We start from the raw sequence: 270,603 nt of genomic DNA, 5'->3' as shown, positions 1-270,603 counted from the left end.
CTTTATACTTTGACTCTCACATCCATACATGACTACTGGAAAAACCATAGCTCTAACTAGATGGACCTTTGCCAGTAATGTCTCTGCTTTTTAATATGCTGTCTAGATTTGTCATAGCTTTCCTTCCAAGGAGCTGCTGCTGCTGCTGCTAAGTCGCTTCAGTCGTGTCCGACTCTGTGCAACCCCATAGACAGCAGCCCACCAGGCTCCCCCGTCCCTGGGATTCTCCAGGCAAGCGCACTGGAGTAGGTTGCCATTTCCTTCTCCAATGCATGAAAGTGAAGTCGCTCAGTTGTGTCTGAATCTTAGCAACCCCGCGGACGCAGCCCACCAGGCTCCTCCGTCCATGGGATTTTCCAGGCAAGAGTACTGGAGTGGGGTGCCATTGCCTTCTCTGCTTACAAGGAGCCAGCACCTTTTAATTTCATGGCTACACTCCCCATCTGCAGTGATTTTGGCAGAGAGAAAAGAGAGATGGCAGAGCCATGCAATGGCTTCTGCTCTAGAGTAGTATATAACACTCTCACTTATGCCGCACTGACCAAAGCAAGTCATGTGGGTCAGTTGGCCATAAATAGAGCAGGAAGTATAATCTTTCTACAGGGTCAGGCCAGTTGGGAGGGGTGGGGAATATATGGACCAAAAATACAATCTACCATGGCTTTCTGGAGGTGGTGATGCTTGAACTGATTGCAAAAGTAGATTAGAAATTGGGCAGGTAAGCAGACAAAGCAGGGGAGGGTATTCCTGTAGAGAGAACCTCATTGGCCACAGTCATGGAGACATGAAACTGCCTGGTCCAACAAGTTTGCCCCCTAAGTCTGCGTAGTGTGGTGCGGAATCCTTCTTCCACTGTCCCTTCACATGTATGGATCTCTTTTTAGGGGCTCGCCTCCAGCCCTGTTTCAAAGGGCTGTCACTAGGGGAAGGGTGCTGATTGGTTGTCATATGTCATCCCAGAGGAAATGGACCCAGGTTACCCTAAAAGACTCTGTTTTAAGCACTGGGAAAGTACTTTGGAAAGTCTTTTATAAGTACTGTAAAAGAAAACAACAGCAACAACAAATCAGCAAATTGCCATGAGATCCCTGATGCCTTGAAAGCTGAATAGTGATGAATCTGGGCGGCTGTGGCAATGTCAAGCCTTGTAAGAGTTCAGCCTTCGTTCATGGAGGAGTTTCAGGGTATGTCTCTAGATGGTTCTGAGAGTCACCCGAGTCTCTGCCACCCTTGCTGTGTCTCTTGGTAAGCCTGGTCAATAAAAGCCTCATTCCCACCTACTTCTTTCATTTTCTATCCTGATTTAGGTGTTAAAAGAGGAACAATGGTAAACCAAGATGTCTAGGTGGCAAATACATGTTATTGACGTGTAGAACAGTTAGTTAAACCTTTTGCAGTGGTTCTGCTCTTTCTTCCTGGTGCCTTAAATACCCGAAGGGCAGTGCTCATGGCCTGATGCTTCCCACCCCCCTGTATCCCCTAGAGCAGTATTTTCCTGAGGACCGGAGTCACCAAGGGAGATTCGTATCTGGGTTGGTTAGTTGGAAGGCAACTCTTCTAAACAGTCAGGAATATTTCAGTTGCAAGTGACTGAAAATTCAGCCTAGCTGGCTTAATCTAAAAAGGATTTTTTTTTTTTTTAGTTCATTTAACTGGAAAGTCCATAGGGCAGAGTCACCCTCAGCTGTGGCTTCATGTATGGGCTTAAAGCAGACATCTGGTTTCACTCTATCTCCCTGTGTGTGCTAAATCACTTCAGTCGTGTCTGACTCTCTACAACCATATGAACTATAGCCCACCAGGCTCCTCTGTCCATGGGATTCTCCAAGCAAGAATAGTAGAGTGGGATGCCATGCCCTCCAGGGGATCTTCCCCAGCCAGGAATATGTCTCCTGCATTGGCAGGAGTTTTACTACTGGTGCCACCTGGGAAGCCCTTCTCCATGTCTAGGTTCTGCTTTCTCCTTGGCTGGCTCTTTTCTCATATAGGCTCCTTCAGTCTAGTTGTAAGATGGCTCCAGACTTTCCAGCCTTGCACCTGCCTGGATACAAGTCCAGTGGGAAAGAACATCTGTACCTTTCCCAGCAATCGTGGCACAGGTATTTCCTGAACAAATTGTGGTTTGGGGACTGTGATGCTTCATTGATAAAAGGCCAAAGGTGTGTATATCATGGGTGAGTTTCCCCACTCAAAGCACAAGACTGAGAGATGGAGAGGAGATGGCTTACAGGAGGCATGAAAAGATGGTGACAAGAATAACAGGTGAGTGACAAAACCAGCAGATACTCAGGTCACTAATAGTCATCTGTGTCTGTTAGCTTTTGATACAATAATGCTGTATAACAAACCATCCCTAAACTCAGGGGCTTACGCTCTTTAGCATTAAGTTTTTTTCTCACTCATGCGTTTGTGAGGTGTTTGGGATGCAGGAGACCTGTGTTCAATCCCTTGGTCGGGAAGATGCCCTGGAGAAGGAAATGACAATCCACTTCAGTATTCTTGCCTGGGAAATCCCACGGACAGAGCCTGACAAGCTACAGCCCATGGGGTTGCAAGAGTCGGACGCGACTGAGCGACTAACACACACACACACGGGTCATTTCTGCTTCAGGCTGCAGGTTGACCAAGTTTGGCCCCAGGATGTGTCCTGGGTTCAGGTCTGGTCTATTTTCTCTCATCTTCCTGGGAACAAGGGCTTCCCTGGTGGCTTAGGTGGTAAAGTATTTGCCTGCAGTGCAGGAGATCTGGCTTTGATCCCTGGGTCGGAAAGATCCCCTGGAGAAGGGAATGGCAACCTACTCCAGTATTCTTGCCTGGAGAATTCCATGGACAGAGGAACCTGGCAGGCTATAGTCCATGGGGTCACAAGAGTTGGACATGACTTAATGACTAAACCACCACCTGGAAACAGGAGTCACTCAGGGTGTGTTCTCATGGTGAATGCCAGGAGCTCATGGGAGGGGCAGAAGCACCCCACCCCATGCCTTTTAAGAACCTTGACTCTGAACTGGTGTGCTATTAACTCTACCCGTGTTTGTTTCACCAGAACAAATGGGAAGGCCAAGTCCAACATCAGTGGAGCAGAGAAATATAATCCATTTTATCACAGTGTTGGAAAAAATGAGCTCAGCAATAGGATTAGAATGAGCTGCTCCAAATTTCCCAAACTGCATCCATCTACCATTATTCAAAATTGTCCCGTGTTCACATGGACATGCATGAAAAGTCCCTGCTGAGAAATTCCCACATCAGATTCTTTTGTCTCCCTAACTTCCCTTTCCCAAGGCCTTCGCCTTCAGTCCGACTCTAGATTTTCCTGCAACAACTACCTGTGATTCGCTTCACCTGTTTTCGAGGGTGTGGGGGCTGATCCAGGGGCTATGATGGGTGAGTGTCCTCCAGAACAGGTGAGTGCCCATCTGCCTGGAACATAGTGGAAAGAATTCTTGTTGTGAGTGGGAGATTGGATGAGAAGAGGTTGCTTCTTCAGCCATTTCCTACACTAAGATAGTCTGCTTCTGGGTATTCTGTGTGTGGGCTGCACCCCACAGGCCTGCAAGCTTGTGGTTGCTCAACCTCAAGACGGAAGAAAGAGCCCAGAGACAGTGACCGAGACATCAGTGGTTTATTAGACAGGGGGATCGTTCACGAAAGCTCCTGGAGCGACACTGCAGCATGTGTGGAGGACAGTGGGCAGGGCACAGCAGCAGCCTTCCCTACTTGGAGAGAAGGAGGCTACCATTTACAGGGGGATTGACATCAGGTGGGCTTGTGAATTACTGTGGACTAATTAAGTCCTATAATTAAGAGGATGGCATCCTCATGTGAGAGAAGCAGGGGCTGGTTGAGCAGGAGATGTTCAGAGAGCAAGAGAATAGCCATCTTGATTGGCATAACCATACACTGTATCAATTTTTGGCTCACGTAGTTATATTTTAGGATATGGGGTTTGATTTGTGAATCTTTGATCTCTTTGCTTCCAGTGTCCTCAGTCCGGGATCCATCAGGGCCTGGGACCACAGTAAGCTCAAATACCCAGATGATCATCGTTCTGCCTCCCATAGGGAAACCCATGAAGAAGAGAAACTGGAAGAAGGCAAGTTTCTCAGAAGCCGTATTTCTTGATAAAACTTGTCTTTGCTTCTGGATAGCTTCAGACAGAAGAGCCATCCAGAAACATTAGTCCCCTCCTTTCTTCCTTCCTTTCCTCTTTAAATGGATCTCCAAGAAAGCAAGCAAGCACAACTTTACATTCTGTATTCCAGTGATGCAAAGCCCTCACATTGGGAAGTTCTGCGTTGTGTCTAACTTGATTCTCCATGATTGAAGCCCATTATTTCTCCCTTCTCATCTTTCACATCTTTGCATATGGTGGAACCCATCTCTAATGCTGGTGTTATAGAGACCTGTTCATGATGTTCAAGTTCCAGAAGAAGGAGTTGGTATTGTTTTATTTCACATCAACAGACAATTAGTGAATGAGCGTGATCGTCCCTGTACAAGCGCTGCAGTGTTAAGAGCATCCCCTTTGGAGTCAGGTTGTCTGTGTTCCAGTCGTGGCTCTGCCACTTACTAGCTGTGTGACTTGGACACGTTATTTAGCATCATTTGTCCAGTTTCCCTGTCTGTAAAATGTGTTTGTAATAGTGTCTCTCACAGGGTTCTCCTGAGGGATAAGAGAATTAATACATATAGAGTGCTTAGAATAGTGTCCGGCGTATATGTGCTCAATAAATGTTGGCTATTATTATCCTCATTTTGAGATGTAAGATTTAGTTTCTGGAGGGAACTGGCACTAATGACCCTGGTGGGTAGCTGTTCTCTTAGTTAAGATGGGGAGGGAACATGGGTGGTTGTAGGAACACAGTGAGAGGAAGTTGCAAGGAGGTAAAGTTCTATTTAAGATCTTCCTGGGACTGCCCTGGCAGTCCAGTGGTTAAAGACTCCACCTTCCAATGCAGGGGGTTGCAGGTTTGATCCCTGGTCGGGGAGATAAGATCCCACATGCTTCAGGGCCAAAAAAAAAAAAAAAAAAAAGATTTTCCTAACAATTAGAAATGGCCAATAAATTAAGTAATGAGCTCCCCTGTCATCAGAGGCATTCAGGAAAATCCTGACTAGCCATCCAGGTAGATGGTATGTGAAATTCTCCTAGAATTGAAAGAACAGACTTTTCAAATGGGTAGTACGTTGGGCTGGATGGATCTTAACTACCAAGGTGTATTGTTTGGGCTACGAAGTTGTGTTGTTTTGTTTTTTTTTTTTTAATTTCATTGAGTCCACAATGGATTGGGAGATTTTTTGTTTAAAAATTTAGATTTTCAGCTTGTTTGCTTGCTTGATTTTTGCAGAGTTGGAAGATCCGGCAACATTTAGTCGACAGTCTTGGATATCAGTAATGGAGCGGAGCTGTGTAGGAGCTGTGTACCTAAGATATGTAGGTATGCCTTACGCCCTCTTCTAGGGCCTCCTCTCTCATTTACGGGATGCACCTGATTCCTGTGTGTTTTTGAATTTACAACACGTGTTGGAGGAGGTCTGCCTAGTGCGTGGGTGGGCTAGCTCGGAGGAGATCACCTTTAAGCTGACCTGATCCCAGGTGAACTCCCTCCGAATTCTGAGAGCCTTTGTTCTGGATGCAAATCTGACCCCCTGGCACAGCACCATCCATTAAGCGTGCCCTGCACACCTACTCCTTGCTCAGCCCTATGATTCATACTAGCATGCTAAACTGGCCTTCAATGGGTCCTATTTTAAATATGGAAAGGAGAACACTTGTTTTCTTTGTTCAATGTTCACTGAATACTTCTTACACCAGAAGTGTGTGGGTTTTTCCCCACCAAGCAGTTCTTCAACTCTTCAGACATCAGCTGGGTGCCCTACAATTCAAACTCAATTCTGACAATAACCGCCTGTAGCTAACATAGGCCCCACAGGTTAAGGGCTCAGTCCTGCAAGACCGCTCCCCGCTTCGGTGCCAGTCACCAAGTCCAGGTTGTCACCTGTGCTTCTCACCTTCTGGCTATAAATCAGAGGCTCCCATGACCCTTCCTTGTGTTTGATCATTTGTTAGAACATCTCACAGAGTTCAGGAAAACAGCTTACTTACGAGTGTGTGTATTAGTCTCTCAGTCGTATCCGACTCTTTGCGACCCCGTGAACTGTAGCCTGCCGGGCTCCTCTGTCTGTGGGATTCTCCAGGCAAGAATAGTGGAGTGGGTTGCCATTTCCTTCTCCAGGGGCTCTTCCCTGGTCTCCTGCATTACAGGCAGATTCTTTACTGTGTGAGCTACCAGGGAAGCCCTTACTTACTAGATAATTGGTTTATTATAAAAGGATATAACTTGGAACAGCCAGATAAAGAGATGCAAAGGGCAAAATGTGTGTGTGTGTGTTCGGGGGGCGATGTGGAGCTTCCAGGCCTTTCCGTATGATCATGCCATCCAAGATGGCTGTTCTCTTGCCCTCTGTACATCCCTTGCCAACCAGTGCCTGCTTCGCCTATACCCTATTTACATGACTGACCTTCCTACATATTTGCCCCACCCCCACCCCAGCTAGTGATTGCTCTAACCTGACATCATAGTTGAGCCCACCTGACATCACTTTGCCCTATAACTGGTTACCTCCCCCTCCCTCTGGGGAGTGAAGGCTGCTCACCTGGCCTGCCCAGCGATGTTTTCCACGCACGGTGGGGTGTTGTTCCGGGACATCACTTCAGACAGGTAGGATCCCCCATTGACATCTCTGTTGCTGACTCTGGACTCTTTGGTCTTTAAGCTGGGCAAGTCCAGGCCTTGTAGACCTGTGGGGTGCAGTCCAACAACTGGCGGAGCAGCCAGGAGACCGAGGAAACCCCCGAGAGCGCCGAGATGTTGGAAAACAAGGACGGGGAATGGAAAGTTGCAGGGGCTGAAAGGTCCCGGGGTAGCCATCCCCTCGTATGTGGGGCCCTGTGGTGGCTGTCCTTGAGGGATGGGGGCCACCAAGAGAGTGAAGTCCCTGGTGTGGTACCACAGTGAGTCTTGTTACCAGGTTGGCTTTTATCTTGGGTGTGTGCGAGTGCCTTGTCCACGAATGCAAGTCCTGTTCTCTTTTTCTGGTTTTGACCTTTATCAAAGGGTCCTAGTTGTTTGAATGCTGATTCATGTTTTTCTGAAGGTGAGGCAAGTGAATGTGCCAACCTGATGTCATTGCCCCTATAACTGGTAACCTACGTACCCTCCTTCCCGGCCAGGAGTGAAAACTGCCTCCTGGCACAGAGGGGCGTTGCTCCAGGACTTTGCTTCAGCCGTGTAAGATCCCTCATCCATTAAATCATTGATGTCTCTGTCACTGACTCCAGGCTTTTTGTTTGGACTTGAGGTTGGGCAAGTACAGGCCCTGAAGGCCTATGGGGTATAGCCGGACCGTTCCCCTGGCTCACCACCCTCCCAGCACTTCTACATATTCTGCCACCTGGAGGCACCCAGGACCCCAAACTATCGCTTATGTATGGAGCCTTCATTACTTAGGCATGGTTGATCAAATCATTGGCCATTCATGATTAACTCAACCTCAAGCCCTTCTCCTTTCCTTGGAGGTCAGGTCAGGGGCTGAAAGTTCCAGCCCTCTAAAACGTTGGTCCCCCTGGCAACCAGCTGCCATCCTAAGGGGTTTTCCAATAGTCACCTCATTAACAAACTCAGGTGTGGTTTATAGGGATTAGTGATGAATAACAAAAGATGGTCCTTTCCCCTTTAATTCTCTTTTGCTGCTACTGCTAAGTCATTTCAGTCGTGTCCGACTCTGTGCGACCCCACAGACGGCAGCCCACCAGGCTCCTCCGTCCCTGGGATGCTCCAGGCAAGAACACTGGAGTGGGTTGCCATTTCCTTCTCCAATGCATGAAAGGGAAAAGGGAAAGTGATACGACTCTTAGCGACCCCATGGACTGCAACCTACTAGACTGCTCCGTCCATGGGATTTTCCAGGCAAGAGTACTGGAGTGGGGTGCCAGTGCCTTCTCTTTTAGGGAATTCCAAATGTTTTAGGAGCTATGTGTTAGAAGACCAAATATTTATTTCTTACTATAAATCACAATAATCACAAGTACATATTTGACATTTTGTAGTAAAAGATACATAAATTGATTATTTTAACTATGTTTAATATTTTAACAATTTATCAGCATTAAGAACATTCATGGCATCTGGTCCCATTACTTCATGGCAAATAGATGGGGAAACAGTGGAAACAGTGTCAGACTTTATTTTTTGTGGCTCCAAAATCACTGCAGATGGTGACTGCAGCCATGAAATTAAAAAGACGCTTACTCCTTGAAAGGAAAGTTATGACCAACCTAGATAGTATATTGAAAAGCAGAGACGTTACTTTGCCAACAAAGGTCCGTCTAGTCAAGGCTATGGTTTTTCCAGTGGTCATGTATGGATGTGAAAGTTGGACTGTGAAGAAAGCTGAGCGCCAAAGAATTGATGCTTTTGAACTGTGGTGTTGGAGAAGACTCTTGAGAGTCCCTTGGACTGCAAGGAGATCCAACCAGTCCATTCTAAAGGAGCTCAGTCCCAGGTGTTCTTTGGAAGGACTGATGCTAAAGCTGAACTCCAGTACTTTGGCCACCTCATGGGAAGAGTTGACTCATTGGAAAAGACTCTGATGCTGGGAGGGATTGGGGGCAGGAGGAGAAGGGGATGACAGAGGATGAGATGGCTGGATGGCATCACCGACTCGATGGACATGAGTTTGGGTGAACTCCGGGAGATGGTGATGGACAGGGAGGCCTGGTGTGCTGCGATTCATGGGGTCGCAGAGTCGGACACGACTGAGCGACTGAACTGAACTGAATGTTGTACAACCATCACCACTGTCCATTTCCAGAACTTTTTCAAAACAAACTCTGTACCCATTAAAAAATAATTCCCGATTTCCTCCTCCCTCATATACCCTAGTCACTCCATTCTGCTTCTAAGAATTTGCTATTCTAGAGACAGATGTCTTATGAGGAATCATACAAAATTTATTTCTTGTGTGTCTGATTTATTTAATTTAGCATGATGTTTTCAAGGTTCATCCATGTTAAATCGTGTATCAGAATTTCCTTCCTTTCTGTGGCCTAGAGAATATTCCACTGTACGCATATGCATTTTGTTGATCCACTCATCTGTTCATGGACACTTAGGTTACTTTCACCTCTTGGTTATTGTAAATAATGCTGCTGTGAGCATTGGGGTACAATATCTGTTGGAGTTTCTGCTTTCAGTTCTTTTGGGTCTTTCTGGTCCCATTATATTTTAATTCAAATTGAACAATAAACTTTCAGCTCTTCTTCTCACTGCTCCATAATGTAATAAAGAACTTGGTACATCCATTTTACAGATGTAGAAACTGAGCAGGAAATGAAGGTTGGAAACTGGAAACTAGATCCTTGGTGTGGAGTCATTGCCACTAGACAGCATTCTGGAGGACAAGGGTCGTGTCTGAGTTATCACAGATTCGCATCCTCAGGACAAGTGGCCAGGATGCAGTCCACACGGTTTGAAAAGAATGAATGAATATTTTTTGTGCTGACATTTTTTTTCCTGATAATTTATTTATTGTTGGCTGTGCTAGGTCTTCGTTCCTCATGGGCTTTTCTCTAGTGGCCGCGAGGAGGGGCTACTCTCAAGATGCGGTGTGCAGGCTTCTCCCTGAAGTGGCTTCTCGTTGCAGAGCACAGACTCTAGGGTGCAGGGGTTTCGGTAGTTGTGACACGTGGGCTCAGTAACTGCCGCTCTCGGGTTCTTGAGCACAGGCATAATAGTTGCGGTGCATGGGTTTAGTTGCTCTGAGGCATGTGGGATCTTCCTGGTCCAGGGATGCAACCCGTGTCTCCTGCATTGGCAGGTGGATTCTTGACCACCAAGCCACCAGGGAAGCCTCTGTGCTGGCACTTTGACAGAAGCTCTCAAAAAAGCTCCCAATGTCTGTAATACTTCTTCCTCTCTTAAGTCTCCCTCTCCATCTCTTAGACACCCCTATCCCACTCCCAACAAGGGACTTGAACAAACCAGCTGGTGCTGATCCATGCCCTAAGTCCTAACAACTGCAGCCTCGGGCCTGAGAGGTTGCTTTCCCAAGTGTTCTGTCCAGTCCAGGTGTGAGCTTCATTGGAGTTTCACCCCAGTTCACTGTAATGCCTGAGCAACTGGTTCCAGCCTGGCATGTGAGACCCTCTGGCATGGGGCAGGGGGAGGGCGGATCTGAATGTCTTCTAGTCATACTTTGTCAGAGAATCTCTCTAGCCTCCTGCATGGTGGCAGGTCCTCTTATCTCACCAAGCTGTCCTGGGGTTTGGGAAACCTCAACCCAAATTCCCTTTTGTTTAAAAATTGAGACAAATGCAATTTTAACGGGGTGGTGAAAACGCTTCTCCCAAAGGTAAGCTGTACTGTCGACTTGGCATTTGCTTAAGAAAAGAGTGGCTCTGAAAGGATTCCCTGCTCTGTTCTCCTTGGAAGAGCCTGGTGTGGGGTGGGGTGGGCTGGGGTAGGGTTGGGGGGCTGTCAGAGGCGGTCAAGGGGTGTGGCTTAAATCCTCTGGGGTCCTTTGTCCACTTGCTTTCTGCCCACAGGACGACAGAAGCTGTCACTAATGACTCAAAGATGGGCTGCAGAAGGCGAGTACCTGTCTCTCACTCATAGAGAGAGGGTGTGTGAGGAAGAAGGCAAGTGATGGTGAGAAGCACTCACAAGCAGTGAGTGTCCTCAAAGCAGTCAGGCAGATGGTTCAGTTTCACCGGGGAAATTTCTTTGACTGGTGTAGGAAGGAGGCGCTGAGACAAAAGCTTTGGTGGGGGGGGGGGGGGGTGGTGCGAGTAGCAGGGGAGGGTGGAGAGGAGCTCCTGTAGGATTTGGCAAAAGACGGAGAACTAACTCCGTCTATCTATAGCTGGAGGGAAGGCAAACAACCCCCGGTCTCCGCTGAAAGTGGGCGGGGCCGAGGGGAGGCAGGGAGCAGGGAGCCAGTGGCTTCCCCACGGGCAGCAGAGGGTTAACCGCTCCGGGCACCCAAGGACGTCAGAGTGGGTTCTTGTCTGCGGCTGGGACTGAGAGCTTTTATCCCTTGTTATTTTTCCTCCTGTCTTGGCTTTTTATTGTGTTAGGATTTCAGGATTTGGCTTTATATATATATTTTTAATGCTGAAAATATTTGGAAGGGGAGAAAAAAGAATTCATCCCAGTGAAATGGATAGGAAGACAGCAGGCTGGAGGCTGGGGTCATTGGGAGTCCCTGGTTTTAGATCAGAAGCAGGGCAACCACAATTATGTGGCCCCCTCCCATCTCTACGTTCCCTTGAAGCCCCCCAGACCTCAGCCTGGACAAAGGGACTTCCTGCTTTGGAGCCGATTCCTCCACCAGTCAGCTGTGAGACCAGCTGTTACTGACAGGGACCACTGCCCCACGGGAGGTCCTCCTGGACACGTTGTCCTCAGCCTGAGCCTGTGTGGGCTGGGAGGTGAGGAGACGCCACAGACTCTGCAGTAGACTTTCCCTCTGCTGACCCCGTGGGGAAGGGCATGGAGAAGGACACAATCTCTCTGAAAGTGAGGGGAGAAGAGAGAGGCGATCAGGTTCGAGAAACAAGGAAGGGAGTGGTGAGCATTACTTAAGACAGCTAAGAGCTTCTTAGGTGTCCGTGTTCGTCGCTCAGTCATGTCAGAATCTTTGTGACCCCGTGGACTGTAGCCCGCCAGGCTCCTCTGTCCATGGAATTCTCCAGGCAAGAATACTGGAGTGGGTTGCCATTTCCTTCTCCAGGGGATCTTCCCGACCCAGGGATCAAACCTGGGTCTCCTACACCGCAGGCAGATTCTTTTCCATCTGAGCCACCAGGGAAGCCCTTAGAGGTCTATAAGATACTTCTAAAAGGAAATATTAAAACTCAGGGAGGTCATATTCAGCGGATACCCATAGGAGTCAGAATTTTTCATAGCCTGCAGGCTTCACGACAGAGTTGTTGGTCTGAGGCACAAGGTAGTGAGCACAGAGCTCTGGAGAGAGGAGGGTAAGGTGGCCTGAGCATGGCACCATGAAGCCAGATACTGGGACAGAGATGTGGAGACACACCATTGAGTCCGGGATCCCAGGAATGAAAAGGATGCTTGAACATATCTGGGGGCCGTGCTTCCCAGCGCAAGAATGGTGTTGGCCCACATCCCTGAGCTGGAAGCATCGAGTGGGCTTGCATACTCTGGGCCCTAGGGAGATGCCCGGGGAGTGGGAATAGCTGCTTCTCAGTGGAACTTGGTCACTTGGTAGCCCTGGGAAGCTGCAGGAATTGCAGGTGAAGTGGGACCTCAACGGTCAAGACTGGATAACATTTGTCTCTCACCCTTTCTTATGTTCACTTGACAGAGAAAACAAGCTGTGGGAAATGGTCACCCAGTGCTAAAGATCAGAACGGGGTTTTCAGAAATGAGACTTAACATTATAAAAGTGGACTTTCTACCAAGGACAAGAGTCCCTCTACACAGGGTCACAACAATGGTGGTTGGCGGGAAAAATCTCCCACCCAATCCAAGCCACTTAAACTGAATTTTTGCGAGAAAGAGGGAGGGGAAAGTATCCATCTGCAGTAAAAACTGGATATTGTGGAAAATGAGCGCAGAATCAGTGGAAAAATAGAAGCAAAGATGTTCTCGGTTAAGTAACAATGTTTGTGTGGTCTCCGATTTGGGCTGGAGATTTTGACTTTCTTCTCTCCTCTCTTCAACATCCTGCCCTGAGACCTGGAAGCCTATCTTAATGGATGCATCAGTGGGTTCTCAGGCCCTCTGGCTTCTCTTGGGTTCAGCCAATAAAAATCAACCAGCGGGAGACCTAACCACCCTGATGGCTCAGACGTAAAGCATCTGCCTGAAGTGCAGGAGACCTGGGTTTGATCCCTGGGTCAGGAAGATCCCCTGGAGAAGGAAATGGCAACCCACTCCAGTACTCTTACCTGGGAAATTCCATGGATGGAGGAGCCTGGTAGGCAACAGTCCATGGAGTCACAAAGAGTTGGACACGACTGAGCAACTTCACTTACTTATTTAGGGGGAGACTGGGAGATGGGAGGAAAGTGAAGTTGGGCTGTTTATTTTCCGGCTCCCTCCCAGCAGGGTCTCTGCATGTTGGCTGTATCCCTCCTCTAAAGACCTCAGCTCCTGTCAGGTGGCAACCTGCAACAGCAACTCTCTCCAGATTCAAGTACCTGCCCTTCCCCTTGGGCCTCCAGAGCTTGGAATGGTAACAGATCCCCACTGTTGCCAGCTCCATTCATTGCTGCTTTCCCCTTACCGTACCCACAGGATTTAACCAACCCCTTTATTAAACTTCCATTTACCCCATCTGATATTGCCAGCCACTTCCTGCTGGGACCCCACCTAATACAATAATCTGATAACACCAGTGGAAACTGTAACGTGAGGTTAGTAGTGTAAGCTCAGTGTCATCACCAACACTTGGTTGGATGAGGCTTATGTGAATTCTGTGTCAGTAGGCATTCTGTTCAGCCACATAACTTAGTCTCCATGGCAATGGGCTAAGGCGAAGACTCGGTTCGCTTAATTATTTAAGTGAATATTTATTGAGTATCTACTGTATGGCATGCCCTATGGTGGGGGCTGGGGAGTTAGGAGAAAATAAACATCCAGCTCTCATGGTGTTTTCAATCTAGTGGGAAAGAAGGAGATTAATCACATAGCCACAGATATAAATATATATAGGTAGAAACTGTGATAAATCCTTAGAGCAAGATAACTATACCTTTCTCTGAGAGCAGCTAATAGGAGGGTGATACTGGGTGGAGCTTCAAAGAAAATTTCTTGGAGGAAATGACACTAAGCCTAGCCAAGCAAAGGGCAAGGGAGGGGGTGAGGAGCATGGTAAGCAGAGGGAAGGGCATGCTCAAAGATCTGAGGCTGGATGGGTCTGACAGGTGTTCAGTGAACGTGGGAGGGGCCTCTGGAGCAAGTTGAGATTTAGCTTTACATGCAGTGGTGAGAGATTACAGAGTTTTGAGCGGGATAATGGCATGATTTGATGTCATAAAAGCTGGTGATGGTACCATGGGGAACACGGGTGGGGACGCAAGGAGAAACAAGTGATGCTGCTATGGGAGCTCCTGACTGCTGGTCTGGCTAACGGTGTAGTGATGCTTTCCTTGCCCAGGAAGGCCTGGGTTGGAGGCAGTGAACTGGGTTCATGGGCACAACCATCGGGCGCCCTGTTCTGTCGTGAACATTGCGGTGAATTAGATTCTTGACCTGATACTCTCAGAAAGACAAGAAAGCAATGAGGGGAGCTGTGACCTGGGATCTAATCTTGACCAGCAAGGAAGAACTTGCTGGTAAAATGGAAGTGTCTGGAGGAAAATGGGAAGTTCTGCGGAGAAAAGGACATGTGATCATCTGAGGTGTGCTTGTGTGTGTGAGAGAGAGACAGGGTAACAGAGATAGGAGAGATGGCAGAAAAACAAATCTGTCAGACTCCACGTAGAAGACAAGCATTACTAGCTTATAGCTAGAGTCAGAGAAAGTGGATTAACAGGCACAGGAAATCCTACTGTGTTTACTTGATTTGGGCTGTCATAGCAAAGTGCCACAGACTGGGTAGCTTAAGCAACAGAAGTGTATCATCTCACAGTTCTTGAGGCCAGAAGTCTGAACTCAAAGAGTGTCAGCAAAGTTGGTTCCCTCTGTGATTGTGAGGCTGGAGCTTTCCTCGGCCTCTCTCCTTGGCACATAGACAGCCATCATCTGCCTGTCTGTCTTCATGTTGTCTTTTCTCGATTCTTGTCTGTCTGCATGTCCACATTTCCCCTTTTTATAAGGACATTAGTCCTACTCGATTAGGGTCCACCCCCGTGACCTCACTTTCCCTTGATTACGTCTGTAAAGACTCGACATCCAAATAAGGTCACATTCTCAAGTACTAGGGGTTAGGACTCCAACATAACTGTTTATGGAAACACAATGGACCCATCACAACTACCAATGAAATTCAAGCAGAACTTACTAGTTCATCTATTGAACACGCACCAGATGCTTACTCAGTGCCCAGTACACTGCTAAGAGGGGTCTTGGCCCCAAAGGTACACTTGGTCTGTGTTACAATACAAATATGTAAAAATATGTACCACAGGGCTTCCCTGGTGGCTCAGATGGTGAAAAATCTGCCTGCAATGCAGGAGACCTGGATTCGATCGCTAGGTCAGGAAGATCCCCTGGAGAAGGAAATGGCAACCCATTACAGTATTCTTGCCTGGGAAATCCCATGGACAGAGGAGCCTGGTGGGCTACAGTCCATGGGGTTGCAAAGAACTGGCATGACTGCGTGACTTTCACTTTCACAGGTTAATAAGTGCTATGACAAATATATTGATATTTACCTCTAGAACACACTTGTTGTATGATACAATTTAATGTAACATTACAGGGAAGCAGAGAATAATACAGAGCATGAAAGAAAGAAAGTGAAGTAGCTCAGTCGTGTCCGACTCTTTGCGACCCCATGGACTGTAGCCTACCAGGGTCCTCCATCCATGGGATTTTTCCAGGCAAGAATACTGGAGTGGATTGCCATTTCCTTCTCCAAATACAGAGCATTGTGGTAGCACAAAGAGCAGGGTGGGGACTTCCTGGTGGTCCAGTGGATAAGAATCTGCCTGCCAAAGCAGGGGATGTGGGTTCAACCCCCGGTCTGGGAAGATCCTACATGCTGAGGGCAACTGGGCCTGTGGGCCACAGCTGCTGATGCCCACATGCTTAGAGCCTGTGCTCTGCAACAAGAGAAGGCACCACAGTGAGAAGCCCACCACCACCAGGAATAGTTCTGCTCACTGCAAGTAGAGAAAGCCTGCATGCAGCAAGAGCCAGTGCAGCCAAAAAATTAATGAAAAAGAAAAAAGAGCAGGATGGTCAGTGCTACTCAAGGTCAGGGAAGGCTTCTTGGAGGAGGTGACATGACCTGAGTCTCCAAGGATAACAAAGGAGTGGCCCAGGGGGAGAAGTGGAAGGGAGTTCCATGTGGAGGGAAATCCATAGAGTGAGTGAGGGCAGCAGGTTTGTGTGAGTAAGAGTATGGCTTTAGCATCAGTGGAGGAAGATGAGATTAGAGATGCCAGATCATGAAGGGCCTTGGGTCCAAGATAAGGAATGTGAACTTACATGTATACTTGACAAAGGTTTCAGGGTGTGCGTGGGACATCATCTGGGAGACTGAAGGACAGAGTGATATGATTAGATTTGGCTTTTGTGGGAAGGATGGATTGAAGGGGTTGTGAGGGGAGCCAGGGAGACTAGTGAGCAGGCAGAGGCAGGAATGAGAAAGAGAACAGAGGGCTGGACCAAAGTAGTAGGGATGCAGAGGGGAGAAACCATTATGCAGAGTCCTGGGGGGAGAGTTGACGTCTGTTAGTGACAACTTAGTCATGAGAGATAAGGGAGTGGGGCTTTAGACTGATCCATAGATATCTGGTGTGAGTGTCCGAGCAGACAAAGGGGCATTTACAAGACAGGGACTTCAGGAGGCAGAGTGGATGTTGGGGGAACCTTAGATCTCCTTTGGACGTGTTGAGATGCTTGTGGGGGCAGTCAGGTGGAAATATAGAGTAAAAGTTACTGTAAATACAGCCTGGAAGTGAGGGAAGAGGTCCAGGCTTGAGATACATATCTGGGAGTTCTCAGTAGTTGAAGTCATAGACTTAGATGAAGTTACCTAAAGTGTGAGTCCCTCATTCGTGTCCAATTCTTTGTGGCTCCCCTGTCCATGGGATTCTCCAGGCAAGAATACTGAAGTGGGTTGCCATTCCCTTCTCCAGGAGATCTTCCTGACCCAGGGATCAAACCTGGGTCCTCCCGCATTGCATGCAGATTCTTTACCATCTGAGCCACCAGGGAAGCCCAAAGTTACCTAAGATGAACCTTTTTTTTTGGCTCGTATCTCTTGGCATGTGGGATCTTAGTTCCAGGGATGGAACTTGCACCCCCCACCCCTCCCCCTGCTGCAGTGAAAGCATGGAGTCATAAGCACTGGACCACCAGGAAAGTCCCTAGAGTGAAACTTTAGAGTGAAAAAAAAATGTAGGGCTCAGGGACTAAACCTTGAGGAGAAGGTCATTCCACATGTAAGATGTTCAGTTCAGTCACTCAGTCATGTCCGGTTCTTTGTGACCCCATGAACCACAGCACGCTGGGCCTCCCTGTCCATCACCAGCTCCCAGAGTTTACCCAAACCCATGTCTATTGAGTTGGTGATGCCATCCAACCATCTCATCCTCTGTCATCCCCTTCTCCTCCTGCCCACAATCTTGCCCAGCATCAGGGTCTTTTCAAATGAGTCAGCTCTTTGCATCAGGTGGCCAAGTATTGGAGTTTCAGCTTCAACATCAGTCCTACCAATGAACACCCAGGACTGATCTCCTTTAGGATGGACTGGTTGGATCTCCTTGCAGTCCAAGGGACTCGCAAGAGTCTTCTCCAACACCACAGTTCAAAAGCATCAATTCTTCAGTGCTCAGATTTCTTTCTAGTTCAACTGTCACATCCATACATGACTACTGGAAAAACCATAGCCTTGACTAGATGGACCTTTGTTGACAAAGTAATGTCTCTGCTTTTTAATACGTTGGTCATAACTTTGGTCATAACTTTCCTTCCAAGGAGTAAGCGTCTTAATTTCATGGCTGCAATCACCATCTGCAGTGATTTTGGAGCCCAGAAAAATAAAGTTAGCCAGTTTCCCCATCTATTTGCCAGATACCATGATCTTCATTTTCTGAATGTTGAGCTTTAAGCCAACTTTTTCACTCTCTCCTCTTTCACTTTTATCAAGAGGCTCTTTAGTTCTTCTTCACTTTCTGCCATAAGGGTGGTGTCATCTGCATATCTGAGGTTATTGATATTTCTCCCAGCAATGAGAGAAGAAGTGAGATGAGAAGCCTCCAAATGAGATGGAGAAAGGTCAGCTGGGTGATCCTGGAGAAAGTCTGGTGAACATCAGGAGGAGGGAGTTAACAGTATCAGATGCCCCTTGGAGACTGAGAATGAAAAAGGAGTAAAGGGAATCTTTGGACTAGCTCTTTGGTGGTCACTGGCTCCTTCAGTGGGTCAATTTTAGTGGAGTGAATGCAGCAAAGGTTAAATTGCATAGACGGAGGAATGAACTGAAAGTGGAGGAAGTGTGGGTGATTCTCTTAGAAAGCTTGGTAGTGGAGGGAAGAAGAAAAAGAGACTGTAGCTAGAGGGGCACAGACGATTTGGAGTTGGGTTTTTTTTCTCCATGAGAAAGATTTGAAGGTGCTTCGATAGTGAGTGAGAAGAACAGCAGGAGGAAGAGGTCAAATGTGCAGCGAGGAAAGAGAAGACTTCCAGAGATGAATAGGGTGGGATCTAGAGCAAAGATGGTTGGGTTTTCCACGTAGGAACGATGCAGTGGAGGTAGTAGTGGGTCCAGAAACCTTAGATGGATCAGCAGGAATTAGAGAAATTCCTGAATGATGATGTCTATTTTTTCCCCCTAAAATGTGAGAGATGATTCATCTCTGGGGAGTGTGATGGAAGGTGGCTAGATAGTACAAATGATGAGGGGAAGAAAAACTTGAAAAGGCTGTATTAGTCAGAGTTCAGTTGCAGTTAACAATCCTTTGTAGCTATTTTAAGAGGAAAAGGACTTAATGCAGTCAATTGGCTGCTTACAAAAATCACTGGAAACTCTAAACTGAGATTCTAGGAACGAACCCAGGGCTTCTGATCACTCATCTCCCAGGGGACCTACCCCTTCTATCACAGTCAAGAAGTTGGGGAGGGACTTCCCTGGTGGTGTAGTGGTTAAGACTCCTGCTTTCACTGCAGGGAGCATGGGTTTGATCCCTGGTCAGGGAACTAAGATCCTTCATGCTGCACAGCATAGCCAAAAAAAAAGAGAGAGAAATTAGGGAGTCTGAAAGCCCACGCTGTTGAGCCTTGGAACACTTAGCTGTCGTGCAGAGATCATGAAGTTGGGACAGTAACATTGGGTACAGGGCCAAGGGTCCAAGTTCAAGTCTCATCAGGTGTTTCTCATTGGCAGAACCTAAGTCAAAATCTAAACTCTAGCCATAAAGGAGTTTGGGAAATTTTTGGTTTTTCATTCTCTGCCGTACAGGGATACATACCTTCATCCCCACACTAAAATTCTAATCAACAACAGTAGCATGCTCCTACCTGATTTAACTATCCCTTCATACAAACTGCCATCCATCCATCCATCCATCTTTAATTTCAGCTAAAATCAGATGTAAGCCTAATATACAATTAAAAGATTTGATAAAGCTGATTAATAGCAGTAGAATTTCATCCTTGAATAATATAAATAATTGCCAGGGAGTTGGTGATGGACAGGGAAGCCTGGCGTACTGCAGTGCATGGGGTTGCAAAGAGTTGGACACGACTGAGGGACTGAACTGGACTGAAAGATTCTCCACTTCAGTCTTGGGTATAAAAACCACCTAGTGTTGAGCCTCTTCTATCTTTTAAGATAAGGCACTGAAGTTCACAGTGTTCTTTCACATATATGATTTCATTTAATTATTATATTTTGCGAACTGGACATTCATAGGGGTTACTGTTTTTTCATTTTACAGCTGACATAAGCATCTTCATTGGTATAGTATTGCAAAGGACTTTATCATCCAAATGTATTTTGCTGCTGTTGCTCAGTCGCCAAGTCCTGTTCAACTTTTTTGTGACCCCGTGGACTGTAGCCCATGAGGCTCCTCTGTCCATGGGATTTCCCAGGCAATAAAACTGGAGTAGGTTGCCATTTCCTTCTTCAGAGGATCTTCCCAACCTAGGGATTGAACCTGTGTCTTCTCCTTGGCAGGTGGATTCTTTACCAAACATGTGTACAGTCCATCAAAGAGAACAGATTGTGCAATACATTCAATAATAGTACATGATGAACCATTCAGGTTATAGGTCAATCCCGTCTCATTGGACAGTGTGCTAATCTGTCTATATGATACTGGAAGCGATTTCCTTAGTCTTATTCATAATTTTCTCTTTTTTCAGCTTTATTGAGCTATCATTGACAAATAGGAATGATATATATGTAAGACATATAATTCAATGTTTTTTTGACTGAGCCCTGTGGAATACAGGGTGTTAACTCCCTAACCAGGGATGGAACTCTGCTCCCTGAGTGGAAGCATGGCATCTTCACCACTGGACTGCCAGGGAAGTCCCTGTAACTTGATGTTTTGATATAAGCTGAGCACAGAAGAATGGATGCTTTTGAACTATGGTGTTGGAGAAGACTCTTGAGAGTCCCTTGGACTGCAAGGAGATCCAACCAGTCTATCCTAAAGGAGATCAGTCCTGGGTGTTCATTGGAAGGACTGATGTTGAAGCTGAAATTCCAATACTTTGGCCACCTGATGCGAAGAACTGACTCATCTGAAAAGACCCTGATGCTGGGAAAGACTTAAGGCGGGAGGAGAAGGGGATGACAGAGGATGAGATGGTTGGATGGCATCACTGACTCAATGGACATGGGTTTGGGTGGACTCTGGGAGTTGGTGATGGACAGGGAGGCCTGGCGTGCTGCGGTTCATGGGGTTGCAAAGAGTCGGACACGACTGAGCGACTGAACTGAACTGATGCCTTGTGAAATGGTCACCACTATCGAGCTCATTATCACAGCCATCGCTTCACAGAGTTGCCGTTTCCTCCCTTCCTTCCCCTCCTTTCCATATCTCAAGTAAATAATGTATTGTTAACAGTAGCTACCATGTTGCACGTTGTACATTAGATCTCTAGAACTTACTCATCGTGCACAGCTGAAGCTTTGCACACCTTGAGTAACACCTCGCTCTTTCCACCCCAAACCTACGTGAGCAACTGCCCTTCTACTTTCTGATATATGAGTTGGGCTACTTCAAATTTCACGTATAAGTGAGATTATCCAGTATTTGTCCTTCTGTGTCTGGCTTATTTCACTGTAATGCCCTCCAGGCTTATCCATATCACCAAATGCCAGGATTCCCTCCTTTTTTATGGCCGCATGATGATATTTATTGCATTTAGTCATTCAGTCATCATCAGGTTTAGGGTGTATCTTAGCTACTGTGAGTAACATGCACTCACTTTCCATCATCCATCCAGCCACAGTAGGCATCAGAAGCTGCTGTGTGGATACGGTGCAGTGAGCTGACCAGGTGTAGAACAGCAACAGCAGTTGAAATCACAGTCTGATCTTGTATAATCTGCCACCATTCTCCAATTCCAAGATCTATCTGGTCAAAGCCAAACAGGTAGGATAAATAAGGATATGATGGGGATCACCTCTAGTTTGCTGGCAGGCTGTCTCTGAAAGGATTAAAAAAAAGTCCTGATTTTAGTGTTTGCCAATTTTATGGTTTAAATAGTCTCATCATGGCCAATTTAAAGCTACCAAAGATGAAGTTTCAAAGTAAGGTTGACAATCTCGTAACAATTCCTATGAATAAATAATAACAGTTCTCATGGGGCTGTATGAGCTGATTCCTGCACACCGCTGGGTCATCAGTCCTGCGTTCTTCGGGTCTTCTTAGTGATACTAACCTCTGTGATTCTCCTAGAAACATGGCATTGGTTTTTGTTTTCTGTTTTGTTAAGGAGAGGCTCATTGGGCATTATCACTTGGTCCTTCCTTTCATAATGACCCTTAATCCTTAGGTCAGGCAGAACCCATACGAGATTTTGCCTGTCACTGAGTATATATATTCCAACTATACATCCAGGACCTGGAGAAACAACCACAGGATGGAGCCACTGTGTAAAGATTTGGACCCCCAAAATCATTTATCTCCTGGCCTTCATTAATGTCCACTCAATGAATGACCTGGGATTAGTATTAACTCAGGGCCAGCAATAACCCCTGAAAAATCTTTTCCTCTTTTCCCAGTGTTACACTCACTCTACTGAATAACCACAGTTCCCTTGGGGAAACGCTGGGGGGAAGAAGTACGAAATGAATTGGTAATGTCATACGGCACAGAATACACAGTTTCTCTATTCACCTGACTTGAGCGCGGGGATTTAGTGAAAACCTGTGACCCTCTGATGTCCTGAGACTTTGTCTCAGATCTCTAGAGCTCTGGCTTGCTTTTTAATTCTGCAGATCCAGCAGGATGTTAATGCAGTGCTCCATGTGGTCTAGCCCCTGGTATGCGTGATATTCACTGAGGCCTGGTATTCACTGAGCCACCACTGAAGAATCCTATGAGTCACCCTATTCTCACTGTCACTCTGGCCCTGCTCCCTTCTTTGTCCAGCTTGCTGTGGTCACTTAGTGTCACTACAGAGCCTGTACTGGATCTCATTATCCCCATTAATACCCAGGAACATATTTCAATGCCAGTGTCTCCCATCATCATCCCCAACATGTAGAGAACTGCAGCTCGCACACTTTTAGAGGAAGCTAGTGTTCTCCTCAAGGAATTTCTTCATGCCTTGGGGAAGGGGAGTCCTCTGGTCTCTCTCAGGGGATGTACAAGCAGTCCCTGACTTCTGATGGTTAACAGTTTTTTCCTCTTTACGATGGTGCAAAAGGCAGTATGTGTTCAGTAGAAATTGCATCTCTGATTCTGAGTTTGGCTTTTTTTTGTATTTCTGGGCAAGCAACATGTATATGGTACTCTCTTGTGATGCTGGGCATGGGTGGCGAGCCACAGCCCCCAGTCAGCCACATGGTCACGAGGGTAAACCACTGGAGCACTTAGAACCATTCTTTCGCATTCAGTAAATTACATGAGATATTAAACACTTTATTATAGACTTTATATTAGATGATTTTGCCCAGTTGTAGGCTAACATAAGTGTTCTGCATGTGGCAACCCACTCCAGTGTTCTTGCCTGGAGAATCCCAGGGACAGGGGAGCCTGGTGGGCTGCCGTCTATGGGGTCGCACAGAGTTGGACACGACTGAAGCGACTTAGCAGCAGCAGCAGCAGCAGGGTCAGCTATGACACATGGTAGGTCAGATGTCTTAAAAGCATTTTCAGTGTATGGTATTGTCAACTTACCATGAGTTTACACAACCACCTTGTAAGTCGAGGAAGATCTGTAGTTAAAGCTTGGATAGAGCAGTCAGAAGTGAGAAAGCCACTTCATCAGACCTAGTTCCCCAATTCTTTGGATTTCTCCTACATTACACCCAGGAGCTTTTTGGCATGTCAGTTCCATTTGACTATCACAGAGTCCAGGCTTCAGTTTGCCAACTGAAGTAACAATAAAACTTTGATCAGATCCTTGAGCTGGTGCATCAGCTTCAGAATCTCTGGTAAGCCACACATCCATACTGACAAATTCAGCCAGATTTAAAACTACATTCTCTCCTTTATACTGTAGCATGGTTTGAACCTATTCCTATTCAGGTTTGAGCCTGAATATTCTCCAGGTCTTCACTGATATATAAATTTGCGCATTTTAGCATCAAAGTGTCTATTGGACACACTTTTATAATCGGCTCCCTGGTCACATGGAGATTGCATTTGGCCATGGATCTGGGGACATGTGAAGCTCTGGGATGGGGGACAGTCACGAAATCATCAAATAAGGTAAGACCAGTTTCCTCCAGGCAGGGTTGGAGGGGTTGTTTCTGCTGGTGAGATAAGCCTGGCACAGTTTTGTGGTCTAGGGTCTTCAGATTTAACTGGCCTCTCCTAAGTACCACCATTCTAATATTTTGGGACTCTGGTCTTTCCTAATGTGTGTGTTAGTTGCTTAGTTGTGTCTGACTCTTTGCAAGTCCATGTACTATAGCCCACCAGGCTCCTCTGTCCATGGAATTCTCCAGGCCAGAATACTGGAGTGGGTAGCCATGCCCTTCTCCAGGGGATCTTCCCAACTCAGGGATTGAACCCAGGTCTCCCACACTGAGGTCAGGCTCTTTACCATTTGAGCTACTCAGGAAGCCTCTAATCATTGCCCTAAAATTTCCCCTTAGAAACGTGGTGAGCTGTGAATCCTGTCTATTTTGTAAATCAGCAGCTTACAGGATAAGAACCTATATTTGGCTTTTGGCTACTCACTAGCTGTGACAGATAAGATATGATTTTAGGGCATTCATAAGATATTCTCTTAGGACAGTTATAGGGAGCCCTTGATTCTCTGACTGTTGAGCCATGAATTTAATGCCCTGGGCTTATTATGCTGTTTATTCTCTCTCGGATGGGGGGAAGCAATCAGCCCACCTCGTAGTCCTTCTAGTCCTCCTGACTATCAAACTGTGCTTGGCCTTTGCCCTTTGTTCTGTCAAAGCCACATCTTTAAAAATTCATTTTCTGATCCTCCATGATACATAAGAACAGAGCTGCTCTGTGAAGAGAGAGTAAGGACAGAACTCCAGCAGGACATTTGGTGATAAAGGAAATAAGAGTTAGGAGGTACCAGGATTCATGGAGGACTTCAGAATAGAGATATTTGCAGGCTAAGAAAGCAGCGTGATGGAATGGGAGAGATGGAAGATGCAAAGAATATGGCAAGTGATGGGAGGAGCACGTTCTCAGCGGTGGACGGACTTTGAATTGGAAGAAGAGCTCAAGTGAAGGAGTGACCCTGGTGGACAGTCTGGGGATGGAAGACCTCATGAAACAGAAGCGCAAGTTCAGATGGAGTGGATGGGAGATGAAGGCCATGAAAGGCCGGGACATCATGTAAGAGAGGGGCATGCAGAGCGTGAGACTCAGGGCAGAGCAGTTGTGAAGGGTTACGAGTGAGGTCCACGCCCAGCCTTGCTGACTCAAGTGCAGCGTGAATGAAGCATCAACTCGAGCTGAGGTGGTGCAAGCTGAGAAGTCCTCAGCCTGGTTGTGGAAATCGGTGAAGGTGAGAACAGAGTGGGGATGAACCCCATGACTGAGCCAGGCGTGCACATCCTGGGGGAAGGTTGGGGTGGGAGGAGATCCTGTAGATAACACAGAGGAAGTGAGGTGCTGGTGACGCTATGAGCAGATGACCCCGGTTTGTGAAGAGGACATGCTGGGAGAGGGGTCTGGAAGTAGCTCTAGGAAACCAAGAAACACCCCAGTCCGTCTAATCTGCGCAAAAGGGGGCCTAGTGTGCTCTGCGAGCACGTGACCTCAGCGAGGGATTAAATGAAGATCGCTTAGGATAATAACACCAGGCACATAGTCAGCCTTTGGCTAATATTGGCTCTAAATCATTACTATGTCAGGGACAAGTAGAAGAAATAGAAGATGGACTGATGGGGCCCGTAGAGAGACGGGTTAGATCTGATAGTAAAAGGGGACAGGAGGGAACAGCGCTGAGAGCGCTACCTTCCATCACCAGGTCCTAAAGAACCCCCTCCACTCTTCCTCCTCCTCATTCTTTCTCTCTCTCCCCGCCCCCCCCCCCATAACAGCTTCATCAAGATACCAGCGATGTACTATACAATTCACTAATTTAAATTTCACACTTTAATTTTTCCTATATTCACATATAAGTTGTACAACCATCACTAGAGTCAATTATAGAACATTTTAATCACCTCAACACCCATATCCTTTAGCACCCCCCAAGCCCCCATCACTTCTGGCCCTGGGAAACCCCTCATCTACTTTCTGTCTCTATGATCTGCCTGTTTGGGACATTTCATGTACATTGATCAGAGTGCACAGTAAGCAAATTAGCTTCTCGAATACCTTTGTATTATAAATGTGTAGAAATGAAGCAGTAACAGTGGACTTTCAGGTACTAGCAACAGGGTCGCGTGTGTGTTTTAGGGAGGGGATAGGATTTGGAGTCTTAGATCCTCCTTCCTTTGTGCACAAATCTAGCCTGTTTGTTTTTCCTCTTATGCTTGGAAGGAAAAATGTCAAAAGTCAACCACCTACAGAATCCAGGAGGAGGCCCATGAATCACTTCAGTGGATGGGACCCTGCTGAGCATTGTACAAAGGAAGGGCTGGGGAGGGGTGGCTCTCTGCCTTTGGAGCACCCCTCTTGAGGGGTAGACCAGTTGGTGCTGATCTGGAGGTGGCAGGTGGGGTGGAGAGAGGGGATACTATCGTGGAGCCCCCAGGGGGCTTCACAGGGAGGTCATCCAGAAGCCCCAGCCTGTCCTTTCATCCACGTGGCCCCTCCATGGGGACATAGTAACCCGTGCAGGGATGGGCGGGACCCACCAGTGCTTGTCAAGTGTGGCCACAAACCATAGCTCTTTATATGAAGTTTGGTGGTTCACCACCTGCCAGCCCCTAAATAACATTAAATCACCTGCTAAGAAGGTTCCTCCCATTATAATTCTCTTCTAAGCCTTTTGAAATCAAAGAGAAGGAATCAACTTGGTGCCCATGTTTCTAACACCCTCACTGACCCTTATGAATTTCCCTTTTAAGAGAGTGGGTCTTAGAATCAGGGTCCACTGGCAGCAACTGTATGTCCCTTGAATTTAATCACATTGTTTTGTTTACCGTGAATGGATTTTCCGTGGTCTTCCATGTCTGGTAGTGACATAAAGTTTCCATCTTACGTAATCATTTTAGAGCTTAATAAGTGAGTTTAAAGAAAAATATTACTGATATTTATATAATATAATAACATTATTATTATATTAACAGTGAGTGCTAGGTAGATACGGCACAAATGGTGATGGAGGTACATGAAATGACTACAACGGAAAAGTGGAACTAGAAGAATTTTATGATCTGTTGCAGCCCAGAGGGTCTGTGACTCAGGGGTTCAGATGAGCGATGTCACTGAGGTCAGCCTGGCTTCCCCCACTGTGGCTCTCATGCCACTGCACTGTCATGGGTGCGTTACCTGTCCACCGCTCTCCCCAGACTTGGGACCAGAGATGGATTGTTTCCGCATGCCCACCGTGCCCAGCACAATGCCTGGCACACCGAAGGCCTCAGTGCTTATTCACTGAATGAATGAAGGAGTGCATGAACAGTTGCCTTTAATACTCTACGTGCATCTGTTCATCCATCCATCCCGAAGGCACTCCATACTGATCAAGCAGCTACTATGTGCAGAACACCCCACCCTTAACCTCCTTGTAGTGACTTTATTTTCTAGTCAATAATCAATCTACATATGGTGCCCGAGGTGGTCAAGATACTGTCACTGGTGGGGAGAATGTAGTCTTATCTTGACTTACAGCAATATTAGAGGCAGCCAGACCTGAGATTAAATCCTGCCTCCGACACTTAATATTTGGGGCACTTAGGGCCATTTACCTCTTGGAGTAAGAGTTCTCCTTCTGTAAAGTGGTTTTAATAATCCTGAAGTGGTCCTGAGTCAGCCCGGGGGTTATGTTGTTGAATGAATGAGAGTGGGTGAACGAGTGAATGGAGGAGGAACCATGGCCCCCAGCTCTGGGGCACAGCCTGGCTCCTCTCCCATAGCCCAGGCCCCCTCTGCTGGTGAAACTACAGGATGGTGTGAAGCCTGAGCTCCGAGCTGCGCTTCACTGAGCGAGAACGGCGCAAACTGGGTGAAAACCAGAGCCAGCGGAATCCCCTCCAGCCATGGACGCTTAGGCCTGTGGCTGGGCCGGCAGCCGGGGAGGGGGCGGGGCTTGGCAGGTGACCCAAGGGAGAGACAAACCGCTCCCCAGACGGCTGGCTGAGCGGCCGCCCCAGCCCCTCCCTGCCCTCCGGGGATGTGGGCAAAGTGATGTTGGCATGGTGACCAGTCCGCCTGTCTCCCCCTCCTCAGCATCCTGCTGTGACAAAGAGGCCCGGAGGAGTAGAATGGGGCCCTGTGGGCTCCCCCAGCTCAAGAACCGTAGGGAGAGTGGGGGTCTAGGAACTGGATGGGGGGGGTGGGCGGGGTGGGGGCTGCAGGCTCCACTCCTGCGGCAGGAAACAATGGAGCGGTTGCCCTGGCAACCAGGGGAGGCCTCCCTGGGCCTCCAGGCTGAGTCTGGGAGGAGGTGTCCTAAGAAAGGGAGGTTGGGAGCAGGGCACTGTGGGGGCTGTTCTCAGAGCAGCCTGTCCCCCGCACCCCCACCCCAGGAAGGGCTGCAGGGGCTTATTTCCGGAGAAGATGAGTCGAGTCTCTGTGGACCCATTCTGCAGAGCCTCAGCGCGGAGACAAGAGAGAACGGTTTCTGCCAGGCCACGTGGGAGACCCTTGGCTGAGCAAGCTGTGGGCATCCCGAGGATCTTGCCCAAACACCCAGCTCTTCCCACTCTGAGGCCTCCTGACAGCTAGGTTTAGGGCAGGGGTGGTGAAGTCAGGACCAGATGTCGATGGCCTGAAGGGCCCTCCCGGCTTGCGGCTGTCCTGCCAACTCTGGGGATGTGGGCGATGCTGTGGGTGCAGGTGGGGCGTGCGGAGGTGGGCCCCGTTCTCCGAGCCTGAGGACAGACCCTTGCCCCGAAAGGCCCAGCAACGGCGGCAGCTTCTGGAGCGAGACATCCTGACTTCAGATCGGGGGCTCCGGCACTTCCCTGGTTGCGTGACCCAGAGGGAGTGAGCCCATCTGGGTCTCAGTTGCTCTCGCTGTAAACCACCGCCTGTGAGCGCGTGATACACGCATGGGGCGGGCACGGCTTGCTCCTTGGGGACCAGCTTCCTTCCCTCCTCTGCCCGGCCACACACTTCTTCCTCCGGGCACCTGTGGCTCGGAACCCTGGAGGTGTCACCAGCTCTCTGCACACTGCTGAGATACACCTCGACACAAAGGCACCCCCGTTCTCCCTGGGAGGCTCCCCTACTCTTGTTACCTTCCTGAGGGTCCCAGGCAGAACGCCCTCCTGTTGTGGTGACCAGACATATTTCTGAGAAAGGGCTGGTTACAAGGTGTCCTTTGCATGTCTGAATTTTCTCATTTTCCCCTTTGAACGTGTGTTACTTTTGCCATAAAGAAAAGAAAAAGTTAGATGGGGGAGCACCTTTATAAAAGGTCTGAGAGCTCAGAGGCTTTGGGGGTGGCTGTGGCCATCGTACCCGCCTGGGTAAGAAGCAGGTCGCTGGGGGACAATCTGTCTCAGCTGGTGGCCACCTGCACCCCAGGCTCTGTCCCCGCCCGCCGTCAGCACCTAACATGACCGCGAGCCTGCGTGGGTGTTGGGGGGTGACGGGGGGGGGGGGGCGGTGAAGGTGGGAGTCACGATTCCAGCCAGACGCCTGGGCTTTCAGGACAAATGGCTCCCTCTCGTGGCCGTCAGCCCTCATGGCAGGCGTTTCCCACCCCTGCACCCTTGGCGGCGGTTCAGAGCATCCTGACAGGTGCCTGAAGGGAGGGGCGCCAAGGATACGGGAGCTGGTCTGTCGTGGCCCTCGAGCACCCAAAGTAAAGGACATTCCTGGCCCTGACCCCTAAGGCACCCCGAGTCTAACTGGAGCAGCGAGGCTCCTTCCCACTTCTTCCCAAGCACGAACCTCGCGGAGGCTGATGCCCAGCCATCCTGAGAAGGCTCACCACGCTCACATGGCACTGTCCGCCTGACAGCTGCTGAGGGGACAAGCTGGCCACAGGGGCCCTCGTCCACAGAGACGATCTCGGAGTGAAGGAGAGCGGACCGGGAGCTCACATGGTCTTTCTGGAGAATCTGTTACATCAAGGACCGGGGCTGGGCTCAGGGTGAGGTGTGTGGGCAGAAACTAAGGAAGGAAGGAAAGCAGCCCTGTTGCTCTCTGCTGCCTTCACACTGGTTAGCCTGTGCATTCCAAACAGAAGCTCTAATGGGGTCTTTGGCTCGACCTCGGCGGGGGTCCATGGGCCTCCTGAAATTATTCATGAGATGGGCGTTTGTCTGGAGAGGAGGTCTAGAGCTTTCATCAGATTCTCAAAGGAGTTAAAAGAACCAGAACCAGAGCTAAAGTAAGTGGGATGAAAACCTCTTCACCGTAGCTTAGGGGCCCCTGCCCAACAGTCACTTTGGGAGGGGCTGGCGTGCTCAGATGATTGTTTTCTCTTCAGCTGTGGCTCCTTGGACCTGTCCTCAGGAATAGCTTTAAAACTACGGGCACAGCGCGGGCCTCGTCTCTCTCCGACCACAGCTCGTTTCTGTCCCCAGAGTGACCCAGCTTGATCACCCACCTTAGTCACCAGCTTTGGATCCAAATGACTGTCAGCTGTTTCCAAAAATTCCATCCACCTTAACAAGGCAAAGATTTGTCACCCTGAGGAGTATTCCGGTGAACATGACAGGCTTACTGTGGGAGTTCTGGAAACTTCCTTCAGAATTCAGAGTGGGGAAAGAGTGTAGAAAACTGCAGTCTTTTGAGGTGACTGCCTTGAATATTCTGCGAGTAAAGAGTCAACCATGTGACTCTAATGGTGAATTCTAAGCACAACAGATGAACCAGCGATACCTGGAAAACAAGATAAAAGGTCAAAAAAGAGGCAGAAAGGGAAGGGAGAGGTCATGGTGGTCAGAAATGTACTGTCATTCACTCAGCATTCAGGAGGAGTTTGGGGGGGACTTTCCTGGTGGCCTAGTGGATAAGAATCCACCTACCAGGGCCAGGGACACAGGTTTGATCCCGATCCAGGAAGATTTGGCATTGCCTCAGGGCAGCTAAGCCTGCTCAGCGTAAATACTGGGCCTGCAGGGCCTTAAGCCTGAGCTCTGTGCCAAGAGACGCCGCCTCGGCGGGACGCCTGCGCGCCACTAGAGAGTAGGCCCCACTTGCCACAACTAGAGAAAGCTCACACGCGGCAGTGAAGACCCAGCACAGCCACACACAAAAATTGGTGTTTATGGGCATCCACTCCGGACTCTAGCTGCATAAGACAGGGGCATCCAGTGTAACGGAGGAGAGAGACACCCAAAAACCGATAGCTTATAGTGAACGGTGTTCGGTGCCGCGTTTGTGGTCTCCAAAGGAGAAGATTTAACTCTGGGACCAAAGACACAGTCTCAGTCACTCAGAGCTTCGCGTAGCAAAGATTCTTATTTCAAGTGACAGGACAGAGGAAGCTTCTGACATAGACATCAGAAGGGGGTCAAAAGAGTACCCACCCTCACTAAGCAGGGCCTTATTTACCTCTCAAGTGGCTGCTGAGAATAGATAAAAAGAATACCTCAAGGTTGTTAGAGTTGCACCAGATTCTTTCCCAAGGCATACATCCCGAGATAACTTTGGCACAAGATTAGTCAGGGAGAATGGGTTTGGGCAACCATCTCTGAGTGAGAGATACTGTTGCTGTGTAATTAGGGGTACAAGTCAAGTATTTGCATGAGTAAGACATTGTGTTGTGTGATTATTAGCTCCTAAAGAAAGACCAGTTCTTGGGCAAGATACATTGTTGCACAAGGCTCAAGGAAAGCATGAGAGACCTAATTCACCGCCTCCTTAAAAGGGCTCTAAGCTTTAACCGTTTCAGAACCAACCATAGAACCATGTGGGGTGTGTTATAACAGAGGGGCTACTGGGTGACACCCTAAAAGCTCACCCAAAGTAGCACTGAGTTCACCCCAAAGTGACACTTCCTCTGGGGCTGTGGGTTGGACAGAGTGCAAAGCACATGTTCTGTTTACCCGGCTTCCTGGCAGCAAAACTTGGAAGAAGACCCTGGCAGATTGTGTTAATGCTCCCAATTTTTCAGTCCTTATATCCGTGCCCATTGCCCTGTGATTCTGAGGGTGAGTTGTAATTCCCCCACCCTGCACAGTGGATTTTGGCAGATGTGGCACAAGCAGGGTATTCAAACGTGCTCCCATGACTGGGCCTGTTCCCTGGTGTGTCTGCCATTGCCATGAGAATATTCGGGGCTAGCTGATCCTAGGAAGAGGATGGAGAGACGTGTGTCCCAGTGGAGCTGTCCAGTCAAGCCCAGCCTAAAGGACTATCCCCAAACCAATCTCTAGATACAGAAGTGACCCCAGTAAAGTCAGAAGACCTCTGAGCCCCATTTGAGCCCAGCCTTGATTAGCCTACTCATAGTCAACCTAAAGACAGGTAAGGTATAATAATAGGTGTTATTTCAGGCCACTGAGTTTGGGATAGCTTGTTATGCAGTGATAGCTGACTGATACAAAGGCCCTTTTATTAGAGATTTCTGTATATTTCCTCTTGGCTAGATATCTTAAAGGAAATTCATTTGGAATTCAGTAAATAATCCTGAATATCTGCCACCTATCATGTTCAAAGTGGTACAGCAAGTAAAATATTCTTAAGAATATAACAATGGTATATATATAATAAATACTGGACATGGAACAACAGACTGGTTCCAAATCTGGAAAGGAGTACATCAAGGCTGTATATTGTCACCCTGCTTATTTAACTTATATGCAGAGTGCATCATGTGAAATGCCAGGCTGGATGAAGCACAATCTGGAATCAAGATTGCTGGGAGAAATATCAATAGCCTCAGATATGCAGATGACACCACCCTTATGGCAGAAAGTGAAGCAGAACTCAGCAAGACCCTGATGCTGGGAGGGATTGGGGGCAGGAGGAGAAGGGGTTGACAGAGGATGAGATGGCTGGATGGCATCACCAGCTCGATGCACATGAGTTTGGGTAAACTCTGGGAGTTGGTGATAGACAGGGAGGCCTGGCATGCTGCGATTCATGGGGTCGCAGAGTGTCGGACACGACTGAGTGACTGAACTGAAGAAGAACTGAAGACCCTCTTGATGAAAGTAAAAAATGAGAGTGAAAAAGTTGGCTTAAAGCTCAACATTCAGAAACTAAGATCATGGCATCTGGTCTCATCACTTCATGGCAAATAGATGGGGTAAACAGTGAGAAACTTTATTTTTTTGGCTCCAAAATCACTGCAGATGGTGACTGCAGCCATGATATTAAAAGATGCTTGCTCCTTGGAAGAAAAGCTATAACCAACCTAGACAGCATATTAGAAAGCAGAGACATTACTTTGCCAACAAAGGTCCATATAGTGAAAGCTATGGTTTTTCCAGTAGTCACATATAGATGTGAGAGTTGGACTAGAAAGAAAGCTGAGTGCTGAAGAATTGATGTTTTTGAACTGTGGAATTGGAGAAGACTCTTGAGAGTCCCTTGGACTGCAAGGAGATCCAACCAGTCAATCCTAAAGGAAATCAGTCCTAAATATTCATTGGAAGGACTGATGCTGAAGTTGAAGCTCCAATCCTTTGGCCACCTGATGTGAAGAACTGACTCCTTAGAAAAGACTCTACAGCTGGGGAAGATTGAAGGCAGGAGGAGAAGGGGACGACAGAGGATAAGATGGTTGGATGGCGTCACTGACTCAATGGACATGAGTTTGAGTAAGCTTCAGGAGTTGGTGATGGACAGGGAAGCCTGGTGTGCTGCATACCATGGGGTTGCAAAGAGTTGGACATGACTGAGCGACTGAACTGAACTGAATAAATACAGAAAAGGTAGAACATGATCAAAGTACCACAAAAGAGATCAGATAAGACGTTAACAGAATTAGAGCAGTTACTTCTGAATAATTGGGAGGAGGTGATCAGGAAAAATATGAATCTCGAAGAAAGTCTAGGATTTTGACAGGCAGTGGAGAAAAGGATGGATCTTCCCCATTGAGGACTTTGAAAGCCAGGCTGTAAGGTTGGGGCCACATTCCTCAGATAGGTCACTGGTACTTCACTGGCCCAAGGGCTCCTTCTAGAGGCAGTATCCTCCCAGGCAGGAAAGTCTCCTTCCAGAAAGACAAGAAGTGCAGAGTATGTCACAGACCTCGGAGAACGGGTTCCTTCAGTCATTCATTCACCTGCAAACCTTTGCTGAACACTGTACCAAGCACCGGGGACTCAAACATGATTGAACCAGCCCTGACCTTGGGACCTGGGGCCGAGGGGGGAGGGGAGACATACAGCGAGCAGCTTACGGCTGCAGGGCGACGGCTGCGGCACCAGATGGCTGTGCTTGGCGAGAGGCTTCCCAGAGAAGGGGACACAGAAGCAGAGGCTGTCTGTCTTCATGGACAGAGAGGCATTTTCTTAAAGCCTGCTTATTGATTGATGATTGATCTGTGGCTGCTCCGACTCATCACCGTGTGTGGGCTCTCTCGAGTTGCGGCCCAGGGCTCCTCACTGCAGTGGCTTCTCTTGTCACGGACCGTGGGCTTCTCGAGAGCGCGTGGGCGCGGTAGTCGTGGTGCATGGGCTTAGTTGCCCCGTGGTATGTGGAATCTTCCCTGACTAGGGATCGAACCCACGCCCCCTGCATTGGCAGGTGGATTCTTAACCACTGGATCACCGGGTAAGTCTGAGAGAGATGTTCTAGCACGTTCCAGATGAGGGCCTGGGGTGAGCAGTTACCCGTGTTCCTGAGGGTGCTGTCCGTGGCCATTGTTCCTTCTCGCTTTGTTTACGTCATCCCAGCATCGCCCAGCCTCAGCCAAGGCTTCAGCCACCCCTTGGACGTGGTTGCCACCCATCATGTTCAAACTGCTACAGCAAGTAACATATTCTTAAGAATATAAAAGAGTGTATATATTTATATACACCCTTGGATTTAGAAATTGATAATGACAGATGGTGATAGATTTCTAAATCCGTCACTCGCCAACACAGAACTCCTCACCTTTAATCCCAAACCTCAATTTTCCTTTGACTTTCTTTTTTCTGGGAATGACTACATCTCCTGCCCAGTCACTCCAGTCATTTGGGAAGTGATCCGAGGAAACACCAGTGGGGAGTGAGAAGTCGAATGGGGTGGGAGAAAGCCGGTAAAGGGCATCTGTCTCTTCAGGCCAGTTGCCCCTGGGGACTGCTGAAACTCGGGTCTCTGCAGCATGCGTAGAATAGCTCTCAGAGGGATCTTACTCAAGAGGTGTCTGTCCACCAACACCCCATCTATTGGGGCGTTAATTCCCCAGCACTGCCTGCCCGTGCAAGGGCCAGACGGCCACCACAGCTCACAGTCCCCGGGCGGCAGCTGTGGGCATGTTGATGCGGTGCTGAGGGGACGGGCAGGTACCAACAGCCCCAGCACGGTGCTCACCGTTTGGTATGTAGATGCGACAGAGCATCCTGGCATCCTTGGAAGAGGTGACAGCCGGTTCAAAGGCCCTGAGGCCTGAAGGAGGCTAAACCATCCAGGCTCCTTGAGGCCTCAGGGCCTATGAGAAGTAATGATTATTTCCTAAGAAGAAGAAGGGGAGGAGGAAGTGGATGAATGCAGTTGAAAGGTGCCAACTTCCAGTCTTAAGATTAAAAAGTACCGAGGATGTAATGTACAACTTAATGGCTACAGTTAACACTGCTCCATGGTGTATTTAAAACTTGTTAAGAGAGTAGATTTTAAGAGGTCATCACAGGAAAAAAAAAAGAACAAAAATGTTTTTTCCTTTTTGTATCTATCAGGCTGGCCAAAAAGTTCGTTTGAGGTTTTTCCATCAGATGTTAGGATAAACCCAAATGAACTTTTTGGCCGTCCCAATATAAGAGATGATGGATGTTCATGAAACTTACTGTGGTCATCATTTCACAAACTATGTAAGTCAAGCCGTTAAGAGGAATGCTTTAGACTCTTACAGGGCTGCATGTCAACTATATCTCCATGAAACTGGAAAGGAACAAGAGAAGGAGGTGAGGAAGGGTCTGGATCCAGGGACCCACTCTCGGAGCCTTCTGAATGGAGGTTCTCTGGGGTTGACGCAGACTCGTCTGGCGCCTGGTTGTTCATACCCCTGGGGCAGGTCGGAGCTCACTGTCCGGGGCAGTGGTTCCCGTGTGGGACACTCTGCTGACGGAGACGTCTCGTATCTGTGCTGTCCAATACACCAGCCCCATGTGGCTGCTGAGCACTTGAAACGTGACTGCTGCAACCGAGGGAACTGAATCTTTAGTTTTATCCCATTTTGATGAGTTTAAATGTTAATGTCAGTAGGCAGACTGGCTCGCGGCTGCCGCTGTGGACAGCGGGGTCTGTGGGCGCCTCCATCTCCCTGTTGTTCCACCGTCCTCCGCAGGCAGGACTTGGAGCTGCGCTGATGGTGAGTGTCCCCGGGTCTGGAACGCCACGTGGTCCCCGCTTCGTCTGGTCCTCAGATGCTCAGCCTTGTGTCCAGCTGGCACCTGCAGGATTGGGAGAGCAGTGGGCAGAAGTTGGCCTGGCCCCTTATCCCTGGGTCCCCTGGTTTTCACTAGCCTCACCCCAAGGCCCGTGGCTGTGGAGAGAAGGCCTGGTGAGAACGACTCTGGACCTGTTTTCAGAACTCTGGGAGAGGCCTTTGTGGAGAAGCTCTGGGTTCCCATCTGCCAATTGTATGAAGTTAGCATGCCCCCACCGCCCCCACCTTTTCCTTTCAGTAACTGTGAGTTTGTTTTCTACGTCCGTGAGTCTGTCCCTATTTCGTAAATAAGTTCATTCATACCATTTCTGGGGTACGTGTGTCTTTTGAACTATGGTTTTCTTAGGGGCTCAAGATCCTAATAGTTTTACCTGGTGGAGGGGGGCTCTGGCTCAGGTCCCCGCTCCTGGCCTTAGACAGAGTCCAGCCCCATTAACCCTGTCCCTGAGGCCTAAGCCCTGTCCTGGCAGGGGGCCCAAGACCACAGCTCCTCAGGCCTGTAGGGGTTCTCAGCACCACTCCCGTCACTGGCACCTGGTGTAATAATGTCTTGATTTTGAGTACATTCATATTTTGAAGTATCATATCCTGCCTTCGTGTGTGTTGGAGGTGCGGGATTCCAGTGTGTGTGTTCCATGGGCCAACGTGACTGGGCATTTGGTCATTGTTCAGTCTCTAAGTCTGGAGAAGGCAATGGCACCCCACTCCAGTACTCTTGCCTGGAAAATCCCATGGACGGAGGAGCCTGGAAGGCTGCAGTCCATGGGGTCGCTGAGGGTCAGACACAACTGAGAGACTTCACTTTCACTTTCCTGCATTGGAGAAGGAAATGGCAACCCACTCCAGTGTTCTTGCCTGGAGAATCCCAGGGACAGAGGAGCCTGGTGGGCTGCCGTCTATGGGGTCACACAGAGTTGGACACGACTGAAGTGACTTAGCAGCAGCAGCAGTCTCTAAGTCATGTCCTACTCTTTGTGACCCCATGGTCAGCATCTCGCTAGGCTTCCTTGTCCTTCACCATTTCCCGGAGTTTGCTCAGATTCATGTCCATCGAGTTGGTGATGCCATCCAACCATCTCAACCTCTGTCGCCGCCTTTTCCTCCTGCCCTCAATCTTTCCCAGCATCGGCGTCTTTTCTAATGAGTTGGCTCTTTGCATTAGGTGGCCAAAGTGTTGGAGTTTCGGCATCAGTCCTTCCAATGAATATTCAGGGTCGATTTCCTTGAGGACCAACTAGTTTGTTCTCCTAGCAGTCCAAGGGACTCGCAAGAGTCTTCTCCAGCACCACAGTTTGAAAGCATCAATTCCTCAGTGCTCGGCCTTGACTGGATGTTTGGAGAGGCCAATTCTACGCTATATATGACCTTTCCTCAAAAAAAAATCTGGAAATTTTCCCTGTGGAGATGAACTCCTGCATGAGAAGCATTGCTACTGCAAGACATGAATTATATCCTTCATACAGTATGATTTTTTAAATCTTTATTTCAGCCATGCTGAGCAGCATGGTGGGACCTCAGTTCTCCAACCAGGGATTGAACCCACAACCCCTGCACTGGAAGCTTAGAATCTTAACCACTCGACCGCCAGGGATGTCCCTTCATATAGTATGAAATAGAAATGGGCGTCAGGTGTCCAGACACACTTGGGATCAGAACAGACTCCTGTTTTTTTCCTAGAGTTCATCTCCTCCGTTGTTAGGCCATTGTCTCCAACCCCAAATCTCTGCAGAGGCCTGTCACAGGGAACTCAGCCTCTCTGAACATGCTCGGCTGCTTCTATGACCTGAGTACAAGCCTAGACCCATACTGAAAGGAAGGCCCAGCCAGACTCTTGGCATGTGCTTAGCGTAGTGGGATTGCTGGTCAATATGATAGTTTATTCCTCGTTTTTTAAAGAATCTCCATTAATAGCGTCTGTATTAATTTACATTCCCTCCAACAGTGCAAGAGGGTTTTCTCCACATCCTCTCCAGCATTTATTGTTTGTAGATTTTTTGATGATGGCCATTCTGACTGGTGTGAGAAAAGACCTCATTGTAGTTTTGACTTGAATCTCTCAAAATGAGCCAAGTTGAGCCTTTTTTCTTTCATGTGTTTACTGGCCACCCAAGTACTTCATTCTTAACTGTTCCCTGGTTGCTTCCAGGTGTGCTGACCTTGTCTGTCCCACGTGTCTTCTCTTTCATGTCACAGGTCTGTGTCTCCAGCACTGGATGGAGTGCCCAGTATATAGTAAATACTTGTAAATGCTGAATGAATGACAGTGCAATTGACGCGATCCTCTCCTTACTGCTGTTGGAGATCTGAGGGCTTTCCACTCACATCGAACGGTTTTTTAGGAAAACAATCTAAGGGAAATATCTTGCTTCTCTGCGATGGTACTTGCAGCACACACACACATGCCTCAGGCTCTCTACTGTTGATCTGGCTAATAGGCTGATAGAGGAAACCCAGTCTGTTTCACTGTCCAAGGGCCCTGGTTAAGGAGAAAGGGGCGTCTGGTGGGGCCAGCTTTGCCCCCTTTCCTGGATCCAGGGACTCTACCCTGAAGTCCATGCCTGCTTGTCTCTGGAGCAGTGGATGAGCCAGCAACAGGGGAGATGGGCTTCTAACTTCAGCTTTTGTGGTTCTCCTAATGGTCGGATCTCATCCCATATTTCCCGTTTCTGCTGAGATGCAAACAGGCAAGTCCAGCCACACTAGCAGACATTCGATTCAGCGCCTGTTGATGTCCAGCACTGTGCGTGAGACATCAGACATGGCTTCTGCCCTCAAGGAGGGACGATCTAGTTGGAGAGACAGGACTGAGAGAATTAGCGGACACAAAGTCTACTCCTGAATGTCGAAGACCCAGAAATAGTGCTCTCTGATGGATTCACTATCTGAGCCCCCTGGGGTGGTGTAGCCTCTTCCAGGTGCAGGAACCTCGGTTTGGACGCTCCAAGCAGAGACCTCCTGCCTGCCTTTCCATACTTTTTTTTTCCTTCAACTCGTATTTCATTCCCCAAACACGTACTGAACACTTACCACATTCCAGGCACCGTGCTGGTCACTACAGGTGACCCTAAATGGTGGGAGAATAGAGTGTGGGAGGGGACGGGTGAGAGATGAGGCTGGAACTTTGGGCTTTGTCCCTCGAGAAATGAAGACCCCCCCCCCACCTCCGCCACCCCCGTGCCTCCAGCTTGCACTCGAAGCTACACTTGTCTCCCCCCTCCCCGTGCACTGAGCTTCCGCCTGCCTCACCCGGGGTCACACCACGGCCACCATCTGGATGCCAGCTCCTCCTGCTTCTCCCCTTTTCACCACTTAATTCCACTGTTTTCAGAGGCGGTGTCCATGTGTCTGGGGATGCCACGTACCTATAGCAAGGACAGCAATTACCCCTTTGGTGTCACTCATCACTTGTATGGAAATGAGCTGACCATGTGTCTTTAAAAAAAAAATTGAAGTAGAGTTGATTTACAATGTTGTATTTGTTTCTGGTGCACAGCAAAGTAATTCAGGTTTATACATATTCACGTGAGATATATATATATATATATAAGCTATATATGTATTTTATATATATCTGAATATATATACACACACTATTTCAGATTCTTTACCATTATGCATTACTACAAGATATTGAATATAGTTCCCTGTTCTATATAGTAGGACTTTTTAATCTATTTTATATATAGTAGTTCATATCTACTAATCCCAACTCCTAATTTATCTACTAATCCCAACTCCTGATTTATCCCTTCTCCCTCTTTACCCTTTGGTAACCATAACTTTGCATCCTATGTCTGTGAATCTGTTTGTTTTGAAAATAAGTTCATTTGTACCCTTTTATTAGATTCCACATATTAGCTATACATGTTATTTGTCTTTCTCTAACTTTACTTAGTATGATAATCTCTACGTCCATTCATGTGGCTGAAAATGGCATTATTTTGGTCTTTTGGGGGGGTGCTGAGTAATATTCCACTCTATACATGTACCACATCTTCTTTATTCATTCATCTGTTGATGGGCAGTTAGATTGCTTCCGTGTCTTGGCTATTGTAAATAATGCTGTCATGAACACTGGGGCACACATATCTTTCCAATATGGTTTTCTCTGGATACATGCCCAGGAGTGGAATTGCTGGATCATAGGATAACTCGATTTTTAGTTTTTTAAGGAACCTCCATATTATCTTCCATAGTGGCTGCACCCATTTACATTCCCACCAACACTGTAGGAGGGTTCCCTTTTCTCAACACCCTCTTATTTATTATTGGTAAACTTTGTAATGATGACCGTTCTGACCAGTGTGAAGTGATACCTCATTGTAGTTTTAACTTGCATTTCTCTAATAATTAGTGATTTTGAGCATCTTTTCATCTGCCTATTGGCCATCTGTGTATCTTCTTCAGGGAGCTGGCTGTTTATGTCTTCTGTCCATTTTTTTGATTGAGGTTTTTCTATGAGCAGATTGTATGTTTTGGAAATTAAGCCCTTGTTGGTCGCATCATTTGCAGATACTCTCTCCTGGTCCCTAGGTTTTCAATTATGGTTTCCTTTGGTATGCAAAACTTGTAGGTTTGATTAGGTCCCATTTGTATATTTATCCTTCTATTTCTATTGCCTTGGGAGACTGACCTAAGGAAACATTACAATTTATGTCAGAGGATGTTTTGTCTAGGTTCTCAGAGTTTAATGGTATCATGTCTTATATTTAAGTTTTTTGAGGTTTTTTGTGTATGGTGTGAGGGTGTGTTCTAACTTCACAGATTTACATGTGGTGTCCAGCTTTCCCAACACTACTTGCTGAAGAGACTCTTTTCTCTGTTGTGTATTCTTGCCTACCTTGTTGAAGATTAATTGACTGCAGGTGTGGGGGTTATTTCTGGGCTCTTTTCTGTTCCATTGATCCATGTCTGTTTCCATGCCAATACCATGCTGTTTTGATTGCTGTAGCTTTGTAGTATTGTCTGAAGCCTGAGAGGGTTATGCCTCCAGCTTTGTTCTTTCCCCTTAGGATTGCTTTGGAAATTTTGGTCTGCTGACTACATAGTTTGTCTCCAGTCAGATGCTTAGCTCTGTGTCTAATAAATTGTCTATATTCCTGACTCTTGTAACACATGGGCCTGACACAAAACAGTTGCTTGATTTTAAAGAAGTTAATAATAACGAATGAATAATGGTGGACAAACCCAGCAATACCCGTAGAGAAGCAACAGCATGAAGGACAGGAGCCTGGAAATCAAAAGGCAGAAGGAAGAGTAAATCAGACACAGCTCCAGAGGCCACGTGAAGCTGTTCTCACTTAACCTGGACAGGTTACTGTCTGGCCTCTCAGTCCTTCCCGGCCACCCCCTGCTCCTGATCCACGTAAAGTACTTTGAACAGGGACAGGAACACACACAATGACAGACACTAGCTCTTCTTATTAGCAGAGGCCTCAATCCTGCCACTAAATCTTTTTCCAATTCTAGAAGTAAATTAAGAGTTGTATTCTGTTTCTGGACCCTGACTCAAAAGCTTGACTGTTTAAGAAAGCAGTCAAGCATTTTCACCCCTAGGCTGAAGAGTGAGGAATTTGCCCTATGAGAGCATTTAATACAAATACCTAAGGAAAATTTTATTCCTTCACCTTGGTAGATTCCCTTTCATTCTCTCCTACAATTCACTGACTTTCTCTTCAGCTGTGTCTAGTCTGTTTAACCCATTCAGATTTTTATTTCAATAGTATTTTTCACTTAAAGGATTGTTCTGCAGGTCTGTTTGACAGAGGAGTCTGGCAGGCCACAGTCCATTGGGCCGCAGAGTCAGACAGACACCATCTGCTCATCCTTTATGTCATGTGGAAGCCAGTCTTTTAACTAGTTGAACGTGTTCAGCATTCTTTTCAATGCTCTATTATTTCTTGTACATCAGGAATAAATTGTTGTTGGGCATGTAAACTGTTTTGACTCCTTAACACTGGAATCCCCCAGTTCTGTTTTATATTCTAATCTGTGCTCTTATCTGTATTCTCTCATGTCCTTTGTGACCTCAGTCACATGGTTTCAAATATTATTCCCATGGCTGTGATCTCTAAATTTATATCTCTAGCATGGATATCCTCTATTAACCCTAATTTATCCAACTAGCTACACAGTATCTTTACATGATCTGTACAAAACTGAATTCCTTATCTTCTCCCCAAATTCCTAACTTTGATCTTCCCATCTGAGGTAACAATAGCTTCCTCCTTCTAATTACTCAGGTCAAAAAAATCCTAGAATAATCCCGATTCCTGTTAAAACAGGTCAGATTGTGTTATTCCTCTGCTTAAAACCAGTGACTCTGCAATGACATATAAAGCTCTACAACAGAAATAAATCAACCCCACGAAAATCTATACATCTGGCTCACCTCTCTGGCTTCATCTCCTATTATTTTCCCTCTTGCTTACATCTCTTTAGCCACACTAGTCTCCTCTGTTTTAAAACTTAAAAAGCATACTTCTGCCTCAAGTCATCTACCTTTGCTGTTCTGTAATGTCATGTACACAGAATTGTACAGTACACAGCCTTTGGAATCTGACTTCTTTACCATGTGGGAGAAAATGAAAAGCTACAGAAACGATGGATCAGCAGTTGCTCAGGGTTTAGGATGGTGTGTGGCCACAAAGAGGCAGAGTGAGAGTCTTTTGGAGGTGATCAAAGTTTTGTATCCTGATTGTTATGGTGGCTGCATGACTCTACCCATCTGTCAAAACTCACAAAGGGACTTCCCTGGCAGTCCAGTGGTTAAGACTCTGTGCTTCCAGCGCAAGGAGGTGTGGGTTCAATTGCTGGTCAAGGAACTAAGATCCCAGATGCTGCATGGTGCCAGGAAAAAAAAACAACAAAAAAAGAAAACCTCACAGAACTGTACACCACAGAATGAATTTCACTGTATGTAAATTTAAAAAAAATAGTTGCAAGTTTCAGGAAAAACTAAATACCACATTGCTGAGAGTTGGGGAAGCAGGGAACATATTCAGACACAGGCAAAGATACTCTGAGTGAAAAGAGCTTCACTTTATCCAGCAACAAAGTAAGCCTCTTCTCAAAATACATCTGATAAAACTGCTTGAAATCAGCTGGACTTGAGCTGCACAAAAGACAGAGTGGACAGGCATGTCTGATTGCTCACCTGCTTCTAAGAAATTACAGTCTGTGCTAGAACCAAATGCTCTGGGTTTAGTGACCCAGTATTTGAGATGATTGGTGTCTGATAATGTTCCAGGAAACCCTGTGTTCGGCAGAGTCCTGTCCCAAAAGGAATGCTCAATTTCACACTGGTATGACTCTCACCAAGGCTCTCCATAAAGCTCAACTGGAAGAACTTCAGGACCGCATGCAGGGGACGTGACTTTGTGGTTTAGATCCTTCTTTTCCCTGGAAGGTCAAATACCAACTCTGAACATCTGCTGATTGTGCATCTTTCGTGATCAAATGTATCATGTAAGATCAACTGTAAAACCTAGTGATGGACTATTTCTCTGCTCACTTTATGTTGTGGAAAAAGAGAAAAAGACCATGATCCGACCCAGGATTACAGCGAGGCTTCAGAGCTGCCCGCATGAGCCTGATTCCAAAGAAAAACCACGCCACAGACCTATTTTGTTCATAAACGACTTTTATTTTTGTCCTCAGTATGTGCCCTTGAAGATTCCCAAATGCCTGGAGTTTCTGACTCTCCTGGGACCAGAGGTATAAGCATTGTAAGGAAACACTCAACCTTGGCTCCTCACTCTCCTGAGGGGCTCCGTCTGAAGGCCTCAGGGAGAGGGAGCTGACACTCACGCCTCATTCCAAGATGGGTAACACGGCGAACAAAGAATTAGTAAAACACAGACTCAGTCTGCTGAGGGCTTCAAATATACATATTCTATATATATAAACCTGTTATATAGGATGTCAACGTATTGGTTTCCTTGTGATCTGCAATTTAAAGTACAAAGGATAGCGATGTTGTACACTGCTGATTTCCCCTTCTCAGCCCCCCTCCCTCCCCAACATAAATAACAGCACAAAGGTCAGGTGATCCTAAGGGTTTCTGTTGTTGTAAATATTTTGTTTTTAAAATCATTTCCCCTTCCTCCCTCCCCCCGCAAACTACCTCTGAGAGTCTGTAACGTAGCAGCACGGAACGGCCAAGGCCGGGGGGCAGCGTGGAGCTAGTGGGAGAGCGCGGACAGTGCTTCCTGCTGACGGGCGCTGGATGGGCTTTTGCGTTTCCACAGACAACAGAGGCTGCACAACGAGAAGCAGGGAAGGTGCCGTGTGGCTTCGTCCTCCACCGAAGCGGAGAAGGCTGGCTGGACCACTGAGAAGAGCCCTAAAGGCATCGAGGTTTTGGAGACAGAGCACGGCTCCAGAAATGTCTTGGCTCAGTATTTACACAATATCTTTAAGCTGCATTTTCCTTTTAAGAAATTTACGTTTCTGAGGCTGGCCGGGGGAAAGAAGGAACTTAAAAACAAAACCAAAACAATTCCCACATATGTAAAAGTCCTGTAATATGTCTTATTCAGTTATTTTCACACACATCATTAAAAGCAGATACTGACAATGATTGGCTTCTTGTTCATTTTTTGAAGAGCATGAGAAGAGAGACAGGAGAGGCGGGAGGGATGAGCTAAGGAGAGCGCCGGCCCTTCTTCAGCATCAAGTGACACTGGATGGTCTGGATTCGGTTCTTGGCGGGGACAAACTCGGGCTGCAGCTTCAGGGTAGACTCGTACCACACCAGTGCTTTCTCAAACTCTTCCTGTGAGGGACAGAGGGACAGAGTGAGAGGGGTATGGCCACCAGACTCAACAGATGTGGTGACGTCTTTTTTCCTGAAGAGCGCGTCTGTGGTGGTGACGGTCCTGCAGTATTCTCTCAGTGCATCTAAATCTCTGAGGAAAACTGAGGTGCAGGGGACAACTGCCTCCATCCCGGAGGCCACAGACTGAGAGAACTATGGCGCAGCCCAGGAGCCAGAGGCAAAGGGGGACCCGCTCTACAGAGACCTGGCCCAACGCCAGGAGCAGCAGCAAGACCCACTGTCACCGAGCCCTGCTGCACGCCACGGGCAGAGCTAGGTGCTGCGTGGAATCCCTTCCTGTAATCCTCACAGAAACCTCTAGAACTAGGTCTAGCAAAAGCTTATTTTGCATCTGTTTGAATTTTCTACTGTAACTGGAAAGAAGGAAGTCAGGTCAGGTATCTCAATTAGACTTGTAAATTTTGAAGCCATTTCTCATTCTCCCTAACACTTGAAAAAATGAACGTGGTTTGGAAATGATCACTGCCACACAGAAGGCGTTCGCCTTTTACTTAGACTAACACTCCCAAAGAAGAGCCCGAGTCTACCGCTTAAATGACTCCTTCCAGCCAAATGAGAGGCAGAATTCCTCATTCATAGCAGCAAATTTTGCATTTACTGGGGACGAAAATAGATTCTTCAATTTTAAGAAGCAGAGAGGGAAATCTGCACATTCAGCAAGACCTACCTGGCCAAATTAAATTTCCTGCCTTTGAAGTCAAGGATGACACACAAAACTTGGAGCCTGAAGCTGCTCGTTACATTAACCTTTATCAAGAGCACCTTGGAAAGAGCCTCATGTGGGACCCTAAACTTGGATGAAAGTGGATGGCATGACTCTCATGTTAGATTCAGCTATGACAGCTTCTGGGGGACCCCTGGGACTTTGAGTTCCGAAACTGGTCCTTCTTCTGATCCCAACAGGGTTCTGGATGATGGCTTTGCCATTTTGGCTATAAATGGTATCCCAGGGAACTAGTGGCATTCCGCCATTCATTAAACCTTTGGTGAGCACCTACTTACTATGTACCAAACCCTGTGAAGTGCAAGGAACAGGGAGATGAAGAGGAGTCTCTTTTCTAAGGAGCTCCGGGTCTGGTGGGAGAGACCAATACTCAAAACAAAAGTTATAAAACTAAGGTGAAAAGACAAGAAGAGAAATCCGCACAGGGCACCATGGGAGCAATCCTGGGGACCTGGCCTGACCTGGCAGTGAGCGAGCCTGAGTGTGCGTGTCCACCTGGAGTGCTAGGGAAGGCTTTTCTGGAACAAGTGTAGTCTGCAGAAAAGTGTAGGTCAATGGGCCTGTTAGTGTTAAATTCATGGTGAGGAACTACACAGTTGCAAATACTTGGGTGAGTTTACTGTGTTTTTTAAAAAACTTACAAACCCCCCTGCTAAGTCACTTCAGTCGTGTCCGACTCTGTGCGACCCCAGAGACGGCAGCCCACCAGGCTTCCCCGTCCCTGGGATTCTCCAGGCAAAAACACTGGAGTGGGTTGCCATTTCCTTCTCCAATGCATGAAAGTGAAAAGTGAAAGTGAAGTTGCTAAGTCGTGTCCGACTCTTAGCGACCCCATGGACTGCAGCCTACTAGGCTCCTCCATCCATGGGATTTTCCAGGCAAGAGTACTGGAGTGGGGTGCCATTGCCTTCTCCGACAAACCCCCCTGCATGAATTATACCTGTGGTGGAGAGCTGCGACTTTAGACACAAAGCTTACAGAAACCGGAGGACACTGAGACTCAGAGGGTTTGGAACTAGAGATGTGGCCCTGACAGAATGCAGCAGGGGTGGTCCACACCGCTCCCAGGCCAACCTCACCATCGCCACGTATACGTTGCCCAGCGTGAAGTGGTTGACGGCGAAGTGCGGCGCGATCTCCACCGCCATGGTGGCCACAATGACAGCGTCGTTCCAGAGCTTGGCGTTGTGCAGGATGTTGGCCAGGCTGATGAGGGGCACGTCCTGGGAGAGGAGGGAGAAGGCGAGAAGGGAAGAATGTTGGTTTCTGGGCTTTCACTTGTGGCTGTGGTGACCATAAGCAAAGTGGTCAGTGTTCCCTGGTGAATGACAGAGTCGTGCAGCTCGATGTGGGGGCTTCTGTCTGCTGTGGGTCTGTGAGGGGAAGGAGCGTGTGCCAGCCCAGCCGTGCAGCACTTCTCTCACTGAGAGAGTCTTGCCTCAAAAAACAAACGAAACTGTCAGCTGGGTGAACAACCTGCTGAGTGAGGCAGCTGCTTTCCATCGTGGTGCCAGCTCCAGGTCACACTGCAGCTTGTGAGGAGTAGCTGGTGGCCAGACTCTGTCCACAGTCCACACTGAGGCTCGCTGTCACAGAGCCGAGCTGTTCTCTGCAAGGACCACGGTGCCCTCTGAGGCAGGGCTGACGCGCTGTGGCCACAGGCCACGACCAGCCTGCTGCCCGACTCTGTAACTTTTTATTGGACTTCATCATTCCCATTCCCCGAGGTACTTCTGTGGCTGTTTTCATGCTATCATGGCAGAACTGAGTGGCTGCAAGAGACAGGCTGGCCTCAGAGCCTAAATTTGTACTATCTGGCCCTTCACAGAAAAGTTCCCTGACCCCTGATCCAGTGTCGGCTCTTCCTGTTGCAGAGCCTAGTGATAATCTAGAAGTATAGAGCACAGGATGATGGGCTGAAAAAGTTGCAGTATTATTATCACAAATATTAACTCCCTTTAGATGTGTGCTCAGTCGCTTCAGTAGTGTCCAACTCTTTGTAACCCTATGGACTGTAGCCTGCCAGGCTCCTCTGTCCATGGGATTCTCCAGGAGAGAACACTGGAGTGGGCTGCCATGCCCTCCTCCAGGGGATCTTCCAGGCCCAGGGATAGAACCCAAGTCTCCTGTGTTTCCTGCATCGGCAGGCGGGTTCTTTACCACTGGTGCCACCTGGGAAGCCCCCTTTAGATGTGTAACCTGAGAAACTGGTATCTATATTCCATTATTCTGTATCACTGGGTTCTTCTATAGGAGATACAGAAGAACAGAAAAAAAGACCCATGCTTGTCCTTGCCGGACACCCACAGAGACATGTCACTATATGAGGTCACAGAGGTTTAAGAACTTGCCTAAGGTTACAAAGGTCCTGAGAGGTCACAAAGGTAATCACAAAGGCGGTGAGAGGCGGAGCTGCCCTTAGAGCTGCATTTACAACTCAGCCGTGCCTGTTCCTGATACAGTGTTTTTCCGGGATCCTGAAGCCCTTCCCCGACGCCCGCTCTTGCTGAGGTGGGGAGGCCACGACAGTGGGTGTAACTCAGGCTTGTGGCAGCATGAGTGGGTCGCTAAACTTTTCCGCCCTTAGCCTTCTGCTGCTTTCTGAGCATGAGGAAGGTTGATGAAACTTCAGAATAAACCAGTGGGCACAGGAAACGACTGAGGGATGGAAATCCACACCCTCGGAGCCCCACTCACCTTCATCTGGTGCGGAGCATAATGGAGGGCCTGCCGTAGGCAGTCAATCGCCTTCTTTCCTTGGCCTTTCACTCTCCAGTAGAGGGCTGCCATGCTGGAAAGGACCCAGGACGTCTGGTTCTACAAAGGAAAGGTCAGTTAAAGCTGACGTCTCTTAAATAACATGCTAATTTACCACCAAGATTAGCAATCGCAACACAAGTTAACGACCATTTAGCTGTTTACCTGGTGCTGGTGGGCTGCCTCGCACCTTATGTTCACCCTCTCATTGACCCTGGTAACCATCCCACAAGCCTGATTCTACCAGTATAGCCTTTTTAATAAACATTTAGCCTCTCCAGATCATAGTTTTCAAATCTTAAATTTCTACATAGTTTGGTTTATTAATCTGTTTCCAATGGGTTCTGGATTTTCAGCTGTAGTTAGGAAAGTCTTGTTTACTCCAAGGTTATCAAGAATTTTTACCATGTGTTTTCCCCAGAACTGTTGTAGTTTCACTTTTCACACTTGAATATTTGATCCACTTAGAATTTAACCTGGTGTAAAGTAAAAGATAAGGCTCCAATCTATTTTTTTTCCAGATGGCTAAAGCTGTCTTAATATTATTTAATGACTAATTCATCTCTCCCTCACTGTGATGCTACCTTTATTATACACAAAACCTTAGTTAGTAATTCAGGTCTGTGTGCTCAGCTGTGTCTAACTCTTTGCAAACTGTAGCCTGTGAGGCTTCTCTGTCCATGGAGTTTTTCAGGCATGAGTACTGGAGTGGGTTGCCATTTCTTCCTCCGGAGGATCTTCCTGACCCAGGGATCAAATCTGTTGTCTCGCGTCTCTTGCGTTGGCACGTGGAATCTTTACCACTGTGCCACCTGGGAAGCCCGTAATTTAGGCCTAATATTGGGTTAATCTACATCTAATTTTTAATTTCCCTATTTCATTTACCCCTTTTGATGGATGTTTCTAATTCCCAGCCATTCTGGTTGAGGCAACTGGAAAACTTACTCTGCTTCCTATCTTATTTTGTTCTTTCAATCTATTTTTTTTTTGGTAATCTATCATTTTTCATTGGCAGGGCACATAGGGTGATATAAATACTGTTTCCTGCCTTGTTTTTGTTGGTTCTACATGTAAATATATTCCTTGATCACTGACATTACTTTTGTGTGGCTTCCCTAGTCATCTTTTGGTTGGCTAAAGTTGATCTTTTAATAGTTTTCTTAAGAAGGGTTAATAGGAATAGGTTTCCCCGACATTGTTGTCATGGGGTGAATTCTGTCTGCCCAGAGTCATATGTTGAAGTCTCAATCCCTAGTATCTCAGAATGTAACTGTATTTAGAAATAAAGTCTTTAGAGAGCAGACTAAGTTAAAAATGAGGTCATTATTGTAGGGCCCTAATCTAATGTAACGGGCTTTCCAGGTGGCTCAGCAGTAAAGAATTCGCCTGCAATGCAGGCGATGCGTGTTCGATCCCTGGGTCGGGAAGATCCCCTGAAGGAGGAAGTGGCAACCCACTCCAGTATTCTTGCCAGGGGAACTTGGTGAACTATAGTCCATGGGGTGGCAAAAGAGTTGGACACGACTTAGTGACTAAACAAAATCTAATGTAAGTGGATTTATAGAAGAGGAGGAGATACATCAGAGTCCTCTGTGCAGACGATGACCACTTGAAGAGCTGCCTAGATCGTAGCCAGCTGCAAGCCAAGGAGCGAGGCCTCAGAAGAAAACAACCCTGCCGGTACCTGGATCCCCAACTTTTAGCCTCCAGCACTGAGAGGATACATTTCTGTTGTTTAAGTCACCCTGCCGGCAGTAGTAGAAGAAGAAATGAAGGAGAAGGCAATGGCACCCCACTCTAGTACTCTTGCCTGGAAAATCCCATGGACAGAGAAGCCTGGTAGGCTGCAGTCCATGGGGTCACTAAGAGTCGGGACACAACTGAGCGACTTCACTTTCACTTTTCACTTTCATGCATTGGAGAAGGAAATGGCAACCCACTCCAGTGTTCTTGCCTGGAGAATCCCAGGATGGAGGAGCCTGGTGGGCTGCTGTCTATGGGGTTGCACAGAGTCGGACCCGACTGAAGCAACTTAGCAGCAGCAGCAGCAGCCGGCAGTATGGTTATGGCAGCCCTAACAAACTAATCCAATTGTATACGTTCAGAACTTTGTAGCCTTTATGCCTGAAACACAGCTGGCTGGATATAACTGTGGCCAATTCTTTCCTTGAATAATCTGCTGGCATTGCTCCACTGCTTCTTGGTGTGAGTGGGGTTGCACACAACTCTGAAGCTAGCCTGATGTATCCCTCCTCCTTAATGACTTGATCCTTCTGACTGGCTTATCAAAAGGATTCTTTTGTTCTGTTTTTGTTTTTAAAGAAAATAAAATTACCTTTCTTTACTGCCAATATCTGACACATTCCAAAGAACATACCTGGAGTAGGAGATGGCAACCCACTCCAGTATTCTTGCCTGAAAAATTCTGTGGACAGAGGAGTCCGGCGGGCTACAGTCCACGGGGTCACAGAGTTTGACGTGATTGAGTGACTAACACACTTACTGCCAATATATGACACACTCCAAGGAACACATATATATAGGTTATATATGCGTGTTATAAATATATATACACATAGATAATATGTAATTACATAAAATATACACTTATGCTGTAAAGCATAAAATAATAAATATCCCAGAAACTACTACCCTCCTAAGATTCCCCCATGAGGCTGAACGTAGTTTTTAGTTCATGCAGTCGCCTCGCCCACTAGGTGAACGTACTGTAATGTGTTATCTGTTTTCTGTAAACAGAGGTGTGGGGTGGCAAGTTCCCTTGCGTCTACTGTGTGTTCTTTCACGGTGCGTCCTCCTGGCTCTGCTCCAGAGGCACACGTTATCCCAAGTGTTGTGTTTACAACCCCACCGCTCTTTTTAAACACTGTTCTGTCACACACATACACATATTTACCCCAACAATGCAACGCTTAGCTTACTTCTTCCTGTGCATTGTAAACATGGTATAATGCTGTAAGCAGTCTTCTGGGACTTGCGGGTTTTTACTCAACACTCTTAAGTACTCCATGTTGCTGAATGTAGTTCTTAGTTCACTCAATTTCCTTTATACACAATTAAATGTCCATTAAGTGAATATACCATAATGTGTTTATCCATTTTCTGTAAATGGGGGGAGGGGTTTGAGTTACTTCCTCTTGTCAATAAATGTGCCGAGTTTCTCTAGTCTATATACATGGGAGCGGAAATGCTACATCCCAGGATGTGCAAACGTCCAAGAGAAAGCTAAACTGCTTCCTAAAGGTGTTATGACAAGTTACAGTCCTATCAGCAATGTTTAAAAGTGCCTCCTGCTTTCCAGCCTTTCTTAGTATTATCAGTGGGGGTGAAACGGTATCTTACTGTAGCCTTAATTTGCATTTCCTATTAGTGAGATTGAGAACTGTTTCTTCTTTATTGGTCATAAACACATTGGTCTTATTGTTTTCTGTCAAATGTCTGTTAAATATCTTTTCTATACCTTTTTTCTATCTTGTTTATCTTTCTCATCACTTTATTTCCATGCTCTGCATATTAATCCTTATAAGCTAAGTGTGTTACATGAATTTTCCTTACTCTGGCTTCTTTTTAATTTAAAAAAATGTCTTTAATTAAAACATTTTAAACTTTAATGTAGTTGAACTTATTAACATTCTCTTCTCTGGCTTGTGCTTTTATTATCTTCTTCAAGAAACCTTTTTGTACTTCAAGGCCAGAAAGATCATCTCTCATATTTTAATTTTTAAAGTTTTGTTTTTGATGTCTGAGTCCTCAATTCATGTGGAATTCATTTTTTGTGTAGGATGTGAGGGGCCGACTGAAATTAAGTAACTGCCCTAGAAAGCTTCCTGAATAGCCCTCACCTCCCCAATGATCTTGCATAGCTCTATGTAAGCTGGAGACTGTATACAGGCTTTTATTCACCTTTGTTATTTTTGTTTATTCCTTGAGTAAATGGCATAATGTTTTATTTTACAATTTTTCATAAAAGTAAGGTGATTCTCACAACCTTATTCTTTTCATGAATGTCATACCTATTTTTTACCCTTCCATATAAATGTAAAGATCTGGTATTCAAGAGCCATAAAAAAAAACAAAACAAAAAAACCAAAACCCTGTTATTTTGATCATAACAGAACTGACTCTGTAAGTCAAACTGTGGAAAACGGATGTGTTTATGGTGTGTGTCTTATCCGTGAACATTACATGCCCTTCTGCTTATTTAGGGCTTTTAAAATGTCTTTCAGTAAAGTTTTATCACTTTCTGTACATAGGCCTTATGACTTTCTGGTTAGATTTAGTACTGGGAATTTTATATAAATTTTTTGGAGGAGAACATTATATTTTTGTAACAAAGTAAATACATGTTAAAATTATGTTTTCTAATATTTATTGCTGCTGTATAGAAATATAACATATTTTTATTTATTGACTTTACAGGCAACTACCTTGATAACACATTGTTACTTGTAAAAATTTGTGTGGAGATTCTTTTAGGTTTGCTATGCAGATAATAAAAGCCTCTTGATGAAAGTGAAAGAGGACAGTGAAAAAGTTGGCTTGAAGCTCAACATTCAGAAAATGAAGATCATGGCATCCGGTCCCATCACTTCATGGGAAATAGATGGGAAACAGTGTCAGACTTTATTTTTTTGGGCTCCAAAATCACTGCAGATGGTGACTGCAGCCATGAAATTAAAAGATGCTTACTCCTTGGAAGGAAAGTTATGACCAACCGATAGCATGTTCAAAAGCAGAGGCATTACTTTGCCAACAAAGGTCTGTCTAGTCAAGGCTATGGTTTTTCCTGTGGTCATGTATGGATGTGAGAGTTGGACTGTGAAGAAAGCTGAGCGCCAAAGAATTGATGCTTTTGAACTGTGGTGTTGGAGAAGACTCTTGAGAGTCCCTTGGACTGCAAGGAGATCCAACCAGTCCATTCTAAAGGAGCTCAGTCCCGGGTGTTCTTTGGAAGGACTGATGCTAAAGCTGAAACTCCAGCACTTTGGCCACCTCATGTGAAGAGTTGACTCATTGGAAAAGACTCTGATGCTGGGAGGGATTGGGGGCAGGAGGAGAAGGGGACGACAGAGGTTGAGATGGCTGGATGGCATCACCGACGCGATGGACGTGAGTCTGAGTGAACTCCGGGAGATGGTGATGGACAGGGAGGCCTGGCGTGCTGCGATTCATGGGGTCGCAGAGTCGGACACGACTGAGTGACTGAACTGAACTGACTGACGCAGATAATCACATTATTTCTGAACAACATGTTTTTTTCTTCCTAATACTTATGCTAGGACTTTCAGTACAATGCTGAGAAGAAGGGGTAATGGTGGGCATTACCAGTTCAGTTCAGTCCTGACTTCAAAGAATTATTTAAAATACTTCTCCCATTAAGAATTATCTTTGATAAAAAATGTTTTGTGGATTTTTCTCATCAGATTAAAGAAATTCTTCTCTATTCTTAATTTGCATTACCTTTAGTTCATGAATGTACTGAATTTTATCAAATGCAATCTACTGAAATGATTTCATAATTTTTCTCCTTTAATTTGGGTGAGGTCTAGCTTTTCCTGAAGCTAGACCACAGACTAATACTTATGAATATAAATTCAAATGGATTGACTGGCTTATCAGCAGCAGAAAAAGGTGTGTGTGTGTTGGTTTGTCAGTTTGTTTCATTAAATCAATCATTTTCTGCTTTTATATATTTTGAGGTTATCTTACTGGGTATATTACTGGGTATGCATAAGGTTATCAGTCAGTTCAGTTGCTAAGTAGTGTCTGACTCTTTGTGACCTCATGGACTGCAGCATGCCAGGCTTCCCTGTCCATCACTAACTCCCAGAGTTTGCTCAGACTCAGGTCCATGGAGTCGGTGATGCCATCCAACCATCTCATCCTCTGTTGTCCCTTTCTCCTCCTGCCTTAGATCTTTCCCAGCATCCGGGTCTTTTCTAATGAGTCAGTTCTTTGCATCAAGTGGCCAAAGTACTGGAGCTTCAGCATCAGTCCTTCCAATGAATATTCAGGACTGATTTCCTTTAGGGTTGACTGGTTGGATATCCTTGAAGTCCAAGGGACTCTCAAGAGTCTTCTCCAACACCACAGTTCAAAAGCATCAATTCTTTGGTGCTCAGTTTTCTTTATGGTCCACCTCTCACATCCATACATGACTACTGGAAAAACCATAGCCTTTACTATATGGACCTTTGTTGGCAAAGTAATGTTTCTGCTTTTTAATATGCTGTCTAGGTTTATCGTAACCTTTCTTCCAAAGAGCAAGCGTTTTTTAATTTCATGGCTGCAGTCACCACCTGCAGTGATTCTGGAGCTCAAGAAAATAAAGTCTGTCATGATTTCCATTGTTTTCTCATCTATTTGCTATGAAATGATGGGACTGGATGCCATGATCGTAGAGTTTTGAATGCTAAGTTTTAAGCCAACTTTTTCACTCTCCTCTTTCACTTTCATCAAGAGACTCTTTAGTTCCTCTTCGCTTTCTGCCATAAGGGTGGTTTCATCTGCATATCTGAGGTTATCCATATTTCTCCCAGCAATCCTGATTCCAGCTTGTGCTTCATGTAGCCTCACATTTTGCATGATGTACTCTGTATATAAGTTAAATAAACAGGATGACAATATACATACAGCCTTGTTGTACTCCTTTCCCAACTTGGAACCAGTCTGTTGTTCCACGTCTGGTTCTAACTGTTGCTTCTTGACCTGCATACAGATTTCTCAGGAGGCAGGTAAGGTAGTCTGCTATTCCCATCTCTTGAAGAATTTTCCAGTTTGTTGTGATCCACACAAAGGTTTTAGCATAGTCAATGAAATAGAAGTAGGCATTTTTTTGGAACTCTCTTGCTTTTTTGATGATCCAGCAGATGTTGGCAATTTGATCTCTGGTTCCTCTGCCTCTTCTAAATCCAGCTTGAACATCTGGAGTTCTCGGTTTATGTACTGTTGAAGCCTAGCTTGGAGAATTTTGAGCATTACTTTGCTAGCGTGTGAGATGACTGCAGTTGTACGGTAGTTTGAACATTCTTTGGCATTGCCCTTCTTTGGGACTGGAATGAAAACTGACCTTTTCCAGTCCTGTGGCCACTGTTGAGTTTTCCAAATTTGCTGGTATATTGAATGCCACACTTTCACAGCATCATCTTTTAGGATTTGAAATAGCTCAGCTGGAATTTCTTCGCCTCCACTAGCTCTGTTTGTAATGATGCTTCCTAAGGCCCACTTGGCTTTGCACTCCATGATGTCTGGGTCCAGGTGAGTGATCACACCACTGTGGTTATCTGGGTCACTACGATCTTTTTTGCGTAGTTCTTCTGTGTATTATTGTCACCTCTTCTTAATATCTTCTACTTCTGTTTGGTTCATACTGTTTCTGTCCTTTATTGTGCCCATCTTTGCATGAAATGTTCCTTTGGTACCTCTTATTTTCTCGAAGAGATCTCTAGTCTTTCCCATTCTATTGTTTTCCTCTATTTCTTTGCATTGATCACTCAGGAAGGCTTTCTTATCTCTCCTTGCTATTCTTTGGAACTCTGCATTCAGATGGATATATCTTTCCTTTTCTTCTTTGCCTTTCGCTTCTCTTCTTTCCTCAGCTATTTGTAAGGCCTCTTGAGACAACCATCTTGCCTTTTTGTACTTCTTTTTCTGGTATATATTTCTGGTGAATTAAAGCTTTTATCATTACATGGTCATTCTCTCTGACCCTAATAATTTTTCTGTTCTGAAATATATCTTTTCAGGTATTTAATGTAACTGTCTTTACTACCTTTTGATAGTATATTCATTTTTGATTAGTATTTTCCCATTATTTTCAACATTTCTATTATGTTTTAGGTATGATTTAAAAAAAATACGTAGCTCCTTTAAAAAATTTCCAATTTGACATTAGTGTGATTTACATTGTAGATTATTTTAAAGACTGTTAGTATATTTCTTGGTTTCTTTGATCCAGATTCTTGAATGCTTTTTTTCCTTTTTTTTTTTTTGTCCTTCTCTTCTTACTCCATTATTCTATCCTCACAGGTTTTGGATTTGCACATTTTTTAAAAGGTTACCCTTAAATTTCTACTCAATTTTTAACTTAAAGTCCAAGCAACATACTAACTCACTCCTCTTGAACACGAAAAGGGCCTTTAAATACCTTAACTCTGTTCATCCCACTCTCAAATGTACATTTGTCCAGAATTTGTTTCATCATTAAAAAAGAAATCTCAAACTGTTTTCTACAGTGTTTGTTTCCATTTGTATACCTGTGTAATTTTATTTGCTTAGTAAATCTTCCTTTGCTTCAGATAGCTTTTCTTTAGTTATCATACAGAAAAGTTCCTTTAGGGTAGGGCTCTTGGTTAACTTTTTCCAGTTCTTTAAGTGCCTTTACTCTTCTGTCACTGTAGGGGCCACAATTCTAGGGGGCCCAGTATCCTTCCAAAACTGTCATCTGGATTAGACAGTTGCTATGAAATTAAAAGACGCTTACTCCTTGGAAGGAAAGTTATGACCAACATAGACAGCATATTCAAAAGCAGAGGCATTACTTTGCCAACAAAGGTCTGTCTAGTCAAGGCTATGGTTTTTTCAGTGGTCACGCATGGATGTGAGTGTTGGACTTGAAGAAAGCTGAGCACTGAAGAATTGATGCTTTTGAACCGTGGTGTTGGAGAAGACTCTTGAGAGTCCCTTGGACTGCAAGGAGATCCAACCAGTCCATCCTAAAGGAGATCAGTCCTGGGTGTTCTTTGGAAGGACTGATGCTAAAGCTGAAACTCCAGTACTTTGGCCACCTCATGCGAAGAGTTGACTCATTGGAAAAGACTCTGATGCTGGGAGGAATTGGGGGCAGGAGGAGAAGGGGACAACAGAGGATGAGATGGCTGGATGGTATCACCGACTCAATGGACAAGATGGACACATGGTGTCCACTCAATGGACACCAAACAACAGTCTGGGTGAACTCTGGGAATTGGTGATGGACAGGGAGGCCTGACGTGCTGCGATTCATGGGGTTGCAAAGAGTCAGACACGACTGAGTGACTGAACTGATAAGAAACATTTAGTCACATTCCTCTATAGGTAATCTGTCCTTTCTGTCTCCGTGAGGGCAGAGATCTTTGCCTGCCCTCTTAATTTTTCTTCACTGATTTATGCCAAGCCCTTGAAAAGTATTTTGCACAAAGCAGGCCTTTGCTACATATTTGTTGAATGAATGGCTGCTGTTATATCTCTTAAGCTATTTTCTTTCCGATGCATATCCAGAATTGTACAATCTGCTTTGTGAAGTTCTGGCTGAACACTGCAAACCACATTTCTCCTTTGCTAGCGGGCTTCTTGTTAAGTTCTGCAAACGTGTGCTAGGCAATTGGAAGGAGAGAAGGAGTGGGACTTTTTCTCTCAGTTGGCATGCTGTTTCAGTTGGTCATTCTGGCAGCACTTTGGGGGCAGCACTTCCAGACCCAGTGGAAAGCCTGTGCTCCCTCCTCCAAAGCACGAACTCTAGTTCACCCAGAGTTCTTGCCTGTGAACTCTAGATTTCAGAAACCCCAAGGGTTTGCCTTCCCATTCCCTACAGTGCGTATCTCGGATTTACCTAAGTGCTTCTTTTTCTCAGCCCTCCACCACAATGTACAGACATGTCTTGGAGATATTGCTTGGTTACAGACCTCCACAATAAAGTGAATATTGCAAAAGCGAGTCACACAAACCTTTTGGTTTCCCAGTACATACAGAAGTTATGTTCACATTTAATACTATAGTCTGTTATGCATGCAGTAGCCCTGTGTCTAGAAAACTATGTGCTGTTTTGTCAGTCGTTCAGTCGTTCGTGACCCCGTGGACTGGAGCCCACCAGGCTCCTCTGTCCATGGAATTCTCCATGCAATACTGGAGTGGGTTGCCATGCCCTTCTCCAGGGTATCTTCCTGACCCAGGGATGGAACCCAGGTCTTGTGAACTGCAGACAGATTCTTAACCATTTGAGCTACCCAGGAAGCCCTAAAAAAAAACAAAACCCAACAAACTATGTACATACCTTCATTAAAAATACTTCCTTGCTAAAAAATGCTAACAATCAGCTGAACCTCCAGTGAGTGGTAACAGTAACATCAAAAATCCCTGGTCACGGATCACCATAACAGAAGTAGTAATGAAGAAGTTCAAAGTATTGTGAGAATTACCAAAATGTGACACAGAGAAAGTGAAAATCACACCAATAGATTTGCTCAAGACAGGGTTGCCACAAACTTTCAATTTGCAAAAAATGCAGCATCTGCCAAGCACAATAAAGCGAAGTGCAATAAAACAAGGTCTGCCTATAATCAGTTCTCTAAATTAAATTTGGTTTTTGAAATACGTAATGCTGTTTCTGTTTTCCTGACGTGATCCTGACTGAAACAGATGCTCTTAAGATAGCTTTTGTCTTTGCCATAATGCATCTTGGCATGGATTTCTTTTTATTTACCCAGCTTGGGACACCTGGTGCTTCCTGAATCTGTTGATTTGCTTATTTCCTTATCTCTATAATACTCCAGGTAATTTTTTACATAAAGCTTGCAATTCACTGATTATTTGTGGCTAAATCTATCTAACTCGTCCACTGGGTATATGACTTAATTACTTACACAAATATATTTTTAGTTTAAGATGTATGTAATTTTTAAAAATTTGCCTACTCATTTTTTGATATGCCATTTCTTTGCTCACCTTTGTGATTATACCTTTTAGGTGTTTTATAATGAAAATTTTCAAATGCATATACAAATAAAGGAAACAGTATAATGAACTCCATGTGCTCACCGCCTAGATTCAACATTTATCAACAACTCATGGCCATACTCACGTACACAAGGTAATGGCTGTCCCGTGGAATGAATCTGGGAGCACTGCCGTCTCTTCCGTTTTTTGGAATACTTTGAGAGGGGTAAGTATTAACTTTTCTTTGTACGTTTGATAGAACTGCCCTGTGAAGCCATCTAGTCCTGGACTTTTATTTTTTGTAGTTTCTTGATTACTTATTCAATTTTAATACTAGTAGTTGGTCTGTTCAGATTATCTATTTCTTCCTGATTGAGTCGTGGAAGAGTGTATGTTTCTAGAAATTTATCCATTTCTTCTTCTAGGTTATCCAATTTCTTGGCATATAACTGTTCATAGTATTATCTATTTTTCTTTATTTTCATAGTATTCTCTTATGACTATTTCTGTGATATGTTTTAATTTCTCCTCTTTCATTTTTTATATTATTTGGATCCTTCTCTTTTATCCTTGATGAGCCTGGATAAAGTCTTATCACTTTTATCTTTTCAAAAAAAAAAAAACACAGCTCTTGGTTTCTCTGATCTTTTCTATTGTTTTGTTTGGTCTCTACGGACTTCCCTGGTGGCTCAGATGGTAAAGCATCTGCCTACAACGCGGGGGACCCAGGTTCGATTCCTGGGTTGGGAAGATCCTCTGGAGAAGGAAATGGCAACCCACTCCAGTACTCTTGCCTGGAAAATCCCATGGACGGAGGAACCTGGTGGGCCACAGTCCATGGAGTCGCAAAGAGTTGGACATGACTGAGTGACTTCACTTCACTTAACTTCTTCTCCTACCTTTACTATTTCCTAACTTCTTCAGTTCACATCAGTCGCTCAGTCGTGTCTGACTCTTTGTGACCCCATGAATCGCAACACACCAGACCTCCCTGTCCATCACCAACTCCCAGAGTTTACCCAAACTCATGTCCATCGAGTCGGTGATGCCATCCAGCCATCTCATCCTCTGTCGTCCCCTTCTCCTCCTGCCCCCAATCCCTCCCAGCATCAGAGTCTTTTCCAATGAGTCAACTCTTCACATGAGGTGGCCAGAGTACTGGAGTTTCAGCTTTAGCATCATTCCTTCCAAAGAAATCCCAGGGCTGATCTCCTTCAGAATGGACTGGTTGGATCTCCTTGCAGTCCAAGGACTCTCAAGAGTCTTCTCCAACACCACAGTTCAAAAGCATCAATTCTTCAGCGCTCAGCCTTCTTCACAGTCCAACAGTCACATCCATCCATGACCACAGGAAAAACCATAGCCTTGAACTAGATGGACCTTTGTTGGCAAAGTAATGTCTCTGCTTTTGAATATGCTATCTAGGTTGGTCATAATTTTCCTTCCAAGGAGTAAGCATCTTTTAATTTCATGGCTGCAATCACCATCTGCAGCAATTTTGGAGCCCCCAAAAATAATGTCTGACACTGTTTCCACAGTTTCCCTATCTATTTCCCATGAAGTGATGGGACAAGATGCCATGATCTTCGTTTTCTGAATGTTGAGCTTTAAGCCAACTTTTTCACTCTCCTCTTCCACTATCATCAAGAGGCTCTTTAGTTCCTCTTCACTTTCTGCCATAAGGGTGGTGTCATCTGCATATCGGAGGTTATTGATATTTCTCCCGGCAATCTTGATTCCATCTTGTGCTTCTTCCAGCTCAGCGTTTCTCATGATGTACTCTGCATATAAGTTAAATAAGCAGGGTGACAATATACAGCCTTGACGTACTCCTTTTTCTATTTGGAACCAGTCTATTGTTCCATGTCCAGTTCTAACTGCTGCTTCCTGACCTGCATACAGGTTTCTCAAAAGGCAGGTCAGGTGGTCTGGTATTCCCATCTCTTTTAGAATTTTCCACAGTTTATTGTGATCCACACAGTCAAAGGCTTTGGCATAGTCAATAAAGCAGAAATAGATGTTTTTCTGGAACTCTCCTGCTTTTTTGATGATCCAGCAGATGTTGGCAATTTGCTCTCTGGTTCCTCTGCCTTTTCTAAAACCAGCTTGAACATCTGGAAGTTCACGGTTCACATATTGCTGAACCCTGGCTTGGGGAATTTTGAGGATTACTTTACTAGCATGTGAGATGAGTGCAACTGTTCGGTAGTTTGAGCATTCTTTGGCATTGCCTTTCTTTGGGATTGGAATGAAAACTGACCTTTTCCAGTCCTGTGGCCACTGCTGAGTTTTCCAAATTTGCTGGCTTATTGAATGCAGCACTTTCATAGCATCATCGTTCAGGATTTGAAACAGCTCAACTGGCTCTGTTTATCTTTTTCTTTCCCAGGCAAGAATGCTGGAGTAGGTTGCCATATCCTTCTCCAGGGGATCTTCCTGACCCAGGGGTGGAACCTGTGTCTCCGGCATTGCAGGAAGATTCTTTATCACTGAGCCACCAGGGAAGCCCTGTTTCTTTTTCTGATTCCTTTAGATGGTAGGTTATGTTGTTTCAGATCTTCTTCGTTTCTTGAGGTATGCCTGCATTGCTACAAAATTCCCTCTTGTGACTGTTATTGTTGTGTCCCACAGACTTTGGAAAGTTGTTTATTTTCATTTGTCTCAAGGTATTTTCTGATCTCCTCTTTGATTTCTTCATTGACCTGTTGGTTTTTAAGTATCATGTTGTTAAGTCTCCATGTTTCTGTTTTTCCCATTTTTCTTTTGTAACTGATCTCTAGTTTTCATACTGCTGTGGTCAGATAAGACGCTTGATATAATTTCTATGCTCCTAAATTTACTGGGCCTAGTGTTGTGTCCTAGCATGTGGTCCATTCAGGAGAGCAGTCCATGTGCACCTGGAAACAATGTGGATTCTGCTGTGTGGGGATGGAACGTGTGTGTGTGTGTGTGTGTGTGTGTGTGTGTTGCTCAGTTGTGTCCAACTCTTGCAACCCCATAGGCTGGAGACCATCTGGCCCCTCTGTCCATGGAATTCTCCAGGCAAGAATACTGGAGTGGGTAGCCATTTCCTTCTCCAGAGGATTTTCTCGATCCAGGGATTGAACCTGGGTCTCCTGCAATTCAGGCACATTCTTTTCCATCTAAGCCACCAGGGAAGCCTGGAATGTCCTATAGATACCTATTAAAGCCAAGTGGTCTAATGTCATTTAAGGCCACTGTTTCCTTATGGATTTTCTGTCTGGATGATTAATTTGTCCACTGATATAAGTGGGGTATTAAAGTTCCCATTATTATTGTATTACTGTCAATCTTTCAGTTCAGTTGCTCAGTCGTGTCTGACTCTTTGCGACCCCATGAATCGCAGCATGCCAGGCCTCCCTGTCCATCTCCAACTCCTGGAGTTCACTCAGACTCACATCCATCGAGTCAGTGATGCCATCCAGCCATCTCATCCTGTTGTCCCCTTCTCCTCCTGCCCCCAATCCCTCCCAGCATCAGAGTCTTTTCCAATGAGTCAACTCTTCGCATGAGGTGGCCAAAGTACTGGAGTTTCAGCTTTAGCATCATTCCTTCCAAAGAAATCCCAGGGCTGATCTTCAGAATGGACTGGTTGGATCTCCTTGTAGTCCAAGGGACTCTCAAGAGTCTTCTCCAACACCACAGTTGAAAAGCATCGATTCTTCAGTGCTCAGCCTTCTTCACAGTCCAACTCTCACATCCATACATGACCACAGGAAAAACCATGTCAATCTTTAGGTCTTCTAATATTTGCTTTATATATTTAAGTGCTCCTGTATTGAGTGCATTTATGTTTGTGAATGTTATATCCTCTTCTTGTATTGATCTCTTTATCATTACATAATGCCCTTCTTTGTCTTTTATTATAGACTTTGTTTTAAAGAGGAACAGTATCTAAAGACCACAATCTGGGTACTGAGGGTGCTTACTAATACTGGGCTAATCACAGATTCTAGTCTTTCAGCAAAATAAAGCCAGCATATGTGTAAATATATCAAATAAATATATCAGGAATTCTTACTTATACTTTCAGTTTAAGACTAAAGATGTTTACGTCATTGTTCTCACATCTCTATGTTCTTTCACCCATATTCAAAATTCCAGTTTCCAAATCACCAACAAAATTACTCATTTACTTTGCAGTACATACAGCTATAATCCCAAAAGAATAACATTAATATTATTAGCAACAGTACTACTGAAAACAGTATAAGGTTTTCCTTTGTTCTTAGGGTAAATTTCATTAGGGATGCACACCCAAATAATTGTGTTTTAAAGTCACTTGGAATAGTTTCTCTTGATGTGGTTCTACTACCAATGGAATGCATAGTTATGCTCAATTTTACTCTTAATTAGGAATTACCTTATTTAAAAATTTTTGTAATTATGCAAAATATTTGGTTTCAAAGTAAGAAAACGTGGATTCAAGGAAAGCTGGCTTTGTTTCCTGTCTTTTCTATCCTATTTCTATCTTTCTTCCATGGGACAGCATTTAAAATTTTTTTTTCAAAGTTAGTCTTTTCATTTTAAAATGTTTGTTTTTACAAATATTCTCCCTCCCTACAACTTGCTATTTTAAAAAGATATAAGTAGTAATCTGAGGTATAATTTTTTTCTATTGTTCTTTTTTTCACTTGCTGTATTCTGGAGATTATTTAATATAAGTTTATAGAGATTGTCCTCATTCATTTTGACAGCTGCAGAAGCCTCCACTGTGTGGATTTCACACACAATGAACAACCATAGTGGACTGTTTATTCAGTCAACCCCCTACTACTGGGCATTTGGATTGTTGTTTGCTCACTAATACAAGTCAGGCTACAGTCAACAGTCTTACTCATAGGTATTTTTGTCAGATAATTTTTTTGCCATTGTATTTTTAGGAAATATTCCTAAAAGTAGGATTGCTGGATGAATGGGTAATGAATGTATAATCTTGCTGGATAGATAATTTGCTAGGTATCTATTTCCTCTCAGGTTATTCGATTTTGCATTTCTCCCAACAGTGTACGACAGTGCCAGTTTCCCCAAGGTCGCACCAAGGGCATCCTAACAAACTTCCGAATTTTTGCCAAACATAGAGGCCAGAAATATCTCAGTCTAATTTTGTTCTTCTTCTAGCTTTTTGGGATAGAAGCATAGATCACTAATTTCAGCCTGTTTTTTTTAAAGTTAATGTATCCTTTAGTTTGTACTGCTACAGACTTGCCTCAAGCATTGCTGTAGCTGCATCCCACAAGTTTTGATATACAAAATCTTTATTGTCATTCATTTAAAAACATTTTCTAATTTTGCTTTCTTCACCAAATTGTGAGTTATTCAGAAAGTGAAAGTGTTAGTTGCTCAGTCGTGACCAATTCTTTGTGACCCCGTGGACTGCAGCCCAACAGGCTCCTCTGTCCATGGAATTCTTTAAGCAAGAATACTGGATTGGGTAGCCATTCCCTTCTCCAGGGGGATCTTCTTGACCCAGGGACTGAACCTGAGCTTCCTGCACTTCCAGCAGATGCTTCACCATCTTGAGCCACCAGGGAGAGGTACACTATTCATCTCACCAAAATCACTGGGAATTTTCCATCCTTATTTTTTTTTCTGATCTTTTTCTCTAGGTTAATTCCATTATGGTTGGAAAATAAACTCTAAATTATTTCAATGGTTTAATATTTAACTGAGGCTTAATGTATGATTCAGCTTGTGATCAGTATGGTAAATGTCCCACATACATTTTAAAAATAGGAATTTTGTCACAGTTGAATGTGGCATGATAGAAATATCAGTTATGTCAAGTATGTATAGTCGCAAGATGTTCTATATCATATTTTTTGTCTGCTTAGTTCTGTCACCTATTAAGAGGTATGTTAAAGTACTCTGATCATGGATTCATTGCTCCCTTTACATCTGTCGATGTTTAATGTCTGTCGGTACCATGTGAAACGATGACACTGGTTCTGTCTAGATACACAGTTTTCCATATTCTGGTGGACTCACCACTTTATCATTAGGAATTGTCTTTATCTATAGAGTAATGCTTCCTGCCTTAAATTCTACATTGTCTGTTATTAGCATAGTTACAACAGCTTTCTTTTGATGAGTATTTATTTGATGTTATCTTTTTTCCATCTGTTTAATTTCAGCTGTTTTGTATCGTATTACAAGTGTGTTATCTGCAAACAGCATATAATTGGGCTCAACATTTTAACCTAGTCTGATGTGAGCACTCTAATTGAGGTATGTAATCCTTTTGTATTATTTACTGTGATCACTGATAAACTGGGTTTATTGCTATCATATTACTATTTGCATTCTATTTCACCACCTGTTTTATATTCCTTTGTCTTCCTTGCCTCCTTTATGAATTAATCAAATGTTTTTTATTATTCCATTTTCCCTTAATTATACATTAACTGTTCTTTTAGTGATTAGCTAAAAGTACAACATGCATCTCTGATTTATTACAGACTAAAAATATAAATTATTACTTCAATTTTATTACTTTCCTGTAATGCTAAACCCTAATATTTTGTCCATGTGTATTCATGGGAAATGAATCTTGTGTTTTCAGCTGTGTACCCCTGTAAGCTTAATAAAGGCAGAATGTCACCCATGTTACTAGGCAACACTGCTTATGGTAAAGATGACCTGACTCTGAACTGCCAGTGGACTGTGATGACCTGGTAGAAAGACCCAGCTCTGAGTTTTCCCCTGTGTGACATTTCCTGTCCCTAGTTAGAACTCTTGGACTCTAGGCCACAGGACTGTTATAAGAGGCATTGGTTCTTACCTGGAACTTGAGACTTCCAGGCTAGGATGGTTCCCACACTCACCCATGTGGTCCTGATCCCTTATCCCTGAGCTGTCAACTCGGGGGCTGGAGTAGAGAACAGTCCCCAGGACTGCTGTCAGAGAGCTATGGGAACTCGTGGAGAAATACATGAAAAGCTGCCCTGCTGGCTTGCTATGTGTTCTGTATTCTCCAGAGTGAAAGCAAGACAACTGCTCTACTGGGTTGTGCAAACTATGAAACATCTGTTGAGCTGGGCTTCAAACAAGAGGCAGGGTGCACTGCAGAGCGGTAGCATCAATGAAACAGACTTTCATATCCTTGGTTCAATGGCCAAAGCACCATGAAACAAATGGAACGGGGAGGCAGATGCTGGGAAGACTGAAGCCTCAGTGGGGGCTGACTTTCTCAGAGACTGATGGCAAAGGCTTGACACTGTGTGACGGGATAAATCTTCCCCTTGTAGGAATGGATGAAAGCTGCAGACAAACTTATGGTAAGAGAAAACGCCCCACTTTCCATGAAATGGGAGCTGACCAGAAACCTGGCTGAAAATGGGCTGACTGGCAAGAATCATATTCCCGTGGTGTAGCTGATGCATTTGAGCCAAAGGCGGCATTGATGCCTGACAAGGGGTGGGCAGGAGACAAGCACAGGTACTCAGGACTCCGTGTTTGTGACTAGGTCTGGATCAGACAAGGGGTGGAGCAGCTTGGCTCTGACCCAAGTTGGGCTGGCCGGGGATCCAACCAGCACAAAGTAGCGCTCACAAGCCACCACCTAAAGAACTGGGGACAAAAATGGGAGAACTACCTCTGCACTAGCCCGCAAGGTCAAACAGGACGGTGTGGCAACCTGGCACACAAACAGACTGCAGCAGCAATGGCGGCAGCGTGCTGCGCGTCTGGCACCGTAGGCGAGACCTCGACGGAGGCCACTGCGTGCGAGTAACCTCGGCTGCAAGCTGGGTAGCTTTTTGAGGGGTCTGCAAGTGAACCCTAAAATGGAGTCTGACCAGTGTCATCTGCTGACACTTACTGATAATTATGGTAATGCAAACTAAAAACTCTCTAAAGAGACAACTATAGATGGGCTTTTCAAGAAACAATAAAGGACAATGACTAAGTATTTTAAAAGTTGAAGCAGAGAGGATATGGCGATCCTTGTTCTTTTGTGAAAGGTAAATGGGAAAAGCGTGCTTTTGCTTTGTTATCACTGCCATTTTCTAAGTGTGATCCTCAGATCAGCAACATCACCCAGAGTCACCTGGGAACTTATGAGAAATGTAAATTATCAACCCAACCCTAGACTTACTAAATCAGTAAGTGAAGTCATAGAAGCCTAGCAATATGTCTTAACAAGTCCTCCAGGTGACTGCAGTGTACCCTAAAGTCTGAGATCTACTGTGCTAAAAAGCTAATAAGGTCATGGTTGGTCTGTGAGCCTATAATGAAACCTCATGTTGGATTTACCTTCTAGCTCTATTTCTCTGAAGACCTAATAAAGGACAAAAGTTAGCTGTCACCAGGCAAGACAGCTGACAGTAAAAATGACCTTGGTAAACCATAACTGGACTGGTGAGACTGGAAAAAACTGGAGGCAGAAATGGCAACCCACTCCAGTATTCTTGCCTGGGAAATCCCACGGCCAAAGGAGCCTGGTGGGTTACAGTCCACGGGTCACAAAGAGTCGGACAAAACTGTGACTGCACGTGCATATGCGTGCACGTTCCCAGCAGCCTTATCGGCTTCTTACAAGGTTCTAATCTTTGGATGAAGGTCAAACGCCCCATGACCTTCAGTCAGCTTCTGCATACTGGGAAAGGCATCATTTAAAGGGCTGTGTCTATCCCAGATAAAAGGACCATTAACCAGATGCTCTTAACTAGCTCATGCACAGTGAAACTAAAGCGACTTTTCTCTTGGATCCATGTTTCTCACCTAAGAAGAGTCTCTGCTCTGAACTGGTCTAGAGTAAGGACTGCTGACCCCAAACGTAGACCCACACTAGGATGAGAGGACAACAGCAATGGTAGGCAGCTGACCCAACACCTGGACCTGTACGATCAATCCCACTAAAAGAACTGTTTACCAAATGTGTGTCTCTCTATCAACACTGAAAGTTATTGTTTTACTTCTAACCATACTGTTGCCCTCAATGTTTAGGATGGTAAGAAAATTCTCAAGTCGTCACTGAGAATTATGAATTATCTTAACCACTTGTGACATGTTTCACTGCAAGTCTACTGCTAAAATTTTATAATTATAAAATTTTAAAATTGTAATTCAGTATAGTTGGTTAAATGTATAGCCTATAGATACTTTTCCATTAGAAAAAAGAAAAAGACTGGGAACAACTCTAAGCACCTGGTGGGAAGCCACAGCTGGGAGCCTCTGGGCACCATGGCTCTTGTGGCTAACATGTCCCTTTCTACTGCCCTGTGCATGTGGGGCTGTTACAAAAGATACTGGTTCTCATATGGAGCCTAGAGCATGTAAGTCAGGGCAGTCCTCACTTTTAACCATTTGACTGTTCCCCTGCACCTGAATAGCCACTTGGCAGGAAAGAAGGGCGGGCAGAGAATGCCCTGGCCTAAGTGCGTGCTGTCCTGGAGGTGCGAGCCTGCTGCTGTGGAGCCCTGGCCCCTCATCCTTGAGTGAAGCCCACGCCAAGTGAGGCCAATTACGTGAGGATGAAATGTCTAACTGGATCTAGGACCATCTACAGCGGTCAGTGTAATTCCTCTCTGCCTTTCGTACTGCTGTAGCTATGAACTGCAACCTCAGAAGACAGGACTGTTATTATTTTGTATCAACATACTTATTTACATATACCTTAGTATGTACTCTTGCTGTTTTCTTTGCTTTTTTCTGAGTTTCTACCTGGAATAGTTTTCCTTCTGCCTGAAAAAAATCCCTTCAGGATTTTTAATGCAAGTCTGTTGATTACATGTATCTTTCAGTTTCTGGTGGTCTAAAACCTTTATCTAAACTTCATTTAAAAAAATCAAGGTATAATATAAATAGAAATGCTCAGACCTTAGGCATAACATTCAGTTTTGACTATTACTTAAAGACACAGAAAACATTCAGTAGTCCAGAAAGTCCTTTCAAGCTGCTTCCCAATCAACCCCTTCCCCTGACAAAGCAATTCACTCTTCTGATTTCTACGACCAGAGGTTAATTTTGCCTGTTCTAGGATTTTGTATAGTTGGGATCATACACTATACATTTTTTTGTGTCCAGTGACTTAATAGCACAATATTTCTGAGATTCATCAATATGGATGTAGGATCTTTCTTGTAGAATAGTATCCACTGTATAAATATAACCCTGATTATCTATTCTCCTATTGATGGGTATCTGTTTCCAGGTTTTTGGCTGTTATAAATAAATCTGCTGTGAACATTTTTTAACAAGTATTTTGTGGACATAGTTTTCATGGGGTTTCTCTGGTGGCTCAGACAGTAAAGAATACGCCTGCAGTGCAGAAGATCCGGGTTCAATCTCTGGGTCAGGAAGATCCCCTGGAGAATGGAATGGCTACTCCCTCCAGTATTCCTGCCTGGAGAATCAGAGGAGCATGGACTTGTAAACAGTCAGACATGAACTGAGTGACTAACACTTTCACTTTTGATTAAGTACCAAGCAGTAAAATACTGGATCATATATGCTTAGCTTTTTAATAAGCTATCTGACTGTCTTCCAAATAACTACTATTTTATATTCTCCCTAGCAATGTATCAGAGTTCTGGTTGCTCCATATCATCTCAAATTATCAATTTTTTCCCTCATTTTAGCCCTTCTAACTGTTTCTTGCTTCAAACTTCTTTTTTTTTTTTAAATAAGAGTATAGCTGTATCTGCTGTCCTTTTTTATTGTTTGTATGATGTATTTTTCATCTTTGTATTTTCAACCTGTGTCCTAATATTTGAAGAGTTTCTCTTATAAGCAGCATATGCTGCTGCTAAGTTGCTTCAGTCGTGTCTGACTCTGTGCGACCCCACAGATGGCCTCCCACCAGGCTCCCCCATCCCTGGGATTCTCCGGGCAAGAACACTGGAGCGGGTTGCCGTTTCCTTCTCCAATGCATGAAAGTTAAAGTGAAGTCGTTCAGTCGTGTTCAAATCTTAGAGACCCCGTGGACTGCAGCCTACCAGGCTCCTCCATCCATGGGATTTTCCAGGCAAGAGTACTGGAGTGGGGTGCCATTGCCTTCTCCAAAGCAGCATATAGTTGGATTTAAAAAAATCCATTCCATACAAAATGCTTTAATTATAAATCTTTTCTGAAGCGAACTAATGATATACTTATCTACTATTTTACTATCTGTGGTCTATTTTTATGTACTTTTTACCGTTCTTAATTTTCTTTGGATTAATCAAATGTTTTACATTATTTCATTCTCCTTCCACTGAATTACACTTTAAAACCATTTTTAGTAGTTAGCCTGGAACTTAAAACACACATTCTTATTACAGTCCAATGCAAACTTTCTTTTGACTTGGCCGATACCAATTAAAACTTAGAACTTTTAAACTCCATTTATTTCTCTGCCATCGTTTATGTTACCACGAATTTTAGTTATATATAAAGGTGAAGCTCCTCAGGGCAGTGCATTATCATTTTGTACAATTAGTCTTCATTTATATTTTTTTTCCAGTGTCCTTCTTTCCCTCTGGCATGTCCATATTTCTGTCTGGGATCATTTTTCTGAACTCCCTTTAATTTTTATTTCAGTGCAAGCCTACTGGTGCCAAGGTCTCTGAATTTCTATTGAACACCTATCTATTTCATTTTAATTTCTACAGAATATTTTTGCTGGAAAAGAATTCTAGGTTTGCAGTTTTCTTTTTTAGTACCTTAAAGATGTCATTGCATTGGCTTCTAGTTTTTATCATTTCCACTGAGAAGCTGTCGGTTTCATTGCTGCTCCTTTTGAAAGGCACTGTGGTGGATTAAAGATCCACCATTAAAGATGGGCCGTAGTCTTTCCGCTACCAGCAGGTGAAGGGTATCTCCCTTGCCCTGGGACTTGCTTTGACGGATGGCACTCGTAAAGGCGCTGCTGTTCCAGCTCTCTGCATGGATTCTGAAAGGCCTGGATGCTTTTGCTCTCAGTCTCTTGGAGCCCTAAGACACCAGGTAAAAAGGTCCAGCTTCTCTGCTGGAGAGTCTGCTTGGAGAGAGACAATATATAGCTGTGTCTCATCTATTCCAATCACTCCAGATTCTTTGGTGGCCAGCCCCAGTTGAGACTCCGTATGTCTGTAGTTGCATGGATGATTCCAAGTCAGATCAGAAGGAAGTCCAGCTCAGGTTGTAGGGTCTTAAGCAAATAATAGTTTTGTTTTAAGCCACTCAATTCTGGTCTAATTTATTAAGCAAAAAAGATAGCTGAAAACAATATCTGGTATCAAGAACAGACTGCTGCCGTAACAGAAACTTAGAGCATGCTGACAGTACTCTGGGAAATGGGTTCAGGATATTGCTGAAGGAACAGCAACAAGATCATTAATGAAGGCTGGAGGAGCACTGAGGAAACTGCTCCTGCAGGCTGGAGGAGAGGCATCATTTACTGGCAAAACCAACAGGGAGGCTCTATGTGGAATATAGGAAAATACCTAATGATGTTGCGGATCTGGCTAGCGAGGCTTTGAGGAAGAACGCAGAAAGTGACAAATGGTTTTTTAAACATCACCCATAGTAAAGCATTAAAAGAGGAGAACTAAAAAGGAACTGCACAGTTTCTAAGCAGAATTTAGAGAAAATGCTTCCAAACTGAGACTTGCAGGGTTAGAAAATGAAACTTTCTCATCTCAATTACTAGCTTCTCCAGTCAGCACAAGGTTTTGACAAAAAAGAAATCAAATCCAGATGCTACCAGTAAAACTATGGCCTCAGGATCAAGATCACATCAAAAACACAGCAGTAGGACCCTGTGTTACTAACACCTCAGGAAGATCTGCGTGTTGAGTTAAGTCCTGCGGACTGTCAGACAAAAGGCATCTAAGAATTTTAAAGGTATTGTCCTGGACTCATGTTTGAAGCAGCTGCTGCTAAGTCACTTCAGTCATGTCCGACTCTGTGTGACCCCATGGACGGCAGCCTACCAGGCTCCCCCGTCCCTGGGAATCTCCAGGCAAGAACACTGGAGTGGGTTGCCATTTCCTTCTCCAATGCATGAAAGTGAAAAGTGAAAGTGAAGTCGCTCAGTCATGTCTGACTCTCAGCGACCCTATGGACTGCAGCCTACCAGGCTCCTCCATCCATGGGATTTTCCAGGCAAGAGTACTGGAGTGGGGTGCCACTGCCTTCTCCGGTTTGAAGCAGAGAGGGGCCTTATTGAAGAGACCTGTGGGCGTGGCTTTTGCCTCTTGGAATGGCTTGTAATCTGAAGTCCACAAAGTTTTACAAAGTTGTGCCAAGGATACCCAGGCAGCAGGCTGAGGAAGCTCTTCAGCTGCAAATACAGGACACTTCTAAGGAAAAGGAAAGGCAGCCTCGAGAGAAGAGCTGAGAATCAGAATAGGAAACCACCCCCAGGGAACCAAAACAGCCCCTAATCCAGGATTATTTCCTACCCTGGAACTGGGGGAACTGGTGACAGGTGGCCATGTGAATTTCAGAACTGCATGGACCAGTGACGGCTGTGTGCACGTCCCCTCCTTTAAGCTGACGTGATTACCCTTCCCTACCATACTGCCACGGTCATACTGGAAGCTGAGTAGACTCTTTTAATCACTGTTATATCACCTCTTCAATATCATATAATAAGTGGATAGATTCTTAACCATAAAGTAAGAAAACAAAGTTTTGCAAATATTCTGTTTCATGACTTCAGAAAAAAGATATTTCAAGATATGGTTCCCACCCACCATCCAAACTACCAAATATTCTTTATTCACCAGAAGATGAACCTTTGACTTATTTCTCACACCTGGATCCCAGAGTTCTTAGTAGCATCACCTGAATCTATCCATGGTAGACTAAAACCAAGAAAACTGACCACATAAATTTAAGCACAGAAAGTAAACAAAGCAGCAAAAAAGAATTGTAACCACGTAATGGAAAAAGTCACAGAAAAATGATTAAAATATTCTGTGTGGGGTTACTTCATGTCATCCTTTTAGTTACCAAGTGGTAAATAACTAACCGAAGAGGTTAGGGCCACTTAATGGCAAATGATCTGGAAAAGTTAGAAAGCGGGTAACGGTTTACAGCTTTCCTACAGAGTGACTTACCTTTTCCAAAACTTTAGCAATTCGGGTGCCAATTTGTTCAAGTGACTGTTGTGGATATTGGTCTTTGCCAAGATTCTGCAGCACCTGGTTCAGGGAGGGAGATGACAAGTTAGAGGAATGACGGTGAGGTGAGGTCTGACGACGCTGCGGACACCCAGCTGGGCACTGTGCCGTGGGTGCCGACTGTATCTGGGGGCGCCTGCTGTGGTCCTGTTGGTAAGGCATTGTGTGGAAGACACACTGAAGGCCATTACCATCCCCTCTCCCTCTCTCGATAAACAAAGGTTATAGGCAAGTAGAACACATTCGTTACAGCATTACAAGGAGTAGAGTACAGAAAGAAAACAAAAAGCGCTTGTAACTGTATCACCCAGACACAACCACTGTCAGGATCTCTTATGCATCGTTCAGATATTTTTCTATGTACACGTATCATTACTCTCACAGACTGTATACTATGGGATCACACTGTAAACTATCACCTCCATTTTCACACAACAGAGTCAAAAACTTTCATGTCAATAAATATACTTCTCATGCATCTTTCTTAATGGCTCTTATTGTACACCAGCTTATATCTACACCAACACTTATTGAACACATCCTCTACTGCTGGATATTTGTGGCATGCTTTCTGATTATTCTTCTATGTACACTCTTTGCTAGATATACACTGGGTCTGCCCTCCTTCCCTCCCTCCTTAAGAATGTCAACAGGAGCATTAACTGTCCCAAATATTTCTCACAAAGAGCCTCTGTCCAGTGACAAGCAGAATGCTACCCATCTGGAGGAATGAATCAGAATTATAATTTTCTGGTCATAAAAAACCATATGTTCGGTCACAGGGCCTGAAAGAAATCAGGCTTTTCCTAAAGCCATCTAGACAACAGCCATCTGAAAAAGGCAAAAAAACCTGGCCTGGCCACTTGCGCGTTCGCTATCAGCTGCATCATAACTGTACAGCAAAAACTGCAGACTGGCTGAACACAGCCGAGCACTCACCTCTGTTAACTGGCTCTCGCCCGTGTAGTGTAGGCTGGCTCGGTTGGAGACCCCCTGCAAGTGGTCCAGGGTGTGCATGCTTGTGGGCAGATTGCCATTGCAAACAGGTTCCATCGCTGGCTGCTGTATTGGAGTGGCAAAGTCTATGTGTTCCGTGATGCTGAAAAACGCAGAGGACCGCCTTAGCCATAGAAAAGTTAAGTGGGTGGGGACAAAGTATTAATCATTAGCTGACCATAACTGCGATATATAAATAGAACTATCTGGAACCACAGAATCTCAAAATGGAAGCAATTTCCGGAGCTACTTAGTCCGGCCTCTCACTTTATAGGTACAAGGACTCCAGTGCCCTACTGACTGTTTGCTGACTGTATGAGTAGAGGCTGTGCCCTCGGTCAGAGCAGCAGCGTTGGGATCTGAGTCCTGAACTCAGTCTTTTCTCAAGCTGCCTTCTTTCTACGCATCAAGGTGTCTGATTTCCTCACTGCTGCTGGCCACTTTTTCTCACTGGGGAGGTTTGAAACCAGGTAGGTTTTCTTCTAGGGTTTCTTTTCCAGGGTACAGACAGTGATAAAAAACCAGAAGTGGTTCCTGTCTTTCATTTTCCCTCTATGCACAGAGGCATACTTGTCCCCACAGGAAAAGCTCCCCTAAAGTTTAGACCGTAAATGTTACACAGATCCAGCTACTCATTGTATCCACATACAAGATGTAAGCACGTCCCTTCATGGCTCCAAAGTGGTCACTTTCCTGCTATATGCTGGCCAAATGTTTTACACTATCATATATACTGATGTGGCAATTTGACACTGGCAAATTTTGCTTCTAGCTACTTAAAAAAGTTGACCATATATTAATATGTAAACATTCATTCATTATTGATTCAGACTCTATCACATGTCAGGTATCAGAGTTACAATAATTAACCAAACATCCCCAGTTCCCACTGTTATGATGCTCACTGTCTTGTGATAGTCAGTCATTACAGATGTGATGAGTTATAAAAGATAAAAACACAGCAGTGTCAGTTTCCTAGAGGGGGTGTACATTGCCTCTGTGCTGATGGAGGAGGGAGGGAGGTCATGAAGGATTTCCTGAGGAGGAAAGATGTTAAGACCAGAAGTAGGAATATGAATTAAGCAGGTAGGGAGAAGATGCTGAGAACACCACCAGAGGCAAAGGCAGCACCACGTGTGAAGGCCTCGCAGGAGGGAGAGCAGAGCTGAAGATGGAAAGACATGTGGGGAGCAGATCACGAAGGGCTCTGTGGGCCACTGTAAACAGCAATATTTACAAGTTGTTAGAGCATTTTAAGAATTATTTGACTTCTATCTGAGGAACAATTCTGAGTACTATGGAGAGAATGGATTGAGGAGATGCAAGAATGAATAAAGCAGCAACAGGGATGAAGAAAAGCAAGTAGTTTTGAAAAATACTCCAAGGGTAAAAGTGACAAGAACTGGTAACAGACTGGATTGGAAGGGTAAGGGTAACTCCTAGGTTTCTGGCCTAAGCACTTCTGGGAGCTATTTACTAAGAACAAGAAATAGAAAACAAACAGGACAAAGATTTTTTGGGGGAAAGGAGAATGGACAAGAAAATGGTGAGTTTAGTTTTCCTGAGCTTGAGGTACTGGAGAGAGAGCTAGGTAGACAGGCCAACTGGAGAGACTTAAGGGATTTGAAGGTCTGGTCTGGAGATTCAGATTTGGGAGTTGTCAACATTATCAGTGACAGAAGTTTTGGACTTTGACTAGGAATGATTTTAAAATAAGGTTTAGTGGTAAATCTTGGGGAACTGCAATGCTTAAAAAGTAAAATAAAAAGAGGCCAACAAAAGAACGAGCATCCAGGGAGGAAAAAGCAGTTCCAGAGAGGCAACCCTGGCTGCTTGTGTCCTGGTAGGTGCTCACAGATGTGGACTTGCTCTGACTCCTTTTCAAGCACATGATGCCAGCGAGGTTTTGTGCTTTAATGGCGAGAGCCAGTCTTGAATTTAAACTACGTCCTCTGTGACTGGATCGACAGAACGCAGGGCAGAAGGCACAGAGAGGAGGGCACCCAGATGGTGTTGGGGCCACGAGCTGAGTCCATTCCAGGCATCCTCTGAACCACCAACCCCAGCAAGGATGACTCCATGGCAGCTGCTGACAAAGAAGGGCATCCCTAAAGCCAGCTGACAAGGAAGGGCATCCCTAAAGTCAGCTGGGGCCCAGTGGGATCACTGGTACACAGATGCCATGAAAGCGGGAGAGCTTTAAGATACTCACTCAATGTTTTTTGAAGAAACTGCAAGCCAGGTACTCACGATGGCTGTCAGCTCTACCCAGCGGAGCTTGAGGCACTCGTCCGGGCTGGGCCACCCCAGACTCTGGTAGTCACGCTTTTTTCCTGGAAGGAAAGTACATTCATTATCTGTCAACACAATGGCAAAGACCCAAAGACACATACAGTGTCTTACGCCCTGGTGGTTACTTCACTCAGACTGGTGTATCGCAGGTGCCAGTCATGCTTCTAGTCTAGAATTTCTACCACTTACAGAACGAACAAAAGTCTTTGTCATTCGCAGCAATGGGAGTATCTGTCATCATTGAGGAAAGCCTTGTTTTCAAAGATAAGATGATGAAGTAAAAATGAACGAGTCCTTCACTGGATTTAAGACTGAGATGAGGGTTAAAATACTTTTCAGTATTAACATTTTACCAAACTTCATTTCACCTTTCTACATTTTGATTCTATAAAGACAACTCTAAGTCAGGAGAAGCCTGCGTGTCTAAAGCAGGTTTCCTAACCTGGCCCTGCTGACACTGAGCGTCGTCCTGGGCCCTGGAGGATGTCTCACAGCATCCCCAGCCTCTACACACCAGAGGCGGGCGGGGCCTTCCCTGAGGCATGACAGCCAACAGCGCCTCCAGATACCCTCACGTGTTCCCTGGGAGGCCAACGTCACTCCTGGCAGAGAACCCCTGTTGGGAAGAAAAGCAGTACGGTGCAGAATGATGATGGCAACGAAAGGTTATTTATTTCCAGTGCACTTACTGTGCTGTGTGTTCAGGTCCTGTGCTAAATGCTTTTCATCTATAACCTCAGGAGGCAGGTTTTAATCCTTGTTTCTCGAATGAGAGAATGGAGGCTCAAGAGAAATCAAGTGACCTGCCCAGGGTCACCCGGCCTCTAGGTGGCAGCACTGAGGCCAGGCGTGCTGTTTATTTAAAGCTTTCCTGGGCCCTTAAGGCTCTGTTTACTGATACCCTTCAAAGGTACCACCTTTTGGGTGTAGGCTCTTTACTTAGATAAACCCCCAAGAAAAGAGCAGACCTAAGTCTTATCTGGGAAGGATTCTTCTGAAAAATTCCAGTGGAATGGATAGGAAGGAGAACTTTGGTAATGTATAGCTCTTTTTATACTGTAGGAATTTACCAACAATAGAAAACTTTTAAGACGGAGGCAGGGGCTTTAGATTTAGATTTTAATAAAAGAAAAAAAAAGTTTGGAAGAGTTTCAAATGAACCCTGTTTAAATAAATACCAAGAGAATTAAACCATAAATTTCACAATACAACTTATTTTTCCTTTCTGTTTAAGAAATTCGCTTGGAAAATATTTTGTTGTTGTCCAGTTGCTCAGTCATGTTTGACTCTCTGCAGCCCCACAGACTGCAGCATGCCAGGTTTCCCTGTCCTTCACCATCTCCCGGAGCTTGCCCAAACTCATGTCCACTGAGTCAGTGATGCCATATTTATTGAGCAGCTATTGTATGGGAGTGGGAACTGTATTAAGACACTAGGGATACAGAGAGGAACAATAAAAGGGCCTGCCCTTGAGCTCACAGTCTAGCGAGGAAGGTAAACATAAATTATTAGAACACAACAGGGTAAGTGCCACAGTGAGGGCAGAGAGCAGCTGTACAGAGAAGAAAGAAACTGATGCTGCCTGAACGTACAAAGGAAGAGACGGCACTGGAGTTTGAGGTTTAAGGATGAGTGACATCTTAGCACCGCGGAGGTGGCAGAAGTGCATCCTAGGTGGAGGGAAGAGCATGCGTAAAAGCAAGGAGGTAAAACAAGAGCATGACTGTTCAGGGAATGGTGCTGAAGGGGAGACAGAGGCTGGGCTGCAAATGGTCTTGTGCACCACCCTAGAAAGTGTGGTCTTCATGCTGCAGGCATTGGGGAGCCTTTAAGCCCATCTCTCGCCACACTGTTCTCAAGGATGTCATAAGACACTCTGTTAAGTGCTTTGCTTAAATCCAGTTACGTTATGTATATGGCACTTCCCTGGTGTTCTAGTCTAGCAGGCCTCACCAAAGTGGGAAATGAAGTCAGTTATCCATTATCAGTTTTATTAATTCTTAGAAAATCTATGACGACCCTTAATGATCTCTGAGACTCTTCCCCCATGGGCTCACAAAGGACTGGTTTAACAATTTGCTTTACCACCATGTCAGGATTTATCACAAATCTCATCACTTGGCAGTGGACAAAATCTGTACTTGGTTGAAAACTGGGATACTGAACCTCTGCAGTCTTCTCTTACCTCTTCCACACTAGAACTTTGGACATGAGTGAAAGTAAATAGTTTTATGATCTTCTTTGCAAGTATATTCAGTGCCCTACCCAGCCCCACCTATTTGAATCCACTTAAAACTGCCTAAGTGCTCTCCTATCCTCTCAACCATACTGAGCTTTAATTTTCACTTTTACAAGAAATTTTTAGTTTGTTTTTGTAAAAGTAATATAGGCTTATTTTAAGAAATTAAAAAAACGGAATGATCATTTATGACGTTTTAGTGTAAAATTGAGGTATCTTCAATATATGCTACTTTATAAAGTGCTTTTGTTCACTTACTAAATTACAGACATCTTGGTTGCACAGCACAGGGCAAGAACACGCTGTAGTTTATTTAGGCAACTGTCATCATTGAGGTATTTTTCAGATTTTTATTATGATTAGCAGCGTGATGATCAGTATCTTTATACATCTATCTGTTGCACTTATAAGATTCAGTTCAGTTCAGTTCAGTCTCTCAGTCGTGTCCAACTCTTTGCGACCCCATGAATCGCAGCACGCCAGGCCTCCCTGTCCATCACCAACTCCAGGAGTTCACTCAGACTCACGTCCATCGAGTCAGTGATGCCATCCAGCCATCTCATCCTCTGTCATCCCCCTCTCCTCCTGCCCCTATCCCTCCCAGCATCAGAGTCTTTTCCAATGAGTCAACTCTTCACGTGAGGTGGCCAAAGTACTGGAGTTTCAACTTTAGCATCAGTCCTTCCAATGAACACCCAGGGCTGATCTCCTTCAGAATGGACTGGTTGGAGCCTTGCAGTCCAAGGGACTCTCAAGAGTCTTCTCCAACACCACAGTTCAAAAGCATCAATTCTTCGGGGCCCAGCCTTCTTCATAGTCCAACTCTCACATCTATACATGACCACTGGAAAAACCACAGCCTTGACTAGACGGACCTTTGTTGGCAAAGTAATATCTCTGCTTTTCAATATGCTTATAAGATTATTTAGGGTAAATTACTAGAAGTAGAGCTGTTGGTATATTTAAAAATCTTCTGACATATCTAGTCAAACTCTCCCAAAATTCATTTTATTAAATCTCTCTGTGTATTACACAAAGACAGTCTGACAAGCAGAAATGGCATGTTACATTTTATGTCTGCATTTCCTTGACTGCTCGAGAGGCTAAACATTTTACCACGCTAAGCGGCCATGTGTGTGTATGTGTGTGAGTGTGTTTTGTGTATTTGGTGAACTGCCTATGTACTGTGCACATATTTTACTGAAATGCTGTTATTTTTTTCTATCAATTTGGAGGCGCTCTTTAAATGACACTGATATCCTTTGCTTATCATGTATTCTGTAAAAATATATAAATATTCTGCAAAAAATACTGTTTCAATTCTTTGTCTATTTTGTAGTGTTTTCTGATGCCAGAATTACTTTTTTCTTTTTCTCTGTGCTTTAGAAAGTCCTTTTTCACCTTAGAAGTATATAACCACCCATTTAAATTTTCCTCTTTAATGTATTTATTACGTTTACTATTTGAACCATTGGAAGTTTTACCGCTATAATGACATGTCTTATAGCTTGAGTATCTTTTTACTTTGCTACTGCACAGGCTTATTAGAGCAAGTGCCACTTTCTTCCCATAATCTGCTACACGTGCTATCTTCCTTCAACAGTAAAACTGCTTTATATTTCAATTCCAGTCATGCCAAAACGTCCTTTTTGGTGTCCTTAGTATTTTTGTCAAGTCACAGATCATTCTGAGATTTAGCTAAGATTACCTCATTCCTTATATTTTATTATGTGTTCTCTGCTTTCAGCTTTGGTAAATACAATTTAAATTAGACACATTTTCATGAAGTTATCTTGAATTGTCAAATCTAACACAGTGAAAATATCCTTTTAAAAAAGGAGAAAAAAAATTATAAAGAGGAGAATTTTCTTTTTTTTTTTTTAAAGAAATTCTATCACCACTGTTTCACTGCTGGAAAAGAAAGTCAACTGGACTCATGGCAATGGCCCTGAACCTGGAGTCCAAAGACAGACTTTGGGATAACTATGAACCCTAAAAGTACATGCCAAATTTTGATGTATATATTTTTTTTCCTCTGGGGAGTAGTTCCAAAGCATTATCTAATACTTAAAGAGCTATCTAACACATAAAAAATTACTGGATAGTATTTATCGAGCCCTATGTGTTCAGTCTTTCCTATGGGAAAGACCTAGAGATCTCTTCAAGAAAATTAGAGATACCAAGGGAACATTTCATGCAATGATGGGCTCGATAAAAGACAGAAATGGTATGGACCTAACAGAAGCAGAAGATATTAAAAAGAGGTGGCAAGAATACACAGAACTGTACAAAAAAGATCTTCACGACCAAGATAATCACGATGGTGTGATCATTCACCTAGAGCCAGACATCCTGGAAAGTGAAGTCAAGTGGGCCTTAGAAAGCATCACTACGAACAAAGTCAGTGGAGGTGATGGAATTCCAGTTGAGCTATTTCAAATCTTGGATGATGCTGCTGTGAAAGTGCTGCACTCAATATGCCAGCAAATTTGGAAAACTCAGCAGTGGCCACAGGACTGGAAAAGGTCAGTTTTCATTCCAATCCCAAAGAAAGGCAATGCCAAAGAATGCTCAAACTACTGCACAATTGCACTCATCTCACACGCTAATAAAGTAATCCTCAAAATTCTCCAAGCCAGGCTTCAGCAATACGTGAACTGTGAACTTCCTGATGCTCAAGCTGGTTTTAGAAAAGGCAGAGGAACCAGAGAGCAAATTGCCAACATCTGCTGGATCATCAAAAAAGCAAGAGAGTTCCAGAAAAACATCTATTTCTGCTTTATTGACTATGCCAAAGCCTTTGACTGTGTGGATCACAATAAACTGTGGAAAATTCTGAAAGAGATGGGAATACCAGACCACCTGACCTGCCTCTTGAGAAACCTATATGCAGATCAGGAAGCAACAGTTAGAACTGGACATGGAACAACAGACTGGTTCCAAATAGAAAAAGGAGTATGTCAAGGCTGTATACTGTCACCCTGCTTATTTAACTTCTATGCAGAGTACATCATGAGAAACGCTGGGTTTGGAAGAAGCACAAGCTGGAATCAAGATTGGCGGGAGAAGCATCAAGAACCTCAGATATGCAGATGACACCACCCTTATGGCAGAAAGTGAAGAGGAACTAAAAAGCCTCTTGATGAAAGTAAAAGAGAGTGAAAAAGTTGGCTTAAAGCTCAACATTCAGAAAACGAAGATCATGGCATCCGGTCCCATCACTTCATGGGAAATAGATGGGAAACAGTGGAAACAAGTGTCAGACTTTATTTTTTGGGGCTCCAAAATCACTGCAGATGGTGACTGCAGCCATGAAATTAAAAGACGCTTACTCCTTGGAAGGAAAGTTACGACCAACCTAGATAGCATATTCAAAAGCAGAGACATTACTTTGCCAACAAAGGTTTGTCTAGTCAAGGCTGTGGTTTTTCCAGTAGTCATGTATGGATGTGAGAGTTGGACTGTGAAGAAAGCTGAGCACTGAAGAATTGATGCTTTTGAACTGTGTGTTGGAGAAGACTCTTGAGAGTCCCTTGGACTGCAAGGAGATCCAACCAGTCCATTCTAAAGGAGATCAGTCCTGGGATTTCTTTGGAAGGACTGATGCTGAAGCTGAAACTCCAGTACTTTGGCCACCTCATGCGAAGAGTTGACTCACTGGAAAAGACTGTGATGCTGGGAGGGATTGGGGGTAGGAGAAGAGGATGACAGAGGATGAGATGGCTGGATGGCATCACCAACTCGATGGACATGAGTTTGGGTGAACTCCAGGAGTTGGTGATGGACAGGGAGGCCTGGCGTGCTGCAATTCATGGGGTCACAAAGAGTCGGACACGACTGAGCGATTGAACTGAACTGATGTGTTCAGTTCATTTAAAGCACTTTATATGTATAACCTTATAGAATACACACAACCACTCTATAAGACAGATGCAATTATCCCCATTTTATAGATAAGAAAAATGAGGCAAAGGAACTAAATAGCAAAACTGGTGTCTGAACCCAAGGAGTCTGTCTCAAACCCAGTTTTTTTAATATATTAAACTAAGCTGTCAAGTTAAGAATTAATAGAGTATCTAAGTTCAAGATGGTAAGAACATAAGCCAAATAAATGTTTAAAACAAACTTTTTATACCAATGACTGGCTTCCTGTTCACTTGGCTCAATTACCTTCTCATGTGATCTACTTGCAGTCACGAACACACCCTTTGTGAGAACTGAAACAGTGAAATCGGAAAGAAGAAACTGGCATACTGAGCATTCCAATCTACCTTGTGGCCCAGGAGATGCCACCTTTGGGCCGGTGATCTCCAGGTTTGCTTGGTTACGATGTACATTTTCTGTCTGACTTGATTCTACCTTTTTTCCAGAAGTTTTCTTATGATCTCCTTTGGGTTTCTTTACACGTTTGACCTGGAATGTGATCTGGGAAATGAAAACATGTTAGGGACAAATGAGATCAATTTTCACGTCTGCCTGTGGCTGTGAGTATTGGTAGCTTTAAGAATAACCAGTCCTAACACAACATTGTAAAGCAATTATCCTCCAATTAAAAAACAAAAACAACAACCAGTCCTGTGCAAGAGTTAAGTTCTTTCCTTCAGTTTAATTCTTAAAGGTCTAGATGAAAAATGTTTAGTGAAATAAACAAAATAACCTAGCCTTAAAGGATACAGAGGAAACTAAAACTTAAGATGTTTGAACTGGGCTGTTCCAAGCCTGTAGGCTTTGAGCGTGGTTTCACACCCATTTCCTCTAAAAGTCAACAATACCTAAGGCACATGAAATGCTTCCAGCAGTACAATTCTCACGTGAAGGCTGACTAGGGCACAGAGTCGAGTGCCACACACCCAACAGATTACACTTGGCAAATTAGGAGCACTGCCCCCTACCCACTCTCAAGGACCTGGGCTACAAATTGGTAAGGACTGAGTTGGCAAACTCATACCCATTCTGTCGCTTCATCATCTTCACTTCTGCAGTCTCCATAGCAAGAACTTCTGGCTACTCCATCCTGGGGGCCTTTCTTCAGTACTCGTATGCCCTGCAAGTCCAGACGCCGTCCCTTCATCTCCAGTGCTCCTCCAAAGCCTTCCAGGGGCCATGCCTGTTGAAATTCATCCACCAAGGCCAATATCTCTTCTGACATTTTTGTTTCATCTGAATTCTCCATCTCATCAGAACCATTGCTTTCCTCAACCACTGTACCTGAAATTCAAGTGCAAGCATGTTATTTAAAGTTACTTAGTCATTCAAGTACTTGAATGACTCCAACCTTGCTTTCTGAGAAAAGTTTCGGCTCTGTTTAGAGGCACTTCTGTAGTCCATCTTCATAAAAATACCATTCAAATCTTCAGAATTCATAATATATCATTTTTCTCATCCAGATTTTACAAAAAACTGGATTGAGAACAGTGGCAGAAGCTAGATGGTAGGCAGTTATAGATAGATTGTCACTACTGAGCATGAAGATGGCTATTTTATGTGTATTTTGGGGGAGGAGGGAAAGACCAACTTGCTCTAGATATAAGGCATAGATGGTAAAGATGAAGTTTATTATGATATATTATTTAATATATAGGATTCTTCAAGCTTTATTCAAATGGCATATGAAATATAGTTGTTAAGACCATACAGACTAATTACCTTAACTGAACAATGATTTGTTTAGTGGAAAATTATCCTAATTCCACATGAAGGCTTTCATTTTCACTAATGGCTAATATAAGATATAACAGTTTGCTAGTATAATTTCCCCCTAAAATGGCTATCAGGATATTTATTATATTGCTAATGTTTCTTATGTAAAGACTCCCACGGATGTTTTTCAGTGCAATGGCCTAGTGAAAATTCTCTCTCCTGAGCAGTCAGTATGTTTCCATTATTATACACTGTAGGTTACACAACCTTACAAGCTCCCCTCTATGCCTAACTAGAAAGAAAGCTTAGGGCAAAATTAGTCTGAGTTTCTTTACAGAATGCTTTCCTTTAAAAAGAAAAATTCTTTACTACTTAACTTTTGCAATTTTGAATAAATGGCTGAATCTTACACTGTGTTCTGTGACAGTTCTTTCTACTCCTTCTAAAAAGTATACAGGGTACAGAAACAAATAAAATGGAATGCTTCCTTCTATGATATGTGTCCAATGGACAACCTGAGAGCTTGGGATTGATGGCTCACAAATTGATAGTCTATGTTATGCCAGTACCCCAATAATCTTCAATTGGTAATCTGGCTTTTCAGTAATTTAGAACATGGCCTTCATAAGGCCAAGGTCAGGAATCTCGTAACGGTTATCAATAGACCTATAACCACAGTGAGTAACCCATCTCAGAACTGCAGTTTCAGCCTCTGAGAAGGCTGAGAAAGCAGGCTGATTCCCATTACTAAAAACAACTTAAAGCTCTGAGCCCTTCTCACAGAAGGTCTGCGGTGTCACTCTCAGCTCTCCAATGGCATCCCTGTCTCCCATTCCACTTTCTGGAATAGAAAGTGGGAAGGTGGGCAGGGCTGTTGCCAAGCTGAGGAGACCACTAGAAATCTCTGTCATTTCTTTCTTTGAAAAGCTATACGGCTCTTCCATTTGTTAACAAGTGACTACAAAATCTATTGCTGTCCTTTCAAGTAACTTTAAGGTTTCCGAGCCAATATGATAGTTTCTGTTGCTTAATATTATCATTAACATTCTGAAACAAGCATAAAGTCAAACGAGTTGGCAAAGTCTTTTCCTTTAGGATATTTAGATAAGAATGGTTACTTGCCAAAATTCTGCAGTCAGTAGTATAAATGTGGGGTTGACCAAGAGTTCTAAATTTAGTTTCTACCTTGTTTGCTCCTATATTCCAAATGTCCACAACTGTTCCTGGTAGAGCAGGCGCAAATAGCTACAGAAACAATTAAGGGGAACTCAGGAATCATTTGTTCTGTGGGTTCCTTGGGGATCAGCTGTTCCTGCTTTTGCCTTGTCCTGCTGGAAATTTGTTGTGTGGTCAAGTACTGCCCACCTAGATGACAGGCAAGCAATGGAAAGGCAGGCATCACGTGTTTAGCATAGCGTCTGATACGCTACATGAGTCACAAACTTCTCAGTACCTAAGCCAGGAAAGCAGCAGCAAAGGACTGCTATAGGGATTCCAACAGGAACTTAATTAGAATTGCCCGGGAGCTGACTTGTAGCAACAGCGTTGTCTCCAAGTCTTCCTCATGTTATTTTAGCTTCCTCTCCTTCCTTCTCTGGCTACCATGGGATTCCCTGCACCTGGTCCTGGGACAGAAAAGAACTTCTGATAGATTTGGCCATGACCAAGAATACAGGTTTAAAGAAAAGTGGCTTTTGGTCAAAGGAAGACAGCACATAACTAATTCCCCAGTGCACAGTTGGAGCTGCAAATGGACGCTGTATATGGAAGCCTTATTTCCATTCAAAAACTACTACTATTTAGAAAGCATTCATGTTGTTTAGTTGCAAAAAGTTCTGTAAGCCCAGGTCTCAAAGATTAATACTTCCCTATGCCCTTAACATATGGTAATATATATCATTAAAAAGTTCCTAGGGAAAAGGCCGTTCACTGATGGAAATCAGTATTCAACTGAGAACTGGTCGCAGGCTGCTGCTGCTGGCAGCCACTCGGACTTTCAAAGCTGCTGGGGCTGGGGAGACAGCAGTTCCTAAAGAACAGCACTAGATAAAGGTGAGAAATGGGGAGATCATTAAGGTGCTACGCCTTAGGAAAAACAGGCCGATCTATTTAGGCCCTACTGCATGCCTGTCTCTCTGCTATATATTTGGGAGCAAAAAGAATCTGATCCTAAGGAATTAAATATAATCAATTTGGAGACATAAAACTATAAACAACAAGAGAGCAATTTAAGTATTTTTTCCTAAAGGAAAAACATAATTGAATATAGTCACGAAATGCTTTTTTCAGGAAAGTAGACTACCTGAGGCAGGATTTAAACAGAACAGAAGTCCAAGGAGGGCACTCCCAGAGTGCTGACACTAAAAAAGCAGGTATGTATATACCCACTTACACACACACAGAAACGGCTGTAAGGAAGTATTTCCAAATTAACTAGAACAAAAAGTTCATATAGAGTACATCAGCAAAGAAGATACTCAGGGCAGCGGGTGACACTGAGTGCCTGGGAAAGTCTGGACGAAGATTCATTGTAAAGGGAGCCTCTAGTTTGTTAAGCAAAGAATAACAAGGTGACAGCCACAACAATTACAAAGGTCAGATTAGTAAATCAGTTGGTGTCTTAGGAACTAGGGGGTGGAGGACAGAAGGAAGACAGAGGACAGACAGGTGTTTCAACAATCTCTGTAAGTGGCACATAAGAGAAACCGACTTAGGCTGGGGATAAAGGGGAAATCTTTAAAAGGGAAGGGAAAGAGCTATGGGGAAATTTCAGTGAAGAAAAATTAACAGAATTTGGTAATTATGTGGCTATAATGGGAAATAGAATAAATCCAGAAATGACTTCCGGAGAAGGCAATGGCACCCCACTCCAGTGTTCTTGCCTGGAGAATCCCAGGGACGGGGGAGCCTGCTGGGCTGCCGTCTATGGGGTCACACAGAGTCGGACACGACTGAAGCGAGTTTGCAGCAGAGATGATGTCAAGATTTTAAAGTCTGATGTGAAACAGGGAGCATTTTACTACACTATGTGAAGTTTTAGAATCTGTGAATGTGTGAATGTAATGCTATTTGCAAAATCAATGCCATAGGGACAGGACAACAGGATAGTGTTGGGATTTGAGGCGCTTATTTATTACTTCATTTAAACATTTGTTGTTACATGCTTAACAATGTGCTGAGGACTCAGAATATAACAACCCATGGAGCTACGGTCTGGGCCAGAAGGATGGACACATCTCCAGACACTGTCCAATAAGCAGCTACAAATACAGAATTCAGGCAGAAAGAAGTCTGGACGACTGAGGGATCTCGGCAGGTTGAGCAAACTCCGGGAGACAGTGAAGCACAGGGAAGCCTGGTGTGCTGCAATCCATGGGGTCACAAGGAGTCAGACACGATTTAGCGACTGAACAACAAGAAGAAAAAAGTAACTGTTAGGCTTGCTGCTTGTGGGCCAGATGCTGTGATGTAAACCAGAAACAGAGAGACGGAGACCCTTGTTTTTTCTTTGTCTTCAACACGTACCATTTTCAAACTGGAAAAAGGAGAATACATGTTGTGAAGTGAAGAGATTGTGAGCACCCACAGTGAGGCTCACCCACAGAAAAGTTCACGCTTTTCTCACTTGGATGAATTATATCTCAGGGTACTGGGAAAACTCACAGCTGAGTCTGAGCCCTGTGAGGTAATCTGGCCAGGATCACAGGGACAGGAGGAGTGCTGAGAAACAGAGAGAAGCACATGTAGTTCTGATTCTAAGAAGGAGGAAAAAAAAAAAGCCCACTATAATTTTGCAACGTTGCAGACACAACTGGAAGTCTGGAAACTCACGGTCTGGGCACCACCGTGGAAGGGACTCTCAAAGTGGAGCACATTCACAGAGAAGGGCCTTGGTGAAACTCCCTAAAACCATGTTAGGCGGGGGAGGACTGAAAACATCAAGGTGATCCTGTAGCAGGAAGAGCAGCTGATATACCGCATACACACATGATCAGACTTTGAAAACATTTTGCTACGAAGATTTAAAAAGATTCCAGAGTGAGTACCTCAAGGATAGTGAAGGGACTAAAAACTATCTTGCCTGGAAAATCCCATGGACGGAGGAGCCTGGAAGGCTGCAGTCCATGGGGTCACTAAGAGTTGGACACGACCGAGTGACTTCACTTTCACTTTTCACTTTCATGCATTGGAGGAGGAAATGGCAACCCACTCCAGTGTTCTTGCCTGGAGAATCCCAGGGATGGGGGAGCCTGCTGGGCTGTCGTCTATGGGGTCGCACAGAGTCAGACACGACTGAAATGACTTAGCAGCAGCAGCAGCAGAAGGAAATGAGGACATTTAGCTAAAGGGAGCAGAAACGTGGGGTGGGGGCTGGTAGACAGGAACAATAACCATCTTCAAACATCTCAGAAAGCACGACATTAGAGAGAGACAGACTGTTAGTCTCAGAGGGCAGACCTAGGGATGAGAAGCCGTATTTTAGCTCTGTATTAGGAAAGACCTATGAATGATCAGAAATGGAATGGATCACCCAGGGAGAGACCGAGCTGCCCATGCCTGGAGCAGAAGCAGAAGAAAGAGAATGCCAGGAACACTACTGAGAGGGAGAGGAGCATCAGAAGGTGATTAAAAGAAGGTGACTGTGTTTGATAAGCAGTGTTAATAATCTTGGAAGAAAGGTTCCAGGAAGAGTTTTAGGGAGCAGAAGCTGAAAAGACAAATGCAAAATGAAACAGATCGAAAATAAACAGAGGTAAAGATCACATATTCAAAAAGATGACCAGCAAGACAAAGTCCTTCCTTCAAAGTTTGGATCAAAACATGTCCAGAAAGTCTTATGTGATTAATATCCATAGGTTTTACTGTAAGACTGTGGCTTCTAAAGGCAAGCAGGCACATTCTACCTTTCAGAATATGTTCCTCTGTCTCACAAAATAGAAAGTACACTCTGGAATTAGACAAAGTTGGTTTCAAACTAGGACTCCACCACCATAGGACCTTGGGCAATTCTGTGTTGAGTTTGTGTCTTCTCTGCACAACATGGATGGATTGGAGGGCATTAGGCTTAGTGAGATACGTCAGACAGAAAAGGCAAATACTGTATGGTATCACTTGTATGTGGAATTCAAAATGTATAACTAGTGAATATAACAACAAAAAAGACTCACAGATATAGAGAACAAACTAGACGTTACCTGTGGGGAGAGGGAAGGAAGGAGGGGCAATATAGGAGCAGGGGATTAAAAGGTACAAACTATTAGTTGTTATGCTGTTTAGTCACTAAATTGTGTTGATTTTTTTGTGACCCCATGGACCGTAGTCTGCCAGGCTCCTCTGTCCATGGGATTCTCCAGGCAAGAATACTGGAGTTGGTTGCTGTTTAGTTCTCCAGGGGATCTTCCCAACTCAGGGATTGAACCCACGTCTCCTGTACTGGACTACTGAGCCACAGGTATAAAATAAGCTACAAAGATACACTGTGCAATATGGAGAATGTAACTGGTATTTTATAACAACTACAAATGGAGGAAAACCTTTAAAAATTGTGAATCACTATATAATACATCTGTAACATGATATTGTACAGTAACTATACTTCAATTTAAAAAAAGGCAGTGATCTCTTCTGTGAAGTCAGAAGATAAAGCTGTGGACTTCAGATTTAATGCATAAAACAACAGCATAAAATTTCAAACTAGTAATCAGAAAGCACAAAGGCTTAAGACTATGATAGGGAGGGAAATGATTCACTTCTGAGAAGAAAACAACAGTGAGTATTCATTTGCACAAGTGGTCCCCTTCCTTCTTTTAGCTGGGTTAGGAGAGTAAAAAGAAGAGAATTCAGAGAAGACAATCTAGAAAAGCAAGCAGGGAATTGTTTCTGTTAATAACTCTTGCGCAAATACGTCAGGGCCCCCTTTCCTGATGTTGACACTGAGCAGATACTGTACGTACTTGTGAGGACTTTGGCTCACAACCAGCCTCTAAGTCAGGAAGCAGCAGAAACACAGGAATACCTATGTTTCCAGAAATGAACATTTCCTGAGTTCAATGTGTGTATGAGTACCTGGTACAAATGTTTCCCCTGAAGTTATTTCCTTTAAATACTCATGAGCACTCTGAAGCTTGCTTTTCCCCCTCCTCCCTCTTCTGGTTTATTTTTAAATTAATGAGATAAGGAAGGCTCAGCAAGATTAAGTAACTTGCCCAAGATTTAACAGCTAGTAGGTGGCAGACATGGTAACAAAATCTCTGACTACAAAACCTACAGATAAGGTTACCGGGGGAGGGGTTCAGGACTAGATACTGAGGTATTAAAGCAATGGTTTTGCAAAGGTTAATCAGTGACACAATTTTCATCAATCCTTAGCAAAATGAGAAACAAAAAAGAACATACACAGGGCTTCCCTGCGTCCAGTGGTTAGGACTTTACACGCCCACTGCAGGGGCACAGGTTCGAGCCCTGGTCGGAAAACTAAGATCCCACATACCGTTTGGTATGGTTAGATAAAAAAAAGAATCAATAAAAAAATAATAACGATAAAAGAAAATATATCTAAAGTTATAGTACATATACACATACACTTATGTCCAGATACACATTTGTTGGTGTAAAGCTGCCAACTGTCCATTTTTGAGGAAGATTATCTTTATTCTAACATGGTCTTTGTACTTCTTTGACAGTAAAATGTTTTTATATACATATATAAAATAATGGTAACAGCAAATGCTAGTTTTCCTCAAAAATGACCTTACAAATTAAAAAATAAAGTTCTAATCTATCAACCCCCTCTGTCTGAGAACCACAGGCAAATGACGCAGGTATGAAGGCAGAAGGGCCAAGGATGAGTTTTAGTTATACACCACCTACTAAAGATGTGAGGCAAGGTACCTAACTTCTCTGAGTCTCAGTTTTCTCAACCAGAAGATGAGCTAATAATATCTATTTCACAAAGTTAATACATAACATATAACACTTTGTAAATTATAAAGTATCACAAAAAGGTAGTAACTATCATAATAATTTATGGTTACTGGAGAGGGCTTAACTATTTGTATTTATTTCCCTCCAAAAACAGAGTTTTAAAAAAACTTTTAACGTCTATGCTTGACTTTTACTATACCACACTATTTAAATTAAAATATAGAATCTTTCTCCTAACCACACTATAGGAAGCTTGCTGGTATAAACGTGGTAACTTATACCATGACTGTGGTCCCTGTGGACTTGTCAGTATCTAGAGAAAAGAAGAATGTACTCCCTGAATTCAGACATGGTTTTTTAAAAAAACAAAAAACGTTAGTATCTAAGAGTAAAACTAGTTAAGACTCATCACCATACTATAATTACACCCTAAAAACCTAAAAACACCCTATAACACCCTAAAAACACCCTATAAAAACACACCCTAAGAGACAGTGTGCAGAGCGCTAAAGGGACCTGGCAACAGGGCAACCGTGCAGTGTCCCAAGTATGGGGGATGGAATGGACTATGGGGGAAACATGGAACTAAAGAAACTTCAATACTAGGTTACCTGCCTCAAGCAATGACGTATTCAGAAGGTGAAGGGTCACACAGTAAGCTTCTGGCTGGGTTTTTTCTGAACTGTCCTAGGGAAAGATTCTAATTTGGTAGTCATGAGTATCACAGTCATTAAGGAGGCATACTGGAATAGTGTCAGTTTCTGTAAGCTGAAAAAAACACCCCTTGATCACTACTCAGTTTTATTTTTGTTGATTCTGAGTTTATCAAACAATCTCAGTTCATGTGGTTGTGTGAGTACCTGATGCCAGAGAGACATGAGGCTCCTGGGCACCAGAGAGGTGTAGCCCCACTGTGAATGAACACAGTGGCCATCTGGTTTAAGTCAGTCTCTTCTGAGTAGGTAAATGGGAAATTAAGTTCCTTAAAGCCCACGATTCCTGGTAGAAGAGATGAAACTAATTTTCTAAACCTACAGAAGTGAAGGTCGCAACATCCCCCTTTGAGGTCTAGCTTGCTTCTTTCTCTTAGACACCGTTTTTTCATATATAATGTACCACTTAGAAGGAAACATAAGATTTTGTAATTGCTAGCTATGTTCATCCAATCTATGCAGGAAGGCAAAGGCCACACTTCACTTCTCTAACAAACATTTACTGTACACAGGAATATACAGTTACATAGGACACAATATATAAGAAGCCCGTTGTTTGATGGAACATAAGTCATACAAGCATTTAACACTACATAAAATGTGTCTTGACAAAAAGTAGGAACAAGACAGCAAACGAAGCAACTGAACTCTTGGCGACCTTTGTGAAAGCTGCACAGAGAAGACAACATTCGAGCTGAACTTGGAGATGCACAGGGGCTGTCTATAAACAGCAGTGTGTAGAGGGGCCCTTCCCAGCCTCTGCAAAGGAACGGGGGCTCAAAGCAGCATGGCCTGTGAGGGAGATAGGGAAAGGTTTGCATTCCCCACGGTATAGAGCACCAGTAGACAGTACAGTTGGAGACAGAATCAAGGGCCAAACTGCCTCATATTCCACATTAAGACATTTGGATTCTTCCTATAGGTAACAGGTGGGCTTCTCTGGTGGCTCCGATGGTAAAGAATCTGCCTGCAATGTGGGAGACCTGGCTTCGAACCCTGGCTTGGGAAGATACTCTGGAGAAGGGAACGGCTATCCACTCCAATGTCCTTGCATTCCATGGACAGAGGAGCCTGGCAGGCTACAGGCCATGGGGTTGCAAAGAGTCAGACACGACTGAGCGACTGCACAGAATTATAGATAACAGAGAACCACAGAACATTTTAAGCATAGGCAACTTACCAGATCAGGTCTGATTTTAGAAACCACTCCTTGGACACAAGAAATTGGTAACAGGTTATTTCTGCTTTTTAAATTGTATACCAATTATATGTATTCTCTCTCCCTCACATACACACATACCCACCCACCTCTCTCACTCTCTCCATACATGACTGAAGTAAAGGACTAGATATAGTGGGGGCCGATCATGAAGCTACTGTTAACAGCCCAGACACAAATGAAGAGAGTCATAACGCAGACAGTGACAGAAGGAACAGATAGAGAGACGGGAAGTTTACCAGGTCTTAGGGATTGACTGGATGTAGTGGTGACCGGGTAAGCTGTGCCATTCACAGGAAGCAGGAATACAGCAATCAGAAGCAGTTCAGGAAATAGGACAAAATGAGGACAAGTTCAATTTTAGATCTGTTACATGTGAAGTGCCTGTGGTACATCCAGATAGAACACTAAAAAGACAGAAGTAAGATCTGGGGTCACAGAGAGTGTCTTGGCTGAAAGTACGGATTTAGAGACACTGGTGTACTCCAATGCATCTCAAAGGCCAAGAGATAACAAAGAGGGGACTAAGAAAAGAAGACCAAGGTTAAGATCCTGGGTAAAAAAAAAAATACAGGACAAAGTAAAGAATAAGTGAATGAAATTGAAAAAAGATATTCTGAGGACAGGAAGAGAACCAAGATCAAGTGATATCCCAGAAGCACAGAGGAAAAGGAAGGAGCTCCCACTGGGGAGCTGTGCAGAGTTCCAAAGGCAGTGAAGAGGTTAGGGTAGGATGAATGAAGTCACTGATTTTGGTAATTATAAACAGACTGATACATCTTAAGAACTTTTCAGCACAGCACAGCTCAAAATGTGATCATAAAATGGAATTTTAAAAGAGGGCCTGCTAAGTATGCCCATTATTTCAAATCTTTAAATTTTACTGGGTTAGTGTAAATACAATGTGCTTTCTTTTTTCGATGATTTACTCAATAGACTAATGACATTAAGAAGACCGGTACATAAATCAAATTGGGTCAGTAAACGAAGATGCTGAGGTGGAGAGAAAAGAAGTATGAAGAGCAATTTCACATTATAGCTTGTCTTCTGCCTCCCAATCTGGGGTCACCCTCATGATTCTACAGTGTAGTAAGTGACTGTTAAAGAAACAAATGTTTGAGAGGAAAGAAAAGCCTAAGTTAAGCTCCAAGCTTGAGAGTTGATTCTACCCCAGGAACAGAGCTCAGGTCAAAGCAACTTACTTTCAAGCCTAAGGACATCTGAGTCCCTCCCTGAATCCTCAACAGACAGCACAGGGTCCTCCTCTGTCCCTGCCTCAGAGGGCTCTTCTTCAGCAGCATCCAGTGACTGTGACTTGTCAAAATACTTCTGTTTGTCATGGCTGTTGTCCAGGGTTTTCGCATGACAATTACCTCAATGACAAGAGACACAGACAGAGCACATTAGAAACCTCTCTTGTGTAGTCCCACAGCTCAAGGTCCCCAAGTATCAGGAAGAGCAAAAAGGTGACCGTTGCGTTTTTCTTCAGCAGGAGAAAAGTGCCCTTTTTAAAGCCAGGTCATAGCTGTGATTCACGATTTTGCACTTAAGTTCAAGTTTCACCTGTTAGGCTACTGTAAGTATTTGGGGGAAAAGCTCTAAGGACAAAGTCCCAAGATCTCCTTCCATTCTTAATGAATGATTGTGAAACACTTCTCTGAAAGTCAGAAACATCATAAAAAAAAAAAAAGTGGTTTTCCTTCTATGTGCCTTTCGAAGGTGAGAAATGACAGATGAGTATCTGAACAAGTCTGGAGATAGATGAATTATAGCAGAAGAGTATACCATTCTTGCATTATAGCTTAAAGTGAAAGACTAAAAGGTAAAGGATTAGAAATTAAAAACCAAGGACCTGGAGGGGGATAGTGGTGGCAGAGAAGCCATATCTGTGACTGTCAGATCACACAGGTGCCTATTTTTCTTTTGGAAAACAAATTTTGATCATGTGTCAAAGTGTCAGTCGCTTAGTCGTGTGTCTGACTCTTTGCAACCCCATGGACTGTAGCCCGCCAGGCTCCTCTGTCCATGGGGATTCTCCAGGCAAGAATACTGGAGTGGGTTGCCATTTCCTTCTCCAGGGGATCATCCAACCCAGGGAGTGAACCTGGTCTTCTGCCTTGCAGGTGGATTCTTTACTGTATGAACCACAAGGGAAGCATGTGTGTGTGTTGGCTCAGTTGTGACTGACTTTTTGCAGTCCCACGGACTGCAGCCTGCTAGGCTCTTCTGCCCATGGCGGGGAATTTCAGGCAAGACTACTAGAGTGGGGTTGCTATTTCCTACTCCAAGGGATCTTCGGGTTCTTTACCACTGGCACCACCTGGGAAGCCCAGTAACAATTTATCTAAGCATTAAATGTCATATTTGAATGTACTCATAGCACTGGGTGATACTAGGTTGTACAAAAGTAACTGTGGTTTTGCACTGCTGAACTCTGCCAGTTGGTATTACAATACATTCTTAAATAAATGTATTTATTCATCATTTTTATATGAATTTCTCACTTTATGTTTTTTTTGGCTAATGACTTACTAGTTACTGCTTATTTTATATTTATTTTAGACTACAGAAATGTTAGACAAAAAAGCAAATTCAACCGGTTTTTTCATTCAAGTTCAAAATGGGTCGTAAAGCAGCAAAGACAACTCACAACATCAACAATGCACTTGGCTCAGGAACTGCTAACAAACGTACAGCGCAGTGGTGGTTCAACAAGTTTTGTAAAGGAGATGGGAGCCCTGAAGATGAGGAACGTGGTGACTGGCCACTGGAAGCTGACGACGACCAACCGAAGGCAATCACTGAAGCTGATTCTCTTAGAACTATATGAGGAGCTGAGGAACTCAACGTCAACCATTCCACAGTCATTCGGCATTTGAACTATACGAGAAGGAGCTGAGGAACTCAACGTCAACCATTCCACAGTCATTCGGCATTTGAAGCAAATTGGAAAGGTGAAAAGCTAGATAAATGGGTGCCTCATGATCTGACTGAAAATCAAAAAAATCATAGTTTTGAAGTGCTGTCTTCTCTTATTCTATGCAACAGTGAACCAACAATTTCTCAATCGGATTGTGACATGTGATGAAAAGTGGATTTTATGACTGCTCTAACCAGTGAGTAGCGATGAACAGCTCACTGGTTGGACAGAGAAGACGCTCCAAAGCACTTCCCAAAGCCAAACTTGCACTAAAAAGTGATGGTCACTGTTTGGTGGTCTGCTGCCCATCTGATCTAACATAGCTTTCTGAATCTTGGTGAAACCATTACATCTGAGAAGTATGCTCAGCAAATCGATGAGATGCATGGAAAACTGCAACGCCTGCAGCTGGTACTGGTCAAAAGAATGGGCCCGATCTTTGTCACAACAATGCCCAGCTGTGCGCTGCAAAACCAGTGCTTCAAAGGCTGAGTGAACTGGCCTCATCTGCCGTATTTACCTGACCTCTAGCCAGCCAACTACCACTTCAAGTATCTCAACAACTTTTTGCAGGGAAAACGCTTCCACAACCAGCAGGAGGCAGAAAATGCTTTCCAAGAGTTTGTCAAATCCCAAAGCACAGATTTTTATGCTACAGGAATAAACAAACTTGTTTCTCATTGGCAAAAATGTGTTGATTGTAATGGTTCCTATTTTGATTAGTAAAGATGTGTTTGCGCCTAGTTGTAACGATTTAAAATTCATGGCCTGAAACCACAATTACTTCTGTACCAACCCAATACTTTCTGACATGTATAGTAAGCATGACCTCTTGATACCATTTTGCCCAGGAGTCAAAGAGCTTTGACCTTATTAGGGAACCATGTGTTAATAGAGATACAGAGCCACTATTTAGCTCCACTTGATAGTCATTCTCTGGGAAGAGGAATGTATTACCAGATGCTGTGTCTTTGGTGGAGATCTGGCTGGCTGAACAGGTCTCCTCATGTTCCATGTGCGTTGTTGCAGAAGATGCATATTCAGTAGAAGCCTACATCCTATTACAGGACACTTCTCTGAATAAGAGTGTGTAAGTAACTTTTCTCCTTTATCGGAACATCCAAACATGTTCTAAAAGCTTTTTTTTTTCCTTTTAAAAGAGAATGTTGCCTCAAAGAGATGTATGTACCCAATCAAGTGTCTTTGTAGCAATGGGAATACAGGAAGTCTTTCTGGATCTGATGACTCCCCTTCAGATTCTGTAATTTCGGAAAGTGCTACTCAGTCATTTCCCTCATTGTACCAAAAACACATAAAGGACTCAAAGCCTTTCCCAACTTACTAGTTTAGAGAGAGCGGGGAACTGCATACTTTGGGAGTCACTTTCCATTTCCCAATTCTACACTATCATACATATGAGGTTATTTTCAACAAGGTTACGCCAGAAACTGAAGACTCTCTGTCTCAAGAGAGCTTTAGCTCTCAAGAAATTTAACAAGCAACCTGGGGAGACACTAAAGAAAGACAACAAACACTAATGAACTGGTCTACTGTGCCCAGCAGGTGCTTCCGAGAATGAGCTTTGAGTGGGGAGATCTTGAATTGTGAAGAATACGTAGGACTTAAAAACACAACTTTAAAAAGGGGCAATTACAAGGAAGGGCACCAGTATTTCTTCAGTACTTTTGCATTTTTTCCCCCACTTATGCCTCAAAAACACCCTATGAAATATTAATTTTACAGACAAACTGATTCTCCATGAGATTAAGTAACTTGTCTGAGGTCAAATATAACTAAGTGGTAGATCTGGGATATGAATCAGTTCTATTTTACTACAAAGCTTCTTGGCTTCCCCCCAGTCAATACTACCTCTTTAAGTTAAAAAAAAAAAAAAAAAAAAAAAAGGTCAAGAAGTTGGCATTCTAGGTAGGGAGGAATAATGTGCTGAGCAAAGCAACAGGAATAGGGATTCTCATTTGTGATTGGGAGGCCATGAGAAGTACAACTTGACAGAGATGGAAAGGATGGAGTGTATGTGGGCCCTGGAGGGCTACCAGGAAAGAAGCCATAAAGAGCAATGGTAGCTGCTTTCTTTCTCCAGATTCTCCTGAGAGGCCAGAGGTTGCACAGTTGCCTCCACTTCTGTCTTCCCCACTGAGCCCTTGTAGGTAAATGTGGGAAACCAAGCACATGAGCATTAAAATAAAACAAAGCAATGACAACAAGTCCATACACCCAACTGTCTGAACTTTACTATGAAGAATAGCATGTCTCTTAGAAGCAATTTTTAATTAGGATATAAATAAGCATGACTATTAAAGCAGAGAGCAAAGAAAACAATGACAATGATACTGATAATTTAAAACATACACTGTTCCTAGTGAATGTTCTGTCTTTAACTTTGGTGAATTTGCCTCTAAAGCATTATTCACCTTGACACAAGCCGGGTAAAGCAAAAGGACAGACCATTTAACTCTGGAACCCGGTGAAATCCTAGCTGTGTTTCCTGCAGTTGATTTTGTCCTCCAACCTTTGCATCTCTTATTTTTCTCTCCCACCCTCTATTATAAAAATTTAATTGGTTTCATCTTTTTAAATGTCTGCAATATTTAAAAATGCTTTATAGGTCATTTATAAGATATGATATGCATAAGATCCTGAAGCTAAAATTAGTCCTTCTGCATGACCTTAAAGCAGACACCCTCTTGAAGCAAGCCTCGTGAATTCTAAGAATGTCCTGCCCTCCAACTCAGGAAATCGGGGCCAGCACCTCTGAGGGAGAGGGTATAAAAGGGGATCAGGGAGAAATAGGGGAATTAAGGGAATAAGTAGTTTATTTTAAGCTATTTCTTGGAAGTAGGCAAAATCAAAATGATCAAGTAAAAATTACATGTTTTCAAATTAGAACTGTTGATATGAATTTTCTTAGGTTGATGGTTAAAACCAGACTGGTTTAGTATTCTGGTGTGATTTCCATGATTAACTAGTCTAATCACACAAAGTCATATTGCCTAATTCTTGAATGACTCCTTCCAGTTGCCGGAGGCAGAACTGAGGAACTTCAGAAAAAATAAATGTATCTATTCTTTGGACTATAGTACAGGTCTACTCCAGCTAAAGAGGAACTGAAAACAGTTGCCTATATAAGAAAAATATTGCTTGTCTTCTCAGCAAAGGTAGAGATAATGTTCTCATTAAAGAAATAGGAAATGTCGAAGAAGGAAAAATGGAAAGACACCTAAAAAGTAACAAGTATCTTCTGTGCATATGGCTATTATTTCTTGCTGATGCAAAAATGAGGAGATTCTGTGACTTAGACTAACCTTGATAGGCTTTTTTTTTTGGGGGGGGGGGGACTTCATGATTTAAATGAAATGCTCTATATAACAAGGTCCCAGATGAAAATGGAAACACTGTCCTCTGCTTAATGTTCTGTATTTGCTTGCAAAGAATTTAGCACCCGATTCAAATCCTGGCAGTCTGGTTTTTCTTAGAATTAAGAGAGGATATGCAGGAGATATAAGAGATGAGGGTTCGATTCCTGGGTAGGGAAGATTCCCTGGAGGGCATGGAAACTCACTCCAGTACTCTTGCCTGGAGAATCCCAGGGACAGAGGAGCCTGGCAGGTTTTAGTCCATAGGGTTGCAAAAAGTTGGACATGACTGAAGCAACTTAGCATACACACAAGCAAGAGAGGATAAGGCAATAGCAACTTAGCATTCAGAAAACTAAGATCATGTCATGTGGTCCCATTATTTCATGGCAAATAGATGGGGAAGCAATGGAAACAGTGAGAGACTTTATTTTTTTGGGCTCCAAAATCACTGCAGATGGTGACTGCAGCCATGAAGTTAGAAGATGCCTGCTCCTTGGAAGAAAAGTTATGACCAACCTAGAAAGCATATTAAAAAGCAGAGACATTACTTTGTCAACAAAGGTCCATCCAGTCAAAGCTACGGTTTCTCCAGTAGTCATGTATGGATGTGAGAGTTGGACTATAAAGAAAGTTGAGCGTTGAAGATTTGATGCTTTTGAACTGTGGTGTTGGAGAAGACTCTGGAGAGTCCCTTGGACTGCAAGCAGATCCAACCAGTCCATCCTAAAGGAGATCAGTCCTGAATATTCATTGGAAGGACTGATGCTGAAGCTGACACTCCAATACTTTGGCCACCTGATGCAAAGAACTGACTCATTTGAAGAGACCCTGATGGTGGGAAAGACTTAAGGCGGGAGGAGAAGGGGACGACAGAGGACGAGATGGTTGGATGGCATCACTGACTCAATGGACATGAGTTTGAGTAAACTCCGGGAGTTGATGATGGACAGGGAGGCCTGGCGTGCTGCAGTCTGTGGGGTTGCAAAGAGTCGGACATGGCTGAGCAACTGAACTGAACTGACTGAACTAAGCATGAAACTTCAAAGTATTTCTGGTTCTGGAAAAACTATGAGATCTTAAACTTATCAACATCCTTTTTTTGCAGTTAAGAGTACTGCCTGTATAAATTGGGTTATTAATATTAACCTCCCCTACAAGGGTATGCTGGAAAACGACTAAATATTTAATACACCATGTCTAAGCCTAAGTCTCCTGAGGGAGAAAGGCACAATTTATTCTGTGGCTAAACAGATTTTCAGAGTAAACTAAGTTCTTGGGAACTCCTATCATGACTAGGGTTAAAGAAATCTCCTATTTTCTCTTGTTAATTCTGTTTACAAAGGTCTTAGGAGATTATTTTTCAACTGGAGTTGGGAAACCACCTACTTATTAAAAAGAATTCTTCTCTTTTGAATCTCATAAGTTGGTAAAGAGATTCCTGGGTGGATTAGGAATCCTTTAGGGTTCCTTAGGGTTTGTTATAATAAAGAAATGCTACAAAACTGAGGCATCAAAATTTTGTAAGAGCAAGTAACTAATTTTCTATTTATTTCTCTAGTAAGAAATCTATCTTTTAGGAAAAATGGTAAGATACATTGTGAAGTGGACAAAAGTGTATCTTTGAGTTAATCACCATTGCTAAGCAAGATTATTATTTTTTAAATTAAATTTTATTGGAGTACAGTTGCTTTACAAAGATTACTTTAAAATACCACTAGGAAAATTTCACTGTGGGCGGCATGTGGGGCTTGGGACCACACTGAGCACAGGTAATAATGAAGAAGAAGCCTTACTGCAAACGGATTCCTTTATGATTTCTACCTCAAAGTCTTATAGACCTTGTTCTAAAAAGAAGCATTCCATGGTATTAACGCAAATCCTGCCTAGATACAGCCTTACCATATGAACTTGGGCAAATCGACTCTCTGCATCTAGGTTCTTTACCTGAAATAGGTAAGCTACTGTCCAATAGTAAGAGGAGTCTGAGTAAACACCACTGCTGAAACCACAGTGAACATAAGCACACAGAACTCCTTGAATTTAAGTGACCCTGAGACAAGAGAATCTGCCTCGCCTCCTCTACCCTGGGCTGTCCTCCGCTTAGAAACATGAGAGAAAGCATTTCAACAGTCGCAATGGCTCAGACTTGTTCTCATTCAGCAGTTCAGTTCCTGCTAAATGAGATTCTTACAGGAGGTTTAAAAGTAATGGCTATGTACTGGCTGACCTTAACTGCCAGAGAGAAAACAGATCATATTAAAGACTTGAAATCAGCAACCTCAGGATTATATAGGCATTCCCTCATGGTGAGGTGAATGAGTCAGAAGTGAGTTTAAAAAAGAAAAACTAGCAAAGAAAAGTATGTGACCTCAAAATGAAATGAGAGCAGGGGTGGGGAGATAAGAGAGAAATTCTTTTCTACTATATATTCTAGAGTTAAATTCTCTCCTGGGGAACACTGTTCACACATGGTGGGGGAATCTGGTTTGTACAGACGTATACGCCCTGCCTCCTTTTAGAGGACAAGAAGGAGAATGAGCTATAAATCTGGTCTCCTTGTCCTGCCATGTGGCATTCCCTAAGTGGCTAAAGTGTAGGGTGCAAAGTCAGCACCAGCTGAGACACAGACACCATGACACATAGGCTGTGAAAGAAACGACTCCAGTGATGGAATCTAAGCTCTCCAGTGCTGTAACTTCCTCCAGAAATGGGAAAGATTAGGTTAGATCCCTAAACAAGGGAATTTAAACATTAAGTTTACTAGGAAAGATTTCCCCACGCAGCAACTACATAAAAAAGTTAACTGTCATAGGTGCCATTATTACTATTAAATTTAAAAGTCTGTTTTACTTCAGCCTAAGGAAATGGGTTTTGAGCCCGAATGTTGGGCAAACAAATCCAATAGATTTCTCACACTTACCGATTTATCTATGAATGTTAGTTTTTCAAGGAGGGTCAACAAGGACATTTGTTTGTAATTTTCATTAAAAACAGTGCAGACGGGAGGTAGGAAAATACAGGCTACCTATTAGATGTGTCAGCTTCTAGTGGACAGGTGAGACAATGTAATTCCTTTCCTCTGCCCCCTCCCATGGCGTGGGAGCTGCAGGCCTTAACAGATCTATATATGTATGGCAGGAAGTGCTCTGTGCATACAGCTCATTACCGTCTATTACCAGGTATTCTCAGTAGCTCAAACTTGGAATGCCATTAGATAATTTGCCGTATGAGCACATTCTCAGGGCTAAACACTGGGAGGAGGGTGTGCAATGCATGGACCAGCATACGGAGATGAAAAAAGGAATGGTCCCTGCTCTCAAGGAGTGAGGAAAGTCCTGTAGGAGACCTCTGTCTTGTACACAAATAACTGTAACGGCAAGTCAAGGAGCTGAAGGAGAGACACAGGTGGGATGACTGCTCATGCACTGCTTATGATTAAGGGATCAGGTAAGGCGTGTGGCAGAAGTGGGCCTTGAAGGATGGGCAAGATTAGAATTTTTATTTAGGGAGGGAAGGAGGGCACGAAGGAGAGTTATGGGGGAAAACTACTGAGAACGACACAAGCAAACACATGGAACCAGGAAAGCAGGGTGTATGCGGTAGAGAAAGCAGGCTGTCTACAACAGCATCATCGTGTGTCATGTGTTATGGTTTGGTACAATTTCCACTGATGCTCTAAAGGAGAGAATGATATTAAAGTCTCTGTATTGTCAGTGAGCTTAAATTAAGCACCCCTATTTGAGTCAACCACAGACTCTTGTAGTAAGTTGGCTTCATTCAATTCTTAATGCCTAGAATAAGCCTATGCACAGAGGGCAGGGATGAGGGAACAGGGGAGGGCTTAGGAAACTTCTTAGCTACTCACAACCTTTGTGGTTGATATTTATCTCTCTTTTCTCATGCTGAAAGTGTTTATAGTCACCTGCTGGTGTCAAGGAAAAAAATCTAGTAAAAAAAATCAACATCTTAACTCTGGTCCTCTTCCTCATATGGAGGCACAGAGATAGGCAAAATGGGAAAGGGACCTACCATTAGAAGCCCTTGTTGCTTCCATATGGCCAGTGTACTGTAAATCAAGTGTAAAGCATTAGAAAAATAAATGATAATGTTTCCTTTTGCTTTATGTCACCAAACGAAATTGGCCTGGAGGCATTTACCTCAGTTGCCACTCTGCACATAATAACATACTTTCCAGGACTTTGCTCGTTCCCAATTTTTAACATTTATGGTTTTTAGGCAGTGTACAGTGAGAGATGGTGACTTGTTTGGTTAAGTTTTCCTATAGTTGTATTTCATGTCATCAAGGGAAATTGGCTATATTATCACAGGTGTATCAGGAATCAGAAGACTTGATTAACACCACACTCCCTGTCAGCTGCTACTACTCTTTCTCCTAAAATGTGATATGCTTTCTTTTTTTAAAAAAATATTCATCACTTTGGATATTTGTGATCTCACTGGATTATTAAGTAATGCCTGACAGCTAAAGCAGCTTAAACTGCTTTGAGAGTGGCAAATTTTGAATGTCAAATTTAGATTTGTTGTTATAAAAATCAACTAAGTGAGAAGAGAAATCCAAAGCTGTGTTATTTTCAACAGCTAAGAATTCTGATTTAAATTTCTCTTGTATTTTAAACAGCATAATTAAATAAACTTTGATGGTTAAGAAAAAGTAACAGATTACTGAGATTTTCTTGGTCAAAGAACACAAAAGTTTAGTATGAAACAAATTCAACTACTGGTAATAACTAACAATGAAAGAAAAAAAGGGAGGAAAAACCCAAACCAGCACATATATGACCACACACATGTACATGCCAGGTTTCCTCAGTCATGAGTATTTTAAATCTCACCAGTGCTCTTTTCTAGTGATTATCAGGCCCAACTACTGTATTTCCATTAGGCCATGGAACCGAGTTAAAAAAAAAAAATCATTCAATGATTATATTTGTAAAGGGGTTTAAGTACGTGGTACTCACTGTTTTAAACAAGAACTCCAAAACTGGTGAAAAGTGAAAGTCGCTCAGTCGTGTCCGACTCTTTGCGACCCCATGGAATAGTCCATGGAATTCTCCAGGCCAGAATACTGGAGTGGGTAGCCTTTTCCTTCTCAAGGGGATCTTCCCAACCCAGGGACTGAACCCAGGTCTCCCACACTGTGGGCGGATTCTTTACCAGCTGAGCCACCAGAGTAATTCATTTCAACTAGTTGGTTCACAATGTACAGAAAGAATTTTCTGAGGTATAGGTCACTAAAAAAAAAAAAAGCCCTCTCTAACGTAGCGTGGATTTGTAGTATATGTGAGAGAGGGAGAGGGAGAGAAAGTTCTGCCAACTAGAATAATTTTTTGAATAGGGAAGAGTCATGCAAATGCTTGCTATATGAGATAGCAAAGCTTAACGTCACAAACTGAAATATCCCCCAAAACATCAGCTATCATGAACGGATACTGAAGATATAGAAAGAAAGATAGCATCCAATGAACTTGCCTAACTTCCTTCACACAAAGTATTCATAACAAAATGTTAGCCCCCTTCAGCTCCTATCAGGAGACATGTACCACTGCAGTGACAAACCACATTAAACGCATCTTGTTCAGTGATTAACGAGGGCTGGATAAAACAGACCCCACCTTGCTCATCCATTTTTCTTGCTGGTGTGTACCATCACTGTGACCTCAGTGATGTGAGTGTTGGAAAAAGTTCCTGATGCAGAATGGAGCCTAAACACAAAGGGTGATGTCTCAGTAGAACTTTCCAATCCTATTGGCAGAGAAGCGATCATAAAATATGATGAACAATGCCTTCCAGTGGGTTATTTCCACACTACATACACATCAGAAAGGAGGAAGACTTAATTTACATGACCTAGACTTAATTTAAAAGACACTTACTCCTTGGAAGGAAAGTTATGACCAACCTAGATAGCATATTCAAAAGCAGAGACATTACTTTGCCAACAAAGGTCCGTCTAGTCAAGGCTGTGGTTTTTCCTGTGGTCATGTATGGATGTGAGAGTTGGACTGTGAAGAAGGCTGAGTGCCGAAGAATTGATGCTTTTGAACTGTGGTGTTGGAGAAGACTCTTGAGAGTCCCTTGGACTGCAAGGAGATCCAACTAGTCCATTCTAAAGGAGATCAGTCCTGGGTGTTCTTTGGAAGGAATGATGCTAAAGCTGAAACTCCAGTATTTTGGCCACCCCATGCGAAGAGTTGACTCATTGGAAGACTCTGATGCTGGGAGGGATTGGGGGCAGGAGGAGAAGGGGACGACAGAGGATGAGATGGCTGGATGGCATCACTGACTGGATGGACATGAGTCTGAGTGAACTCCGGGAGTTGGTGATGGACAGGGAGGCCTGGCGTGCTGCGATTCATGGGGTTGCAAAGAGTTGGACACGACTGAGCGACTGAACTGAACTGGAGACTTAATTTACAAACTCAAAAATATAACTCACTTTCTTTTGGACATGCAAAGAAACATGGCAAACACTGGCAAAGACCATTCGCACACATGAAGTTGTTACTAACTCTGTAACTCAGAGAGATTATCTTAATAAATTTGCAACTTCTTAAAGAAAAGCATTCTATAACTGAATGACAAGCTGCAGTGTGAAGCTGACTTCAAAAAGTGCGACTGCAGTGTCTCATGTAACCATATAGTTGCTGCTCTCGTTCTCAGTCCTCTTAGAGCAACACAGCCAAGCTGCAGTGACTCAGTTCCAACAGTTCCAGAAACAGAGAATAAAACCACTTGCCCAGTGTTTATTACATACAGGGGCTTAGAATACCCTCCTGACAAATGCCTTACTTCTTCACGAGCCTGCCAAATTTTTAAATTTTTTTCACCTACTTTCTTATGTTTCCATAACAAGTGAAGTTTTAAAAAAGTCTTTCTTCAGTTCAGTTCAGTCACTCAGTCGTGTCCAACTCTTTGCGACCCCATGGACTGCAGCATGCCAGGTTTCCCTGTCCATCACCAACTCCTGGAGTTTATCCAAACGCATGTCCATTGAGTTGGTGATGCCATCCAACCATCTCATCCTCTGTCATCCCCTTCTCCTCCCGCCTTCAATCTTTCCCAGCATCAGGGTCTTTTCAAATGAGTCAGCGCTTGACATCAGGTGGCCAAAGTATTGGAGTTTCAGCTTCAGCATCAGTCCTTCCAATGAACACTCAGGATTGATTTCCTTTAGGATGGACTGGTTGGATCTGCTTGCAGTCCAAGGGACTCTCAAGAGTCTTCTCCAACACCACAGTTCAAAAGCATCAATTCTTTGGTGCTCAGCTTTCTTTATAGTCCAATTCTCACATCCATACATGACTACTAGAAAAACCACAGCCTTGACTAGACGGACCTTTGTTGGCAAAGTAATGCCTCTGTTTTTTAATATGCTGTCTAGGTTGGTCATAACTTTTCTTCCAAGGAGTAATGTCTTTTTATTTCATGGCTGCAGTCACCACTACTATTTACATGCTATCTAAAGAATGATTCTTGGCATCATTAACTACTTGCTTTAAAGTTATTTTAGTTACACAGTGACAGGATGAAACACAAGTTATATAGTTTAGAATCATGCCATTAACTCCAAATTAATCCAACTGTATACAGAACATTCACTTTAATATTTCTATTATCCTAGAATTTATTGTTTTAGTATAGATATCTTGCTATTGTACAGAAAAAACTTTTGATAAACTGAGGTCACCAACTGATTTTCTAAACTGTTAAACCCAGAGCTTTTCACACTATTCACTCATCCATTACTGTTGCAATTTTTCCATAGGTATCAGTACCTTTATTTATGCAATGTTTTTCTTTAAATGGACTCATTGTTTAATCTTACAATAATTTATGTTAAAAGGGAAAATAAATATCACTTTTCAAGAATGACAGGTTTGATGTGCTGGTTATATAATTCTTCCAATGCCAATCAGAATAAGTCACGAATACTAAAATTAAAAAATGTTACTCAATACCACCTAATAGCTTGTGCACTTCTGGTGCTATCTGTATTTTAGGAGCCAATACAAAGCATACTGTTAATTTCCTTTTCCTTCTCAAACCCTCTGTTCCTCTGACCTTCAAGACCTAGCTCCCTCTTGGTTCTCCCAGGCCCCTCTCTTGACTCACTCTTTCCCTGGCTCTGCTCCTTAAATGTTAGTATTTTCTAAGACTCTATTCTTGTACTTTTCTTCTCACCATGAACCTTCTGATGGAACCAGTGGCATCTTGGAATGAACACGTCTACCACTGAACTTATTTTCCAGCCCTACATCAATGTATGGATAATTTCTTTTCCACATTCCTCCTCTTAATGACACTGACAACTATCCAGTTAGCAGAATTAGAAACCTCTAAAGTCAATTCACATTTTTAGTCTAGTGTTTTCAGCCCTTCCTCTCTCAATGTTATCTCCAATTTCCTCTGCCCCTCTTCATACTCATCTGACAACTGGCCTCTTATTCCACTGAGAAATAATCAGAAGTCTCACTATACCGACATCTCTACCTACACGCTGTACCTTCTCCTATCTAAGGACCCCCTCTACGCTACCTTTGTGCCTTGGGTCCCATCCCCTTCTGTTTATTCAAGAGCTTTGCTTTTATAATTTTTTCTGCATCTTCAATAACTTCCTTTTTACTGGATCACTCCTATAGGAGCACAATGCAGTACCTCTTATTTTTAGAACAATAAAACCCAAACCAAATATCTTTGAGCCCACATCCCCGTCCAGCAACCACCCCGTTTTTCTGCTCCTCACCATAGCAAAACTTCTTGGAAGGGTTGGTAGCCATCTCCACCTCCTCATCGCCTCAACAAACCATTAAAAAAAAAAACTTTGAGAAGACTGCCAGTGACTTCTGTGTTCCAAAATCCAATGCTTTACTCTGTCTTCATCCAACTCAAGCTCATAGGATATGCCCACGTGATGTAAGAATGATGATGATACAATTAACCACTCCTTGAAACATTTTCTTCCCTCGGCTCTGGAACAGAATACTTGCCTGGTTTTTTTTTATCTTACTGGCTACTCCTGTACTGTTCTTCCTCTTCTTGACCACTAACTGTTGGCTGGAATGCCTAGTAATTAATCATTGATGTACTTTCCTTTTTATGCAATCACTGAGGTAACATCATCCAATTTTGTGATTTTAAACACATTCATAGGTCCACGGCTCACAGATTTTCATCTCTAGCCTGGGCTCTTCCTTGGCCACAATGACAGTTGTGTACAGCAAGAGATAAGCAGTTGCTATACATCCAACTGCCTATCCAATACCCTCACGTAAGCATTCAGTAGGCAACTGAAACTTAACGTGTTTAAAACCAAACTTCTTTTTCTCCCTAAGCCCGCTCCTCCCTCAGACTTTACCGTCTCATTAAATAGTACCACAAGTACACCTACCAGGTCTTTTTTGTGAAACCCAAGGTTATACAGCAATCTAATGATGCAAAATTCAGAAGCGAACAAAGGGACGTGCTGAACCGAAAGCGGCCATTTTAGGTGTGCTTTTAGGGCTCATCATGACTGTCCCCCATAATACAGCTCAGATCCAAGTTTTATATAGGCATGTATGTATCTCTCTTGAGGGGTGACACAAGAAATGCAGTGATTATACCTTCATAAAATGACTCAATAATCTACAAATATGAATTCTTTCAGTCTTAGAAGTGTACTAGTTTATGACTTGGGGATAAAAGAATTATGCATGAGGCCTTGGAAGGCAGAGGACTCAGATTTCAGTCTCTGTGCTACCAATGACTGGCTCTTTGACTTGAGTAAATCATCACCTTTGCTTCTCAATTCATAAAAAGGGGACTTTCTTATCCTCCCTGGCACCATCACATAGATACAAAGGATTATTTGGTGACCAAATAATCAAAGCCTTTTAAGTAAAGAAATATAGAAATGCAGACACCTTAAAAACTATGTGTTTCAGACTGTATCTTTCTTTCTTTTTTAGAGCATATATCTTCACTAACTCTCATCAAGAATGTGATAAAGCAAAGGTCCTTAATTGCTGGTAGCATATCTCGGACAGTCCACAGGAGGGCAGCAAAATGCAGGATTTTTTTCTTTAAATTCTGAACTCCACGTAAGGTACAAGTTATATAAATCTACAGAAATTTAGGTAGAAGATCACAGGCTAAAACTAGCAGGCAATGGAACAAGTTATCAAAGGAGATAAGATTTAGGTAAATAGTAAAGAGATGCTAAAAAAACAGAAACACTATAAAGACAACACAGGATAATTCTTTCACACACTGGAAAAGATATTACAGCTCATGTAGGGACTCCCTTGGTGGTCCAGGGGTTGAGACTTCACCTTGCAATGCAGGAGGTGCTGATCCCTGGTGGGGCAGCTAAGCGCCCACATGCCTCACAGCCAAAAAGTCAAAACATGAAACACAAGCAATATTGTAACAAAGTCAATAAAGATTTAAAATGGTCTACATCAAAGAATAAAAATCTTTAAAAAGAAAAAGATCATGTACATGATTTGGAAATTCTTTTTTCTATAATGGAACAAGCTTTCAAATACATATTATAGAGAAACATATATAAAAATTCCAAGTATGTGCTGCTGCTAAGTCACTTCAGTAGTGTCCGACTCTGTGTTACCTCACAGACGGCGGCCCACCAGGCTCCCCCGTACCTGGGACTCTCTAGGCAAGAACACTGGAGTGGGTTGCCATTTCCTTCTCCAATGCATGAAAGTGAAAAGTGAAAGGGAAGTCGCTCAGTCGTGTCCGACTTTTCGCGACCGCATGGACTGCAGCCTACCAGGCTCCTCCATCCACGGGATTTTCCAGGCAAGAGTACTGGAGTGACGTGCCATTCTAAGTATATGTGAAAGTGAAAGTGAAGTCGCTCAGTCGTGTCTGACTCTTTGCGACCCCTCGGACTGTAGCCCACCAGGCTCCTCCGTCTATGGGATTCTCCAGGCAAGAATACTAGAGTGGGTTGCCATTTCCTTCTAAGTATACTTAGTTAAATTACTAAACTCTGAGTTCTGTATAATATTTATTCATTTTTCTGAAGACCTGGGCCAATAATTTTAAGTAGGTATGTGTCTCAGTAAATTAAGAAAAGATAAGCAATCAGAAATTAGGGGCTGATGTTTAAATTATATTCAGCTAATAACAATGCCATTGTTAGTGGCATACTTATAAGCATGTAATGAAGTCTAATAAACATAACCTACCATCGGTCTTATGTTTTCTAGTATGAGAAAGGCAATACTGAATGAAGAATACTAAAAGTAAAATTATGCATATCAGAGATATAATAACAGAAAAACATATATTGCTTAAGTAGTAGAAAGCATCTTTGTTAGATATAACTTTTAAATTTTCAAATCAGTGAAGCTAAAGAATGAAAGCATTTAGAAGTTTGGAGTAATAAATGTGTGGAAAATCCACTATCATAAGTATTACAGATACAATATTCACATTATGCTTATGCTGCTATTAAAATTATTTTCCATCTTTCATCATTAGAGAAGATAATAATTACTGCTTCATGAAAGTTCATTTTCTGTGAGATACTGTTATTTTCATTTTTTTACAAAAGTCCTTTTTTAGGGTTCTCATGAGCACTCATGAGAACTTACTTGTATTCAAAGCCACGATAAGTTTGACAGATTCCATTTTACTTTTAAAAAGGCCAAGTATGCTGTTACTGGACTTCCCTGGTGGCTCAGACAGTACAGCGTCTGCCTACAATGTGGGAGACCCAGGTTCAATCCCTGGGTCAGAAAGATCCCCTGGAGAAGGCAATGGTACCCCATTCCAGTACTTTTGCCTGGAAAATCCCATGGACGGAGGAGCATGGCAGGCTACAGTCCATGGGGTCACAAAGAATTGGACATGACTGAGTGACCTCACTTCACTTCACTTTATGCTGTTATTGAAAAGAGTTTGTTAAAGTGGCCAATTCAGTTCTAGTTAAGTTAAACTATAAAATAACAAACCAATAAATGTGGGAAAAAAGTATGTATTTCAAAACTGGCAAAATAAATTGCTTAATCAAAACTGGAAGCACTAGCTTCTGTTTCACTGTTAACTTGAGAGTGGACAATTAAAAAACCAATCTATTATGTTTTCCTTTGCAGGATCCTTGAAACTGAAATGTTAATATAAAATACCTATAAAAGACAAGGGTTACTAAATAGTATTCAAAGGAGAGAGAGAGACGACGCTGATCAGCAGTTGCTGTAAGAACATGCAGCTAACAGTGAGAGTAGTGACGTGCTCAGTCGTGTCCGACTCTGCGAGACCCCATGGGCTGCAGCCCACCAGGCTCCTCTGTCCATGGGGTTTTCCAGGCAATAGTCCTGGAGTGGATTTCCATTTTCTTCGCATAAATGGCAGCAAATAAGATGACTTCTAGATTAATCAAAGTTTGGGAAAACTGTCAGATAAGTGATTTTTCACTAAATGTCACACTGTTAGCTATAAAGTCTTTAGAAGCAGGAAAACTGTGTGAGCATAATGATAATGTACGTTTAAGCAGAATGAATCAGTATTCAAAGCTAAATATATTACTTGTGCACATATTACAAAAAATACACACTGAAAATCTGTGTGAAAAACGTCCATGATTATATATGAAAAGCAATAAAATACTTGCTGATGTTAAAAGACTGCTGATAATTTTACCATTTAGTTCATACTACCCAAGAGATTATACACTATATTACACTTGTCGGAAAAAGTGTCTAATGTGGATCTTTAAAGAAAATGATTTGTGGAAAATTAATAATAGTGGTCAGAAAAATAGTTTTAAAAATGTTTTCCAAGAGTACTTAACTATTTTTGATCTTGAAAAACTTACCTGAAAAGCTTTCAGATTGGTAGCTTTTCAGATAGACTTTCATAAGAGAATTTTATAGGTTGGGAAAGGGTGAATAAGGGCAGCTTAAATTCTTATCCCAAAAAACTCAATTACAATATAGATTCCTTCATTATTATATGGAAATAGAATCACAAGTCTTGCTGTCTCTGGAGACCTTGGTATAGTCATAGTAAAACCTTTAGACAGATAATATGTCAAATAAGTAAGATAACTTAAGATTCTTTCAATATTGCAAAAATGAAAAAGTAAAGGGTAGACAGAATCATTTGAAGGTAAAGAAATGCTAATCATTACTCAGAGATCTTGCCTTCTTTTTCATTAAGCATTTAGTAAAGCTCAGAGATAACTGGAATAAATGCAACTGTTAGGTTTTGAAATATAAGAAGTTCATCATTTTGATTAGAGGTGTTTGCATCTCTCAATTTCAGCTTTTCCAAGTTGGAACTTGGCAAAGCAACCATCAATAAATAAGATTATTGTGGAAACAAGTAATACAAAACCACTGTCAAAGAAAACTTTAATACTGAAATTAGTTCAGTATTATTAATGAGTTTTTAAACCTAGAAAATGCTACAGCATACATTTCCATTAGGGGTAATATTATTTTTTTAGGAGTTAAAAGACACTGGATTCTTTTCTAAACCAATTATCTGCAATGTAAAAAGGTCTATTTTTTTTAATTAAAAAAAATTTTTAAACGGGCTCTCTCTGAAAGAATTAAAAATGGTATTCTCTCTTCCCAAGTCAAATTATTCTATTTTATTGTTATTGTATTGGATCCAATAATATTCTTGGAATAAACTGGACTATCAGATACTATAATTTTGAGAAAGATCTGTTTCAAGATAATAGTTTCCTGAACTAGTTGAGATCATGTTCTGGGGGAAAATGCTCAAGACAACTAATTTCCTCTCTTGACATCAGTGACATAAAATAATAATAAATTTCAAAAAACTAAAATACTGGACTTTCCTGGTGGTCCAGTGGTTGAGCCTCCATGCTTCCACTGCAGGGGGCATGGGTTTGATCCCTGGCTGGGAAAGATCTACATACTGTTCAGGGTGGCAAAAAAAAAAAAAAAAAAAAAAAAGAAACTAAAATGCTAAGAGAAGAAAAGGCTTTTAGAAAAGTTATCCCTGCTGCTGCTGCTGCTAAGTTGCTTCAGTCGTGTCCGACTCTGTGTGACCCCAGAGACGGCAGCCCACCAGGCTCCCCCGTCCCTGGGATTCTCCAGGCAAGAACACTGGAGTGGGTTGCCATTTCCTTCTCCAATGCATGAAAGTGAAAAGTGAAAGTGAAGTCGCTCAGTCGTGTCTGACTCTTAGCGACCCCATGGACTGTAGCCTACCAGGCTCCTCCATCCATGGGATTTGCCAGGCAAGAGTACTGGAGTGGGTTGCCATTGCCTTCTCCTATATAGATATAAAACCCTTCTCCCTAGTAACAGAAAAGAATCAAGAGAGGTGAGAGTAAATAAAGAAAACAGGAAATAATCTATTAATATAAGCAGCTCACTGAAAAAAGTGAAAATTTGTTTATAAGGCAGTCCTTGGATGACATCAAAATTTTAAAGACCACAACATATTTTCTAGTATTACACAAGAAGATTCTTAACCTTTTGAGTCATATTTTGCATTCATCATGAATTTCTAATGACTTACTTTTATGCAAGACCTACTCTGTGAAAATAATCTCATTTAATTCTCCTCAAAAGTATATGAGATTTTACTGTCTTTCATTTTATAGATTAGGACACACTTTACTGGGAATAGAAAGACAGTAATGGCAGAGCCAGGGCTCCAACATGAATCTGTCTGCCTCTAGCACTAGCCACTGCACTACACTGCCTGCCAAAACACTGTCTCAGGCCATCAACGGTCACATACAAATTCTACTGTAGTTTAGACAGTGCTCAACACTGATCTGCAACTGAGCTATGGAGTTATGCTGCTGAGCTTTGTTTCTTCACCAGAAAACTGGGCTCTGATATTTAAAACGGACCAACTGCCTTCCATTAAAAATCCTAAGGCAGTGTGGTAAAGTGAATCAAGAAAATCAATTTGGATGCCAAATCTGGTAATTATTGATGTCTTTTAGACAAGTTACTTAATAAAGTGTGTGTCACTTAAAAAAAAATCTGATAGAAGGAGCTGGACTAGTTCTCTGGTCAAATACTGGATCTAATTTGAACATTAAAAGAGCAACTACTGTGTGCTCTACAAAAGCAAGGTACTGAGGATCCATATGTATATAAACTGCACCACTCATAATTCAAGTTAAACTTCTTTTTTTTCTTCCCAGTGAAGATTAAGCAAGTAAATAATCAAATATTGTAGACCTATTATATTCAATATCCTAAGATAAACCATAAATAGAAAAGAATAGAAAAAAGAATATATATATGTATAATTGAATCACTTTGCTATGCAGAAAAAATTAATACAACATTGTAAATTAGCTATACTTCAATAAAAAGTATTGAAGAAAAAAAATACCATGGAACTCTTAGGGAGTTCTAATTGATAAATCTACAATGACTTAGATACTAACTCAAATACCTCTAACCCAGGTAGATACACTTCTGCACATGTGTATATATGTGTGGTGGCAGTGGGAGAAAGCAGAAGAATGCATAGCGGATACCACTTCACATCAGATGACTATTTTAAAGGTGCAGTAAAGGTCCGCATCACCTTCACTCAAAGACAAGGAGCTGCATCTCAGTGAATGAGCAGAGAAACACTGCTTCAAATCTCATGACATAGTTTGAATTCGTGGCAGAAAAAAATTTCCATTGCCATTCAGTTATTGTAAAACATCAGAGATTTTGAGAGGGGAAAAAAAACCTTACAGCTCATCAATCCCAACTGAATAATATACTTTAATCAGCCTTTCTCAAACTAGGGTTCTGGGAGAGAACTAATAAGCCAAATGCTCCAGAGTATTTATAAAGAAAACAATGAGTTAATTTCTTTTCTATGTATCTAGAATTATGCTAGTTAAGTAAAATCCTTGGGAAAATTAAGAAAATTATTTTCTGTGTTCTGTTGATCAAAACAGGAATCCCAAATGAACTCATTATTTGGCCAGGATTAACAGCTGCTTACCACTGCAAACAGAAGAGGTGATGTTGTACAGAAAAGGATAAAACTGCATACAGCGAATCAGCTTCAGGCTGTTCTCACACTCTGGGCATTTGGTAGTTAATTTCAAAGCCTGTCTAAAGGCCTCAAGTGCCCCACTGATATTCTTCAGGGCAAGGTAAGCATTTCCCAGGCTCAAAAAGGTCAGGGGCTGAAAAGAAAAAAGAAAAATCAGCAAAATGTTAATATTTTTCCGAGAGTTACAAAACCTTTACAGTTTTTGTCTTTTGGCTTTTTTTTTAGGTTATCCTATGAAAGTTACCCCAGCTGTCCATTTTATTTACATCAGCTAATTCTAAACTGTTTAACATAAATTTATTTTTTACCTTTTTACTAAGATAAAAATTACATCAAGTGTGTAATGTACATTAGTCTTAACTGTACAGCTGTAACCACCACTCATCTAAAGATATACAACATTTAGAACATTTCTAGTACCCTGAGAGGCTCCCTTGGGCCACCCCACCCCCAACTCCAGATGTAACCACTGATAATGATGCTGTGACTTCTATCACCACAGATTACTGCCACCTGTTCTTGAATGTCACATAAATAGAATCAAACAGCATGTTCCCTTGTGCATGTAACTTGTACCCTTCTGTAGCTTCTTTTACTCAACCAAACCTGTAAAGCTTTTTTTTTTTGGGTATACTATATTTTCACTCTTTTTTGGAAAAAAAAAAAAAACAAACAAAACTGATGTGTAATGTAACCTCAGATATGCAGATGACACCACCCTTATGGTAGAAAGTGAAGAGGAACTATAAAAAGCCTCTTGATGACAGTGAAAGTGGAGAGTGAAAAAGTTGGCTTAAAGCTCAACATTCAGAAAACGAACATCATGGCATCTGGTCTCATCACTTCACGGGAAATACATGGGGAAACAGCAGAAACAGTGTCAGACTTTATTTTTTTGGGCTCCAAAATCACTGCAGATGGTGACTGCAGCCATGAAATTAAAAGATGCTTACTCCTTGGAAGGAAAGTTATGACCAACCTAGAGAGCATATTCAAAAGCAGAGACATTACTTTGCCAACAAAGGGCCGTCTAGTCAAGGCTATGGTTTTTCCTGTGGTCATGTATGGATGTGAGAGTTGGACTGTGAAGAAGGCTGAGCGCCGAAGAATCGATGCTTTTGAACTGTGGTGTTGGAGAAGACTCTTGAGAGTCCTTGGACTGCAAGGAGATCCAACCAGTCCATTCTGAAGGAGATCAGCCCTGGGATTTCTTTGGAAGGAATGATGCTAAAGCTGAAACTCCAGTACTTTGGCCACCTCATGTGAAGAGTTGACTCACTGGAAAAGACTGATGCTGGGAGGGCTTGGGGGCAGGAGGAGGAGGGGACGACAGAGGATGAGATGGCTGGATGGCATCACCGACTCGATGGACGTGAGTCTGAGTGAACTCCAGGAGTTGGTGATGGACAGGGAGGCCTGGCGTGCTGTGATTCATGGGGTCGAAAAGAGTCGGACACGACTGAGCGACTGAAGAGAAATGAGTGTTTCCACATGTGAATACACCGCATTGTTTGTTTATCCATTCTCCTACCGATAGGCTGTTACTGGATTGTTTGTAGTTTTTGATCTACCACAGATAAATTTACTATTAAGTGAACATTGTTGTAAATGTCTTCTGATAGACATATTACTCATTTTCCTTGGGTATACATTTAGAAGTGGATCTTAAGATAGGCATACATTTAGTTTTATCAGATCCAAGCAAATAGTTTTCCAAAATGGACATACAGACTTAATACTCCTACAAGCAAGTGTGAGAATTCACTGACTTGGTATTGTCAGTTTTTAAAATTTAGCTGTTTTAGTGAGATGCTTAAGTGGCATCTCACTGTGATTTTAATTTGCATTTCCTTGATCAGTAATAATATTGAAACATTTTTCATATACTTAGTGGCCGCTTTGGTACCCTTATTTCTGAAGTGCTGTTGTTTTCCCCATTAAAAAAAAATGGGTTGTCTTTTTTTTCTTATTGATTTGAAGGAATTCTTTATATATATACTAGACATGATGACTTTGTTAGACATACTTATTGCAAATATCTTTCCCAGTCTGTCATTGGCCTTTTTATTTTCTTAATGGTATCTTTTGATAAACAGAAACTCTTAATTTTAATGAAGTTCAGTTTACATATTTTTTTCTTTTGTAGTTAGTGCTTTCTGAAATCTTTGCCAGCTATAAGGTAATAAAGACTTTCTCCTATGTTTTCATCAAGAAGTTTTATTGTTTTATCTTTCACATTATGGTACATGATCCACCTCAAATTAATTTTGTATACAACATGAGGTAGGAGTCAAGGTTCATTTATTTTTCCATAGGGGATATCCAAGCACTCCATTACTACTTACTGAAAAACCCAAAGCTCCCCCAAAACACTAAACTACAGGTGTGCCTTTGTCATAAATCAGCCTATTTCTAATTTCTCTATTGTGTTCCACTTGTATATTTGAGTATCTTTGTGCCAATTCCAGTGATTTAATTACAGTAAGTCTTGAAATCTGGTTAAGTCTTCCAACTCTGTTTTTATTTCCCTAACCCCCAAACCTTTGTGCTATTCTAAGATCCATTTTTATGTAGATTTTTGAAACTATTCATCAATTCACACGCACAAATGCATGCAATTGCTGGGAGTTTGGGATGAAATTGAACCTATAAATCAACTTAAAGAGAACTCACACCTTAACGATACTGAATCTTCCAATCCATGTACATGATGTATCAACATACAACCATTTATTTAGGTTTTCCCCTTAGCAATGTTTTCATGACAGAAATCTTGTGCATCTTCCTTTAGATTTATTTCTAGATTATCTGCTTTTTTGATGCTATTGTAAATAGTCTTAACATTTTATTTTCCAACTGTTTTGTGAGACTTTGTTTTTATAAGCAGCCCAAAGTATTCAGTTGAGGTCATTTTAGTGGAAATATGCCTATGCTTACTATTTGCTGTGTACAAACCATTTATTCTACACTTATTTTATCATTAAAAATATTTTAAAAGATCAAAGAATGTTGTATTTCCAAACTGCACAGTATATCTCCATGAAAAGCAATACCTATAATTTTTTTCTTTTTTAAATCATGAAAGTATGATGATACATTTACAGAAGACTTGGAGAATACGGAACAAAGTTACACAGTTCCACTATATATTACAATTTTCAATATCAAACTTTCAAAATTAAAAGAATGAATAGACAGAAAAGTAGGATACAGTAGACTTGAAAAGAACTATGAACCAATTCAACATAATTATGATATATACAATTTTCACACAACAGCAGGATACAAATTCTATTTAAGTTTCCATAGACTATAAATCACAAGATATTAGAACATGTAACACCTATAATTTATCAGCTACTTGCTTCTGATTCAGGCTGTTAGGTCATCACAAATATCTCACTATAACCAAGCCAAGGTTTACAAAATATTCCAGATTAAAGAGGTCTAATGTGAGTAGTTCTCAAGTTACATTTAAAATAATACTTAGAGGTTTACAAGATATAAAATTAAATTCCGTACTTAAAATAAGTGTCTTTATATTTTCCATAAGGAAACAAAGTATGATTATCCCTACAACTAGAATGACAGTTGGGGCAAATATCTTGTATTCAGACGAACTGGTTAGTATTTTAGAAAAAAAGAGTAATTTTCTAATTCAGTCAGAAAATAATTACTGAGTGATTGTTTTCATTGTGTTTCAAATACTGTTTTTCACACTGGGGATATAGCAGAAAATAAGAAAGATAAACCTCTGCCTCAGTGGATCTTATAGTCTCATGTCACACAACTGTGGGGATGTCACACAACTGTGAGTAAAATGTGATAAACAACAGCAGGGAAGAGACGTAAGTAGTGTAAGAGTTGGGAAGAGAGTGGCATTTCATATAGAGCAGTAATGGAAAGGCTCACTGAGAAGTTAGTGTTTGTAAAAGATCTTAAGGAGATAAGGCACAAACTAGGAAGAATCTCAGTGGAAGAAGCATTCCAAGCAGGAAGAACAGAAAACGCACAGGTCCTGAGGAGGGACCACAGCTAGCACGTTCAAGGAACTGCATGGAGGCAAGTGAGGCTCCGACAGAATGACCAATGGATCGATCCCACAGATATGAGGCAGGAAAAGTAACAAGGTCACGTAGGACTTTGTACCCCATTATAAATTCTTGTCTCTTATTGTGAGTTACATGGAGGGACACTGCAGAGATTTGAATCGACAAATAACAACATCTGATTTTTAATAATAATCTCATTGTTTGCTATAATCTGAATAGAGTATAGGGCAATAAAAGCAAAAAACAGAAGCTAGTTAGGAGGCTACTGAAATAATCTAGATAAAAGATAATGATGGTTTGGATAAAAGATAATGATGGTTTGGATAAGATAGCAGTGGAAGTGAAGAGAAAGTTGCTCAGTCGTTTCTGACTCTTTGAGACTCCTGGACTGTAGCCTGCCAGGCTCCTCTGTCCATGGACTTCTTCAGGCCAGAATATTGGAGCAGGTTCCCTTCTCCAGCAGATCTTCCCAACCCAGGGATTGAACCCAGGTCTCCTGCATTGCAGGCCGATTCTTTACCAGCTGAGCCACCAGAGAAGACAGCAGTGGAGATGAAGATAAATCGTGAAATTCTGGGTATATTTTAAAAACAGAATCAGCAGGCTTAGTCAATAGATTGCATCTGCCCTGAGAGGAGAAAGGTACGAAGGATAACTCTAAGTTTCTGTCTTGAACTACTGGCTTCACCGTTTACAGAAATGGGGAAGACCAAGACCAAATTGGAACAATGTTAGGGAGCTTAGTTTTGGCCTGCAGTTTTAGTGTTTCAGACATTCAGTGTGTTTCAGACATTCAAGTGGAGATGTCAGATAAACTGCTGAATCAAGGAGTCTGGAGTTCAGAGCAAAGTTGATACATGAGTCAATAAGGAAAGAACAGTGTTCTTGAGATATGGTTCTGGAACAAGTGGATATCCATGTGGATATGAACTTTGACCCTACCTAACATTACAAAGAAAATTTAACCTTAAATGGATCATAGGTCTAGATGTAAAAGCTGAAACTATAAAACATCTAGAAGACAGCATAGGAAAAGATATGTGTATATCCAAGAGTCAACTATTTAAAGGACTATTTTTTTTCAACCTTCTGATAAGGACATCTTAAATCTAAGAATAGAAATCAAAAGGAATAAGATAGTAAATTAAGGGAATTTTTAAAAGCTAAGATAAAAAGGCAAAGAGAGAAAGTATTTTTAACATATGACAGATGGAGTTTAAAGATTTTATTGTATAAAGAATTTATGTAAAATTTTTAAAGATTCTAACAAAATGGACAAAATTCCTACATAAACTTTTACTTTAAAAATACAACTGAAATAAAATATCCTTAAAATAGGATACAGAAGTTTGTTATAACAGAGAAGTAAAAAATTTTTTTAAGTAAATTTGTTTTACAAATGTTAATACAGAAGCAGTGTGACTTGACTATAAAGAGTGTGAACTCTGAGGCCAATCTCCCTGAGCTCAAATCCAAGCTCTTTGACTTTCTATAAATCCCTTCAGTTTTCTTTTTCTATCAAACGGGTAAATCTTATCTCAGAGGGTTGTGTGGATTAAATGAGTTATCACATGTAAAGTGCTTCATATGGTGCACTAGAAAACAATAAAAGTTAGCAGTTATTTCAATTGCTTGATAATTATATTAACTGGTGATAATACTAGAGAAATGAATATTCACAGATCTTGATTATGGCAACATATATTGGCTCAAATCTTTTTCTGAATTGTTTACTCGTCTGTATCAAAGGCATCAAAATATTCATTCTACCAGCAATCTTTCCTAAGAAAATTTTCTTTACACAATCATTTGAATTGATGGCTATAAAAACTATATAGTCATGTTTTTTTATATAATAAGGTTTAAAGATTACCAAAGTTACAGTAAGGGGCTTCCTTGGTGGTTCAGCGGTAAAGAATCCTCCTGCAATGCAGGACCACACAAGATGTGGGTTCGATCCCTGGGTTGGAAAGACCCCCTGGAGGAGGGCATGGCAACCCACTCCAGTGTTCTTGCCTAGAGAATCCCATGGACAGAGGAGCCTGGCAGGCTACAATGCATAGGGTCACAAAGAGTTGGACACAACTGAAGTTACTTAGCAAAGTAACAGTAAAGTTACAATATACAGAATATTTATGTAGAGGGAAATCTTACAAGGAAATACTTCCAAATGTTGGCAGTCAGGGTTAGGGTCTGATGAAGGTATATTCAGGGGTATTTACCCTGATTCACTTATTTATCTTTTTATTCTTATTACAGTACCACAGTATTTAACTGAAATTTTAGTAGAATTTTCAAATATAGAAAGGTAACAAATCTTTAAAGGAGCTCTTTTTTCTTCAGAAGAATATTGCCTAACTGCCTTGGGTGATGGTGCCAAAAAGTGAACCATGACAAGTATGAAGGGAATATAGCTGTGCTGAGTCTTCTATTTGGGTGCTCCCTTTATCACATCCCATACAGAGCATCTGTTCTACTACACTCACACCTGACACTGTAAACATTTGGTAAATATTTGATGTACTTCTCTGGCAAGTTGGCCTTTGTATATAACACAGTGGTTGTAAACTTCTACTTAGAATTCAGTTGTGAATTTGTGTATTTCAAAGGAAACTTGTAATAGGCAACATTTCCTGCTAATACTGAAAGAAATTTAGTTTTGGGACACCTCAAATAAACCTAAGCCTTTCATGCACAGTTCTTCTACAAGTTTCTTTGGGTATAAAACTTGGAAACATTTAGACACTAAGTATAAAAGCAATTTAATTGTATATTTATTATAACTGCATTTTATCAAACCTAAAATGTCATCAATTGTAACATGTATCCTTATTTCAGAGATGTTAATATATGAAAAAAAAAAAGGAAGTGGTATTTTAGAAACTATGAAATAAAGTAATAAACTACAAAGCAGAGGTGTAACTCCATGGGCTGCATGAGGAAGGTTCAAGGTATGAACCTACCTACCCTTATCAAAGCAACCTTTAAACTGGGCTCTGGCTTGGTTGGCATAAAGATTTCAAGTTGTAAAACAATATAATACTAAAGGATGTGCATGCTGTAATGAGTAGGATAAAGTGAGAAGCAGATGTTTCCGACATAAAAAGGTGGCAGTATATTTTTAGCAGCTGTGTCATTTTTAAATATGTTTCTAAAAATAAACTGCATAATTTATAAACTTCCTTTAAAATAGAGATAAACACACCAAAAATACAACAAAAGCCCTCTTACAGTATGCAAATTCTACTCTGAAAAATAAAAAATGCGATTTTTTTTATGCCCTGTCTACAAAAATACAACGAATACTCTGAATTTGAGTTACCACTACGTAGTACATATTGCTACAAAGGAACATGAAACCTCACCTCAGAGCTATTGATGGCCAAAGCTTGAAGTAGCAGTTTAGTGGCGTCAAGATGAAGGCCATAGTGAATCAAAAGGTTGGCCAAGTTAACAAGAGGAACGTCCTGGTATTGAAGGGGAGCCAAATTCAATGCCCTCTGAAGACAAGCAATAGCAAAAGTGCTATTTCCTACTGCTCTCCAGTAGAGTCCAGCTTCATTGAGGATCAGCCAGACAGGAGCATTAGGCTGCAAAAGCCCAAATACTTCACTTAATTCAAGAAGACAGAACTCATGCTCAAAAGAATTTTTAATACATGCATTGTAACTTTTAATTACAATTACCCAGCATTTAAATTTCAGATGTCTGAAGTAGGCGGCTCACCTTGTTAATAGCATGAAATAAGAAAGACCCAATTTCTTCTTCTGGGATAGTATAGTTATTAATACGGGAAAGCAAAATCTGAAAACATTAAAAGGAAGACTGAATCAATTGAAAATAACAGGGAAGACATTTGAAAAGAATTTCTACAGGCAGCAATCTTTACTTGAGCTCATCAGGAACAGCTAATTTGAATAGACATTTATAATTTATATACATAACATGAGGTCACTGACACACCAACAGGTGTTACCTTACTCACACGTATGCCTTAGTTTCCTTTAACTAAAAGACATATACAGCACATACATATTAAGATGATCTATCACTTCCCCATTAAAGTCAACCTAAGCGTCCAGAACCAAATGAGAAATTATTCAGAAAACAAAGCATGCAATACCTGATGCAATTATCTGCTATCCTTCCTAACTGGAAAAGCATCAGATCCTCAGTTAATCACTTTATATTCCTGCAGCATTTATGTAACTGTGAACAACTCTTAAGAGAGGGATCATGGTCTGTTTATCTTTGTATTCCTAGAACTCCAAACACTGCCTGAAACATGTTTTTTTGCTTCAGTAAATGTTGAATGAAAGCAGTAACTACTCATAGTTTCAAAATTAAATTTAACAAAGGTCATTGTGATGGTTTGTTTTCTCTGTAAAAAGGAAATTTTTTCATTTGTATCCATGGAATGGTGTTTACCCTAGGATTTATATTCAGTAATAAGATTCCTAGTTACACATAACTTATAGGAACTACAGAAGACAGCCTAACAGAACGTATTTAGAGAGGTTATCAAATTCATACAAATTCCTAAGGACCTCATATGAGTCCAAAGCAGGGTTGATAAGGCCAAGGAAAGGGAATCCTCAAGCTTTCAGTTTCAATGATGCAAACTTCTGGTGGCTTGGAGGACGCAAAGCTAAACTGCAGTGGTCGGAATGGCCTCCACTAGGTAAACAGAGTTGTGTGTGCTCACCTTTGCAGCCCTCTTAGAGGAACAGTGCTTAGGTGGTCTGTGTAAACAGCAACCCCAAGGAACACTTTCCTGGCAGTCCTTCAACAGCGTGACTGACTTCTTAATAATTTCACTAATTCTTTAACTTAATCCTTCAGTTTTATAAACTTAGAGCTCAACAACTGCCCTCTATTTAATTTTTGCTCCACCAATGAGGCTTGTGAAATCACCCAGAATGGACGGTAATAAACACCAAGCCTAAGTGAGCCTTACTTTTCGTGCATGGTCATCTGGCATTTTGGCTTTCAGATCCATGCGGACCTCTAATTCTTTGACTAAGTAGGACAGGGTCTGGCTTTTTCTGATGTCAGTTATGGAACAGTCAGGGGTTTGGGCCTCTTCTTCTGAAGAATAATCATCACTGTTGAGTTCGTGGATCCTGGCACAAGAAAAAGGAACAAAATTCATATTTTCAAAGTTTGGGTGACTTCAAAATAAAGACTTAACCTTTCAGGTCCAAGGTTGGTGCTCTCAAAGAACCGCCAGATGACAATCATGCAGAATCAAGTGCTTTGCCATATCCATAAGCACTTGCCTGAGTCCTTTGTTTTCCGGAGGCAGAAAATACGTTGGCAATTCCCCACCAACGGGGACTCTAGGATAGCTTTCTGCACAATCAGCTCTTTTAGGCCACAGAATATGCTGCTTGTCCTAACAGAGAAAAAAAAGTTTCTCATAAATTTCTTCAGAGTCAATATTTCAACATGCTAAATGAACTTTTAAAAGAACATAAATGTTACTAGGAAAACCAAATAACAATTTAGTATTTTAGGATCTAGAGACTGAGGTAGACTCTAGAATATTCTTTCTACTGCAGATTGTTAGTCTTAAGTCAATACTTCTACCTGCTCTACCACAAACTGGCTCAGGGTTGGGCGGCTTAACTCAGCTGAGCCACTAAGACACAGGGAGAGGTTTGCTTTGGGATTCCAGGAAAGAAATGCCAGTTTTAGTCTCTTAAGCCACAGAAGCACATTCCTTCAGCTGTTGCTGGCTGTCGCCTCATTACCATGAGGAAGACCAGCTTTCGGATGGAACCAATACAGTGGATACCAAATTAAAGAAGAGGAAAGCAATGCGTTACCGGGCCACTGTTCAACCAAAGCCAAGGTTTGCTCTATCTTTGGATTTCCTATAATACTAGGTGAATTTTCTTTTAAGTCAATTAGAGGTGAAGTTTGTGACATATACCTGGAAGCATAGAGATACGTGAGAAATTGGCACAGAAAACTATTTTTCCCTTAACTAAGACCTTTTTTTTTTTGCCAATGCCAAAGTTTAGCAATTATTTTATTTGTAAAATTCCATTTTTCTAAATATAAATAATTAGTACCAGACGTTTACTAAACTTACAGCCTGAAGCTTTCAAACTTGGGAGTTTATATTTCATATAATTAAATATAACTGGCTGTAATTAATTCTGTTAAATTCCTGAAAATTTAGTAGTGAGGGCTTCCCTGGTGGCTCAGATGGTGGTGAATCTGCCTGTAATGCAGGAGACCCAGGTTCGATCCCTGGGTTGGGAAGATCCCTGGAGAAGAGCATGGCTACCCACTCCACTATTCTTGCCTAGAAAACCCCACGGGCAGAGGATCCTGGCAGGCTACGGTCTATGGAGTCACAAAGAATCGGACATGACTGAGTGACTAACACTGTAAAAAAAGAAACATACAATGTTTCTGTCTTCATATCTTGATATCTCCATTGGCTAACATATAAATTATCTCTTAGCTAGCTTGGAAATACATATTCATTTACTTGTTTATTTTCTGTATCTTCTGCTACAATGTGAGCTCCAGCAGAGCAAGGAACCTGGTATATAGTTGTCAGCTCAATAAAAGAGTGCTGATTGAATACATGAAATATATACAGACATACACTGAGGTCAAATTTAGAAACTTGTGAGGGCTGGTAATTTTATTAGAGCTTTGATTTGACATCAGGGTGTCTATGTGCCCCATGTGGCTGGCAAGAAATCAAGACAGATCCTATGTCTTACTTATCCACCACCTAGCAGAAGGCCTTCCATTTAATCTAAGCTTAATAACTCCTAACAGTGACTGGGCCCATATTAATATCAGCAGGTTGAAGGCCACTCCTTTAAGAAATCTGATTGTCTGAGAAAACTCCTTCATCATCCTCTACTAACTTACCCTGTATGCATCAGAGTCCCTGCCCCAGATCCAGAGAACAGAATGGGCTACGGGAGAAGACTTGACCAAATCACTGATATCACTCTGATTTGCTTGAACATCAAAGTTCACAGACATCATACTGGAAGTTGAGGAATCCTCACCAAACTAGAAAATGAAAAGAAAAGTGCAATCAAATTGAAAGCAGAAAAGCAACTGTGACTCAGATTTAACTTAAACCCAAAATGTTACTGAATAATCAAAATTAGAAGGAAATCAGAGAGTAGGTCAGCTAAAAAGCAATCAGATCTTTAATTTTCAGAACCATGCCCCTATAGTACTCGCTCCAGATAACACGTAGCTAGCAACTTTCACTCAACTAGGCCGCTGATGTGTGAGAACACTTGTGTGGGCTGTTTTCTTCTCCCTCTACTTCCTTTCTGGGATTTAGTCTCTTACAGGTTTAATGATGGCTGATTAAGAGGTTTGGTTCATTCTTCTCCCCTGTCTGGACTAAAGTGATAACTACTCTATAAAATTAGTGTGCTTAATATACCCATCATTTAGGCATTAAATACTATTGTACAATCAATTTCAAATATGTATAGCCTCCCCCCAAACCAAAGAACAATATTTGATATGCTCTCAAGATACCATACTTCCTATGTATTTCTGGAACCTTGTTAGAAAAGAGACTAGGACTAAGATGGGATGGAGTAGGAAAAACATGAGTAAAAGGAATGAGTATGACAAATTCATAGCTCTATGCCTTGATGAATAGGAATATAGTCTTTCCCTATATAGTGGTGATGAAATTTATAGATACATCATACTGGAAGCTATACACTGGTGCATGGTAGTCTTCCAAATGGTCTGTCTTGGGACCATTATGATTTCTAAAAGTTACATTGTGTTTCAGTCTATTTCATTTCTAAATATTCCCCTTTTCCTCTTAAAATGCTTGGATTTAAGACAGGGAGCTACAGTCTTAGAGGGTGTGAGTCTGTTCTTCCTTTACTACTCCTAAAAAATAAACATGGGATACTGCTAGGAGCGGGCTCACAATAATCACAGTAAGCTTCTGGCCTCTATTACTATTTCTCTTCTTAAATGACCTCTTAATTTTTGCTTCTTACTCTTTCCCAATGTCTGGGTTTTCTTTTTTTTTTTCCAGGTTAAAGCGTTCTAATTTTTCATGGTCTGTCTTTCTATAGAAGCTGGCCTGATCTCTTAATTATTTTAAATGCTTTTCACTAGAAATTTCTGTATCTATAATTAAGGACATGATGGGTTTTCTATAGGATATAATAAATGTTATTTTATTTCCAGTCTCCTTTTGAATGAAAACTGGACTCTGGTTGTACTTACTATCTATACCAGCATCAGTTACATGCTATTTGGTATCATTATGTATTATTTCTTCCCAACTAGACAGGCTGGGATGTTACGTGCCATGTGTGCCTGTACGTATATGTGTATGTACCTGTGTGGACATACACAGAGACAGGAAGAAAGAGAAAACATGCAAACAGCAATGGTGCTTAATAAACCTTTCTTGTTGATAAGATCATTTTGTTAATGCTTTTGGTTGAAGCAACATAATTGGACTGATGACTTTTGCAAAGAGCATGGCTACTCTTTCCCAAATTGTAAATTAGGGTTCTTACTAAAGTAAGTTATAACGAAAGGTAAAGGCTTTGTGTCATAGACCAATTCTAGCTCTCATGGTAAAGACAGGAATTAAACACATATGAAAAGACAAATACAGCTAGTGCTTTAGGAAACAGAAATGTCATTTATCAAGTAACTGAGTACTCTCTATAAATCTGACTTATAAACATAACAGATACTCAAAATCTTAAATGACAATCACACATTTTAGAGCTCAAATATACAAGGAATTGTGAGTGGGAGAGCAATATTACTCTTGATATGCAAAAGTTGTAAGAACTAGAAGAGACCAAGAAAAAGACCTGGACATGGTCCACATTTTCAAAGATATCACCACGATGGTAGCGCACAGGTTGGTCCCACTGGCAATGTAAACTGTGCTGCTGGTTGACTAGACGGCATATCTGATGATTTCCTGGGATACAAAAGGAGATGAAAACTGATGAAAAGATCAACAATGCCAACACAATTTTCTTTGTCTAAGTCATGTAGTATCAGCCCTGCACTCTTCAGAGCCTGGTGAGTACTCATGGAGGGGTACATATCCAGGGGAAAATGCCTTAATGGTTCATTAAATCATTCTAAATCCTCAATTTCTCCATCTATAAAACAAGGTGCCACTAAATAATCACTGAGGTGTCTTCTGGCAATTCTAAGACTGTAAAATCTACTGAGTAAATTGTTGTAAGACTTTGCCCATCTCTCTGGAGACAATTTGCTTTATATACTTCATAACTTTTTCAAATTTATATATGAGCTCTGGTTGCATTTTAGTACAGACTGAGCAGTAAGTAATCCCAAGGACCAAACATACTCTTTACACTCAAAATAGTAAAGAATACTTGACAGGTGAATTGTAAAATGGGACTATAAATGGTCATGTGGTTGTTCAGTCACTCAGTCACGTCCAATTCTTTGCAACCCCAAGAGGCTGTAACAGCCTCTACTTATCAAGGGAGAAGGATATAATATAAGTGATTCTATTCATTTTTCTTTGGTGTCAAGTTGTCATATCTGCTCCCACAGGGTTTGATCATAAATGAAACATTCTGGATACAACCAAATCACTGATATGCTGTCAATGCCAGTTCCTTTAGACCAGTGGTTCTGTTTTGGGGTCACAGACTGTAAGAGATGCTCATAATGGGACTTCCCTAGTGGTCTAGTGGTTAAGACTCCATGCTTCATCTGCACGGGACACATGTTCAATCCCTGGTCAGGAAACTAAGAATCTGCATATCTACATGGTGTGCCTCCCCCGCAACCCCCCTCAAAGAGCTATATATCGTCTTCACAGAAAAGAAGTTGTGCATATACACAACACTGTGTGTAATTTGGGGGAGGATTTCAGAATCCCCTGAAAGTAATCCATTGATGACCTTTTTTGCTTGAGACAAAGTCTAGTCTAACCTCTTCTAAAATAAAACATTTGTTTTTAATGGAAGAAAAAAAGAACATTTAGTCTTACTGCCAGTGTTGGCTGAAAAGGGTGGACTTTTGTTCCCAGGCTGTGTCTGGCTTGCATTAACTTGCTGTAGGGCTCTGTTGCTCACAGTGTGCTTTCAGACCAGCAGCAGCAAATAGCAGTTCATTACAAAAAACAAGAATCTTAGGCCCCACCTCAGAACTACTCAGTCAGAATCAGCATTTTGACAAGATTTCCAAGAGACTGACATGCATATTAAAGTTAGAGAAGCATCAGTGTTGGCTACAGAGGGCAAAAAACTGTTGGACTCTTAGGATACAAAAGATTTGGCTTTTACTTTAAAATGTGAATTATAAAAAAGCTAGGAGGATCAAACTGGCTCCCAGGCCTGCTGGTCCACTTGCAGTGATAATTTCATTTTAAGAATGAAGGAAATCATAGGCACAATTTTACACTGCTTTGTGGCTACGTGAAAGTTATGAAAGTGAAGCACACTAGACGTGAACTTCCTATCTCCCTTTAAAAATTATCTGGAATCAGGACTTACCTAATTGTGCCTCTTTTGCCATCTGTGTCTCATGGATGATATTTCTTAGGATCTGCTCTTCCTGAATCAGCTTATGTTTTTCTAGGATTTCCTGCTGTCTCAGGTAGTGGTCATGTTGCTTTTGATACTCCTTCAACTCATTCAGTGTTCGCTGGAGGGATCTTAACATTTTTTAATGCCAGAAAAAGTTATAGAGCTTTAAAACTGTAAATGTTTAAGCCCACTTAAATACACAGATTTTCTGGTTCTCAGCAAAAATTGCAAGATTTTGACTTTTAGCAAACAACCACTGTACCACCGTCTCAAGAACCATGGGACTAAATAAATGCTATCGCTTTATTAATATTTGGCTGGTAAAAAGACATGTGAGATTCTTCTCATAAATACAACAATTAATGACATTAAATGGTGTGGTGGACTTTGCAGGGGCCAAAAAAGATACACAGCGATATACTATAAAGCTCTACAGATTTAACAACTCTGTTTTTCTCCACAAAGATTAGTTCCATGGACATTCAAAGCCTTTCTAGAATCTTCCTTTTCTTTTCTTTTCATTTGATTCTACCCAAACAAAAGGTTAACAAAAAAGGCTCTTGCACTGGAGCTCCTTGGTTTACAGATTTGGGGGAAAACCACAGAAACTGCTTGGAAAGGAATATTCTCTACCAGCTGATATCAATAAATCAGTAGCTTCATTATATTTAGTCACAAACATCTGATTACTTGTTACACTTAACATATGGAGATTTAAGAGCTGAACAGATTGTGTAAGAAGAGCATAATATTGGAAGAAGCTCAGCAAAGGCAAGTTCTGAGCAGGTATAACAGAGGCCAGGCATAAACAAGCTATCATTCTTTCCTTTTTTACTACATCAGGCTTTTAAACAGATTGGAAAATGGAAAATTTATTCCTTAAATGGAAAATTCAATGAAATCCTAATCTCCACTGAATTCTCTAATAATCAGACTCAAAATTCTGTAGTGATGAACAATTCACTTCTGAATTATGTGAAGTTCCTTCACTGGTCTTATTATTTATAGAATTAAATACAGTACATTTTTTATTAAGTACAAGGACCAAGTACAACAGAATTCCATTACTGTGCAACTTACACAAATCTGTAGAACATGGGCCAAATAATCTCTCTCAACATCACTTAACCAATATAATAGCCCAACCCTAGGAGTCGAAGGGGAGAAAGATCGAACACAGCATGTACAAGTGAGTTTACTGACAGTCTAATTCATGGAATAAAAATGTAATCAACAGAGTTACATCTGGCAGCATCCCCCTCCTTCATCAGACTGCATAAAAGTAACTGATGATCAAGACCGTAAAGATTTAAATGATGGCATGTACTGTAAACATTCTCTAGTACCTAGAATCATTTACACAACCACTGACTTATGCTAAGCCTCCTGGATTTGGAGAAAAAGGACAGGACTATTAGTAGTGAAAAGGTGTTTTTGTTAATTCTAATGAACAATGTAACACTGATTTCACCCTATACAGGTCTAACCTATGATCCTATTGTGCTTCAATAAAATAGTGCTTTAGTAAAATTTTTTTTTGCTTCAGTGAAATTTTTTCCTCCGAGTTACCTATGTTGAGCTTCCAATTTCTGCTCGAGTTTTTGCTGACACAGGACAGCATGCTTCCTCTTTATAGCTTGCTCAAACCCAGGTTTGGCCTGTAAAGCATGGTCGTAACAGAGTACTGAGTGGTTATACTCCCCAAGCATCTAAAGAGACAAAAACACACACATACACAAACACAGGAGGGAAAAATGTTAGCCTGGCTGTATCTGTCCAAATGTCCTTATGATTTATGAGGTCACACCAAATTTCATACAGTGAACATTATTTCAATCAGTGGCCAAACCTCCACAACATGAAGCAATGCTGTATAGGATGGCTCAGCTCAAATAACTGCTATCTTAAGAGGACTACTCTGAAGAAGTTTAATATTCCTATCAACTTTTTATTCTTTTTTGTCAAGAGGCTAGGACACTAATGATTCATTATTGTTTGAGTTTTTTTTTCTCTTAAGTTTCTTCATTTCTATCCCCTTTCCCTTGTCCAGAACAGAAGAAAGGAAAAGGATATTTTTTTTACTAGGGAAAAAAAAAAAGGAAAGAGCAACTGGATTGGTTTATGTAAAAAAAGTTGTATTTACTGCATATATGTTTCCTAAAGTGTAATAGCTAGTGAAGAAGTCACTGTCGTCCAGAGCTGCATGGACCACGACAGCAGCATCAGCAGAGAAGTGTGCTCTGTGCAGAACGTTCGCCAAGTTGACCAGGGCAATGTCTTTATTGTGCCTTCAAGAGAAGGAGAGATGTAATTAGACGTCAGGAAAGAAGCTTGTGCTCCACAGTTATCTGTAACTACCTGACAGGTGCAAATTACAGTCAAAGCTATTGAGCTTTGGAAAACAATTTTGAGTTTGCTTACAGATGGGGAAAATAATTTAAGAAAATCCTAATGTTTCATTTTACATCATTGATGGTGCTTAACAAAAATCAAGGCTGGCAGACATTTCATGATTTTAAAATGTATTTACAGCTGACGTTTGCTTTGAGAAAAATTTAACTTTTGATAATTTCTCAGCCTAGGTCCTTACTTCCAAGTCCCAAGTAAGTCAGTGGGCATAACACGTCAGAAGTGTGTTATACCATTATCGCTTTGAACTCTTTGACATTTTTGACTGGACTAATTTCTTGGAACAGGGATTGAGGAGAAAGTAAGTACATACAATGCTTCTCCTTGTTTTTTTTTTTAATATCTATATTTTAACAGTCCTGAGTTATGTGGAAAATCAACAGGTCCAGAAGGACAGGAATCCTACCTGGATGAGAAGTGAAGAGCTCGCATAGCACATTCCACTACTTGATATGGCTCATTCTTTATTCTCCAGTAAAATGAAGCCATGTTATATAGTACCCACGAGGAAGAGTTCTAGAAATCAAACAAAATAACAACCAAATGTGACTCAAGATAGTTTCTTCAACTCAGAATGTTCAAAATGAGCACCTTTACCACTCTATCTCGTCTGAAATTGGTAAAGATCAAGACTTACATAGTAGTGACAAAGCAGAGGACAAAGTACAAATAAACTATCTGTATCAAAAGAGGTTTTTGATTATTAGTTGAACAAGTATACTAAGGTGTGGTCTAGACAGAGAGACTGTCCAACCCTAGGCTATCATTCCAAGAGGGAAATAAAGCGGACAATCTCACCAAGCGGCCACAACTTGGGCCCTATTTCGGGACTTCAGAAGTTAGAATCTAGCCTACTTAGAAATGCTAGTTGTTTTAACATGAAATTCCTGAAATTAACATACTGTAAAGTTTCCTATTTAAACATCTGAATGAAGGCATGTATGTAAGCAAATACAATGCTTTTGTGAAAGATGTATTTTTAGTTGTCATTTTCTCAGTGTCATCACAAAGTCATTCAGATCTTCACATTGCTAAAAATGTCTACTATATATTAATAAGTATATTATTTAGTCAAGTTAAACAGAAGTTCAGATAGCAGACAGGTTTTCTCCTTTTGTGGCTTCGATTTTTTATCCCTGAACATACTCTGATTTCAACCACAGAGAGGTCAAAATACTAAACTGAACTGTGTCAAAAACTCAATGTAGTTTAAACCCAAGTAAGAAATTACAAATTCAGAATGAAAAAAGTCATAAAATTTAAGATAAAACAGAAAAAACATATGACAGCCAACATTTGATATCTTTAATAAACAGATAGCTCATAAAAAAATCTAAACAGAGAGACAAAAAGCCAAGAGAATATGGGCCAAAAACATGGACAATTCAAAAATATGTAACAATGGCTACTTAGCAGGTGAAAAATAATCTAAAAGATGTAAGTTTTTCTTTTAAAAATTGGCAAAGATTAAAAAGAATGCCAGTATTCACTATTGGCTACAGTGTATATTACCTGCAGATATTAACTGTAGGTTAGTAGAGCATTTCTTTGGGGGGGGGGGCACAAAACAATTTAACAACCTGTATGTAAAAAACCTTAAAAAACGTCATTACTTTTACCCCCAAATTTCATGATTAAAAATTTATCTTTGAGAACAGTTTTTAACTAAAGAACTTCCTTCGTGGTCTAGTGGATAAGAATCCACCTGCCAATGCAGGGGATGTGGGTTCAGTCCCTGGTCCGGGAAGATTCCACACGCGGGGCAACTAAGCCAGTGAGCCATGACTACTGAGCCTGCGTGCCCTAGAGGCCACGCTCTGCAAAAAGAGATGCCACCACAATGAGAAGCCTGCACGCTGCAACCAGAGAGCAGCCCCTGCCCACCACAGAGAGACAAAACTCATGCGCAGAAACAGAGACAGCACAACCATCAACCATTAAAAAGAGGTTTAGCTATAAAAATATGTTAAACTAAAAAAAAAAAAACCCTCCAAAATATTATAAAACAGTAATTATCTCTGACTTTAAATTACAAGTTTGACTTTCTCTTTTATAGATTTTTATGTAGTCTGTTTTTTAAAAAGGACCAGTTATTTTATTTTTAAAAGGTATTTTTAAGATTAAAACCAGTATAATTCTGCTTTAATCATCCATTAAGTATTCTATCTTCAAGGAAAAATTATGATTTTTGAGTAAAGCAATGAAAGATTTTAGCACTAAGTACAATTGGTTAAGGAATGCTATGCTCAATGCTCAGTTGCATTCAACTTTTTGTGACCCTCTGGACTGTAGCCCACCAGGCTTCTCTGTCTCTGGGATTTTTCAGTCAAGAATACTGGAGTGGGTTGCCATTTTCTCCTCTAGGAGATCTTCCCAACCCAGGGTTTGAACTCACGTTTGTTGCATTTCTTGCATTGCAGGCAGATTCTTTACTACTGTGCCATCAGGGAGGCCCCATGGACAATAAACAAGCAAATACACAAAATAGCAAAGGTTGTTCTAAGGGCCGAATTCATTTAACGGACCCTTGTTCCATTAGTACTCCTCCCATTTTGCAGGTGAGGAAACTGAGGCTCCCGAGATTCCACAGCCCAGAGAGGGCAACATTAGCACGTGACCCTGGGTCTTATAATCCCAAACTCTGCTCCTGCTGGCCTTCTGTGGCCTCACTGTCCTCAGAGTGCTCGGTGCTGTCTCTACTCCATTCCAAGACAGCTCTGACAGTTAGAAGAAAGTCTCCTGTTGTCATGAACTGAGGTCTATACTTGGCTGGTCCCACTTTTGCCTTTTGGGGCCACCCAGGACTGCTTCCTCCCCTCCTACCCAAGTCAGCCTGAAAGGTGAAGGCTGACTGCTTTAGAATTGATGCTTTTGAACTGTGGTGTTGGAGAAGACTCTTGAGAGTCCCTTGGACTGCAAGGAGAGCCAACCAGTCCATTCTGAAGGAGATCAGCCCTGGGATTTCTTGGGAAGGAATGATGCTAAAGCTGAAACTCTAGTACTTTGGCCACCTCATGCGAAGACTTGACTTATTAGAAAAGACTCTGATGCTGGGAGGGACTGGGGGCAGGAGGAGAAGGGGACGACAGAGGATGAGATGGCTGGATGGCATCACCGACTCGATGGACATGAGTTTGAGTGAACTCTAGGAGTTGGTGATGGACAGGGAGGCCTGGCGTGCTACAGTCCATGGGGTCGCAAAGAGTTGGACACGACCGAGCAACTGAACTGAACTGATAGGTTCTAGAAAGAGCAGATGCTATATTCTTTCACAACTGATTTATGACTTAGGCTTCAGTCTCTCTTTAGTAGCCTTTTAAGAAAGTTTCTTTTTAAATCAACAAATGGTTTTTAATCTGTTTTTAAAACTTACATTGTGAATTGGGACAAAACGATAAATTAAAAATTCAACATGAACTACTAAAAACATCATGATAAACAGAGTACTCTACACATCATATTGGAAGAGAAAAATAAATCTTTAAAGAAAAATCTTTCAGTAAGATTTCTTATAAAATCTCCTGCCAAAGCTATAAATGCTGGAATGTCACTATTAATTATTCTTTCTCTATTGAACACTTTTTTTTCTGCCTGCCTCTTAGATGCCACATTCTTCTGAACATCCTTTTGGGCTTCTTCTACTGGCCCCTCCTCCCCCTCGCTTGACAGATAACATAGAAGGACCCAGGACCTCTTCTCCAACTTCACTCTGCTCCAGATGACCTTACCCAATCCCATGGCTACAAATTCTCCCTGATTAACAATTATTCTCTATCTCTAAACCCAGCTCTGACCTCTACTGGAGTTCTAGACTCAAAAAGTATTTCAGTTTAACGTGCCTTAATCTTCTTCCACCCCAAACCAGCTCCTCCTCAGGTTGCTCACGTCAAAAATTAAGCAATTATCCTTGACTTCTTTTTCTCTCATTCTCCACATCTGATTAAGCAGCTTCTAAACATCTTCTGAAATAGTTTAAGTCCTTTCATTTCCACTACTAACCATTCTGGTCCAAACCATCTTCATCTCCCTCTTGAATTACTGCACTAACCCTCTAATCGGTCTATTTCCAGTTCTGGCCTCCTTGAGTCATTTCTCCATACAAGTTTGAGTGTAATTTTAAAAACCACTAATTAAATTATGTCCCTTCTCTGCTTCAGCTTCTCAGCACACCTGGAATAAAATTCAAAGTCCTAACCTTGGCTTTCAGAGCTTGAGAAAATCTGGCCCTGGCCACCTCCTCTGGCTTCATTCCCTATCACCCTCCCCTTCACTCACCAGGCTCCAGCCATACTGACCTGAATTTAATTTATAACACCTGTTACAGACTGCGTCTCTCTCTCACCATTCATATACAGATGCTCTAACCCCCAGTGTGACTATATTGAAGATAAGGCCTCTGAAGAAGTGACAAAGGTTTAAAATCCAATAGGGCCAGTGCCTTTCTAAGAGGAAGATTTCTCTCTCTCTCTCCCCCTAGCACCCACTCCTCCCCAAAGTACACACAGAGAAGCCACCTGACACCACAGCCAGAAAGCGGCCATCTACAGGCCAGGAAGAGTCCTCACCATGGACTGAATCAGCCAGCAACATGATCTTGGGCTTTCCAGCCTCCAGAACTGTGAGAGTTTGGGTGCTGAAGCCGCCCTTCTGCGGTATTCTGTGATGGCGGCCTGAGCTGACTGACACACTATCCAGCTCATTAAGGCTTTGGGGCTGTTGCCTCAGCCTGGAATGCTCTTCCTTGATCTCTGACTTTTGGTTTCTTCTTGTCATTCAAGTATCAGTTTAAATTTCATCTTTCCAGAGAGGATAACCCCACCTGCTTAATCTAAAGTAGCCACCCAATAAACCCTCTATTTTAATTTGTTATAGAGCACTTACCACTATGATCTACTTTCAACTAACAATTCTCTGAAGGATATTTTAAATCCTAGGTCAGTTTTCCCTTATTATTCATCAATTCTGGGGATGCGGTATTTTACATTACCTTCAGAAAAACAAGATGAAGAAGGTAACTTAGCTACAACAATAATCTTATATAAAGTATTTGAATAAACATATATTTGGGTATAAACAGTATAAAAATATATATATTTGAGTAAACTGTATATAAATATTACAACTACACATTTTACTTAATACCACTGCATAGAAACTAGCCTGCATTTTATGAATCTCCTTAGGCACAGAGAAGAGTAAAAACTATTGCTAAATTCCCACATGCTATCCTCAATGATACATTTAAATTTTGGGGTTCTGTTACATAATTCTGCATTCCATTTTTTTAAAGTAGATGCTTCTTTAAAAGAAATTACATGAAGATTTTATTGTTTGTGGTGATTTTTTTCCTGTTCAGAGAACAGTGATAATCTATGTATTTACTATGTGTAGTTATATATCAAAGATGCTAATGTTACATTTTCTTTCACACTCAAAATATATAATCTAGCCTATAAGCCCTATTGCTTATATTAGTTTATAATTTGTTTTTTTCAAGAATTAGTTCAAATAGAACTTTGTAGTATCTCGCCCTGGTAAAGGGGACTGGATTGTCAACGCTTCTGCCTAACTTTGAACTACACAGTTTATACTACTTTGATCAGGATTTAAAATCACTCTCTAGACAAAAACAAGCTAGGGAGGTATTTTCTGAGAGAAAAGTACCTTCTGTTCACAGTCTCTGGGCTCTTTAGTCACTGATGACTTACCTTCTGCAGGCCTTCATGAATGAGGTGGCCTATGTCATCTATACTCCTTCCTAATCGTTTAGATAAATACGTGAAGATTGGATCTTCTTTAGGTAGTAGCGGTGCAGAAAGATTAACTCTCTCTTGTACACCCTGAAGAGAAGAAGAAACGATTGAAAAAAAAGAAAAGAAAAAGGAGATTATAAGTCATAAAAGATTACAATTCGGTATCTTAAGAGTGTTTATTCTGAAGGAATTTTAAAAGTAGGAGATGTCTGTTAAAACAAAAACCTGTTTGGAAGGAGAAAAGAAAGAAAAGAAAGAGCATGTCTAAGCCAGAGATTAAAGAAAAAAATGAAAACAAGGCCCCCCCAAATTTCTCTACTTACTCGCAAGTGCTGAAAAGCATGTATACTATATGGAAGTTCTAGAATTTTAGTACAATCAGGTTGCTCAGGGTCTGGAGGGACAGGAGATTCTGTGTCTATATAATCTTCAGGGCTACAATCAAGAGGCAAGGAGTAACGAATGAATGAAAAGTGAAGAAATGCCAAATTTTTCCCTAATTAAATCATATTCTCACAGCATCTTACTTTACAGTCAATATTAGTCAACATGCATACCTTTTTCATATAGTTGCTGTTTGAATAAACTAGTTTGAGAGTTCAACTTAAAGGAGATAAATCAAGAGTTAAACAGAAAATAATAGGTAAGTCACAGATTGTTAAGACTGTAGACTTTTCAGCTAATAAGACATGCTAAACTCTTTCTAGAAATGTTAAACCAATTTACACTTTTGTATACACTTTTCCCATATTTTACCAGTTACTGATTTTTAAATATTTTTTTCCAATTTGATGAAAAATATGTTTTAGCATGCACTTACTTGATCATTACCAAGAAATATTTTTTTCCACCTGTTTATGGGCCATTTGTACTTTTTACCATAAACTGTTCAATTTTCTACTGTGATGATATTTTTAATTGATTTGTAAGAATTCTATACATAGTATATATTTTGAACTTTCAAATTTCAATCGTCATCAGTTATTGAAGCTTTTTCTAATTAGAGAAATAATTTCGAATTGAGAAATGTCTGTTCAGGAAGAAGTACTTTTATTTTTGGAAAGATAATTTTTTTTACCTGATATCTTTGCTCTCCAAAGTTATGTATGTGCCATCATATAGATCTAGGTCCCCTAAGGGCACCTTGGCTTTGATGCAGTCCGGATCCTCTTTATTATGTCTCTGTTCAAGTCCTGTATCTCTGTCCTCATTCTCTTCTATGTGAATTTTTTGAGCAACTAATTGCTTCTGTTGAGAAGAAAATAAGAACTTGCTGGATTTTTCTAATATTTCAACCTACCTACCATGTAAGAGAAAGGAGAATTTAATGTGTTGACCAAGTCAGAGAATTCTAAATATGCCCTTGGTTACCTTAGTTGACATGAATGAGCTTCTCAAACAGAACTTGACATGTATAATACTGGCACATGAGTGCCTTATAAAATGATTTCTAACTATCTATAAAGCTATATTTAACAACTTTCTTGGCACAGGATGCTCAGCAATTGAAACAACCTTGAATTGTCCAAACATGCCATATTTCAGTCCTTCAAGACAACCAGCACATTGATAGTACTAGCTGGAGTCACTAGGTTCGAGAGAAATTTCTGCCACTCATATTTTTTTCCCAAATGTATACTATATTTCCACTACCCAATCTTAACATTTTGCCATACTCTGCTGCTGCTGCTAAGTCGCTTCAGTCGTGTCCGACTCTGTGAGACCCCATAGACGGCAGCCCACCAGGCTCCCCCGTCCCTGGGATTCTCCAGGCAAGAATACTGGAGTGGGTTGCCATTTCCTCCTTCAATGCATGAAAGTGAAAAGTCAAAGTGAAGTCGCTCGGTCGTGTTTGACTCTTAGCGACCCCACGGACTGCAGCCCACCAGGCTCCTCCGTCCATGGGATTTTCCAGGCAAGAGTATTGGAGTGCCATCGCCTTCTCTGTGCCATACTCTAGATTTTTCTAAAAGAAAAAAAAATAGTTGAAGCCCCTCTTACCTGTCTTTGAAACCCCTCTCTCCCTTTCAAAAGTTACCACTACCCTGGGAACCCCATGGTTAGGACTTGGCACTCTCACTGTCAAGAGCCCAAGTTCAGTCTCTGGTTGGAGATCTAAGATCCTACAAGCCGCATGGCATGATCAAGGGAAAATAAATATTATAAATACATAAGCAAGCAAACAAAAGTTACCACTATCCTGAATGTTTTATGCATCATTTTCATGCATATTTTTATAAAATATTACTATACTGCCCTTATCCTCTTAACTATTACTATATATATATCTCCAAAATCAACATATGGCACTGCTTTGCAAGTTTTAAAATTTTATATATTTTGGGATGAAATGTCCTTTAGATATCAATTAGGTCTAACTGGTCTATTGTATCGTTTAAAGTTTGTGTTTCCTTGTTAATTTTCTGTTTAGTTGATCTATCCATAGGTGTGAGTGGGGTATTAAAGTCTCCCACTATTATTGTGTTATTGTTAATTTCTCCTTTCATACTTGTTAGCATTTGTCTTACATACTGCGGTGCTCCTATGTTGGGTGCATATATATTTATAATTGTTATATCTTCTTCTTGGATTGATCCTTTGATCCTTATGTAGTGACCTTCTTTGTCTCTTTTCACAGCCTTTGTTTTAAAGTCTATTTTATCTGATATGAGTATTGCTACTCCTGCTTTCTTTTGGTCCCTATTGGTATGGAAAATCTTTTTCTAGCCCTTCACTTTCAGTCTGTATGTGTCCCCTGTTTTGAGGTGGGTCTCTTGTAGACAACATATTAGGGGTCTTGTTTTTGTATCCATTCAGCCAGTCTTTGTCTTTTGGTTGGGGCATTCAACCCATTTACGTTTAAGGTAATTATTGATAAGTATGATCCTGTTGCCATTTACTTTATTGTTTTGGGTTCGAATTTATACACCCTTTTTGTGTTTCCTGTCCAGAGAATATCCTTTAGTATTTGTTGGAGAGCTGGTTTGGTGGTGCTGAATTCTCTCAGCTTTTGCTTGTCTGTAAAGCTTTTGATTTCTCCTTCATATCTGAATGAGATCCTTGCTGGGTATAGTAATCTGGGCTGTAGGTTATTTTCTTTCATCACTTTAAGTATGTCTTGCCATTCCCCCCTGGCTTGGAGAGTTCCTACTGAAAGATCAGCTGTTCTCCTTATGGGAATTCCCTTGTGTTATTTGTTGTTTTTCCCTTGCTGCTTTTAATATTTGTTCTTTGTGTTTGATCTTTGTTAATTTGATTAATATGTGTCTTGGGGTGTTTCGCCTTGGGTTTATCCTGTTTGGGACTCTCTGGGTTTCTTGGACTTGGGTGATTATTTCCTTCCCCATTTTAGGGAAGTTTTCAACTATCATCTCCTCAAGTATTTTCTCATGGTCTTTCTTTTTGTCTTCATCTTCTGGGACCCCTATGATTCGAATGTTGTAGCGTTTAATATTGTCCTGGAGGTCTCTGAGATTGTCCTCATTTCTTGGTTTTTTTTTTTTCCTCTCTGATTCATTTATTTCTTCATTCTATCTTCTAATTCACTAATCCTATCTTCTGCCTCTGTTATTCTACTATTTGTTGCCTCCAGAGTGTTTATGATCTCATTTATTGCATTATTTATTATATATTGACTCTTTTTTTATTTCTTCTAGGTCCTTGTTAAACCTTTCTTGCATCTTCTCAATCCTTGTCTCCAGGCTATTTATCTGTGAGTCCATTTTGATTTCAAGATTTTGGATCAATTTCACTATCATTATTCGGAATTCTTTATCAGGTAGATTCCCTATCTCTTCCTCTTTTGTTTGGTTTGGTGGGCATTTATCCTGTTCCTTTATCTGCTGGGTATTCCTCAGTCTCTTCATCTTGTTTAAATTGCTGAGTTTGGGGTGTACTCTCTGTATTCTGGCAGTTTGTGGAGTTCTCTTTATTGTGGCGTTTCCTCACTGTGTGTGGGTTTGTACAGGTGGTTGTCAAGGTTTCTTGGTTAGGGAAGCTTGTGTCGGTGTTCTGGTGGGTGGAGCTGGACTTCTCTCTGGAGTGCAATGAAGTGTCCAGTAATGAGTTATGAGATGTCTATGGTTTTGGGGTGACTTTGGGCAGCCTGTATATTGGAGCTCAGGGCTGTGTTCCTGTGTTGCTGGAGAATTTGCTTGGTATGTCTTGCCCTGGAACTTGTTGGCCCTTGTGTGGTGCTTGGTTTCAGTGTAGGTATGGAGGCATTTGATGAGCTCCTGTCAATTAATGTTCCCTGGAGTCAGGGTTTGGACTTAAGCCTCCTGCTTCCAGTTATCGGTCTTATTTTTATAGTAGTCTCAAAACTTCTCCTTCTATACAGCATCATTGATAAAACATCTAGGTTAAAGATGAAAAGTCTCTCCGCTGTGAGGGTCACCCAGTGAGGTTCACAGCATTACATGGAGAAGAGAAGAGGGAGGAGGGAGTTAGAGGTGACCCGAATGAGATGAGGTGGAATTAATAGAGGAGAGAGCGGGCTAACCAGTAATCCCTTCCTTATGTGCACTCCACAACTGGACCGCTCAGAGATGTTCACGAAGTTATACAGAGAAGAGAAGAGGGAGGAAGGAGACAGAGGTGGCCAGGAGGATAAAAGGGGGGAATGAAAAGGAGAGAGACAGATCCAGCCAGTAATCAGTTCCCTAAGTGTTCTCCACCGTCTGGAACACACAGAAATTCACAGAGTTGGGTAGAGTAGAGAGGGGTTAGGGAGGAGACACAGGTGACCTGGTGGAGAAAAAGGAGAGTCCGAAGGGGGAGAGAGCAGTCAAGCCAGTAATCTCACTCCCTAGTAAAAAATGGGTACTGAAGATTGGGTTCTTAAAGGTACAAAATTGGTTAACAAATACCTAAAAGCAAAAATTAAAAATCTAGAGTAGTTTGGAATTTCAAAAATACAATGTTAAAGAAAAGAAGAAGGAAAATAAAGAGAGAGAGAGAGAGAGAAAAAAAACAAAGTCACAAAAATTATAAAGAAAATATAGGTACAAAATCGATAACAAATACCAAAAAGCAAAAGTTAAAAATCTAGAGTAGAGGTTGGAATTTCAAAAATACAATGTTAAAGAAAAGAAGAAGAAAAAGAAAGAAAAACAAACAAAGTCACAAAAATTATAAAGATAGGTACAAAACTGGTAACAAATTTTCTGAATAAGCCTCTGAGACTGTACTAGACAGAGGCTTCAGATTGAAGTTTTGTGAATACAGATTCGCTTTCCAGTGTATCTATCTTTCCTTCCCTGAGAAAAAGGTATAACAAGGTGCTTCTTTCTGGAGATTTGGGATTATCTGCAATTTGGATTATTTACCTAAATCTGCTTCATGGGGATTTGGGGGATTATTTTTATGTGTGGAATGATAATTTTGTAAAGAATTTTATTTCTTCAAATAAATTCTTTGGCTCATTAAAAAAAAATTTATATAAATGGTATCATACTCTATATTCTACAACTTTCTTTTTTTAAACTTAATGCTTTTGAGATTTATCTGCATTGGTCAGTATAGTGGTTAGTAAACTGTGTATGTCAGAAAACTGCTTTGTCCTCACTCCTGAATGATGGTTTAAGAGAATATAAAATATTATATTTAAAACAATATAAAATTCTGTACTTAACACCTTGATGCTATTGTCTTCTGGTATTGATTCTGGGATCAAAGAAGTTCACCTAGTTGTCACTACTTTGTAGATAAACTGTATTATCTAGTCTCATGGATTTATTCCTATGTCAGTGATTAAGAAGGATAAATGAACTTAAATCTCTAGCTCAACCCTTGACCCAGGAGTCTACACCAGAAGAACCAATTCCTCACTCAATGTCTCCACTGATTCCTAATAGGTATCTTCTTAATACACCAACCTCCTCCCCAGTCTATACCTCCTTCAGTCTTCTCATCTCAGATAAAGCCAACTCCATCCAACATCAATTGCTTGGGTCAAAAATCCTGGAACCATCCTTCATCCCATCTCCATCTCTGTCTCTTCCCAACCACTCCATGACCATCTCCTGGGTCTAACAGTTTTGTAGCTGCTTCTGGTTCTATCTAGATCCAAAGTCCAAAACCAGATCATACAATTTTAGAGTTTCTAACCCAAAGTGCTATTCTGCCCTGAAATGGTGTTCAGGAAATTGAAGATGCAATTATTGAACCACTAGATGGTTTGGTTCATTTTTTGGTCATTAGGTTTTGTTTTGTCTTCCTGCCTTTTTAAAATTTTTCCCACCAGACTCTTTTCATGCTCCGTCCCAGTCTTCAAGCAGTAGTGAATCCGGTTATCTTCCTTTATCTTGCACGGAACACTGTTGTTCCCTTTACTCCACAGACATGCAATGAACATCAGACAGCAGAACTTATTCCTGGTCTTGGTGACCAGCAGGTTTATACTCTTAGCTACATTCTCAACTTGGTGTTTTCTGTCCCATTTCAAGTCTACGGAGGTTGTTCATGTTGTGTTCAGACCTGACTACATTTTACTTTGATTTCTATTTTGTCTTTCATCTATTATTGTGTATATGAAGCAGAAACTAAGTACTCTGTATAAACTCATTACATTACTTTAACCAAATATTGGTGGAGTCAATCTTTTTCATTTGCATTTTCAATGACTTGGTAAATGGCATTTTCCCATTACACTTACCCGAAGTCTCTTTCTCTTTATAATAAATAATACTGCCACTTAAAAAGATGGATAATCATAAACATATATAACGTTGTCTATGACTCTTAAAAACTATTTTCTGCACCACTGCATCTTTCTGAACAGTGTTTTAAGCTTCCAGGCATGAAACCCTATAAATTATGTCTACTGTCTTAGTATTCATAAAAATCAACATTTCCAAATTTATAAGTGACAAAACTGGTAAGAACAAGGTGAGACACTATTTTAAAAATGGTGAGATGCTCAAGTTTTATAAGTATTCCTAAAAATTTACTACCTACACAATTGATTAATATGTGCTAAAAGTTTTCTTTAATTTATCGAAGTTTTAAAAACATATAACTATTACTGTTAATAGATGTACTAATTTAAATTTATATAAGTGAAGTCGGGAACTTTTATGTAACTAGAAGATGAATGGCTACCTGGTTTCATCTCTGTAAACAACGAGGAGATAAGGCGTCTGCCTCTGGTTCTGCCATAACTTGTTTCATGAAATCAGGCAATTCAGTCTTTAGGTGTAATTATTTCCTTACCTCTGAAATGATGATGATCTTTATGATTCCTTCTAGCTTTCTAAGACTCTGATTCTACTCTTATTAGTCCCAATAATTTTCTAAATCTCATTTTGCAAATTGGGTTACTTTTTCTGCAACTTAAAAGTTTCATTAAAATTTGAATTCAATTTACACTATAACTTTTAAGAGGGGGTTATATGAAAGAAAAAAAACCTTTTTCAAATAACACTATTTGCTACTAAGAAAAATCAGTTTATGAAAATCAATGATAGAAACCAAAAGGTCAGATATTATTAGTGCTAATAAATATCAGCTTTTCAAAGTGTGGAAAAGAATCTGAAAAAGAATAAATACATGTATATGTATAACTGGATCACTTTGCTGTACACTTGAAACTAACACAATATCGTTAATCAACTATACTTCAATATAAAATAAAAATGAAGGAAGACTTTTCAAGATGCAAAGTGATGAATGGTTTTCACCTCAATCATAAGAACACAAGCTACTAAGATCCTAGTTTTTACTACCTGAGAACTAACGTAATTATATTTTTATGAGGCATTCAAATCATTCTTCCTTTTGATATTTTACCCAAACTCTCCTTCCAAGATTATCTTGAGATAATTCCTCTTCATATCTGATGGAAATATTTACACATGGAAATACTGTTCAAGGATATGTGAGTCAAGAATGAGGCATAAAACCAAGGTTCCAGTAGTCTATTTCTCTTACTAGTGCTCAAATGGCATTCTGATTAAAAAGATAAAAGCGTGATCTAAAAATAGAATATTCCTATAAAAGTCAGAAGAATTAAGAAATAATATGTTTTAATTCTTCTTTGACCACAGTAGCTCCTGTGAAATGCACCAAGTATCAGCTGCATGTTGCTTGTCCAGTTGTCTCACCTCCAGTTCTTTGAGGTAGTTAACTGTTGTTTCTTGTCTCATTAATATGACTAAGTCATGGGGATGCTTCAAGTTCATAGGTGAATCCACCTGCAAGCAAGCAAACAGATAAAGCTCAGATTTCATTAAAATTTGTTTGGATTAATAAAGTTTAATATGCCTTACTGTTCAATCACCATTACACTCAGTGTGAGGTGCTCAGTAAATTTAAGGGGTATTTCAAAAGTGATCATGTGTAAATTTCAGCAGAGAATGAGAGGTTCAGTAGCTGTCCCTTGAACTCCAACTCAAAAGAGCAAGGTTTTGAAATGAATATCCTGACTGGACTAGTAATATAAGAAATATTCAAGAAATATTTGGAAATGAATGATAAATCCCTTAAAATATATGTTACACCTATACTAACAAAAAAAAAAGATTGCCTTGTCTTGATAACACATTCTATATCTAAATAAGTATGGCAGCAATAAAAGGAAAAATATGAAAAGCATCTATTTTTACAGGCTATTTGTGAAACCATAAATCAGAGATTATATAAAATAACCTTGGGACTTCGAGTTTACAATTCAAGTTTCTGAATTATAAACAAGCAACTATGTTGTTGAAGATGTAGGAAAAATGAATTCTTATATACTGGCAGCAGGCTTATAAACTTATTATTTGGAGGCTCATTTGACAACATGTATCAAAACTTTAAAATTACATACCATTGATTTAGGAATATAAACTCTAGGAAACTATAGGCATTCTTTAAACAAGTGGGCAAAGATACACACAAAAATGTTCACTATATTGCCTTTAACTGAAAACAAACAAAAAAACTAACCAAACAACAAAAACAAACTTAAGTCCATCAGTGAGGGAACAGGGACATCAATTGCCCAATGGAATGGGAGACAGAAAAATTAGATCTACTATCACGGAAAGACATTTACAATGCGTAATTAACTAAAACAGTGATAAAGGATAAGCATGGTATATTTTTTTAAAGAAATTACATTTTTATAGATTTAGATGTATACATGTATGATATGCTAAAAACTAAGCTGGTTTATTTTTGGGAAGTGGTTAAAAAAAGAGGTACATTTATATCTTTTACTTTTTACATTTGTATATTTTTCAATTGTCTATATATGTTTATAACAAGGAAAAAACAACACATATACACACATGGGGCTTTTTGAATTTCAGGAAAATCTAAGGCAGTGGCCTTGGAACCGAAGACATGAATGAAGTTCCTGGTATCCCTTAGGGTTTTAGACTGTCAAATTATGTACTAGCTCTCCAGAAGTTCTACTTTGAGAAGAAGCTACATTTGTGTAATCTCTAAGAACTTGACAGCAGCTCAATTAATTAATTTTAGAGCTAGTTTTTTAAGAGCAAAAGATAGCCTTGCTTAGACTTTGGTAAATGCAAGCCTATTAAAAAAAAAAAAAATCAAAGAGAGGGAATGAGAATTCTCTGGTGGTCCAGTGGTTAGGAATCAGTGCTTTCATTGCCGGGGGCACAGGTTCAATCCCTGATTGGGGAATTAAGATCCTACAAGCCGTGAAGCATGGCCAACAAATAAATAATAAGAGGGAACAAAAATAACATGGAATAAGTCCAACGGCTGCTTTAATAACAGGCACAGTAGTACTGGATGATGCTAGGTGACTGCATATAAAACGCATCCGCCTTTCTTCATTCTACCGTCTCAGAGATTCCAGAAGAAAAAGAGATGCTAGTCTGGAGTAACTTCCACTCATATTTTCATAGCAATTATCTGAACTACATAATCACCATTATGTAGTGATGGATAATGATCATCTCCCAGGGTCTCTCTTTTATAACTAAATCCCTTCACTGCTTCCCCTGGCTTTGCTACTATATTGGAACTTACATTAAAACTGTACTCTGAATTTAAAAGGCACTAAAAATATAATAGCAAGGCCTATACTTGACCACTTGAGCTGTTAATCTCTATCAAACAATGAAACCTAGCAAAGGCCTACAAGCAAAACGCTAGGTGTTTCTCAATGAGGGGTGGAAATTTTTGCTTCTCTTACATATTCAACAGTCAAATGCCAAAAGGGCAGGGAAAGTGACTATCTTGAATATGACCTGATCTAACTCCAAAATCCATCAATCTTTTATACAACAATATATTATTTGTAATATATTACAGCACACCAAACTTTTTATAGGAGAAAATGTAAAAGCTATAGCCAGTGGTCAGAATGCAAAAGAGCTTTAATAGGAGGTCAAAGAAAGTCTTTACTTTGGAACTATCCAGACCTCGAGAAGTACTGATTTAACATACCTCTCTATAAGTATAATTAAATGAGGTTTTTAAGAAAAAAAAAAATCGGGGGGAAGGAGAAGGAATGTGGGAGTGTGACATTCCCATTCCAAAATATCCAACCAGTCTATTTATCTGATAATTTGGAGAACTACAAGCAGAATGAAAGAATAAGACAAATGAATAAAGTATAATTTTAGCTTTAGATTAAAAAGACACAAGAGAACCAGGGCTTTATCATATTTGAATAGCATGGGTTTGGCCAACATTCAACTCTGAGGAAGTACTTTTCATTTCCTTGAAGCACTGAGTGCAATAAAGATATAGTCGCTAGGGAAGGTACAGAGATAAAATTATTAGCAGAAGGGAGCCCACTGACATCTTGACAGCTGTGCTTCTCTTTCTGACGTGGCAGCAAATGGCATGGAGCTCTGCCAGATTAGGGCTGATCACAGAAAGATTTATAGCCTGACCCATATTCTTACTGAGGTACCTTCAAGTTCTTACATTTTAAGACTTTATGCTAACTATCTTTGGCAAATGCCAATCAGCTTGAATTTTTCTCCTTTTGAATATCTCTCCTCCTTAGAAGATTAAGAAAGATTACACTTTGTAAATGCTACAACATCCATTCAACTACCAAAAGTTATATTAAGCCTCTATCAACCAGGCCTACTATGAGCCAACATGCGGAGCCTGTGCACTCTGATTTTATATACAATTTAAGAAGGAGTGGTAATATCCCTTCAAAACCTTTAGCATTTAGAAGTGGCTGCTATAAGCCCAAGAGCAAGAAGAGTGACAAATTACAGAGAGGTACGAATAGATTAAACATGACATAACGCGTCCACATGACCTCAGAGCACTTTATGGTTTTTTCACAAAAGGACAAACAATCCTACAACTTCCACAGCATAATAAATGATGCTTATAATGACCGGAATTAAAAAGAAAAACTGACATTATTTTCAATTTGTTGTAAATAAGAAGGTGAGAAAGTATGAAATACATTTTAGGGCAAAATTTAAACTGCAGGGAAAAACTGACCATGTGTTTGGAAATTAGCTAAATGGAATTCTGTTCAAAATAATTCATTCTCTTAAGACTTCCAGGTAACACAGTTTCACTGTTACCAAAGCAATTTATTTTAATAAAGAAAATCTCAACCCATATATAACAGTCCAATTTTACTTTCCTTTTTATATATTTTATAGCTACATGTATCCAATTATATAGAACAGCAGTAAATATCTTATTCATTGTCAGGTTCATTTCCATATATTTCATTTGCTGACATCTTCAAGATATTGTTAATTTCTATATCTCTAATTTGGAGTCCTGTCTCTGTGAATTCTGTAAAATCACATGGTAATTTCACTATATAAAGGTAATGACTTCACCGCCAAGTAAAATAAAAGGTGAACACTGTAAACTTAAAATAACCAATCTAAGGATATAAACACTTCTGAATTCTACAAAACCAATCACTTTCGAGGAATTCCCTGGCAGTCCAGGGGTTAGGACTCAGCATTCTTACTGCAGGGGCCCTGGGTTTGATCCCTGGTTGGCAAACCAAAATCCTGCAGCTGCACAGCCCAGCAAAAAACAAAACCAAAATCAATCACTTTCCACTGGTCCTTTATGACAGGAAATTGAACACTTCTACTGTAACATAAGTTCCACCCCTCACAGCAACTTATTCTTCACATATAATGAATACTTTTATTTTTTAAAAATGGTATTCAAATGGGTACACGAAAGCAGTATTAACAGCAGTATTAACAGTATTAACTTTTCCTACCAGCAGTCTGAAACTGATTAATGAAATATTATGCCATATTCATTAAAAAAAGAATTGTCCTTAGGTTAAATATGGGATGGAATATTTAAATCTTTTATTCTGGATTTTATATTATTTAAATATTGAGACAGTATGATGGAAAACATAAAGAAAAAATCTTTAAGAAGACCCCCCAAGACTTCACCTCTACCTTCAATGTCCCACTCAGGGAGTATTTACAGTTTTTCCTATCCAGCCACCTGCAATCTCCTCCTCATGGCAAAAGTGCCTGTCCTGCTTGGCTGGAAACATCCCTTCCCACATGGGGAGCCTGATCAGTGGATTCCTTCCCATTGGTATCTTGGTGATTTTTTCTGAGAAGGGACATTAACCAAACAGTTGTCTTATACTAAAGAGTCCCTAGTCCAGAACTTTTATTTGAGCTAATGGGGACTAGTCCTCTTGTACCCACGGGGGGCCTGAGAATGGGATTAAAAAAGTAGACCAATGAAGATAGAAAAAAACCCTGTTCTGGTGACACTGTTTGAGCCCTGGATCAAACTGAATCTGTACTCTTAGAACTTGTCTCAACATTCCAGTGAAAAATTTCAAAACTGCAAGTCTTGCTGTTACTGCTAGACCTCTGCCTACTTTCTTGAGGACCTCTATCCAGGGTACCTTCTAATCCTCCTGGCTCTTCTAGGAGCCTCTGTGCCTTTGCACATGGTAATTCCCCTACTTGGAATGCATTTCTTTTCTTATGTTTTTGATGAAGGCCAACTGACTTGGCTCCAATGACATTTCTTTCTTTTTGTGTGTGTGAAACCATCCTTCTCTTGAGCTCCCATAGTACTTTATATATACTTCTGTACTAACATTTACATTCTGTACTAACTAACATTACATTCTTTATTGTATGGGTGTCTTCCTAAAAAAAATTTTTTTTTTTAAATTCCTCTTTCTACCCTCAGTATTTATATGCTTTCGTGTACATGTTAGGTACATAATGGGCTTCCCTGGTGGTTCATATGGTAAAGAATCTGCCTGCAATGCAGGAGTCCTGGGTTTGATCCCTGGGTCAGGAAGATTCCCTGGAGAAGGGGACAGCAACCCACTCCAGTATTCTTGCCTGGAGAATTCCATGGACAGGGGAGCCTGGTGGGCTACAGTTCATGGGGTCACAAAGACACGATCGAACAACTAACACCTACTTACTTGGGTACATGATACATTGTTGACTGATGAAAAGTGTCTGATATCACATTTGTTAGATTCTCTATCTCCTAAGGCATCATGGCTCACTGATGACTATCTGGAAAGAAGGTAAAGTGGCTAAGCCATCAGGAATCAGGAAAAAATAAGTCTTTGACCTGACCATGACCAGCTCTGTGACAGTTAAAGCAAATCACCTTTTCTGTCAGGGCTCCCGTTTCCTTCTCTATAAACTGAGGGAGCCCAACCTAATGACTTCTAAAAATGCCTGACATTTTCCAAATCCTACATCTATAAAAGATTGAACACTATTATTAAAGTATCACTTTTAACCAGCCTAAACCACTGAAGTAATCTGATATTCAAATGAATGAAGCTGTCATTCTTTCAGTTTGCTCATACAAGCGTGTACTTTGTTTCAGTTCAGTTCAGTTCAGTTGCTCAGTTGTGTCCGACTCTTTGCAACCCCATGAATCACAGGCCTCCCTGTCCATCACCAACTCCCGGAGTTCACTCAAACTCATGTCCATCGAGTCGGTGATGCCATCCAGCCATCTCATTCTCTGTCGTCCCCTTCTCCTCCTGCCCCCAATCCCTCCCAGCATGAGTCTTTTCCAATGAGTCAACTCTTCGCATGAGGTGGCCAAAGTACTGGAGTTTCAGCTTTAGCGTCATTCCTTCCAAGGAACACCCAAGGCTGATCTCCTTTAGGATGGACTTTAGGCAGGGACTATTTCCAAAGACACAGTTTAGAGCTTCTTTTCAACTGTCAATTCGTCAAATGACACCAAGGCTCCAGTGAGCCGTGGCTATTTCTGATCTGTTAAGTTGCTCACTGTATCACAAAGTCAGCCCTCTCTGTCTTCATGCTGCTTAATTCTAAGAAAGTTCCAATTTAAAACTTAGTAACAAAATAATCTTTTTTCTGATTTACAAGCTAAATATATATGGTACTATAAAAACAGACACATTATAGACAATCTAAAGAAGAAAGTTAGAATTACTTGAACTTTCAACTTCAGAGATACCTGCTGTCAAATATATTTATCAGGGTAACTTCTCAGCATTTATATACATATATAGCTATGCATATACTGTTAAAAAAATCAGATAATGTATCTATTATATTCCTTCCCTCTCTGTTCTTCTCTAAATCTCATCAGACTTCTTTCCCAATAAATACAGATTTCCATTATCATATTTAGTAGATGACATTTATGTTAAACAATAACAACTGCAACCTGGGCAACAACAACAATTATATTAACGTCACTTACCCAGGTTGCTACTAAAATTTATGCTCTCCTTTTAACAATACTGGGATGAGTATCCTTACACCTAAATTTTTTGAAAGTGAAAGTCGCTCAGTTGTGTCCGACTCTGCAAACCCATGGACTATACAGTCCATGGAATTCTCCAGGCCAGAATACTGGAGTGGGTAGCCTTTTCTTTCTCCAGAGGATCTTCCCAACCAAGGGACTGAACCCAGTTCTCCCACACTGCAAGCTGATTCTTTACCAACTGAAACACCAGGGAAGCCCAAGAATAGTGGAGTGGGTAGCCTATCCCTTCTCCAGTGGATCTTCCCGACCCAGGAATCAAAACCGGGGTATTCTGCATTGCGGGTGGATTCTTTACCAACTGAGCTACCAGGGAAGCCCCTAAATTTTTCGAATAGTTACTAAATTGTTTCCTTCCCAGAATGGGGATTGTTAGGTTAAAGGGATTGGCTTCTAAAAGTTGTATTTTTTACAAGCTTTTCTCCAGAATATTTGAATCAGCTGAAATTTATAACAATAGTTACCAAGTTTCTATACACTCAGAAACACAAGAAAAGCATGAACATATTTTAATTTCTTTGCCGGCCATATGTATTTTTGCCTTTTAAACACTTATAAAAAATCTTTTTAAAAATCCACCTGACAGTTTATACATCACATTTTATGAATGGTGGTGTCTAGCTGGATGATTATTCTCTTCTGGTTTGTGTTTTCTGACCTTTTCTACAGTGAACACGTATACTTAAATTTATAAAGTATTTCTTTTCTTTAAAGAGCTATGAACAGGTCATCTTATTAAAATGAAACTTTAAATGAAACTTTATATAGTGCTATGCAACATGTCATCTTGTATTAAAAAAAAAACTAATGACAAGTATAAGCTCATATTTGAGAAACAATCTTTAGCTTTTCCTTTATATATACACAGAGGAAAAAATTCCTCTCATAGACATGGGGCCAAACAGTCAAAAAGACAACATCTACTGCATTTTCTTATTCCTTTCTCCCCTCACATTTTCATTCTTATCTCAAATCTAGTTCACAATGACGGCCTACGGGCCCTCAGCTCTGCGGCCCTGTCAGGCTCACGCAGTTGCCAGCGGGAAGGGCTCTGGAGGGGTGGGATGAGAGAGGCAGAAAAGCCTGCTGCTGGACTTCACATGCAACTCTTTCTTCAGAATTCAAGTCCAACTATCGTGGCCTTTCAGGGCTAGAGAAGCTTAAGTTCACAAAATACCAGTTTAGCCTCGACTCTTAAGAGAGACTCACACAACTTCCTGGCTGTAATAATTGCCAAAACATGTAACATTTTCTAGACCCTTACTAGAAAAATGTAATTGTATCAGATCAATAAAATGCTACTGTTATGAACTGTCAAGATTCGAAAATAAATTTTTATTAAAGATGACTTTTTCCTGCTCTCAGGGTAATTGTAGAGTATTTTAATAAAAAACTAAAAACCACCTTCAATTTTATAGAACACCAAGTTACCAAACTAAAATTCAACTTTAAATAAATAGAAATGTTGAATCCTGACCATTACATGAATTTTTATGGCCTTATATCCCTATTTTTTAAAGTTACCCTCAATTAGATTTTACTTTATCATTTTCAGTTCTTGGAAGACATAGTTGTAAATTCTTAAACTCACATAAAATAATCTAGGTATTTGAAGTATTAAATATACAGCTATCATCTAGATCTGAACATACCATTAGAGCATTCATGTCAATCACCATTTTCTCAACTGATTAGCAAGTAACCATTTTTGACATGAGCAACTAATGAACAACTTCTTATAAGAGTCATCAGTCTACATTTTGATTTACTTCACCGAAAAATATACAAACAACACAATGAATAAAGTAGACAGCTTACCACCTTACAAGAAAAGAAAATGGAACACTGAATCAGGGCTCCAGAATCATGACCATTCCTTATTTGTGTACTTATGCTATTCTTGTAAACACATACAGAAACAATGTAGCTGTACAGTTAGAGTGGATGTATATGTAACTCAGAAGCGGTTTTTCTTTCAGGCAGAAAATACCAAACATAGAACAATGACTCAACAAAGATGTCTATGTGCTAATCCCCAAACACATGAATATGTTAGGATACAAGGCAAAGGGAATTAAGGCCGCTGATTGAGTTAAGGCTGCTAGTCAGATTACTTTAATTAAGCAAGCTAGAGAGTGTCAGCTGAATTATGCAACAGGTGGGCCCAATGTAATTACTGCTGCTGCTACTGCTAAGTCAATTCAGTCGTGTCCGACTCTGTGCGACCCCACAGACGGCAGCCCACCAGGCTCCCCCGTCCCTGGGATTCTCCAGGCAAGAACACTGGAGTGGATTGCCATTTCCTTCTCCAATGCATGAAAGTGAAAAGTCAAAGTGAAGTCGCTCAGTTGTGTCCGACTCTTAGCGACCCCATGGACTGCAGCCCACCAGGCTCCTCTGTCCATGGGGTTTTCCAGGCAAGAGTACTGGAGTGGGATGCCATTGCCTTCTCTGAATGTAATTACAGGGTCCTTAAAAGTGGAAGAGGAAGGTCACAGAGAGAGATGCAAGATTGCTGGCTTTGAAGATGCAATAAAATGGGATTGGAAGCTGAGGACTACAGGTGGTTTCTGGAAACTGGAAAAAGCAAGGAAATGAACCTTCCCCTAGAACCTCCACAAAGGCAGGCAGTGCTGCTGTCCCTGTGATTTTAGCTCAGTGAAACACCTACAGGACTGTGAGATAATAAATCTGTGCTGTTTTAAGCCACTCAATTTGTGGTAATTTTTAATGACAGCAATAGAAAACTAACACAAGAACCCACTAAGTACCAGACACAATGCCAGGCACTCTGGTGCACTAACCTGTGCCCCAGAGGGATGCTATGGACTGAACTGTGTCCCCCCTTATAAATTCATATGTAGGAGCCCTAACTCCCAATAAAATGGTAACCAGAGACTGGACCTTTGGGAGGTAATTGGATTTAGATGGGGGGGTCATGAGGTTGGGGGCCTTCCCTGATGGTTCAGCGGTAAAGGATTCACCTGTCAATGCAGGAGATTTGGGTTCAATCGCTGGGTTGGGAAAATCCCCTGGAGAAGGAAATGGCAACCCACTCCAGTATTCTTTTCTGGGAAATCCCACAGACAGAGGAGCTTGGCAGGCTACAGTCCACGGGGTTGCAAAAGAGTCAAACACGACGGAGCGACTAAACGACAACACGAGACTGGGGCCCTCGTGATGGGATTGGTGCTCCTGTGAGCTTAAGGCGATACCAGAGAGCTCATTTTCTCTTTTCCTCTGCCATGAGAGGGAGGAGGAAGATGTAACTGTCTGCAAGCCAGAAAGAGAGCTCTCACTAGAATCCAACCATGCTGGCACTCTGATCTTGGATTTCAGCCTTTAGAACTGTGAGAAAATAAACCTTGGTTGTTTATTAAGTCACCAGTTCATGGCATTTTGTTATGGCAGCCCAAGCTAAGACAAGCTGGGAAAGACTGAGCACAGGAGGAGAAGGTGGCAACACAGGACAAGATGGTTTAGACAGCATCACTGACTCCATGGACATGCGTTTGAGCAAGCTCCAGGAGCCAGTGAAGGACAGGGAAGCCTGGTGTGCTGCAGTCCATGGGGTCACAAAGAGTCTGACATGACTTAATGACTGAACAACAAAAACTGTGAAATAAACATTAATGACAAAGGTTTAATTTTGTTTATGAAGATAAAAAAATTTAACTGAAGGTCCCTTTCTGTTCTTATTTCCACTGATGGTCACAACACTGTTTAGCTAAAGGCAGTGGACAGATTAGAGTTCTTTCACTAGAACTGGATTATGAAAATTTTTTTGCACATCCCAAACACTGTTGACACAGTCTGCTAGGAAAACAATTTAGCAAATCTAAGAAAAGTAAATATATGCATTTTTAGAACCAGGAAATTCCACTTCATAGAGTTTATCTTACAGATACACTCAATATATGCATGGAATCATGCAAAGATGAATGTATTTGCATGTTCACCCTCTGTAAGAATGTCTGTAGTAGTAAAAATATGGAAACAATGTAAATGTCCATCCTTAGGGAACTGCTTAAATAAATTACAGAACATCCATACAGCCCAATACTATGCGTGCTTAAGAGAGAAAAGGGCAGCCTTCTACTTCTGATACGGACAGATGTCTAAGGCTTATGAAGTGAATAAAAGCTAACAGTGAGACCAAATGTTCCTAGCCTCATATTGAAAAAAAAAAAAAACTGTGTGTTTGCAAATGCACAGAAACTTTAGGGAAGAATACACAAATAATTCTAGTTGTTTCCAGAAGACAGATTGTGGGTAGTTATGAAATTTTAACTTTTCATTTTATAACAAACTAGTGCAAAAAACTTTCAATTATCATATATTTTATAGTCTTTAGTTCAATTTTAAAATTAAAAAATTTTAAAGAAAATTTTTAATTTTGATGAGTATTTGTTTTACAAATAAAACTACAGAAATATTTTTCTTTATGTTAGTAGCAATGTTTAGCGCTGTAGAAAAGAGAAGAGGGTTTAGAATCTCATCTGAGCTTGAGTTCACACTGACACTTTCTACCTGCATGGCCTCAGGCAAATAATTTAACCACATTCTGTCTAAATTTTTTTAATAAAAGATTAGTACCACATTTTCCTGAGTCTGGATGATGATAAAATGAGATAATGAACATGAAAACATTTGGTAAAGGGTTCAGTGAATTACAGACATTAAATGGTTTTTATTACAATGAAAGTTACCTGGTGATATCCTAAATTAAGAGTCACTTCCATGTATGACTGTATAAAATGCAAACTCTATTAAGGCAGGGACTTTATCTCCCTCACAGCTGTATTTCAATTTCCTAACACAAAAAGCATCCAAGCATGTATTGAATGAGTGACCTAAGTGTGCTAAGAGCAGTAATGGACACACAAAAAGCACTCAGCAAATACTTGCTCCAATAAAAACTTTCCTGACTCCACTTGACCACTTTTGTCACATACTACTCTCTGAGGTTTTATCTAAAGATTAACTACCCATCTCAATTCCCCACCAAACAGTCAGACTGAAGGCGGAAAGGCTTGACCTTTGGGGGCAGAGCCTCTTGCCAGTCACCTGATTTTAACTGAAATAACTAAGTTCTTCAGAAAGAAAATGAAGGCTGAGAATGTTAGTAAATATATAAGTGATTTCTTTTCAAGTTAGACTCATGAAGTAGTTACCACCGACTAAACAAACATGGGAAGCACAACAGTGTGAATTCCTAATAGTATGTCTTGAAAGCAAAATATAAAGTGACTTACCTAAATTTATACAATATTCAATTAACTTCAGTAATGTTGCAACGGCTTCCCCAGCGGCCCAGGGTACAGTAAGGAATCTCCCTGCAAGGCAGGAGACCCGGGTTTGACCCCTGAGCTGGGAAGATCCTCTGGAGGAGGAAATGGCAACCCAGCTCAGTACTCTTGCCTGAAAAGTCCCATGGACAGAGGAGCTTGGCAGGCTACATTTCACAGAGCAGCAAGGAGCTGGACACGACTGAGCAACTATGCACGCCCACGACTGTCACAATCTCATATATGAGTTCTTCGAGTGTATCATAAGGTCGGAGAAGTAAAATATCCAAAATAGCCAATAGGAAAGTAGATTATCTGAGGCACCATTTTACAATTCTGGGTTAGAGATACCACGTGCTTAAAAACTTCTTAGGCTGTCCAGACCTTGCATTGGCAATGGGGAGAATGAGTGAGTTAGCTTGCCTCCTGTAAAGTAAATGCACTCCCTCCTCCAGACTATTAAAGCAACGGTGGCCCTTCAGTGTGCCGATATGAGATGCAGAGCTAATACAGGAGGAATCACTGCCTGCACACAGACATGCCTGTGCGCTCTCCTTCACTTCTTCAGGGTTTCCCGAGTGTGCATCATGTGTCAGGGCACTGTTTTAAGCACTGGGTTACTTCACTGAACAGAGCTGTTGCCTTCACAGAGCTTACTATGTTCTTGTAGAAAGACATACAATAAAGTATATGTTACAGTGTAGTGCCAGTGATAAATACCATGAAGAAACATACAGAAGACAGAGTGATGGAAAGAGATGCTGTTTTAGACAGTCTGGTCAGAAATGGGGGGACATGAGGACAGAGGCCTGAAAGAAGAGAAGGGATGAGCCATGTTGATGTCTGCAGAAAAGTGTTTCACGTGGAGGAAGGAGCAAAGGCAAAGGTCTTGGTCAACCCAAAACAAGTGAACTTGGTACCCTGAAAACCAGCTGAAGGCCAGTATGACCGAAACACAGCACACAAGGAAAGTAGCATCAGGGCAGAGAGGTGGCCAGGAGCCAGGTCCCAGATCCCGTAGGGCCAACAGGTCCCGGTGAAAACTAGGTTTTATTGTTCAAGTGTGATGGGAAACCACTGAAGGTTTTCTGAGACTCTTTGCTTCCCTTCCCCTAAGACTCCTCAAGGAGTGGCATGACCAAAACTTTTGCTTTTTAAAAGATCACTTTGGTTGCTCTCGGGAAAACAGAGTCTATGGAGCAGAGAAACAAGGAGACCTATTAGGCGGTTACTGCAGAGGTTCAGGAGAGAGAAGACGATCGTCTGGACTAGGCTTGTGAAAGTAGAGGTGGAATGACCCGGCAGGATTCAGAATGCATTTCACAAGTTGACAGGTTGCTGACAGACTGGGTATGAGATGTGAGAGGAAAGAGTTAAGGACAATAGCAAGATTTGGGGGCATGAACCATCTGGTAATGGGTGTGGTGGGGCAGGAAATCAAGCGTTCAGTTTAGGACAGGATGCACACATGGTGTCAACAGGCAGGTGGAGAGGCTGAGTAGGCAGCTGGCTGTACGAACTGGAGTTCAGGGTGAGACTGCAGATAGGGTCCAGGGACTGCAGATATAGCACTGTATGCCATGAGATGGCATCAGATCGTCTGGTGGGCACACGCACAGAAGGAAGAAATGGGGCACTCCAATATTTAAGACTAACAAACCAAAAAGGTTTAAATATTTAAAAACAACAAACCAAATTCAGCAGAAAAGAATGAGAGCTTGTGGCAGGGATTTAGAAGGAAAACCAGGAATATACGTTCTGAAAGTCACGTAAAAAAACAGTCTGATGAAGTCTGAGGACAACTGCTGGGCTGCTAAGAGGTTCAGAAAGATGCCTCTGAACTGAGCACTGAATGTGGCAATATGGAAGGCCCTGGGAATTTTGACAAGAGTGGTGCGGATGAAGGACTGACTGGAATGGGTTTAAGAGACCCGTGTGAAGAGGAGGGGAGTCTAGAAGCGGACAAGTCTGCTGGCAGAGGGATTCCCCTTGCTCTTGCCCGCGTGGAGCACAGCTGAGATGCAGGCCTTGCCCACACCCGGCTCCCTACACCGCGGAATGCAAAGCTGTTCTAATTTTTGACCTGACCTGCTGGCAAGTCCTCTTATTCCTGGCTGTCAGAGTGCCTTCTGTTCACTTCCACCAGGGCTGCTTCTCAACTGCAACAACTGCTGAACCCCACGGCTGATCTAATCCGTCCTCAACAGTGCAGCTGCCAGTTCCCATCTATGTCACCTCAGCCCTTTCCGATTCTTTTTCTGCTCTTCTTGTTTATCAGTTTCCTGTCGCTTCTTCCTACTTTTAATGACTGAGCAAGTGCTGACCTTTCAGATGTAATGTCAGTGATGAGTGGATGACTTCTCTTGCATACAAAGCCTGACCACAACAGAGAGGCATGAGCAATCTCTGAAATTATGGATCTCACCTGTGTACAGCAGGTTTCTGAAGGCCTTGGGGCTGATCCACTGATGGGTTACTCGGAGATTTCAAGATCTCCTGAGGCTTCCTTTAGGCTAGTCCCCACATGACTTCCACACTAGTGAGTATTGTAAGGCTTCATTCACATAATGGTAAATTTCTAAAAAGCAGGAACCACTTCTCATGTTTCCTTACATCATCCATTCAACAGATACTACTGCAGCCTCTGTGAGGACACAGTGTGAGAGATACTGGAGCTGCAGAGAAGATGAATATAGCTACTCCTTCCACAGAGCGTACAGTAGTCTAGCAGGACGTTTACAAAAGCAAACATGGTGAAGTACAACAGACACAACGTGGCAGGCAGATGCTTTCACAAGGGAACGCAGGACGCTCTGAAAACACCTTGTGAGAACAGCTGATTCCAATCTGCACATCATAGAGGCGTCCCTCTATGTTTAAGTTGTGAAGAGTGTGAGTTAGGTGGACTGAGACATTTGTGGGGAAGACCATGTACAAAGGCCTAGAAGTAAGTGAGAGCACAGCATATTTGGGGATACTGACAAAAAAGTTACATACAGCTAAGTGTGTTATGTGAGTACCTTCGGAAGTGAGAGTGGGGCCCTCAAGGATGAGCAGAGACAGGCGGCTGCTGCTGCTAAGTCGCTTCAGTGGTGTCCGACTCTGTGCGACCCCATAGATGGCAGCCCACCAGGCTCCCCCGTCCCTGGGATTCTCCAGGCAAGAACACTGGAGTGGGTTGCCATTTCCTTCTCCAATGCATGAAAGCAAAAAGTGAAAGTGAAGTCGCTCGGTCGTGTCCAACTCTTAGCGACAGCATGGACTACAGCCTACCAGGCTCCTCTGTCCATGGGATTTTCCAGGCAAGAGTACTGGAGTGGGGTGCCATTGCCTTCTCCAGAGACAGGCTAGAGAGAAGGAAAGGCCAGACCTCAAGACACGTTAACGAACCTCAACCATATTCTGGGGTATGTACTCATTTGTTTTAAAGGTGTTTTTTCTTGGACGACCCAGATAATCACGATGGTGTGATCACTCACCTAGAGCCAGACATCCTGGAATGTGAAGTCAAGCGGGCCTTAGAAAGCATCACTACGAACAAAGTCAGTGGAGGTGATGGAATTCCAGTTGAGCTATTTCAAATCCTAAAAGACGATGCTGTGAAAATGCTGCATTCAATATGCCAGCAAATTTGGAAAACTCAGCAGTGGCCACAGGACTGGAAAAGGTCAGTTTTCATTCCAATTCCAAAGAAAGGCAATGCCAAAGAATGCTCAAACTACTGCACAATTGCAGTCATCTCACACGCTAGTAAAGTAATGCTCAAAATTCTCCAAGCCAGGCTTCAGCAATATGTGAACCATGAACTTCCTGATGTTCAAGCTGGTTTTAGAAAAGGCAGAGGAACCAGAGATCAAATTGCCAACATCTGCTGGGTCATGGAAAAAGCAAGAGAGTTCCAGAAAAACATCTACTTCTGCTTTATTGACTATGCCAAAGCCTTTGACTGTGTGGATCACAATCAACTGTGGAAAATTCTGAAAGAGATGGCAATACCAGACCACCTGACCTGCCTCTTGAGAAATCTATATGCAGGTCAGGAAGCAACAGTTAGAACTGGACATGGAACAACAGACTGGTTCCAAATAGGAAAAGGATTATGTCAAGGTTGTATATTGTTACCCTGCTTATTTAACTTTTATGCAGAGTACGTCATGAGAAACGCTGGGCTGAAAGAAGCACAAGCTGGAATCAAGACTGCCAGGAGAAATATCAATCACCTCAGATATGCAGATGACACCACCCTTATGGCAGAAAGTGAAGAGGAACTAAAAAGCTTCTTGAAGAAAGTGAAAGTGGAGAGTGAAAAAGTTCAGAAGACGAAGATCATGGCATCTGGTCCCATCACTTCATGGGAAATAGATGGGGAAACAGTGGAAACAGTGTCAGACTTTATATTTTTTGGGCTCCAAAATCACTGCAGATGGTGACTGCAGCCATGAAATTAAAAGACGCTTACTCCTTGGAAGAAAAGTTATGACCAACCTAGACAGCATACTGAAAAGCAGAGACATTACTTTGCCAACAAAGGTCCGTCTAGTCAAGGCTATGGTTTTTCCAGTGGTCATGTAGAGATGTGAGAGTTGGACTGTGAAGAAAGCTGAGCGCTGAAGAATTGATGCTTTTGAACTGTGGTGTTGGAGAAGACTCTTGAGAGTCCCTTGGACTGCAAGCAGATCCAATCAGTCCATTCTGAGGGAGATCAGTCCTGGGTCTTCTTTGGTAGGAATGATGCTAGAGCTGAAACTCCAGTACTTTGGCCACCTCATGCGAAGAGTTGACTCATTGGAAAAGACTCTGATGCTGGGAGGGCTTGGGGGCAGGAGGAGAAGGGGACGACAGAGGATGAGATGGCTGGATGGCATCACTGACTCGATGGACGTGAGTCTGAGTGAACTCCGGGAGTTGGTGATGGATAGGGAGGTCTGGCGTGCTGCGATTCATGGGGTCACAAGGAGTCGGACATGACAGAGCGACTGAACTGAATAGTAAGTAGAGGTAGGAGGGCTGCACTCTGTGACTGTATATACTCCCATAGTGCTGGGCATTTATTTTTACAATGCCACACATCAATTTTGTAACTCGAATTTTAAACAAAAAAACAAAGAAGGTTTTAAAAGATTATTCTAATTGCATTGTGGAGAAAGTGGAAGCAGGACAGGACTAGAAGCAGGGAGAGCAGTTAGGCGGTTACAGCAATTAATGAGGCAGCGAGAATTAGAGCAATGGTAGTGGCTATGGAAAGAAGCAGGATATAATTAGAAAGTAAAATTGAAAAATGCTGGTGAGGAGGAGGGAGAAATGGGAAAAGACAACCAGACAAATACTACCTATTTGCCCAGTGGGAGCAGTGGTAGTGGCAGATGGCAAATGCGGTACCTTTCATTAAGTTTGGGGAAACACAGCATCACACAGGTGTAGGTGTGAAACGGTTCAGATTTGGCAATAGTAAGTTTGAAGTGCATAGAGGACGTTCAACATGGAGTTAACACAGAAGTCTTGAATTTATAACTCTGGAGAAGAAACTCTGAGTTGTAGAAAGAAAGGTAGATATTCCCAGCATATATATGGTAACTGAAGTACTGGGAAAGGATGAGATTGCCCAGGTATACGCAAAGAGTAAAAGAGAAGCCTGCAAAAAAAGCAAAAGAAGAGCAAGATCTAAAACTGAATTTCTCATAATGTTCGATGACCCATTTGCACCACAACCTCCTGAGAAGTTTGATTAAAATGTAAAGATCTTGGCTTCACCATCAACCTACTGAATCAGACACTCGCAGCTACCTGGGAGTCAGCATCTTAAGCAGGCACCTCGGATTATTTCTGCGCATAGTCAAGTTTGAAAGCCACAGATCTAGAAGATAAGCAGAGGCGGAAAAGCCTCCTGCCCCCCAAAAAATGGTTCAAGAAGGAGGTGTGCTCTGCTCACCACCTAAGGAAAAATGAGAATTGTAGCCAATGGAAAAGAACATACCCTTCAAAGCACTGTGGGCTGGTGAAAAAAGGAAGCCGTCAATAAATATTTGTTCAATAAATAATTGGGAGAAGTACTTAAAGCTATGACCAATCTAGACAGCATATTAAAAGGCAGAGACATTACTTTGCCAACAAAGGTCCGTCTAGCCAAAGCTATGGTTTTTCCAGTAGTCATGTATGGATGTGAGAGTTGGACTGTAAAGAAACCTGAGTGCAGAAGAATTGATGCTTTTGAACTGTGGTGCTGGAGAAGACTCTTGAGAGTCCCTTGGACTACAAGGAGATCTAACCAGTCAATCCTAAAAGAAATGAGTCCTGAATATTCATTGGAAGGATCGATGCTGAAGCTAACGCTTCAATACTTTGGCCACCTGATGGGAAGAACTGACTCACTGTAAAAGATCCTGATGCTGGGAAAGAATGAAGGCGGGAGGAGAAGGGGACAGCAGAGGATGAGATGGTTGGATGGCTTCGCTGACTAGATGGACATGAGTTTAAGTAAGCTCCGGGAGATGGTGATGGATAGGGAAGCCTGGTGTGCTGCAGTCCATGGGGTTGCAAAGAGTTGGACACGACTGAGTGAGTAAACTGAACTTAAAGCTATAATTTATCTCTGTATATTTCCAAGCTATAACTAATCTCCCGTATAAACACAGTTAACACCTGGGTAATTTATAAGAAGAAAAATAATAGTGGGAAATAGATTTAAAAAATGGATTGAGTAAGAAACACTTTGACGTCAACATTAAGGATAAATTCCAAAGGTTTGGCAGGTGCCTGGATAGTTAGTAACTAACCAGCATGACCTCTAGGTCCAAGTAAATCCCTGAAGTGTAAAAACACAGAAACAGTGCTCTACGTCAAAAAGATGGGTTCCATTTTGAAAAGCATTGAAATGAAGTTGTTAGCTCCACAGTACCATACGGATGCTCTCTCCCAGATTAACCAAATCACTTAACATGAGACCAAAATTAAACCACTCCTTCACTTACAAGCTAGTAAAGATCAGTAAATAGAGATTTAGCCAGTTTGTCCAACTAAATATAATAGCTCTTCCTTAGGTTATATTATAGTTGCTGAAATAGTTGCTCATCAACTGTCCTTTCCAAGTTTGCTAGGCTTCAGAGCATTCATTTTGTAGGAAGCCTTATTTGTTCTGAGCAGTTAAAATGATCTGAACTCTGAAGACATCCCTTTGATAAGAGGCAGAATGATTAAGTGACCCCAAATTAACTCACATCTATTTCGGAACCTTCTCCATCCACCCACCCCAAATTTGAAGTTATCATAAAACATTCTGCAAAGGTAAAGCAAACTGGAAAAGAGAAGACATTGACTTCATTTGGTTTTATTTTTCTTTATATTCCTTCCTTTGTAGGTGTTACAAAGGTTAAGAGAAACCAAACCACTTCAAACTGCATAAGCTGCTCACCTGCACGTTACCACGAATAAACACATCTTCACTTCTTGCTACCACTAAATGCCATTCATTAGTGTCTTTGGGTGACTTTCTCTCCTAGGAGTTGTACCATATATTCTTTAAGAATTTTTTCCAAATCTAAAATGCCAAGGGTTGATACTCTAAATTTTTTAAAGTTTTTAGACTTCCATTTATGAAGACACTATCAGAGGTAATAAACCCTGTGTTAGAAGTTCAAATTCTTGATTCAGTAAGTCCACAACTAACTGGTAACATTTCAAAAGTTGATCTGTAAGCTGCTAATTTGGAAAATAAAGCAAAAATTTTCCCAAAGAAGTGATATGACAGGTGCGTGTGTGTGTGTGTGTGCACTCAGTTGCGTCTGACTCTTTGCAACCTCATGGACAGTAGCCCACCAGGCTCCTCTGTCCATTGAATTTTCCAGACAAGAATACTGGAGTAGATTGCCACTTCCTACTCCAGGGGATCTTCTTGACCCAGGGGTCGAACCCCAGAAGTTCTTAGGCTAATTCACAGAAGTGTATTTCACCTTCAATGCTGGTGAATTGCTAGACACTTTTGATTAAAAAAGAAAATAGGTGTCTCCATACTAGTAATTAAGCAAAAAGAACTGTCAAAATGAAACAAACAAAAAATTTATCTTGAAGTCATACAAAAGATCCACTGGCCTGATTACACTGGAGATCCTCCTAGTAACTAGATTTTAAAAATCTCACACCTCAAGCCCATAGATCACAAGTTAGGGACTCCTGCTTAAAAAAAGTGAGAGGATCTAACTAGTTTTCAGGCACAGGGACATTCGAGTTCAGAAGCATGCAAAAGCCCGGAGCTTGGAGAAAAGCACAGAGGTGGAGAGGGGGGCCTTTTCTTAGAAGTCCTCTGACTGCAGTGGGAAACAGACTTAGCACTGGAGCGTTCTCTTCACATCCCAGCTCCAGGATTCCCTGGACAATGCTCCTCGGAGTTCAGTGGCTCAGTGGCTCAGTAAACACAGAGCCTAAAAACATGGACGGTGTGCTTCCTAGCCAGAGTGGGGACTGTGGAAACAAACAATCCCCTGAGTTGCCATGCCAAGTACTAGACACCTGCTACTGCCAGAAGCAGTCCCAGCTTTGATGGTTAGGAAGTCTAATGTTCGCTTCCTTGCCCTGACCGAAAGACCCATTTCAACCCCTCTACAGATCCAGGCCTTCCAATATATACGGCAGGTTTACAGGTCTGCAACTTACGGGTATCTATCTTTATCATCTAAGGCTTGAAACAGAAAAGCCAAAATAAATGTTATCTTCTTCTGGGAAATACTGCTTACTGTACTTGAAACTTTAACTATAATGATGGAAAATGTTCCTATCTAAGTCTGTATTTTGGGCAGTTCAGATTTTTAATTCATAAGCACTTCACATTCACTCTGGAAACAATGACCTATTATACCTAATTTGGATAGGTTTAAATACTGGGTGAAGAGTTTCAAAAGGTATTTGCAAAGGTCTGCTATTTCAGTTTGTCCTTAACCCTTTCCCTAACTTTAAAAATGAAATCATGGGGCTCCTTGGGGGCCTTGCGCTTAGGATTTTGGGCTTTCATACCGGGGTTCAATCCCTGGTCACGGAACTGAGATTCAGGAAGCTGCGTGGCACAGCCAAAATAAACAAATAAAAATGAAATCATACCACTGCTCTCAGCTAATACAACCAAAACCAAATAGCAAGGAGTTTGGCATTTCCGGTAAGACACAACATATATACTAAATTAGTTATGTTTCTGAAAGTATGAACAGATCTGAAAAAGTGAAAGTTGCTCAGTCGTGTCCCAACTCTTTGTGACCCCATGGACTAGTCCGTGGAATTCTCCAGGCAAGAACACTGGAGTGCACAGCCTTTCCCTGCTCCAGGAGATCTTCCCAACCCAGGGATCTAACCAAGGTCTCCCGCATCTGCAATATATGCAAATTCATGTACTAAAGAAATCTTTCAGTTCTTTGATAAATATATCCAAATGTGATAATTAATCAAAATCTAAATTAAGGTTTTGATTCTCCTGCATTCAAATTATGGCCAGAAAAGACAGCATGGGTAATGCATGCATAACTATCAGAGTGGAACTCAGAGACTGACCCTGATGTTCAACTCTCACTTTATTTACATGGGCTTTCCCCTCATATTAAATCCAACTTCCTTTCCCTAGCCTCTTACTGTTACACTGTAATCACCAACTTTACTTCTGGTATAAAATTTTGCAGTTGCCTGAACTTAACATTGTAAATGTTATTTAGCAAAGTACTGGACAATTCACTGAAGAGGATCACTAAAAAAAGGTGTATGTAGTAAAGAAATCTTGCTTTCCTAACTTTAAGCCTAACTACCAACTGTAGGGGTGACTTGGAAGAGACCCAGATGATTCTGTAGATTTGCCCCTTTGTCAAGCAAGTTTCTAGTAACTCCCGCCTTTCCCCACCAAAACCCGATGTGCAAAAAGAAAGGCCATATTGAAGAAACAAAAACCAAATCAGATTCAACTTTTCCACTGCAATGTTCAGCAAATATTACATTTCTACCAGCTTTCACTTTTCAGATAGGCCAGTTTCTCAGACGAACAGCAAGACATCAAAATGGGAAGGAGAAGTCCGGTGTCAGGGGGTATAAATAGCTGAGGCCAAAAACAATACTGCAAAAGAGCCAATAGGAGAGAGCTCCCCCAAAAGCAGCAGGAGTGACTTAATTCCACATCCCCCTCCACCAGGGCCTCAGGGAAAACCATTATTGGGAGACTGAAGGACAGAAGCAATCAGGACTTGCAGAAAAAATTTCCAATCTTCTGTTAGAGACGAATTTGTAAGTGTTGTCTAGGGTGTCTGAAACACACATATGTATTTTAAATCTCACCTGGTATGGCCATGAAAAGGAAATTTTTTCTAGTGCAATAACTTGGGTATAGAGAAACTGCCACCCAGTATAAAGAAGTCAGTCTTTTCTCAGATATACACTGAAAGCCACTCACCAAAACCAACACTGACTTTTAAACTGCTTTATTCATTCATTATATTTAAGACAAAATTTGCCATCACACGGTGGCTCTAAATGTGAACTTCAGTTTATACAAACGCAAGCCTCACCAAGCATTACATATAACCCGCGACTTTCACAGGACAATGGTTAATATATTTCGAACCAGCGGACCAAATGAAATTGCATGGGGCACACACGCCACTCTGTAAATGTTCCCTGGACTTTACAGGACTGCGCTTAAGTGCTGGAAGTCATTAAATGTACCGAGTTTCTGCAGCAGAATACACACTCATGCATTCTTCAAGCATCAGCAGCATTCACAAAATACAGGCCATCAGAAAGTTACGTAAGAAAAGCAGACTCTCCTCTGAGTAATTCATTCAACCTTCCAAGAAATCACATATCCTCCTTGAGGGGCCGGGTCAAAGGTAGTAGGTAAAGAAACTGGGTAAAGAACACTGGGAAACCAGGGCAGTTTACGGCTGAAAAGATGCACGCAACGCCACCAAAGGCATCCTCAAGCATTCCTTTGCAAACAGAGTGTGCGTGCGGTTTGTAATGAGCCCCTGCTGACCTGGGTAACGGTCCCAGCTGAAAGCACCCCAGCCTGACACGAACGCCAGCATGTGGGAGAGGAGACGGGGGAAGCAGCATTAGCTGACACACGGCCTAGGGGGGCCGAAGCTGTCACCTCCTTGGGACTCGCGCACAGCCGGGCGCTGCCACCTGCTTTCTATTTCCTCGGGGAGGGCTGGTGACGCGTGGGCCTGAAAGGCACCAGGGAAGAAATAATGAATCCGGTTTCTAAAGCCAGAGCGCCAGAAAAAGTCCCCAGGGCCCGATGCCCTCACCGCTGGGCGACTCTCCCCGAGCGGCGCGCGACCCCAGGGGTGGAAGGAAGCCTGAGAACTTGCAGACGGCAGAGGCCAGAGTCAGTCCACTAGCGGGGAATAGGTGGGTCAGAGCGCGGGGGTCGCCCGAACCCCGACACCAGGACCCTGGGAAGGTAAGCTGGAGGCGGAGCCGCGCGGAGGCTAGTAGCCAGGGGCCGCGCCGGTCTGGGGAGTCTTTCCTCCCGGGCGAGGGCGGGCGGAGAGGGGCACCCTGGCTGCTACCTGCTGCTGGATCTTCCCGTCCTCCGTGACGACCCAGTGCGTGGTGGCGAAGGCCCCTCGAGCTGCCACACTCAGCAAGGCGGACAAGCTGAGAAACCAGCCTGGACTGGAGCACGGCGGCAGCTCGCACCGGCCGCGGACCCCTACTGCCACCGCCATCTTGCCCCCCCCCGGCCCGGCGACTCGCACCGGAAGCGGAAGTGAGCCCCTGCCGTTCGCCATCTTGGGGAGGTCGACGCTAGAGGAGGAGGAGCCGAGGGGTGCCGCCGGCTGACAAGCGGCTTCCTCCGCCTCTGTTTGGGTGACGCGGAAGCGATGGCTTAGGCCCTGTCCCAGTTTGGCTTCAGGTCGGAGACCGCTTTTTTATTATTGTTTTCTTGTGGTGCGCGATACGATCTTGTAGCGTGGGAACCAGAGGGAGAGAAAAGTGTTCCAGGTGGAGCCTCAGCAAAAATGAGAGGACTCAGAGCATATATGTATTGTTACTTTTAAAAAGATTATTTTTGTTTCTAATGGTTGGGAAGTAAAAGATATGCTTTCGAAACACCTAAGGGAAGGAATAGGTTCTCTTTTATTCTGAAAATTTCACAATAGGGGGAGCTTCACAATTGGGAGGATTGTTAGTCTAGGACAGCGCTGTCCAGTAGAAACGTAAAAACATAACGTGAGCCGTGAGCCACAACATAATTAAAAAAAAAAATTGAGATAACCAACATTTTATTTAACCCACTATATGCAGTATATTATTAGTTCATTGTGAAATCTATAGAAACTACTGAAGTATTTGTTTTTGTACCATGTCTTCGAAATCGGTAGGTATTTTACACCTATCAGTTCAGTTCAGTCACTCTGTCCTTTCCTACTCTGCGACCCCATGGACTGCAGCACGCCAGGCCTCCCTGTCCATCACCAACTCCAGGAGTTTACCCAAACTCATGTCCATTGAGTTGGTGGTGCCATCCAACCATCTCATCTTCTGTCGTCCCCCTCTCCTCCTGCCCTCAATCTTTGCCAGCATCAGGGTCTTTTCAAATGAGCTCTTCCCATCAGGTGGCCAAAGTATTGGAATTTCAGCTTCAACATCAGCCCTTCCGATGAACACCCAGGACTGATCTCCTTTAGGATGGACTTGTGGGATCTCCTTGCAGTCCAAGGGACTCTCAAGAGTCTTCTCTAACACCACAGTTCAAAAGCATCAATTCTTCCGTGCTCAGCTTTCTCCACAGTCCAACTCTCACATCCATACACGACCACTGGAAAAACCATAGCCTTGACTACACAGGCCTTTGTTGGTAAAGTAATGTCTCTGCTTTTTAATATGCTATCTAGGTTGGTCATAACTGTCCTTCCAAGGAGTAAGCGTCTTTTAATTTCATGGCTGCAGTCACCATCTGCAGTGATTTTGGAGCCCAAAAAAATAAAGTCTGACACTGTTTCCCCATCTATTTGCCATGAAGTGATGGGACCGGATGCCATGATCTTAGTTTTCTGAATGACACCTATCAGCTCATCTAAATTTGGACTGGCCAGATTTTGGGAGCTTACTAGCTCCACATGTCTAGTGGCTACCTTACTGAACATCATGGGTGTAGATCTGGAGACTGGCAGCACTGGCATCACCTGGGAGCTTATTAAAAAAGCACATTCTTGGCTCTTATCTATGTCTCCAGCAGGTTTTCCCCTTTAACATGAACCCCACATGACTGGTATGTACATAAAAGTTTGAGAAGCACTTCCTTCTAGTGAACCAAACTGTGGGCCAAGCAGACTACCCTGATTCCAGTATTCTTGCCTGGAGAATCCCACGTGGACAGAGAAGCCTGGTGGGCTACAGTCTGTGGGGTCGCACAGAGTCAGACACGATTTAGCGACTGAACAACAAGAAGGATCATTGGGGAGTCATCTTAGAATTCTGCCTGTCGCAGGTTCTGACTGCCAAGTCCCACTCATCTAGTCTTACTGAACTATGTTTTGAGCATCACAGCAACCCTTAGAAGTGCTTTTGCTCATCTTATTTCCTGCCTTTAGGAACAAGATGAGCAAAAAGCAACTTTCCTTGCTCTTTAAAAGAAAAAAAAAAAAAAATATATATATATATATATATATATATATATATATATATATTATTTAAGGTACAGCTTAAATCCTGAATTGTAGAAAAAAATCTCTCTACTGCTATTTGCTTCCTCAGAATTCTGTAACACTAATGCGACAATATCAGGTTTCTTTATGATACTACTTTGTACATTTTGAACAGCTAAACTCTTGAGTAGTTCTTCCTTCAACCAGCTAGACTGGAAGTATCTGGGGGCAGTATAGGAAATGTGTTTTTATTTTTATCTTCTATAAAGCTTGATACTTAAGTGGTTAGTTTATTTCATTTTTATACTCCCCAAAAGGTAGCTTTCCCATTTTATGTGAAGAAAACAATGAAAAATTCTAACTCAAATAAAACTGTTGCTGCCAATTTTTGACATCAAATAGATCACTTGTGTGCATGCTCAGTCGCTCCAGTCATATCCAACTCTTGGGACTCCATGAACTGCAGCCCACCAGGCTCCCCTGTCTGTGGGACTCTCTAAGCAAGAATACTAGAGTGGGTTGCCATGCCTTCCTCCAGGGGATCTTCCCAACCCAGGGATTGAACCCTCCTCTTTTATGTCTCCTGCATTGGCAGGTGGATTCTTTACCACTAGCGCCACCTGGGAAGCCCAGATCACTTGTTACCCTTCTTTTTATCCTAAGACCTGATATTTCTTTTTCCATTTTAAGTACATATTTGTTCTTTATGGTTAGATAAAACCTTTGGAAATATAAGATGGTAGTTATCAAAGTTGCTAATAATCTGTAAATTGTGATTCAATTCTTAGTTGAACAAATGATAGGAAAGCTCATCAGATCAGATCAGTCGCTCAGTCGTGTCTGACTCTTTGTGACCCCATGAATCGCAGCACACCAGGCCTCCCTGTCCAAAAGCTCATAACTGCATGTAATTTGGCCTTTCAACATAAAATATTTTAGCAAATATGCCCTTTGTCACTATCATAAATTATAGACTTTTTAAGCTGAGACTTGGACAATGGTAAAATGATCTTGCTGAATTATTCATTTCCTCCCTGGGGCCACTTTATCTGAATGTTGCAAAGGATCTGTACTTTTTTATTTCTTAGAGAAAATACTTAAGATATAAATATTCCTGAGAGAGTTATTATAACACCCTGGTTTAAATTCTGCTGATTATCTTTTGCTTCATGGTGAACCAACGTAAATCTTTGTGGCATAAATTTTAAGCTTTAGACCATGATTTATTATATTTCATAGTGTGTTTGGCTGGACTCAGCTGGTAGTTCTGCTCCTCCTGCTGTTAGTTGGGGGTCACTCATAAGGCTGCATTCAGCTGGGACCTCGGCTGGGGCTGGAATGTTCCCCAATGCCTCCACTCATGTCTAGTGCTCACCTGGAATAACTGAAATGGCTAGGGTTGTCCGGGCCTCTGTCTCTCAGTCCCAGTAGTTACAGAGATTTCTTACATGGTGGTTCAAGGCTCCCAAAGAGTGAAAGTAGAAGCTCCTTGAGGGCCAGGCCCAGAACTGGCAAAGGGTCACTTCTGTATTCTATTGATCAAAGAACGTAACAAGGCTAGCCCAGATTTAAGGGGAAATGGAAATAGACTCATCTTGATAGGTGAAGCAGCATGTTTGGTTAGGAATAGAAGGAACTATTGGCAGCCTGCTACTGCTGCTGCTAAGTCGCTTGTCATGTCCGACTCTGTGCGACCCCAGAGACGGCAGCCCACCAGGCTCCCCCATCCCTGGGATTCTCCAGGCAAGAACACTGGAGTGGGTTGCCATTTCCTTCTCCAACGCATGAAAGTGAAAAGTGAAAGTGAAGTCGCTCAGTCGTTTCCGACTTTTTGCGACTCCATGGACTGCAGCCTACTACGTGTAGTTAATTCCTTTAGTGATTTTGAATTGGTGGGGGTTGAAAGGGTGAATTTCTGTACTAGGAAGGGAGGCTAGTCACAGAGGAAGGGCTATATAGGTATATCTCCCAACAGCTGTATGCAAAGTGAAGAAGAGTTTCAACAGGGAGACAGAGGATACCTAAGTAGTAATTTCACTAGAAATTATAAATACAGTAATTTCATTTAGAAATAGTTTGTCAGTAGTTTGTCAGGGAGTCTGAAGCACGAGGACTACTTTGGATGAGACCAAGTGTCAAATCAGCTCTGGATTCTAACTCACAGTGACACCAGGGCTGCTCTGAGCATATTATGATTGTCAGCCTCAAAAGAATTTTCCTGATGCAAGCATAAAAAATCGCACAAAAAACCCCCAAATGCCGAAAAGACAGCGTATGGAATAGGAGAAAATATTTGCAAATGTGTGACAGTGATGGGACAGACAAGGGCTTAATTTCCAAAATATATAAACAACCCTTACAACTCAACAACAAAAAACAAACAACCCAATCAAAAAAGGGGCAGAAGACCTTAACGGACATTTCTCCACAGAAGACACATGGATGGCCAGTAGGCATGTGAAAAGATGCTCTACAGCACTGATTATCAGATAAACGCGAATCAGAACTACAGTGGGGTATCACCTCACACCAACAGAATGGCTGCCATTAAAATGCCTACAAATACCAAATGCTGGAGAGGGTATGGAGAAAAGGGAACCCTCCTACACTGTTGGTGGGAATATAAGTTGATACAGCTACTAGGGAAAACAGTATGGAGTTCAGATAACTAAAAACAGGATTTTTTTAATGCTATGATCTAGCAATCCCTCTCCTGGGAATATACCTGGACAAAACTATAATTCAAAAAGATACATGCCTCCCCACCCCATGGCAGCACTGCTCACAATAGCCAAAACATGGCAACAACCTAAGTGTGCGTCAACATATGAATGGATAAAGAGGATGTGGTGTATATGTATATATATATACAGTGGAATGCTACTCAGCCATGAAAAGAACAAAACAATGCCATTTGCAGTAGTAACATGGATGCAACTAGAGATTATCATACTAAGTTGTCAGTAGGAGAAAGATAAATACCATAAATACCATACAATATTACTTACATATGGAATCTAAAATATGGCACAAAAGAACTTATATGCAAAACAGAAACAGACTCAGCGACACAGAGAACAGACTTGTAGTTGCCAGAGGGGTGGTGGGGAGGGAGAGGGCTGGACTGAGAGTTTGGGGTTGGCAGATGCAAACCATTATATTCAGAATGGATAAACAACAAGGTCCTAATATATAGCACAGAGAACTATACTCAATATCCTGTGGTAAACCATAATGGAAAAGAATATTAAAAAAAGAATGTGTATATATATATATATAACTGAGTCACTTTGCTGTATAGCAGAGATAGGCGCAACATTGTAAATCAACTACAATTTAAAATAAAGAATTTTCTTGATACAGACTTACCAGCCATTAATTTACCCAAATTCTTGCAGCTGTTAATACATTTGGGAACGAGAGTTTCTGTGGAGTGATTGTATTGTGACTGTTCAGTCTCTAAGTAACTAAAGGTCATATCCACCCCCACCCCCAGTTTTTACTCCCTCACATACACCCAACTTTCAGTGTCCTGACTTGAATCTGGACAATGATTGAATCTGGGCTTCCTTGGTAGCTCAGTTGGTAAAGAACCCACCTGTAATGCAGGAGGCCCAGGTTCAATTCCTGGGTTGGGAAGGTCCCCTAGAGAAGGGATAGGCTACCCACTCCAGTATTCTTGGGCTTCCCTTGTGGCTCAGCTGGTAAAGAATCCACCTGCAATGAGGGAGACCTGGATTCAATCCCTGGGTTGGGAAGATCCCCTGGAGGAGGGCATAGCAACCCACTCCAGTATTCTTGCCTGGAGAATCCGCATGGACAGAAGAGCCTGGTGGCTCCAGTCCAGTTCCAGTTCAGTCACTCAGTTTTGTCCGACTCTTTGTGACCCCATGAACTGCAGCACACCAGGCCTCCCTGTCCATCACCAACTCCCGGAGTCCACCCAAACCCATGTCCATTGAGTCTGTGATGCCATCCAACCATCTCATCCTCTGTTGTCCCCTTCGCCTCCTGCCCTCAGTCCTTCCCAGCACCAGGGTCTTTTCAAATGAGTCAGCTCTTCCCATCAGGTGGCCAAAGTATTGGATTTCAGCTTCAAAATCAGTCCTACCGAGGAACACCCAGGACTGATCTCCTTTAGCATGGACTGGTTGGATCTGCTTGTAGTCCAAGGGACTCTCAAGAGTCTTCTCCAACACCACAGTTCAAAAGCATCAATTCTTCGGGGCTCAGCTTTCTTTATAGTCCAACTTTCACATCCATACATGACTACTGGAAAAACCATAGCCTTAACTAGATGGACCTTTGTTGACAAAGTAATGTCTCTGCTTTTTAATATGCTGTCTGGGTTGGTCATAACTTTCCTTCCAAGGAGTAAGCATCTTTTAATTTTATGGCTGCAGTCACCATCTGCAGTGATTTTGGAGCCCAGAAAAATAAAGTCAGCCACTGTTTCCACTGTTTCTCCATCTATTTGCCATGAAGTGATGGGACCAGATGCCATGATCTTCATTTTCTGAATGTTGAGCTTTAAGCCAACTTTTTCACTCTCCTCTTTCATCAAGAGGCTCTTCAGTTCCTCTTCACTTTCTGCCATAAGCGTGGTGTCATCTGCATATCTGAGGTTATTGATATTTCTCCCGACAATCTTGATTCCAGCTTGTGCTTCCTCCAGCCCAGCATTTCTCCTGATGTACTCTCCATGTAAGTTAAATAAGCAGGGTGATAATATACAGACTTGACGTACTCCTTTTCCTATTTGGAACCAGTCTGTTTTCATGGGGTTGCAAGGAGTCGGATACGACTGAATGACTAAGCACATGATTAAATTCAAGTTAATTCTATTCAAACCATTTAGTGAGTTTGTGCCCTTTGATCTTATCCATCACTATAGCATACTAAGTTTTAGTTTTTTCTTCTAGAAATACCATTCCCTCTTTTATTTGCTTTTCTTGGTTCCAATTCTACTTAACATTATTTCTTGAACACAAATTGGAACTGTATGTAGTCGTCTATCTTGGCTTTGTCTCGTCTTGTTTCAATTATCATCTATGATGAACAGAATTTTACTTGATTTTATTTGTGGCTATATTAGTTTTAAATATACAACTTCTAGGAATAAATCTAGAGTTTCTTAGGATTTTGATAGATTTCATTTGTCTAAGTTTTAGCTTCCATCACACTTGCTAGAATTAAATCCCACTTGCTGTTTTCTACACATCAGAAGAGAAAATAGGAAGGAAGGATAGTGAGCTGAGGGAGCACCCATGTGGCCCTGCACCCAGCTTGAGCAGAAAGGCTTCCCATGGGGAGTGAAATCTCGTCTGACCTGAAAAAGGAATGTTAGCCTGGTGAGTGCAGGAGGGAGAATCAGGGAACAAAGATTTTCCAGACAGAGGTGCCTGCCCAGTATCAGAAAGAGTCCCTTGAGTTACTGAAAGTAACTCACCACAGATGAGTTTAGGAATTCTGGGATTATGAAGCTAAGCACTGGTATTCTTAAGGCCAGGTGTTCTGCATGTTTTATTGCCTCTATTTCAAACGCCTTTCCTTGAAATCTCCACTAGGCTGGCTCCAAATCATCATCTAGGACTCAGCTCAAATGAATTCCACAAACTTTTTCTAACCATTTCTATGCTAGCTCTTAGAGACATTCACCTTAAACGCTTCAGGGTCCTCATGAGGCTTCTGTCTGAAATCAGCTTATCAGGCTCTGCATAACAGGATGTAAACTCCATGCAAGTTTGCCTATCTTGTTCACTACTATATCCTCAGGATAAAACACTGCCTTCAAGTTACTACTTACTGAATGCTTCAGTTCAGTTCAGTCGCTCAGTCGTGTCCGACTCTTTTCGACCCCATGAATCGCAGCACGCCAGGCCTCCCTGTCCATCACCAACTCCTGGAGTTCACTCAGACTCATGTCCATCGAGTCAGTGATGCCATCCAGCCATCTCTGTTGTCCCCTTCTCCTCCTGCCTCCAATCCCTCCCAGCATCAGTCTTTTCCAATGAGTCAACTCTTCGCATGAGGTGGCCAAAATACTGGAGTTTCAGCTTTAGCATCATTCCTTACAAAGAAATCCCAGGGCTGATCTCCTTCAGAATGGACTGGTTGGCTCTCCTTGCAGTCCAAGGGACTCTCAAGAGTCTTCTCCAACACCTTACTATGTACCAAACATTGTTTTCAGTGCTTTCGGTTATCAGTTAACATAAAAACCCTAACCTTTGTGGCATTCTAGCTACATTATATTTTACCAGGGGGAGACACTAAAAATACAGTATATTTTAAATTATATAATTTTGTTAGAAGTTGGCAAATGGTCCACAGCACATAGAGTAGGTAAGTGGATTCTGGAGTCTTGGCAGGTTACAAAGCAGGCGTTGTGCTATTAAACAGGATTCTTTGAGATGACCTTTGAGGAGTTGAAGCGGTGGAGTTAGGCAGATATGACTAAAAGGAACAGCTAGTGCAGATTGCAAGGTAAGTGTGTGTCTTTGCCTAGCCTGCATGAAGCTACTGGACAGGGTAGTGGAGGATAAGAGTAGCAGCTGAGGTCAGAAATTTTTGATTTTTATTCTAAAATGAGGAAGGAGTCATGGAACATCTTCAAGTAGAAGAGTGGATGTTTCTTTGTTGCTGTGTTTAGAGCAAGCTATAGAGTCAAGTGTAATAGCTTGGAAATCAATCAGGAGGCTATCCTGAAACTCCAGGCAAGAAAGGATGCACATAGACATTTGGCAGTCCTCAGCACGTAGATGGTATTAGAGCCATAGGAATGGATGTGATCACTAAGCGAATTTAGGTAGCTTGTACTGATCCCTCCTTGGTGCTTTTTAACAAAGGCTGGAAAATCTTTTTAATAAAGTCTGGTAGTCAAATCAAGAAGTTGCTTTACATACTGAGGGAAGAAATTATTCCATTATGATCTGTCAAGTATCTGATGTTTTGCTTTGATAGAAACCCAATTCTTTTTTCAGAAGGTTATTAGCTTCTAAAAATAAACCCCAAAGGCTGAAGATTAAAGATAACTGGCAATACTGAATTCTTTGAGAAGAGCAGTATTTTGTCCATCTTTGTATTTTCATGGTCTGACAAACTGTTTGGCACATGAGAAGCAAGAAATGTTAATGAATATCAAGAAACTGAAGTTACCATAATGATAACACAAGACACAAAACAAAATTACAAAAGGAAATTTATTTCAAAAGCATAGGGGAACATTTACATTTGAACAAAGTGATAAACAGGTGTCTTGCAAAAGAAAAAAATCCATGGCATGAAGTTTTTCGTTCAAATTTTTAAAGCAAAAATAACCTAAGGTGTGCACTATTGCTTTAGGAAAGGGAAGGGGAACAATGAGGCGGTAAGGGAAGGAACACAGTCAACTTAATATCAAACTTTAGAAAGTAAAGTCACTTTTTAGCTCTGAGTTTACAAATATTAAAAAGAAAAAGAGGAAAAATTATACTTAATGTTCAAATTTATATAAATGTAGTCCCCAAACAGCTTCTGTACTTGAAATGGCTTTAGGCCACTGGCTGATCTGACTCTAAGGTCCAGACTACCTGGTCACAGTTGTCAAATGGCAATTCCACGTTCCTATATCGGTTCAGATTCCAAGGGAGCTTAAGTCCAGCTCATAGTCTTTTGGAATGTTTAGAGATTATTGTCACCACTCCATAGTCAAGCTGACCAACTTCTTTTGCTCACTTGTATTCTAGTCTTCAAAAACCATTTTCCCCAGAAACATGTGCAGTAATTCTAACAAAGGGTTGTTGCTGTTTTTTTTTTTTTTTTTTGTCTATTCCCCCAATATAGAGGTAACAGTAATGAAGACACCTGCATTGGAATCACAAACTATTCCTCAAAAAATAGGTCAAACTACTAGAAAATGTCACTCAGGCATTAGATTTGAATAACAAACCTGGGGAGGGAAGATTAATTGTGGAACAAAAATATATGAAACATTCAAATGCAGAGCAAAGGGCCTATGCTACTAAAAATGCCCATGACAATTAAACACTCCACAAACCCCCCATCTGTTGTTTTAACCTAAAGATTCTATTGACTAACTTATACAATAATTTTGATTAATAACCTGAGAAGTTAAAATCTTGAAAGTGGCAAAAGCAAACTGAGAGAGCATCCCTTACTTATTGGTATATTATATTACCAAGTCACTTTTCCTGGGCTGCCCTGGTTATCAAATCCCCAAATTCTAAATTACTCTATTTTATCCTGCAGAAACCTGTATGTACATCAGATTCAGTATTTTGGCTGTATTTCTCCAACAGGGATCTCAAATTTATCTTTGAAAATGCAGCCTTTGTTTATTTTTAGTTTTAAATAACAATAATCATGTAAGTGCAACTGACTCAAAAGCCCTCACTACTGGGAGGAAAACCTAAATAACAAGTGAATAATGAATTCAGCCTCAAGAGGATAATCACCGTGTCAAAGACTACCCGTTCCTGGAATTAAAAAAAAAAAAAAAAGACTTATGTTGTATAGTCAAGTTTCACAGCATGCATATATATATATACACACACACACACAGATATATGCTCATGTATGTATGTATATTATACATACACATTTCTATGCAAATAGAAAGATCCCATATTCAAAAGTTTATATCACAACATATGGAGAAGAGTTAAGTAAGCAGTGCAAAGCAACTTACTTCTTCCTAAAAATGTCATGTCATTTCTACATTTTAAGAAAATTGGTTAAGTATTTTTGTTTTTCTGACACTCAGGAATACTGTGCCATTGCCTAGCAGCTTTATTAAATAACCATGAAAATAAATGTTAAGTCTGACCATTACTCTTCTCCATATGTTGGCGTGGGGGAGACAGAGGGGACAGGAAAGTCAGGAACCTTTCAGCACTGATGATCTTTACCAGTTATCAGAAATGGACTGAATTTTATTACAGTTTAGATCTGAATAGCTCTCAATAACAAATTATCAAGATGTTTAAAAGATTCACAATGTGAAGTCTGAATAATGATGATATTGCAAAAACAAGTCAAGATTGCAGACAAAGCATCCAAAAATATCGCTGTGGTTTTTACCTTGGACACAACCATGGTTTGTTACAAAAGTAGATCATACATACAAAGGTATAAAGAACAGTAAGTTTTTAGCTGAAGGCAGCAGTCTTTTTAAAGGGACACCCCCGGCAATCCAATGAGTAGTAGAATTAAGTATATAAGCTCATGACAATGCTGAAGAATGTGACTTCTCATTCAGTAGAGTCTTCCCCGACTACGATTTCCTCGTGCTCCCCAACCTCGGCCACCTCTACTTCCCCTGAAGGCTCCTCTCTGCTCTACGAAAAAGCGAACAAGGGTTTAGGTCTTGTTCAGGACTTCACGGGACAGCACACACAGAAGAAATGTAGCTGGAAGCTCTGAATGTAGCAGTAGGCTCTATAAAAACAGCATGGTATTCTGCGAGCACATCTACAAGTTCAAATCTTTACATAAAACCAGGGCATCATATATGCCAAAGCGCATTATCTCAAGGTACCAAATATATTCATAGTATATACTCAATTAAATGTACCCCATTAAAGATATTTCAAGGTGACAATGTTAATGATAACTACATTTAGTTCTTTATTGTGGTGCCTATCACAAAGATAACTAATGAAACTATAAACGTGTCTATATTTAATATGGATTAAAGCTATAGGCCTTCAAAAGTTACCATCATATATGTAAAATATCTTAAACTACCACTGATCAATTCTGAAAAGTTAGGCTAGAATGAAAAATGTACCTTTCAAATGCAATGAAAAGGTAATCTGTTTGGGTCACCACATTGAAAAATAATGTTACAAATTCTGACAGCTTTTCTCACTGCTTTGTCAGCTACGTATGAGCTGCTCAGAGTGCTGCCAAAAAGGCTGTTATGTATATATTACAGTGTTTGGGTTAGTGATGTAAATTAAGCATATCTCTTGCTGAAAAATCAAGTCACTTGGATCATATGGTAGAATGAGTCCTTGATTTACTCGTCAGTCTGTTTCACAGGTCCAGAGGAGTCTTTCCAGTGAAGAAAACTGATTGACATTATCAGCAAGGCTGGACCTTTCATCATACACAAATGAGTAAGAGTCTCAAACTTCTAATTCCAGAGACCCAATCTCCTCATTGGAACCTTCAAACTTCCTCACTGCAGGAATCTTGTTAGGAGCAATAAAAAGAACCTGCTGTTGCCATTTTTGATCCATAATGTTGGAGGCTTGAAAAATTCCTATCCAGTCAGTACTGCAATCCATTTTTTGCCATTATGGCTAGAATTATGTTACTGTTTTTGGGTGATGCTTTATTTTTTTTTCTCCAGAAACTGAGTTAGAAAACTAACTAGACCTTTCCCGAGCTTAACCAACATTTACCTGTCAACAGAATGGAATCTGATTCAAAGTCACCTCTCATGTCATGATACATTTTTCTAAATTGATTGGTATGCCAACTATTTAAGTGAAACCATCATGACCTATCATATTCAAAAAATCACTTTAATGATCTTTTTAATGGTTTCAAGCTTAAACTAATATGGCTACTAGTTAAAATTATACTTTAAAAAATTATTTTAATTTTCAAAAAAGGTAAAAGTTGAGGGACACAAGTCACAAAATATAGAATTAGTACTTGTGGGTTACCAGGGAACTCTGTTCCACAGGAAGGAGAACTAAACATGGGTATGTGCAAATACTTTGATTGAAAATGCACCAGGAAGCTGGACTACGTTATGGGAACAAACACCTTTTGATAAAGAAAATAATAGAGACAATGGTTAGTAAAGTGAAAAACTGTGATAAGGAAAAAAGTCTATGCCTACATGGACTCAAAGACAAATTACAAATTCTGGCTCCTTCTCTGCATAGAACTAGTTTAGGCCCATGACACTGGCACAATCTATTTTCTTTGCAGCAGGCTTGGTCACTGTAGTAAGACAGTGATATAATAAAATTGAGTTTGGCTGACATAGAAAAGTAGAATTTCAATGATTAAATATGGGTAATAAAGTCTAAGTATTAAAGACTCAACACAAAACATTTTTCTCCCTCTGTCCTGGCGCAACACTGACATCGCAGGAAAAAAAACCCAACACTGTTTCTCTTTCCTCCTGACCCACTGTCAGTTCCCTAAGGAAAGGACATTAAAAAGGTAGAAAAATTTGAGGTAGATAGGTCAACTAATTTTCATCTGTAATACTGAGAACTGTTTTCTGCTGAATGGGTGAAAGAAATCCAAGAAAACTCTTCAAATTGTTTCTGTGAGAATACTTATAACCTGATACATCTCAACTCCCCCAAATAAAAATACTAGCAGAAATTTTGTTCCTACTTTCCAATAAGAACAATCAGAGTTTAGTTAGCTTTGTAACTCAATTTATGACAAGCACTCCGATTACAAGGTTGCTCCTGTAGGAGTATTAAAGTACAGGAACACCAGACACAAAAGGCAGTTAACAGGCATTTGCTGTTCTGTTACTTTGCTGACTAAGGAACAACTGAAGCTGTAAGTGACTCCTGGATTTTTTCCTTGGCCTTGCCGTGTGGCTTATGGGACCTTAGTTCCCTGACCAGGGTTTGAACCCCAGGCCCTCAGTGTGAGGTCGAAGTTCTAACCACAGGATGACCAGGAAATTCCCTGATTTTTGTCTTCGGTAAAACTGCTCCCCCCCGCCCCACCCATATTGATAATTAAAAAAATCACATACAACCTAAGGCTTTGCATTTTTCAAATCTCTTTTCCACATGCATTACATCATCTGATTCTAAGGCAGGCAGTGAATGTCACAGGGCAGAATACTCATGGACATTCAGAGTAACTGACTTGCCTAAGTGAAAATAAATACAATTCTCTATGTATTTCCATAGTTGGTTACATTCATCTAAATCAAATGAAGATGGTATCTGAGAGAACAGCTGATGTTAAGAAAGGTTTTGATAAATACCACATTAAATCATACAAGTGACAGAGGACAGACAATATTTAGTGCAATGGAGTAACAGAATCTTTTCCATTTACAAAATGCTATCATAAATATTTTTTGAAGTTTTTAAGCTCTCTGCTATCCCTATTTTTCAGTAAGACAAGAAGCCAAGAGAGGCATGTTTACCTATTATTATGTAAGTAAAAGAGTTCAGTGATCTTTTCTACACTAAAGTTGCCTCAGAGAGTCTGATTGGAGTTTAAGGGTTCATTTCACAATCTGAAATTGCCTTTTCATAATCTTTTTGCTTGGATATTGGAGGAATTTTGCTATTTTAAGAAGGCATTTGCTGCTGCTGCTGCTGCTAAGTCGCGTCAGTCGTGTCCGACTCTGTGCGACCCCATAGACGGCAGCCCAACAGGCTCCCCCGTCCCTGGGATTCTCCAGCCAAGAACACTGGAGTGGGTTGCCATTTCCTTCTCTAATGCATGAAAGTGAAAAGAGAAAGTGAAGTGGCTCAGTTGTGTCCGACTGTTCGCGACCCCATGGACTGCAGCCTACCAGGCTCCTCCATCCATGGGATTCCCCAGGGAAGAATACTGGAGTGGGGTGCCACTGCCTTCTTCATAGAAGGCATTTACTTAATGTCAAATCATCTCATCCTGGAAACAATTATAGGGAGTATATGCTTCAGAATGTACTTTTTTGGGGAATAATTACTGTAGAATTCTGATTGGTGACCAAGACCAATTACAAGTATGCTTGGTTCTGGATATTAGACTTTGTCTTCTTAAGCAAGATTAAGGATCTGAGTCAGTGATATTTATGTTCATTCTACTTTATAAGCCAATGAGACAAACTTCACTTCTGATTCAACAGCCCTGGGAGAGACTGGACTGGTGAGAAGTCGACAGGAGGACTGCACTCTGGGCAGTGGAGGAGACTGCAAGAGGACACATCTTTGCTAGATATTTATGTTCATTCTACTTTATAAGCCAATGAGACAAACTTCACTTCTGATTCAACAGCCCTGGGAGAGACTGGACTGGTGAGAAGTCGACAGGAGGACTGCACTCTGGGCAGTGGAGGAGACTGCAAGAGGACACATCTTTGCTAGACGGTGCTTCACCGTCTGACTCTACCTCCCAGGACTAACGGGAGGGCAAGCAGTAGGCTGACGAGGTCCAAGAAGGATCATTAATACCACATCTGCCAGGGACTCTATCTGTCCCTGAGGGAGAATGGACAACATTTCTTGCTTTGAAGCTAAAACAGGGAAAATCAGGAATGGATGGTTCATGTCATCTTCCTTCCTTTTTTTTTTTTCCTATTGGCATCTCTGAATACAATTTTCAGGTTCTTGGTGTTACATGCTCAGCTCAGTGAACCCACAAGGGTGAGTTAGAAAGGAACAGGATAAGGTGTTTTCCCAGCAGTTCAAGTTCCCCAAGCTAATGCAAAAAAAGGACCCTGAAAGAGCTATGATACTCTTCAATTATTACTTAAAATCAAGCACAACACAGTTTCTGCCTAATCTCTCATATTTCTTGTACCCAAACGGAAACGCTCACCATAATTAAAGTTGCTCAAATTGCTGCTATATTTCCCACTAGGAGGATTATAAATCTGCCTGGCATCCCTTTTTGGTCCTGCTGAAGATTTCTTGGGAGGTGAACCTGAAGTTGTATCTTCAGTGGCTCTCTTTTGCCTATAATGGTAGGAAGAGCAGCAATGAAAAAAAAGTCTTTTATATCAGAGGCTAGCAATATATTTATTAGTTACAAAAGACATCCTAAAGATGATAGTCATGTCAGAAAAAAGGAAATAACATCTGATGTCATCAAATTAACTCTGCTAAAGTTATGGAGACATTGTCAGAAGGGCATTTACAAGGCTTCAAAACAATCTGAAATATGTATCTTCACAGATGATACACAAGTGACTCATTTTATAGAACTTATCAGAAAAGTCTTATGCCACAGCAATACAAGGGTTTGAAAATTCCAGAGTTGTATTCCGCCAGTTTATTTTATAAATACCAGGTTAGATTTTCTATTTAAGTCATGCTTCTAATAGCTATATTTTAACATCTTATTAAGAATCATTTAATAATGTACCATTTTGTACAGGAAATGCAATAATCTGAATTCAGACTTTTCATATTTATAAATCAAATATTAGAACACTTTAATCCCTTTTAAATGTTTCTTACCCAAGTTCAACCTTCTGTACAGGCTTCCAGGATAATGTTACTGTGCTCTTATAAGAAGGAGGAATATGGAAGAGATCCTGAAGAAACAAAAGGAAGAGATTTCTAACGTATCTGGTGGTATAGGAAGTGGTATTAAGGATAGGAAACAGGAAGACACATCTGTAATCTTAGGAAAGGAAAGTAATTCATCCCATTTGCTTTTGTGCTAATGACTAAAACAATAACCTAGGGAAAAAACTGCAAGAGCAAAGTAAACAAGGACAATTTTGTTTACAAATGACATATATTACCTAATTATTTTGTTAGGAATTTTGTGCACATCACTTAAGAAACTGCAGCTAACTTTTTTCAAATGTCATTTCAGGTTACAGGACAAAATATCAATCTTTATCAGCTTCAATCAAATCTCCAAGTGGTTTCTTTTGCACAGATGCAGTCACTAATGTGCTTTAAGGAAAATATAATGGTGCAATCTGCATTTGCTATTGCAGATTTTTAAGTGGTTCAATACTAGAACAAAACTAATGGTCTGGGTAATCATGTTTTTCTCCCCCTCAAATATCTATATATTACCAATAATGAAAAAACCCACATTATTTAAATACTAAATTATCAATATATGGTAATGCAAATATTTGCTAAATTTAAATACTGAAATAATTCAGAAGTGAAATAATCTAATCCTCATTATACCCTCAAAACTATGATGAATTTATATTTATCATTTTACCCTAATTTTTATATATAGGTAACATCTGATAAAAGTAAACTGAGTTTCTTTCACAGTTAGTATTTGTTTAAAGTATTCTAAACATTATCTTCAACTTTTATTTGTGGTATCAGTTCAAATAAAGTAAAATCTCATATTTTAATGTATTAATTCACCATTTCAAACTATGATTTATATTTAAGATTTGAAATAAATGGAGCCTATTATAAAAATTTTCTTTGAGGTGTGAGTCAGTTTTCTTCCCTCTTAAATGCCCTTTCCCTTTTCCTCTTGGCACTGATAATTCATCCCTTAATATCTCACTGTTTTCTCTGAAAAGTTCCCTTTCTCTTCCGATAAAAAGTAAGTATTCCATGGGCTTTTTACCAGACTACTTTTAAGACATACCACTGGCCCTGATTTTGTTACTGTCAGGCTTTGTGCTGTAAGTGTGACAAATATTTCTTTCTCCCACCTGGCTACCATACTGTTAACTTGTGACAATACCGTTAACCTATGATATCAAATGATGGGTTCTTTGTTGTGATTCCTTTTTTGTTCTTTCAGGTTATAATTTTTTGTTTAGGCTAATAGATACTTGAGGAGGGTGAACGGAACTGAAGCGTATGTATGGCTTAATGGTAAGGTACACCTTAGCCTACAGTGTAGAACACTCTCAATTTATTACATAGACAAATTAACAGAAAAGAGCATGGGACAACATGTCATGCACCACATAAGACTGTCCATTCTTAGTATAAGTGAAGCAGGGTTTTATTGGTCATTCAAAAGGAACCAATAGCGTTAAAACTACAAGAGCTTAAGTCAGTGAAATTTCTGAGTCTAATGTATCTGCTCCAGTGCTGTCTGTCAGAATTGTGCGTGCCTCCCTTTGTTTACAGTATCTTCTGCAATAACATTTAAATAAATAAAACGAATTATAATAGCTACAAAAATGTTACTTGGTATTATAAAAGGCATAAAGCTTTAAAAGGCCAAATGTATGCAACTTAATGGTATTTCTCCTTCACTAGACCGTTACGGACATATCCCTTGCACTAACTTTCTAGTTAGTTGGGATGGCTGAGTAAGAAAGGAAGACTTACCTTGATTAAAACATTAATATTATTTGTTATTTTCAATGCAACGACTTTAATCTTGTTCTGTAAAAGGGAAACAACATTAAATTAAAATGCCAGTAACTTTTATGATATATTTCTTTCCCATATAAAACTTCAATTCCACTTCTTTTTCAGAATCATTTCTACAGTTAGGAAATTCATTGGCTTATATCTACAGCTAGTGCTTATTCCTATTTCTCAACTATTAATAAATGTAGCGATGGCAAAGACAGGAAATAATCTTTATCTTCCCTCAACAGGTTAGAACATTAAACTGTTAAATGCAGTTCACTTGAAAAACAAGTAAGGGACAGGTCATTGGCACCCATCAGTTGTTTTAAAATAAATTAGTTTATGTTACAGAAAGACACAATGAAACTTAAAATATTTCATTAGGACTAGGATGAAGTAGGATGAAGATTGATCAAAATAGATGAGATCAGGGAAAACCAAAGATCCCAACATAAACACAAGATATAGTTTGGTACAGAATTAGTAGTTTAATAGTTTTAATTTTAATGTAAACTAATGTTTGGGTTTCAAAAAGGTAAAATTTTAAAATGTCACAATTGCTAAACAAATATTTAAACAAAATGTGCTGCTAATGAGACCCCAGTGAAAGATCAGTATGTATCAAAGTGTGGTAAAAAACACTGTTCACAAACCTTGGAAACATTCAAGACATTTCAACAATGGTAGAAGTTTCCTAGATAACTTAGCATATAGCTAAATATGCAGTCTTCTAATACTGTATCTTCAACCTTTTGACTTAAAATCATTGGTTCAAATAAAGTTGAATGGTACACTTCAATATATGAATTCAGTGTGAATTTGTAATGAATGGTGGCTATTATAAAAATTTCCTAACGAGATATAAGCCAGTATTCTCACCTCATCTGTTTTTAAGGCCTCGCCTGTTTTGCCTTGGAGAGCCAAGCGGAGTTGTCTGATGTAAACCTGCAGGCCCCGTGCAAAGTACTGCAGCCTAAACGCAGAAGTGTTTATTAATGAACAAATCATCACTGCAACTGTTTTAAAATCGAAGAAAACTACAGCCTTTACCAATAAAGAGTGAACTTTGAGGGGACTTCCTTTTAATTATCAATGTATGATCATAAGAGATACACAAATAAGTAAAATAAAAGTAGTTTTTGTCAAAAATTGAAAGAAATCCACACTCAACCTGGCAATGGAAACACTTTTGGAACTGGGTTAAGGAAACTTGTTACATTAACCTGCAAGGTTAACCTAAGTTAGAAACAACCCAGAACCATGGGTTAGCATCAGGTGGCCTGGAGTCTTCTCTTCCACTAGTCAAGTGAAGCTCAAGTGACAGACACAAGTCACTTAATCTGTGTTTATCTGCTAACAAGGGACGGTGTTTGACCCATTTGCACCTTAGGGTCCAGTTTAAAAATAAAACAAAATTTTGCAAAGGATGTTGAGTAATCTTTTTTTCAAATTTGTTTCCAGGTAGTATGTGTGGAAAAGTGCTACCATAACTCCAGCCTGCCGCCTTCCAGAAATTCTGCTTAACAATGTGGCATCACTGTTTTTTTTTTCACTTTCAGAGTAATTTCCTAAGATGTTTGCTTCTGGTCAAATGTTTCAGGAAGTAATAAACCTCTGCCTTACCAAAGCATAGAGGACAATAACAGATGATACAGTAGCTTAAGATGAGAATTTATTAACAATGATTTAATACAAAGTATCTTCCTGAGAAACAACTTAAATTGATTTCTCCAGTGCTGCTCCTCCAGCCACACTATAACATAATAAAAACCCTATAAGATATTAAGAGCAGCTGCAGCTGCTAAGTCGCTTCAGTCGTGTCCGACTCTGTGTGACCCCATAGACAGCAGCCCACCAGGCTCCCCCGTCCCTGGGATTCTTCAGGCAAGAACACTGGAGTGGGTTGCCATTGCCTTCTCCGATTAAGAGCAGTTATAGTTTACCAAATACCCAGTATATGCCAGGCACTGTGCTTAAAGTTTTTCATTACTGTCATTTAATTCTCTATAAGGTAGATGCTGCTGCTGCTGCTGCTGCTGAGTCACTTCTGTCGTGTCTGACTCTGTGCAACCCATAGACGGCAGCCCACCAGGATGCCCCGTCCCTGGGATTCTCCAGGCAAGAACACTGGAGTGGGTTGCCATTTCCTTCTCCAATGCATGAAAGTGAAAAGAGAAAGTGAAGTCGCTCAGTCGTGTCCGACCCTCAGCGACTCCATGGACTGCAGCCTTCCAGGCTCCTCCATCCATGGGATTTTCCAGGCAAGTACCAGAGTACCAGAGTGAGGTGCCACTGCCTTCTCCGAAGTAGATGCATCTATAAATTAGTATCTATAAATTTAACAGTTGAGGACAATTTGATTCTCACAACTCTGTAAGGCAGGTGCTGTTATCTATAAAGAACAGCTGAGGACAATCTGAGGTGTTAGGTCAGAGAACCAGCCCAATATCTATCCTAAAGCCAGCGAGGAGAGCCAGAGTGCACTTCTGTAAAAGGCCGTCTTCTGCCAAGCGTTTGTTATGCCACCACAGTTGTATACACTCCTGTTTTGTGGCTCTTGCATTCTTTTGCATTGTAGTGAGAAAGGGTGGGGAAAAAGCTCTTGCAAAATGAAAACAAAACCAAGGCAGCCTCAAGATAGCATTCACCTTTATCAAGGACTGGGGCACTGCAATCATATATCACCTGATTTTGAAATCTTTGAGCTTTTCTGCATTCAGCTTAGCTGTTAAGAAATCTGGAAGTTTTCGGCCCAACTGGTGAAAGCTATACAACAAACATTCCACATAACTGAACTGCAGCTTGGGTTCTTCATTACCAGCATTCTCCCCGTTTTCTGCTTCTTCTGGAGGGAGAGGCATGTACTCCTAAGAGATGAAAATACAAGAGATATAGGAGATCTGCTCTAGACACTCTAATTATAAAACATATACTCAAGTAATTATAGGACACACTTTGAAGACACGAAACATTAAAAACTACCAAGATAGGAAATTTACATAAGATATCCCTTTTACATTTTGGATCAATGACCCAACTGGTCAACATTCCATATTAACCTATAGTATAGCTGTTGCTGCTACTGACGATGAGAGTAGCCAACCCAGCACTAGGCAGATGAAGGGACTGAAGTTCTGAGAACCTAGGTAAAAAACAAGCTGAAGAGTCAGGATTCAATCTAGGTTTGGCAACAAAAGCTGATGCTCCTAAAATAGTATTCTTAAAAAGTTTTTTAAAAAACTGAAAAAAGAGTTATAGTATGATCCAGAAATTCTACTCCTGGGCAAATATCCAGAGAAAACTAATTCAGAAAGATACATGCACTCCAATGTTCACAGCACTATTTACAATAGCCAAGGTATGGAAGCAACCTAATGTGCATCAACAGGTAAACAGACAGGATGTGGAGCACCTATGCACACACACACTGCAGCACTCCTCAGCCATGAAAACGGGTGAGGCAGTGCCATGTGCAGCCACAGGGGTGGACCTAGAGATTATTATACTGAGCCAAGTATGTAAGAGAAAAACAAAAAAGAGTGTAAGATATATGTCTCTTATGAAATTCCTAGAAGAAAACATAGGAATAAAGCTCCTCGACCTGGGTCATGGTAATAATGATTTTTTGGATATGACACCTAAACTGTAAGCCACAAAATAAAAACCAATTATGACATAATGACTTTACTTCTAGGCTGTTAAAGCTATTTGGCCCTGGGCAGTAATGGCGATGGTGCTCTGGAGAAAACAGTTAGAATATTTTGATGAAAAAATAGTAGAAAAACTTACTATATAAATCTTGTATTATATTTTGTCTAAAGCATCAACAACAGAAGAAATGCAAAAGACTAAAACAGATTAAAAAAAAAAAAAGTAGACAATTTTGTGGCCTGAGCAGCTAAGAACACTCATTAGGATTATTACCTAAATCACTTCAAAATTTGGCTCTGCATAATCTGTAAATACTATACTACTAAACTTTGGGATGCTATACTGACTATGCCATAAGGAAAGAAAAAAATTCTTACCAATAACTTATCAAATAGTTTCCTTAAATTTGTTTCTAGCTTTTCCATGTCACCACAAAATGAACTCATTTCAGCCAAGAGTTTTAATACCTAAAACACACAATTTACTGTTATTAGCATTCTTTTCTTTGAATGAGCAAGGGTTGTAAGATAATATTCTAGGTAACTATTTAAGATTGCTTATTTTTCAAATAGGCTTTTACAGAACATAATGTTTGAACTGGAAAAAAAAAAAGATGCAGCTCTGTTTTACTTTGAGGAAACTGAAGGTCGGAGAGAGAATGTAACTTGGCAAAGTCACAATATATGAGTGGCAGTGCAGACCCTGAAACCCTGATCTCATGGCTCTCAATATGCCTGTGGGAATAAGTAAGGAAAGGAACACACACGACAGTCTCTGCTACAGGACAACAACATACAAGGAAGAGACGACCAGCAATATTCACTGCTAATATTTAGGCTGGGCCTCCTGTGCTATCAAACTCAGTCTCTGCATACTATCAAAGTATCAGTAACCGCCACTGTTCCTGAGGTTCATCTCTGCTTTACTCAATCCCAGTCTGGTAAGTCACACCCAGGACATGTGAAGCAAACCACAGTTTAATTGCACAGTGAGACTCTCCTCTCTCCTAAGGACCTATGAGGAAATGGCATATTTCCATATTTCAGTTCAACTAAACAAACATTATCAGGTGCTTTTCAGAATCAGGCTCTACATTAGATTTTGGAGATTCCGAGAGGAATAAGGTTAAATTGGGAGAAAGAAGTAAAGTATTTTTATATGCTCTGAAAAAATGTGTATGTACATTACAATTGATATAGAAGGGAGAGAGGGTAGTCAATTCTATTGGAGAAGGGATAAACGACATTTTGTGTGAATCTAATTAAACCTGGCTCTATCAGTTACAGAGATAGGAACTGTCATGACTGAACAATGTATTTAAAAGCATTAAGGCTACAAAGGTAGAGAATGACTATAATGAAAACTACAGGCATTGCTTTCCCACTGCAGCAAACTTTCAATGAATCCATAAAGCATTTCCATGTAATTAATCCTGGGACAGGTTATTAGCTAGCCACCACCAGGCCTTAAATCTCTTAGCAATCAGATCAAGTTAGTGGTTTACATTTAGGTTGAAATATGGCAATGCCTTTTCAGTGCTAAAGCCAGAAATTTTCTCTTACCTCCAACTGTATATCAAGACCTTCCACTGGGGTAGTCAAGGAACTGAGGTTAGGGAGAACTTGCTCACAGAAATAAGTCACAAACCTTGTGGAATGAACATTTTTCTGTAAAAATCCAAAGAATACTGAATTGTCAAAAAAATAAATACATATTCTCTCAAATATAATAGTCGAATGTCAATCAACAAATGCTCAGTATCAAAGCATCAAGTACTACAGCTAAAATACAATGGGAGAGCATATCCCAGAGCATCTCATAAATAACCTCAACAGACAGCATATACTTAGTTGCAAAGTAACCTGGAGCATGGGACTTAAAATTCTCAAGACTTTTCAAAAGTCTCTAGGCAAGACTTTAAAGAAACTTCTTGCTGCTTTGGGCTCTTCACCTAGGCCAGCATAAAACAAATGACTGCTCCACTGTGTTAATACTTTTATGCAGAGCTTTGAGGAGAATGGTCAAGTGTACATCTACACAATTACAAGCCAACAGCATAATCAAAATACTAGCTATATAGAACAAAGAGCTCACAGAGAAGAGGGGTACCGCCTGCCGAGTGCACTGTAAAAGCCTGTCCACACAGTCAGGGTCCGAGGGGTTGAAGGTTTGTTCCAGGTCAGCCTGTTCAGCCACCAACTCGACCAGTTGCTGCCTTCCACTCACTGTCTGTAAGCTTTTTAACCCAGACAGTATCTTCATGAACAGAACAAATTCTTCACCGGTCACATCTTCTAGCACCTGGAAAGAGACCATTCAGAATAGTTATTAGTATCTTTATCACTTGAATGGAAAAGAAAGAACAGTATTGAAACTGCACAGCAAATTCGTTGTGCAGAAGTCAGTTTGCTGCTCATATCTCTGAAACACTGAAGAGAGAACAACTTCAAGCTTCAGTCGACTTAGCTTCAGAATAAGCCATGCACTCTCAATGGTGCACTATATTGTTTCCAAGGGGACAACACTTGGTTCTCGGGAAATTTTACTCTTTTTTTATGTCTAAAGCACAGATGTACATATAGTACATAAACAGATATACAGTATATCTGCAGTGTTAAAAATTTCATGGGAGAGTGGCTAAGGATACTCTCTAAATCTAAAATATCTAAAAAGGCTCTTCAGGGGCTGATAGCAGGAAAAAAAAAATCATGAAAATCTGGCAATAAACTGTTAAATCAGATTCAGTTCCTTATATTTAAAAACAGCCTCATTCACATTAACATGGTAATTACACACAAAACAGGAAATGTGAAAGTCTCTCAGTTGTGTTCAACTCTTTACAGTGTAGAACTCTCCAGGCCAGAATACTGGAGTGGGTAGCCTTTCCTTTCTCCAGGGGATCTTCCCAACCCAGGGATTGAACCCAGGTCTCCTGCATTGCAGGTGGATTCTTTACCAGCTGAGACACAAGGGAAGCACAAACAAAACAGGAGACCATGCAAATTTTCAGTCCTCTGTATCAGTGGGTCTAAACCTTTCTGTTCACTGACCAAAGCAGCAAGCAATCATGACATATCCCACCAGACACAAAAGTGAAATACGCAGCTCCTTTCTCTCTCACTGAAGAAATCTTGCCAATAAGCAAGTGAGTGGTGCCATTAGAGACAACATTGAATTTTCCTGAACACATAAAAATAAACTATTCCCAAAGTTTGGTGCTGTTTGAACGAAAAGTTAATTGTGGCACACCTTTCAAATCTTAGCAACCGTAACTCTGCTAGTGCTGGGTGCACAGACAAATAAGCATGGTCTCCTGAGCTTATAGTGTCATGGGACAGTATAAAGCAACAGGTCATTTCAAGGTGATTTCATTTCCATTTTGAAATGATTCAGAATCCTATGGCTGAATATCCTAAAATTAGGGAGACAGGTGGGAAATAAGTAAAATTTCCTGAAGGAAATGTTTCATTCAGAGACCTGATGAATGCATAGATTTTGAGGATAATACCACAAAGGATTTATATGTGATCAAACCCTTTAATCTTTGGCCACCTCATGTGAAGAGCTGACTCACTGGAAAAGACTCTGATGCTGGGAGGGGTTGGGGGCAGGAGGAGAAGGGGACGACAGAGGATGAGATGGCTGGATGGCATCACTGACTCGATGGACGTGAGTTTGAGTGAACTCCAGGAGTTGGTGATGGACAGGGAGGCCTGGCATGCTGCGATTCATGGGGTCGCAAAGAGTCGGACACGACTGAGCGACTGAACTGAACTGAAACCCTTTAAAGTAACACAGTGATTCATCATTACAAGTGTTGCTGTTGTTGTTCAGTCACTAAGTCATGTCTGACTCTTTGCAACCCCATGGACTGCAGCATGTCAGGCCTCTGTGTCCCTTACCATCTCCCGGAGTTCGCCCAGGTTCACGTTCATTGATTGGTGATGCCATCCAACCATCTCATCCTCTACTGCCCCCTTCTCCTTTTGTCTTCTCCACTTCCCATTAAAGTGACCAAAGTGCAAAATACAACAGAAGAAAATCCTGAAGTTCTACAATGGTTCTTATGGGACATATGCTCTTATAAACAAGCTACGTATAGCACTGATGAACAGTGCTAAAATCAACTATGTTCCTGTGCATTAGAGAAGTTCACTAAGAGATAACGGAAGCTTACCTTTTTGGATTCAGTTAGTATAAATTCCTCTACTTCCTTTGTTAAGACTTCATCTGGTAAAGTCTTAAGTTTTGTAGAAAGGAATTTAATTGCTCGTTCTCTAACAATGTCCTCTCCTTGAAGTATTTGGCTGAACAAGCCACCTAAAGTCCCTGCAAAACAAAAGAGTTGCATCCAGAAGTCAATCCTATATAGGAATGACATCCTTCAAGTTAATTTGAATTACAGCATTTCTTTTCAAGTGAATTAATATACATCATGAATATCACTGATACTGGTTAAACCAGTCTAAAATTTCTACAGTCTCAACCATAAGATGATCATATACTTTGTTCATGGACTCAGAATCAGCTTCAGCATGACATTCCTTTTTTATCATTATTAATAGTAAATAAGCCCAGGTATTTTTGGATGAATTTTTTCAAGTGGGAAACAGAGTTTTTCCAACGTATTTCTAAGGGAAAAGTTTGGTCTATTTTTAAAATTATTTCTTCTGGTTTTCTGAGTCATCTTGACTCAACAGCTTGAGCTAAGCTGCTTTTTTGTCCCCTGAGAACACTTAGAATTTTTATGAAACAGATGTCTGGGTGAATCCCAGACTTTACCCTTAATGAGAAATGCCAAACTCCTCAATTTGTTAGGACATCAAACACAATTCAGAACAAGAAGTGGCCTTACCTTTTGCATCCATCTTAAATATACTTAGGAGGGCGTTGTTCACTAAGTTAAATTCTGCAGAGTCATCTGGATAGAGAGAAAGAGGTACAGTGTATAATCTGCTTCATTTTCAAACTTAAGACTCAACACAGTTTGTCACAGATTACACTGAGAGGAGACGTAAACTAAGCATTTATCTCAGGTACCAAGAAAACACATCTTTCCTGGAAGGGTAGAGACCCTGATCCAGTGTACCTGGCAAGCGCTGATGCTAAGATCGTAAGATGGTACAGTTAAACTACAGGAAGCTGGGGGTGACAGATCACAATGCATCAAAATCCCCCAAAGCATCCAGTCATTATACCTTCACAAACAGAATTCAAAACAAAACTAGAAATCAGACAGTCATAAGTCATTAAGCTTCAAACTAACTGTATGAAAAAAGAATTTAAATTTCTATCAAAGGCAAATCTTCAGGGGGGGAAAAAAAAAAGAATATTTCAGAGAAGTTACATTTAGATAAAAGGGTAATAATAAAATTCCTTACCTGTTTGCAAAAGTTGGGTTAGTATATCTGCCACTCGGGGGAGATTTTCTCCAGTGGCAAACTGAGGCAGCTCTTTAATTGCTTGACGTCGAATCTGAACATAATTTCAAATAAAAAATTTACCAAATACTACCATGAATAAAAACAACAACCTCGACCTTTAAAGAGGACAAAAAGCATGAGAGAAACTGTAATAACCGGCATATGCGCCACAAAAATATATAACATGAGATTTTCAGTTTTAGAAATAATTTATTCCACTTTAATATTCAAGCTTCACAGAATATGAAACAAAATGCGGTGGAAAGGGACATTAAATACAATTATCTGACTCGAGTAGACAGACTTGAGATTATAAACAGTCTATATGTTGACTATATACAATTGTTGGGTTTTTACTACCTACCTGTGGGCACACCATACCGTATCCCTCAAGAATGGCTGCAGTGGCCAAGGTCATAGCTAGTAACGACTTACTTTAGGATGTTCAGTATGCAAATTTGTGGATATATTCTGTGTACATAATTCCAAATACAGGATCTTGGCTTATTTAGTTTAATATAAAAATTCAAATTTTGCACAAAATGTTGATGATTCACTACTTTCATTTGAAAAGCCAGGGGCTAATAGTCGAAAATTCTTAGCAACTTGTATCAGCAGCCAGAAATGCTAATGCTTAATTCTGTTCCAAGGAAAAACTACTCCTTTTTATTCCAGTAATAACATACAATTATTTCACAGTTCAATTATTTTTCTGCTATGAAAAATATTTAGGGGTGTTGAAACTATATTTTATGCTGCAATGCTATTATTATTTTAAATATCCAAGAAAGCATAAGTTGACTACAAGCTAAAGCTAGTCTGATTTCACATGTACGCTGCCTAACAATCTACGAAAAAGATGTGAGCCACAACTGTTTTCAACAGTGGATAATAAATAAGCAAAACGAAGTATTTTGCATGCATTTTTCACAACTGAAAGGTGGAGAAAGAGCTGACACGTTTTCTCACATGCAGACTGAAGCCCTGGGATGCTGTCCCACCAGACCAGACCCGACGGCAGTATTTTATCATGCACTAATAGGCCTGGTACTTCAGTTACATTAGCTACACAGAGAAAATGTCTGAAAGTGGCAAAAGCAACACCTGAAAACTTGCTGAAAGTATCAACCATAAACGTACCGATACGTCTTCATCTTCACAGAGGTCTAACTGTGCATTGATAGCAGAATCAGCCAATTCTGGAAAATGCTTAAAGAATTTTGGAATAAACTGAGCTGCTAATCTTTTTTCCTTGGTACCACCTTTGACACCATCCAGTATCACTTGATAAGCATCTTTATGCTGAAACAAAAGAATAAAGCAGAAAAGAAATACAATTTTGAAGAATGGCAAGTTAAACAAACTTCTTTGAGCTTGCTTTAAGTTAGTAAAATTTCACACAGGCTAAGAAATAGGGCTTACTTTGGGAGTTTTACTGCTTAAATTTAACACCTACCTTCCTACTATCTGCTCCCTGCCCTTCACATTATTCTTTGTCATTTGGGAAAGAAAGAAGAATGAATCTAATTTTATGTGGAAAAAAAAGGTTTGTTATGTACTAACACTTCTTCATTTGGTGATTAACTGTTCTTAGTCTTGTGACTGTATCATGCTTTAAAATTTTGTAATAAACAGAATAAACACAACTGTACTCATCTCACACGCTAGCAAAGTAATGCTCGAAATTCTCCAAGCTAGGCTTCAATAGTATGTGAACTGAGAAATTCCAGATGTTCAAGCTGGATTTAGAAAAGGCAGAAGAACCACAGATCAAATTGCTGACATCTGTTGGATCATAGAAAATGCAAGACAATTCCAGAAAAACATCTACCTCTGCTTCACTGACTACACTAAAGCCTTTGACTGTGTGGATTGCAACAAACTGTGGGAAATTCTTTCAGAGATGGGAATACCAGACCACCTTACCTGCCTCCTGAGAAATCTGTATGCAGGTCAGGAAGCAACAGTTAGAACTGGACATGGAACAACAGACTGGCTCCAAACTGGGAAAGGAGTACGTCAATGCTGTATACTGTCACCCTGTTTATTTAACTTATATGCAGAGTACATTATGTGAAATGCTGGGCTGGATGAAGCACAAGCGGGAATCAAGATTGCCAGGAGAAATATCAATAACCTCAGATAGGCAGATGACACCACCCTTATGGCAGAAAGTGAAGAGGAACTAAAAAGCCTCTTAGTGAAAGTGAAAGAGTAGAGTGAAAAAGCTGGCATAACACTCAACATTCAAAAAACTAAGATCATGGCATTTGGTCCCATCACTTCATGCCAAATAGATGGGGAAACAATGGAAACAGTGACAGACTTTATATTTTTTGGGCTCCAAAATCACTGCAGATGGTGACTGCAGCCATGAAATTAAAAGACACTTGCTCCTTGGAAGAAAAGCGATGACCAACCTAGATGGCATATTTAAAAAACAGAGACATTTACTTTGCCAACAAAGGTCTGTCTAGTCAAAGCTATGGTTTTTCCAGTAGTCATGTATGGATGTGAGAGTTGGACCATAAAGAAAGCTTAAGTGCAGAAGAACTGATGCTTTTGAACTGTGGTATTGGAGAAGACCCTTGAGAGCCTCTTGGACTGCAAGGCGATCGAACCAGTCCAGCCTAAAGGAAATCAGTCCTGAATATTCATTGGAAGGACTGATACTGAAGCTGAAGCTCCAATACTTTGGCCACCTGATGTGAAGAACTGACTCACTGGAAAAGACCCTGATGCTGGGAAAGACTGAAGGCGGGAAGAGAAGGGGACAACAGAGGATGAGACAATTGGATGGCATCACCAACTGGATGGACATGAGTCTGAGTAAGCTCTGGGAGTTAGTGATGGACAGGGAAGCTTGGCGTGCTGCAGTCCATGGGTTGCAAAGAGTCTGACATGACTGAGCAACTGAACAGACTGAAGAAACACAATTCTCAAATAATTGTGTTACGGTTAGATATACTGATCTATTTTCAATGAGCACATTGCACAAGGTAGAATATATTCCTGAAATTAAGCAATAAGAGGAAAGTTAGGAAGCTTTATTTTGCCTCATGTTTTAGAATATAAAAATGGTAATTTGTTCTGCATGCCCAATGTCACATATTTAACTTTTCATTAAAATAATACATTCAAAGTTCGTTTGTTTCCTTTAAAAAAAAATTTCAGAAGTGCTTGCCCTCAGATACTCACAATATATGAAGAGTCAACAAATTCCCAGTCCCCGCTACACACTTGCCTCCAAACTAGCCCTTTTATTAATGGATCAAGTTGGGAAACAAAGCAATACGTATCGTGACTACAGAAAACTTTTAATTACTGGAAAACCTTAAACATACTACTAAACCAAATATGTACACAGCATTGTATTTACTCTGTAAAAGGCAATCCTCTAAATGCTTTAGATAAGTTAAGTGGATGACTAAAGAACATCCAGTATATTACAGACTCAAGAGAAAAAAAAAGGCAGGATGCAAAGATATTTAGGTTCATTGGAATCTCAATTAAGGACACTATTTTAAAAAAAATAATCAGAAATAAAGTGTTTTATGTATCAAAAGGCTATGGTCACAATTAGATCTTTGAACGGTACAGATTTTAATATATGCATATTTACTAGATTAATGACAACTCCTCCTATCTTAAAAATTAATACCAACCCCTAAATAACAGAAATTTCTGTGAATAAGGACAGCTTCCTCATGAAATGCAGACACAAAATCAGCCTTCAGGAATTACTACTTCAAAAGTATATTACCCACTTTTTAGTGCAAAGGTTCAAAAAATATCATGGCTGACTTCTCTGCCACTTAACACTTCTGTAGCTTGCTCCATACCTTCTGAAAAGTGAAAACGTTAGTCGCTCAGTGTGAAAGTGAAAGTGTTAGGTGCTCAGTCATGTCCGACTCTTTGACACTGCATGGACTGCCAGACTCCTCTGTCTATGGGATTTCCCAGGCAAGAATACTGGAGTGGGTTGCTATTCCCTTCTTCAGGGGATCTTCCTGACCCAGGGAGCCAACCCAGGTCTCCTGCACTGCAGTCGGATTCTTTATTGTTTGAAAGTAAAAGCTTCCCACCAGGGAAGCCCTCAGTAGACGTCATAAAATCAAAGTCTGGAGCCATTTGACATCCTTACTTTTTGCAGAGTTATCAGTCCAATTTCCTTTAACTTGAATTTCAAGCTTTACTTAGAAAGACCTTTGAATTGTCTAAAATTCACTGTCTAGAAGTAAATGAAGAATTCCTGCTTGAAACAACCCATCCCCCTACCAAGGAAAAAAAATCTGGAATAGAACAAAAAGGGATCACCAGCAACATCTGCTGAAAGCCTACAAGGGGCTGTGGAATGCCTTGTGTATTGTGTGGAATGCCTCACAGTAATCCTGTGAGTTAGGTGTTACTACTATCCCTATTTTTCAGATGTGAAAACCACCAAGGCTCAGAAAAGGGAAATAATTTGTCCAGAACCACACAGTAGGTTAAGTAGCAGATCCAGGACCCAAACATAGTTCTGATGGGTTTTTAAGTCATGATCTGTGTCTAATACCAAGCTTCTTTAATTGGAATCTTTCAAATTAGTATTCTGAGATCTTAATTAACAAAAGAGGAGAGAAAGAAAAGTTTGCCAGATCCAGGGTTGTCAAAGGTAATTTGAGTCCTAAATACAGGCTTCACACAAGCATGTAAACGGGAACGTATTATCCTAAACATAAGACCTTTGGAAAGTTAAGACATTTTAACATCGTTAAACTACCATTAATAGTCATCAGTTTTATCAAGTAATTTCACAGACATTATTAACAGACTTTAATTATCCTTTATGAAATGCAAAATAAAATTATATTCTCTTTGCCAGCTTTTTAAGTTATCTGCTTTTCAACTGCAGTATACGGACAAGACTTTTGAATAGAAATCTCCCTCAAGTAGTTACTACTTCTGGTTTTCAAAGAAGACACAAGATGTAAGTGATATTTTCAGTGATCACAGTGATTCATTAACAGGTAGGTGTGTAAACACAATAAAATGTTTCACATACTACACAGCACTGTGCACTTTCCTTTTCCAACAGTTGTATATTTTAGCTAGATAAATGATTTATCATCCTAATAAAAGGCTTTAAATTGTAAACATTTTTAATACATTTCTAAAACTATATCTGTGATTTTAATATCTAATAAAAAGAGCAAATGCAAAAGAAATCATTAAGATATTTTCAAGTAAAAAAGTTACAATTTGATTCGCATTTAGTAGACACATTCTAAAAGAAAAAGTGAAATCACAACTAATAAGTAGCCAGTGATGTGCAAAGTAAAGCTATTACTTTAGAGAAGAAAGGATGCAGTTCCAACAAATTTCTGAAGTATGACATAAAAAGAAGATGGATGAACTAAGCTGTATTCTTTCCTTCCTTAGACTCAATTAAACTTAGTTTGTGTGTTAAACTGTTAACACTTCTACATATTTTTGAGGGATTATGAACTTGGTTGGTCTTTGATTTTAGCTTAAGCATGCCAGAAAAAAGTACCAAAAGAATGCTATTTCATGAAACATAAGTCAGTAAAGTTTATACTCTTCTACCCTTAGAGCCAATACACTCCTGTGTAAGAGAATACAAGAGAAATCAGAGTTTAGGTGTTATATTGGTCAGATCTTACCGCAGTCTAACTGCCAAAATCCCTTAATAGGTGTTTGGTTTTTCTTTAAGTTTTTCTTTTCTTTTTTTTTTTTTTTTTAGTTTTTCTTGACTACATAACATAAAATTAAATATTTACATCTTAAAATTAAGTACACTCATAAAAAGTTGAGACAAAATCTAATGATGGGCCACAGCATGTGCTTTTATGGCCTGTTGGGAACCAGGAAAAGGGCTGAGAGAGGGCTAAGGAACACAGCAGAGGAAGGAGACCTGCCTAAGGAGTGGCAGAGGCAGAGCGGGAGAAAGGGGGCCGAGCAGGGAGGTTACAAGAGGAGAGACGACAGAAGGACTGCAAGTTTTGAGGTATTAAATAATGCTTCACTTAGAATTTATGACCTGCAGTTTGCTTCTTAGAACATACATGTTCACGGTTTAAATATGTCTGAGTATGTGTGTATAAGGTTCCCTTCTTCATTCAAGAGAGACTCCCTGAAAACAAGGGTTATGTGGTAAATATGTACCTGTTCCTTCCTTGACTGTATTTCTTCAAATGTTCTACTGAAGGGCATGGGACAAGGCAAGGAGAGAAACAAAAAAATAAAAGAATTTAACCCTGGGCAGCCCCCTCAGTGGCAGCTCTCTGAGCAACTGTGGAATTCACCTCTTTGAAAAAGGGTGAAAATCAAAATAAAGTTACAAGGAAGTTCTAGACTAAGAAACTCAAACATGGTTTCAAAAGTGTCCAGAGAAGTGTGTGTTAGTTGCTCAGTCGTGTCAGACTTTTTGCGACCGCATACGCTGTTCATGGAATTTTCCAAGCAGGAACACTGGAGTGGGTTGCCATTCCCTTCTCCAGAGGATCTTCCAGACCCAAGGATTGAACCCAGGTCTCCTGCATTGCAGATGGATTCTCTACCATCTGAGCCACCAGGATAGTCCAGAGAGGTGCCTGCCAGAAAATTCAAACTCTCTACTGTAAATCTTCTAAGGTAACATGAAAATCTGGCTTAGGTACATTAAGAATGTAAATATTTTTTCCTCTCCTTAAAAAATCATGAATGGTGTCCCTTCTGTTAAGTTGGCTGTTGCTTTCAATTAAAATTTGTAAGCAGTATCTTGAAGCCCAATACACTTTTCTTTAGTGAGCAGTTTTAGGAATTTTCTCTAAAAGGGAAGCATTATTACACAATAGAGCAGAATTAGTTGGCATTATGGTTTAGGCCAGCTTCAGTTCTACCAGAATTTACAGTCTGAGGCTCAGCAAATCATGACACTTTACTACACAGAGGTCTTTTATCTTATTTAGTTGTTTGACACTTGACTTCACAGTGTCATGAAGGTACTGATGTCCCATCACTTAAAAGAACTATGCTAAAACCTCACTGTCCAGCAGAGTGGCTGGTGGGCTTCCCAGGTGGCTCAGCAGTAAAGAATCACCTGCCAAGCAGGAGACGCGGTTTCCATTCACGGGTCAGGAAGCTCCTCTGGAGAAGGAAATGGCAACTGACTCCAGTATTCTTCCCTGAGAAATCCTTTGGACAGAGGAGCCTGGTGGGCTACAGTCCACGGGGTCACAAAGAATTGGATGTGACTTAGTGACTAAATTAACAACGGTGTTTGGTACATGATAGGCACTCAAAAAAGATACTGAATAAATGAAATGCAGGTCCTCATTCAAATCTGCGTGAAAGGCGGCCCTCCTGTTTTTCACAAACTTCTGTCTCCTAAGCACTCTTCCTAAATTAAAAGCAGATTTCTTCTGAGAAACATTACTGACCTCTTGAGGAAGAACTCTCAACCTAAGCTGGTAGATTTATAACTAAAGATGACATAAGAGGAAAATCTGAACAACTCTCAAATTCATAGAATAGGAAAACTCCAGTTTGGCTTCTGTTTTCTCTAACATACTCTAAGTAGGTGACTGTCCAGCAAAAAATGAGGGTTGGGGTACAGGACAGCACTGGGTTCTCGGGAAGAATCCTGAATCACCTCTTTGGGAGAGCAGCGTATACAACTGACTTGAGAATCACTGTTCTATCTTTTGTCCCCCATCCCCTCTGCAATGAAGTCAATTTTAGGCAGAACAATTTGCTACACTCTTCCCTAACTCAGTCATAATGAACAAGAACATCTTCACTTACTAGTTCCCTTGAGGAACAAGGACAACAAAAGCTCAAACTGAGTGACCATGTAAGTTTTCCCCACCCTGCCTCAATGGGCAGAAAATGTTTCCTTCACAGCTGACTTAACACACACACACCCTATAAACATCCACAACAGACTATCAGTAAGTATTTCTCATCGATGACATCAAAATTCTCTACTAAAGTGGAAATGTGTAGGAAAGAAAAATCAACTGATACTTGAAACTGGTATATTCACAATTCTAGATTAAGCTAAATATGGTCCCAAATTAAGTTTTTTGTTCAGCTCACAGCGATTCAACCTGAATTATACATCTCTTTACTCTTTCTCTTAAAGAGATGGGAATACCAGACCACTTTACCTGCCTCCTGAGAGACAGGTCAGGAAGCAACAGTCAGAACCGCACATGGAACAATGGACTGGTTCCAAATTGGGAAAGGAGTATGTCAAGGCTGTATATTGTCACCCTGATGATTTAACCTATATGCAGAGTATATCATGTGAAATGCTGGGTTGGATGAAGCACAAGCTGAAATCAAGATTGCCAGGAGAAATATCAGAAACCTCAGATATGCAGAGGACATCACCCTTATGGCGGAAAGCGAAGAGGAACTAAAGAGCCCCTTGATGAAAGTGAAAGAGGAGAGTGAAAAAGCTGGCTTAACACTCAACATCCAAAAAACTAAGATCATGGCATTTGGTACCATCACTTCATGGCAAACAGATGGGGAAACAATGACAGAGTTTATTTTCTTGGGCTCCAATATCACTGCAGATGGTGACTGCAGCCATGAAATTAAAAGATGCTTGCTCCTTGGAAGAAAAGCTACGACCAGCCTAGACAGCATATTAAAAAGCACAGACATTACTTAGCCAACAAAGGTCTGTCTAGTCAAAGCTATGGTTTTTCTAGTAGTCATGTATGGATGTGAGAGTTGGACCATAAAGAAAGCTAAGCACAGAAGAACTGATGCTTTTAAACTGTGGTGTTGGAGAAGACCCTTGAGAGTCTCTCAGACTGCAAGGTGATCTAACCAGTCAATCCTAAAGGAAATCAGTCCTGAATATTCATTGGAAGGACTGATGCTGAAGTTGAAGTTCCAATACTCTGGCCACCTGATGTGAAGAACTGACTCACTGGAAAAGACCCTGATGCTGGGAAAGATTGAAGGCGGGAGGAGAAAGGGATGACAGAGGATGAGATGGCTGGACGGCATCATCGACTGGATGGACATGAGTTTGAGTAGGCTCTGAGAGTTGGTGATGGACAGGGAAGCATGGTGTGCTGCAGTCCATGGGTTGCAAAGAGTCGGACACGACAGAGCATCTGAACTGAACTGAATTACACATGTTCAGAAAAAAAGGATGGGAGATGTACAGCCACAGCTTTGCTAATGTTATCAGTCTCTAGGATCTCCCACTTCCTACTGCTTTGGGATGGGTAAGCAGGAGAATCAAATGACGTTTTAAGCCCTGAAAAGATACAGCATGGGATTTCTAACAGTGATGGAGATTATGTCGGGGAGAGACTGGTTCTTTTACCAAGAAAACACACCACCACTTTATCAACTCCTCAAGTTCAATGGACTCTAGCACTTGAAGGCTCACAAAGAAGCAGCGGCTCGGAGGGCCGATTCAGCACTGCTGAAGTTGTGTCTGGGCAAACCCTTTAGGGAACTCTTGCCAGACAACTCTATTTAAAGCTGCACACCACCCCCTTACCCCCGCGCGCGGCCCTGTTATATTTTCTTCACACTTTCCACGGGGTGTGTGAGTGTGTGTGTGGTGGGTGGGGCGGGAGGGAAGCATCTAACTTTCTTATTTATCCCTGCTCTCCCTCACTAAAGATGCGTCCTGGGAGAGCACGGGTCTGTCTTTCTCGTACTTCCGGCGGCAGAACCTGGTTCCTGGCAGGCGCTCATCGAATAGGCTAAATAACGAAATCATAAGCCCTCATTAAAGTCTAGACGTAACGGCCCCTTCGGTATTTCACAAACTTCTGTCTCCCAAGAGCTCTTCCTAAATTAACTGCAGATTTTTGCCTCGAGAAAGGCGTTTCTGAACTCACAATTTAATCGTCCAAGGGATTGAGCGCCACCGAAAAGGAGAAGGACTTCAAAGGACCCTGGAGGACAAGGATCAGGGGAGACTGAACTGGGGGTGGGGTGGGGTGCTGAAAAAGCTGAGTTAGGAAACGGTGAGAAAAGGCTGACCACGGGAGGCAGAGGAGCCTGGGACGCGGGGACCGCACTCCGGCTGGTGAAGCCCGGATCTGCACTCCCGGGAGGGGCTCACCCCGACGAAAACAGCCCGGGCGGCCAGGAGCTCGCGGGCGGGCGAAGCAGCAGCCCCCGCCGGGCCCGGGGAGCGCTTTCGAGGCCGCGGAACGCCGGGCCCGCAGGCCGCTGGGTTACTCACTTGGCCCACTTGCTCCGTGGCATCGGCTAAGATGCCGTAGTTGCGGTAAAGCTCCTCCACGGTCGGCATGGTGAACGACAAGCCCGGGGCCCGCTCCTGCTGTCCTCGTCGTCGTCGTCGCCGGCGCCCCCGCCGCCTCCGAAGTTCTCCAAGCCTGCGACCCGCACTACTCCGCCTCCAGCTGCCGCCAGTGCCGCCGCCAGTCACCGCGCACAGGGCGGCTCCTCCCCCAACGTCTACGTAAGGACGTGCGCGTCGGGAGCGGCCTTAGTTGCCGGCCAACGCGCCGTATGGGCTTTGGTCGCCCTCTAGCTCTGGGAGGTGCAAAAAGCCGCAAGGACGATTAGAGAAGCTTGTCGTTTTTTTTTTTTTTTGGAAGGCTGGTGCCTGGAAAAACACCCTGATGCTGGCAAAGATTGAAGGCGGGAGGAGAAGGGGACGATAGAGGATGAGATGGTTGGATGGCATCACTGACTCGATGGACATGAGTTTGAGTAAGCTCCAGGAGTTGGTGTTGGACAGGGAAGCCTGGCGTGCTGAATGAAGTCCATGGGGTCGAAAAGACTGAGCGACTGAACTGAAGTGTGCCTGGCTAGCTTGGAGGGAAATACAAAGATGACTGCGTTTCTGCCCTTAAAGGATCTCAAGTTGGCCAGAAAAGTGATTTTACAGGGAGAAAAATAGAATGATGAATGAGAGTGCAAGATCCTCTATGGGAAGTCATAAACTACTTACAACGGATTCAAGGAAGATAACACAAATCTGTGGCAATGGATTCAGTGTTGTTTTTATTCTTTTTTAATTTTTTTTTTTTTTTTTTTTTTTTTAGCAAAAACCACTCAGGTGTCCTTAAAAAAAAAAAAAAAAGGACTCTAGTTTGAAACAAAACACAACAGAAAAACCCAAAAAACAAAGCAAAAAATTTGTCCATCAAGCTAAACAAGTCTAGGAGTGACATTTGACTTGCTGGGAAGGTTTGTTTATCTTTGCTTACTGCCAGAGTAGAGTTAGGACCACCTGATTGTGTTTAATATTCAAGAGGGTAATAACTAACTGAAACCATATATATTTACTGATAAGAGTCTGTAAAATACAAGTTTAAACTAAAAAAAAAAAAGGAAGCTGCAAAACAGCTATAAAATGATCACATCTTTATTACAAAAAGCATACAGAACAAAGTTACATGTATTCATATTGAACAGTCAAGATTGAAACATCAAGCTATGTAATAGATGGTAAATTTCAAACCCAGATTCACTTGTGCAGAATATACACAGGCAATGGTTACAAAACAGTTCCTTGGACCTTGTATTGCTCATTTAGATTAAGGATATTTTAAAATATTAGGAAGTAGGAGGGGAGGAGTTGGTGAGGGTTTTTTGAAAGAGAAATCCTGGACTTTCCAGGTGGGCTCAGTGGTAAAGAATCCACCTGCCAATGCAGGATGCACAATAGACTCAGGTATGATCCCTGGGTCGGGAAGATCCCCTGGAGGAGGAAATGGCAACCCACTCCAGTATTCTCACCTGGGAAATGCCATAGACCGATGAGCCTGGCGGGCTACAGTTGATGGGCTTGCAAACAGTTGGGCATGACTTAGCCACTGAACAACCAAATGGGGTGGGGAATAAAGAGCAGAAAGGCAGGATGGGAAGCAGGTTCCACCTGGAGCAGAGATCAGGTTGAAAACTGAGTTTAGTGTTTGTGTTCGCATGTGGGAATGGACATTTTAATTTCTGAATTGAGGACTATCTTTTAACTAAAAGCAAGTAAGAAAGTTACGGCTCTGCCAGAATTTTTCTCTAGTGTCCGAACAAGATTTCTCTACCTTAATAAATTTTCAAGAGATAGTGAAAGGCAATAACAAAGGTGTATGTTGATCACATCCACTACATTAGGTACTCAATATAGTGTTAAGTGTATGTGTAAAAATAGGGAAGTGAGCTGGGGCAGGAAGTGAGGCTGTGTTTTCGAAGGGACTGTTGCTTTGGTTTAATATTTTAATTCACTACAGTAAGAATAAATTGTTATATACATATAATGTGCATGCATGCTAAGTCACTCAGTCCTGTCTGACTCTTTGTGACCCTGTGGACTGTAGCCCGCCAGGCTCCTCTGTCCACGGGATTCTCCAGGCAAGAATACTGGAGTGGCTTGCCATCCCCTCCTCCAGGGGATCTTATGGACCCAGGGATAGAACCCTCATCTTTTACATCTCCTGCATTGGCAGGCAGGTTTTTTTTTTTTACCACTAGCGCCTGTTGGGAAGTAAAGTCGCTCAGTTACTTCCAGCTCTTTGCAACCCCATGGACTGTAGCCTACCAGGCTCCTCCATCCATGGGATTTTCTAGGCAAAAGTACTGGAGTGGGTTGCCATTTCCTTCTCCAGGGAACCTTCCTGACCCAGGAATGGAACCTGGGTCTCCTGCACTGCAGGCTTATGCTTGACCATCTGAGCCACCAGGGAGTCCCCTTGGGAAACTCACGTATAATGTATAATATATAAGCTCTCTATAATTTTATATACCTGATTTTTAAGCATAAACTTCAGAAAAGATGAAAGACTCAACCAGTGTTTTTCTGTTTTAAAATATACATACTCATACAATTTCCTTCAAACCTAATCCTTAACTAACTTGCTAGGTAGTTCCCCTCAACACTCACCCTTCTTTCTCTGTTGCTGCCCTTTAGTTAACCTCAGTAATCAGTCTTGTGGGCTCTTCTTGGCTTCCTTACTCTTCTCTGACCCCCAGTCCTGCTTCAGTTCAAATTATATTTTTTTCCTCTATTTCCAACTGGTCATCTAGGCTCAGGGACTAAATTTGGCCATAGTGATGATAATTTTGATGACAATGATTGTGATGGTAATAATAAAGGAGTCCTTCTAATAATAACCAACATATATCCAGAGCAATGACAAAGTTCTAAGCACTTTACACAAATTGATTCCTAAAAGCTCTGTGAGCTAGGAAATGATATTTTCATCTTCACTGACAAATGAGCAGACAGAGATGGGATGTGAACTAACTTGCCTAATATCCCTCAGCAGGTAAGAGCTGGGTTGGGCTTTGAGTCTTAGCAGCTGAATTCCAAAGCCCATGCTCTTTACTCTGAAAGTGTCACTCATCCCCAACCCCCCCACCCCCAACGCCACATCCAATTAATCATGGGTCTCAACTCTACACCCTAAACCTATCACACGTTTATCTCTTTCTCATCACCCCTTCTGCAGTGGTTCAAGCCTAATACCCTCACATTTAAGCAATGCCCACAGCTTCCTAAATGGTTTCTTTGTCTCTGATCTCAGTGGACTCTACTTCTTAGTGAGTGTGTGTTAATCACTCAGTTGTGTCCGACTCTTTGTGATCCCATGGACAGGAGCCTGCCAGGCTCCTCTATCCATAGAATTCTCCAGGCCTGGAGAAATTCCCTTCTCCAGAGGATTGACATTCCCTTCTCCAGAGGATCTTCCCGACTCAAGAATTGGACCTGGGTCTCCTACACTGCAGGCAGATTTTTTACTGTCTGAGCCACCAGGGAAGCCCAGATCTTTTAATCATTTTGATTTTTTTCCTGTAAGCAAGTTAGCATAGGAATACAGTATCATATTAACATAGTCAAATACTATAAAATTATTTTGCATAAAACCTAAAAGTTCTTTGTCACATCTATTTTCCCCAGAGGTAACTATGGCTATCAGTATAGTTTATAGTCTTATAGACCTTTATACACAATATGTCGTTTAAGAAAATACGTAACTGTTGGGTTGGTCAAAAAGTTTGTTCGGGTTTTTCGGTAAGATGGTATGAAAGATCGGAACAAATTTTTTGGCCGACCCAATATATGTAGTAACACAGCACATTTTGTTGGTGCCTTGCTTTGGTTACTTAGCAATATGTTTTGTAAATCTTTCCATGACAGTGCTGACTAGTATTGATGTACCATGGTTCATTTATCCATTTCCTTTTGTACGGGCATGTTGTTTCCCACTTTTTATTACTACAAAGTCTGATAAATGGGTGATTTTTTAATTTCCTTCTCTGTGCTCTTCTGTATTGTCCAGCTTCTCTTCTATTTTTGTAGTTTTGTCTCTCCCAGCCACTGGATCTGTGAATGAGTTCACAGGTCAATTTTGTCAAAATCCCTCTATGTTTACAGAGGTGGAATTAAGTCCCAGAAAAGAGAATTGGTTTGGCTCAGGTTAGGGCATGTGTCCTGCTTTGGTCCAGTCAGTTAGGAACAAGAAAGTGACATCACAGGGCCCAAACATGGCTGCCTGGGGCCCACGTGTTCAGATGAAGGAGGGCCTGTTCCCAGAGAAAGGAGAGGCAAGAGCATGTTGCTATGGCACCCTCTATCAACAGGGCTTCCCAGGTGGCACTAGTGGTAAAAACCCGCCTGCCAATGCAGGAGACATAAGAGACGTGGGTTCGATCCCCGGGTTGGGAAGATCCCCTGGAGGAGGGCAAGGCAACCCACTCCAGTATTCTTGCCTGGAGAATCCCCATGGCTAGAGGAGCCTGGCGGGTTGCAGTCCACAGGGTCGCACAGAGTTGGACACGATGGAAGTGACTTAGGACGCACACCTCTATCAATGGGGATGCTTAAAGGCCATCTGGGTTCTGTTTTGTCATTCTCAGTGCTTGAATAGAGGTTGTATTTGGCCTCATCACTCAGCAAGTATTTATCGAACACCTTCTATGAGCTAGGCATTGTTTTATTTTATTAAAAAAAGCATTTATTTGGTTGTGCCAGGTCTTAGTTGAGGCATGCAGGATTTCTCTCTCTCTCTCTCTTTTTAGTTGTGGCATGTGAGTTCTTAGTTGAAGCATGTGGGATCTAGTTCCCTGACCAGGGATTGAACTTGGGCCCCCTGCTTTGGGAGCACAGAGTCTTAAGCCACTGAGCCACCAGGGAAGTCCCCAGACAGTTTAAAAATGCAAACAACTAGGCATGAAATGTACATTCTGGTAGAAAGGAACAATAAACAAAAGGCAGAAGTAAAATCTATTTGATTTACAAAAATACATTGATGACATCAACATAGTGTGCTCAGCCAATAGGCAGATTGTATATACTGATACTGTGATATGTGATTGATCACATGGTCTGAAATTAGCTTTACAGGGACAGGAAGTAACCTGGGCAGTCATCTGGTTTAGTACTTTCCCTTGAAATCTGCAGTGAACATTTCTTCCCTTCTAATGTTCCTCTGTTACCCTCAGTTCTTTCTAGCCTGAACTGAAGTTGTTTAAAGACACTGCCCTGGGTAATAAAATTTAGAACCACTTATTAATGTGCAATAAATGTTAAATAAGTAAAAGAATGAACTAAGGAATAAGCAAACAGTCAAACTGTTCTGTCCCCAGTTTATTACAGTATGGTCAAAGATCCTGAGGACTTCTTGGAAGGAATTTTTCACTTTGGTTTTACATCTACAATTTTATTTTTAGGAAAACCATTCTGTCTTTTTTCCTTGCCTCTCCTCCCTCCACCCACCCAATACTCAGTGGCTTTTGCCCTAGTAAATTGTGGCATTTCAAGTGCTGTGACTATCTTTGAATCTATTTTTGTTATAATTTTGAAATTAAGCTTGATTTTCTACTAACTATGTGTTGAAAGTCTTAAAGAAACACCCCCTCTCCTGCGATTACTTTACATGCTGTATGCTTTGGATCAGTCTGAGTCCTTACATTCTGAGAACTTTTATTTTAATCCAATTTTTGTCTTCTAGGGAGGGCTTTTTAAAAGTCTAACAGAATCAAGATTGTGACTCTCTAGAAGAAACAGGGAAAGATTAAGGTCGGGCTGGGTCTTACCTGAACTAATGATGATAATAAAAGTCAATATCCATTGAGTGTTTACCATGTGCTTGATAGCACGTGTGTTACAGTGATGGCTAGCCCTTATGGAGTGGCCGCTGTCGGCCAGGATTGGCCCTACATGCCTTACATGCTTTGACTCACAAAGACCTCATGTAAGGCAGATTACAGTATAAAGAGATGGAGAAACCAAGACACAGACATGTTAGGGACCTGCCCAGGGTCACACAGCTGGTGAGTGGGAGTTTTGGGGTTCCTACCCTGCTCTGGTACTGTGTTCTGATGGATATACCTGATTACCTCTTGGCTAATGCATTGATTTCTTAGATGGGTTATGTCATGTCTGGAGTCTCGCAGTTCTTTATCAAGGAATAGTTAACCTCCTAACCCAACTTAGATCTTGCCAGCGGAGCCTCACATGCTCATTAATGGTACCTGCTTTATAAGGTTGTTATGAGAATTAAATGAAATAATAGAACCAAGTGCCTAGGACGGTGTCTGGATCACGGTAAGCACTCAGTCAACATTGGTTTCCTTCCCTTGTACCATTCAAAGATCTTACTCATTTATATTTCAAGAATGGATGGTCTTGGTTACTGTAAGTTGCTCACTGGTTGTGTTTGCTCCCTCTCTTGTATCCCAGTTATTGGAAATAGGGGTGTATTAGTTTCCTGTCATAACAAATTATAAGAAACTTGCTGGCTAAAATAGGGATTTCTGATCCCCTAGTTCTGGAGGTCAGAAGTCAGAAGTCTAAAGCCAAGGTGTTTGCAGGACCATGGTCCCTCCAGAGGCTCTAGCAGGGGTTTTATTCCTTGTCTCTTCCAGTTTCTCATGGCTGTTGGCATTCCTGGGCTTGCGGTTGCTCATTCTAATCTCTGTCTCTGTCTTTACATCACTTTCTCTTGTCTATCAAATCTCTCCCGTGTGTCTCTTGTAAGGCCATCTATCATGGGATTTAGGGGCCACCAAGGGCTTCCCTGGTGGCTCAAACGGTAATAGAATCTGCCTGCAATGCGGAAGACCTGGGTTTGATCCCTGCCTGGGTTGGGAAGATTCCCCAGAGCAGAGCATGGTAACTCACTCTAGTATTCCTGCCTGGAGAATCCCTATGGACAGAGGAGCCTGGTGGGCTGCAGATCATGGGGTTGCAAAGAGTCAGACATGACTGAGTGACTAAGCAGGATTTTAGTCACTGCTGCTGCTACTGCTGCTAAGTCGCTTCAGTCATGTCTGACTCTGTGCGACCCCAGAGATGACAGCCCACCAGGCTCCCCCGTCCCAGGGATTCTCCAGGCAAGAACACTGGAGTGAGTTGCCATTTCCTTCTCCAATGCATGAAAGTGAAAAGTGAAAGTGAAGTCGCTCAGTCGTGTCCAACTCCTGGTGACCCTATGGACTGTGACTAAAATCCAGGATGATCTCATCAGAGGTCCTTAAGTTAATTACATTTTCAAAGATCCTTTTCTCTACTAAGGTTATATTCACAGGTCCTAGGGATTAGGAAGTGAATGTAACATTTTGGGGATCACCATTCGACCTACTACGAGGGGTTAAGAACAGATGCTTGGAGCCAGTCAGCTCTGGTTCTGGCTGTGAACCAGGGAGTAATAGATTATCAAGACAATAGCCTGTCAAAGTGCTTCTTCCTCCTGTTTATCCAAGGATAGTGGTTCCTCTTCTCTGTGTCCTGATGCTGACCCCCTTCCCCTCAGACTGCAATGGGCTTGTATTAGCCAGGTTTCTCCAGAGAAACAGCATCAACAGAAAATAGGTATATTTGGAGGCTGGCAAGTCCAAATCTGAAATGTGAGCTGATAGGGAGGGACTCGAGACAGCTGACTGTGCAGTTTCATTTGAAGGCAGTCCCCTGGAGAATTTTTTAGGATTGTTTTTCTGTTGTTCTGTTCAAGACTTCAACTGATTGGATGAGGCCCATCCACATCATGGAGGGGCAATCTGCCTTATTCTATCCATTAAAATGTAAATCTAATTCAAAAACATGCTTGCAGAAATGCCTAGAATAAAGTTTAACCTGGGGCTTCCCTGGCAGCCCAGTGGTTAGGACTCCAAGCCTCCAGTGCAGGGGATGTAGATTCGACCCTTAGTCAGGGAACTAGATCCCACAGCCACATGACATGACCAAAAAAAATTTTTTTTTAAGTATAACCATTTGATCCTGCAAACTTTGCTTGAGGATGTATCACAAAGCCCAATAACCCAGACTGGGTTCCTAAGCATTAATTAAGGGTGGGATAAGAGCCATAGGCGGAGAGGGCAATGGCACCCCACTCCAGCACTCTTGCCTAGAAAATCCCATGGATGGAGGGGCCTGGTGGGCTGCAGTCCATGGGGTCACGAAGAGTCGGATGACTGAGCGACTTCACTTTCACTTTTCACTTTCATGCATTGGAGAAGGAAATGGCAACCCACTCCAGTGTTCTTGCCTGGAGAATCCCGGGGACGGGGGAGCCTGGTGGACTGTTGTCTATGGGGTCGCACAGAGTCGACACGACTGAAGCGACTTAGCAGCAGCAGCAGCAGCAAGAGCCATAGGAAAGCTGAATTGTTTTCCTGGAAACAAGCTCCAGGTGGATCACCTGTTTAAGGAAAACACTTGCACTGTCTGCTGCCCAGAGGAATGCAGTAGCCCCAGAAGTCGAACAATACTGTCCCGGCTACAGAAGAGCACTCGATTGGAAACCTGACAGAGGGGGCCAGCTAAATTTTTGTGATTCTGAGCAAGTTACCAAACTGCTCTAAACCTCCGTAATCCCATCTCAAAATGGGAATAACAATAGTGCCCCATCAAAGGCCTGTTGTGGGGTTAAAAAGAGAGCACATTGCCCAGAGCCTATCACGAAGTGACTAGCCAGTAGGAATAATAATAATAGCTACCAAGATTTGAGTGCTTCTCGGTGACATGCCCCTGGGTGTCCCCGTTTTTAAGATGAAACAGCTGAGGCTCGGGTTAAGTAAGATCACGAGAGGTTAATAACAGCAACTATTGTTCATGCTTCTTTGCTAGTCACTCAAAATTTCACTCCCCCGCAATTGCCTTTTCTATTTGCAGAAAAGAGTAATTTACACACTAAAGTGTTATGAAGATATAAAGGATGTAAGTGAAAAGTACATTGAGGGTGATCAACTTGTTTTATCTGAAGGAATTTGGGCCCAGTAAGCTTTGTGGCTCAGACGGTAAAAGCGTCTGCCTACAATGTGGGAGACCTGTGTTCAATCCCTGGGTCGGGAAGATCTCCTGGAGAAGGAAATGGCAACACACTCCAGTACTCTTGCCTGGAAAATCCTATGGATGGAGGAGGTTAGTGGGCTACAGTCCATGGGATTGAAAAGAGTCTGACACTACTGAGCAACTTCACTTACAAGTTATTAACAGCTGGCACCACTTACTTCATGCACTTGAAAAAGCCTTACATGTGTAGAGCCACTTCATTTTGCAAAGTGCTTAAAGCTCTGGAAATTTGCTCTAGATTTCTTGATTAACTAGAGAGTTCGTAGAACTGAAAGGAATCATTGACAATGACTCTAAAGAAAGCCTATTTTTTCTGAAGGGTGGCATCTTCTTCAAAAAGCTTTGCATGTGCTCTATATAGTGCAAAATATTTCATAAATATAGTCTGCTCACTATCATCAGGACATTTGAGAATGTGTAAAGAACAGAGAGAAAAGTGCAATGGAAGCTGGACCTGCTCCCACCCTCCCAGTTCAGTTCAGTCGCTCAGTTGTGTCTGACTCTTTGAGACCCCATGGACTGCAGCACGCCAGGCCTCCCTGTGCATCACCAACTCCCAGAGTTTACCCAAACCCATGTCCATCGAGTCGGTGATGCCATCCAACCATTTCCTCCTATGTTGTCCCCTTTTCCTCCTGGCTTCAATCTTTCCCAGCGTCAGGGTCTTTTCAAATGAGTCAGCTCTTCATATCAGGTGGCCAAAGTATTGGAGTTTCAGCTTCAACATCAGTCCTTCCAACGAACACCCAGGACTGATCTCCTTTAGGATGGACTGGTTGGATCTCCTTGCAGTCCAAGGGGCTCTCAAGAGTTTCCTTCAACACCATAGTACAAAAGCAACACCACAATTCAAAAGCATCAATTCTTCAGTGCTCAACTTTCTTTACAGTCCAACTCTCACATCCATACATGACTACTGGAAAAACCATAGCCTTGACTAGATGGACTTTAATGGCAAAGTAATGTCTCTGCTTTTTAATATGCTGTCTAAGTTGGTCATAAGTTTCCTTTCAAGGAGTAAGCGTCTTTTAATTTCATGGCTGAAGTCACCATCTGCAGAGATTTTGGAGGACCCTCCCAGCTTGTACTGATTGATAACCTCTAGGGTTTTGGTGGGTGGAGAGTGCAGGAGGGAGGCAGGAAGGGAGGGAGAGCAGCTATGATGATGTAGCATTTGCCCCTGATAATAATGGCAACTATAGTCACAAAAGTGATTGCTAAGGAGCCCTCATGCACTGTGGATGGGAGTGTAAACTGGTACAGCCACTATGGAGAACAGTATAGAGGTTCCTTAAAAGACTAAAAATAGAGTCACCATCAGTTCAGTTCAGTTGCTCAGTCATGTCTGACTCTTCGCGACCCCATGAATCGCAGCACGCCAGGCCTCCCTGTCCATCACCAACTCCTGGAGTTCACTCAGCCTCACGTTCATTGAGTCAGTGATGCCATCCAGCCATCTCACCCTCTGTCGTCCCCTTCTCCTCCTGCCCCCAGTCCCTCCCAGCATCAGAGTCTTTTCCAATGAGTCAACTCTTCACATGAGGTGGCCAAAGTACTGGAGTTTCAGCTTCAGCATCATTCCCTCCAAAGAAATCCCAGGGCTGATCTCCTTCAGAATGGACTGGTTGGATCTTCTTGCAGTCCAAAGGACTCTCCAGAGTCTTCTCCAACACCACAGTTCAAAAGCATCAATTCTTCGGCACTCAGCCTTCTTCACAGTCCAACTCTCACATCCATACATGACCACAGGAAAAACCATAGCCTTGACTAGACGGACCTTTGTTGGCAAAATAATGTCTCTGCTTTTGAATATGCTATCTATTAAAATAAAAGAGTCATCATATGACCCAGAAATCCCACTACTGGGTATATACCCAGAGAAAACCACAATTCAGAAAGATACATGCACCCCAGAGTTCACAGCAGCGCTGTTTACAACAGCCAGGACACGTGTGTGTGCTCAGTCATGTCCTACTCTTGGCAACCCCATGGACCATAGCCTGCTGGGCTCCTCTGTCCATGGACTTGTTCAGGCAAAAATACTGGAGCAAGTTGCCCTTTCCTACTCTAGGGGATCTTCCCAACCCAGGTATCGAACCTGCATCTCTCACATCTCCTGCATTGGCAGGTGGATTCTTTACCACTAGCACCACCTGGGAAGCCCAGCCAGGACATGAAAGCAACTTAAATATCTGAAGACAGAGGAATAAATAAAGAAGATCCCCCCACACATGGTGGGATGTATGGTGAAATATTACTCAGCCACAACAAGGAACAAAATTGAGTCATTTGTAGAGAAATGGAAGGACCTAGAGGGTGTCACACAGAGTGAAGTAAGAAAGAGAAAACAAATATGATATATTAATATATATATGCGGAATTTAGAAAAATGGTATAGACGATCTTATTGGCAAAGCAGAAATAGAGACACAAATGTAGAGAGTAAACATGGATACCAAAGGGGAAAGGAGGGCGGGAGCAATTGGGAGACTGGGATTGACACATATTCAACAGATAACTGATGAGCACAGACTGTATAATGCAGGGAACTCTCCTTAATGCACTGTGGTGACCTGGCCGGGAAGGAAGGCCAAAAGGGAGGGGATATACGTATATCTATGGCTGGTTCATTTTTCTGTACAGCAGAAACTAACAGAGCATTGTGAAGCAACTGTACTCCAGTAAAAATTAATTAAAAAAAGTAATAGCTAACATATTGATCAATTTCTCTCTGCTTTTCCTTGTGGGAATCTCCCTCTATCCCTTCTGGTTTGTGAAGAAAAGGCTTAATTCTGTGCCACATCAGAGATGTCAGGAGGTTATATACGTTTCCCAGAGTTGCTCAGCTTGATTGGAGACAGAAGTGGGATTTGAACCCAGATCCATCTGACTTCAAATCCCGAGCTCTTGGAGTCCACAGCTTTATGTCTCTTCCACCATCCTCCATGGCTGCAACGAAATGAAGCCAGTTGAGAAGTCTTCCCTCCGGTTGCTTTCCCTTCATGGAGAATGAGCAGATTCTGTTCTTTTTTTTATTCCCTCCGTGTTCCCCATTCATTCATCAAAACAGGAAGAAATGCCTACTGTGTGCAAAGTGATGCGATTGGCATTGGCTTAATTTTGTCCGGAGAAAGAGAAGCAGTGGAAGAGACTGACCCCAGAATTCATTCACAAACTCAAGGGCAGAGATGTTCAAAAAAAGTAGCAACAGTCTTTATGTTTATTTTTCTTTTCTTTCTTTCTTTTTCTTTTGGCTGTGCCATACTTAATGCAGAATCTTATTTCCCCAACCAGGAGTCGAACCTGTGCCCCTTCATTGGAGGCTCCGAGTCTTAACCACTGGACTGCCAGGGAAGTCCCTGCTTATTTTTTATTGCAAACATAATAGATATTCACTGAAGAAAGTTGGAAGGAGAAGGCAATGGCACCCCACTCCAGTACCCTTGCCTGGAGAATCCCATGGACGGAGGAGCCTGGCGGGCTACAGTCCGTGGGGTTGCGGAGAGTTGGACACGACTGAGCGACTTCACTTTCAATTTTCACTTTCATGCATTGGAGAAGGAAATGGCAACCCACTCCAGTGTTCTTGCCTGGAGAATCCCAGGGACGCGGATCCTGGTGGGCTGCCGTCTATGGGGTCGCATGGAGTCGGACACGACTGAAGCGACTTAGCAGCAGTAGCAGCAGCAGCAGAAAGTTGGAAAAACAAAGCAAAGCATAAAGAAGGAAGTAAGTCTCCTACTCTGTTAATATTTTGGTATGTTTGCTGAAACAAACTCTTGACATTTTGGTATGTTTGCTGAAAAATTTCCCCCCTATATAGGGAAAAATACAAATTCTAGTTTAGGTAAGATACTGGGTATTTTTGGTTACATGAAAAAAAAAAAAACATTGTATTTTTTAAAAGCCATTTAATCAGATAGTTTGTGACTGGTGGCTGAAAGTGTTCTGATTTCCTTCCTGATGAATCAGTTCTGGGTCCTCACGTTGCCTCTTTCAGGCTGCGCGAGGTGCTGGTGGTATAAACCGGTACACACGGCAGGCGCTGCTCCTTGCGGTCATGGAACTTACTGTCAAATTAACGGAGGGAAACAATACAAAGATTAAACATATTAAAATCTTGCCGTGTATGATGATAGGTGTTGTGACAGAGGATGACAGAGGTGGACACAGCGCCTGGGGAAAGTCTCTTTGAGGACAAAGTGAAAGTGAAGTCGCTCCGTCGTGTCTGACTCTTTACGACCCCACCAGGCTCCCCCATCCATGGAAATTTCCAGGCAAGAGTACTGGAGTGGGTTGCCATTTCCTTCTGCAGGGAATCTTCTCAACCCAGGGATCGAACCCGGGTCTCCTGCTTTGCAGGCAGACACTTTACCATCTGAGCCACCAGGGAAATCTTTGCTTTAAGACCTGAAGGTTGAGAGGGAGCCGGTCATTTGGAGAGGGGTCCACCAGGGGGAGCTGTTTGCATGGCCAACATTTAACATCTCAAGGCCTGAGTCTTCATCTGTAAGATGAGGATAACAAGCAGGCTGAACTTCCTGGCAATGTTATGAGGATTTAAGGAACTCATATAAAGTGGTTATATAAAGTGCATATAGTATAAAGTGCTTAGATCATTGCCTGGCACAGGGTAGTGACTTTGGATGTGATATGCTGGTGCTGGTGAGTTCTGTGAATCCCCAGGGACTTGCAGTTCTACTTTCTGGCACTTTCCGCCTCCCGTTCTTGTGAGTGGTGGTGCAGGCTGTCTCTGCTCCTTCTTGCGTTAATTTCCTGGTGTCTTGAAATTCAGCCTCTTGGGACTTCCCTGGCGGTCCAGTGGTTAAGACACCCCACTTCCAATGCAGGGGCATGGATTCCACCCCTCATCAGGGAACAGAAATCCTGCCGGCTGAACGGTGTGGCCTAAATAAATAAATAAAAATTCTTAAACGAAATTCAGCCTTTTCCCAGCTTGCACCAAAACAAACAAAATGTAAGAAAAGAAAAAAAAGAAAACAACCCACAAATCCACAGCAAACAAGTGAATAATAAACAGAAGCGCATTGATAAATGATCAAGACAATTCCGCTCTTACTCAGCATTCAGAAGCGTTAAAGTCCAGTTTACGGATGACTTGGAGAGGCCACAAGGAGGAGGAGTCCCATTAGCAGGCAGAGGTCCGCGTCCTGAGGGTTTCCCCTTCCCTTTCGTTTCTGCATCTCCCTCTCTGAATTTTCTTTTCCCGTCTCACACTTAGATGTTTAGTTCATCTTTTTTTTGTTGGTGTGTCAGAAATGCTCCTTCTCTGCACTGAGACCACATCAGAGTATCTTTCCCAAACAGATGTGGTGCTGCTTCCAAGAAATCTGCTTTTGTGAGGTTGAGTTTTGTTATGCTGCGTAACGAACATCTCAGAAACCTCAGCAGCTTAAAACAAAAAAGGTTGATTACTTGCCTGTACCGTGTTTCTTGTAGGTTTGGGTAACTTTTTGGGACAGCCATCCTGAGTGTGATGACTCAGTATTGCACTTTTTAATCTATGTGTGCTGTCAAAAGTGAAGAGTGAGGAGAGTTGAACCCTGGCGATTTCATACTTTCTCCTGGTCTCTTCTGCTCATGTGTCGTGTGCCAGAGCAAGTTACATGGCTACACTTAACTGCAAGTGGCAGAGAAGTGCAAACTTTCCTTGTGCCCTGCTGCTGCTGCTAAGTTGCTTCAGTCGTGTCCGACTCTGTGCGACCCCATAGACGGCAGCCCACCAGGCTCCCCCGTCCCTGGGATTCTCCAGGCAAGAACACTGGAGTGGGTTGCCATTTCCTTCTCCAATGCGTGAAACTGAAAAGTGAAAGAAAATTCGCTCAGTCATGTCCGACTCTTAGTGACCCCATGAACTGCAGACCACCAGGCTCCTCCGCCCATGGGATTTTCCAGGCAAAGTACTGGAGTGGAGTGCCATCGCCTTCTCCTTGTGCCCTAAAGGAGAGAGAAGCAGGATGCTGGCAAAATATATTCATATCTGGTGAAAAATTGATCTTGGCTTCATTATGTTGACAGGAAATGAGGTGCTGGTAGAGCCAGGATAGGAATCCAGGACTCTGGCTCTCCACTCTTGGACCTTTCCCTCTGGAGGTAGAACTATGATAAGGAAAAATAAATACCTGTTAAGAGCTTGATGTCTGAAGCAAAACTAAAATCAGTGCCACACAGACTACACATCATGGTAGCAAATGGAGAGGTCCCGCTTCATTCCCACAAGTGTGGTTTCATTTCATCAACTGGACACAGCAAAGATACAATTACTCTGGGTTCCTTTTGGGGGGGTGTGTCATCTGCACTGAATGGAATACTCTTAGACTACATTAAAATGCTTAGTTAGTTCAGTCGCTCAGTCATGTCTGACTCTTTGTGACCCCATGAATCGCAGCATGCCAGGCCTCCCTGTCCATCACCAACTCCCGGAGTTCACTCAGACTCAAGTCCATCGAGTCAGTGATGCCATCCAGCCATCTCATCCTCTGTCGTCCCCTTCTCCTCCTGCCCCCAGTCCCTCCCAGCATCAGAGTTTTACAATGAGTCAACTCTTCACATAAGGTGGCCAAAGTACTGGAGTTTCAGCTTTAGCATCATTCCTTCCAAAGAAATCCCAGGGCTGATCTCCTTCAGAATGGACTGGTTGGATCTCCTTGCAGTCCAAGGGAGTGTCAAAAGTCTTCTACAACACCACAGTTCAAAAGCATCAATTCTTTGGCGCTTAGCCTTCTTCACAGTCCAACTCTCACATCCATACATGACCATTGGAAAAACCATAGCCTTGACTAGACGGACCTTTGTTGGCAAAGTAATGTCTCTGCTTTTGAATATGCTATCTGGGTTGGTCATAAATTTCCTTCCAAGGAGTAAGCAACTTTTAATTTCATGGCTGCAGTCACCATCTGCAGTGATTTTGGAGCCCCCAAAAATAAAGTCTGACACTGTTTCCACTGTTTCCCCATCTATTTCCCATGAAGTGATGGGACCAGATGCCATGATCTTCGTTTTCTGAATGTTGAGCTTTAAGCCAACTTTTTCACTCTCCACTTTCACTTTCATCAAGAGGCTTTTTAGTTCCTCTTCACTTTCTGCCATAAAGGTGGTGTCATCTGCATATCTGAGGTTATTGATATTTCTCCCGGCAATCTTGATTCCAGCTTGTGCTTCTTCCAGCCCAGCGTTTCTCATGATGTACTCTTCATATAAGTTAAATAAACAGGGTGGCAATATACAACCTTGACGTACTCCTTTCCCTATTTGGAACCAAAATGCTTACTTACTAACTAAAACCTCAAGGCACAATACGTCTTCGCTGCAAGAGAATCAGTACACATGTAGCTTTTGTGAAACGTACATCACCGACTCACTTTCAGGTAAATCCCTGGACAAATGCAATCATTCAGATCAGACCCAGCATATGGTAGGGGCTCATTAAATCTCTGCTGAATGAGTGAATGAATGAACACTATTTCCAACCAGATCTTTTGCACTTATTTATTCAACCAAAAAAAGTATTGAAAGCCAATGTAATACACAGTTGCCATGGTGGCCCCCAGTGAACCACCCCTCCCAGTATTCATACCCTTTCCCTTGAAGCCTGGGCTGGCTCGTGTGACTTGCTTTGTCTGATGGAACATCAACAAGCATGATGCAGGTGGAGGCCTGATAAGCACTTGAGTCCTGGGGCTCCTGCCACCGCCACGTGGGGAGATGTGGTCTAATCTCCTTGAGGAAGGAGACCCCCAGAGGCAGAGGCTCAGTGATCCCAGCAATCTCAGCTGAACCCCTCACCCAGTTCACCATTCAGCTGAATGTGGTTGCCCAAGGGAGCTTGGGAGAAGCCAGCATAATCAAACCGCAACATTGTGAGACATGAAAAATTGTCGTCAAGCCAGGGTCATCAACCTTTTCTTCTGGAAAGGGCCACATAGTAAATATTTTAGTTTTTTGGGGGTCATGCAATTTCTGTCACAGTGACTCAGCTCTGCCATTATAATGCGAAAGCCGCTATAGGGTGACAGAAACAAAGTAGGTGTGGCTGTCTTCCAAACAAACTGTTTTCAAAAACAGGTGGCGAGCTGAACTGGTCCACGGGCTGCGGTTTCCTGGCCCTGTTTTAGGCCAGTGAGTTTGGGGACAGTTTGCTTTGCTGCAGTAAATAGGGGAGACAACCTGCTATAGTCTCCGGCTCGTCCCAGGTGTCCCCGTTCCTGAGACCGATCCGCCGTGTGACTTCATCCCGGATGGCTCCCTAGCATGGATTGCCCTCCTTTCTCAGACCTGGCCCTCGGAAAAGTGGAAAGTCAGCGGCGTGTGCTTTGAGCTTCCCATCAAAAGGTTCCAGAAAAGCCAGAAAGAAACAGTCGTGGAAGTGTTCCTTTCACCGGGAGTGGAAGCTGCCGACCCCTAAGTTCCCGATGAGTGGAGGGGGGCACCCTCTCCTCCTGCTCAGGGACCCCGAGGCTCCACGCAGTCTGAGCGGGATGACTGCGTGCTGCATAAGTGGGCAGTGAAGTTGATGTAATGGAAGGCTCCTAGCCGGGTAGTCTCATTATCTCATCAGAGAGGCTCAGTTGTCCCCATAAAACGGTGGCTTCTGACCCACCCATCCACATTTTGCCCAGAGGTCTTGGATTTCCTGGAATTTGTCCTGGAATTGCTAGAACTCTAAATAATGGTTTTCAAAACTCAGAATGACTGCATACTCATCAAGGAAAGAGAGAATCTTGCCCTGTTATTATTTCAGTTATAGCTGACTGTGCACCTGTGGAGAAGGGTGTTGGTTCTGGAATCAAGCCTGCCTTCCAACCGCTCAATCCCTCCATGACCTTGGGCAAGTCGTGTAATCCTCTACGTCCAAGTTTCCTCAGTTATAAAGTGATGGTAATATTAGCATTCACCTTTACGATTCTTGTGACAAATGAATGACACAGACCAAGTAAGGTGTCACAGTGCCTGGCACTTACTATTCAGTAAATTGTCGCTATTATAATTATTACCTGTCAGTCAATTCTGCAGCATTTCCTAATTCCTTCAATTTTTGTAGATTATTTATCTTTTTACCCAAAGTGTTCTCACTTCCACATCTTACTGATTTGCCTAAAAAATTCTGGAAAGATATAGCACAGTAATAATCTCAATTTAGAGGGGAGGAAAGTGAGATTGAGGTATTAGGTTTTTTTCTTTTTGCCCCAGTTATCTTTATTCTCATCCAGTGAAACCGGTAAGAGACAAATGTGCGTGTTCCAGGTCCTCAGTTTGCAGGCGGGGAAGAAAGAGGCAGGGAGCTGGGGCTTTAAGAAAGAACCCACACTGAAGTGTTGCAGGGCAATTCCCCAGGAAGCTGACTCTGAGAAGGTTTGCTTGAAATAAGTTCATTGGGAAGTGCTCTCTGAATGACAGCTGCGGGGAAGTGAAGAAAGCAAAAACGGGCAGGGGGGGAAGAAGGGGTGTGAGTCAGCTGCAACAAAGCCTCAGTCATCCCACGGGGAGCTCTGAAGTTGGAATAAACCTGCAGAGTTGACTTAAGTGAGGCAATTGGGTTGGGCCTTTTAAAGGCCACTTTAACGCACACACTGAGCATTCCTTGGGTGTGAACCACCCTGGTAAGGAATATGACCTTGGTCAAGGCTGCTGTCTTTAGTCTAGAACAATTTCCAGAGGGAGACTCAGCTGTGACCTCTGTTATCACCACTCCGTGCTGATGGTTTTGAGGGGATCTGGGTGGCAACCCACAGCATCCATAACACACAACTTCTACTTATGGACCAGGCAAAATGCAAGGAGCTTTCATGTACACTGTGCCATTCAAACCTCACAACAAACCTGCAGAATAACTAAGGAAGAAAGCTATCGTATGTTTAATGACTTCTAAATGCCAGGTGGTTTAAAAATTTTCATTCCCGTTATTTTCTTAACAATCCATCAAGGCTGGAATTACTTGTTGCACTTGAGGGAAGAGAAAAGTAGTTTAGAAAAGCCAAATTGACGCTCAGATGTGAGTCCAGCTCTCTCACATCGAGCTGGTTTCTCCTCCCACTGGGAAGTACAGACCCACTTTACAGATGGGGATGTTGGGGCTTAATGAGATTAAAGGACTTTCATGAAGATCAGAGCTAGAGGTGGGCAGTATTGGGGCTTGAATTCAGATATGAGATGGTCTTTCCCAGGCATCAAGTTGCACACTGGGAGAGAGGAGAAAGACCATGACCTGGTGGGGAAAAAAGGCAGCTCAGATGAAACTTAACTTCTCTGAACTCCGTTAACTTCATCCATAATATTTCAAGGGCTTTCGAGACATTTCCTGATGGTATAGCTTATGGGTTTTGAGCATTGTACTAGGGCTAGTCAAGAAGGCTTTAGAAAACTACCTGTCTGATTTGCTTTTTTCCTCCTCTTCTACTTCTATATCAGCCTGTAAAGCTTGACATTAAGAAGAGTGCAGGAGGTGGCCAAATCTTTCGTGGAAATATTGAATTATATTTCTGGTGCGTTTGGCTGTGCTGTTTGTTGTATTTGACCTTCAGTTGTAGACCACTAGATGGCGCTCATCCTCTATTCCTGAAACCCGTCTGCCAGGGGCGTGATCATCTTCCTCTCTGCACTGTAGTAGCCTTATCAAAGGAGAAGGCAATGGCACCCCACTCCAGTACTCTTGCCTGGAAAATCCCATGGAGGAGCCTGGTAGGCTGCAGTCCATGGGGTAGCTAAGAGTCGGACACGACCGAGCGACTTCACTTTCACTTTTCACTTTCATGCATTGGAGAAGGAAATGGCAACCCACTCCAGTGTTCTTGCCTGGAGAATCCCAGGGACGGGGCAGCCTGGTGGGCTGCTGTCTATGGGGTCACACAGAGTCGGACACGACTGAAGCGACTTAGCAGCAGCAGCCTTATCAATGGCTAACAGTGACATTCATGTGCCCAGGGCAGATCATAGCCAAACTGAAATGTCGGGGTTTGGAGCAGTGAAAGATTTATTGCAAGGATTACTACAAGGGATACAGGGCTTCCCAGGTGGTGCTAGTGATAAGGAATTTGCCTGCAAATGCAGGAGATGTAAAGAGACGTGGGTTTGATCGCTGGGTAGAAAAGATGCCCTGGAAAAGAGCATGTCAACCCACTCCAATGTTCTTGCCTGGAGAATCCCTTGGACAGAGGAGCCTGGCAGGCTATAGTCCATGGGATAGCAAGGGTCGGACATGACTGAAGCGACTTAGCATGCATAACAACATACAAAGAGAACAGGTGGCTCGTGCTCAAAAGACACGGACTGCCCATGATAGGTTTCAGGGAGATTTTATAGGCGAAATTTGTGGGGAGGCTGCAGCGCTTGTAAACCTCCTCTGATAGGTCGGTGGTGAAGTAACAGGGTGGTGCACCAGGAATTTCTATTACCAGCCAGTCTGAGGTCTGGCTGCTCAGCCTGAAGTTACCATCCTGTTGAGGAACTCAGAGGTAAGTATCAAATTATTAGGTTCAACCCTTGAGGAGGAACCAGGCCTGCCCCGGCTCCATCCTGCATATTCTTTCTTTCTCTATTCCCTCACTCTCCTAATTAGTAACTGTTTGAATCTGCCCTTTAGAACTCAGTGAAGGTCTAGGTGCTTGAAAGCTTTTTTTTCCTACAAACAAGAAACGGGAGACCTGGAAAGACTTTTATGCCCTGGAGTTTCCCCACAGGGTCCTGCTCAGGTTTTAATGAGAAGGTACTGGGTGCCTAGTAAGTTACTATGCCCCGTGCTTTATGGAAATCATCTCATTGAATCCTTACCAGGACTCTTTAAGGTAGGCTTTGTTATCCTTAATTTACCAATGACATACATAACTTGCCCAGGAAACAAAGCTAGTGCTGGCTGGGTCAAAGCAGGATGTAAACCAGGTCATCCGATTTACACTTTTGAGCTTGTCAGGGAGGGAATAAAACTTCCCTTTCTAGGTTGTTATTGCTGGTCTACTGATATGAGACAGGTTAACAGGAGAAAATAAAATTTAATTACATACAAGCAGGAGTTTCATAAGAATATAGGTCCTAAGAACAAGTGAGTCAACTGAAGCTTCTATGTCATCCAAGAGGAGGAGAAGGGGGAAGAGGTTAGGACTGCCAAGGAAAGGAGGGCCATTTACAGGAAAATGAACAAGAGCAAACATTTGGTAACGAAATGTTTGCTGGGCCATGAAGAAACCATGAGGCAGAGAGGACTTGGATCCAGTAGCCTTGCCAACCTGCCCCAGACTACCACACCTGGTTCTCGTTATACTGTATCTGTGGGAATGCTGCTGCTGCTAAGTCTCTTCAGTCGTGTCTGACTCTGTGCGACCCCATAGATGGCAGCCCACCAGGCTGCCCCGTCCCTGGGATTCTCCAGGCAAGAACACTGGAGTGGGTTGCCATTTCCTTCTCCAATGCGTGAAAGTGAAGTCGCTCAGTTGTGTCTGACTCTTAGCTACCCCATGGACTGCAGCCTACCAGGCTCCTCCATGGGATTTTCCAGGCAAGAGTACTGGAGTGGGGTGCCATTGCCTTCTCCGATCTGTGGGAATAGTTTTTCCTAAAACAGGCCCTTAATCTAAATTCTTTTAAACAGTTATGGGGAGAAGGTAAAAGTTCATCCTGAGCCTTTGCTTCAGTCTAAATTAATTCTCAAGCCTAAGAGACACGTCTTGGGGTGGCAAGTTTTGCTCCCTTATGACCTCTACCCATTCTCCTGTCTCCCCAGTCATCCCATAATGACGCAAGTGAGTGCCAGCCTTGTGCCAGACATTGTGGTCAGTGGCTTATAAAGTTTGCTTCATTTGAAACTCATAACGTCCACACACACACACACACATGTGAGGTAATGCATGTGGATGATCCATACCTCAATTGTGGGAGTCTTTTTGAAACAGGATGGAAGGGGGCAGGGCACAGCCTTTAAAAGAATGATTGGGCCGTAGGACATGACGAAAGCTCGTTAGAACCAGCTTGGTCTAAGATGGTGGAAGATTCGACTTCCAGTAGACCACTGAGCCTCGTTATATGCTCATTGTAATGCATTAGCAGGTGCTAAATGATGCACCCACCAGCACCACGACTGTTCCGAGGCTAACCAGAAAAGCTAAAAATGTGGGCGGTGGTCCAATCCTTGGAAATCTCCACCCCTTCCCCAAAATAGTTGGAATAATCCTCCCAGTTGTTAGCCTATGAAATTACCCAGCTGATAAAAACTATTCACACTAGTCACAAAATGACTTTCTATGGGTCTCTGATGATGGGTTTAAAATTCAAGGAGCATCTGGTTTTGGTGTGGGGACGATCCAGGATTATGGTGTGACTGATGGATATATTGGTTATTTGTACCTTTTTTTTTTTTTGAATCTTTGCAAGGGAAAAAGTACAAGTAATGAGTTTTCTATAGTTAATTTAAATTTGTTACAAGTTTTCATGTTCAGGATAAACAGTTCTTCAACCTTGGGTGAAAATACTTGCAACAGTTTAAGGTGAGTGTGTTTTACCTTAGGGCACCTGTAGCATGCCAGTGTGTGTGTGTGTGTGTGTGTGTGTGTGTGTGTGCGTAAACACTTCAAAATTGAGCTAAAAGATGTAAATGTAAAACTGAATGTGTATCTGATCTGCCCCAGGTTCAGTAAATAAATAATTCATTTTAGAAATAAACAAAAAACTATTCACACTCTGTTTTGGGGCCTCTCACCCTTTTAGAGGGCTTCCCTTGTGGCTCAGCTGGTAAAGAATCCGCCTGCAATGTGGGAGACCTGGGTTCGATCCCTGGGTTGGGAAGATCCCCTGGAGAAGGGAAAGGCTACCCACTCCAGTATTCTGGCCTGGAGAATCCCATGGACTGTATAGTCCACAGGGTCACAAAGAGTCGGACACAACTGAGCGACTTTCACTTCACCCTTTTAGATGGCCCACAGTCTGTCTTTGGAGAGTGTATCTCTGTAAATAAACCCACTCCTTACCTATCACTTTGTCTCTCACTGAATACTTTCTGCGATGAGACATCAAGAACCTGAGCTTCATAAAGTCCTGAGACCGGGGGTATGATCCCAGTTAAAAGATTGTGGTTGAAGCCCAAGTCTGGGTTTAGGCTGCATTCGAGTCCTGCTGTGTGGGCTCGAATCCCAGATGTGAGTTGTGTGGCTTTACTTTCACACTATATATGTATACAAATCATTGCCTTTTATACTTGAAATATTGAATAATTTTATTTGTCAATTATACTTATAAAAGGAAAACCTCTTAAGACCCATGAGGTAAGAACTATCTCTTTCATTTTAAAGGTGAGAAGGTTGAGGGGCAGAAAGGCTAAATCATTGCCAAGTTAGAGTTAATACGTAGTGGTACCCAGGCTGGAATGCAGTCACCTAGGCTGTGAGTTTTTGAGAGTCCCTTGGACTGCAAGGAGATCCAACCAGTCCATCCTAAAGGAAATCAGTCCTGAATATTCATTGGAAGGACCCATGCTGAAGCTGAAACTCCAATACTTTGGCCACCTGATGTGAAGAACTGACTCCTTGGAAAAGACCCTGATGCTGGGAAAGATTGAAGGCAGGAGGGGAAGGGGACGACAGAGGATGAGATGGTTGGGTGGAATCACTGACTAAATGGACATGAGTTTGAGTGAACTCCAGGAGTTGGTGATGGACAGGGAAGCCTGGTATGCTGCAGTCCATGGGGTTGCAAAGAGTCGGACATGACTGAGCAACTGAACTGAACTGAGGCTGTGAATCCCAAGAAAGCTTACCATCCGAGGGATGACAGTGAGAATATGGATCCACTCGAATGCAGTGGGGCCCTAGGATTCAGGAACCATCTGTGGATTCTCTCTGTCAGCACCTTCTGCCTCCTGGAAGAGAGCTCTTAACCCTACCAGGAGGCAGCCCAGGCTTGGAGTCAAATCCAGGTTCAAGTCCTGGCTCTGCGAGACTTCAGCTCAGCTTCCCTTTGGTGTAACTTCTCTCAGCTTCTCCTCCCGCAGCTGTATCAGTGCAGGTATCACAGCCCCAGTCCTGAGACTCAGAGCCCAGAGCCCAGGTGGGGAAGGGGCTTCCAAGAAATGGTGCTCCATTCCCCTCCCTCTCAGACCCCCATGGTGTAAGAAGACCCAGGAGGAGAACTGGGCACAGCTTTCCTATGTGGGTCAGGGGCCCTTTAAGATTGATGCCACCCTTTCTGGAGATGCTGAGAGAAGCAATTATTTAATCCTTTTTTTTTTTTTTTTTTTTGTGGATTTAATCAATGCCTCTTTTCCTTTCTACACCAGCATCCTCCAAGAGCTCTTTCTGCCATGATGGCAATGTTCTATACCTCCACTGCCCAACGTGGTGGGCAAGAGTCACAGTGGCTTTTATTTGTTTATCTATTTGGCTCACAGGGTCCTAATTGCAGCACGTGGGATCTAGTTCCCTAACCAGGAATTGAACCCAGGCCCCCTGCATTGGGAGCATGGAGTCTTAGCCACTGGACCATCAGGGAAGTCCCACAAGTGGCTTTTGAGTATTTGAAATGTGGCTAGTGAAAGTGAGGAAATCTACTTTAACTTTTATTTGGTTTCAATTACTTTAAGTAGAAATATCCCCCCGTCACTAGTGGCTCCCTGATGGACAGTAAAGCCCTAGAAAGTGTAGAGTTCACGGCTGCACCCACAGAGCCTGACCCAGCACGTGCCCTTGGAAAATGGTGGATAAATATCTTTCAAATGAATGAATGCAGATGATTCACTTTGAGCCTTCCTAAACTCCACCAGTAGGAAGTCATTCCTGTGCAGGTAGGAAGGCTTGGCATCTGTAATAGAGGAATGGTGACCACCACGTTCAGGAAAGAAAGAGGAGGAGACCATCAGATTTGCAGGCATCATCTAGGACAGGGGTCTCCAACCCCTGGGAGGCTTACCGGACCACTACCTGTCTGTGGCCCCTTAGGAACTGGGCTGAACAGTAGAAGGTAAGCATTATGGCCTGAACCATCCCCACTCCGCCCCCAAGACCTGTGGAAGAATTGTCTTCCATGAAACCGGTCCCTGGTGCCATAAAGGTTGGGGACCACTGCCCTAGACCATGATCTATGTCTGGGATAGGTAGCATCTTAAGGTAGTTTGTTAAGATACTATTCCCCCTACCCCCGAGTTTGTTGTATTTTATTTCTCCTTCAGAGATTAGGAATCAAACCTTTAATGTGGAAAGGAAACTGTGGGCTTGATGGCAAGGACCCCAAGGAAGGAAGGAGCTGGGGGAACTGTATCACTCATCACAGCAACCCTGAGGGGACTCCCAGAGCTGGATCAGGAGGCAGGGGGATGCAGGGCCTTTGGGCTTGTGTGGGAGGGAACGGAACACAGCTATCACCCCGGGGAGTTACAGTCTGGAGGCTCATTCAACTCAGCTACTTTCAGAATCCTTGCTTTGAAGTTAAAATTGTAGAACCCAGAATATTGACTTTTTAAATTTTCCTGCCTATGGAGTTGCTCTGGCCCAAGGCTCCAGCTGTTTCTTTCTCTTACCAGTCTAGTGTAAATTCATCATCGTCCACGTTTAGTGAGCAGGACTGAGACCCATGGCCTTGATGGATTCATCGTTTAATCCTTCACCAGAGCTCTGAGATGGATGATCTTACGTAAGGTTTGTTGTGTCTGGTCACTCAGTCATGTCTGACCATACACTGTAGGCTCCTCTGTCCCTGGAATTCTCCAGGCAAGAATACTGGAGTGGGTTGCCAGTCCCTTCTCCAGGGGATCTTCCTGACCCAGGGATCGAACTCACATCTCCTGTATTGCAGGCTGATTCTTTACTGCCTGAGTCACTAGGGAAGCCCATTTATTGAGCATTTATTATGTGCCAGGCTCTGTTCTAACTCTTTAAATGTTCACAACCACCCTACTCCCCATGGGTAGGTATAATCACCATCGTCATCATCCCTCAATTTGCCAGTTAGGATTCTATGACCGAGACGGTGGAGTAACCTACCCAGGACTATACAGCTAGTAAACAGCAAAGCAGGATCCAAACCTCAGGTAATTGGGGCTCTACAAGTTACATCCTCTGCTAGGTTCTGAGAGTTACCATTGATGTATTAACTATTTAATCTTCACATTAAACCTATGAGATGGAGATAATTATTATCATACCCATTTTATAGGTGAGGAAACATGTTTAATAAAGTTAGCTAGCTTGTCCCAAATTATGCAGCTGGTCAGGGGTAGTGCCAGGATTTGAACCTAACTTCACTGGTCACTCTGAAAGCCACTAGGGTGGATATACACTGAGTTGAATGCTGCTTCTCCCCTACCCCATTCGAGTCCTTCCCAGAATATAATCTTATTTGGAAAGAAGAGTTGTCGCAGATGTCAATGGTTAAGCTGAGGTTATACTGGAAGAGGGCAGCAGGGGTTTAATCCAGTGTGACTGGTAATCTTAAGAAGACAAGAGACACACCGGGAGATGGTCATGTGATGATGGAGGCAGACGCCGGAGTGATGTGTTCACAAACCAGGATTCCTGGCAAACGCTGGGAGCCAGGACGAGGCCAGGACGAATCCTCCCCTAGAGCCTTTAGGGGAAGCATGGCCTTGCTGATGCCTTGGTTTCATAATTCCAGCCTCTGGAACTATAAGAGAACAAAGTTCTGGTTTTTTTTTAGGTTATGTTTTAAGCCACTCAGTTTGTGGTACTTTGTTACAGCAGCCCTAGAAGGCCCATGCAGTGGATACATCCCAAGATGTAGAATGTATTGGGATGGGCAAAACATTTATTCAGGTTTTTCCAAAACATCTTACGGAAAAATCAGAACGAACTTTTTTGCCAACCTGATACAATTTTGTCACTTGCTGACCAAAGCAGCCTCAATTTTGGAATCTGTCCAAAAACTAAAGTTAAGGGTATAGCTTAGTGTTGATGTGAGAGCAGATCAGAGACTTAAAGGGGGATCCTGACTCCCCACGTTAGTGACTGCTCTTTGCACAGCACGGTCACACAGCCAGGAGAGCAGAGAGCTGGTTGGTCTGTGCCTGCCTTAGTTACCTGTTAGGTTCAGTCTTTGGAGCCAGCACCTCCTGCCTGGTGACCTTAAACAAATCTTAAACAAACTCCTTAACTTCTCTAAGCTTCCGTTTCCTCCCCTGCAAAGGTGACAACAATACTCTTTAACATGAGTGTTGCGTGAGGATTAAATGAGATAATACAAATCATGTCCCTGGGTACACATAGTAAGCCCTCAGTGAATTATAGCTGCTGTTCTTTCTGGAATGGGCAAAAAGACAGAGGAAAGAGATGGCATCCAGCTGGATGGTTTATATTCTGGGGTGAACTCAATGATCAGAGGGTTGAACCTACGGTCTCCAAAGGTCTTTTCCAGTTTTATAATTCCTCATTCCTCTCATTTTCCTGGCCCTTCTCAGATTAAAAAAAATTTTTTTTGCTCCTGACCACTGCTTCCAGCTTTGTTTTTATCAATTTTTAAATTGGAGTATAGTTGACTTACAATGCTGTGTTAGTTTCTGCTGTTCCACAAAGTGAATCAGCCATACACGTCGGCCCTTTTTAGACTAAAGAGCTGGGATCCGTGAAATATTTTGCTATGCGTACCCTTACCTTTCTTTCCTAATCCAGTAGGTGGCGATAACTCCCCATCATTTTTCTTCATCCCGCATTCGCTCTTCCGCTGTGTCTTGGTATCCGGCAGGTGGGAGTGGTGGAAAAGATTGAGATTGAGAGGGTTCCCTTGGGAAGCCTTAAGCACCCCTCAGGGCACAAATAGGCCGTCCTCTCCACCCCAGGTGGTCAGGGGTCTTAGTTCTTCTGACAGTGTTTATTCCCAATACTTCAAGCACAGATATAAAATTTATAACACAAGAGCTTCTATTTTGTTTCCAGAACAAGGATATATTATTTTGCTAAATTCAGAGGGGATGCAGCCCTAAGGGTCAAGATGTAGACCCAATCCGACTGGCAAATCTCATGGTATTTCGCCAGGCATCTACATGCCTCAGTGAATGTTGGACCCACAACGTGGGCAGCATCTGAGAGCTCCTTAGAGAAGCAGAATGTCAGGCTTCATCCCAGACCCGCTGAATCAGAATCTGCAGTTTAACCAGCAGCCCAGGTGACACTCACACCCATTAAAGCCGAGAGGTTCTGACCTATAGGATCCCAGAAGGAAACGAGTCCTTCTGCCAGCCCCGTAATCAATTCTCTTTAGTTAGTGGAGGACGATAAGCTTGCATCATTATCATGTGTCATATTTACAAAGAGTGTTAATACTCTTAGAGGATATATTTGATTGCTTTACTTTTCCATCAGTACGTTAGCTCAACCCCACTTATAGCTGAGGAAAGGAGGCTCAGAGGTGCATGGATACCCAGGAGTAGAACTGAGAAGTGAACTCAGCTTTACCCAAGTCCACAGTGGCTGGATTTCAAAGCAGTGATGGAAATAATATCCCACCTTCAGTGCTCACTCTGTACCAGACTATATGCTATATGCCAAGTGTATTATTTCATTAATCCTCCTTGGAATTCTAAGGAGAGAGTACCACTTTTTTCACCGTTTCATTAATGAAAAACGTGAAGAGGCGAGAGGTCAATATACTGACCCAAGGCTACACAGCTGCTAAACAAAGGGTTGAGGTAGAATTTTATCACCAGCCAGTATGACTCCAAGCCCCAGAGCTTAAACACGCAGCTTAACGTCTCCCTGAGGCTTGTATGAATTTCTTGTATAAACATCAGTTTGAAACACTTGCCTGTGATTATAATGTACATTTGAGTAAACCATTATTTTGAGCTTAAACTTAATAACTATACTAGAACAGCTTCTTTCCCAATACTCAGTACCTTCTCTGAGTACCTATATTGGGGTCCGAGGGCACCTGTAACAAAGTGTCATGAACTGATGGCTTAAAACAACAGTAAAAAGGACTTCCTGGTAGCCTAGGGGTTAAGAATCCACCTTGCAATGCAAGGGATGCAGGTTCAATCCCAGGTCAGGGAACCGAGATCCCACATACCAAGGAGAAACTAAGCCCTCATTACACTACTGAGCCCTCAGATCATAACAAGAGGGTCCGTGAACTGCAAGGCAAGATTCTGCATGATGCAATGAAGATCCCATGTGATGCAACTGAGACCCGCTGCAGCCAGAAAAAAACACAAAAGAACCAACAACAGAAGTGTATTCTCTCCCCGTTCTGGAGGCTAGGAGCATGCAATTAATGCATCAGCCAGGACATGCCTGTCTGAAATCTGTAGGGGAGAATCTTTCCTGCTTCTTCCTAGCTTCTGGTGTTTTGCCAGTAGTCCTTGGAGTTCCTTTGCTTGCTGCTGCGTAACCCTAATCCCCGCTCTGTCTTCACATGATGTTCTTTCCTCACGTGTCTTCTTTTAAGGACAATTTTGAGGACACTTCCTATGCTATGTCCTACTCTACAACCACTTCATTTTAACTCATTCCATCCCCAGGGACCGTATATCCAAGTAAGGTCACATTTTGAGGGTTAGGACTTCAAACATCTTTTTTGGAGGGGACAATTCAGCCTATAACAGTATCTCATAAGGTGGAACAGTGGCCTGGTGTATGGGTTCCAGAACCAGAGTGCCAGGGTTCATATCCTGGCTGTTGCATGAGCTGGGTGACTGAGAGCAAGTTACTTAGACAATCTGAGCTTCACTTTTCTCCTCTGTAGATCAGGAGGATCTTGGGGGATCATCATGAATGAATGCCCCCAAAGATCCTGCCTAGAATGATGTTGGAGTCGAAACCATTGATGCCCCTCCCAGATCCTTTGTGAGGTCGGACACCCATCCTGATCCATGGCTAACAGCTCATACCTGTGACCTTCTATGGCGCCCTGTCTTTGGCTGACATGAGCCACCTTTTTGGAGATGCCTGGGAGGCTGACCTCCTCTCCCTGTTTACTGACCAAGCCTAGACCTCCTCTGAGACTGCATCCTTGCCCAGCTTTTTCATACTGCCTCACTCCCATTCAGGTCCTTCCTGAGTGAATGACCTCAATAAGTCACATGCATCCAAGTGATGGCTTTAGGCTCTGCTGCCAGGGAACCCGACTTGACCCAAGTACCCGGCATGAAAGCCTTAGATTGATGTCCTTATTTCCCTGGATCCAACTGGGGTTGGCTCCTGGCACTTATTATCATTTTCAAGGAGCCAGGAATTAACCTCCCAATCATCCTGCCTTTTCCATGATTTGGTACTGCAGTGGTGTCTTCTTTTTCCTGCTGTTAATCTTGCAATGTCAAGGATGGCAAAACTTTTCACACACACATTGGCTGATTTCTGGGCTTAGACTGTCCTGGCCACACGCAGGGGAAGCTGTTCCTGGTCACCTCTGAGAGCATGTGCTGATTCTGGAGGCTTCCCTTCACTTTGCCTCAATGCTGGATGGCTACAGGCTCTTCCTTACTTGGCTCTGACGGCCTATTCCTTAGTGCTCACACCTCCATCACCTGTATAGAGAGCAAGGTCTGCTTTGCAGTGCGATCAGGATTAGTAACTGTTGTCGGCTCAGGCTTATGCAGTTCTACTGTGGCTGGGCACATGTGTGCTCAGCGTGCTCAGTTGTGTCAGACTCTTTGCAGCCCCGTGAACTGAAGCCCTCCAGGCTTCTCTGTCCGTGGGTTCTTCCAGGTGAGGATACTGGAGTGGGTTGCCGTTTCCTACGCCAGGGGATCTTCCCGACCCAGGGGTCAAACCTGTGTCTCTTGTGTCTCCTGCATTGGCAGGCAGATTCTTTACCACTGAGCCACCTAGGAAGTTCAGGTACGCATTGGCCCTGCCCATGTCATCATCATTATCATCATCATAGCTACCACTTAGTGAGAGACTAGCGTGTACCAGGCAGGATACAGTATATATCACAGTAACATGGATACTAGCTCTGACCCTCAAAGGCTCTTTGAAATGGAAAGTGACATCTTGTTTTATTAATGAGGAACAGAAGGGCAGAGAAGTTAGGTCACTCACCTGTGGTCATACAACAGTAGATGCAGATTTGAAGCACAATCAGGTGGGAGAACCAAGTCCAGCTCTCAAGTTCCTTGTTGAACTACATTCTCTATAAGCACTCAAACCACTGCTTTTCTTTCTGTGAATTGCGCTTTTAATAGCTGGTGACTTAGTCCAATTCCAGCAAGGGGGGCCTGTATTTATACTGAATCTTTCTTTTCCTTTCCTGTCCCGCTTGAGCTTTGAGTTTCCTCCAGTCTTTTTACTTCTGCCTGCCCCTGGAATCTTCTCTAAGCTTCTGCATCACCATCCCTGCTCCCCTCTCTCATTTCTCAAGCCCCAGGCAAATTCACACGTATTGTTTACCCATCTCCTTCTGTTCCCAAGATTTCAGTTTCCACTTATGTCACTCAAGCTCCATTAATCATGAAATCTGCATTTTCAGACCTGCATTTCAGTCAAAGCACATGAGATTCCTGCTTGGCACAGACACTGAGAAGAGGGGGGTGTAGTGGTCATGCCATTTATCACAGTTTATTTATAATGACATCTTGGGAAGGTTTCATGAATTAAATTCCCCCAAAAGCCTCCTTCTTTTTCCTCCCTAGTAGCCTAGCCATTCATTGGAATTAGATTATTTTGAAATCACCCCCCGCTTAGTAACAACCTGTGGCAGATTTCTGAGTTACTTAACAAATCACGGGAATCCTATGAAATTGCTCAGGAAAGGTTTTGCAAATGAAAATATTCTCTAATGAACCCACCACTTACAATGGTTCCCATCAGACATCCTTCCCTGATCTGCCCTGATCTCCATCCTCTTGTGTCACCCCGTGTCTTTGTGGGTGGGTGTCAGGCTCTTGATGACTTATGAAAGATGAACATCTGATAACTGTGAAGCAAATTCAATGTAAGTCAACTGCAAAGTGAAACTGGAGATACTACAAAAGCGATGGGATTTCATGAAGTCAGTGGAACTGAGGTTGGAAGATCATCTGAATTGCATGTATGCTGTTTGGCAAAACTGGATTGTGAAGAACACTTCAAAATCAAAGCCATAGACAAGGATGAGGATGTCTGAGCGTCTTTAAGAGAGAATGATTAGGATATCCAATGCTTAAGAGAGGCCCTTGGGAAAACTGAGAAAGATTTTAAGTATTTTTCAAAAAGGATTCTCTTCTTTGCTCTTGCTGTGAAAGTTAAATACAAAATCAAGAATGCTTGACTGTGTAGTCATACAATTGTGTGGAAAAATTACGCCAAAGGAATCAATACACGATTTATTCTTGGTTCTGGAATGATGACCTACATTTTATCACATATAAGCAAAAATAAATCCATTTCTGTAATTTTCATTTTAGGTTTCAATGCAGGCAATCAGTTGCTCAGTTGTGTCTGAGTCTTTGCGACCCCATGGACTGTAGACTACTAGGCTCCTCTGTCCATGGAATTCTCCAGGCAAGAGTACTGGAGTGGGTTGCCAGTCCCTTCTCCAGGGGATCTTCCCAACCCTGGTCTCATGCATTGCAGGGGGATTCTTTGCCATCTGAGCCACCAGGGAAGCCACCATACAGAGCCCCCAGTAAACCCGTTTTTCATTATTTAGTATGACATTTTGCTCTTCTTTTAAGCAGGTCCGTGCCCTGGAGTCTGAAACCCTAGAAGATCAAGGGCCATCTAGGTACCAGAGTTCCTGCCCGCAGGGAGCTTATGGTCTCATTGGCAAGGCTTCCCTAACACTCTGGGGATGGGGCAGTGATGAATGAGAGAGTCTCTCTTGCCAAATTTGACCCAGGGTGTGTGAAAAGGAAGGAGGAACTGTCTTCCCTTCCAGTTAAGATCTGTAGCATCTTTAGCCTGGCCCCTGCCCTGCCTGCTGCTGTCAGGGACTTGATGACAAGGCTCTTTTGTAGGCTTCCTGAGGCAGCTTGTGAAAAGCAAGTTGGGAATTCAGCAAAACACCGGGGCTCTAACTGCTCCTGAATGAGATAGAATTAGAAAATGGCTTCAAATTGAAAACTTAATTTTCAATTAGCGTACATTCAGGCAGGAGTGGGAGGGATTAAGGGATGGTAGCTTGTTTGGTTAACACGCTTTTTAGAAGACATGCTCGCAAGCTATTAGTGGGCTTCCTCCTCCCCGCCCCCACCGCCCTCGGTGCGGCTGCTCTGTAATTTGGCAGCCGCCATCGCGGCCCGCTGTGCCTCGGTCCCCCACTGACTCAGATGCAGATGGCAGCAGGGCCATCGCAGGAAGTGGGCTGCCGCCTGTCACCTCTAAGGCTGGCTTGTGTGTGTCATCCTCGCTGTGGACCCTGTGAGGTCACAGGTGAGCTGGCCACCTCTAAAAATGCACACCCTTCTGATGGCTTTAAAAAACACATTGCAGGGAAAAATTATTTCTCTCTCTTCAACATGTTGGATCGCCATGTGGGGCTCAGTTAGTTCAGTTGCTCAATCATGTCTGACTCTTTGTGACCCCATGGACTGCAGCATGCCAGGCCTCCCTGTCCATCGCCAACTCCTGGAGTTTACTCAAACTCATGTCCATTGAGTCGGTGATGCCATCCAGCCATCTCATCCTCTGTCGTCCCCTTTTCTTCCTGCCTTCAGTCTTTCCCAGCATCAGGGGCTTTTCAAATGAGTCAGTTCTTCGCATCAGGTGACCAAAATATTGGAGTTTCAGCTTCAGCATCAGACCTTCCAGTGAATATTCAGGACTGATTTCCTTTAGGGTGGACTGGTTGGATCTCCTTGCAGTCCAAGGGACTCTCAAGAGTCTTCTCCAACACCACAGTTCAAAAGCACCAATTATTCAGCACTCAGCTTTCTTTCGGAGAAGGCAATGACACCCCACTCCAGTACTTTTGCCTGGAAAATCCCATGGATGGAGGAGCCTGGTAGGCTGCAGTGCATGGGGTTGCTAAGGGTCGGACATGACTGAGCGACTTCCCTTTCACTTTTCACTTTCATGCATTGGAGAAGGAAATGGCAACCCACTTCAGTGTTCTTGCCTGGAGAATCCCAGGGACAGGGGACCGTGGTGGGCTGCCGTCTATGGGGTCGCACAGAGTCGGACACGACTGAAGTGACTTAGCAGCAGCAGCAGCAGCAGCTTTCTTTATAGTCCAACTCTCACATCCATACATGACTACTGGAAAAACCATAGATTTGACTAGACGGACCTTGGGCAGATATACTCAGTGTGGCTTCAAACTGTGGAATATATGATTAAAAAACTGAGATAGTAAAGAGAAGGTTTGAGTGGGTGTGGGGCTCCCCTGGTTGCCTAGTGGTTAAGAATCAGCCCATCAATGCAAAGGACACAGGTTCGATCCCTGGTCTAGGAAGATCTCATAGGCCTCAGGGTAACCAAGCCCCTGTGAGACAACTACAGAAACCCCTGTGCTCTAGATTCTGTACTCCATAACAATAGAAGCCACCACAATGAGAGGCCCACGTACTGAAAGGAAGGAAAAGTAGTCCCCACACACCCTCCCCCCAATTAGAGAAAACCTGTGTGCCAGAATGAAGATGCAGCACAGCCAAAAATAAAATAAAATGATAAATAAATTTGTGAAAAAAAAAAAAGAGTTGGTATAAAGTTGGGTGGAGGAGGTGGCAGAGGTTGTCCATCAGGACAGGAGCGGCTTTATCTGTCCTCTGACCCCTTCCTTCCCATCTTTAATTTTTAAAAATACATTGTTTTAGGCCATGCAGTGTGGTATGCAGGATCTTAGCTCCCCAATCAGGGCTCAAACCTGTGCCCTCTGCATTGGGAGCAGGGAGTCTTAGCCACTGGACCACCAGGGAAATCCCCCTTCTGTCTTTAGGTACGGTTCTCGTCCTCTTCTCTCCCTTTCCCCCTTTTCCTAATCAGAAGTACTTTTCCAGGCTGAGAATGTTCTGGCAACCACAATTGGTTCCCCTTGGCTAGCTCCATTTTCTCCCAACACTTTGCTGCCTGAGATGAGTTCACTGTGGGGTCAGGGTCTCCACAAAGCTGCCGCCATTAACATTTGAACGCGTTAACGCTGGTGTGTTTACAAGCATCCTAACTGGAAATCTTTAATTCAGTCAGCAGAACAATCATTTCATTAGGGATTTCCTTCAGTCCTGAGGAGGCTGGAGAAAGTGTGCTGCCGTGATTAAACATTCCATTTCAGACGTCCCAGGCAAGGCTGCGACCTGCTTGGGAGGCGCTTTTTCCATCTTCCTTCCAGTGCTTTTCGGATATCGCAAAGCCGGCTCCAAGTGTTGGAAGCAAGCGGTTCATTTCTGTGGCAGACATGACCGCTGGCTCCGCAGCTCTGTCACCAGGGCTCTCCTGACTTCTTCCTTGACCTTGGCTCCCATCCCAGCCCCAAGCTCCTGGTGACATCTGCTGCCCACAGATGGGCCTGAATCAATTCCAAGTGCCTTTCCTTAAGGCCCTCTGCCTTGCTGAGTGTAACCCTGTAGGCTAATTTCTGCAACCTTCTCTCAAAGGAATGGGTGTCTCCAGCCACCACTGGTTCCTCCGCAAGGTTAAACTCCTCTCCAGAGAGGTGATCACTGCACACTGTTTCTTCATTAGTCTTATCTCACCCACAAGCCGCTCCCATTAATCCTCTTTCTCTGCCATCCAAGCTGTAGCCTTCCAGCCATTTTCTGAGAAGTGCTGGATTTATTTGAAGAAAGGGGATGAGTGAGAAAATTAGTGGCTCAAATGCTAACACAGGCTTCCAGACTAACCAACAGAGAATGGGGAGAAGTTTTTTGAAAAAACAACTTCTGCTAGACAGACACCGGGGAATCTTAATAGCCCAGAAGCAATTGACTTAGAGAAATATAACTGAAAATTAGGATTTGGGCACTTGAAGGAGTCTTAGAAAGAAGTCCTGTAATATAATCCTTTTATAAATGACTAAATAGGCTAAAGGGCCTGCCCAAGTGACTAACTGGAGAATGGTGGAAGGAGTTCTTCTGTCTGAGGCCCGGAAGTTTCCTTCTTTATTCACTGAACCACACAGCCTATCTTTTCTTCCTTCTGTGAAAACATCTGAGAATGTTTTGGGAGATGGTATCAAAACTCACCCACTTACGCTTTTTTAAAGGTGACATTTTGCTTCTTCCCAGAATTTAGGGACACATCTAAGGAAAGCTGTTTTGGTTGCAAGAGACAGAAATATAACTAGTCAGAAAGGAGAATTGATTAGCCTATGGAATCCAAGGGAGGCTAGCTAATCAAATCCTAGAAATACAGGAAGAGAAAAGACTAAAGAAGGGCCGGGGCATCCCTAGTCCTCTCCTATCTGTCACTGTGTCTCCTACACTTTTTCTCACTAGAGACTGCTGCTTTCTTTTCTTTTTCTTTTTTCTGTACAAAGCAAGGGGAACCATTGCTACCAGTGGTTCTAAGTCTTCTGTCTTATAACTCTTACCATTGGAAACAACTTAATCAGACAATCTATGAGTCAGTCCTTGGAAAACATCTGATTGGCTGAGGGTGATGGGAGGAGTTAGATGGCTTCCCCTGAGCTGATCAATTGCAGCCAACTGGATAGAATATGATCATCTTCTCTGTTTGAGTCTGTGGCCCAGTGCAGGATAAATCATTAGTGGTCTTGGAGTTGTGATCTTTAAGACTGTGACTACTTCTATGTGGCCCTCACGATTAGAGTCTGTACGTGAGGAGGGTGAGCAGGGAATGACATTTCCACCAGAAATCAGATCTTGGGTAGACAAAATGATAGCAATTTCACCATAGGGCATAAATCTGTCTCCTTTCATTTAATGAACTCTGTTTCACCTTGATGTTCATCTCTATGGAGATTCTGAGATGACACAATTTAAGACACAAATTTCTATTTCTTTAGTATTGTCAACCCCCTTTCCAAATATGAGGTAAAAGAAGTTGGCAAAATAGAAGGCAAGCAAAATGCTTGTTGAAAGCATCTCATTGGACTGGTCAAACTTGGAAAGGAGAAGCATGAACTTATACCCTGCTACAGTTTAATTAATCTAATCCTTGAATTTAGAAGTGACAAAATATTTTTATTGATGAGTTTTTCACTATTTGTGCCTTTATTGAGCCAGGTTCTGGTTCTGAGCACTTCCATTGGTCTATCCTAGAGTACCCTGGGGTCTCAAAATGACATTAATACCTTTGTATCACTGGTGGGATTTAGGGAAGTTCATATTTTACTTTTCATAATGACTCTTAGATTATTGCATTTATCACAAAGTGAACATTAGTTATCACTGCTATGAGACTATAAACCTTTCATTCCTTCTCCAAGTTTGTAGCTTTCCTGATGCAAATGGACATTCTTCTGGTTCTAGTGATAATTTTATCCCTTTTATCAGTGAAAGTACAATTAGATCAGCAGTTGATAGAATGAGAGTCTTGATAACATCAACACACTGAGTGCTTACAATGTGCCAGTTACTGTCAACTTTATGTGTTTTAACTCACTTGGTCCTCATAACCACCCCAGGAGTTCAGTACAATTAATAACCCTCCCTTGTAGATGGAGATAGTATTGTGGATTGGTTAAGCCACCTTCTCAGGGCCCCACAATTAGACAGAGTCCGAGTTGGGATTTGAACCTGAGCCATCCGGATCTGTGGTATGTGTATTAAACCTTCATGCTATTCTACCTCTTAAGGGGCTAGACACTATTATGACACTTAGGGAGTTTTGGAAAAACTTGTTCTACTTCCTTAAATATTTTACCTATCTGAATTATGACTTTGATTTAATTCAAAATGTTTGTTTTACCATTAAAAATGGAAATAATCCTGGGAACAACATCCTATTGATTTTATAAAGAAACACTTATGTATTTATTTACTTGGCTGCTCTGGTCTTGGATCTTTGTTGCGGGATGAGAGATCTTTTTCAGTTCTGGCATGGCTTCTCTAGTTGCGACATGTGGAAACTAGTTCCCTGACCAGGGATTGAACCCGGGTCACCTACATGGGGAGTGTGGAGTCTTAGCCACTGGACCACCAGGGAAGTCCCAGCCTATTCATTTTGATTCGTAAGTTACCCTCAAATTTAACTAATATTTCTTAGGCACCTACTATGTGCTGTAACTCATTTACCTGCTAAATTAGTACCACGAGGTGAGTGGTATAATCTCCATTTTAGTGAGGAAAAGAAGGCTTAGTTAGCTTGAAAGTGATAGTTACTCATTCATGTCCGACTCTTTGCAACCCCATGGACTGTAGCCTGCCAGGCTCCTCTGTCCATGGAATTCTCCAGGCAAGAATACTGGAGTGGGTAGCCATTCTCTTCTCTACGGGATCTTCCCAACCCAGGGACTGAACGCATGTCTCCCTCATTGAAGGCAGAGTCCTCACCATCTGACCCACCAGCGAAGCCCCTTCATGTGATTGCTACAGTCACAGGGAAATAAAGTGGGCAAGCCAGGATTTGAACCAGACTTGCCTCCCTCTGAGCCTAGTGCTTGCTGTCGTACTTGTGAACGAGCCTGTCAGATGGTTGCTGGTTGTCACTGCAGGTTTAATAAGAAGGAGGGTGGTAAGCCCATGACATGGAGTCCTTCCCGAGCTCAAAGTCCCATCCCTGGAAAAATCTGAGGAGATTGGTGCCTGAAGTACAAGAAGGGCATAAGTGAGTGACCGTCCTAGAAAGTTCCAGTTCCCTCATTTTGCCGCCCAGAGAGAAGGGAAACATTTACTTAGCTAACGGTTTTCGGAAGGCTCTGGCAATTAGGGTGTTAATATTCTGTGTAGTCACAATTATGCTGTAACTACCAATTATGGGAAAACCGTCATTTTACTGTAATGTAATTACATTAAGTAGCACCAGTCATGTCAGTGCCAAGACTGGGGCAGCCACTAATTATTCATTATACCCAGACACCTCCGCCTGGATCGGAATAATTGGTGCGAGGCAGTTTCGCATTGCAGGATTAGCTCTAGTTTTCCTCAGGAAAGGGTTTTTTGCCTTCTGATAGTCCCTTGTATGTGTATAGTTCAGCTGTGTTGGTGATCTGGAAGCCGATGAGATGTTAACATCCCCAGTCTCTGTGTGACTTCAGTGTTTTCCTAAAGGATTTGGGAGGAATGTTTCTCTGGTAGGTTTCTCTGGCCCTTTGAGGGCCAGAACTCTGTCTTTCCTCTCACTGTTGCTCGGGACAGAGAATGGGAATAGATAACAAACCTTGATGGTGTCCCATGATCCAGGACTATGCTAAGTATTTTAAATGTTTTGTTATTAATTCTCAAGACAGCTCTATTAAGGAGATATTAAAATCTTCACTTAATAGAAAACTAGGATCAAAGAGGTGAGGCAACTTGCCCCAAATCATAGAAGTAGCAAGTTGTAGAGCCAACATTCATTCCTTTCCCAAAGTCTGTGCTCTTTGACGCCTTCCCACTTCATCCTCAGCCCAGTTCAGTTCAGTCGCTCAGTCGTGTCTGACTCTTTGTGACCCCATGAACCGCAGCACACCAGGCCTCCCTGTCCATCACCAGCTCCTGGAGTTCACTGAGACTCATGTCCATCGAGTCAGTGATGCCATCCAGCCATCTCATCCTCTGTCGTCCCCTTCTCCTCCTGCCCTCAATCCCTCCCAGCATCAGAGTCTTTTCCAATGAGTCAAATCTTCGCATGAGGTGGCCAAAGTATTGGAGTTTCAGCTTTAGCATCAGTCCTTCCAAAGAAATCCCTGGACTGATCTCCTTCAGGATGGACTGGTTGGATCTCCTTGCAGTCCAAGGGACTCTCAAGAGTCTTCTCCAACACCACAGTTCAAAAGCATCAATTCTCTGGTGCTCAGCTTTCTTCACAGTCCAACTCTCGTATCCATACATGACCACTGGAAAAACGATAGCCTTGACTAGATGGACCTTTGTTGACCAAGTAATATCTCTGCTTTTTAATGTGCTATCTAGGTTGGTCATAACTGTCCTTCCAAGGAGTAAGCGTCTTTGAATTTCATGGCTGCAATCACCATCTGCAGTCATTTTGGAGCCCCAAAAAATAAAGTCTGACACTGTTTCCACTGTTTCCCCATCTATTTGCCATGAAGTGATGGGACCAGATGCCATGATCTTCGTTTTCTGAATGTTGAACTTTAAGGCAACTTTTTCACTCTCCTCTTTCACTTTCATCAAGAGGCTTTTGAGTTCCTCTTCACTTTCTGCCATAAGGGTGGTGTCATCTGCATATCCAAGGTTATTGATATTTCTCCTGGCAATCTTGAGTCCAGCTTGTGCTTCTTCCAGCCCAGCGTTTCTCATGATGTACTCTGCATATAAGTTAAATAAGCAGGATGACAGTATACAGCTTTGACGTACTCCTTTTCCTATTTGGAACCAGTCTGTTGTTCCATGTACAGTTCTAACTGTTGCTTCCTGACCTGCATACAGGTTTCTCAGGAGGCAGGTCAGGTGGGCTGGTATTCCCATCTCTCCACTTCATCCTAGTAGATGACTAAATATTTATTGAAGATAAATAAATAGAAGATGGAGGAGATTATATACATTTGCCTATGAAAATGATGCTTTCCTTTCTGGTCTATTCCACCAACTTCTTCATATTTAGATCCCTAGTTTGGTTAATTTCTAAAAAAGAACTCTTTGCTCAGGACTTCCCTTGTGGTCCAGTGGTTAAGAGTCCAAGCTTCCATTGCAGGTGGCACACGTTCAATTCCTGGTCAGGGAAATAAGATCCTGCAAGCCGTGTGGCCTAGCCAAAAATAAATAAGATAAAATGAGCTCTAAAAAAAAGACAAAAAGCCCCAAGGCTGTTAAACATTTCTTAGAATTATAAACAAATAAACCAACGAAAAACTCCCTTCTTTCCTTCCTACATGATAATCTGATACCCATTCTTTTCAGTATTTGGAGAGTGACTTCCAGTTGGGGGTATGTGTATATGATGTAGACTTCTTTTTTTTTAAAGTCAGTCAATTGTGAAATTGACCTGAGTGACTATCCTTGGGGAAGACCCAGGTCTTAGAAGGAAAAACTGAGCTTCTATGCGACACAGAGACACGAAGTTATGATGAACTGCAGAAAGGTCTTATTTTCTCCTTTCTTTGATGTGTGATTTGGCACCAACCTGATTTAAAAACTAGGGGAGGACAGCAGATGGTGTGGTTTCTTTTCACATATGAAATGCTTTTCCCAAGTGATCTGGAGGCCCTGGTGGGTTTTTAAGCTGAAATAGCTGAGATTATTTTATTGTATTTTGTGGGCATGTCATGCTTTGGTCATCCCTGATTGATTTCTTCTCCTCTCAAGGCAGCAGAGGTAAGCACAGGCACCCATGTTTAAGGGATGGGGAAACTGGAATGGAGGAGATGATTAAAAAGCGGATTCACCTCAGGAGGCATCAGCATAGGTTACCACGTCGTGAACCAGGGCCCTGAGAGCCCAGCCTGATGGAATTTAATTCCCTCTCCACAGAAACAGGTATTATTACAGTGGAGGGCAGCGCCTGGCACATACCCGCTGTGGGACTGGGAGCCTCCTGCTGACCGACAGGCTTCACCTTTTCAAATGAATTTTCTTTGCTTATATGAAGTCTCCTCAGAGAGGCTTCTGTGGGCCTCTGTGGAGTCAGGGAAGTTCGACTTTTCCATTTGGACCTTAGTACAGTAAGTGAAACAGCAACTTGACTTTTTAATTAATATCTAGAAGAGGGAGTTGTTTCTTTGGAAAAGCCCTCAAGTGATTTCACAGAGAGGGTGAATCAGATAAAGGAGGAAGCTGTTGGCTGCTACCCTTCCACCAGGAGAGGTTGGAAGGATGGCTGAGCTGGAGGCTGGAGGAGGGAATATTTCAGGAAAACTCAAAGCAGAAAAGTGACCCCCATGGGAATGCTCCCAGCACTGCTGTGTACCCTGAGTAATCAGATATCTAGATAACAACATGAAATTTTCAGAGTTAGCAAAATTTCCTCTATATTTTGATCTTAATTAAAAAATTCTTATTTACTTTTGTCCTTTTTCTTTTTTCTGGCCACACCACGGGGCATGCAGGATCTTAGTTCCCCAACCAGGGATTGAACCCACAACCCCTGAAGTATAAGCTCAAAGTCTTAACCATTTCTTAACTACTTAAGTGGTTAAATCTTAACCACTTCTGCCAAGGAGGTCCCTACCTTTTATTCTAAAAGTTGTTAATGCTTATGATAAAATTCAAACAGTCATTGGGGATATTAAATAAATGCCTCTTCTTCCTTTACACCTTTAGGATGAACACCTATAAATAGTTTCTTGTGTTATCCATTGAAGATCATTAAAAAAAAAAAGCATATATTTATGAGTGTATAAATCATACTCATGTATTTCCACAGCTTGTTTTTCATGTCTTGGACATCGTTCTGTATCATTAACTATAGAGTTAACTTGTTGATTAAAAAAATTACTACAAATTATTACTGTGCATGGATGTATCATGATTTACTTCCATTCCTTACCAATGGTCATTTGAGTGGTGGTCAGGGTTATTTTTTAAAAAATCATTAAAAAAAATAGTGTCATTGTAAGCAATACTACTCTGCACACTTTTTTTTTGGCATTTGACTTTTTTTTTTAAATTTTATTTTATTTTTAAACTTTACAAATTGTATTAGTTTTGCCAAATATCAAAATGAATCCGCCACAGGTATACATGTGTTCCCCATCCTGAACCCTCCTCCCTCCTCCCTCCCCATTCCATCCCTCTGGGTCGTCCCAGTACACTAGCCCCAAGCATCCAGTATTGTGCATCGAACCTGGACTGGCAACTCGTTTCATACATGATAGTATACATGTTTCAATGCCATTCTCCCAAATCTTCCCACCCTTTCCCTCTGCAGCAGAGTCCATAAGACTGTTCTATACATCAGTGTCTCTTTTGCTGTCTCTACACAGGGTTATTGTTACCATCTTTCTAAATTCCATATATATGTGTTAGTATACTATGTTCCTGTTTTTCTTTCTGGCTTACTTCACTCCATATAATAGGCTCCAGTTTCATCCACCTCATTAGAACTGATTCAAATGTATTCTTTTTAATGGCTGAGTAATACTCCATTGTGTATATGTACCACAGCTTTCTTATCCATTCATCTACTGATGGACATCTAGGTTGCTTCCATGTCCTGGCTATTATAAACAGTGCTGTGATGAACATTGGGGTACATGTGTCTCTTTCCCTTCTGGTTTCCTCAGTGTGTATGCCCAGCAGTAGGATTGCTGGGTCATAAGGCAGTTCTATTTCCAGTTTTTTAAGGAATCTCCATACTGTTCTCCATAGTGGCTGTACTAGTTTGCATTCCCATCAACAGTGGAAGAGGGTTCCCTTTTCTCCACACCCTCTCCAGCATTGCTTGTAGACTTTTGGATCGCAGCCATTCCAACTGGTGTGAAATGGTACCTCATAGTGGTTTTGATTTACATTTCTCTGATAATGAGTGATGTTGAGCATCTTTTCATGTGTTTGTTAGCCATCTGTATGTCTTCTTTGGAGAAATGTCTATTTAGTTCTTTGGCCCATTTTTTGATTGGGTCATTTATTTTTCTGGAGTTGAGCTGTAGGAGTTGCTTGTATATTTTTGAGATTAGTTGTTTGTCAGTTGCTTCATTTGCTATTATTTTCTCCCATTCTGAAGGCTGCCTTTTCACCTTGCTAATAGTTTCCTTTGATGTGCAGAAGCCTTTAAGGTTAATTAGGTCCCATTTGTTTATTTTTGTTTTTATTTCCAATATTCTGGGAGGTGGGTCATAGAGGATCCTGCTGTGATGTATGTCTGAGAGAGTTTTGCCTATGTTTTCCTCTAGGAGTTTTATAGTTTCTGGTCTTACGTTTAGATCTTTAATCCATTTTGAGTTTATTTTTGTGTATGGTGTAAGAAAGTGTTCTAGTTTCATTCTTTTACAAGTGGTTGACCAGATTTCCCAGCACCACTTGTTAAAGAGATTGTCTTTAATCCATTGTATATTCTTGCCTCCTTTGTCAAAGATAAGGTGTCCATATGTGTGTGGATTTATCTCTGGGCTTTCTATTTTGTTCCATTGATCTATATTTCTGTCTTTGTGCCAGTACCATACTGTCTTGATAACTGTGGCTTTGTAGTAGAGCCTGAAGTCAGGTAGGTTGATTCCTCCAGTTCCATTCTTCTTTCTCAAGATAGCTTTGGCCATTCGAGGTTTTTTGTATTTCCATACAAATTGTGAAATTATTTGTTCTAGCTCTGTGAAGAATACCGTTGGTAGCTTGATAGGGATTGCATTGAATCTATAAATTGCTTTGGGTAGTATACTCATTTTCACTATATTGATTCTTCCAACCCATGAACATGGTATATTTCTCCGTCTATTAGTGTCCTCTTTGATTTCTTTCACCAGTGTTTTATAGTTTTCTATATATAGGTCTTTAGTTTCTTTAGGTAGATATATTCCTAAGTATTTTATTCTTTCCGTTGCAATGGTGAATGGAATTGTTTCCTTAATTTCTCTTTCTGTTTTCTCATTATTAGTGTATAGGAATGCAAGGGATTTCTGGGTGTTGATTTTATATCCTGCAACTTTACTATAGTCATTGATTAGCTCTAGTAATTTGTACCAGTCCATTTTAGGAAGAGAAAGAGGAGGAGGTCACATTCACTAGACTTTGCAGTGTGTTAGGTAAGAGCATCATTTCCCCATGGTTAGAAGCCTTCTTCTGTTGGGATTTCATTTTTCCCTAAATGTTTTTTTCTATGCTATAAGTTTATTTCAAGTGCATTTTGATGGAGCCAGTGGTGCAGAAAGAAGAATGTACCTTTCCCCAATTGGGTTCCCAGTCACTCCCCATCATCCATCGTCTGCCACCTCCTCTTCATCCCATGTGACATGTAATAAACTTCTGTTGCACCGTATTTCATGTACCAACTGCATTTACTTTCAAACTATTGTTTATTACTTATAGAAACTTGCCTTCACTGTTCAATTGATAAATTATTCTACCTGTACAAATTGGTTATCATTGGCTAGGATGATGTATGTTCTACTTTTTACCATTAAAATTAATGAAAATATTGTTTTACTTAATGGCTTTTCCCATGCATGCTCATGCTCAGTTGCTTCAGTTGTATTGGACTCTTTGAGACCCTATGGCCTGTAGCCCACCAGGCTCCTCTGTTCATGAGATTCTCCAGGCAAGAGTACTGGAGTGGGTTTCCATATCCTCCTCCAAGGGATCTTCCTGACCCAGGGATCAAACTCACGTCTCCTGCATCTTGTGTACAGCAGGTGGATTCTTTACCCACTGAGCCACCATTAAATTTAATAAAATTACTGTTTTATTTAATGGCTTTTCCCATAGAGGCGGGATTTTCAGGAGTAAATGAGAGTCACTACACAGGGGATGGGTGTGTTAGATCATGGCCTGTTGAGCATGTCAGGAAACAAGACTTCCTGTTTTTAATCAGTGGTCCTGTGTGGTAGCATGTAGCAGGCCTTCAGTATAAATTTGTAGAATGAGTAGATGCATTCTCTTTACAAAACTGCAGGAAGAAAATTTTCTAAATAAGCATTGTAGGGATTGTATAGCAACATCTCTCATCTTCAAAATGGACATGACTTTGGGTATTTCCTTAGTTGAATTGGCCAGGAACAATGGAGCAATCTTATTAAAAATGGACTTTAGACATGCCCATGTTGGCTTTGCACTAGGATGATTTAATGTTGCTCTATGGTTTAATCGGGATTCTTGGAAAAGGAGAAGCATTGGGTGCCCCAATGGGTTGTTCCAAGACAGGTGAATGAAATATTGGAGCAACTGTGGAGTAGGAAGCCGGGGGGAAGGAGAAGACCCTAGAGAAGGGTTATCAGGAGGAGATGATCCAGGCTGCAGGGAGCAAGCACTGGAAAGCTGTGGGACTTAACAAGAGGAACAAAGTTGGGGAGCAGTTTGCTGTGGACCCAGGGAAGAGAGGAGCTGGTTCTGGATTTCTAAGGAGAAGGGGAGAGGGGGCCAGAAATCATGAACCTGTGGAGGTGTTGGGGGGGGGGCCAATGGAAAGGCAACTCAACCCCAACAGGTGGCAAAGTCTGGAGTTTTCTTTTTTTAAAAAACAACTCTTTATTTTATATTGGAGTATTGCTGGCGTGCTGTGATTCATGGGGTCGCAAAGAGTTGGACACAACTGAGCGACTGATCTGATCTGATTGCTGATTAACAATGTTTTGATGGTTTCAGGTGGACAGCAAAGGAGATCTGCCATACATGTATCCATTCTCCTCTAAACTCCCCTCTCATCCAGGCTGCCATATAACATTGAGCAGAGTTCCCTGTGCTCTACACAGGTTGGACCTTGTTGGTTATCCTTTTTAAATATAGCAGTGTGTACATGTCCATCCCAAACTCCCTTACTATTCCTTTCCCCCATCCTTCCCCCCTCATAACCATAAGATCGTTCTCCAAGTCTGTGATTATGTTTCTGTTTTGTAAACAAGTTCGTTTGTGTCATTTCTTTTTGGATTCTGTGTATAAGGGATATCATACGGTATTTCTCTCTCTCTGACTGACTTCACTCAGGATGACGATCTCTAGTTCCATCCATGTTGCTGCAAATGGCATTACTTCATTCTTTTTAATGGCTGAGTAATATTCCATTATATATATACACACACCACAAATACTGGGGTGTGTGTATCCTTTCGGACCATGCTTTTCTCTGGATATACTGGATTTTGCTTTTCTGATGAGAGAGAGAAGTGGGCACAGAAGAAATTAGAGACATGTAGAGAGACAGAGACACAAAGAAGACAGAGAGAAAGGGAGAGATGAGAGATACACAGACCTTGAGAGAGAGAGAAAGAGAGAGACAGGAGTGGGGAGAGTGAGAAAGGGAGGAAGGAAGAGACGTAGAGAGGATGAGAACAAATGAAAGGAAAAGAAATAAAAAACAACAAAGACCGAGACAGGGACATGGGGATCCTCAGAGAGACCCTCAGTTGTTCTGACGAGAGCAGGATGCCATGGAACCAGGAAGTGAAGCCTGTTAAGAAGGTGATTAAACAGTGGGAGCCCCGCTGAAGTCATCTTCTACAGAGGACATGTCCTTGTCCTCTAGCTGCCCATTGGCCTTGGATCTCTGCTCTCACCCACCAGCTGACTGACTGCACAGACTTGGGCTAAAGAGCCCCAAGCCGACAGAAGCACTCAAAAGCGGTAAAGGGTTGTTGTGTGGCAGAAATCAATACAACCTTGCAAAGCAATTTTCCTCCAATAAAAACAAACAAACAAACAAAAGAGGTGAAGGTGTGGGAAGCCAGGAAATGGGGGCCTTGGTCATAACAAGGAAACACAGACACCAACCATCCATCCATCCATCAGTCCATCCATCCATCTGTCCATCCATCAGTCCATCCATCCAGCCAGCATTTGCTCCTTCATGGAGGTGGCAGAAAGGCCACAGGGTTTTTCCAAAGCTGTTTTTATTTTCTACCTTCAGAGCCCTATGTGATGTTGCTCTGATCTTTTTCTTCCTTTTTTTTTTAAATTAAAACTCATTATTAAAGCAGAGAGGTTCCTTCTTTCTGGGTGTAGGTTGGGATTGGGATCTTCCTGTTAGATTTTGGGAGTTCAAATTCTTGTGTTTCAGCTACCAACTGGCTGCTCTTGGGCTTCCCTGGTGGTCTGTGTTAGTCGCTCAGTCATGTCTGTCTCTTTGCCACCCCATGGATTGTAGCCCGCCAGGCTCCTCTGTCTATGGAATTATCTAGGCAAGAATACTGGAGTGTGTTGCCATTTCCTTCTCCAAGGGATCTTCCTGACCTTGGGATTAAACCCAGGTCTCTTGCATTGCAGGCAGCTTCTTTACGGTCTGAGTCACCAGTGAAATCTGTCTGGTGGTCTAGTGGTAAAGAATCCGCCTGCCAATGCAGAAGACATGTATTTGAACCCTGATCTGGGAAGATCCCACATGCCTCAGAGCAACTAAGCCCCTGTGCTGTGACTGTTAACACTGAAGTTCAAGCCTAGAGCCCAAGAGCTCAGCACAGCAATGAAGACCCAGCCCAGCGAAAAATCAATCGATCAATCTATCTTTGGGAACTTCCCTGGTGATCCAGTGGGTAAGACTCGAGCTCACAATGCAGGAGCCAGGGTTCTATCCCTGGCCAGGGAACTAGATCCCACATGCCACTGCTAAGATCTGGCCCAGCCAAATAAATAAATAAAAATAGATACTAACTGGCTGCCCCTTTCACCATGCAACAAAACCACACATCAGAAACAATGTTAACAGAACAAATCCAGTGCTTTACTTTATTAAAACATGGCAGGACTCACAGGGACCGGAGGCCCTGATGCTCCAAGGTTTGGTGAGTGGATGTGACATCCTGCCTCACCTCTCCTGCTGGTGACTCCATGACCCTAGCTGGAAGCTCCTTCCATTCCAGCTGGAAATGGAGCTGCCCTGAGTCTGGGGACAAAGGCACCAGCCCACTCTCCAAAGGCTCATGAAGACGTGCATTTTCCACTGCTCGGCATCTTATGTCAGAGGAAGAATGGAGGATGCGTGTAGGAACAAGGCGTTTGTGGTTTTGTGAAAGCGAACATTTCAGACATGGAAGCTCGTGGTGTTTGGTGTACTCCTAAAAGTGGGTGCAAAATGTTAGATTGTCTCATCTTTGGAGAAGGCAATGGCACCCCACTCCAGTACTCTTGCCTGGAAAATCCCATGGACAGAGGAGCCTGGTGGGCTGCAGTCCATGGGGTTGTGAAGAGTTGGACATGACTGAGCGACTTCACTTTCACTTTTCACTTTCATGCATTGGAGAAGGAAATGGCAACCCACTCCAGTGTTCTTGCCTGGAGAATCCCACGAAAGGGGGAGCCTGGTGGGCTGCCGTCTCTGGGGTCTCACAGAGTTGGACACGACTGAAGCGACTTAGCAGCAGCAGCAGCAGCAGAACCCAAAAAGCCACAAAACTGTGAGGAAACATAACAGAAATCTTTAATTTTTGGCCTGAAAGTGGTGAAGTCTACTTTGTTTTCCATGAGCCAGAAATCAGCGAAGGAAAGAGGCCTTACAGCCATTCACATTTTTGTATCTTCAATTTCTATTATCAATTAAAAGACAGTAAACTCTTATCCTGAATAGAAGTGCAATTAGATCTAATAATGAAATCATCAAGTACTACTGAGGTGGAACTTGGCAGTAATTAGTTTTTTGATACATAAATACAATTTCCAAATGCAATTTGTCCCTAAGCCCAGGCTGTTGATTTAATTCACCGTGTCTGCTCTTACAACGGAATGTGCAGGGAATGTATTCCAGTTCCTCAGGGCTGTGTCTCTCCAAGGAGAATGAGTGAGTTGCCTGACAGCTGAAATTACCAGTTGGATATGGAGAGGAGGTGTTGGTTGTCTCTTCTGGGAATCAGGAGTGGGGGGAGGGTTGTGCCCCCAGGATCTCATTGACATGCCAATCTCTCTATCAGGATGCAAGCTGATGCTCTCTGCCTGTCCTTCTGCTATGTCTGTCTGTCTCTCCCCTTTCTTTCTGTCTCTGACACTGTTCCTCCATTCATCTACTTATGTATTCCTTCAAGCACGCAAGCTAAGTTGCTCCAGTCGTGTCAGACTCTTTGCGACCCCATGGGGTCCTTTGCGACCTGCCAGGCTCCTCTGTCCATGGGATTCTCCAGGCAAGAATACTGCAGTGGGTTGCCATTTCCTCCTCCAGGGGATCTTCCTGACGCAGGGATCAAACCTGTGTCTCTTGCGTCTCCTGAACTGGCAGGTGGGTTCTTTACCACTAGCGCCAACTGGGAAGCCCATGTATTCCTTCATTCAATATTAATTGAAGGTCTAGGAAATTCTCTGGTGCTCCGGTGGTTAGGACCCTGTGCTTTCACTGCTGATGGCCCAGGTTTGATTCCTGGTTGGGGAACTAAGATCCCACTAGCTACATGGTGCAGCTGAAAAAATGAAGAAGAACAATTATTTTAAAAATATGTATTTATTTAGGGTCTATTCTGTTAGGCGCTGAGACATAGCAGTTGAGAAAGCAGGTGTTTCTGTCCTCAAGGGACTGTTAGTCTAGGGTGTGCTTGCTCAGCTGCTTCAGTTGCGTCCAACTCTTTGCAACCCCATGGACTGTAGCCCATCAGGCTCCTCTGTCCATGGGATTCTCCAGGCAGGAATACTGGAGTGGGTTGTCATGCCCTCTTCCAGGGGATTGTCCCTACCGAGGGATTGAACCCAGGTCTCCTGCATCTCCTGCATTTCAGGTAGATTCTTTACAGGTGAGCCACCTGGGAAATCCAGTCTAGTATTCCACAGTAAAGAACTATTTGTTACTTATCATTATTGTAGTGCTATGAAGGGTTCTATGAGAATGTAAAATAGGTCTCTATCCCAATCTGAGGGTTCAAGAAAGATTTCCCTGAGGAACTGAGAGCTTTGATCTGAAATAGAAACAGAACTTGAGCAGAGAATCTAGAGAAAGTCATCCAGGTAGAGAGAAGGCCAAAAGAAAATTGAGTGCAATAAAGAGATGTTAAGGATGCCACTCAGGGAGGATCAAAGGAAGGAGGAAGCAAGAGAAGTGAAGCGAGGCTGTGCAGTAGGAAAGGGCTAGATCCTTCAGGGCCTTGTAGCCCTTGTTTAAGGTTTAAAATTAGGAGTTCTTTGAAGATTTTAAAAATAGAGGAGCAATCTGATTCTCCTTTATTAGTCACCAGTCTCCTTTAAACTTCGGTAATAATGTCCCTCTTAATTTGGAAGATCTCTTTGATCACTCTTCAAGTCAGTTTCCACCATCCCTCAGCATTTTCAGAGATTCCAGCTGGGAAGAAAGTATAGTGAGTAACAGACTCTCCATCAGTGACTTGTGATGTCAGAATTTCAATGTTCTGGCGCTTTGCAGCCCTAGCAATCATAATCAAAAGTACTTCAGGCAAAGGTTAAAGATTCATGATGTAGAGTCATCAGATAAGAAAAGTACCAGCTTCTAGATGAATACATATGTTTACCAAGACTTGACAAAGAATGATATCCACCAACTGCACCCCCACCTCCCACAACTACTGCCTTCCTAACCCAAATATTCTAAGGAGTACTCAGATCATTGCTCTTTTTTTCTCTCTCTTAAGCCTTGGGCCATGGGTGTCTTAGGATTGACTTTGAGTTCTTTCTACAAAACATTAGAGTAAAGTATCTGTTGACCCAGTTCTCTAAATGACTGGAGATTCTACTCTTGTTGAACCAATGTGTTGATTAGGAGATGGTAAGCTGCTGTAACAAAGAGGCCCCAACACAGAGCAGTTTAAAGAGCCAAAAAGTCGATTCCTCTTTTACATAACATTCCTGATGTGAGCAGGCCAGGTCAGCTCTTATCTTGGTCATTTGGATCCCAAGTTCCTCACAAGACATTACTCCTCTATCCCCTGGCACTTGGTCTGCAGCAGCATAAACGATACTGGGTTATTGCTGCATGGAGATGTTAGTTGGTGAGGAAGTGGGTAGAACCTCCCAGAAGTCATGTCCAGGTGTCTTTAAGTGGTGCACATCACTTCTACTCAGAGTCCACTGGTGAAAATTTAGCTCATAAGGAGAATATAGCCATCTGTGGTCACACCTAACTGCCAAGGACACTGTGAATTATAATCTACATGGCTGGCTGAAGTTCTATTGTTGTGGAAGAAGGGAGAGCAAATTTTGATGGACAGTAAGATTCTCTACCACATGCAGTGTGCAGAGTGACTGAACAGTGGCCCTAGTTATTCACATCTCCCTACATTAGGATGGAATCTTTTTTTCCAGTCCCTTGAATTTGAGCTGGTGTTGTGCTCTGCTTTAGTCACTAGAATATAGTAGAATTGACAGTGTGCCAGCCCAAGCCTGGACCTCAGGAAAGCTTGTGTGCTCTCCTGGACCTTTGTCTCCATCACTAAGGTCATCCTGAACAAGTCCTGATAGCTGGTCGACTCCCACGTCTGTGAGAAAGCCAGGCCAAACTGCACAGAGCTGCCCATGGGTGTATCAGTGTGTCCAACTGAGACCAAAAGAGCTGCTTGCTGACCCATAGACCCATGAACCATAATAAAGGCTTTTTGTCTTAAGCTGCTGGGTTTGGGTCGTTTGTTATCTCAGCAATTAGATAACTGGCCCAACTTTAGCTATTTTCTCGCTATCTTTCTGTAGTCTCTGGGATTGGTTAAAAAGGAAGATTAAGGATGTGCTACCAATACAGAAGGATTAAACTGGAAGTTTTGGTAGAAGTAATGAGATAGACAGTCCTCAGTTACCAAAATAGGTTGTGATATAGACCAAATGTGGCTTCCCAACTTGGGCTAGTGGTAAAGAACCTGCCTGGCAATGCAGGAGACATAAGAGATGTGGGTTTGATCCCTGGATTTGAAAGATCCCCTGGAGAAGACAATAGCAAACCACTTCAGTATTCTAGCCTGGGAAATCCCATGGACAGAGGAGCCTGGTGGGCTATAATCCATGGGATCATAAAAGAGTCAGACATGACTTAATGATTAAAAACTATAGCAACAACAGCAATATATAGTAGATATTTAATAAGTGTGGAGTAAATAATTTATTGAGCTAAAATCCTTGCCTTTAGAGAGCTTACTGTGTACATTGAGGAAACAGGAAAGAAGAAAATTGTAAAATAGTTTAAGTGGTATAATTTTTGTTTAAAAATACATATATATCAGTCCATGGACCAGAAATAATATCTGGAGAACTCTGCACTAAATGGTTAATAGTGGTTACCTTGTGAAGTCAGATTATGGGGAATTTTTTCTATGTAATATATTTCTGCTGCTGCTGCTGCTAAGTCGCTTCAGTCGTGTCCGACTCTGTGCGACCCCATAGACAGCAGCCCACCAGGCTCCCCCGTCCCTGGGATTCTCCAGGCAAGAACACTGGAGTGGGTTGCCATTTCCTTCTCCATAGGTGTTATACAAAGCAAAAGTATTTTAGTCATTTAGGGTTTCAATGTTTAGTCAGGGAAAACAATAGGTTGTAAATAAGAGAACTGAAAATTTGTATATAATGCAAAACTGTGTGTGACTAGTTTTCAAATGAGTACAGCATGCAGCCAAGGCTTCCCAGGTGGCGCCGTAGTAAAGAATCTGCCTGCCAATGCAGGAGATGCAGGAGACTTGGGAAGATCCCCTGAAGGAGGAAATGGCAACCCACTCCAGTATTCCTGCCTGGAAAATTCCATGGACAGGGGAGCCTGGTGGGCTACAGTCCATGGGGTCACAAGGGTTGAACACAACTTAGCAATCGAGTGCACACAGCATGTAGCAAGGTGATAGGAGTTCAGTGTGAATCTCAGACCATGTACTGGGGTGGTCAGGGAAGCCTCTAGGAATAACACTTTGAATCTTACTCATTATTCTGGGCTTTGAAGTAGATTTCCAAAAGGCATCCAAGTCCTAATCTTCCTATTTGATCTTGGGATCTTGTTGTTCTTAGAAAAGCCAATGCCATCTGTTTTTGGAAGATGTTACTCACCTCCAGCTGCTAATTTGGACTTCTAAACCATTTTAAAAATTAATGGCTGTATAAAAGGTTTGCAACTCCCTCTTAAGAGTTTAATATCATATTTATAAACTCAGTCCATGTTGAGTTCCAGCATATTGCAAATAATTTACAGTTTTGTCCTGCTCAGAGCATAACTAATGTGGATTCACAGCTGTGCAGATAACTTTTCCTATCAGTGGATGATAAACTCTAAGTGGCCCCATTAGGATGAGGGGAAATAGTCCAGATTTTAAAAGCTGCATTGGGGTAACTGGGAGGGAAATTCTCCAGCAAAGAATTCTCTTACCTGGAAATCATCTCTATGTAATAAATATAGCCAGCCTGATTGCTGCTGGTTATTATACCTAGGATGAGTGGGCTGGTCATGAAGTTTATGGCCCTTTGGTTGGACTGCATGAACACTTTCCCAAGCAGTGGCTAAATATCAATAGTTTAGAAAGTGGGTCATCCAGCCCAGGGATCTTGAGGTCAAAAGGCGAGATCTGGAATGACAGAATAGTTGGACAAAGGTTGTGGATCTGGCTCCGTTTGCTCCATAAGGATTATTTGCATAATGGTATGTTTACTTGTTTCACTTGTGCCTCAACATCTTTTTAGTAATTTCTTGGTTTGTTTTAGGATCATGGAAACTAGCTCTGTTCTTCCCAGCAAACCAGGTGTGAGGTTCTTACACAATATTGTCTGCATCTTGAGAGTCCTAATCACACCGACTCCATTGACAGCCTTTTGGATGAAGCATCAAGGGTGTTTGATATTAAATTTAAATTGTAAATCTAGCTGAGAATTTTACACCCTGTTTTGTTCAGCCAGGGAGTCTATTTTCACTATGATTTTTGTTTGTTTTTGTCAAACATTGATTAATGAGTACCTATAATGTACTAAGGATGGTACTTGGTAATAGGGATTTTATATATATATATATATAATGACTCAGCTGGTAAACCATCTACCTGCAATGTGGGAGACCAGGGTTCGATCCCTGGGTTGGGAAGAGCTCCTGGAGAAACGGAAACACTACCCACTCCAGTATTCTGGCCTGGAGAATTCCATGGACTCTATAGTCCATGGGGTCACAAAGAGTTGGACACAACTGAGTGACTTTCACTTTCATTTCATATATATAAACCCAACAACAACTGTCTTTTGTTTATCCTGTTCTCTCAGCCTAGAATTCCCTCCCCACTCCTGAAGCTGTTACTTTGGTACCATGCTGTTGTGCTGCGCTAAGTCACTGAAGTTGTGTCTGACTCTGTGTGACCCCTATATACAGTAGCCTGCCAGGCTCCTCTGTCACTGGAATTCTCCAGACAAGAATACTGGAGTGGGTTGCCATGCCCTCCTCCAGGGGATCTTCCCAACCCAGGGATCAAACCTGCATTGCTTACGTCTCCTGCACTGGCAGAAGGGTTCTTTACCACTAATGCCACCTGAGAAGTGCTTTGGTATCATATCCAGAGCAAATGTAAGCACTGCTTTTCTTTTTAAATTGTGTCCTCTTGGGTCCTGGTTTCTGATGAAGCATTTCAGGAACCACCATAAGAGGCAGGAGAGAGAAACTAGATATCTAGAGAAGGTTCTGGGCTGGTTGGTCCTCACCATCAACCAGGGCAGCTGTAGCTCCTATTCTATATTTGATAGATTAGATTTTTTGGTTGGGGGGGGCAGATATTCATTGATGTTGGACTTGGCTTTATGATATGCTTTGGCCAATGAAATGTGAATAGACGTGACAAGTTACCTTTTCTGACCCTGACCTTAGAGAGGCATTGCTCTTTCTACTCACCCTTCCTGAGAGCTTTCAGATTCAGCTACAAGATGAATATGCCCAAGGAAGTTGCATTTCTTCTAGCCTGATCCCTAGAGTGAGACACATAAGGCATAGCCAGACACTTGTTAATAGTAAACTTATTGTGTGATACTGATATGTTTGTGGTTGTTTATAATGCAGTAGCAACTGATCGATACACGCATCTAATTAAGAGCGCATTTGGAGTAAGGATTTATTCATTCATTTGTTCCTTCATTAATTAAAAAATATATTTAGTGCCCTATACATACCAGATAGAACACCACTCAAATAGGTGGTTTTTAAAATCTATTGGCTTTGCTTCTTTTCTTGACTTCTGCTCTTTACATTTGATATAAAATGGTTTATGGTCATTTATGTACATATGGAAAACTCAGCAGTGGCCACAGGACTGGAAAAGGTCAGTTTTCATTCCAATCCCAAAGAAAGGCAATGCCAAAGAATGCTCAAACTACTGCACAATTGCACTCATCTCACACGCTAGTAAAGTAATGCTCAAAATTCTCCAAGCCAGGCTTCAGGAATACGTGAACCGTGAACTTCCAGATGTTCAAGCTGGTTTTAGAAAAGGCAGAGGAACCAGAGATCAAATTGCCAACATCCGCTGGATCATGGAAAAAGCAAGAGAGTTCCAGAAAAATGTCTATTTCTGCTTTATTGACTATGCCAAAGCCTTTGACTGTGTGGATCACAATCAACTGTGGAAAATTCTGAAAGAGATGGCAATACCAGACCACCTGACCTGCCTCTTGAGAAACCTATATGCAGGTCAGGAAGCAACAGTTAGAACTGGACATGGAACAACAGACTGGTTCCAAGTAGGAAAAGGAGTACGTCAAGGCTGTATACTGTCACCCTGCTTATTTAACTTATATGCAGAGTACATCATGAGAAACGCTGGGCTGGAAGAAGCACAAGCTGGAATCAAGATTGGTGGGAGAAAGATCAAGAACCTCAGATATGCAGATGACACCACCCTTATGGCAGAAAGTGAAGAGGAACTCAAAAGCCTCTTGATGAAAGTGAAAGAGGAGAGTGAAATAGTTGGCTTAAAGCTCAACATTCAGAAAACGAAGATCATGGCATCTGGTCCCATCACTTCATGGCAAATAGATGGGGAAACAGTGGAAACAGTGTCAGACTTTATTTTTTGGGGCTCCAAAATGACTGCAGATGGTGATTGCAGCCATGAAATTCAAAGATGCTTGCTCCTTGGAAGGAAAGTTATGACCAACCTAGATAGCATATTGAAAAGCAGAGACATTACTTTGCCAACAAAGTTCCGTCTAGTCAAGGCATTTTTCCAGTGGTCATGTATAGATGTGAGAGTTGGACTGTGAAGAAAGCTGAGTGCCGAAGAATTGATGTTTTTGAACTGTGGTGTTGGAGAAGACTCTTGAGAGTCCCTTGGACTGCAAGGAGATCCAACTAGTCCATCCTAAAGGAGATTAGCCCTGGGTGTTCACTGGAAGGAATGATGCTGAATCTGAAACTCCAATACTCTGGCCACCTCATGTGAAGAGTTGACTCTTGGAAAACACCCTGATGCTGGGAGGAATTGGGGGCAGAAGGAGAAGGGGACGACAGATGCCATCCAGGCTGGATGGCATCACCAACTCGATGGACATGAGTTTGGGTGAACTCCGGATATTGGTGATGGACAGGGAAGCCTGGCATGCTGCGATTCATGGGGTTGCAAAGAGTCAGACATGACTGAGCGACTGAACTGAACTGAACTGATGTATATATGTAGGGGCTTTCCTGGTGGCTCAGATGATAAAGTCTGCCTGTTACGCAGGAGATATGGATTCAGTCCTGGGTTGGGAAGATCCTCTGGAGAAGGGAATGGCTACCTGCTGCAGTATTCTTCCCTGGAGAATTCCATGGACAGAGGAGGCTGGCAGGCTACAGTCCATGGGGTCACAAAAAGTCAGACATGACTGAATGACTAACACTTTGAATTCATGTATATGTAGACCAAGAAATAAAATCAAGCCACATAATCACAGAAGAAAAATAGCACCAAAAACATCAGTTTGAAAAGTGACAAAGAACTGACAAGAAACAAATGTCAATTATGTCTCCTATATAAGCAAACCATATGTAAATACAGGTAGTTCAAAGCCATCTGTTACAGAAAGAGCTGCTCCATGATGAGAAAACTGGACACCAGGATCTACAATTCCAGTTCTTGCTCTGGGAACCGTGTGCCAAAGGAGTCTGTGGCAGTCAGAGGCAAGAAGCTGCTGATATGACAAAGCTAGCTTTCCTCTGCCCTGTGTGATGAGAGTCTATCTTTCAGGCCTGGGGAAAGTGCCAGAGATGGTCTGAATGTATTTAGAATGAATCTTCTTAATGATCTGTCAAGTTCAGTGAAATTGCCAGACCTGGGCTTTAATAACTTCCTGGTTTTTAGTACCTGAGCCTATAAAGATAATATACAGGCCACAGAGCATGGAGAGTGGCCAGGGTGTGGTGGAAAGGCAGGGGTCGGGGAAGTTGGAGCTGCCGTCAGGATAGATGGCACGTGTAAACCTATCCATCTGGGTTTCATGGTTGCACACCTGTCTTTGCAGCTGGAGACAAGGGGATGGGGAGGGGAGAGGTGAAGCAGCTAGGGACTTAATTGGGAAATAGACAAAGCTTGAATATGAAGGCCCTCTGGCTTGCTTTTTTACAAAGCCTTCAGAAAACTAAGATCATGGCATCTGGTCCCATCACTTCATGGCAAATAGATGGGGAAACAATGGAAACAGTGACAGACTTTATTTTTGGGGGCTCCAAAATCACTGCAGATGGTGACTGCAGCCATGAAATTCAAAGAAGCTTGCTCCTTGGAAGGAAAGTTATGACCAACCTAGACAGCATATTAAAAAGCAGAGACATTACTCTGCCTACAAATCTCTGTCTAGTCAAAGCTATGGTTTTTTCCAGTAGTCATGTATGGATGTGAGAATTGGAGTATAATGAAAGCTGAGCGCCAAAAAAATTGATGTTTTTGAACTGTGGTGTTGGAGAAGACTCTTGAGACTCCCTTGGACTGCAAGGAGATCCAACCAGTCCATCCTAAAGGAAATCAGTCCTGAATATTCATTGGAAGGACTGATACTGAAGCTGAAATTCCAATACTTTGGTCCCTGATGGGAAGAACTGACTCACTGGAAAAGACCCTGATGCTGGGAAAGATTGAAGGCAGGAGGAGAAGGGGATGAGGATGAGATGGTTGAAAGGCATCACCGACTTAATGGACATGAATTTGAGTAAACTCTGGGAGTTGGTGATGGACAGGGAAACCTGGTGTGCTGCAACCCATGGGGTCACAGAATTGGACATGACTGAGCAACTGAACTGAACTTGAATCCTGTCTTCTCTTGTTCCCATACTCCATTCGTATGCTCTTTCCCATATATCCCATTTTCCTCTCTCAATGGCATTTGTCTGTCAATTGTCTTATAAATCACAGTGTCTTAGGACTCAGTGGTGTTTCAGAGTCACAAGGAACAGCAGTACGGACTCTTCATTTTATAGATAGGAAATTTGAAACTGACTTCATTGCCCAGCAGGTCAGTTGCAGCCTCAGGATTGGGTCTCTTGATCTCAGATGACACTGTCTCTAGTACTCAAGTGGGAATTAATCTCTGCTAAAGGCTTGAGACATTATCATCACCCCTAGACTCTTGAAGAAGAAAGAATATAATAAAGGTACAAAAACATGAAAGCATAAATCGTGAAATATCAGGTTCCAAATATAGGCAAGAAATAAAGATATCTCTGGAGTGATGAGAACCTCCAATACATCTCAAATTAAGCTCTGTCTCCGCTCCTATTTTTCCTGGGGAAGGGGGAATCTTTTTGAATGAGACAGCCCCCAAATCAGCCTGTTGTAAAAGAGGGACCATCTTTTCAGAAGTTCTGTATGCACAACCACTTTGAGGGGGCTTTGTTGTTCAGTCACTAAGTCGTGTCTGACTCTTTGCAACCCCATGGACTGCAACACGCCAGGCTTCCCTGTCCTTCACTAACTGGAATTGGAAATTGAAATAGAAATTAAATTTAAAATCACATTTCTAGCATACCTGAGTTTCTGGTTTGCAGTTAATCCCAGTTTTCCCTATTCTTTAATTTATCTACAAGTTCTGTTTTCTGATGTAGTCATTGCTTTCTTAGATCTCTTTATTTCCAATGTCCACACCAGTAGTTGGCTTTCTTGATACTAAGCAGTATTTTTCTTTTATAACTCCATGAAAGTTACTGAATCCAGAGGAGAAGTAGTGGCCTTGGGATGCTGAGGTCAGATGATCCATTAGGCTCACCCATTAAATGATTTGGTCCAGAACACCAGTTTTGTGACCCAAGGTTCAAATTCTGGCTTAATGGCCTTAAGAGTTATTCTATATTCTGAACCTTCTGTATTACCTGCAAATATTAAATCTGGAAATGTCCAGAATATAATGTGCCATTTTCCTCCTTTGAGCCACCTCCCAAACGCCTACACTTTCCCTGTCCCCTTCACAAAGGAGAGAGTCAAGGGTAGGGTCAGAAGTTTTCAGTGAATATTGGTACTTAGTCCCTTGTATCCTTCTAAAGGATGTTCTCGGTACCAACATCAACATGGTTTCTAATGTGTTAATGCTGATATGTCCTAATAAAAGGAATCCAAAAATGGAATAACATTTCTTCGGACATTCTGTATTTTCAAGTTTGTAAACAGGCTATCCTGAGTTTTGCTTCTGGGAACAGCAGGGTTGCCTTTTCTTCAACTCAAAAAGAAAAAGGTATTGGTGTAATTAGAGATGACATCACAATATCAGGGGGTAGAGCTGTTGAATTTAGTCATTTCCTTGGCCATGGCAAAACTCAGAGTAGGTAATGTATAGATAAAGGAAGAAGACGTAAATATTCAAACAGATTTTTTTCTCTTTTTCCGTTAGCTTATTCAAATCTTAAAAAAAACCCTCCTACCTTTTTTTTTTTTCTGGTCTGGATAGCACAGAACATGGTATTTAGTTTCCTAACTGGGGATTGAACCCAAGCCCCCTGCAGTGGAAGACATTGGGACCACAGAGTCTTAACCACTGGACCATTAGAGAAGTGGCTAAAAAGGTACTTTTAAGGTGATAGGAATCACCTGGCACGCCTAGTGGTTGGGACTCTGTGCTTCCCCTGCTGGGGGCTGGAGTTCAATCCCTGGTTGGGGAACTAGGATCCTGCAGGCCACACAGTATGGCTGAAAAACCAGAAAACAAAAACAGAACAAATCCCCTAAAATCCCCAAAAGGTGAAGGGACATAATTCTCATTTATTAACCATCTCACACTCAGGCAAGTTTCCTTCTAATAGAGTCAACCACATTAGAACTTTGTAGGGAGCCACCTGCCTGCACAGGTTATATGGACCGAGTGAATCCTTGTGGAAATGGTCATCTATCATTTCTGCTGGGAGGCCGCCAGGCAAGGCTGCTACAGGTGGAACAGTTCCCCCTTGCTTAGAGACTGGCTTTCATGGCAGGACTCAGGTGCCTACTATGAGTTCTCTGTGGAGTACCCGTGGGCCAGTCGCCCGGCAAAACTTCAGTCCAACGCAGCTACCGGGCTCCCAGACCACATCCCATGGGTGCATATTGAGACGGACAGTGGGAATGCAAGAGAGGCTTTCTGGAAAACTCTCCAGTGTCAAATCAAGCCACAGCAAACCACTCCAGACTCAGTGTGTTCCGTCTCTCACGCCCTCTAAGTCCTCACCATGATCCAACAGGAAAAACATACACACTTCCTCTATCTTGCAATTTCACGCATGATTGTTGACCTCCCAAACCATTAGCACCTGGGGGAAAACCCTCAATCTTAAAAAAAACAAAACAAAGGCAAAACAAACCTAAGACTACTCTCTTCTCCCCTAGAAGAAAAATATTTATTTCCTTCTGGAAGGAATAGAGAGGGAGCAGTTAGGGACAGAGCGGATGGTTCTTTTCTCAGGAGTAGGTTGTGCCACTATTAATGAAACAAAATTAAGGGAGGGCAAGTCCCCGCGGCTGGATTTTCATAGTGAGACAGGTTGGGTGGTCATCTCCTGCTATATTCCTTTCATGGAACTAAAATTGAAGTTCACTGGTTCCTTGTTTACCTGAGATCCCACAGGGGGTATATAGCAAAATGTGGATTAAAAATTGGGACTTTTCTGATTCTAACAGTCATGATATTTCCATTGTACCAGAGTACATAGCTTTTAGGTCTGACCCGAACTAATAAGTACACATTGTGAGCAAAAGAAAAAAAAAGCCATTTAAACTTAACTCTGAGACTTGTTTGATACAGACACGGAGGGTGCTGTGCAGGAAGAAATAAATCTGAATGCCCTCTTTGTTCCTTACTGATGCCCCCTCCTCCCTTGTGAATGCTCACCCAGAGCTCAGGCAGCAGTTGGATGTGGGAGGGTTAAGGGGTGTTGATGAAAACAACCAAAGAAAAGATGGACTCCAATTCCATTAGCGCTCAGCCTGAAAGCACTTTCCTTCCTTTGAGGGACGCAAAGATCCACTAAAGGACAGTTGCCATACCCTTCACTTGTTTCTTGGAAGCTAATGGACCATGAGAGGAAGGATCTTCACACAACTCCAGATGCAGCCAAGGAAGGAACTCTTAAGTGCTGTCTGATGATTACAAATGTCTATCTTTTATTATTTTATTTTATTTTTGGTCACATTACACAGCATGTGGGAGCTTTGTTCTTCAAAAAGGGATCAAACCTGTTCTACCTGCAGTGGAAGCAGGGAGTCCTAACCACTGGACGGTCAGGGAATTCCTGAAATGTCTTTTTTTAAAAACACACTTTGTGTGGCCAAGTCAGGACTATTAGAAGCCTGTTCCCTCCTTTTCTTCCAGTTTCTAGCTTTCGGTATAGGATTGGTTGATTAATGAGTTCATTTAACGGCCAATAATTTATTAGCTCAGGAAGGAATTTCAAAAGTCAGTCTGAGACCCTCAGTCTCCCAGCTAGGTTCTTATTAGGATCACGCTCAGGGCTGGTGGATCAATATATGCTCATTCATTTATTCACCTGTTTTTCTGTTTGATATGTTTGTGTCCTTGGCATTGTACTAAGTTAATGTTTCCAAATACGTGCTTTGTATGACTCTTTTTTTTTTTTTTTTTATCACAGCACAAGCTGAATATTGTTTATTTACAGGATGTTAACTGGGTTAGAAAAATGTGAAACTATCACATCAAATTTAGAATTTCACAATTAAACATTTCTTAGAAGGTAGCAGAAATAGATAACTAAAAGAGGGCAAATTTAAAGAAAAAAAAAATTGAACAATAGAGAGTAAGTGTCTGTCCATCAAATGGTGAGCCTTCACCATGGCTGTAATCTCTATAGTACCTAGCACAGTGCCTGGCATACAATAGGTGCTCAATAAATGTTACTTGAATGGACTGAGCTCCTATGCCTGGTAAACATACCACTGAGCTGGAGGTATGTAGAGCTGTTTTAGCAGATGTGTTTAGTAGATCTGACTTTCCTCTCTGACTTGTCACTGATCTCAACTTTGGAGCTGGGAACATCAGCTTAGATTTTCTGTAAGAAGCATCAGAAGTTTAAAGGTTAACCAAAGTAACAGTGGTGGTGATGATGATAATGTGATTGATTGAATGCTTCCTACTTCCTAGGCATCGTTTTAAGGGAGAACACACACCATCTCTAATTTCTCACCTTTACTATGACTCTATGATACAGTAGCAGCAATGTTAGTCATTCACTTGTGTCTGACTCTTTGTGCCTCAGCAGACTGTAGCTCATAGTGAGCAGGCTCCTCTGTCCCTGGGATTCTCCAGACAAGAATACTGGAGTGGGTTGCCATTCCCTTCTCCAGGGTGTCTTCCTGACCCAGGAATTGAACCTGAGTCTCCTGCATTGCAGGCAATTTCTTTACCGTAAGGGCAACAGGGAAGTCCACTCTGTGATATAGGTTCCTTTTTACAGATGGGGAAATATAGGCTTGTTGTTTGGCGGGTGATGGTGGCTAATGCCACTTAGCTGCATGTGTCAAAGCAAGAAAAGGAACCCTTGTACGTCTGACACCAAGGTATTTGACACATTTTTTCTCTGGACAGCACTGTC

General features: G+C 42.2%; 2 protein-coding genes and 1 long non-coding RNA gene across 15 annotated transcripts; 1 reads left to right on the top strand and 2 right to left on the bottom strand.

Moving 5' to 3' along the window:
* Window positions 1-43,596: 43,596 nt before the first annotated feature.
* Window positions 43,597-170,340, bottom strand: TTC17 (tetratricopeptide repeat domain 17). 11 transcript variants are annotated; one of them, XM_055549334.1, is made up of 26 exons: window positions 169,761-170,340; window positions 146,323-146,412; window positions 139,299-139,468; window positions 138,544-138,655; window positions 138,176-138,307; window positions 132,874-132,983; window positions 132,202-132,346; window positions 131,628-131,767; window positions 130,026-130,186; window positions 128,355-128,467; window positions 126,403-126,549; window positions 124,785-124,900; window positions 124,463-124,628; window positions 123,232-123,309; window positions 122,871-123,095; window positions 115,400-115,586; window positions 94,336-94,506; window positions 83,586-83,845; window positions 82,909-83,062; window positions 76,319-76,439; window positions 74,050-74,209; window positions 73,048-73,131; window positions 48,233-48,352; window positions 47,012-47,144; window positions 46,615-46,758; window positions 44,606-44,748 (listed from the first exon to the last, which is right to left on the bottom strand). In XM_055549334.1, the coding sequence occupies exons 1-26, from the start codon at window positions 169,980-169,982 to the stop codon at window positions 44,738-44,740; spliced, it is 3,672 nt and encodes a 1,223-aa protein (XP_055405309.1). In that variant the 5' UTR covers window positions 169,983-170,340; the 3' UTR covers window positions 44,606-44,737. The 11 variants fall into 11 exon arrangements, with proteins under 11 accessions (XP_055405310.1, XP_055405312.1, XP_055405309.1 ...); XM_055549340.1 differs by lacking the exon at window positions 169,761-170,340 and adding an exon at window positions 169,220-169,727; XM_055549339.1 differs by lacking the exon at window positions 169,761-170,340 and adding an exon at window positions 154,754-156,561.
* LOC129629342 (uncharacterized) lies at window positions 169,978-185,367 on the top strand. The gene is made up of 3 exons (XR_008703178.1): window positions 169,978-170,107; window positions 181,884-181,960; window positions 184,675-185,367. It is a non-coding gene; the product is annotated as an uncharacterized LOC129629342 (long non-coding RNA).
* API5 (apoptosis inhibitor 5) lies at window positions 179,024-207,369 on the bottom strand. Of its 3 annotated transcripts, none has more exons than XM_055549345.1 (14): window positions 207,131-207,369; window positions 198,064-198,225; window positions 196,882-196,975; window positions 196,356-196,421; window positions 195,678-195,829; window positions 193,595-193,801; window positions 193,063-193,167; window positions 191,878-191,967; window positions 190,535-190,716; window positions 188,729-188,822; window positions 187,823-187,879; window positions 186,008-186,084; window positions 185,367-185,503; window positions 179,024-181,177 (listed from the first exon to the last, which is right to left on the bottom strand). In XM_055549345.1, the coding sequence occupies exons 1-14, from the start codon at window positions 207,197-207,199 to the stop codon at window positions 181,095-181,097; spliced, it is 1,575 nt and encodes a 524-aa protein (XP_055405320.1). In that variant the 5' UTR covers window positions 207,200-207,369; the 3' UTR covers window positions 179,024-181,094. The 3 variants fall into 3 exon arrangements, with proteins under 3 accessions (XP_055405320.1, XP_055405321.1, XP_055405322.1); XM_055549346.1 differs by having other exon boundaries at window positions 179,024-181,172; XM_055549347.1 differs by lacking the exon at window positions 191,878-191,967.
* Window positions 207,370-270,603: the final 63,234 nt, after the last annotated feature.

This window comes from Bubalus kerabau, chromosome 15 (assembly GCF_029407905.1).
Source record: "Bubalus kerabau isolate K-KA32 ecotype Philippines breed swamp buffalo chromosome 15, PCC_UOA_SB_1v2, whole genome shotgun sequence".
Classification (NCBI taxonomy): Eukaryota; Metazoa; Chordata; class Mammalia; order Artiodactyla; family Bovidae; genus Bubalus; species Bubalus kerabau.
Note: the sequence above shows the minus strand (reverse complement) of the source record. Positions and strands in the feature narration are given on the sequence as shown.

Bases quoted from the DNA above. Each gene is read 5' to 3' on its own strand.
- TTC17 (XM_055549334.1), bottom strand. From the start codon at position 169,982: ATGGCGAACGGCAGGGGCTCACTTCCGCTTCCGGTGCGAGTCGCCGGG. The intron at 138,656-139,298 runs GTAAAAAAAATT...TCTTGATTGTAG, and splicing joins TTGGAGAGCAAAGATATCAG to CCCTGAAGATTATATAGACA. The intron at 123,310-124,462 runs GTAAGGCTCACT...TAATGTTTTCAG, and splicing joins CAGATGACCATGCACGAAAA to ATTTTGCTTTCCCGTATTAA.
- API5 (XM_055549345.1), bottom strand. From the start codon at position 207,199: ATGCCGACCGTGGAGGAGCTTTACCGCAACTACGGCATCTTAGCCGAT. The intron at 198,226-207,130 runs GTGAGTAACCCA...CTTTTGTTTCAG, and splicing joins CCACGGAGCAAGTGGGCCAA to CATAAAGATGCTTATCAAGT. The intron at 195,830-196,355 runs GTAAGGCCACTT...TTTGTTTTGCAG, and splicing joins ATTTAAGATGGATGCAAAAG to GGACTTTAGGTGGCTTGTTC.